The 270,934-nt window shown below is 41.0% G+C and overlaps 5 protein-coding genes and 5 long non-coding RNA genes across 12 annotated transcripts in view; 7 read left to right on the top strand and 3 right to left on the bottom strand.

The window, feature by feature from the left end:
- Positions 1 to 51,395: 51,395 nt before the first annotated feature.
- Positions 51,396 to 251,655, bottom strand: LOC124257273 (protein draper-like). The gene is made up of 12 exons (XM_046691293.1): positions 251,527 to 251,655; positions 212,663 to 212,811; positions 205,797 to 205,884; positions 203,354 to 203,638; positions 202,374 to 202,517; positions 200,977 to 201,121; positions 58,641 to 58,661; positions 56,741 to 56,754; positions 55,815 to 55,844; positions 55,531 to 55,627; positions 52,495 to 54,224; positions 51,396 to 52,011 (listed from the first exon to the last, which is right to left on the bottom strand). Exons 3-10 carry the CDS (start codon positions 205,834 to 205,836, stop codon positions 55,539 to 55,541), a joined length of 768 nt encoding a protein of 255 aa, XP_046547249.1. The 5' UTR covers positions 205,837 to 205,884; positions 212,663 to 212,811; positions 251,527 to 251,655; the 3' UTR covers positions 51,396 to 52,011; positions 52,495 to 54,224; positions 55,531 to 55,538.
- On the bottom strand, positions 57,970 to 115,091 carry LOC124257271 (platelet endothelial aggregation receptor 1-like). Its single transcript, XM_046691291.1, has 5 exons — positions 115,001 to 115,091; positions 66,018 to 66,302; positions 63,054 to 63,197; positions 60,448 to 60,587; positions 57,970 to 58,676 (listed from the first exon to the last, which is right to left on the bottom strand). Exons 1-5 carry the CDS (start codon positions 115,038 to 115,040, stop codon positions 58,413 to 58,415), a joined length of 873 nt encoding a protein of 290 aa, XP_046547247.1. The 5' UTR covers positions 115,041 to 115,091; the 3' UTR covers positions 57,970 to 58,412.
- On the top strand, positions 70,118 to 72,374 carry LOC124257264 (multiple epidermal growth factor-like domains protein 10). Of its 2 annotated transcripts, none has more exons than XM_046691282.1 (3): positions 70,118 to 71,134; positions 71,386 to 71,503; positions 71,746 to 72,374. In XM_046691282.1, exons 1-3 carry the CDS (start codon positions 70,237 to 70,239, stop codon positions 72,212 to 72,214), a joined length of 1,485 nt encoding a protein of 494 aa, XP_046547238.1. In that variant the 5' UTR covers positions 70,118 to 70,236; the 3' UTR covers positions 72,215 to 72,374. The 2 variants fall into 2 exon arrangements, with proteins under 2 accessions (XP_046547238.1, XP_046547237.1); XM_046691281.1 differs by having other exon boundaries at positions 71,737 to 72,374.
- LOC124257285 lies at positions 86,497 to 95,110 on the top strand. The gene is made up of 3 exons (XR_006893230.1): positions 86,497 to 86,507; positions 86,543 to 86,551; positions 95,040 to 95,110. It is a non-coding gene; the product is annotated as an uncharacterized LOC124257285 (long non-coding RNA).
- LOC124257277 lies at positions 98,727 to 102,384 on the top strand. Its single transcript, XR_006893222.1, has 4 exons — positions 98,727 to 98,745; positions 100,966 to 101,018; positions 101,231 to 101,325; positions 102,106 to 102,384. It is a non-coding gene; the product is annotated as an uncharacterized LOC124257277 (long non-coding RNA).
- On the bottom strand, positions 102,523 to 107,459 carry LOC124257262. Its single transcript, XM_046691275.1, has 5 exons — positions 107,391 to 107,459; positions 106,910 to 106,963; positions 105,318 to 106,448; positions 104,934 to 105,002; positions 102,523 to 104,663 (listed from the first exon to the last, which is right to left on the bottom strand). The coding sequence occupies exons 1-5, from the start codon at positions 107,425 to 107,427 to the stop codon at positions 103,477 to 103,479; spliced, it is 2,478 nt and encodes an 825-aa protein (XP_046547231.1). The 5' UTR covers positions 107,428 to 107,459; the 3' UTR covers positions 102,523 to 103,476.
- On the top strand, positions 142,372 to 152,813 carry LOC124257282. Of its 2 annotated transcripts, none has more exons than XR_006893226.1 (4): positions 142,372 to 142,392; positions 150,732 to 150,843; positions 151,027 to 151,091; positions 152,380 to 152,813. It is a non-coding gene; the product is annotated as an uncharacterized LOC124257282 (long non-coding RNA). The 2 variants fall into 2 exon arrangements; XR_006893227.1 differs by lacking the exon at positions 151,027 to 151,091 and adding an exon at positions 150,897 to 150,961.
- Positions 185,570 to 186,936, top strand: LOC124257279. The gene is made up of 2 exons (XR_006893223.1): positions 185,570 to 186,172; positions 186,771 to 186,936. It is a non-coding gene; the product is annotated as an uncharacterized LOC124257279 (long non-coding RNA).
- LOC124257287 (multiple epidermal growth factor-like domains protein 6) lies at positions 212,967 to 218,230 on the top strand. Its single transcript, XM_046691299.1, has 2 exons — positions 212,967 to 213,037; positions 217,281 to 218,230. The coding sequence occupies exons 1-2, from the start codon at positions 212,986 to 212,988 to the stop codon at positions 218,228 to 218,230; spliced, it is 1,002 nt and encodes a 333-aa protein (XP_046547255.1). The 5' UTR covers positions 212,967 to 212,985.
- A 14,367-nt stretch (positions 251,656 to 266,022) lies between the features above and the next one.
- The window catches only part of LOC124257283, a 13,892-nt gene continuing 8,980 nt past the window's right edge, over positions 266,023 to 270,934 (top strand). Inside the window, exons 1-2 of the long non-coding RNA XR_006893228.1 lie at positions 266,023 to 266,104; positions 266,538 to 266,542. This is a non-coding gene — a long non-coding RNA (uncharacterized LOC124257283). The remainder of the gene's footprint in view (positions 266,105 to 266,537; positions 266,543 to 270,934) is intronic.

Here is a 270,934-nt window from a genome sequence, read left to right as displayed (position 1 = left end):
TCCTGTGTTTAAAACAAGTAAAGGATTTTCCGATAATCAAATGTCAAAGACCTATGACTGCTAATGATGTCGACTGCGAAGACATAAACGACTTACCTGGAGAAATATAATAATATGATGTTACTGTATGTAATCCGTGTATGTATTACAGTGCATATGCTTCATCATACACTTTTTTTTATATTTTTCATAAATTAGTCTTAACCAAGGAAATCTGTAAAGGTGCAAGTCGCTGTGCATTGTGATTCTCGTTTATAGCCCCGCATGTCAGCACAGCACAGCGGTAGTCTATTATCAGTCTAACGGTCCGCGCCAACCATAAACTAATTAATCAAAGATGAAGACAGTGAGCTGTGTCGGCTCCGGCCTTTCTTCTCGGGTGCTTCCCTTACCAACTACCTCGTGTAGTATACTTTGTCAGCGTAGGGTAGATGGAATCTACAACTTTAGGGAAACTGGATAATGACAAATACGAGGGTTATAAAATCCTGGGTTCTTCCATCTCAGGCACACTTGCTTGAATAAACCCATGGAAGTCACAGCTCTCTCCTTCCTTGTTTCAAGGTAAGAAACATTTAAACATTATTTTTGTTTATGTCTAACTTGTTAAGTTCTTTGTAATTATTGTCTATAAAATGTTAGAGTTAAGTTTGAAACATCCCTACGATATTGCAGCACTTTTAGAAATACCTACCGTTGTAAATGCTAGTTCTAGATAATCGATTAATAATTAGTCACTATCCAGTGATATCTATGCACATTGTGTCGTGGGTTACACAAGTTTTATGTCTTTTATGTACAAACAAATATCCAGTGATATCTATGCACATTGTGTCGTGGGCTACACAAGTTTTATGTCTTTCATGTACAAACAAATATTTGTTTATGTTTCAACACTCATGTGTATATTCCTAGTCCTGGTCTACTTGTATTCAGTTGTTAGATCTGTATATGCAGGTTAGATTCTCGTTCAGTAGCCTAGATTCCAGTACCCTAGTCACAAAAACAGTTCCGAGAGTTTATACTGACTGAGTTTGGTTTTACGCCGCTTTTAGCAATATTCCAGCAATATCACGGCGGGGGACACCAGAAATGGGCTTCACTCATTGTACCCATGTGGGGAATCGAACCCGGGTCTTCGGCGTGACGAGCCAACGCTTTAACCACTAGACTACCCCACCGCCTCTCGAGAGTTTATACAGTCATTTCTAGCAAAGATGAATTGGTCAGTTATTCCGTATTTTATGATAGTCCGCCGATCAAATGATATTCGTGCAGATTTACCTCAGATACTCGCTCACATAAGAGGTATAAGAGCATTTGTATTTTGATATTTCACCAACATGATAAGCATTTGAATAATGATATAAAACGTTCCGTTCCACGTGCAGTTGTTTACGGTACAGAACAGTTTATGGGCGAATCACATTACCGTAATCATTAGAAAATGGTATTGCCTCCACTTCATATTGCCCAAAACTATACATTGAAACCCGTGCCGTTTGCAATTACAGTCTTCATTTCGTATTTATTTAGCTCCGTAAATTTTAAGAAATCCGCGTAGCCAATGGCAACAGCACCGTCCAAGTACATTATTACAAAGTCATTTAACGTTTTTGTCTCGTTTCTGTAAAAGCACAAAAATGTACATTCCGACATGTTTTGTTTAAGTGTAGCAGTGCCATATCGTCCAGGTTATTGCAGAAACTCTGTATATAGCAACATAACCATCGAAACACATTTACCGTAGTCACTCAAATAAATCAGGATGAAACAAAGTAGACGTACTCTAACTAAAACCATATCATCTGTCTCCGTAGTTACACACTTTTACACAATATTTACCGAAATTATTGTATTGAGAAAATATATGCTACAATTGCAGTTAGAATGCGTACAGTCAGTACCGGAGTTTAATGGCATAGGTCAAATCTGAGCACTTCGCGCCGTTAACCGCACTTGCTCAATGCATGTATTTGATAACTAAAATGTACATACGCTAGTCGTAAATTCTTACCGTAGTTACTGCATTAAGCGCGACATACCGTGATAGTCATAAATCCTTACTGTAGTTACTGCATAAAGCGCGACATACCGTGCTAGTCATAAATCCTTACTGTAGTTACTGCATAAAGCGCGACATACCGTGATAGTCATAAATCCTTACTGTAGTTACTGCATTAAGCGCGACATACCGTGATAGTCATAAATCCTTACTGTAGTTACTGCATAAAGCGCGACATACCGTGCTAGTCATAAATCCTTACTGTAGTTACTGCATAAAGCGCGACATACCGTGATAGTCATAAATCCTTACTGTAGTTACTGCATTAAGCGCGACATACCGTGATAGTCATAAATCCTTACTGTAGTTATTGCATAAAGCGCGACATACCGTGATAGTCATAAATCCTTACTGTAGTTACTGCATAAAGCGCGACATACCGTGATAGTCATAAATCCCTACTGTAGTTACTGCATAAAGCGCGACATACCGTGATAGTCGTAAATCCTTACTGTAGTTATTGCATTAAGCGCGACATACCGTGATAGTCATAAATCCTTACCGTAGTTACTGCGTTAAGCGCAACATACCGTGATAGTCATAAATCCTTACTGTAGTTATTGCATTAAGCGCGACATACCGTGATAGTCATAAATCCTTACCGTAGTTACTGCGTTAAGCGCAACATACCGTGATAGTCATAAATCCTTACTGTAGTTATTGCATTAAGCGCGACATACCGTGATAGTCATAAATCCTTACTGTAGTTATTGCATTAAGCGCGACATACCGTGCTAGTCATAAATCCTTACTGTAGTTATTGCATTAAGCGCGACATACCGTGATAGTCATAAATCCTTACCGTAGTTACTGCGTTAAGCGCAACATACCGTACTAGTCGTAAATCGAGTAGTTATCGAATCAGGCACTACATGCTGTAATTGACTTGTCAGGCACGTCTCTCCGTAATTGTCCTCTGCAATTGTTGTTGATGGTTAATTTATACGTGACATTATGTTATTCATCTGTACCGTCATGTAAGTAAGATTGCGAGAGAAAAGACCGTTTGGGGTTCCATGTACATTATACAAGCATTTTATCATTATATCAAATATCATAAAAATGTTACTTTTTAACGTTAATATTCTATACGCTCTGGAGCATTGTACATTGTTGTTATCTGTCTGATGGACAATAAAGCCTTTTACACTATCATTGTCTTAGTCCTCATTATCATATTGTCGGCGAGGACCCACGACATGCAGGGTTTAGAGCGTTTGCTCTGACTACTGTTTACAGAAAATGCTTCCCACTAAATCACGGCCTGTGTTGTTCGTGAACACCCCGTTATATCAGTGGCAAGAGACGAGGTAATGCCAGCAGTTCAAGCTGATATTGTGCAGCTTCAGTAGAACAAACCAGACTGACAAAAGGTCTCACAGAAGTGGTTAAGAAGGTCAAATCCGGCAGTGTTCCACCACTCAGATGTTGGTAGACGTTTTGGGTACCACAGGGTTCTATTCTGAGTTTAGATTAGTTCAAACGAGTTCTGTTGGTAATTTGACTGGATTGTGAACCTTATGTGAACAGTGCTATTCCCTGGAATATAATTATACAGTCAGCCTGGAGACATTTGTTTCCATTTGACTATTCGCGGTTCTGATTTTGTTGACACATGTCATCGTATCCCAATTGCGTAGATCGATGCTCTTGATGTTCATCACTAGATTGTCTGGTCCAGATTTGATTATTTACAGACCGCCGCCGTATAGCTAAACTATTGCTGAGTGTGGCGTAAAACTAAACTCACTCGCTCACTTGAATATATGAAAGCAGTGATGTGACATGCGACCTGAGAATCACAAGGTAGCATGAATGTCGTGCATTGTCATACCACTGTAATCACTATCTGTCGGTCATGTACACACAATTGCAATAAATCATTACAGATAATTCCAGTTGTTCTAGTTACACCATACCTTCCTTATCGAGACAGTCCTGACTCCAGTTGTTCTAGTTACACCATACCTTCCTTATCGAGACAGGCCTGACTCCAGTTGTTCTAGTTACACCATACCTTCCTTATCGAGACAGGCCTGACTCCAGTTGTTCTAGTTACACCCTACCTTCCTTATCGAGACAGGCCTGACTCCAGTTGTTCTAGTTACACCATACCTTCCTTATCGAGACAGGCCTGACTCCAGTTGTTCTAGTTACACCCTACCTTCCTTATCGAGACAGGCCTGACTCCAGTTGTTCTAGTTACACCCTACCTTCCTTATCGAGACAGGCCTGACTCCAGTTGTTCTAGTTACACCCTACCTTCCTTATCGAGACAGGCCTGACTCCAGTTGTTCTAGTTACACCATACCTTCCTTATCGAGACAGGCCTGACTCCAGTTGTTCTAGTTACACCCTACCTTCCTTATCGAGACAGGCCTGACTCCAGTTGTTCTAGTTACACCATACCTTCCTTATCGAGACAGGCCTGACTCCAGTTGTTCTAGTTACACCCTACCTTCCTTATCGAGACAGGCCTGACTCCAGTTGTTCTAGTTACACCATACCTTCCTTATCGAGACAGGCCTGACTCCAGTTGTTCTAGTTACACCATACCTTCCTTATCGAGACAGGCCTGACTCCAGTTGTTCTAGTTACACCATACCTTCCTTATCGAGACAGGCCTGACTCCAGTTGTTCTAGTTACACCCTACCTTCCTTATCGAGACAGGCCTGACTCCAGTTGTTCTAGTTACACCATACCTTCCTTATCGAGACAGGCCTGACTCCAGTTGTTCTAGTTACACCATACCTTCCTTATCGAGACAGGCCTGACTCCAGTTGTTCTAGTTACACCCTACCTTCCTTATCGAGACAGGCCTGACTCCAGTTGTTCTAGTTACACCATACCTTCCTTATCGAGACAGGCCTGACTCCAGTTGTTCTAGTTACACCATACCTTCCTTATCGAGACAGGCCTGACTCCAGTTGTTCTAGTTACACCATACCTTCCTTATCGAGACAGGCCTGACTCCAGTTGTTCTAGTTACACCCTACCTTCCTTATCGAGACAGGCCTGACTCCAGTTGTTCTAGTTACACCATACCTTCCTTATCGAGACAGGCCTGACTCCAGTTGTTCTAGTTACACCCTACCTTCCTTATCGAGACAGGCCTGACTCCAGTTGTTCTAGTTACACCCTACCTTCCTTATCGAGACAGGCCTGACTCCAGTTGTTCTAGTTACACCATACCTTCCTTATCGAGACAGGCCTGACTCCAGTTGTTCTAGTTACACCCTACCTTCCTTATCGAGACAGGCCTGACTCCAGTTGTTCTAGTTACACCCTACCTTCCTTATCGAGACAGGCCTGACTCCAGTTGTTCTAGTTACACCATACCTTCCTTATCGAGACAGGCCTGACTCCAGTTGTTCTAGTTACACCCTACCTTCCTTATCGAGACAGGCCTGACTCCAGTTGTTCTAGTTACACCATACCTTCCTTATCGAGACAGGCCTGACTCCAGTTGTTCTAGTTACACCATACCTTCCTTATCGAGACAGGCCTGACTCCAGTTGTTCTAGTTACACCCTACCTTCCTTATCGAGACAGGCCTGACTCCAGTTGTTCTAGTTACACCATACCTTCCTTATCGAGACAGGCCTGACTCCAGTTGTTCTAGTTACACCCTACCTTCCTTATCGAGACAGGCCTGACTCCAGTTGTTCTAGTTACACCCTACCTTCCTTATCGAGACAGGCCTGACTCCAGTTGTTCTAGTTACACCATACCTTCCTTATCGAGACAGGCCTGACTCCAGTTGTTCTAGTTACACCATACCTTCCTTATCGAGACAGGCCTGACTCCAGTTGTTCTAGTTACACCATACCTTCCTTATCGAGACAGGCCTGACTCCAGTTGTTCTAGTTACACCATACCTTCCTTACCAGGCCTGACTCCAGTTGTTCTAGTTGTTCTTACCTTCCCTTATCGAGACAGGCCTGACTCCAGTTGTTCTAGTTACACCCTACCTTCCTTATCGAGACAGGCCTGACTCCAGTTGTTCTAGTTACACCATACCTTCCTTATCGAGACAGGCCTGACTCCAGTTGTTCTAGTTACACCCTACCTTCCTTATCGAGACAGGCCTGACTCCAGTTGTTCTAGTTACACCATACCTTCCTTATCGAGACAGGCCTGACTCCAGTTGTTCTAGTTACACCCTACCTTCCTTATCGAGACAGGCCTGACTCCAGTTGTTCTAGTTACACCCTACCTTCCTTATCGAGACAGGCCTGACTCCAGTTGTTCTAGTTACACCCTACCTTCCTTATCGAGACAGGCCTGACTCCAGTTGTTCTAGTTACACCCTACCTTCCTTATCGAGACAGGCCTGACTCCAGTTGTTCTAGTTACACCCTACCTTCCTTATCGAGACAGGCCTGACTCCAGTTGTTCTAGTTACACCATACCTTCCTTATCGAGACAGGCCTGACTCCAGTTGTTCTAGTTACACCCTACCTTCCTTATCGAGACAGGCCTGACTCCAGTTGTTCTAGTTACACCCTACCTTCCTTATCGAGACAGGCCTGACTCCAGTTGTTCTAGTTACACCCTACCTTCCTTATCGAGACAGGCCTGACTCCAGTTGTTCTAGTTACACCCTACCTTCCTTATCGAGACAGGCCTGACTCCAGCTACCTTCCTTATCGAGACACCTGGACACTCTCTCTAACGTTGTGTCACTTTCTGTAGACAACAGACACAGCAACCTGGACACTCTCTCTAACGTTGTGTCACTTTCTGTAGACAACAGACACAGCAACCTGGACACTCTCTCTAACGTTGTGTCACTTTCTGTAGACAACAGACACAGTAACCTGGACACTTTCTGACGTTGTGTCACTTTCTGTAGACAACAGACACAGCAACCTGGACTCTCTCTAACGTTGTGTCACTTTCTGTAGACAACAGACACAGCAACCTGGACACTCTCTCTAACGTTGTGTCACTAACAGACACAGCAACCTGGACACTCTCTAACGTTGTGTCACTTTCTGTAGACAACAGACACAGCAACCTGGACACTCTCTCTAACGTTGTGTCACTTTCTGTAGACAACAGACACAGCAACCTGGACACTCTCTCTAACGTTGTGTCACTTTCTGTAGACAACAGACACAGCAACCTGGACACTCTCTCTAACGTTGTGTCACTTTCTGTAGACAACAGACACAGCAACCTGGACACTCTCTCTAACGTTGTGTCACTTTCTGTAGACAACAGACACAGCAACCTGGACACTCTCTCTAACGTTGTGTCACTTTCTGTAGACAACAGACACAGCAACCTGGACGCTCTCTCTAACGTTGTGTCACTTTCTATAGACAACAGACACAGCAACCTGGACACTCTCTCTAACGTTGTGTCACTTTCTATAGACAACAGACACAGCAACCTGGACACTCTCTCTAACGTGGTGTCACTTTCTGTAGACAACAGACACAGCAACCTGGACACTCTCTCTAACGTTGTGTCACTTTCTGTGGACAACAGACACCGCAACACCTCATTATGGATTTGCGAATAATTCTACTTGTCGTGTTCAGTAAGTTGGATTTAAGCTCAATAGATGGGTAACAGGCCATGTTAGACATGTTGTATAAAGGCTATATTGTCTACTATTGTGGTATAAAGGCTATATTGTCTACTATTGTGGTATAAAGGGTATATTGTCTACTATTGTGGTATAAAGGCTATATTGTCTACTATTGTGGAATAAAGGCTATATTGTCTACTATTGTGGTATAAAGGCTATATCGTCTACTATTGTGGTATAAAGGCTATATCGTCTACTATTGTGGAATAAAGGCTATATTGTCTACTATTGTGGTGTAAAGGCTATATCGTCTACTATTGTGGTATAAAGGCTATATTGTCTACTATTGTGGTATAAAGGCTATATTGTCTACTATTGTGGTATTAAGGCTATACTGTCTACTATTGTGGTATAAAGGCTATATTGTCTACTATTGTGGTATAAAGGCTATATTGTCTACTATTGTGGTATAAACGCTATATCGTCTGCTATTGTGGTATAAAGGCTATATTGTCTACTATTGTGGTATCAAGGCTATATTGCCTACTATTGTGGTATAAAGGCGATATCGTCTACTATTGTGGTATAAAGGCTACATTGTCTACTATTGTGGTATAAAGGCTATATTGTCTACTATTGTGGTATAAAGGCTATATTGTCTACTATTGAGGTATAAAGGCTATATTGTCTACTATTATGGTATAAAGGCGATATTGACTACTAGTATGGTATAAAGGCTATATTGTCTACTATTGTGGTATAAAGGCTATATGTGTACTATTGTGGTATAAAGGCTATATTGTCTACTATTGTGGTATAAAGGCGATATTGTGTACTATTGTGGTATAAAGGCTATATTGTCTACTATTGTGATATAAAGGCGATATTGTGTACTATTCTGGTATAAAGGCTATGTTGTCTACTATTGTGGTATAAAGGCGATACTGTGTACTATTGTGGTATAAAGGCTATATTGTCTACTATTGTGGTATAAAGGCTATATCGTCTACTATTGTGGTATAAAGGCTATATTGTCTACTATTGTGGTATAAAGGCTATATTGTCTACTATTGTGGTATAAAGGCTATATTGTCTATGTGGTATAAAGGACATATTGTCTACTATTGTGGTATAAAGGTTATATTGTCTACTATTGTGGTATAAAGGCTATATTGTCTACTATTGTGGAATAAAGGCTATATTGTCTACTATTGTGGTATAAAGGCTATATCGTCTACTATTGTGGTATAAAGGCTATATTGTCTACTATTGTGGAATAAAGGCTATATTGTCTACTATTGTGGAATAAAGGCTATATTGTCTACTATTGTGGTATAAAGGCTATATCGTCTACTATTGTGGTATAAAGGCTATATTGTCTACTATTGTGGTATAAAGGCTATATCGTCTACTATTGTAGTATAAAGGCTATATTGTCTAATATTGTGGTATAAAGGCTATATTGTCTACTATTGTGGTATAAAGGCTATATTGTCTACTATTGTGGTATAAAGTCTATATTGTCTACTATTGTGATATAAAGGCGATATTGTGTACTATTGTGGCATAAAGGCTATATTGTCTACTATTGTGGTATAAAGGCTATATTGTCTACTATTGTGGTATAAGGTTATATTGTCCACTATTGTGGTATAAAGGCTATATTGTCTACTATTGTGGTTTCTAAGATGCCTAGCGGTTAGAACAATCGAAAAAAAACACCATTATCAGACAATAAAGGTATAGTTTTTTGATGACGTAACAATTGAATGACGTTTTCCCGTCACTGCGCCATTCTAGTGTGCCCCCTCGTAATCGAACCATTTTACATTACGTCACAATGAAAACGACGTCACGATGCATGTCAGTTGTCATCGACTCGTACGGCCTCCTACAGTAAACTACACCGTTGCATCCCGTTTCTTGGTTTGCTGTTGCTTCACCCAGCTAATATCACTGGTGGAAACATTACGTTTGTGTTTTACGACGGTTAAAATGTCTCAGTTCGTCTCTCAAGTTTTCAGCGACACGGTAACGTTCGCAATGTTTACATTCCCACAATTCAATCGTGGAATGTCGCTTGACAACTCAACTTCCTTTGGATGTACTGATCTAAACTTACGTTGGTTGTAGAAATGCAACGTTCATATTGCCCCATATGGTTTATGTTAATAACAGATGTATTTAAAATAATTCAGAGAAGATATTTAATCCGAACGTAACCCGTCATCAAACTGTTATCATTTGTTTTTTTCTGGTAACGTTCGTCTTAACGTAGGGGGCAGACACATCAATAGAACAGCGCGCCAGTTAGCCCTGTGCGAGGATTCTTAATTTAGGTCACAGACACCGTCGTTTGTTTTCTGCCTTAAATTAATCGTAATTATCCTTAGAAAGTATTAAATTTGGCATCTTAGAAAAGAAATACAGTTCGCCCAACCACCATGTATAGTGTAATAAAACACACTTTCGCCCTGAACTATTATAACGTTAAAGCACTCGGACGCTTGGTACAAGTCAAAAGGAAAATTACATGGGACATCATTTTTGCCACTGGCATGTCAATGAAGTCTTCGTAAGGCCTTGACTCTCCTTGAAAAGCTGGTAACAGATTTTTCACGATTGTACCTCAATTGTTGTGAAACCTCAACACCAAAGGCTGGATCTGTGTGTGTATTGCTCCACATGAAGGGAGGTTGACTGCTGGAAAGCTGAAATCATCCCTTTTGTCATGCAGCTTTGCTTTATAGTGTATAAATTGTTTTCGTTTCGATATGGCTGAGATATTGCCGATATGACGTTAAATATTAACTCACTCACTCACTCATGCAGCTTTGCTTTATAGTGTATAAATTGTTTTCGTCACGATATTGCTGAGATATTGTCGATGTGACGTTAAATATTAACTCACTCATTCACTCATGCAGCATTAAAGAGTTTCTTGTCACCCTGATTCTGTATGCTTAGATCTGAATAGGAAACACACGAGGCGGTCCCACAGGTGGTCTATATTTCAAGCTCTGGTGGTTACATCAGTGGAAGGGAGTTGACTGTTGGATGGCTATTGAACAATATTGGATTAACTTTAGTTTCCTGGCCACGTTACCTTGTTTTATCTCTGCCATGTGCCCACAGAAACAGATACGGTAGGAGGGAGCAAGGCTGGGGCTAATGTCTCACTGCTACACTGTACACAGTTGTTATATAGGAGAAAAACAAACATTTTACATTATCTTGTTTTACCTCTTCCATGTGCACACAGAAACAGATACGGTAGGAGGGAGCTAGGCTGGGGCTAATGTCTCACTGCTACACTGTACACAGTTGTTATATAAGAGGAATACAAACATTTTACATTGTCTAGTTTTACCTCTGCCATGTGCACACAGAAACAGATACGGTAGGAGGGAGCAAGGCTGGGGCTAATGTCTCACTGCTACACTATACACAGTTGTTATATAGGAGAAAAACAAACATTTTACATTATCTTGTTTTACCCCTGCCGTGTGCACACAGAAACAGATACGGTAGGAGGGAGCAAGGCTGGGGCTAATGTCTCACTGCTACACTGTACACAGTTGTTATATAGGAGAAAAACGAACATTTTACATTATCTTCTTTTACCTCTGCCATGTGCACACAGAAACAGATACGGTAGGAGGGAGCAAGGCTGGGGCTAATGTCTCACTGCTACACTGTACACAGTTGTTATATAAGAGGAAGACAAACATTTTACATTATCTTGTTTTATCTCTGCCATGTGCACACAGAAACAGATACGGTAGGAGGGAGCAAGGCTGGGGCTAATGTCTCACTGCTACACTATACACAGTTGTTGTATAGGAGAAAAACAAACATTTTACATTATCTTGTTTTACCTCTGTCATGTGCACACAGAAACAGATACGGTAGGAGGGAGCAAGGCTGGGGCTAATGTCTCACTGATACACTGTACACAGTTGTTGTATAGGAGAAAAACAAACATTTTACATTATCTTCTTTTACCTCTGTCATGTGCACACAGAAACAGATACGGAAGGAGGGAGCTAGGCTGGGGCTAATGTCTCACTGCTACACTGTACACAGTTGTTATATAAGAGGAATACAAACATTTTACATTATCTAGTTTTACCTCTGCCATGTGCACACAGAAACAGATACGGTAGGAGGGAGCAAGGCTGGGGCTAATGTCTCACTGCTACACTGTACACAGTTGTTATATAGGAGAAAAACAAACATTTTACATTATCTTGTTTTACCCCTGCCGTGTGCACACAGAAACAGATACGGTAGGAGGGAGCAAGGCTGGGGCTAATGTCTCACTGCTACACTGTACACAGTTGTTATATAGGAGAAAAAAACAAACATTTTACATTATCTTCTTTTACCTCTGCCATGTGCACACAGAAACAGATACGGTAGGAGGGAGCAAGGCTGGGGCTAATGTCTCACTGCTACACTGTACACAGTTGTTATATAAGAGGAAGACAAACATTTTACATTATCTTGTTTTATCTCTGCCATGTGCACACAGAAACAGATACGGTAGGAGGGAGCAAGGCTGGGGCTAATGTCTCACTGCTACACTATACACAGTTGTTGTATAGGAGAAAAACAAACATTTTACATTATCTTGTTTTACCTCTGTCATGTGCACACAGAAACAGATACGGTAGGAGGGAGCAAGGCTGGGGCTAATGTCTCACTGCTACACTGTACACAGTTGTTATATAAGAGAAAAACAAACATTTTACATTATCTTCTTTTACCCCTGCCGTGTACACACAGAAACAGGTACGGTAGGAGGGAGCAAGGCTGGGGTTAATGTCTCACTTCTACACTATACACAGTTGTTGTATAGGAGAAAAACAAACATTTTACATTATCTAGTTTTACCTCTGCCGTGTGCACACAGAAACAGATACGGTAGGAGGGAGCAAGGCTGTTGCTAATGTCTCACTGCTACACTGTACACAGTTGTTATATAGGAGAAAAACAAACATTTTACATTATCTTCTTTTACCTCTGTCATGTGCACACAGAAACAGATACGGAAGGAGGGAGCTAGGCTGGGGCTAATGTCTCACTGCTACACTGTACACAGTTGTTATATAAGAGGAATACAAACATTTTACATTATCTAGTTTTACCTCTGCCATGTGCACACAGAAACAGATACGGTAGGAGGGAGCAAGGCTGGGGCTAATGTCTCACTGCTACACTATACACAGTTGTTATATAGGAGAAAAACAAACATTTTACATTATCTTGTTTTACCCCTGCCGTGTGCACACAGAAACAGATACGGTAGGAGGGAGCAAGGCTGGGGCTAATGTCTCACTGCTACACTGTACACAGTTGTTATATAGGAGAAAAACAAACATTTTACATTATCTTCTTTTACCTCTGCCATGTGCACACAGAAACAGATACGGTAGGAGGGAGCAAGGCTGGGGCTAATGTCTCACTGCTACACTGTACACAGTTGTTATATAAGAGGAAGACATACATTTTACATTATCTTGTTTTATCTCTGCCATGTGCACACAGAAACAGATACGGTAGGAGGGAGCAAGGCTGGGGCTAATGTCTCACTGCTACACTATACACAGTTGTTGTATAGGAGAAAAACAAACATTTTACATTATCTTGTTTTACCTCTGTCATGTGCACACAGAAACAGATACGGTAGGAGGGAGCAAGGCTGGGGCTAATGTCTCACTGCTGCACTAAACACAGTTGTTATATAGGAGAAAAACAAACATTTTACATTATCTTCTTTTACCCCTGCCGTGTACACACAGAAACAGATACGGTAGGAGGAGCAAGGCTGGGGTTAATGTCTCACTTCTACACTATACACAGTTGTTGTATAGGAGAAAAACAAACATTTTACATTATCTAGTTTTACCTCTGCCGTGTGCACACAGAAACAGATACGGTAGGACGGAGCAAGGCTGTTGCTAATGTCTCACTGCTACACTGTACACAGTTGTTATATAGGAGAAAAACAAACATTTTACATTATCTTCTTTTACCTCTGTCATGTGCACACAGAAACAGATACGGAAGGAGGGAGCTAGGCTGGGGCTAATGTCTCACTGCTACACTGTACACAGTTGTTATATAAGAGGAATACAAACATTTTACATTATCTAGTTTTACCTCTGCCATGTGCACACAGAAACAGATACGGTAGGAGGGAGCAAGGCTGGGGCTAATGTCTCACTGCTACACTGTACACAGTTGTTATATAGGAGAAAAACAAACATTTTACATTATCTTGTTTTACCTCTGCCATGTGCACACAGAAACAGATACGGTAGGAGGGAGCAAGGCTGGGGCTAATGTCTCACTGCTACACTGTACACAGTTGTTATATAAGAGGAAGACATACATTTGACATTATCTTGTTTTATCTCTGCCATGTGCACACAGAAACAGATACGGTAGGAGGGAGCAAGGCTGGGGCTAATGTCTCACTGCTACACTATACACAGTTGTTGTATAGGAGAAAAACAAACATTTTACATTATCTTGTTTTACCTCTGTCATGTGCACACAGAAACAGATACGGTAGGAGGGAGCAAGGCTGGGGCTAATGTCTCACTGCTGCACTAAACACAGTTGTTATATAGGAGGAAAAACAAACATTTTACATTATCTTGTTTTACCCCTGCCGTGTACACACAGAAACAGATACGGTAGGAGGGAGCAAGGCTGTTGCTAATGTCTCACTTCTACACTATACACAGTTGTTGTATAGGAGAAAAACAAACATTTTACATTATCTAGTTTTACCTCTGCCATGTGCACACAGAAACAGATACGGTAGGAGGGAGCAAGGCTGGGGCTAATGTCTCACTGCTACACTGTACACAGTTGTTATATAGGAGAAAAACAAACATTTTACATTATCTAATTTTACCCCTGCCATGTGCACACAGAAACAGATACGGTAGGAGGGAGCAAGGCTGGTGCTAATGTCTCACTGCTACACTGTACACAGTTGTTATATAAGAGGAATACAAACATTTTACATGATCTAGTTTTGCCTCTGCCATGTGCACACAGAAACAGATACGGTAGGAGGGAGCTAGGCTGGGGCTAATGTCTCACTGCTACACTGTACACAGTTGTTATATAAGAGAAAACAAACATTGTTACATAAGAGGAATACAAACATTTTACATTATCTAGTTTTACCTCTGCCATGTGCACACAGAAACAGATACGGTAGGAGGGAGCAAGGCTGGCGCTAATGTCTCACTGCTACACTCTACACAGTTGTTATATAAGAGGAATACAAACATTTTACATTGTCTAGTTTTGCCTCTGCCATGTGCACACAGAAACAGATACGGTAGGAGGGAGCTAGGCTGGGGCTAATGTCTCACTGCTACACTATACACAGTTGTTATATAAGAGGAATACAAACATTTTACATTATCTAGTTTTACCTCTGCCATGTGCACACAGAAACAGATACGGTAGGAGGGAGCAAGGCTGGCGCTAATGTCTCACTGCTACACTCTACACAGTTGTTATATAGGAGAAAAACAAACATTTTACATTATCTTCTTTTACCTCTGCCATGTGCACACAGAAACAGATACGGTAGGATGGAGCAAGGCTGGGGCTAATGTCTCACTGCTACACTGTACACAGTTGTTATATAAGAGGAAGACAAACATTTTACATTATCTTGTTTTATCTCTGTCATGTGCACACAGAAACAGATACGGTAGGAGGGAGCAAGGCTGGGGCTAATGTCTCACTGCTACACTATACACAGTTGTTGTATAGGAGAAAAACAAACATTTTACATTATCTTGTTTTACCTCTGTCATGTGCACACAGAAACAGATACGGTAGGAGGGAGCAAGGCTGTTGCTAATGTCTCACTGCTACACTGTACACAGTTGTTATATAAGAGAAAAACAAACATTTTACATTATCTTCTTTTACCCCTGCCGTGTACACACAGAAACAGGTACGGTAGGAGGGAGCAAGGCTGGGGTTAATGTCTCACTTCTACACTATACACAGTTGTTGTATAGGAGAAAAACAAACATTTTACATTATCTAGTTTTACCTCTGCCGTGTGCACACAGAAACAGATACGGTAGGAGGGAGCTAGGCTGTTGCTAATGTCTCACTGCTACACTGTACACAGTTGTTATATAGGAGAAAAACAAACATTTTACATTATCTTCTTTTACCTCTGTCATGTGCACACAGAAACAGATACGGAAGGAGGGAGCTAGGCTGGGGCTAATGTCTCACTGCTACACTGTACACAGTTGTTATATAAGAGGAATACAAACATTTTACATTATCTAGTTTTACCTCTGCCATGTGCACACAGAAACAGATACGGTAGGAGGGAGCAAGGCTGGGGCTAATGTCTCACTGCTACACTGTACACAGTTGTTATATAAGAGAAAAACAAACATTTTACATTATCTTGTTTTACCCCTGCCGTGTACACACAGAAACAGGTACGGTAGGAGGGAGCAAGGCTGGGGTTAATGTCTCACTTCTACACTATACACAGTTGTTGTATAGGAGAAAAACAAACATTTTACATTATCTAGTTTTACCTCTGCCATGTGCACACAGAAACAGATACGGTAGGAGGGAGCAAGGCTGGGGCTAATGTCTCACTGCTACACTATACACAGTTGTTATATAGGAGAAAAACAAACATTTTACATTATCTTGTTTTACCCCTGCCGTGTGCACACAGAAACAGATACGGTAGGAGGGAGCAAGGCTGGGGCTAATGTCTCACTGCTACACTGTACACAGTTGTTATATAGGAGAAAAACAAACATTTTACATTATCTTCTTTTACCTCTGCCATGTGCACACAGAAACAGATACGGTAGGAGGGAGCAAGGCTGGGGCTAATGTCTCACTGCTACACTGTACACAGTTGTTATATAAGAGGAAGACATACATTTTACATTATCTTGTTTTATCTCTGCCATGTGCACACAGAAACAGATACGGTAGGAGGGAGCAAGGCTGGGGCTAATGTCTCACTGCTACACTATACACAGTTGTTGTATAGGAGAAAAACAAACATTTTACATTATCTTGTTTTACCTCTGTCATGTGCACACAGAAACAGATACGGTAGGAGGGAGCAAGGCTGGGGCTAATGTCTCACTGCTGCACTAAACACAGTTGTTATATAGGAGAAAAACAAACATTTTACATTATCTTCTTTTACCCCTGCCGTGTACACACAGAAACAGATACGGTAGGAGGGAGCAAGGCTGGGGTTAATGTCTCACTTCTACACTATACACAGTTGTTGTATAGGAGAAAAACAAACATTTTACATTATCTAGTTTTACCTCTGCCGTGTGCACACAGAAACAGATACGGTAGGACGGAGCAAGGCTGTTGCTAATGTCTCACTGCTACACTGTACACAGTTGTTATATAGGAGAAAAACAAACATTTTACATTATCTTCTTTTACCTCTGTCATGTGCACACAGAAACAGATACGGAAGGAGGGAGCTAGGCTGGGGCTAATGTCTCACTGCTACACTGTACACAGTTGTTATATAAGAGGAATACAAACATTTTACATTATCTAGTTTTACCTCTGCCATGTGCACACAGAAACAGATACGGTAGGAGGGAGCAAGGCTGGGGCTAATGTCTCACTGCTACACTGTACACAGTTGTTATATAGGAGAAAAACAAACATTTTACATTATCTTGTTTTACCTCTGCCATGTGCACACAGAAACAGATACGGTAGGAGGGAGCAAGGCTGGGGCTAATGTCTCACTGCTACACTGTACACAGTTGTTATATAAGAGGAAGACATACATTTGACATTATCTTGTTTTATCTCTGCCATGTGCACACAGAAACAGATACGGTAGGAGGGAGCAAGGCTGGGGCTAATGTCTCACTGCTACACTATACACAGTTGTTGTATAGGAGAAAAACAAACATTTTACATTATCTTGTTTTACCTCTGTCATGTGCACACAGAAACAGATACGGTAGGAGGGAGCAAGGCTGGGGCTAATGTCTCACTGCTGCACTAAACACAGTTGTTATATAGGAGAAAAACAAACATTTTACATTATCTTGTTTTACCCCTGCCGTGTACACACAGAAACAGATACGGTAGGAGGGAGCAAGGCTGGGGCTAATGTCTCACTTCTACACTATACACAGTTGTTGTATAGGAGAAAAACAAACATTTTACATTATCTAGTTTTACCTCTGCCGTGTGCACACAGAAACAGATACGGTAGGAGGGAGCAAGGCTGGGGCTAATGTCTCACTGCTACACTGTACACAGTTGTTATATAGGAGAAAAACAAACATTTTACATTATCTAATTTTACCCCTGCCATGTGCACACAGAAACAGATACGGTAGGAGGGAGCAAGGCTGGTGCTAATGTCTCACTGCTACACTGTACACAGTTGTTATATAAGAGGAATACAAACATTTTACATGATCTAGTTTTGCCTCTGCCATGTGCACACAGAAACAGATACGGTAGGAGGGAGCTAGGCTGGGGCTAATGTCTCACTGCTACACTGTACACAGTTGTTATATAGGAGAAAAACAAACATTTTACATTATCTTCTTTTACCTCTGTCATGTGCACACAGAAACAGATACGGAAGGAGGGAGCTAGGCTGGGGCTAATGTCTCACTGCTACACTGTACACAGTTGTTATATAAGAGGAATACAAACATTTTACATTATCTACTTTTACCTCTGCCATGTGCACACAGAAACAGATACGGTAGGAGGGAGGAAGGCTGGGGCTAATGTCTCACTGCTACACTGTACACAGTTGTTATATAGGAGAAAAACAAACATTTTACATTATCTTCTTTTACCTCTGCCATGTGCACACAGAAACAGATACGGTAGGAGGGAGCAAGGCTGGGGCTAATGTCTCACTGCTACACTGTACACAGTTGTTATATAAGAGGAAGACATACATTTGACATTATCTTGTTTTATCTCTGCCATGTGCACACAGAAACAGATACGGTAGGAGGGAGCAAGGCTGGGGCTAATGTCTCACTGCTACACTATACACAGTTGTTGTATAGGAGAAAAACAAACATTTTACATTATCTTGTTTTACCTCTGTCATGTGCACACAGAAACAGATACGGTAGGAGGGAGCAAGGCTGGGGCTAATGTCTCACTGCTGCACTAAACACAGTTGTTATATAGGAGAAAAACAAACATTTTACATTATCTTGTTTTACCCCTGCCGTGTACACACAGAAACAGATACGGTAGGAGGGAGCAACGCTGGGGTTAATGTCTCACTTCTACACTATACACAGTTGTTGTATAGGAGAAAAACAAACATTTTACATTATCTAGTTTTACCTCTGCCGTGTGCACACAGAAACAGATACGGTAGGAGGGAGCAAGGCTGTTGCTAATGTCTCACTGATACACTGTACACAGTTGTTATATAGGAGAAAAACAAACATTTTACATTATCTAATTTTACCCCTGCCATGTGCACACAGAAACAGATACGGTAGGAGGGAGCAAGGCTGGTGCTAATGTCTCACTGCTACACTGTACACAGTTGTTATATAAGAGGAATACAAACATTTTACATTATCTAGTTTTGCCTCTGCCATGTGCACACAGAAACAGATACGGTAGGAGGGAGCTAGGCTGGGGCTAATGTCTCACTGCTACACTGTACACAGTTGTTATATAAGAGGAATAGAAACATTTTACATTATCTAGTTTTACCTCTGCCATGTGCACACAGAAACAGATACGGTAGGAGGGAGCAAGGCTGGCGCTAATGTCTCACTGCTACACTATACACAGTTGTTATATAGGAGAAAAACAAACATTTTACATTATCTTGTTTTACCCCTGCCGTGTGCACACAGAAACAGATACGGTAGGAGGGAGCAAGGCTGGGGCTAATGTCTCACTGCTACACTGTACACAGTTGTTATATAAGAGAAAAACGAACATTTTACATTATCTTCTTTTACCTCTGCCATGTGCACACAGAAACAGATACGGTAGGAGGGAGCAAGGCTGGGGCTAATGTCTCACTGCTACACTGTACACAGTTGTTGTTATATAGAGGAAGACAAACATTTTACATTATCTTGTTTTATCTCTGCCATGTGCACACAGAAACAGATACGGTAGGAGGGAGCAAGGCTGGGGCTAATGTCTCACTGCTACACTATACACAGTTGTTGTATAGGAGAAAAACAAACATTTTACATTATCTTGTTTTACCTCTGTCATGTGCACACAGAAACAGATACGGTAGGAGGGAGCAAGGCTGGGGCTAATGTCTCACTGCTGCACTAAACACAGTTGTTATATAGGAGAAAACAAACATTTTACATTATCTTGTTTTACCCCCATGCCGTGTACACACAGAAACAGATACGGTAGGAGGGAGCAAGGCTGGGGTTAATGTCTCACTTCTACACTATACACAGTTGTTGTATAGGAGAAAAACAAACATTTTACATTATCTTCTTTTACCCCTGCCATGTGCACACAGAAACAGATACGGTAGGAGGGAGCAAGGCTGTTGCTAATGTCTCACTGATACACTATACACAGTTGTTATATAGGAGAAAAACAAACATTTTACATTATCTAATTTTACCCCTGCCATGTGCACACAGAAACAGATACGGTAGGAGGGAGCAAGGCTGTTGCTAATGTCTCACTGCTACACTGTACACAGTTGTTATATAAGAGGAATACAAACATTTTACATTATCTAGTTTTACCTCTGCCATGTGCACACAGAAACAGATACGGTAGGAGGGAGCTAGGCTGGGGCTAATGTCTCACTGCTACACTGTACACAGTTGTTATATAAGAGGAATACAAACATTTTACATTATCTAGTTTTACCTCTGCCATGTGCACACAGAAACAGATACGGTAGGAGGGAGCAAGGCTGGCGCTAATGTCTCACTGCTACACTCTACACAGTTGTTATATAGGAGAAAAACAAACATTTTACATTATCTTGTTTTACCCCTGCCGTGTGCACACAGAAACAGATACGGTAGGAGGGAGCAAGGCTGGGGCTAATGTCTCACTGCTACACTGTACACAGTTGTTATATAGGAGAAAAACAAACATTTTACATTATCTTCTTTTACCTCTGCCATGTGCACACAGAAACAGATACGGTAGGAGGGAGCAAGGCTGGGGCTAATGTCTCACTGCTACACTGTACACAGTTGTTATATAAGAGGAAGACAAAGATTTTACATTATCTTGTTTTATCTCTGCCATGTGCACACAGAAACAGATACGGTAGGAGGGAGCAAGGCTGGGGCTAATGTCTCACTGCTACACTATACACAGTTGTTGTATAGGAGAAAAACAAACATTTTACATTATCTTGTTTTACCTCTGTCATGTGCACACAGAAACAGATACGGTAGGAGGGAGCAAGGCTGGGGCTAATGTCTCACTGCTGCACTAAACACAGTTGTTATATAGGAGAAAACAAACATTTTACATTATCTTGTTTTACCCCTGCCGTGTACACACAGAAACAGATACGGTAGGAGGGAGCAAGGCTGGGGTTAATGTCTCACTTCTACACTATACACAGTTGTTGTATAGGAGAAAAACAAACATTTTACATTATCTAGTTTTACCTCTGCCGTGTGCACACAGAAACAGATACGGTAGGAGGGAGCAAGGCTGGGGCTAATGTCTCACTGCTACACTGTACACAGTTGTTATATAGGAGAAAAACAAACATTTTACATTATCTTCTTTTACCCCTGCCATGTGCATACAGAAACAGATACGGTAGGAGGGAGCAAGGCTGGGGCTAATGTCTCACTGCTACACTGTACACAGTTGTTATATAGGAGAAAAACAAACATTTTACATTATCTTGTCTTACCTCTGCCATGTGCACACAGAAACAGATACGGTAGGAGGGAGCAAGGCTGGGGCTAATGTCTCACTGCTACACTGTACACAGTTGTTATATAAGAGGAAGACAAACATTTTACATTATCTTGTTTTATCTCTGCCATGTGCACACAGAAACAGATACGGTAGGAGGGAGCAAGGCTGGGGCTAATGTCTCACTGCTACACTATACACAGTTGTTGTATAGGAGAAAACAAACATTTTACATTATCTTGTTTTACCTCTGTCATGTGCACACAGAAACAGATACGGTAGGAGGGAGCAAGGCTGGGGCTAATGTCTCACTGCTGCACTAAACACAGTTGTTATATAGGAGAAAAACAAACATTTTACATTATCTTGTTTTACCCCTGCCGTGTACACACAGAAACAGATACGGTAGGAGGGAGCAAGGCTGGGGTTAATGTCTCACTTCTACACTATACACAGTTGTTGTATAGGAGAAAAACAAACATTTTACATTATCTAGTTTTACCTCTGCCGTGTGCACACAGAAACAGATACGGTAGGAGGGAGCAAGGCTGGGGCTAATGTCTCACTGCTACACTGTACACAGTTGTTATATAGGAGAAAAACAAACATTTTACATTATCTTCTTTTACCCCTGCCATGTGCATACAGAAACAGATACGGTAGGAGGGAGCAAGGCTGGGGCTAATGTCTCACTGCTACACTGTACACAGTTGTTATATAGGAGAAAAACAAACATTTTACATTATCTTGTCTTACCTCTGCCATGTGCACACAGAAACAGATACGGTAGGAGGGAGTTAGGCTGGGGCTAATGTCTCACTGCTACACTGTACACAGTTGTTATATAAGAGGAATACAAACATTTTACATGATCTTGTTTTATCTCTGCCATGTGCACACAGAAACAGATACGGTAGGAGGGAGCAAGGCTGGGGCTAATGTCTCACTGCTACACTATACACAGTTGCTATATAAGAGGAATACAAACATTTTACATTATCTAGTTTTATCTCTGCCATGTGCACACAGAAACAGATACGGTAGGAGGGAGCAAGGCTGGGGCTAATGTCTCACTGCTACACTGTACACAGTTGTTATATAGGAGGTAGGTAGGTAGGTAGGTTTATTTAATTCTTCCAGATTTGGAGATACAAGATTAATTGAATATCAAAAGCTTAAGTTGTTAGCCACAAGTGTTGAAATGTTATGATATATATATTAGAGTCTTTAGAAAGTGACACTGGACCAGTCGATCCCAGATGCAAACTGTCCAACCAGTAGCAGCAGTTGTATGGTGTCGATGTCATACGTGTGACGTCCGAGCAGCACTTCGGTCAGCGTTCTCTGTTCTATATTGTCTAACAGAACATATGTGTTTACACCGAATATGTCTAGAATATCCAGCCACATGGTTTCTCGTCTTGCGCTTACCACATTGTCAGTACAAAGGTGAAGAATGTGGTGTACAAGACCATGAACAATGTAGGAACACATTGGGCACTGTTCAGTTCTCACTGGGTGCGTGATAAGAGAGAGAGTAGCTTTAAGCCTCTCTCGCCTGTGTGGGTGATGTCTACTCATGGTCCATATCAGATGTGGAATATAGACACTGTGATTAGTGAGGAACAGCGACATGCTTGCATCAGTCTCCATCCGGGACACGAGTTCATCAGTTTCAGTTTTGAAAACATGCTTCTTCACTTTGGTTTTCCAGGTATTTGGGCTTGGGAAGGAACATAATTGGATCTGTGATAGAGCATCTGTGAGTCCGTAGCAGTTACACAGTCTTTTGATCTCTGGGATGAATCCATGGGTGACTGGACTATTCGTGACTGTATCGCTGAAGTAGCGATATAGCAGGATAGATCTTGCTGAACAGGATGTTGGGGATGTAAGCAATCGTCCAAACAGACAGAGTTTTCTAATGCTTATGGTTGCAGTGATCGGCAGGATACCTATAAGTGAAAGCACCATATCAGTTCTAGTTCTTGTCGGTAACCCTTGGATTATCTTCAGGCAAAATCTGTGCGCCCTTTCCAGCTGAAGACAGGGACCTGTAGACATGTTATACAGTGTTTCACAGCCGTACAGTGCACGTGGGAGAACAATTGACTGGTAGATCTTTGCTGCCGTGAGTGGATGAAGTCCATTTTCATGAATACCAATGTTTCTGGTGGCAAAGAAGGTTGACTTTATTTTTCTGCAGATGGTGTCAACCTGCTCCGTTGACTTCATGTTCTTGGATATAGCAGTTCCCAGGTGAGTATGCTGGTCAGTCTCCTGTATTGGCCTGTTTCCCAGGAACCAGATTCTTTGGGAACGTTTGTAGGCTGCAGTTGATTCGTTAAAGACTATCACGACACTCTTCTGTGCACTGTACCGGAACCGCCATTTCCTGCTGTACGCAGCACAGATTGCCAACAGAGAGTCTAAGCCATGTTTCGTAAAGGACAGCAGTGTTATGTCATCAGCTTGAGTGGGTGCAGCACATGTGATTGTGTTGATACAGGCTCCAGGCGGTGAAACAGAAAGACTGTTTAGCAGTTCGTCAAGATATAACTGGTACAACCAAGGTGATAGTACACCTCCTTGCCTTGTCCCTTGCTTGATGTCCAATCACTTGCTTGAGTGACCCCTGTGAATAACACAGCTCTGCATAGTGTCATACATTGATAGGATAACACCCAGAAGTACTTTTGGAGTCCCGATGTGTCTCAGCTTTAAGAAGAGGCCATCATGCCAAACACAGTCAAATGCTTTTTCAGCGTCAAGGAAGCAGCTATAGAGTTTAGTGTTATTTTCCACTGAATATGCTATGCACTCTCGGAGAAGAAATGAAGTCATTGTTGAGTCTATTCCACTTCTAAAGCCATGCTGAAGCGGTGATGGATTGTGAAACTTCTGCAGACGTGACAGTAGTACACGTTCAAATAATTTATAGATAGCAGGAAGAAGTGTTATTGCCCTGTAACTATTTGGTAACATTTTGGGTTTGCTGCCACCTTTGTATAGTGTAATGATAACTCCACGTTTCATTGATGGCGGCACATAGCCTACAGTAAGGAAGGCATTGAACAGTTTGGTAAGACAGGCGACTAAACCAGGACCCCCATGAATGATATGCTCATTGGTCACATGATCAATACCAGGTGCTTTGCCCGTGTTCAATTTAGAAATGGCTGAGTACAGTTCGTTGGAAACGACAGGAGGCACTGCTGTATCTGCACACATTGGAGAACGGAGCTCTTCTTCAACAGAGTCCTTATGATCTGAGTCAAAGGAAGGATCTTCTAATGGCGTATACAGTGCTTTGAAATATTCACTCCATCCATCTGCAATGCCTTTAGGATCGCAAGTGATAATTCCTTCTTGAAAACACATGTCACCACCCGTGTCGGCTCGGTGACCTTTTCTTCTAGAACTTATAGCCTTCCAGAATGCAGACTGATCCATTTCCGCATATGCGTCAATCTCGTTCAAGACCTTGCATCTTTGCTCTTCAATGTGCTTTCTTTGAGACCTTCTAAATTCTCTTTTTAGATCTTTATAAGTCCTATATGTGATATGACTGCCACCTCTTGGTTTCCCATCTCGAATCCAAGACATTCTAGCACAACGCATTGCTTTGTGGAGATGTTTCAGCTCTGTAGACCAGTATGGCTTTAGATGAGGACTATATTTCTTCTTAGGAACATGCTTGTCTGATGCATCAATGATACATTTAGTCAGTGTGTCGCAATACTTGTTGACGTCCTCTACTGAGTGCAGAGTGGTATGGCAATGATCACATTCAGTCAGTAATTGCGTCAGGTCAGTTGAGTAGCCAGAACAGAGTTCTTCTCTACTTAACTTCTTCCAGTTGTAGGATATCCTGTTGAAGTCTGGGAGTTGATACGAAAGTTCCTGGCTTACTACAAGAGAAGCAACAACAGGCCTATGGTTGCTGACATTCAGCTGGTGATCATCTAGGATTTGACATGAAGAAATGCAGTCGAGTTTACTGTCCGGGATAACAATGTGATCAATAAGCGAGGAGTTAGTACCATCAAAGGATACATATGAGCAATGGGATCCTTTACACACTGCCGAGGTAGTAACAGCAGTTAAATTATTTCTGGATAGAAACTTAGCTACAGCTGCCTCTCTTCCGCTAGAAGCATCTTTAACTATTTTGCAGTTTAAATCACCCATGAAGATGATAGTTCCTTCATCCTTGTAACGGTCACAGAGATTCCAAAGTGCATCTATGTAATCTATATACATTTGAACATTTGAGTTTGTAGATGGTAAGTATACTTGAAATATGAAGATGCTCACTTCAAGTCCAGAATGTATGTGAGTACCAACTATTCTGTCATCGGGTATATCCAGGACAGTAACATTGTTTTCAAGTCGTTTGTGCCACAATACAGCAACACCAGCCTTGCCAACCTTTCTGTTACTAGGTAGCTTTAAGTCAGAGTCGCTTACACCAAATGTTTTATAATCATTACTGATTGTGTCCAGGAAAGGTAAATCCTTTTCAAATAACCAGTGCTCACTGATACCACAAACATCCACATCATATCTTGTTAGGATGTCCCGTAGATATGCAACACTAGTTGTTATTCCAGTAGCATTCCATGTGAGAAGATTGAGGTTATTCAGTAGCATCATTCAAACTGGGCGAGGTAGGCTTTGGAGCTCATCCAGGGCCGGCATGTTATGTTCTTTGGCCAAAACGCTCGAGATTCCAGATTGGGGACGTCAGAGGCGTGGATGTTGATTCGAGCTGAAACAGTTCCTTTCCTCCTACTGGACATAAGGCGAATTATTGTTGTTTTTACACCACGAGTGGAGAGGTATTTGGCAATATCGTCTGGCTTGACATCTGGAGCTATTCCACTCAGGAAAAACCGTTTGACACGCAGTCTGTCTACACCTCTGAATGTCATATCATCGTCTTTGATTTCAACTGTATCTAGATTCTGTAGCAAGAAGTTGGATTCCTGAGCTGAACGTGTTTGATGCTGTGAAGACCTTCCACTGTTGACTGTCATGTGGATTGTGGTTGGTGCTTCACGTTGGCATGTAGATGTGTTATCAACGCCTTTAGAAGCTTCTTCTTTAGATCCGGGATTGACAATGTCATCTTGTGGCCTTGATGAGACAGCTTGTACCTCCTCGTGTGCGTTTGCAATGGACTCTGGGCATATGTTTTGCTTGAGGTTACCATTGCTCTTCTGTTTCTCATATTGATGTAAAACTGTGTCTTGATGGCGTTGGCTGTTGACCGCATGTTCATTTGCTGTAGCCACAGTCTTATGATAAATAATAGAACTGTGCTTGCATTCCTCAGTGTGGCCTGTTGTGTCGGGTATGTCTAGTGCAGGGGTAGGATTCTTTAGTTCTGCAATTTCTTTATTAGCAATGCTCATTTCCTCCGTGAGGTGAGTGGCAAAAGTTTCAAACATTTGACCATGCGCTTCATCAAGTTTGTTGACATATTCTTTAAGAAACGTTGTGTTGTTTTCGCACAAATCCTTACTTGATTTTTTAAGGTTTTGCACTTTTGACTCAAGGCTTGTAAAGTTGCGTTTCATAACTGTTATATCTTCTGATATGAACCGTTGGTTTTCTTCGAGTGTTCTGGAGTCCTCCTTGAGTGAAGTGACGTCACTCTTGAATCCTGTTATTCCACGGGCTCTATCGTCTCGCACGCTTGTTAGGCCATGTTTATTCATCTCAACATCTCTTGTAACATCCATGACGTCACTTTTTAACTGTTTGATTAGACTAGCTTGCTTTGTGCACTTAGAGTCAAGTTTTGTTACGTCATTCTGTAAGGCTTCATGTAGAGAACGCGCTGTTTCAACTTCATGCTTGACTTGCTTGATTGACTCAGAATTATTTTGACAGTGCACTTTCAGCAGGGCAATGGTGTTACACATCTCTGTAATTGATCGCTTCATTTCAGCAATATCACATAATACCTGGCCCCTGCGAGGCGTGCTCTGTACTGGTGTTGTACATGTCTTTATTGTCTTCAAAAAAGAGGACTGGCTTACGCCATTGTCTAGATACACTGAGCTACCTGTTTGGGTTATGTGTGAATCTTTGTGTACACTTGTAGATCGTTGTTTATTAGATACTAAATCCTTAATTTCTTCGAAGGATTCACCATTCATGAAATGAATCAAGCTTGAGCAATCTCTTGCTAGTTTCACAAGAACACTAGGGAGGGAGCAAGGCTGGCGCTAATGTCTCACTGCTACACTGTACACAGTTGTTATATAGGAGAAAAACAAACATTTTACATTATCTAGTTTTACCCCTGCCATGTGCACACAGAAACAGATACGGTAGGAGGGAGCAAGACTGGGGTTAATGTCTCACTGCTACACTATACACAGTTGTTATATAGGAGAAAAACAAACATTTTACATTATCTTCTTTTACCCCTGCCGTGTGCACACAGAAACAGATACGGTAGGAGGGAGCAAGGCTGGGGTTAATGTCTCACTGCTACACTGTACACAGTTGTTATATAGGAGAAAAACAAACATTTTACATTATCTAGTTTTACCTCTGCCATGTGCACACAAACAGATACGGTAGGAGGGAGCAAGGCTGGGGCTAATGTCTCACTGCTACACTATACACAGTTGCTATATAAGAGGAATACAAACATTTTACATTATCTAGTTTTATCTCTGCCATGTGCACACAGAAACAGATACGGTAGGAGGGAGCAAGACTGGGGTTAATGTCTCACTGCTACACTATACACAGTTGTTATATAGGAGAAAAACAAACATTTTACATTACCTTGTTTTACCTCTGCCATGTGCACACAGAAACAGATACGGTAGGAGGGAGCAAGGCTGGCGCTAATGTCTCACTGCTACACTATACACAGTTGTTATATAGGAGAAAAACAAACATTTTACATTATCTTCTTTTACCCCTACCATGTTCACACAGAAACAGATACGGTAGGAGGGAGCAAGGCTGGGGCTAATGTCTCACTGCTACACTATACACAGTTGTTATATAGGAGAAAACAAACATTTTACATTATCTTCTTTTACCCCTGCCGTGTGTGCACACAGAAACAGATACGGTAGGAGGGAGCAAGGCTGGGGCTAATGTCTCACTGCTACACTATACATAGTTGTTATATAGGAGAAAAACAAACATTTTACATTATCTTCTTTTACCCCTGCCGTGTGCACACAGAAACAGATACGGTAGGAGGGAGCAAGGCTGGGGTTAATGTCTCACTGATACACTGTACACAGTTGTTATATAGGAGAAAAACAAACATTTTACATTATCTAGTTTTACCTCTGCCATGTGCACACAGAAACAGATACGGTAGGAGGGAGCAAGGCTGGGGCTAATGTCTCACTGCTACACTATACACAGTTGCTATATAAGAGGAATACAAACATTTTACATTATCTAGTTTTATCTCTGCCATGTGCACACAGAAACAGATACGGTAGGAGGGAGCAAGACTGGGGTTAATGTCTCACTGCTACACTATACACAGTTGTTATATAGGAGAAAAAACAAACATTTTACATTACCTTGTTTTACCTCTGCCATGTGCACACAGAAACAGATACGGTAGGAGGGAGCAAGGCTGGGGCTAATGTCTCACTGCTACACTGTACACAGTTGTTATATAGGAGAAAACAAACATTTTACATTATCTTCTTTTACCCCTGCCATGTTCACACAGAAACAGATACGGTAGGAGGGAGCAAGGCTGGGGCTAATGTCTCACTGCTACACTATACACAGTTGTTATATAGGAGAAAAACAAACATTTTACATTATCTTCTTTTACCCCTGCCGTGTGCACACAGAAACAGATACGGTAGGAGGGAGCAAGGCTGGGGCTAATGTCTCACTGCTACACTATACATAGTTGTTATATAGGAGAAAAACAAACATTTTACATTATCTTCTTTTACCCCTGCCGTGTGCACACAGAAACAGATACGGTAGGAGGGAGCAAGGCTGGGGTTAATGTCTCACTGATACACTGTACACAGTTGTTATATAGGAGAAAAACAAACATTTTACATTATCTAGTTTTACCTCTGCCATGTGCACACAGAAACAGATACGGTAGGAGGGAGCAAGGCTGGGGCTAATGTCTCACTGCTACACTATACACAGTTGCTATATAAGAGGAATACAAACATTTTACATTATCTAGTTTTATCTCTGCCATGTGCACACAGAAACAGATACGGTAGGAGGGAGCAAGACTGGGGTTAATGTCTCACTGCTACACTATACACAGTTGTTATATAGGAGAAAAACAAACATTTTACATTACCTTGTTTTACCTCTGCCATGTGCACACAGAAACAGATACGGTAGGAGGGAGCAAGGCTGGCGCTAATGTCTCACTGCTACACTATACACAGTTGTTATATAGGAGAAAAACAAACATTTTACATTATCTTCTTTTACCCCTGCCATGTTCACACAGAAACAGATACGGTAGGAGGGAGCAAGGCTGGGGCTAATGTCTCACTGCTACACTATACACAGTTGTTATATAGGAGAAAAACAAACATTTTACATTATCTTCTTTTACCCCTGCCGTGTGCACACAGAAACAGATACGGTAGGAGGGAGCAAGGCTGGGGCTAATGTCTCACTGCTACACTATACATAGTTGTTATATAGGAGAAAAACAAACATTTTACATTATCTTCTTTTACCCCTGCCGTGTGCACACAGAAACAGATACGGTAGGAGGGAGCAAGGCTGGGGCTAATGTCTCACTGCTACACTATACACAGTTGTTATATAGGGGGAAAACAAACATTTTACATTATCTTGTTTTACCCCTACCATGTGCACACAGAAACAAATACGGTAGGAGGGAGCAAGGCTGGTGCTAATGTCTCACTGCTACATTGTACACAGTTGTTATATAAGAGGAATACAAACATTTTACATTATCTAGTTTTACCTCTGCCGTGTGCACACAGAAACAGATACGGTAGGAGGGAGCAAGGCTGGGGCTAATGTCTCACTGCTACATTGTACACAGTTGCTATATAAGAGGAATACAAATATTTCACATTATCTCTGTGTACATCTGTTACTATTAGATACTATCGACATCCAAATGCATGGTGTTATGTTCCATCTAAGGTCTGACAATGGCGTGGGGGGAGCCTGTTGCCATGACACACGTGTCCAAGTGTCCGACAGATGAGGTGTGTCCTCTCCACCCACAGGCCAGGTGCTAGTAAGTATAGCAGTCACTCTCACATCTCTTTAAACACATTGAAAACAAATCCTTACATGTTGTGTGTTGACAAGGCCGACATTATGTTTTGAGTTTCTGTTTTACACCTCATTGTGTCAGGCTAGGGAGACATATATCTGGAGTCGTGTTGGTGTGTGGTCTTCGTGCATAAAGTCCAGGTTACATATCAGTTGAAGTTAAGCAACGTTGGTCCTTGGATGGGTGATCGAGTTTGGCAGCTTGACTCCTAAAAGTTTCTAGGACTTCAGTCATGCCCCACAGTAAGGCATATTTGACACATGTGGTCTCACCCTAGGCAACTGAGTTTGTTCAGAATTGCCGCTGTCCACCAGCAGTGAGTGGGTACCCGGTGGATAAGTCATATGACTGCAACACTGACATTCTGGGCTCACACCCGTAATACAAAGTGCATAGACGCAGGCGTCTTATAAATAGCCAATATCATATACACTTACGGAAAAATGTTACTGGTGCATAACATAAAATTGCATAAGATAAACGTTATTTGAAAAAAGTATAAAGTAAACCATAATTAAACATGTAGCAAAGAACTTTGCATGCAATTTGATGCCGCGTATCACACATGACACGTCTGCTTGTGCACAATGAAGCTGTTGACATCTGAAGTTCACACACTGGATATTGAAAATTGAAGAATAGATTTTCTCTATTATTATTATTATTATTATTATTATGTTTTACAGTTTTAAAGATAGTATGCAGCAGAGTGGGTTCGGGTGATCCCGGCACAGTCAGGTTGGTAAGGCTCATCATCAGCTCAGGGCCCTTGCCCCCTCTACACGCAGCCCAGACAGCGAATGGGACTTCTCCCAGGAAACGCTGCCTTGTCGAACCCACCAGGAACTTTCCGGAGAATATGAAGGCTCCCCAACACTGCAGCCTTCTGCATTACCCAGAGTGTCAGAAGGGCTGTGCTCTGGTTGGAGAACCCGAGCACTCTCCTGATCTGCGCCAGGAGATCAGGAGGTACCAAACCAAGGGCACCGAGAACAATGGGGAGCCTGACGACAGTGTACTTGGGATGCAAGCGAGACATTTCAAAGGCGAGGTCCGCATATTTATCATGCTTTTCCTGAATCTTGCCAATCACATTGGTGTCAAAAGGGACAGAAAATTCAATAAAATAAATAAATTCATTGGCTTTATCAAAAAGGACAAGATCAGGTTTGTTGGCTGGAATTCTTCTGAGGCTGTATATGGGCCTATTCCAGAGAAGTTTGAAAGCATCATTTTCCATGACACCCTTGACATGTTCAGGGTCGTACCATGGATGGACCTCGGTGTCAAAGCCACAGGCATGGCGGAGACGGTAGTAAAAGCAACGAGCCATGCCATCATGTCGTTTAAGATATGCTGTTTGTGCCAAGGAAGGGCATCCACTGACAAGGTGTTGGACAGTCTCCGTGAATTCATTGCAAAGTCGATATTTCATATTGATATTTTTTTTAAGAATCACATTTAGGCGATTGCGAGTGGGAAGTGACTGGTCCTGAGCAGCAAAAATGAAGCGATCAGTTTCACATTTAAGACCAGTCGACTTCATCCAGGCGAAGGAGACGGTGGGATTGCTATTCTGTTCAACACACTGCATGTACACACGATGCAGTGGCTTCTCAGAAAGCTTCTCCACAAAAGACCGACTCTGGGCAGACTTGGTAAAGGACTTCACCTGGTTTACTCCCATCACTGTACCGTCCAGTAGTACATTGCCATCAACAAAATCAACCTCAAATCTCAGATTCTGTCCTACAACCTTGGCACGCTTAAAATAGTTGTGGAATTCCTTGCTTTCATCATGAGTCTTTACATGCATCACCAAAGGATCATCCGATAAATAAATATGTGTAAAAGTACACAATAAAATTCTATCATGAAGAGCCTCCACATTAATCAAACCCCGACATCCAGAATTGATTGGCATGTATAAACGGTTAAGAGAGGAACGAGGGTGGTGGGCTCTGTTATCAGACACGATCCTTCTGGTCAGGCGGTCAAGACTCTGGATGTCTTGTTTTGTCCAATCAACTACTCTAAAGGAATAGGAAAGGACTGGCACAGCACAAGTATTGGTGGCTTTGACCTTGTTTCGAGCATTTAGCTCTGAGCTCCAGATTTTCTTTAAACGAGATTTATACTGGGCCCGAAGTTTGTCTTGAATTTGGGCATTTTTGAGCTTGTCTCGAACTTGCATTCCAAGATAGATGTAGGCCTGATCTTCCACAAGATGCTCAATAACTCCTCCCCCTTGTAACTTGACTGATCCATCATTAACTACCTTGCCACGTTTCAAATGAAGAGTATTACATTTGTCGAGACCAAATGTCATGCCAATATCATTAAAAAAGGACTCGACAATGAGGACTTATTCCTTCAAAGTGGTATTGCCTTTCACAAGGAGCTCGATGTCATCCATGTAAAAGAGATGAGTAAGCGGTGTTGGGGATCTGTGCTGAGGAGGTCCGGGATGGTAACCCTCCTGTTTATTGAGCAGAAAGCTCAAAGGATTCAGAGACAAACAAAAAAGCAAAGGACTAAAGGAGTCCCCCTGAAATATTATTATTATTATTTATTATTACTGGATACTTATACAACGCACATATCCACGCACTAGTGCATGCTCGAGGCGCTGGTATTTTGTTCCCTCCATCATTGGATGTCAATCTCAACGGCACATCTTATTATCAGTCTCAACTCCCTGAGGGGCATACAACTCTTGCTGCCATAAGGCGTACCGAGTTATTGCGGGTTTCCCATCCTTACTAGGTAGCCATTCACAGCTGGGTGGACTGGGACACATAGTCACATTATTTTGTCCAAATTTACGACACGTGAGGCTAGCCTATGAATGTTTTGGAAAACAGGTTAATTTCAACCCAAACTTCGAGTACGTCATGCACGTCTTACAGACAATCAACGTCTCCACGCCGTGGGCATGCTGGAGACTTGAATGACAGAAAATGAAGTGGCCAGACAGTCTTGTGTACATAGAAACAGGATCCCATCTCTATGGAGACGTTTTCAACATAATTGGAACACAAGAGATTTGTCCGTCCACGCGTGACATCATGTCAGCAAGACAACCACATTCGGCTGACGCATCTTAGGCATTGATTCCAGACTGCCAGTTTGACTGCTCAATAATTCCTGGCTTACGCCCAATCAGTTCCACGACTTTACGAAACCGACTGAGAGTGCACAACATCCGGCCCCGACGGCCTGCAATACGTCCAATTTTGCTCCAACGTCACCGATAGGCACAACTTGCCTGGTGTCGACAGCATCTTCGGTACAAGGAGAAAAGATAAGTGCTGTTTTGTTCACTGAAGAGTCGAGACTTGACCTGGACAGCTCAGATGGCAGGGCAAGGGTGTACAGACGACGAGGTGATCGGTATGCTGACGCGTGCGTTGTTCAAAGTCGCCAGTAGCGATAGCGTTATGGTATGGGGAAGGGTCAAATCTTATGATCGAATACAACTTGTCATTGTCAATGGTAATCTGGCAGGTGTGTCATACAGGGGTATTCTCCGTCGCTCGTGTTGTGACCAGGTACTCTTCTGGCCATCTGTTACTAGTCCCCTATCGACGTTTATGTCAAGCCCAGAATCAGCCATTGTCGTCAGGAAAACACTTTAAATCATGTTACCATCTTTTGGCAGTAAAGATGGCATAACATCAAATAATGCACAGTTACCTTATTCCAGTACCAGTATATATAGTTTAATTCAGTGTGATACCTTAATGTGTCTAGCAAATGCAGGCAGTATATCTGCCCATTCTACCCATTCTATTTGGTACCATATGGTGTTAACAGCAATGACTGCTGGACATCACGTGGTCTACAAGAGTGTGGTTTCCATTTCTATGACGACCAGGACAGGAGAGTTATCTGCTGGTTTCAATAGTGTAAGGCAAAGGTGAAGATCGACTGGAGAAACGCTCCTCTGGAAATAAAGCTGTCATGAGAAAACTGTATCGGTCATGATCCCCACAGGATTACGTCGTATCTTATCAAGTTTCCGTGTCAACGGAACAAAATATTACCCGCTGCCACGGTAACCGCCAAACTCTCCGCCGAGAAGCTGTGTCGCTAAGAATCACATGACGTCATAATATGACGCATGCAGTGCTGGAAGTTCGAAGACTGTTCGATTAGCTGTTTTTTCATTCACTATGTACACATTTATCTTACCAGTTTTCACTGCTTTATTTAAACTATTCTATACATCGTTTGCTCACTCAAATTAAACATAGTTAAACATTCAAAAGCAGTTTTAAGCTTGTCAGAATATGTTTCACTGATTTTAAAAATCCAGTCGAGAGACAGACGCCATTTTGTTTAAACGTCACATAGTCGGTAGCGATCTTCAAAATAAAGTAAAATGATATTTTGTACAGTTAACATGGCGGTAAGATAATGCGTTGTATGCTTCTCCCTCCGGTAATACGGTCTGATGTACACCTCTTTGTAGCATGTTATCCTCGCCTACCTGCTCGGGTGACACTCCTACATCAGACCTCGCCTACCTGCTCGGGTGACACTCCTACAAAGAGGCGTACATCAGACCTCGCCTACCTGCTCGGGTGACACTCCTACAAAGAGGCGTACATCAGACCTCGCCAACCTGCTCGGGTGACGCTCCTACAAAGAGGCGTACATCAGACCTCGCCTACCTGCTCGGGTGACACTCCTACAAAGAGGCGTACATCAGACCTCGCCTACCTGCTCGGGTGACACTGCTACATCAGACCTCGCCTACCTGCTCGGGTGACACTGCTACATCAGACCTCGCCTACCTGCTCGGGTGACACTGCTACAAAGAGGCGTACATCAGACCTCGCCTACCTGCTCGGGTGACACTGCTACAAAGGCGTACATCAGACCTCGCCTACCTGCTCGGGTGACACTCCTACAAAGAGGCGTACATCAGACCTCGCCTACCTGCTCGGGTGACACTCCTTCAAAGAGGCGTACATCAGACCTCGCCAACCTGCTCGGGTGACACTGCTACAAAGAGGCGTACATCAGACCTCGCCAACCTGCTCGGGTGACACTGCTACAAAGAGGCGTACATCAGACCTCGCCAACCTGCTCGGGTGACACTGCTACAAAGAGGCGTACATCAGACCTCGCCTACCTGCTCGGGTGACACTCCTGCAAAGAGGCGTACATCAGACCTCGCCTACCTGCTCGGGTGACACTCCTACAAAGAGGCGTACATCAGACCGCATTACCCTCTAGAGAAGCATACAACTTATAGTATCTCAACAGAACCCCAGGATTGTAGGATGGTAAACTGTTGTCCCTTGAACATATATTAAACAGTCCGCTAAGTAAATCACATTACATGCATCCAGCACAACGCAGAGCTAAGTAAGGATGTTACGACCTGGAAGGATATAATGTTATTAGTGTTATTATTGAGAAAATAGGTAGTGGAAAAATGAGAGCCCAGAACCAGTAGGAGATGTTCCACAAAGGGAGACTACTCGTGCTGGTCTAATGACACGTCTGTAGCCATTGTCTCAAGCCCTCTGACGTCAAGCCTGTTACTGAAACTGAAGAGGAAACAGTGGTGGAAATTATGTGAATTGATAGATGTAAAGTCGCTGACGACTTCAGGTATGAGAAACTGCGTAAGCATGTTCTGTCCTACCTGGAACACCAGCCACAGTTTATATAATCATGTTTGTGTTTGTCCGTGAACTAACGCCTCTCAGAGTGGGTTACGCCAGTGCGTGATGTTTCCATTGGTGAAATTAACAACCAAAAAATGAGGAAACAGAATTAGATAAATCCATTCTTTCAGAGCCAGCTGTCATCCAAAGTCTGGCTGCCCTGCACGATAAATTTGCATCATTCGATGATACAGTGGGCATTTGTAAACAAACATGGTGAACACAGGTATGCCAACATATCTAACTTCAGAGGTTCAGGACAGTTTGTCAAAATTGAAAGCAAATGTCATTTGAAGTTTACCTAGAAAGCTATCCGTGAAATGCTTGACTTCGCGTCAGAAGTTGTTAGGTTACAACATTCAAGGCGTCAGTGAAGCTTTCAACAACACCCGGTATCACCACTATTGCATAGTGATTCATAAACACTTGATTTGTCATCGCATCGCATGGTGACAATCACTGGATTGTCTGGTCTTGCCTCGGTTTGTTTACAAACAACATCATAAAGCTGTAATGCTGCTGAAACAAATATCTGCTCCAAATATCTGCTCCTGATATAGTCTACCCGTGTAGGCTCTGGTTAGAATGTGCCTTCAGTAACCCATGCTTGTCGTAAGAGGCCCTTAACGGTCTGCGGATTGATGCTCATGCTGTTGATCAGTGGATTGTCTGGTCCAGACTCGATTATTTACAGACCGCCGTCATATAGCTTGAACATTGCTGAGTGCGGCGTAAAACTAAAACTCACTCACTCACTCCTGATATAGTCACAACTGTACAATCGACATTTTTAGAAACGTGGAAGGGGTTTTGTCGCTTCTGTTTATAGTAGTACTTTTGCCGTACCACTGTATCTTGTAAACAATCCTGTCTCACACAATCCCGTGATGGACAGGCAACCCACTGATGGACCAGCCAATCCAGTGATGGACAACACAATCCAGTGATGGACCACACAATCCCGTGATTGACCACACAATCCAGTGATGGACCACACAATCCCATGATGGACCACACAATCCCGTGATGGACAGGCAACTCACTGATGGACCAGCCAATCCAGTGATGCACCAGCCAGTCCAGAGATGGACCACACAATCCCATGATGGGCCACACAATGCCGTGATGGACCACACAATCCAGTGATGGACCACACAATCCCGTGATGGACCACACAATCCCATGATGGACCACACAATCCCGTGATGGACAGGCAACTCACTGATGGACCAGCCAATCCAGTGATGCACCAGCCAATCCAGTGATGGACAACACAATCCAGTGATGGACCACACAATCCCGTGATGGACCACACAATCCCGTGATGGACCACACAATCCCATGATGGACCACACAATCCCATGATGGACCACACAATCCCGTGATGGACAGGCAACTCACTGATGGACCAGCCAATCCAGTGATGCACCAGCCAATCCAGTGATGGACAACACAATCCAGTGATGGACCACACAATGCCGTGATGGACCACGTAATCCAGTGATGGACCACACAATCCAGTGATGGACCACACAATCCCATGATGGACAATACAACGCTGTTCTTATTTTGTTGAAACTAATCATAATTGTGAAGTTCGCCTGCTGTTTGCCAGTTCCCAGATTATAGCTGACAAGTAACGTGAAGTAACTATAGATGTAGATGAAACAGTATGAAATTTTCATGTGACCCCGTGTCGGGACGCACTGACCTTACGGGATGAGGACATGACGTGTCACTTTTACAATAAAATCTAGGACCAGGCTGGGTCATCATGACATAAAACATGACAACACGGTGACAATGGGACAATAGGCTAGAGGAGGGGATGGTAATGGGGGTGGGGTACTTCTGGTCAAGTGTCTTGTTAATTTCAACAGTCTTCCCAAACTATGCTGCATAGCTTTCAGTGACAAGTCATGTCATTGTCTATTGTACAGTTTCGGTTGCAGTGTAGAGAATCTTTCTGTTTATTGTTGCTGATTCAGTTCCCGGGAAACCTGTGTGACAATCTGAGGGTAAACATCACTTGAACACGTCTCTCGCACATGTGACACATATATTATGCCCTTGCCTTATCAACTTCAACTGTAAACCGAAATATTCTTCTTGTCACATTAAATGGCACATTGAATGCTAGCACCTTATATACTGGAACATCAAATACTAGCACTTTAAATACCGGCACAGTACAGACTGGCACATTAAATACTAGCACAATAAATACCAGCACTTTAAATACTGGCACATTAAATGCTAGCACATTAAATAATGGCTCATTAAATACCGGCACATGAAATACTGGCACATTAAATACTAGCACAATAAATTCCAGCACTTTAAATACTGGCACATTAAATGCTAGCACATTAAATAATGGCTCATTAAATACTAGCAAATTAAATGCTAGCACATTAAATACTGGCACATTAAATACCGGCACATTAAATGCTAGAACATTAAATAATGGCAGATTAAATACTGGCACATTAAATGCTAGCAAATTAAATGCTAGCACTTGAATACTGGCACATTAAATGCTAGCACATTAAATAATGGCACATTAAATACTGGCAAATTAAATGCTAACACTTGAATACTGGCACATTAAGTAATGGCACAGTAAATACTGGCACATAAAATACTAACAGATTAAATACTGGCACATTAAATACTGGCACCTTAAATACTGGCACATTAAAAACTGGCACAGTAATTAGCGGCACATTAAATATTGGCACAGTAGTAACTGGCACATTAAATACTAGCACATTAAATACTGGCACATTTTAAAATGCTAACACTCTGCATACTGGCACATTAAATACTGGTATTTGTAATACCATCACAGTATTTATCATCTGACTATGTTTTCTTTCCGTTGGCTTTACAGCCTTGGGGCACCACGGAAGTAATTCAACCGCCTTCTGGAAAACATCCGCGAAATTGGATGGCCATGGGTGTTTGCACATTTGCCACATGTGTCATAATACTATTATATTGGTGTAGTGGACAGAGTGTCTGCCCCGAGAGCGGAAGGTCGCGAGTTCGATTCCCGGACATACCATACTGAAAGGCATAAACAGTGGAGCTTGTTGTTAATCTGTCTGGCGGAACAACGACCGGCGCGGAATCTGAATACTGTGCGTGAGCAGGTTATCGACTGTGGTATCTCAGCGGACCAATGTCAGATTGCACCAGTGCCAGCAATCTCACACGAGCAGGCAGAAAGAGACATGGGAGATAATATTACTGAAGGTGTCGTTAATCTCCATTTCAGGTCACGGAACAAGACTGATACAGGCAGGTATATACATGTGCACGCATACACGTTCACGCATATACACGTTCAGGCATATACAGACGGACAGGTATATACACACGTGCGGTATATACACACGTGCAGGTATGTACACACGTGCAGGTATATACACAAGTGCAGGTATGTACACACGTGCAGGTATGTACTCACGTGCAGGTAGACACGTGCAGGTATATACGCACGTGCGGTATACACACACGTGCAGGTATATACACACGTGCAGGTATGTACACACGTTGAGGTATATACACACGTACAGGTATATACACACGTGCAGGTATGTACACACGTGCAGGTATATACGCACGTGCAGGTATATACGCACGTACAGGTATATACGCACGTGCAGTATATACACACGTGCAGGTATATACGCACGTGCGGTATATACACACGTGCAGGTACATACACACGTGCAGGTATGTACACACGTGCAGGTATATACACACGTGCGGTATATACACACGTGCAGGTATGTACACACGTGCAGGTATGTACATACGTGCATGTATATACACACGTGCAGGTGTATACATAAGTGCAGGGATATACACATGTGTGGTATATACACACGTGTAGGTATATACACACGTGCAGGTATACACACACGTTCAAGTATCCACGCATGCACGAACCTATGTTAGTGAAACCATTTTGAAAACAACCTCCATCCTCATAAAGTCAACACAAGCTGTGTCGTCAGTTCAGTCATTTTACTACGTGTTGACTGACAAGTTGACTTGGAAACTCAACCTGAAATCAGGCCGTAAAAGTGAGACTCCAACAGGCATCGAGGCAATGTGATTTGACAATATGGAAATGTGTTCTTTTCTGACATGCGATATAAATGCACATGTATGTTAGTATCATGTTTCCGTCACAGAGTATATTCCTTTTAAATAATTTACGTTTCAGATAATTTACTGTCAAATTAAAAAATATATTTTACTGAAATACGTCCTTGAACTAAAACGCCAAATTCATGTATTTTGCCGTACGAGGAAATTATAGGCTGATTTAACAATTTGAGATAAACATATGTTCGAAATAGTTTACTCAATGCAATGTACAAGTATGTATTTAAATTGGAACCATCATCATTTATACATTGTTATGTATACATTATGTATATATTTCATATTGTTATAAGAAACTATAACATTTTGTTCGATGTGTAACATCTTATTTGATGCTTTGTGGGTGCATGTCTTCTCCGCGATGTTGCTTGATTGGAAATAAAATGTACCATATGAAAAAAAACAACTTTTGCCAGTCATCTCACAGTACATCTCAAATAGAAAAGGAGAGATAACGAGATCATAGATACCAGGGCTTCTCAGTGTCGGCCTGTTTCAGAACCTTGGCCATTATCTGTGTGAGGTAGATGTTACCATCTTTGTCCTTATTGCTAAACTCCTGCTCTTGTCCTATACTGCATTTGAAGCTGTACACCCACACTGTTCTGTACTGTCATAGTGGGCGATTTCTGTTGACGTTTGTGTTGATTTGTATTGACATGACAAAAGGGATGATTTCAGCTTCCAACAGTCAACCTCCCTTCACGTGGAGCAATACACAAACAACTCCAGCCTTTGGTGTTCAGGTTTCACAACAACTGAGGTACAATCGTGAAAAATCTGATACCAGCTTTTCAAGGAGAGTCATGCTGCTCTTGCTCAGGGTTACGATATTCAAGGCCTTACTAAGACTTCATTGACATGCCAGTGGCAAAAATGATGTCCCATGTAATTTTCTGTTTGACTTGTACCATACGTTTTTACCTGCTCTCAAGATTACTTGGGAGTGATTCATAAGCACTGTGGTTTTAGTGCAGACACCTCGTAATGAGGATGTTGTCGCTGCTTTACTTCAGTTCGACAATGATATATAGTAAACAATATAGCCTTTATACCACAATAGTAAACAATATAGCCTTTATACCACAATAGTAGACGATATAACCTTTATACCACAATAGTAGACAATATAGCCTTTATACCACAATAGTAGACGATATAGCCTTTATATCACAATAGTAGACAATATACCTTTATACCACAATAGTAGACAACACAAGTATGTAAATATTTGTGTTGTATTGTATTGTCATTGAATGGTCAGTAAAGGTGAGTTAATACATCACTTACGCATTGCACATCACGGAAATGCTGCGAACGTTCTTTAAATGTCTGACATGGCCTGTAACCCTTCTATTGAGCTTAAATCCAACTTACTTAACACGACAAGCAGAATTATTCTCAAATCCATAATGAGGTGTTGCTGTGTCTGTTTTCTACAGAAAGTGACACAACGTTAGAGAGAGTGTCCAGGTTGCTGTGTCTGTTTTCTACAGAAAGTGACACAACGTTAGAGAGAGTGCCCAGGTTGCTGTGTCTGTTGTCTACAGAAAGTGACACAACGTTAGAGAGAGTGCCCAGGTTGCTGTGTCTGTTGTCTACAGAAAGTGACACAACGTTAGAGAGAGTGTCCGGGTTGCTGTGTCTGTTGTCTACAGAAAGTGACACAACGTTAGAGAGAGTGTCCGGGTTGCTGTGTCTGTTTTCTACAGAAAGTGACACAACGTTAGAGAGAGTGTCCAGGTTGCTGTGTCTGTTGTCTACAGAAAGTGACACAACGTTAGAGAGAGTGTCCAGGTTGCTGTGTCTGTTGTCTACAGAAAGTGACACAACGTTAGAGAGAGTGTCCAGGTTGCTGTGTCTGTTGTCTACAGAAAGTGACACAACGTTAGAGAGAGTGTCCAGGTTGCTGTGTCTGTTGTCTACAGAAAGTGACACAACGTTAGAGAGAGTGTCCGGGTTGCTGTGTCTGTTGTCTACAGAAAGTGACACAACGTTAGAAGAGAGAGTGTCCAGGTTGCTGTGTCTGTTTTCTAAATCACAGTGGTATGACCATGCAGAGTATGGGACTAGTACCACCTGACAGAGCAGGATCACAGTGGTATGACCATGTAGAGTATGGGACTAGTACCACCTGACAGAGCAGGATCACAGTGGTATGACCATGTAGAGTATGGGACTAGTACCACCTGACAGAGCAGGATCACAGTGGTATGACCATGCAGAGTATGGGACTAGTACCACCTGACAGAGCAGGATCACAGTGGTATGACCATGCAGAGTATGGGACTACCACCTGACCACCTGATCAGATGACAGGATCACAGTACCACCTGACATGACCATGCAGAGTATGGGACTAGTACCACCTGACAGAGCAGGATCACAGTGGTATGACCATGCAGAGTATGGGACTAGTACCACCTGACAGAGCAGGATCACAGTGGTATGACCATGTAGAGTATGGGACTAGTACCACCTGACAGAGCAGGATCACAGTGGTATGACCATGCAGAGTATGGGACTAGTACCACCTGACAGAGCAGGATCACAGTGGTATGACCATGCAGAGTATGGGACTAGTACCACCTGACAGAGCAGGATCACAGTGGTATGACCATGCAGAGTATGGGACTAGTACCACCTGACAGAGCAGGATCACAGTGGTATGACCATGCAGAGTATGGGACTAGTACCACCTGACAGAGCAGGATCACAGTGGTATGACCATGCAGAGTATGGGACTAGTACCACCTGACAGAGCAGGATCACAGTGGTATGACCATGCAGAGTATGGGACTAGTACCACCTGACAGAGCAGGATCACAGTGGTATGACCATGCAGAGTATGGGACTAGTACCACCTGACAGAGCAGGATCACAGTGGTATGACCATGCAGAGTATGGGACTAGTACCACCTGACAGAGCAGGATCACAGTGGTATGACCATGCAGAGTATGGGACTAGTACCACCTGACAGAGCAGGATCACAGTGGTATGACCATGCAGAGTATGGGACTAGTACCACCTGACAGAGCAGGATCACAGTGGTATGACCATGCAGAGTATGGGACTAGTACCACCTGACAGAGCAGGATCACAGTGGTATGACCATGCAGAGTATGGGACTAGTACCACCTGACAGAGCAGGATCACAGTGGTATGACCATGCAGAGTATGGGACTAGTACCACCTGACAGAGCAGGATCACAGTGGTATGACCATGCAGAGTATGGGACTAGTACCACCTGACAGAGCAGGATCACAGTGGTATGACCATGCAGAGTATGGGACTAGTACCACCTGACAGAGCAGGATCACAGTGGTATGACCATGCAGAGTATGGGACTAGTACCACCTGACAGAGCAGGATCACAGTGGTATGACCATGCAGAGTATGGGACTAGTACCACCTGACAGAGCAGGATCACAGTGGTATGACCATGCAGAGTATGGGACTAGTACCACCTGACAGAGCAGGATCACAGTGGTATGACCATGCAGAGTATGGGACTAGTACCACCTGACAGAGCAGGATCACAGTGGTATGACCATGTAGAGTATGGGACTAGTACCACCTGACAGAGCAGGATCACAGTGGTATGACCATGCAGAGTATGGGACTAGTACCACCTGACAGAGCAGGATCACAGTGGTATGACCATGCAGAGTATGGGACTAGTACCACCTGACAGAGCAGGATCACAGTGGTATGACCATGTAGAGTATGGGACTAGTACCACCCTGACAGAGCAGGATCACAGTGGTATGACCATGCAGAGTATGGGACTAGTACCACCTGACAGAGCAGGATCACAGTGGTATGACCATGCAGAGTATGGGACTAGTACCACCTGACAGAGCAGGATCACAGTGGTATGACCATGCAGAGTATGGGACTAGTACCACCTGACAGAGCAGGATCACAGTGGTATGACCATGCAGAGTATGGGACTAGTACCACCTGACAGAGCAGGATCACAGTGGTATGACCATGCAGAGTATGGGACTAGTACCACCTGACAGAGCAGGATCACAGTGGTATGACCATGCAGAGTATGGGACTAGTACCACCTGACAGAGCAGGATCACAGTGGTATGACCATGCAGAGTATGGGACTAGTACCACCTGACAGAGCAGGATCACAGTGGTATGACCATGCAGAGTATGGGACTAGTACCACCTGACAGAGCAGGATCACAGTGGTATGACCATGCAGAGTATGGGACTAGTACCACCTGACAGAGCAGGATCACAGTGGTATGACCATGCAGAGTATGGGACTAGTACCACCTGACAGAGCAGGATCACAGTGGTATGACCATGCAGAGTATGGGACTAGTACCACCTGACAGAGCAGGATCACAGTGGTATGACCATGCAGAGTATGGGACTAGTACCACCTGACAGAGCAGGATCACAGTGGTATGACCATGCAGAGTATGGGACTAGTACCACCTGACAGAGCAGGATCACAGTGGTATGACCATGCAGAGTATGGGACTAGTACCACCTGACAGAGCAGGATCACAGTGGTATGACCATGCAGAGTATGGGACTAGTACCACCTGACAGAGCAGGATCACAGTGGTATGACCATGCAGAGTATGGGACTAGTACCACCTGACAGAGCAGGATCACAGTGGTATGACCATGCAGAGTATGGGACTAGTACCACCTGACAGAGCAGGATCACAGTGGTATGACCATGCAGAGTATGGGACTAGTACCACCTGACAGAGCAGGATCACAGTGGTATGACCATGCAGAGTATGGGACTAGTACCACCTGACAGAGCAGGATCACAGTGGTATGACCATGCAGAGTATGGGACTAGTACCACCTGACAGAGCAGGATCACAGTGGTATGACCATGCAGAGTATGGGACTAGTACCACCTGACAGAGCAGGATCACAGTGGTATGACCATGTAGAGTATGGGACTAGTACCACCTGACAGAGCAGGATCACAGTGGTATGACCATGCAGAGTATGGGACTAGTACCACCTGACAGAGCAGGATCACAGTGGTATGACCATGCAGAGTATGGGACTAGTACCACCTGACAGAGCAGGATCACAGTGGTATGACCATGCAGAGTATGGGACTAGTACCACCTGACAGAGCAGGATCACAGTGGTATGACCATGCAGAGTATGGGACTAGTACCACCTGACAGAGCAGGATCACAGTGGTATGACCATGCAGAGTATGGGACTAGTACCACCTGACAGAGCAGGATCACAGTGGTATGACCATGCAGAGTATGGGACTAGTACCACCTGACAGAGCAGGATCACACAGTGGTATGACCATGCAGAGTATGGGACTAGTACCACCTGACAGAGCAGGATCACAGTGGTATGACCATGCAGAGTATGGGACTAGTACCACCTGACAGAGCAGGATCACAGTGGTATGACCATGCAGAGTATGGGACTAGTACCACCTGACAGAGCAGGATCACAGTGGTATGACCATGCAGAGTATGGGACTAGTACCACCTGACAGAGCAGGATCACAGTGGTATGACCATGTAGAGTATGGGACTAGTACCACCTGACAGAGCAGGATCACAGTGGTATGACCATGCAGAGTATGGGACTAGTACCACCTGACAGAGCAGGATCACAGTGGTATGACCATGCAGAGTATGGGACTAGTACCACCTGACAGAGCAGGATCACAGTGGTATGACCATGCAGAGTATGGGACTAGTACCACCTGACAGAGCAGGATCACAGTGGTATGACCATGCAGAGTATGGGACTAGTACCACCTGACAGAGCAGGATCACAGTGGTATGACCATGTAGAGTATGGGACTAGTACCACCTGACAGAGCAGGATCACAGTGGTATGACCATGCAGAGTATGGGACTAGTACCACCTGACTGACAGACGCAGGATCACAGTGGTATGACCATGCAGAGTATGGGACTAGTACCACCTGACAGAGCAGGATCACAGTGGTATGACCATGCAGAGTATGGGACTAGTACCACCTGACAGAGCAGGATCACAGTGGTATGACCATGTAGAGTATGGGACTAGTACCACCTGACAGAGCAGGATCACAGTGGTATGACCATGCAGAGTATGGGACTAGTACCACCACCTGACAGAGCAGGATCACAGTGGTATGACCATGCAGAGTATGGGACTAGTACCACCTGACAGAGCAGGATCACAGTGGTATGACCATGCAGAGTATGGGACTAGTACCACCTGACAGAGCAGGATCACAGTGGTATGACCATGCAGAGTATGGGACTAGTACCACCTGACAGAGCAGGATCACAGTGGTATGACCATGCAGAGTATGGGACTAGTACCACCTGACAGAGCAGGATCACAGTGGTATGACCATGCAGAGTATGGGACTAGTACCACCTGACAGAGCAGGATCACAGTGGTATGACCATGCAGAGTATGGGACTAGTACCACCTGACAGAGCAGGATCACAGTGGTATGACCATGCAGAGTATGGGACTAGTACCACCTGACAGAGCAGGATCACAGTGGTATGACCATGCAGAGTATGGGACTAGTACCACCTGACAGAGCAGGATCACAGTGGTATGACCATGCAGAGTATGGGACTAGTACCACCTGACAGAGCAGGATCACAGTGGTATGACCATGCAGAGTATGGGACTAGTACCACCTGACAGAGCAGGATCACAGTGGTATGACCATGCAGAGTATGGGACTAGTACCACCTGACAGAGCAGGATCACAGTGGTATGACCATGCAGAGTATGGGACTAGTACCACCTGACAGAGCAGGATCACAGTGGTATGACCATGCAGAGTATGGGACTAGTACCACCTGACAGAGCAGGATCACAGTGGTATGACCATGTAGAGTATGGGACTAGTACCACCTGACAGAGCAGGATCACAGTGGTATGACCATGTAGAGTATGGGACTAGTACCACCTGACAGAGCAGGATCACAGTGGTATGACCATGCAGAGTATGGGACTAGTACCACCTGACAGAGCAGGATCACAGTGGTATGACCATGCAGAGTATGGGACTAGTACCACCTGACAGAGCAGGATCACAGTGGTATGACCATGCAGAGTATGGGACTAGTACCACCTGACAGAGCAGGATCACAGTGGTATGACCATGCAGAGTATGGGACTAGTACCACCTGACAGAGCAGGATCACAGTGGTATGACCATGCAGAGTATGGGACTAGTACCACCTGACAGAGCAGGATCACAGTGGTATGACCATGCAGAGTATGGGACTAGTACCACCTGACAGAGCAGGATCACAGTGGTATGACCATGCAGAGTATGGGACTAGTACCACCTGACAGAGCAGGATCACAGTGGTATGACCATGCAGAGTATGGGACTAGTACCACCTGACAGAGCAGGATCACAGTGGTATGACCATGCAGAGTATGGGACTAGTACCACCTGACAGAGCAGGATCACAGTGGTATGACCATGCAGAGTATGGGACTAGTACCACCCTGACAGAGCAGGATCACAGTGGTATGACCATGTAGAGTATGGGACTAGTACCACCTGACAGAGCAGGATCACAGTGGTATGACCATGTAGAGTATGGGACTAGTACCACCTGACAGAGCAGGATCACAGTGGTATGACCATGCAGAGTATGGGACTAGTACCACCTGACAGAGCAGGATCACAGTGGTATGACCATGCAGAGTATGGGACTAGTACCACCTGACAGAGCAGGATCACAGTGGTATGACCATGCAGAGTATGGGACTAGTACCACCTGACAGAGCAGGATCACAGTGGTATGACCATGCAGAGTATGGGACTAGTACCACCTGACAGAGCAGGATCACAGTGGTATGACCATGCAGAGTATGGGACTAGTACCACCTGACAGAGCAGGATCACAGTGGTATGACCATGCAGAGTATGGGACTAGTACCACCTGACAGAGCAGGATCACAGTGGTATGACCATGCAGAGTATGGGACTAGTACCACCTGACAGAGCAGGATCACAGTGGTATGACCATGCAGAGTATGGGACTAGTACCACCTGACAGAGCAGGATCACAGTGGTATGACCATGCAGAGTATGGGACTAGTACCACCTGACAGAGCAGGATCACAGTGGTATGACCATGCAGAGTATGGGACTAGTACCACCTGACAGAGCAGGATCACAGTGGTATGACCATGCAGAGTATGGGACTAGTACCACCTGACAGAGCAGGATCACAGTGGTATGACCATGCAGAGTATGGGACTAGTACCACCTGACAGAGCAGGATCACAGTGGTATGACCATGCAGAGTATGGGACTAGTACCACCTGACAGAGCAGGATCACAGTGGTATGACCATGCAGAGTATGGGACTAGTACCACCTGACAGAGCAGGATCACAGTGGTATGACCATGCAGAGTATGGGACTAGTACCACCTGACAGAGCAGGATCACAGTGGTATGACCATGCAGAGTATGGGACTAGTACCACCTGACAGAGCAGGATCACAGTGGTATGACCATGTAGAGTATGGGACTAGTACCACCTGACAGAGCAGGATCACAGTGGTATGACCATGCAGAGTATGGGACTAGTACCACCTGACAGAGCAGGATCACAGTGGTATGACCATGCAGAGTATGGGACTAGTACCACCTGACAGAGCAGGATCACAGTGGTATGACCATGCAGAGTATGGGACTAGTACCACCTGACAGAGCAGGATCACAGTGGTATGACCATGCAGAGTCTGACCCACCCTGTATGGGACTAGTACCACCTGACACCAGGATCTTCACGGGTTTCATATATCTAAAACAGAACCATGAATAGTCAACACAAATGGAAAACACGTCTTCAGGCTGATTTTATAGCATTGTTCACATAAGGTTCACAATCCAGTCAAAATACCAACAGAACTCGTTTGAACTAATCTAAACTAAGCTGAGCTGCTGCCATTACCTCGTCTCTTGTCAGAGATATGACGGGGTTCTCAAGAACAACACAGGCTGCAAAAGATCACCCTGAGCTGCTGCCGTTACCTCGTCTCTTGTCGGAGATATGACGGGGTTCTCAAGAACAACACAAACTGCACAATATCATCCTGAGCTGCTGCCATTACCTCGTCTCTTGTCGGAGATATGATGGGGTTCTCAAGAACAACACAGGTTCCACAATATCATCCTGAGCTGCTTCCATTACCTCGTCTCTTGTCAGAGATATAACGGGGTTCTCAAGAACAACACAGGCTGCACAAGATCACCCTTAGCTGCTGCCATTACCTCGTCTCTTGTCGGAGATATGACGGGGTTCTCAAGAACAACACAGGTTCCACAATATCATCCTGAGCTGCTGCCATTACCTCGTCTCTTGTCAGAGATATGACGGGGTTCTCAAGAACAACACAGGTCGTGCTTTAGAGTGAAGGACCTTTTGTAAACAGTATTCTGAACAAACGTCCTACAACATATACCTTTCGACGGTAATGAGGACTGAGACGGTGATGTTAGCGTAAAAAGGCTTTATTGTACATGTCAATAGATGACAAAAATGTGTTGATTTTCATACGAGGAGCGAACATCGCGTTCCGTGGTTGAGTAAGAACACTCTAAAGCACATGACATCTCCCAACAATAAGATATAACATTTGTATCACATTTGATATATACATAATATATATGAATAATGCACATGTGACGTGAACATTCCTTCACTGACGATGGTGCTTGAAACAATCACCAATGTGGTGCATAGCGATGTCTTGTGGTAGGGTAGAGTATTCATGACAGATTACTCTTACTGTTTGGATTCAACACTCGCGTCAGCTATTCCAATAATAACGGAGCAACATACAGAAAGCAGATAGAGAAGGGTATATGGATATAACATACATATAACATTAATGTCAACACATGTACAGACGAAGAACGATATTACTGGCAAGACTACGTGGAGAAGAGGGAGAGAAGAAGCGCACGTAAAAGGATTGAGACTATCATGATAAGGCGGGATACGACGTTAGACGCCATGTTATATTCACTAATATTGTCAGACGATTAATAATAACGGTAATTTCTTTCAATTTGAACGTTTCTAAAACAATTTGACATAAAAACAATTTTTCTGATTTAAAAACAATAACACGCAAACCAAACCCTGTTCTACCCCGATATATGCAATATCTCTGTAAGAGTGTAAAAGGGACGCAATACTTGTACAAAACTCTCATTTCAGGTCTAGGTTTAAAAAACCAACATGCATTGAAATGGGAACTAAACATTTTATACGACGACATTATATCTAAGGATTTGTCACTTTACAATACTATTCCCTTTAGATGTACGAAAGATACTAGATTACAATGGTTCCAATACAGACTCTACACCATATCTTCCAAAAAACAAACATTTGTTTTAGAAAAGATAGGATATAAAGACACTAGTAATTGCAGTTTTTGCTCCGAAGATATAGAAACAACTATCCACTTATTCTGGTCTTGCAGCAAGGTAAACCATATATGGAAAAACCTTGAGAACTGGCTACATGATAAGCACAAATAAAACTCAAAATTGAAAAGAAACATGTAATGCTTGGTTACCCAAATAAAAACAATGATCCAATAAATATCATCTTAAGTCTCTTCAAGGAACTAATTTTTCGAAATACGTTTAACAACATTATGCCGTCTTTTCAAGTTTTTCAACATAAACTGTTTGAATATTATATGTTAACAAAGTGTTCGTCAATAATTAGTTGTAATATCAATGCTTTCTACATGTTTTGGTCGTCATGCCATGATTTATTCTGCTAAAACTATTTGATTGTTCATCATGAATACTGGAATATCACTGTTATTTGTTTGTATAAAATGTTGAAAAATGCAACAAAATAAACAACCATAAAAAAAATATTGTCAGACTAATAACTCATATGTATTTTCAAATATATATTTAACAATATGTATACATTAACTAACACCATTAATTTCGTTCAGTTACACAGGTTGAGTTGAATAAAATCATATTCCTATCTGTACACACTATACAGTAACGACAAACAGGTTCAGCAGCTAGCATAGTGTTATACTCTCCAAACTGTTGATTTTAGTTCAATCTGTATATTGTAACACATGATATATTTGTGATTACACTTTCTCGTTAAAGTACAGATTCTAGTACTTTACTTGGCTGTGTTGAACCCACACCAACAGAAGTACTAGAATCTTCACTTTACTGAGAAAGTGTAATCCCATACATAACATATGGTACATTGGACCACTAAATGACATTGTGTAGTCTATATGTGGTAGCTTATATCTACACATGTATCAGACGTACACGGAAAGTCGTTAAGTATCCTCTATTTTGACCACTAAATGACATTGTGTAGTGTATATGTTGTAGCTTTTATCTACACATGTATCAGACGTACACGGAAAGTCGTTAAGTATCCTCTATTTTGACCACTAAATGACATTGTGTAGTCTATATGTTGTAGCTTACATCTACACATGTATCAGACGTACACGGAAAGTCGTTAAGTATCCTCTATTTTGACCACTAAATGATATTGTGTAGTCTATATGTGGTAGCTTATATCTACACATGTATCAGACGTACACGGAAAGTCGTTAAGTATCCTCTATTTTGACCACTAAATGACATTGTGTAGTGTATATGTTGTAGCTTACATCTACACATGTATCAGACGTACACGGAAGGTCGTTTAGTATCCTCTATTCTGACCACTAAATGACACTGTGTAGTGTATATGTTGTAGCTTACATCTACACATGTATCAGACGTACACCTTTTTTCACTCTCAAGCATGTACATGAACACTGACACAATGTCGCGCTTCCAACACAAACTGTAACATTTTGTTAAACCGCATTTAGGGATACGGTGACACTAATTGGTGCACTAATACCCAACCCCTTTGTCTTTGTCTTTTTTGGTGAGTGAGTGAGTTAATATTTAACGTCATTCGGCAATATTTCAGCCATATCTTGACTGAAACAATTGATGCAATAACAAATGAAAACATTTTGAAGAATAAAACCTGTCGACGTTGGACAGTAAAATACTAGAGGATCACATGTAGGAATATAAAAACTAGTATGTTAAACTAAAACATTTTGATTAAAGAAGACAATACAATATATAACATGTGATATAGTTCGCCAAAGAGACACAATCTTGGTTAAGTAAAGGAATCAAATCTGTGAAGATACATTTAAAGAACGTGACTTCAGATACGTAGTATTGCATCATGCATGCATGGATTATTACACACCGATTGCAAGAACATAACAGCAAACATACACAATGATGCTCGTACAAAATACATAATAGTGAAGGAAAACCGTATAACACACGAACATCATCCATTATATTTCTTGGGAGGCATTTAGAAGTTTGAGCAGTAAGGAAGGATGACAGTATATGGACGACCAACTTTATTACAGTGAGAGCTACGGTTAGGTTCAAGAACGACGAAACAGTAAGATCCTTAAAAAGCCGAATCCATGAGCATCAGACCTCAGGATTTAAACTTGACTCCAAATCAGCCCTATCAGAATATATCAGACCACATCCAAGACAATACCGACCACAGCATCCAGTGGGTCACAACCCTAACGACAAATCTCAAAGACGGTAAAATCAGGAAACTACGAGACGCTATCTACATCAAAAGACTCCAACCTTCTACCAACCAAAGCGCTAGAGAAAACGGCCATAGCGCTAGAGAAAACGTCCACCGAACCGTGAGAAAACGGCCTCTGTGCCAAGGGAAAACGGCCAACATAGTTGCACCAAGATCAAAGGAGATTATATGATTATATATGTTTTAAATAAAAGAGATTTACTTCATTGAGGGTAAACTTTTAAAAATTGATTGATTAATTTTGTTTCGATATCCATAGCGGTTTAACTTTTGAAGATTGATTAGTTGATTCGACAGTTACGATGAACAAACCATTCGATTGATTGTAGATTTTACAGGTAAGATTAGTTGATGATAGAAAGTGTAAAAGATAATAAGGCAGTGTATATATTGACGAACGGATTAGTAGAATATTTAATTACATTAAATGGGAACAAAGAAGTATGTTTTAACTAATTCCAACTAGTGTTCTTGTAGTTCTGGCATAGTCCTAGTATGGTGATCTACCTTCAGTTGTAGGCAATCTATATCCTAAATGTTTTAAATTTAATTAATTTAGATTTGTATCACGAGTCACCTTGAGTCAGGTAAAGATATCCAATCACCCCGCTACTCCCTGTGTATTGACTGACGTGAGAGTGAGAAAATAGGTTGACAAAATAATTAATAAATCAACTTATCTAATACGTTAACCGCCAATCATTGAGTAATGATAAAATCTTCTCGAGTTGATTCAATAATCAATTGTCGCCGAGTGAAGGCGCAAGCCCGAAATAATCCTTTCCGGTCGGCTGACGATACTGCTGAGAAGGTGATGGCAGACACCCTTGGTCCTGATCAGCCAGCCGGCGCCAACTTTAACAAAAACATGAAATACCATTATTTGATAGATACAGTTTTTATTTATTCTGTTTATCTCTTTAGTACACATGAAGAGAGGTTTGACGAGCGTTCTGCAGCAAACAGTATAATACATAAATACAACTTGTAGATGTTCAACCTAAAACTTTGCCATGACTATGTTATCATTGTTGTTGCCTTCTTATTATGATTGATATGAGACATGGAAGAAGCAAATGGTCGATGTTGTTCTACAAAGCGTACAGGTTGGTGAAGTAGTGAGGATTAATATTTCACCCAAGGCCAATAAGGCGTAAATACTTTATACAAGTACAACAAGTACACAAGACCATACACAACACAAAACTAGCCTGTAAGGACCTCTGGTTAAACCATGTTGGATCTACAGTGGTTTGTGTGCTGTGCTGGTGAACTGATGAGGGTGAGTTATTTACACAAGGCTAATCGGTCGTAAGGAGTGACCCAAGATATACAAACATATACATTTTATAGAAGAAGAAGAAGAAATATATATTTTGGTGTCACGTGCTCATACAAATACACAGCATAAATGGCATGATAAAACATATCACCCCAGCGTACTGTTAGACAATAAATATACAGCCTGGTCAGCAGGACTGAGATGTAAAATGGAAGGATGAGCAGATGATACATATTTCCAAAACTCATACCTCAAATCAGTGTAGAAATTACTGACAGTGACAAAATAGGCCTCAGTATATAACGTATGTTTAAACAAGCAGTATGTCCGCAGCTTATCACCATTACACTGACCAACACAGGCTTCAGTATATAACGTATGTTTAAACAAGCGGTATGTCCGCAGCTTATCACCATTACACTGACCTAAACAAGCGGTATGTCAGCAACTTATCACCATTACACTGACCTAAACAAGCGGATTGTCGGCAGCTTTTCACCATTACACTGACCTAAACAAGCGGTATGTCCGCAGCTTATCACCATTACACTGACCTAAACAAGCGGTATGTCCGCAGCTTATTACCATTACACTGACCAACATCATTCCAAAGTTGATGAAACCGATCTTCGCTACCCTTTTCCTTATAGTAAACGCTATAGGAAATATCACAAATATGTATTATAGGCAATTGCCAAGACTGTATCATAGAATGAACAGTATTATACAAGGATTTTCTGAACCGAAGAGACCATCTACTAACGACACTGGGAATTCTTGAAACGTTGGCTGAATGTAGCCAGGCCAAAAACGTATAATTTCAATATTTTGTTTATGGGAAGATAGAAAATAGAGTAAATGTAAAGAGATTCCTCTTACTGTACTCTTCATATGACGGTGGTGTTCTTCAACCCCCCGTGGTTGTTGTTCGTCAATGGGTAATTTTCTGTTTTCTGCAACACTTCCTTCAGTAAATCTGCAGATAAATTATAGTAAAACTGAAATTGTGTCTTCATATATTCTGAGATATTGGGATGTGAATAAACAGGTCTCCACATCTAATTTCGCCCGTAGACGTTGGTATTCAAACTGAATGTCCATGTTAACAATGAACTAAAGTTGTTTACTCATTTGCATGAATCGATTGAACAGCCGGCACTTACCTCCAAGCAAACCTTCCCCGTCAGCTGTTGCTGTGGACAAAACATATCAGAATTATGGACAGAGACTAAAGATTTGGTTGGTTGGTTTGTTGTATAACGCCGCACTCAGCAATATTACAGTCTGTTAACAATCGAGTATGGACTAGACAATCCAGTGATCAACATCACGTGCATCGAAAATGCGCACTTTGGATACGATGGCACGTAACAACCAAGTCAACGAGTCTGACCACCCGATCCCGTTAGTCGCCTCATACGACAAACGTGGGTTGCTGGAGATCAACTCTAACCCTGATCGTCGAGGGACAAGGGAGGGACATCTATATGTCGTAGTATTTTACACGTGTAGCTTGCCGCTTTACACAACTCTAACCCTGATCGTCGATGGACAAGGGAGGGACAACTATATGCCGTAGTATTTTACACGTGTAGCATGCCGCTTTACACAGCCCTATGTTCAGACATATCTTTCAACCTAAACGTAGTCAGCAATGTCTGTGTTGACCCCAGACCCAACAGCTTCACCTGCACCCCAGCAAGTGGCAGCCCACCAGACATCGACATGTAAACAGGTACTCGTTGCCTGTTGTTGTAGGGAGTTCCTGACAGTGTCAGACCAATGTTGTTGTTGTTTTTCCGAAATCAGTTATTAACAGTTCTTGAGAAACAGAAATATTTCAGACTTGAATGTTAGTCCCTTACATCATAGATTTGTCCAGAGGACAAAATGTTGCCTGTTTCTTGAGAACTCGATGAATGAATACTTAATGAGAAGCAATGAACATTCTTATTTCTTTGTAGTTCGACTCGATCTTTGGACTTGAGATATTTCGTAGTATTTTGTGATGGGTTCTGTTGCTTATAACATGGCATACTGATAGTCACTGAAAACATTGTAGAACGTAGAGTAGAAATATGTTACTTACCTGGTCTTTGTGAACTGAAAGTAAGCCAAGGTAACAAATGATTGTATAAATTCCGTTTCCTATTAATTGCTAAATGTTGTTTCAAGGTTTACAACTGATACATAATATCAGCCTTGTCCATAAACAAAACAAATGTTAATATAACACACTGCATATTTTAGTGCCCGTCAAAGCCCATAACACTGTTTTCAGTGTAGATGCAAAGTGAATCAATGTTTCCCTGTACGTCTGTCTCCGTGTTGTGTAAATAAAATACACAAAGTCTCATTTTTCCTGGGCCGATCATTTCATTTTGAATTAATTTGAAAAAAAAAAACAAGCTGATCTGCCACAGTCCATTTATCGTGATAACTTCACAAATTCGTTTCATAAACATGTTCACAATATTCCATTATCTTTGGAGAGAGTGAGTGAGTTAAGGTTTCAAGTCACATCGGCAAAATTTCAGCCATATCGTGACTACAAACAAGTTATAATTTTACTATAAATAAAGGTAAATTATAAAAACATGTCAGCGAAGGACAGTAAAACAACTAGTTTATCACAGATTTCAATTTAAAACTAGTAATTAACACTAAACCTACAATACAATATAATAAACAGGCTATATATTGCCAACAACTGAAGGTAGATCACCATGCTAGGGACCATGGGGACTTAGAGTACTCTTGCTTCCTACATGGACCCCAGCTGATAGGTTAAATAGACTTTGAATTTTTGGGACTTACTTATCCTCTCAGGAGGACAATAATGTTACAGGACTTTCACCCCCTTGGAGGATACAGCCACTAACACCCTCAGCTACTGATTAAACTTACAATTATAAGAAATACAGCTATCTACGAAACACATGACACACAATTTATCAGTCAGTTCAATTTCTTTTTAAAACCCGATAATATAATTATAATAAACATTCTTAAAAAGACCCTTAACATGCTTGACCGTGATTCCTTCATCACAAAAGATACAAAATGGAGCATCCTCCTCTATTTTCACAGGCATTCATGTGTGTACGTGGTATGGCCAATGAGACAATGCTACGATTAAGAATAGTAGTAGGTTTAAATTTACTATGAATGTAATGGAACGTACGTACCCTCTCAGGAGGACAATAATTTTACAATACTTCAACCCCCGTTGAGGGTACAACCACTAACAATCTAAGTTATTAATCTAAACTACCAATAATAAAATATGTATCTATTTACAAACCATTCATCAAAATATATCTAATAATTCTAATTATTTTAAAATTTGTAACAGTTTTTACATTTAAATACTTATCCCTATGGAAAAAACAGTACAGTCAAGCAGGACATGCGTGACCGTGATTCTTTCATCACAAGGGATACAAAACGTTTACACATATATTCATGGGTATATCGTGTGTGGCCAATACGACATCGTCGCATAATGACCTCTTCAAATCTGGACTGGCAGCCCAAGTATGGGGTAACTGATAGTTGGCTATATTTCATGTAATGTATTGATACCTACCATTATCGTTGGAACCGCAAGAGTATAGCATGTTGCCTCAACAGTAAGAATGACATTAGTTTACGTGAACGTCAACGTCGGTACATGCATATGCATCGCATAATCCATCATACACGAGCACACTCATGACCACGTCATTACATACACACGCCGCATAAACAGAGCCGTTTATTCAGATGAGCTGAACAGAGAAAAAAGACATTTTACATCGTTCCACTACAGATTTATTTCCCTTGTTTGACATTAAATCTTGTAAATTAATTAAATGATCCCTCCTCACAACTGCTTCAGGGAAAGTTGTTGAACATAATTGCGGAAGATGCCCCAGAACTATAAAATGTCTGACTACATCAAAACCTATACTACATGCTGCCATTAAGGATAATGAGTTGCATATTACCTCTTCACGTGTCTCCGCCATCTGCAAAGAGAAGATATGTGTATTAGACGTGGATAAGACAAGACGGGACAGGACACAATCATACCGACAACCTAGACTGTCACAGATCCACAAAACCATGTGTACAGGAGTCATTCCAGGCTCAATGTAGGCAACAGATCAACCCTCCACTTGTGATGTGGCCGTCACCATTTGTACGATGGAGTCGAAATCCTACTGTGGATTCACTCTTCATTAATGACTTATATTTACGCGATATCGTGAAAGTAATACAAGCAGACATATAACATGAGTCAATGTGAATCTATTTGTTTAACAAATGGTTGTCTGACTTAACACCCATAACAAAGAACACAACAGGGACGTAAGGTGCAAGTCAAAGTAGGGAATCGCATGGAGATTCATGTTTGGCACCGGTGCCCCAGTTTGGAAACGTCCTGGGATTGCTATTTTTTGTAAACTGTAAATTCCATGATAAAGAAACGTAGTATAAGTTTAGTTTACTTAATTAAATGTGCATGTCCAGCAAAAAGGTTAGGATCAGGTGGAATAAGTGTATTTCTCAACAGAACTCTGCTCTGTCAGCAGTTATCTCGGGTCACAGCTGAATCTATACACAGACAGTTCTGAAGTTATTCATAAACTGCTTGCCATAAATGACACTGCTTAAACCAGTTTTCTGTAAAACAAACCCTGACATGTAAACATACACTAAATGCAACCGACAACTGAAGTCATACTCAATATATCTGTCACACCATACACCCATTACCAGTAAATGTAATCTATCAATGTTCAATAGTCAGGATAAAAGCCCTTCAAATACTACTCTCAGTAGATTAAAACAGTACTATATTTTTTCTGCTCAACTTCACAATAAACTAACTAACACAGTGCTAGAAAACTGTGAACACTGAAACTCACACAACTGAGATGACACAATATTGTAATTCTATGTCGTTACCTCAATGCAACTAACTTATGATATGTGTCACTATGAAACATCATCTATTCATGTAAAATATCCATGTTATATACTTGAGGAGTCATTGTCTACCTTATCTTTGTTGATAATGTATCATGAAAACACCGAGTTGCCCAGGCGGGCCCATTGGCTGAACAACTCGTGAGCTCAAAGCGGGAGAAGTCATTATCCAAAACGCTCCACGATGCACACTACGGAGCAGTTATTGTCACACTAATGCAGATACAGGTGCAACCTTTATGTGTTCAATACAAATATAACTGTGATGACTGAAGTACAGGGCCTAGATTGTCGAAGATTTCTTAGCGCTAAGATAGCCGTAAGTTAATGTTGATGTATGGTACTTACGACTATCTTAGCGCTAAGAGAGCTTCGAAAATCTAGGCCCAGATATATATAATTTGTTACAGACATGAAATTCCTAACAAGGTGGCTGGCATCATGAAAATCACTCGTATGTGTTTTGTTGTCACTTCACAGTGTATGCTTCGACGGTGACCTACACTGCAGAAACAACTGCAGATGATACCCAACCCCATCTACATAGGCTTGTGGTCATTAAATAAAACAAAGTGTCAGTTTTTCGAAATATTCCCGGAAATATATTAATTTTTTAAAATAAATTTGCAGTCAAGTTTTCAATCTGCAATATGTTGCTCAAATGTAGGTGATAGTGGTGAATTACGGATTGCCATTTGAATACACATAATTTATGCACATCCGATTCTTCAGGGAGAATATTTTAAAAACCGGTGGGCACATATATTCATATATTGAACATCTAATTGCCATCTAATCAAACATATATATTTACCTTAAGAAGAGCATGATATGGGGAACAGATGCGGCTACAAGTGCAAGTGAGACTGCTACAGCTGCTACCAGGAACACAGGAGCCGGTATGGTAATCACGAACACCCCTCCTTCCTTGTTGTTCACAGCAGCGGGAGTTGTAGACGTTTCTGGACAAATCCAACAGTGCTCATACAAACAAACATCTGATAAATATTTAATGCAGAACCCCGCGAGGTCAGTTACGACAGAAAGTTCAAGAGGTTCCCATCAAAATCAGAATGTCATTCACTACCAACTTTTTGATGGAATGTGTCCGTTGCTGTTACACAAAACATGAGTGTCGGCCTGTCGAGAATCTCAGAATGTCAGAATGCACACAGACTGAGGCACCTATGCAGACTGATCTGTAAGTATTTCCTGTCATTTGAGTGAGAAGAACTGTTAATGAAGCTCATATCAAGGAATAATAAACTAAGAGGCAAAAGAAAGTATAGGTTGCCATAAGTCATTGTTCTTTAAAAATGTGATCCACGGTGACGAGAGAGTATTCTGGCAGTCACTTCCCGGCTACAGGGGGGAACAAATAACACGTCCGAAACGGAACACGACTGACGGTGCCACGTTGCACGAGAAATTGGTAAAACAGGACTGGGGTCCGCAGAACGAGATGGAGGTACCGAAGTGAGGCATAAATATGATCATTACATAGCATGGCATCACAGTTTATATATAACACACCAAAGACCACGTGATGAAAGAGAGAGAGCATGGGTATGGCCGAAACTGGGGCTACACAAGTCGAAATTTCCCGAAGGTTTGGGTGTGCACACCACTGGCGGTATCCAGGCTTCTACAACGATACCGGTAGACAGGAAAGACTGACAGGCGCAGAACGGGAAGACCGCCAGACCAGTAAATGAGATTCATCCACCTACGAAACAGATTCGTAACGGTGACGGCGACGGCGATGGCAACAGCTGCAACATCATTGGGACATCGCATTAACCCACGTAGCCCACGTACAGTACTACGTAATAAGAGCCTAGCGTCACTTCCGTGGAATGTTTTTGACACTGCAGCATCGACGCCAGAGATTGCGATAGGCTAGACGAGTTCGAGTCTGGCAGGTGAGGCAGTGTCGCCGACCGAGTGCTGTTTGAGTTGTTTCAGAATGATGGCAGAGAACGGGTTTATCGCCGCAGAAGTGAACGACTAGCTCCCTGTGTGCATTCAACAAGCTCATCCTTTCGCCGGAGGAGGCATCACGGTGTGGGGCAGTATTTGTGGGGAACAGAAGACTGATCTGGTAGTAACTGTTGTGCAGAGGAACTTTAACGCAGTGCCGTACAAAGGCCAGGTGATACAACAAGTTGTGCTCCCATTCATACAAAACCAGTCACAGGGAGCAGTGTGTCAACATGACAATACAACGCCCCATACAGCAAGACTAACACAAGGCTTCCTCTGTCCACTCAGCAGATATGAACTCGATAGAGCATCTGTGGGACCTTCTTAAGAGACAGAAGTCGCCAACAGCTCACTGACAAAAGACAACAGCTGGAGCGTGTCCTGAGTGTGGAGTGGTAAAGGATTCCAGCATACGTCATGAGACGTCTGTGGTCATCGATGAGACGACGCATCACAGCATGAATCGAGGTACGTGGGGGGCATAATTGTGTCTTAAATGAACTTGTATAGAGCCTGACAATCGCGTATTAGTGTTCAAATATCACTGAAACCCATTACGTTCTGACCCACCCAGAATGTGCTTGAATGATCATCTGTAGCCAGTCTTCATTTCATATTATACTTGTAATCAACATTTGTGTTGTGTCGTTTTCTTATGGATCGTCAAACTCGACCTATATTTCTTTTGGCTCTCAGTTTAATATGTTTTCAAGGATGAAGACTGCAAATTAATCTGAAAGCTGTTGACAATGTTCTACACTGTTAATGCCAGGGAAGTATCTGATGTATGAGGTGTTGTGGCAGGACCTATGTTTTCAAGTGTAATCTGGAAACGGGTAGAATGAAATGAAGCTATAAGCACTATAGAAGTATGACTTTATAAATGGTGTTTGAGCATGACTATATCAAAGGCAATAATCTCGGCTTTTTTTGTGACCGAGATAAGGATTGTCCAGTTAAAACCAACAAACCTTGGCCAATCTTCTAAACACACAGTTGATCTCGTCAGTCTTTACTTTATACTGTTTATTGTGTATCGGTTGTTATTTGAAACTTTATGGACAGCATGTGCAAAAGAGAGTAGTTTGGGGTTACCTCCCTTTAGTGTCTTTGTTTGTGGTCCACTGTCCCAGCGTTGACTTTTTTGTCGTCATCCCGGTAAACAGTTTCGAGAAAGGTACTTATAGAAGAGCGAGAGAAAATCATTTAGTAGCCTCCTACTGCAATTTCACTTGGAGCATACCCCCTTGTCCAGTGTCGGCGGAATGGTTATCCGAAACCACAGACATTTGGCTTGCTTCCAAAATAAAGACATTCTGCTCCGACACATTCTGGACATTGACTTGTGTAAGAGGTCCAACGGTGAACTGATGAACTGATTAACCTTTACAAATTAACATTCAAATCATTTTACATACACACGATAGCCATATATAACTTCGTACCATTCGCAGTGTTACAGAACTCTCCAGTATAAGTCCCATTACAGCCAAGTATACAGACTCCAGTTGTTTGGTTGCATCTTTCCTCCACACAGTTGCTGCTGCAGGGATGTTCACACGTATCTCCATACAAGCCACGACCACACTCTGGACAACAATCAAAGAACGGATAAAATATCAGATATACGAGAAAGTAACTTCTTTCTGATGTCACATATAATACCATTCATTTAAGGTGTGGAAACATTCATGGTACCATGAAAATCTCCCACGTAACCTTCAGCCGTATCGATTTTCACCTTTCGAAACAGGGGCACACAAACGGCTCTCCCATAGTGAACACTAGGTAGTTCCTGACGGTTTATAATAATCTTGTGTTAGCTGTTCATGGGTACACTGTTTCGTACAGTATCATATTAAAGCAACAGAAACCTTTTCACATTCCAATGAGCAAGTGAGCAAGTGAGCACGCGTATTTGAATCACGAAAGTAATATTGATACCGGGTGTTAGGTGAAACGCTTCCCGCTCTCATCAGAGAGGTAAGTGTTGTCTCACTTCAGCACTGGCCCGTTCAGAGTAATACTAAGCAGCAAAAACGCAACCTGATCTCGGAGATATCCATGTTTCTCATGCAACTCATGCTGCAGGTGTTGTTCACAAGTTTACCTCACAAGGACCAGCCCTATACAATGCATCTCAAAACCTGGTTGAAACATTCATATTATGTCAGCAGGATGCCGCGACTCACGACAGCTCCGAGAAACCAAGCGCTCGGAAAACTTGAAGCTGGCCACACTCCACAAGCCGTTCCCAATCACTTTCAGGTCAACGTTCGGACAATCTACATACTGCAGCAAAGTTTCCGGGACACCAACACCACAAATGATCGCTCCCGTACTGGCAGACCAAGGGTGACCACAAGACGACAAGACTGACATGTCGTGCGACAGAATGTACCAAATCCCTTCATGCAGTCATCCGGAACAGGACGCCAGACAGTGGGAACACACGGAAGACCAATCAGTACTGATACAGTACGCCGACGTCTTAACAGCGGGAACCTCCATTGCCGTAGGCTTTACCGTGGACCTATCCTCACCTCTCGTCATCGACGTGAACGTCTACAGTTTGCCCTACAACACCAACAACTGGCAATACAGTCAATGAAGAACTGTTGTGTTCACAGATGAGTGTCGGTACTGCGTATCAGCAGCAGATGGCAGAACAAGGATATGGCGACGACGTGGCCAGCGTGTGTTCTGGAAAGAGACTCATGGGAGGTGCAAGCATCATGGTGTGGAGTGGAATAGGCCTGAACCAGATCGTGGGTCCTGTGGTGTTCCAGAACCTTGGTCCAGGGAGAGAAGGCGGCATCACAGTGGTGCGCTACATCGACCAAGCTCTCAGACCCCACGTCGTACCACATTTCGCACATCACCGGAACAACATTTTCCCACATAATAACGCCCGGGTCCATACTGCCAGAGCTACACTGAACTTCCTACAGCAGAACGGTGTCAACATTATGCATTGGCCAGCCCCTAGTCCTGATTTAAACCCAACTGAACATCTTTGGGATGAAATTCAGAGGAGACTGAATAATGTCATACTAAGGCCGAACACAGCTGATTTATTGCGCCAGGCCTTTCTCAGAGTGTGGTTCAAGGAGCTAATGGCCTTCATCAATCGACTGGTGCACTCCATGCATAGACGCTGTGCTGCAGTTATTGCCGCTGGTGGTGGTTACACTAGATACTGAAGTCAAGGGTCTGAACACAAAAAATGTTTTTGAGCCGCTTATTATCCCAATTTATGTAGTGATTTAATTACAGAGCCTATCTAGTTTTGAATTCGTACTGACGTTTGTTTTTGCTACTGAGTATATATAAGCACAGCATTTATGAATATTATTACATTCTCTTTCGCTGAAGACCATTCACTACAATGTCAAACATTAAACTGAGGTAAATGGTCCTTGTAGAATATGGACACTGTAGCAAGAGTTTCTACAGAAAGTAGATGTATTTTCCCAAATAAGTAATTTGCGCATTTAAATGGATGTTTCCCATCAAGTCTAACATAAAGAGAACTAAATGCCACGAATGATCCAATACCTATACCGTGATGGATGCTTTTAGCTGATCACGTTATAGTGGGGCATGTAACCGAACACAGTTGACGCCATTGTTATCACTGGAACCTGACTTCCCAGAGTCTAAACTTATCCTTCATAAAAAGACAAAGTTAATAACCTACTGGTATATGTGAATACAATGTTTTTTAGAAAGTGTTCAAATGTGTCATAAGATATATTTGTGATTGCATATTTTTGGTAAAGTGCACGTTCCAGTTCTTTCTGTGTTTGATTTCCCGGGTGGGATTCGAACCCACAGTCTCAGAGCGACGTACCTAATTACCAGCACGCATTATGTCTGTTTTAGTATGCGAATATCTGGTGTCATCCTAATGTGATTTTCAGAGTTATTTTACCCATTACATCAAAAGGAATCGGTTTCCGAGATCAGTCAAGATCGTATATTCTACTGTACAGAGTTTCTGTAGTTCAACTTGAGAATGGAACGTAACAATTATAATGATTGTTGAGATGACTCTATCTCTTATACTTATCATTATGAAAATGGAATTTTCACTGCTATTTATATATTGACCATACACATGGTAGAATATATAAGAAATTCTGTGGAGTTTGTGAGTGGAATTAAATAATTCACATCTAGATACTGGATTCCAATAAATGTAGTCATACATATCATAGTGTGTTTCACTCATGCTTTGATCCCATTTTTTTCTTACAGACAATTAAATGTTTATTTACGCTGGTGTTTTTTACGTTAATATGGGGAGTGTTGATGAGATTGTTCTGGAGCTCCAGTTTTAAAAGGATAGATGTGTTTAGATTTATTGTCCAGTGACACGCAGCCTAAACTCGTTATTGTCGACTTACTTCGTGTGCTATTACAAAACACGCCCATGTTGGTTCCATTGCAGCCAAGTGTGCAGTGCCCAGTTTGCAGGTTACAGGTCTTGTTGAGACAGGTGGGGCTGCAGGATTGGTAACACAGATCACCATGCCAACCACGCCGGCATCCCCCGGAACACTTCCCCGTGTCTCTGTGACAGTGCTGAAGATTACTTGGTGGAACTAGTGCACAGTTCACAGGACAGGTCAAGTTGCAGTTCTCGCCGTATTTCCCCCACTCACATTGTCTGTCGCCTGGGACGACCAAGACTGAAGTAAAGCATCACATGATGTTACAATAAACCATACAGGAGTATTGTCATCTTATCTTTGTGAATCTGTGGAATTGCCAAAGTGTAGGCATATCTCATCAGCGGGTTGCCCAAATTATCATTTCCATCATCAGTTATCTTCATGCATGTATATATTGGTAGAAACAAATCGCAAGGATAAAAATCATGTTGGATAAATCATTAATTGGTTACAGAGATTCGCTTATGTTCTGTTACTGTTTTTCTTCCCTATCAGCAAACTAAGTTTGATACCAACTTTACCATAATTATAAGTGATTCTAAGTTTACAACAATCATCATTCAATTTATCGCTCAACCAATATTTGTGAGACTTTGTCACTCCCTCTTAGTTGCTGACATCAGGTACTCACTGATCGACACAACTTATAAAGGAATGTAAAGACTCCACATTCTTCAAAGTCGAACCAACGTCGATGTTACTGTCACTGCCGGGAACGCCTATAGTCACTGAAATATGTCAAGTCAACCAACATGATATAGTATGTGATTACTCAGTGCCAATTAGAAATTGGTCAAATGTAACATATGTTATATTTTGGATTACTCTTTCTTAGTACAGTACAGATTCTTGTACTTTTGTTGGGTTGAGTCCCAACCGGGATTCGAACCCACACCCGCTCAGGGACCGCGACTTCCACCTACAAAAGTACAAGAATCTGTCCATTACTGAGAAAGTGAGTCAAGTGACTTTGTGTGCTGGCGACTAGATGCCTGACTCTGAGGGAGTAGGTTCGAATCTCGCATGGGACTTAATCCAAACTCACCCAGTGAGTGAGTTAAGATTTTAAGTCACATGGGCAATATTTCAGCCATATCGTGACTAGAACAAGCTTGATTTGATAATAAATAAAGGTATATGGCCTGTCAACGAAGGAGAGTAAAACAATTAGAATATCACAGTTATGAATATAAAACTAGTATGTAAATCGAATATGTGTTAGTTACAGAATATAGAATAGAAACAGGCTATAGATCACCAACAACTGAAGGTAGATCACCAAACTAGGGACCACGGGGAGATACAGTACATTTGCTTCCTGCATTAACCCTAGATTGATTTACACCACCCCTTCAGCTGTCAGCAAGTTTAGACAATTTAGCCATAAAATATAATAATATGTATTCTACGGTTAAACAGATTTGTACGTAGTAGCATCCAATTTTCTTAAACAAGAGGAAGTATCAAATAGTATCAAAATGACACACACACAAAACAGTCGTCTGGTGGTAGTGTAAATAGTGGTCTCGGTCAAGGACGTTGGATTTCAGTCTCAGTTTAAAATTATATTCCTCCTTCTGAGGAAAGCGAATACAAAACAGAAAATGTCACTTCACAACAGGGTGAAGGGCCATTTAATTCGATTTAACTGGAAAAACAAAAGGTGTATAAGACCTTACCATGATATTTTCGCAACAAACAAGTATGTTTTTCATTCTGCGCGGTAGTCAACGTGACATTCAGATATATCATACAGAACTGGAGGCGACAACGTGACATTCAGATATATCATACAGAATTAAAAGCGACAAAACCCTTTCCCATTTCATAAAAAAATTCTGCTAAAAGTAAAGTCGATTGTACAAGTGTGACTATATCATGAGTATATATTTGTTTGTGCAGTATTACAGTGTTATAATGTGTTTGTGAATCACTATGAAATAGTGATGATACCAGGTGTTCGCGAACAGGTGAGCGTATCCTGCCCCACCGGTGGCACCGGACACGAGCATAGTCAGTTGTTGACCTGTAATATTTCGGGAACGTATGGTATATGCGTAAATATGGGGAATTCCATCGAAATTAAATTTTGTCACTGGTGCATCAAATTTGGACATTTCCCTCTCATGTCTACCATAAAACGTCTTCAAAGCTTACTAAGGCCTTGAATGATGTTACCTTTATCATACAGAGTGGTTTGACGCTCTTTGAACTCTTGTTAAAGAGAGCACACTCGATTGTACCCCATGCATTTTTGCAATGATAGGTTTTCAACACGTACATAAAATTTATCGTGGTGACCACGATGGAAAAACATTCCTTTTTCTGACCCGTATGATCCACTGACTTATATAAATCAACAAAATGATTGGAATCCATGTTGATTTTATGATTATAATTGCTCATTTTAAAAAGACACCGATGTTCATACCAAACCATGTCTCTACAATTATGGCCCTGGAATTTTTAAAGTTGAGTTTAATGCTGAATGTGAACTTTCAAAATGTCATTTTGCCTGTCTTGTTCGATTCAGTTTCAATACCAAGGATCACCTCCATGTGACTGTATGAGAGCCAGCTCTCTCCTCCTCATACCCCCTGTCCGCCTCCAGATCCCCTGCAGGGGCAGTCTACGCCATTCCTCGCTCGCGTAAAGCAGCTTCCCATTGGGCCAGGTTCTGTACAGGAGGATCCTATTGTTGCACACGACGACCAATCATGTCCCAGATTTGCCCCAAAGTGTTGAAATCGGGGCTCATTCAGTCGTGAGATATGTCAGGGGTGCTATTTAAGTTCTTTGTGTATTTTTCTAGTTATACGTCAACCCTGTTATAAGGTTGTGCTGGTAAGTTAGCGTTCTGTGTTTCAAACGTTCAAAGTTCCAAAATCATAGACAGGAATCAAAACTTGATTATTATGAATTATTAGAATATAATTGGAAGGACAGATTCCGTTTCAGGGTGTTACGTTAGATTATATTTTGTTACACACAATGTGAAACGATAAGCAGATGTCGTGCGATTGTATACCAGTTTGCGAAAGCATTTCTCGGTTTGACCGTTCATGGGGGCATGCATTTACTCGACAACATGACTTCCGGGTTAGAAGGAAAAAAACCCGTTTTCTTGAAAGTAATTAGACCAATTTACGAGACAGTGAGTGGCTTGTTGCATATAAGGACAAATTAGCATCGCACATTCCGTGAGATATCAGAACACAGCATGACACTATTAAAGTTTTTGTGTTGGGTGTATCTCGTAACCTTCTCAAAAGGTAAGAGTTATTCACTTTTAAATCTGATCATTGAGTGCAGCCCTAATTGCCATAAAAAGTATTTGATTGTTTGATAAATGGCACAAATCACGTTGACAATACAAAACAATGACCAGATGTTATCAGATGTTGTTCCGATTGGTATCTCAGGTTGAAAATTCACTTCTCGGTTTGGCTGACTATGTGTGTTCAGCGATACCCTGCAACGTGATTTCCGGTTCAGAAGGAAAATATTTGCTTGAAACCAATGTCCATGAGAGTGAGTCACATGTTGTTTAAACTGATTTATTTACACCGCACACTCAGAAAGCCTTACAGTAGCGACCAACTAAAACGTTGTATTCAAACTACGTGAGATATCATGACACTATTGAAGGTTTGGTGTTGGGTGTATCTGATAACATTTTCTAAAGGTAAGAGTTTAAACTTGTCATTCGCTCACACACCCGATCATTAACTACAACCCTAATTAATATGAAACGTATTTGGTTATTCTGCATAAATGGTAAAAATCATGTAAACCCGTGCATGCGTATAGCTTAACAAATAATGTTGCGTGCAACACAGTGTGATGAAGACACATCGCTGCATTCATAAATGGGCGAGGTTTGTCACGTGTTAATCACCAAGTTGAAACTAATGCAGTCGTTAACCGGATATCACAAGAACATATGCCAACAAAGGTTCAATGTATTACACATTACAGGAATACCACGGCCACATATCACTCTCACTACAATCATTATTAGTGTTCTCTGTTAGGAAAGTAGCGTGTTGTACTTGTAGGTTAAAGCCACATTTCCATTTCAGGCGACCGGTGCAAGGACAACCAGCATTGTTCATACTGTGACCAAAGTGGAATTTGCCTCACAGAGTGTGACATCGGGTATTTTGATCAGATGTGCACGTCAGTATGCAGCAAGACCTGCAGAAACCACTCATGCCTGTTGTCAGCTTCTGGCATAGGTGATTGTACTGATGGTTGTGTACCAGGATACCAAGGCCCTAGGTGCAGCACACCATGTGACAGTCCAGGAGGTAACTGTACAGCATGTCCAGGTGGCTGTGATGGAGGATATTGTCAGCTGGGGTCATCCTGTGTGTCTGGATGTGTAGACTCCTACTACGGGACTGACTGTAAGTCGTGTTCCAGTCGATGTAAGTCCTGCAACAGGATGACAGGATCGTGCAGACAGTGTCACCCTGAATACTTTGGTCCACACTGTGGGTATTCCTGTGATCACTGCCTGGGATTCTGTGAACATGGATGCACAGGGGGCTGTCTTCCTGGATTTTATGACACGTTCTGTGACAAGACGTGCAGTGACAAGTGTGGACCAGACCCCAACATCTCTACTGACAAACCTCTACTGGCGCCAAACACAGGAGTACGTGACTGTCACAGAGACAGTGGTGACTGTATCCACGGATGTGACGAGGGATGGTATGGCCGACAGTGTTTTTCTCCGTGTAGTCCGAACTGTGTCAATCAACGATGTGACTCTACAGGTGTCTGTGTGGATGGATGTGTATCTGGACATTTCGGCAGAGACTGTAAACCTTGCTCTGTCAACTGCCTTCACAGCAAATGTCAGTCACACAGCGGGTCGTGTACAGATGGGTGTGCACGTGGCTTCTATGGCGGCCTCTGCCAACACACGTGTGAAGTTTGTCTTGATGGTGTCTGTGATCAGAAGACTGCCACGTGCACTGAAGGCTGTCACCCGATTCGACGAGGGTGTGACTCGACCTGCACTTTCAACTGTTCCATAGCGGATTGTCTATATTGCAACCGTGGTAACTATAATTGATTTACCAGTTTACCAAACTTTGGTTATAAATCAGTACCGTATCCATTTTGTACAGTAAGAAACATAAGAAGCTCAAGTGTCTGTTTTCCCGACAATTGCTTACATTGCATTTAGGCTGAAACAATGCCTTGTCAGGATAAATCTGAGCTCACCATGTTCTATATAAACTGCTCTTATTGTTTAAGGTTAAAACAATCATCAATATATTTTTTTATATTATATTGTCCCACATTGCAGGAGTCAATGACAGCAACATTGTTGACCTGAAGATTGGGCTATCAACGGTGACTTCAATGTTTGTAGTGATCGTCTTGCTGGCTCTATCACGCTTCTTCTACAAGCATTTGAGAAATAAGTAAGTACGATAAACATACATAGCCATTTAATTCTCTTATTACAAGAGAAATATGTATGGTTTGAACTACACTGCCACGCTTTTCTCATGACACGTTCCCTTCAAAAGTAAAAAGTATGAGATAAACAAATATAAGTGTACAGACCGGATTATTAACATTGTAATATAGATGGACTACACATAGAGTTGTGAGCATGTCTTTCTGTACAAAACTAACATATTTCCTTTAACAGAGAGCGCAGAATTCAGAGTATTAATGTAGCTGCAGCGCCAAGCCATGACGACCAGGTGTTGCCGGACTACTGTGAAATCAGAGATGAAGATGTTGCCATCATGTGTGAGCTGCCAGCCATGAACCGAAATGATTCAGTAACAGCGGCTGCTGCCTTGCCTGTTCTGGCAGAGTGCTTTGCTCCAGACTGTGACGATGTAGTCAACGATGTTGCTATAGCAGAGTGGTTTGCTCCAGACTGTGTCGATGCAGTCAACGATGTTGCTACAGCAGAGTGCTTTGCTCCAGACTGTGACGATGCCGTCAACGATGTTGCTATAGCAGAGTGTTTTGCACCAGACTGCGACGATGCAGTCAACGATGTTGCTACATCAGAGCCGTCTGCTGTTGATGACAACACATACACTAAACTGATGCGGAAGGACGATGGAGAACGCCTTGAGAAAGCAGGGAACTATTTGTCTCCAATCGACGACTGATGCAATGTAACCCCTTATTGCAGATACGGAGTTTTGTAAAGGAAGTTAGAACTGCAGTTTAGTAACTGTTGTTACAATATAGAACAGACCTTTACAAAACCCAAATGTAAAAACCAACATTAAGGAAGAACCAGTTAAAGTATAATTATTTTTAACAATTTATGATAGACTAGACCACCATTGCAATCACAACATCTTACCGGTGATTACATATTACTTCATCTTGTATTTAGTGTTTGTGAATTCTAACACTGCGGTCACTGATACGACGAACTGGGAAACTGTCACTGAACTTGCAACTGTGCTTGTAAATCAGCTGCGCTGTGAACGTCCGTGCTAGGTTCATAACTGTCATCGTCCGATTCAGTTAGGGGGGTGTTATAATTCATGAAGTTTATGGCCGGGTTGGTTTTATAACACTATTGTAAGCTGTGAGTTGTGTTAATGACGGTCATCCACTGCAATAATTTGAGTTTAGAGCAATATAGTGTTGGGTTTTATGTTTGATTCTGGGAATCAGACCCACTGTGTCCCTGTATATGTATTACCTCTGACATGAAGACCAGACCACCCCTAGAATCAGACCCACTGTGTCCCTGCATATGTATTACCTCTGACCTGAAGACAAGACCACCCCTAGAATCAGACCCACTGTGTCCCTGTACATGTATTAGCTCTGACATGAAGACCAGACCACCCCAAGAATCAGACCCACTGTGTCCCTGTACATGTATTACCTCTGACATGAAGACCAGACCACCCCTAGAATCAGACCCACTGTGTCCCTGTATATGTATTACCTCTGACATGAAGACCAGACCACCCCTAGAATCAGACCCACTGTGTCCCTGTACATGTATTACCTCTGACATGAAGACCAGACCGACCCTAGAATCAGACCCACTGTGTCCCTGTATATGTATTAGCTCTGACATGAAGACCAGACCACCCCTAGAATCAGACCCACTGTGTCCCTGTATATGTATTACCTCTGACATGAAGACCAGACCACCCCAAGAATCAGACCCACTGTGTCCCTGTATATGTATTACCTCTGACATGAAGACCAGACCACCCCTAGAATCAGACCCACTGTGTCCCTGAATATGTATTACCTCTGACATGAAGACCGGACCACCCTTAGAATCAGACCCACTGTGTCCCTGTATATGTATTACCTCTGACATGAAGATCAGACCACCCCTAGAATCAGACCCACTGTGTCCCTGTACATGTATTACCTCTGACATGAAGACTAGACCAACCCTAGAATCAGAGCCACTGTGTCCCTGTATGTGTATTACCTCTGACATGAAGACCAGACCACCCCAAGAATCAGAGCCACTGTGTCTATATATATATATACATATATGTATTACCTCTGACATGAAGACTAGACCACCCCTAGAATCAGACCCACTGTGTCCCTGTATGTGTAGTACCTCTGACATGAAGACTAGGCCACACCTAGAATCAGACCCACTGTGTCTATATATATATACATATATGTATTACCTCTGACATGAAGACTAGGCCACACCTAGAATCAGACCCACTGTGTGTGTATTGAGACTGTGAATGCTGCTCAAGGAATGAAATGATAGTTGTCAATTGGGTTCTCTGTGGTATTTGTAATTATGAGTGTTATCACGCAGTAGACAGACATATTGTTTCCTAATCCTATCACTCAGCCACGTCTCTGTGGTCCTATGTACGTAGTACCTCTGAAGAGAATCAGGCCCACTGTGTTGTGAGCGTGTTTATCGATCACTTACAGTCTCCGCCACGTGTACAACAGGTTTGAGGGCCGTCTACGTCCCTGCCTCGTCAGTGTAAATGTTAAAATCAATGAAGTTTATGTCCGGGTTACTCCCAAGGTATTTTCACAATGTTTTTTTTTAGTAAGCAGTTACTGTGAGGATTTACCTTTAGTTTTATGTTTTTAGTATTTTTGTGTGCGCGAAAATGTGTTTTTGAGTATTTTTGATTAGATTCTTTTCAGTATTTTGTTCCAATGATGGGATAAAGTTGTAAGTTTGACACGTGTTCTAATGTACAGGATTTATGGCTTTATGGTATAAAACAAACACGATTCAGTTCTGACAGCACTAGCAAGGATTGCTGATTACATATATTATGCTCACTGTTCAGACATTTGTAAATCTTTCCTAAACATCTTGGTTTTTTTGTATCTCATTATGTATTTCTATGTTTTAAGGTCTTTTCAATGGAGTCGATGTACTTTTAAGCTAATAAAATGACTGATGCCAAACTACAAAAGTTCTCCTTAATATTTCTCCGTCTTAATCTGTAACGAACGAAGTGACCGATGGGAACACTGTCCATTTTGCACTAAATATCTTTCTCTCTTTTATATGCATTTCTCACCTTCAGCCGGTTATGTTTTATGTCTAGAATAACGTTCAAAGCATGTATAGTTTGCAAGAAAACAGCCGTGTGAATGTGTTCATTATGCATGCATATATTGCTTAATTCAGTAGATATGCTAATTGGCTTATCAGAGATGTATCTAGAAAAGTGTGGCCAAATGGAATTCATATATATAATATAATATAATAATGTCAGTTTCTATAGCGCAATATCCACTTTGAATGACATGCTAAAGGCGCTTTGAAGTACGTAAGAAAGAGTTTTAGAGGTATCCCACAAGAAAGAGATGGGTATTGAGTAGAGTTTAAAACTTGAGAAATTGTCACATCATAGCAGATTTTCTGGCAGTTGGTTCCATTGGACTGATGTGGGAGAAAGGCCGTTCGCCATAGGTCTTTGTTGTTGTTCTTGGCACTTGCAGCAAGTTTTTGTCTGGCATCACAGAGATGTAGGTGGAAAGTATGGCTTGAGAAGCTCTTGCAGATAGACTGACGCTGTACCCTGGATGCATTGGAATGTTATACACAAGGTTTTGTATGTAATCCTCTCTTGTATAGGTGGCCAGTGCAGGCATCGGAGTATTGGTGTAATGTGTTCTCGTTTGGGGCACATGGTTACAATTCTTGTTGCTGTGTTTTGTACACGCTGTAGTTTGTTAACTAATCCCTTTGGGAGACCCGTTAGTAGAACGTTGCAGTAGTCCAGCCAAGATAATATCAATGGCCTCACCAGCTTGATTGTCGTATCTTTTGAGATCAGCTTGCGGATTTCGATGGTGTTACGGATGTGCATGTACAATGTCTTGGATAGTTGATGTACATGCTTCTCCATTGACAGCTCGTTGTCAAGAGTGGCACCGAGGTCTTTGACTGCAGCACTGAGTGTGATCTCATTGCTTCCTACTCTGATGTTGGTAAGATTGGTCTTATCGCGTCTGTTCATCGGGCCAATAAGAATTGATTCTGTTTTTTCCTCGTTGAGCTTGAGCATATTTAGGTTTTCACGCTTTGCAGCAATCGGCGGTTGTATCCACGGCTACTTTGGCGTCAGCATGAGTTGGCTTGAAACGTGTTTACAGTTGGGAATCATCTGCATAAAAGGTTGTGATTTTCTATCATAGATCCCAATGGTTTCATGAAGAGAGTGAAAAACTGGGGCCCATAAACAGATCCTAGGGGCATGCCATATTTCAGCAACGTGGGTTCTGTCAAGCTGCCATTAATGGACATATTTTGAGATCGATTCTGAAGGTAGGACTGAAACCAGTGGAGTGCTGTGTCACATATACCCATTTCATGCTGGAGTCGATTAAACACTTTGTGGTGGTCGATGGTGCCGAAGGCGCGACTCAAGTCGAGCAAGACCAGAAGCCTGTCTCTGTCAATCTGGCATGTCCCCGCCACTTGCTTTGTAGTTTAGTGGGAGTTATCTTGTTCTCCCTGGGAGTTGATACCATGTATTTGTTCAAGTTTGTGACATTACCACAGTTAGTGCACATAAACTGCACCCATTATATAAGCTAACCCAATGCACGCTTCCTTCTGAGTAACGTCTGTATTCAACAGTTCCCGTAGTCATGATCTCCTTGGGAAAGGTCTGAGCAGCTGAAGCTTGTGTGCTGCACATTTAAAAAAGAGGGGACGACAATATTGCCTTATCTAGCATGGGCTTTCTTTGGGTCAAAATCTACAACTTTTCAAATAGACTCGTACCCATTGAAAAAAACTAGAAGTCTATACTTTTACTTTATCAGCTTTGAAATTATTAACATTTTAGTCGAGTTATCTGTTTGATGAGCTTTACGCGTTACATCTACAGTCACACAAGCGTTAGATCTGTAGACACACGAACGTAAGGTCTGTAGCCACACAATAAGGTCTGTAGACACACGAGCGTTAGATCTTAAGACAAGAGCGTTTCGTCTGTAGACACACGAGCGTTAGATCTGTGGACACACGAGCTTTAGATCTGTAGACAGACGAGCGTTAGATCTGTAGACATACCAGCGATAGATATGTAGATATACGAGCTTTAGATCTGTATACACACACAAGCGTTATATATAGTAACGAGCAGAAAAAATGCGACTTTTGACAAACGTAGTTTCAAAATATATTTACTGATAAATTCAGTTATATTTTTCATACATCCACTCTGGATACTGAAGTTTACATTTATGCAAATCAATAGTCTGTTAGTCCACCGTTTCTCTCGATGCACTGCTGAATACGGCGTCTCATGGTGTCAATCAAATTGTCTATGTAGTCCTGGGGTAGGTCCACCCATATTTGACTGAGCTCTTCACTTACAGGAAAATCTTAACTGGTATCTCACATATGAGATTTAATAAAGTCTTGCACTGTCTTATCAAAGTCTGACTCAAAATGAAAGAGAAAAGTGAGACTGCATCATCAGTTTCATATTCAGATCGGTGCAGAAAGATTCAGAATAACAAAAGAAAGCCTGACTGATGATTTCATACTATCCAGTGGAGAGGCATACACAGATGCAGGCATGAAACGGAGTATGTACAGTAGCGAGCAGAAAAATGCGCCTTTGCATGGACGTAGTTTCAAAATTTATTTACTGATAAATTCAGTTATATTTTTCATACATCCACTCTGGATACTGAAGTTTACATTTATGCAAGTCAATAGTCTGTTAGTTCACCGTTTCTCTCCATGCACTGCTGAATACGGCGTCCCATGCTGTCAATCAAATTGTCTATGTAGTCCTGGGGTTGGTCCACCCATATTTGACTGATGAGATTAGTCCTTCATAATGTGCCACACATTTTCAATTGGGTTCAGGTCTTGTGATGCCGCTGGAAATTTCTCTAAGGTTACATGACTCGTTTCAAACCAGTTACAGGTGTGTCTTGACTTGTGTACAGGTGCATTGTCCTGTAAAGGTTTGAAAGGTATTCCACTCTGTCCTATATGGGATTCCACTATGCCTTCTTGTATAAGTTGATGGTACTTGCGTGAATCCATCCTTCCTGTAATAGTTAGCAGCGGCGTTACCCCGAGTTTGCCTAAACCACCCCAAACCATGACACTGGATGATAACTTCGGAACGATTTTGCAGCTACGTCAACCTCTTGACCTACTCTTTCTTGTGATCCTATAAAACTGAAACTTTGATTCGTCCGTAAAAATCACATTTGAAAAGTCTGTACCCAGCATCTCCCTGCACCACTCGAGCCTTTAATATCCATATGTGCTGTCGTCATCAATGGAACTTTCTTCGGCACTCGCTTGACATATCCAGATTGCTCTAAAGATCTTCCGATTGTCCATTCTGATACTTTAGGGGTTCCTTGACTTGACGCCTTCACAGCAAGCTGTTTTGCAGACCAGTTTGGACACGCCGCCGCGAGACGCGCGATACGTCGTCTGTCATTTGCTTCAAGAGTAGTACGACGTCCCGATCCAGCCTGTCGCTCTGTCCCTAACCCTGCGTCAAATTTCTTCAAATTTCGGTAAACAGAGGCCCGATGCAGACCCGCCAGTTTCACAAGTCTAGTTACGGATGTAATACCTGCTTCATAATATGCCAAGAGTCGATTTCTGTTGTTTTGTAACGTCATGGCAAAGCTTCGGTATCGTCTGCTAGCAACGAGGCCACGTGATCAAGTCATCCCTGAACCCAAGGGAGATAATTCCATACCAACGAGGCAAGCTACTTGCGGCTAGAAACAATGTATTTCGGCTTTTTTGATTGTAGGATCGAGTCTATAGAATAAAGTTTTTTGTCGCATGTTTTCTGCTCGTTACTATATGTAGAATACGAGCGTTAGATCTGTAGACACACGAGAGTTAAGTCTGTAGACACACGAGCGTTAGATCTGTAGACACACGAGCGTTAGGTCTGTAGACACACGAGCGTTAGGTCTGTAGACACACGAGCTTTAGGTCTGTAGACACACAAGCGTTAGGTCTGTAGACACACGAGCTTTAGTTCTGTAGACACACGAGCCGTAGGTCTGTAGACACACTAGCGTTAGGTCTGTAGTCAGACGAGCTTTAGTTCTGTAGACACAAGAGCTTTAGTTCTGTAGACACACGAGCTTTAGATATGTAGACAGGGTAATTAAACTAGGGAAGTAGCATGTCATAACAACTTACAAATAATATCCAGTCCTGTCGATCTTCTGGTGGTCATGCCACCTATATATTTTGAGACATTTAATAAGATGGCTGAATTAAGCTTTTCTATCGGTATCATACTTTTCTACATATCTCAACGTAACATTTATGAAAGAAAGACGCGTAAGATGTTAATCAATAGATGAGACATATTCAACACTTATAACCTATCTTTGAGATGACCCCTTGTGCCTGTAGGCAGCACGTGCATTTCATGCCAGGTGAGCCGACAGTCCGTCGCCATACCTGGCTGAGCGAACTGATTGCCATCTATAGTCAGATCTACTGTTTTCAGCAGCTATTCGTATTTTTTCTAAGTTTTGACCGATTTTACGAGTAAACATGCTTTTCTGGATATCCTATTACGTATCCCACTGAACGCCCAGTTAGTCCGATGTGGGTTATTTCGATATATGCTATTTGCATTTGTGTAAACTTTAGGGATGCGGAGTAACAGCCCAAAAGCAGTTTTTTTTTCTATTTCCGACAGTCCTTTAATACCTCTATATCTCTATTATTAGGCATGTCTACATTATAATTGTCTTTAAAAGACAATGCCAGCATGTTTAAATTATGCTTCTCCATAATTTCAAGTTTGGTGAATAGAACACTTTCCATCTCTGTAACTTCCCAGTGATATAGAAAGTTGTTCTTTCTCTAGAACGTTATTTGAACCTGATTATAATGCGGAGTAACATCCAAAAAGCAGGGTTTTCTTCTATTTCCGACAGTACTTTTTTTTTCTTCTTTTCCTTTTTTAGTTAGTGCAATTTCGTTTTAACTACTTACAACACAAATCTGTCGGAATAATTAAAAAAATGGGTAGATTCTACTATTTCAAGATTATCTTTAGTAGATCTATCATAGTGGCCTCGTCATCATTTAACATAAAATTATATTCTACTTCTTATATCAGTGTAATTAACGCATGAAAAAAACCCAGTGAATTGGATCTTCATTACAATAACCACAAGAAAAAGAGGGATTTGAAGACATAAATGGTTCATATTTATGTGCGTTTTGCTCGCTGTAACGGTTCCTGGGGCGTTAATGGATAATCTGACAAAATCCTGATCCAGAATATATATTTCAGTAGTTGTTACTATTGTTATTATTTGACATATTAATTTGTTTCTTAAAACTACCCAAGGTAGTCGATTCTCTATGATCGGTAAACAGAGAATTTCACAGTCTTACTGTTTCTGGGAGAAATGACTTGGCATAATTTGCACTTTTACAATCGATAGTTTGATGTTTCGAACGTTCTGGGATACCTTAGGAGGGACGAGATTACTGAAATATTTTGAGTTAAATTGTTATTCATTTAATAAACAAAATGTTACTTGTTGGATGTATCTTGCGTGCATAGTGGTTGAAATTTGTCTCATCATAAATTGTATTATGATTCGTACCGCGAATAGCACCGCAATTAGTTCTAAGTACATCAAGATTACGTTTTTCAAGTGTTAGTGCTTGCTGTTTGGTACAGTTCTCCCAAATGTGAAACAATAGTAGAAAATAGGCAAAATAAATTGCTTGTACATAGTTTGTAGGGTTTTACGTGAGAGACGACATGTTAAACTCTAAGACAGTTTACCATGGGTGCAACCTTTTTAGCGATGCAGTTAACATAGTCTGTCCAGGAACAATCGTGCTGCAGAGTAAGTCCCAAATGTTTATTGCTATTAACGTTATTGACATTACTATCTTTCGTTATCAAATTTCTCTTTGGGCTGGGCTGTATACGTGCATCTCATGGTACACAGTGAATGCGTCTAAAGCACTGGATATGTCAGTGGTTAATGTACTGGGCCCATAGCTTGTTTACGTGTTATATGGAAACGAATGAATGAATGATACTTTTCCTTATGCGTTGCTTTCAATATGAGTGGGTATAATGTAAAGCCATGTCACCAAACGCTTTTCGTTACCTTATGGATTTGGCTCCAGGGAAAAATTTAATCTCATTCAACACGACAATGTCAGACCTCGTTTGAATTACTGCATACATGTTACTGCATAAGTTTACATGGGTATATAATATAATAATAATAATAATAAAAAAAATAATAATAATACTGCCTGTGGCTTTGACTCCGAGGTCTGTCATGGTACGACCCTGAACATGTCCAGGGCGTCATGGAAAATGATGCTTTCAAACTTCTTTTGAATAGGCCAATATACAGCCTCAGAAGAATTCCTGCCAACAAACCTGATCTTGTCCTTTTTGATAAAGCCAATGAATTTATTTATGTCATTGAATTTTCTGTCCCTTTTGACAGGAATGTGATTGACAAGATTAAGGAAAAGCATGATAAATATGCAGACCTCGCCTTTGAAATGTCTCGCTTGCATCCCAAGCACACTGTCGTCAGGCTCCCCATTGTTCTCGGTGCCCTTGGTTTGGTACCTCCTGATCTCTTGGCGCAGATCAGGAGAGTGCCCGGGTTCTCCACCGGAAGTACAGCTCTTCTGACACTCTGGGTAATGCAGAAGGCTGCAGTGTTGGGGAGCCTTCATATTCTCCGGAAAGTTCTTGGTGGGTTCGACTAGGCAGCGTTTCCTGGGAGAAGTCTCATTCGCTGTCTGGGCTGCGTGTAGAAGGGGCAAGGGCCCTGAGCTGATGATGAGCCTTACCAGCCTGACTGTGCCAGGATCACCCGAACCCTCTCTGCTGCATACAATCTTTAATCTGTAAAACATAATAAACACAATGGCGGCCATACGGAATTACACTCCAATGTAATGGTGGAATCACATATTCTTTACTTCAAATTATTTCAGATAAAAGGTATACTCATAAAGCTTTGTTTCAACACACGCACATGCACGCATACGCATGCGCACACACACACCACAGGAACACGACCAACATTAGTGCACTAAACTGCTGTCTATAAGTTTTTGAATGTCCTGACCAACCGTAATGTCAGTGTCTCACCACTAGGTGTCTATCAAATGTCAGTGTCCTGACCATCGGGTGTCTATCAAAAATAGTGCTTTGACCACCAGCAGTCTCTCAAGTATACATATCCTAACCACCAGGTGTCTATCGAATTGCATTTGTTTCTCACCACCAGGTGTCTATCAAATTCAGTGTCCTGACCTCAAGCTGTCTGCCATGTTTCAATGACCTGACCAACAGGTGCCTGTCATATGTCGGTGTACTGACCACCAGGTGCCTGTCATATGTCAGTGTCCTGACCACCAGGTGCCTGTCATATGTCAGTGTCCTGACCACCAGGTGCCTGTCATATATCAGTGTCCTGACTACCAGGTGTCTGTCATATGTCAGTGTCCTGACCACCAGGTGTCTATCATATGTCAGTGTCCTGACCACCAGGTGTCTATCATATGTCAGTGTCCTGACCACCAGGTGTCTATCATATGTCAGTGTCCTGATCACCAGGTGTCTATCATATGTCAGTGTCCTGACCACCAGATGTCTATCATATTTCAGTGTCCTGACCACCAGGTGTCTATCATGTTTCAGTGTCCTGACCACCAGGTGTCCGTCATATTTCAGTGTTCTGACCACCAGGTGTCTATCATATTACAGTGTTCTGACCACCAGGTGTCTATCATAATTCAGTGTCCTGACCACCAGGTGTCTATCATATTTCAGTGTTTTGACCAGCAGGTGTCTATCATATTCAGTGTTCTGACCACCAGGTGTCTATCATATTTCAGTGTCCTGACCACCAGGTGTCTATCATATTTAAGTGTACTGACAACCAGTTGTCTATCATATTTCAGTGTACTGACCACCAGGTGTCTATCATATTTCAGTGTCCTGACCACCAGGTGCCTGTCATATTTCAGTGTCCTGACCACCAGGTGCCTGTCATATTTCAGTGTCCTGACCACCAGGTGTCTATCATATTTCAGTGTACTGACCACCAGGTGTCTATCATATTTCAGTGTCCTGACCACCAGGTGTCTATCATATTTCAGTGTACTGACCACCAGGTGTCTATCATATTTCAGTGTCCTGACCACCAGGTGCCTGTCATATTTCAGTGTCCTGACCACCAGGTGCCTGTCATATTTCAGTGTTCTGACCACCAGGTGTCTATCATATTGCAGTGTTCTGACCACCAGGTGTCTATCGTATTTCAGTGTCCTGACCACCAGGTGTCTATGATATTTCAGTGTTCTGACCACCAGGTGTCTATCATATTTCAGTGTATTGACCACCAGGTGTCTATCATATTTCAGTGTCCTGACCACCAGGTGTCTATCATATTTCAGTGTCTTGACCACCAGGTGTCTATCGTATTTCAGTGTCCTGACCACCAGGTGTCTATCATATTTCAGTGTCCTGACCACCAGGTGTCTATCATATTTCAGTGTACTGACCACCAGGTGTCTATCATATTTCAGTGTACTGACCACCAGATGTCTATCATATTTCAGTGTCCTGACCACCAGGTGTCTATCATATTTCAGTGTACTGACCACCAGGTGCCTGTCATATTTCAGTGTCCTAGCATTTTTATAAGTTGGGATAATGTTTCATGTATAATGTTTTCGCTGTCCTCAGTGATCAACTAGGAACCAATTCCATATATGCTATTCTATAATCTGCACCCTTCTTGTTCTATGTGTCCAAAGGTGATATTGACTGTATGAGAAGAACGATGTTATATTTACCGTTAGTAAACGATTAATGAGTCATCATTAAATGTCCTGTCGACAATGTTATGAAAGCAGATTTCCTCGAGAGAGTAATTTGTATTAGTCATGTCTGTCCTGGTGGGGCGGGTGGCGCCATCATATGCACAGCGCAGTACAGTAGGCCCTACTACCAAGGGCAATAGACACTGACGAGTGTACACCGTATTATGTTACAAGCTTTTAGGACATCACACGATGACAGACTGTTATAATGTATCTGAGTACAAAGTTCGCACCTTGTCGTGAATAGGGTTATAATTCATAAACAACGTTCTACACATTGATAAAACACCCAAGTCTCAGACGTGACATTTACACTTGAACCCAGTTCAGATAATTCAATGGAAATTAAATGCAATATTATGAAAGATGAAACTTCTTTCAATTTTCTATTCTGGAATGTCAAACCTGAGTCTCTATTTCAGGAAAATGAAATTGAACCCGAAATGAATTGTAAGTGAATACATTTTATGGTTGGTTTGTTGTTTAACGCCGCACTCAGCAATATCCCAGCTATATGCCGGCAGTCTGTAACTATTGGAGCCTGGACCCGACAACCCACGGATCAACAGCATGAGCATCTATACAATTGGGATACCATGACATGAGTCAACCAAGTTTGCGAACCTGACCATCCGAAACCGTTAGTCGCCTCTTACGACAAGCATGGGTTACTGAAGGCCAATATTCTAACCCGACCTTCATGAGTCATACATCATTAAGTGTTTTGTGTGAACAAATACCTTATGCAGTCATTTCAAATGTTGAGTATGTATGCGTGTGTTATGTCCAGCAAAGTATACCATATATACACTTTAATATTTGTAAAAAAGCACTATAGTTACACATTTGTGTGAAAGGTGTCGATTGTGTTCACACGGGATGCTTTGTGTGTCTGTTGATACTATTTACAAATATATATTTCAAATGCAATATAGACATGATATCACTGCATTCACCAGACATTACTGATTCCATATTGCATACATACCCACACTTAGCACCTATCATCGCAACTTCACAACGACTGGTAAACAACTTTGTCTTTTATGAATAACATGTTATCGGCATTTTGACAGCTTAACTACTGAACACGTGACAAGCAAATGTAAAGTGTGAACACTAAGAAGAGGAGAGCAAGGTTTTAGTGTAGTGTGAGTGAAATGAACCCTTTACAAAAACAATAAATCATCAAAATCGCTTCAACAACGAGCGAACGAAGACAGTAGTTTGTAAAAGCCGTACTCTGTACTGATCTTCTGCATAACATTACAAATATACCGTGTCTGCGACGTTTAGCGTTGTGTAACTTATTCGTCATATGGAGGCACCTTTAGGACAATTGTGCATGTAGCTATGAGAAGACGTGCCGCCACCCTGAATAGTACTATACTCTTTGTCCAGAAAATGTATACATGTACCAGTTCAGGTATAAAAAACAGGGGTGTATTCTCACTACAACACGTAGCTCTCTTGATTCCATCTGCGAGATTCTGACTTGGTTTCTGTAGAACCCGAAAACGCCATGACATACCATTACATTGACTACGTTCTACAGTTTACAGTGGTGTCATCGTTCAGCACAATTATCATTGAGGTACACAGACCAAGATCATGTTCAACACGACATACATGGACATTATGACCCCCTGTGAAACTACGTCAATATCAAGTATCATGTGCACACACCGCACGTTGACAAATTCTTTCTCAAACTGATACATAAAAAAGTGTAATGAAAATCTCCTTTCAGACATTGGACGTTCACTTGCAAATAAATGTAAATATCTCTGAAAACATAAAACACTTTTCAATATTTCCGGAAAGAGAAACAGAAACATAAAATCATTGATGGTTTGTTTTCCTTCAGCTGGTCCAAAGACGATTTTCAAAGTCAGCTCAGTAGCTTGAATATATGCTGGGTCAACTACATGAAATATGTTTGGTCCGAGACATTTCATGTTCTCTCTACCAGTATGACAAAATTTCCGATACCAATTCCCATAATTAAGGAGTAAGTGAACTTGGTTTTACGTAGCTTTCAGCAATATTCCAGCAATATCACGGCGGGGGACACCAGGAATGGGCTTCACATCTTGCACCCATGTGGGGAAACGAATCCGGGTCTTCGGCGTGATGAGCGAACGCTTTAACCACTAGGCTACCCCACTGCCCCTAATTCAATGAGGTTGGACCCGGTATTGTTGCCTTTCACTACGCCTTGTTTGATTAGAGCGACACACAGAAATTCGATTTGGTTTTCCCGGGGAGTGCCTGAAACTCGGGCCATGAAAAGTCGGCCCCGACAGGACCATCGGGTAATACTAAAAGTGGATTGCAAAACATTAAATGGAATCTTGGTAGATACACTTCAAGCATTCATAAGTGTATAGTTTGAATCAAAATGTATATTCAAAATGACATAAAAGGCAAAAAATGATTATATACAGAATTTCCGTAGAAAAGATTATAGGAAAAATCCTTGGTAAAAAGTCATTTAAGAGTAAAAACTGATTTAGTTATTTATTTGACAAGATTGACATCATAAAATGAAAAAAACAACATGAAGAAATCAAATCCCTTCAAACCTAGTTTTAAGCCTTCAAGAGTTATGTCCCCTTCCAATATATCGATCGATGATGTTATCTGTATACCCCGACAGAAACGGGTTGAGTTTAGTTTTACGCTGCTTTTAGCAATATTCCAGCAACAACACGGTGGGGAGATCAAAACTGGTCTTCACACATTGTACCATGCGGGAAATCGAACTCAGTTCTCCGGCATGACGGGAGAACGATTTTAACCACTGTGCTGAGTCAGGGCATGTTCCCATTTCGCCTACAGTCTCAAAACAACAATTCATGGTCTGGTGACTGTTATTTCATGCATGAGTAATATATGTACCCCCTTCATATATAAATGGAATCTCCCTTAGTTTTCCTTTAATTTGATTAGTAGCACATTAACAACTTGGCATTAAGATATAAAAAAATGTTTTTTCTTTCGTATTTTTTTATTCACAGCAAATCATATTATAATATAATACAATAATGGCACTGGCTGTTAACTAGTACACTGTACTGGAGTTCATGGATTTCTGAGTTTATTGAAGCTTCAGTAAGTGACCTGCTGCGTCCAGGAACTGAATAGGTGATCTTCTTCCACTTTCAAGTTGTTGTCTCAGTCGGTTGAGACGCTGGTCAAGATCTCTGTAAGCTCGTGAGCATGGCCGAGTTGTTGCACCATGGTCAGTCTGAAGGCTAGTGATCTTGTTGGTGGAAATAATGTGAACAGACGTATCATTGCACGTGAAGCTTGAACTGCTAGCGTTTGACATGCTTTTGCCCAATTTAAAGTTGGTAAAAACAAGAATCCTAAATACTTATAATATAATTTTGATATATACGTTGTTTAGAACCCAGCTCTTACGTTTAGCAACAATGCCTCCTTTTCTGAATATAATAACATTGGTTTAGTTAGATTGACTTTAAATCCCCCTCTTTCACAGAAAGACTGGAGCACATTGAATTGGTTTTTGTAACGCTGAAACAGTACATTGTAACAACATCGGCAAACAAAGATAGCATTATATCACAAATAGTCTGTGCAACAAATATACATTTCCTGTGATCACATTTACAGTGACAACCTCATTTATGGAAAAGGGTGAAAAGTATTGGACTAAGAATACATCCTTGTCGGACACCTGCTGATGCGATAAAGTAACTCGTTCTGTTCTTTCGAGTTTGATCTCACACATGATTTAACTGATGAATACATACTCTTAAGTACATTAAACATTTTCCGATGACAACCCTTTAGTGCTCATTTGAATAATAACTTGTTTCCGTTCACATAGCCAAAGGCCTTCTTAAAGTCAATAAAGACACAGTGAAACCACGTGGTTTGCACAAATATACTGAGTCAAAAAAGAAACTTCAGAAAATGTAATTGGAAAAATAAAGAATATTTTTCTCTGATGATACATCTGTGTATCCGAAATGGGATCCCTATCTTTCGACTCTAGAAAAACGTTCGACGTCCATATCGTGGGCCAATATAGACGCCGTTTCATCAACGTCAGCGTCTGCTGTGGGCCCAACGTCACCTCCGATGGACCCAGAGAGATTGGAATCTAGTCGTCTTTAGCGATGAATCCAGGTTTACCCTCAGATTCGCGGACGGTAGGCATAGAGTCTGGAGACGACATCGTGAACGGTATGCCCAATGTTGTGTACAGGAAGTCGACAGATTCGGGGCGGAAGTTGCATGGTGTGGGGTGCTTTCTGTGGGAACAACCGTTCCCGACATCTGGTCATCCGTGGAAACCTCACAGCTGCTGCTTACTGCGACCAGGTGCTCACCCCTGAACTCGTTCCTTTCATGGCGGCTCATGGCCCAGGTCTACAGTTCCAGCATGATAATGCGCGGCCGCATACCGCGATGTTGACACGAAATTTCCTTCAAAACGCTGGAATCACCGTCATGGACTGGCCATCGAGGTCCCCTGACCTTAGTCCAATAGAGCACGTTTGGGATACACTTGGGAGAAGGCTTCGTGGTCTCAGGAACCAACCTCAGAATTTGCAGGAACTTGGCGCTGCCTTGCAAGAGCAATGGCGCAGAATCGCGCGGGGCGGCCATACACGATATTGAACTGAGAAATTTCGCATTTTTATTCTTGTGACTTGACATTCTGTATACCCCTGTTTTGGAACGGCGGCGTAGCCTAATGGAACTGATTATGGCACTGTCAGTGTATCGAGTACATCACACAGATCTCAGCAATGAAGTAATAACAATTTAACCATCTTACCATCTCTTGTTCTTTTATAGTGCCCTGAAGAAAGGATGTGAAGTTTCTTTTTTGACTCAGTATGATATATTTAGCGATCAATGCTTGTAATGGGAATATATTGACGGTGGAACAGTAACTAGACCTAAAGCAAGCTTGGATTCGCATATTAAGTCGTTCAGTTCTATCTAAGACTTCGAACGTTTTTCTAAGACAGTTGTAAATGATTTTCCCGAAACGTTCAAAATCGAAATCCCCCGGTAATTGTTAGGGCCTGCCTTATCTCCTGATTTGTGGAGAATGACAATCATACCTATATTCCAAACTGTAGGAAAGTTTCCAGATTCAAATATTTTATTCAGCGCAACACGTACATAATATATGAGCACGTCACTGGAACACTTCAGCACCTGAGGTAATATTCCTTCTTCTCCTGAAGCTTTTCCGCTCTCTAGGTAGTTTATAGCATAATTTATTCCTGCAGTCGTAAGTTCCCTTGAAAGAAGCTCTTCACTTACAGGAAAATCTGAACTGGTATCTCACATATGAGATTTAATAAAGTCTTGCACTGTCTTATCAAAGTCTGACTCAAAATTAAGAAGAAAAGTGAGACCGCATCATCAGTTTCATATTCAGATCGGTGCAGAAAGATTCAGAATAACAAAAGAAAGCCTGACTGATGATTTCATACTATCCAGTGGAGAGGCATACACAGATCCAGGCATGAAACGGAGTATGTACAGTAGCGAGCAGAAAAATGCACCTTTGCACGGACGTAGTTTCAAAATTTATTTACTGAAAAATTCAGTTATATTTTTCATACATCCACTCTGGATACTGAAGTTTACATTTATTCCAGTCAATGGTCTGTTAGTTCACCGTTTCTCTCGATGCACTGCTGAATACGGCGTCCCATGCTGTCAATCAAATTGTCTATGTAGTCCTGGGGTAGGTCCACCCATATTTGACTGATGAGATTAGTCCTTCATAATCTGCCACACATTTTCAATTGGGTTCAGGTCTGGTGATGCCGCTGGAAATTTCTCTAAGGTCACGTGACTCGTTTCAAACCAGTTACAGGTGTGTCTTGTCTTGTGTACAGGTGCATTGTCCTGTAAAAGTCTGAAAGGTATTCCACTCTATCCTATATGGGATTCCACTATGCCTTCTTGTATAAGTTGATGGTACTTGCGTGAATCCATCCTTACTATAATAGTTAGCTGCGTCGTTACCCGAGTTTGCCTATACCACCCCAAACCATGATACTGGGTGAGAACTTCGGAATGATTTTCCAGCTACGTCCACCTCTTGACCACCCCTTTCTTGTGATCCTATAAAACTGAAACTTTGATTCGTCCGTAAAAATCACATTTGAAAAGTCTGTACCCTGCATTTCCCTGCACCACTCAAGCCTTTTCTCGATATGTGTTGTTGTCATCAATGGAACTTTCTTCGGCACTCGCTTGACATATCTAGATTGCTTTAAAGATCTTCTGATTGTCCATTCTGATACCTTAGGGGTTCCTTGACTTGACGCCTTCACAGCAAGCTGTTTTGCAGACCAGTTTGGGTACGCCGCCGCGATACGTCGTCTGTCATTTGCCCCAAGAGTAGCACGACGTCCCGATCCAGCCTGTTGCTCTGTCCCTAACCCTTCGTCAAATTTCTTCAAATTTCGGTAAACAGAGGCCCGATGCAGTCCCGTCAGTTTCACAAGTCTAGTTACGGATGTAATACCTGCTTCATAATATGCCAAGAGTCGATTTCTGTTGTTTTGTGACGTCATGGCAAAGCTTCGGTATCGTCTGCTAGCAACGAGGCCACGTGATCAAGCCATCCCTGAACCCAAGGGAGGTAATTCCATACCAACGAGGCAAGCTACTGGCGGCTAGAAACAATGTATTTCGGCTTTTTTGATTGTAGGATCGAGTCTACAGAATCAAGTTTTTTGTCGCAATTTTTCTGCTCGTTACTATAGTTCCACATGGCTCCAATATTTTAGTTCAGGTGGATAACTTAGCGCAAAGTACTTGGCAGCTGATTTATTGACATTCTAGAAATGTGTGAGTTAACTTGTAGAACACAACTTCTTCAGCGACAGTATTTAGGGACGTTTCGATGTAGATGATGGCTGGAGTGACTACATCCACGATAAGCAACCAATTTACAACAAGCTATGAAAATTAGGTGGAAGCAGATGTATAGCAAAATGAGAAATGGCGCATACGCCATACAGCCAACCTTGCAGCTGAAACTACATTGAACTACACTTCTACGTGATGGGTGTGCATCGTATTGCACGTCAGAAACAATCTGCAGTACCCATCAGAATCAACTGCCCCACACATCGTATTGCATGTCAGAAACCATCTGCAGTACCTATCAGAATCAACTGCCCCACACATCGCAGAGCTGATTGGTAGGTTGGGATGAGATTAAGTAGCATGTGGAAAATGGCCAATCACATCACAGTTTGTTCACGTGCAGAGATCATTACGAAAATGGTAGACTGAAGTATAATGCGTATTTCATCATTCTCTAACTGAAAATACCTGTGATTTTGTCAAACAAGTAAAAGTTACCATCCCTGTGTCTTCAATTGGTGAATATGTAAACCTGTATCGTTTACGTATAAAAGTAAAGTGAAAGTTAGTGTGTGTTTCAATCACACGGGTTCATAGTATCTTCCGTTTCTCAATCCCAGACCTGACAGTTCTCCTTTAGATCAATGTTCCCGTGTTGGGCGTTTTTCCGACCTGTGTTGCTTGTCCATAAAGTTCGTGTACTTACACATGTATATCTTTATTCCCAGCCATAATAAGATTGTCCTTAAAAATTGAATCTTGATCAGTAACGTATAACATCAAGACATCAAGATTGTTACGGGAAACAGACTCCAGAGGATCAAAAGGCACTGGAGGCGGAACAGTTTATATTTCAACCATATTTTAGCACAGCTTTCAGCATTTATAAATTGGCATGGCCTGATCATTTTACCTGCCTTCTTCTCTCGTACAGAATATCAACATGACAGCACCCTGCATGCGTCTTAAACGTCTTATACCTCCTTGTAGGTCAAAGTAAGCCAGTAAATTGAAAAAGAGGCACATTTCTTTAAGGTGATTGGCATTTCATCAGTCTTTGTTTGTAGGTTAACCAATGGGTTAACTTTCATTTTCTGCTTGTTTATAAAAATCAAGGTACCATCATTATATACATCTTTGCAAAGCTGTTATACCATAACATGGTTTAGTTTCTTTCGTGGATTATTGAATTGAAGTTTTACCAAGAGCGTCAAAGTGTATTTGACTTTTACTTTTCAATACCTCATATTGCATCTTCCTACAGGTGCATCTAAAAGAACTGTCGGAAATAGGAAAAACTGTTTTTTTCACATTCATATCTACAATTTATGTTACTAATATGTGTAAGTGTGAAATATCTGTTAAACTAAGTTCGGCCTAACTACAGTCTCAGTAGTAGGGAGATAGGAAACGTAAAATAAGGATGTTACTAAGGAGAGATTAGTGCAGAAATGAGCAATGTGATTTGTTTCTAAGTCCAAAGCGACTTATTTGGAACAGACCATGGCTTTATGCAAACTAGTGAGCGATGGTATTGTATGGCAAAGGACATTTTTTAATTGTCCATTTTGAAATTAGACTTAGCTTCATTATAAATTATAGCTGTCGTAAAAAATAATTGCTTTAATACTGAAACTATTAAGGATGTAGCTACCATGGAGTGTCACAATCACTATAAAAACAAACAGGTAGGAGGGGTCGTCACAAAAGCAATACCAGGACGGATGTCGCAGTCGGTGGTTGGGGTCGGGCTGGGGGAAAGAGATATCAACTAAAATAAGATAATCCTTTAGGGTAATTAAACTGGGGAAGTAGCATGTCATAACAACTTACAAATAATATCCAGTCCTGTCGATCTTCGGGTGGTCATGCCACCTATATATTTTGAGACATTTAATAAGATGGCTGAATTAAGCTTTTCTATGGGTATCATACTCTTCTACATATCTCAACGTAACATTTATGAAAGAAAAACACGTAAGATGTTAATCAATAGATGAGACATAGTCAACACACATGAAAAAACATAACCTATCTTTGAGATGACATCTTGTGCCTGTAGGCAGCACGTGCATTTCATGCCAGGTGAGCCGACGGTCCGTCGTCATACCTGGCTGAGCGAACTGATTGCCATCTATAGTCTGATCTACTGTTTTCAGCAGCTATTCGTATTTTTTCTAAGTTTTGTCCGATTTTACAAGTAAACATGCTTTTTTGGATATCCTATTACGCATCCCACTGAACGCCCAGTTCGGCCGATGTGGGTTATTTCGACATATGCTATTTGCATTTGTGTACTTTAATACCTCTATATCTCTATTATTAGGCATGTCTACCTTATAATTGTCTTTAAGAGACAATGTCAGCATGTTTATATAATGCTTCTCCATAATTTCAAGTTTGTTGAATAGAACACTTTCCATCTCTGCAACTTCCCAGTGATGACGTTAACAAGGTCACACAGCATATAGAAAGTTGCTCTTTCTCTAGAAAGTAATTTGAACCTGATTATGATACATTACCTCATATCTGGCTGTCATACGACAAGATTACCCTATGCTACTGTGAATAGTAATAACGTTTATTTCCAGAATGGTACACCTCTAAGGCAACAGAGAAATACGGCTGAAGAATTTCATCTGTGTGACGTTGTGTCGTAGACATTGCTCTTGTCGTGTGCCAAATCCGTTCTTCCGGCATGGGAGATTTCAGCCTATAGTATTACACTCTCGCCACCAAGCCTGTCCACTTAATGTACAATTGTATCGTTTAGGAAAAGTATCTGTGCATCGTAGCATCCCTAGTTAATACCTAATGTTGTCTTTTTCTATCTGGGCACATACCAGTGTTATCAAGGGTACAGCTTAATTAGGCATTACGCAACCAACCATAAAATGTGTTGTTTTAGGTGGTCTGTCTTTTGGGAGGTCTGTCTTATGGGAAGATACCACCAAAACAGAAGTAACCGAGATGTATTCAACAGACTGTTATTTTAGTCAGCTAAGACCGGATTACAAAACATTTTTTTTATAGCAAATTGATTGTTGGGACTGTCATTTTAATCCGTATTCCGTAATTGAGAGAGTCCGGATTATAAAGCAAGCGTTAATGAGAAATTGAAAACAAGACTCCGTATTGAGAAAGCCGTATTGCACAGTGTCCGGCTTTGACAGATTTCACTGTGTATACAGTTCTGAATATAACCTTTCCCACGACTCTTCTGTCTGTACCCCCAAGCGAAATAAACATGACTCTTCACTAAACCGCACACGTCTCCATCGCTGTTGAGGCAATGCTCTGTGTCCCAAACACCACTGACGTCGCAGCCGATGATGTTAATCAGTTTTGAACTGGTCGTCTGTATTGCTATAGATGTCACTGGGGATAGGTGCCTGAATCTTTGGCGCTGTCTCTCGCGAATCATTTATGTTCAGCGAAATTCCATACCACGAGCGGCAGTTTGCTTTACGATTGTTTGTCAGTATTGGGAGTACAGGAACCTGCCAATTGTCACCTAACTGAAGTCTATACCATGTGCAGCTTCGTACTATACCAAGTACAATGTCTGATCGTTCATTTAAGCTATCACACGTCACCATGAAAACAAACATTAGCACAGACTGAACAGTCAATTTAAACAAGACACTATGTTCTCCCACTTTCCTTTAAGGGAGTTGTCTGTGGTCTTCTATGATTTGATCCCAAGTCGTAGTCTGTTTCGTCTTGAAACTACAGGCGACGATTGTTGACAGTGGATACAGCAGTGGGTGCAGCAAAGCTGAGATGGTGGATCCAAGACGATGTTTTGCCGGTTAAGTGACAAGTAGCAGGATGGTCAGCATGCAACAGGAGAACAGCCCATGTGGACTGAAAGATCATTGTAGACAGCAAGGAAGATGTTTATTAGGCCTTGTGTTACTGAATACACAGAGTAACCGGTATGTATAACCGAGACAGAAAATATAGGCCATTTCCCTGTCAGTTTGTAGATATAAAGCAATTATTTCATACATATCACCAACCAACCGTTATGCATCAAAAAGAAAACAGAAATGTGAGCTCACTTATATTTATCTCTGCAGAGATGTTAGAGAGAGAAGGAGACAGTAACCTCCTCTTAGCCATGTAGAGAGCTGATGCTTTCACTTTAGGTAACTGCCGTATCATGGGACGTCCATTTACAGGAGAGAAATGTCATATGTCTGGGTTTTCAAACATTCATGGAAGTTCGGGACATGTGATGAGAGAGTTTTTGTGCATACTTTTTTCCAGGGGACTCCCACCTCCCTTATTGATGCATAAGTCTCGTCAGACGTGCTCAAACTTTCTTCATGAAATGTGAGATGTGACAACAGTTTAAAGGTTCTGTTCTGAAACTAAATGCTGAAATATTGCTTTCAAACGCGCTGAAATAGAAGCTTCCAGGCCAATCCTGACTCCAAAGAAATCATTTCTACTTAAGAAATACAGTTCGCTCTTCCACCATGTATAAAGCACACTTTCGCCCTGAACTATTATAGTTAAAGCACGAGGACGCTTGTGTCCGTCATCATAGTTCAGGGCGAAAGTGTGCTTTATTACACTATACATGGTGGAAGAGCGAACTGTATTTCTTTTCTAAGATGCCAAATTTAAAACTTTCTAAGGATAATTATGATTAATCTCTGCAGACTGACAATGGAGAGACAAGTCAATGCCATCTCCAAGTCATGCTACTTCCAGATCAGAAGCATTTCAGCCATACGCAGATACATCACAGAAGACTGTTGTAAGACTCTAGTACATGCTTTAGTAACATCTAGACTGGATTAAGGAAATGGTCTTCTCTGTGGACTACCTGAAACCCTCACCAGTCGTCTACAGAAGGTGCAGAACTGTGCGGCTAGACTCATTACCAAAACTGGCCGACGTGAGGAGATTACGCCTGTGAGAGAGAAGCTACACTGGCTCCCAGTCAGACAGAGATGCCAGTATAAGATCTTGATGTATGCTTATAAATGTATCCACGGTTTGGCCCCATACTATCTTCAGGAACTTGTTGAGCCATATCATCCAACCAGGTCACTCAGATCAGAATCTGAATCCCGTCTCTGTCAACCAAAGACACGTACAGTAACGTATGGCCACAGATGTTTTGACAGCATTTCAGCTAATCTTTGGAACAGTCTACCAATGAGCCTACGAAGTTCATCCTCACTGGGCATTTTTAAAAAAGCTCTTAAAACTCATCTTTTTACAGCTGCTTATTCCACATAATTTATCACTGGTTTTATCACTGCGTACAACGTTACTGCTTGTATGTGTTTTATCACTGTGTACAACGTTACTCCTTGTATGTGTTTTATCACTGCGTACAACGTTACTGCTTGTATGTGTTTTATCACTGTGTACAACGTTACTCCTTGTATGTGTTTTATCACTGTGTACAACGTTACTCCTTGTATGTGTTTTATCACTGCGTACAATGTTACTCCTTGTATGTGTTTTATCCATGTGTTAGATATTTCATCTTTTAACATCACTTGTATATCACCTGTATATCACCATACAGTATATTATATGTTAAGCGTCTTAGAGTGTTTTATAAATAAGCAAATAAGGCGCTATACAAATCTTGTGTATTATTATTATTATTATTATTATTATTATTAATCTAAGGCAGAAAACAATCGACGGTGTCAGTGACCTAAATTAAGAATCCTCGCACAGGGCTAACTGGCGTGCTGTTCTATAGATGTATCTGCCCCCTACGTTACTTAGACGAACGTTACCAGAAAAACAATAATAAACAGTTTCATGACGGTTTACGTTCGGATTAGATATCTTCTCTAAATTATATTAATTTCATCTATGATTAACGTAAACCATAAGAACGTCGCATTTCTACTACCAACGTAAGTTTAGATCAGTACATGAAGACGAAGCTGAGTTGTCAAGCGACATTCCAAGATTGCATTGTGGGAATGTAAACATTACGAACATTACCGTGTCGGTGAAGACTTGTGAGTCGAATTGAGACATTTTAAACGCCGGAAAACATGAACGTAATGTTTCCACCAGTGACGCTAGCTGCGTGAAGCAGCTGCAAACCAACGGGATGCAACGGAGTAGTTTACTATAGGAGGCTTTACGAGGCGGTGACAACTGACATGCATCGTGACATCGGTTACATTGTGACGTAATGCTAATGTGTTCGATTACGAGGGGTCACACTAGGATGGTATTACATTGTGACGTAATGCAAAAAATGCACATTATCGTCTGATAAAAGTACTGTCGGCACCGTTGATCGTTTACCGAAGCATCTTAGAGTAAATCTTAGCAAAAAACAACGTGACACAACTGCAACAGTGTTCTACAAGGTGTTGTAATAAATGTTGTATTTGGGGTTACGAATTCTTAGATAGGTAAAGCTTATAGAATGTTTTTGGTTTCCTTTACCTACAATGCTATATGATGATTATTAGTCGCAGACGAGCTCATCATGGTAATGATATCTGATGGTCTGTATTCAGAGTAATAAAGTCTTGAAGAAGTACTTTCCGCAGGGTGCTCTTTGTCTTTATTAAGTGCACACTTTATCATAGCACCTTACATAGAAGATCAAGCGTTTAACTTTTGAATATAACTGAGCCACCAATGGATAAACTGTGTGTGTCAGTGTGCAATATTAAGCTGGGAAATGGGTACAACCCGCGAATGTCCATCAGTTTGTGTCGTGCAGCGCGAGTGACATGTCGCCACACAAGTTAAAGACGGTGATTCCATAACATAAAGATGGTTGCGTCATTATCTCTGTGTTGTTGTATTATTTGAGACGTATCTAAAAATATGTTAGTTTATATGTAAACTCAAGGAACTTAACCCAGTGGCTGATTGTGCCATCACATCGCCTGATGAAGTTAAGAAACAAAATGTGTATCAAACTTAACAAGTGTTTGCCACAAACATCGCAATGTTCCCCGCCGCTAAAGAAAATGTGTTTCGTTGTACCATAAACACATTCCTTCAGTAAGCGAGGGTGATCTTTTCCTCCAGGAGTAGTCGTGACAAACGTTTTCTCACAACAGCCTAAATGAATAAAACAAATCCATTAATAAATAATCTTTTTGCTATATTTTGCAAAATAGTAGATAAGTAAATTTTTAGATATACTTATTTTACTTCACCAACCGAGCGAAACTGTATATACAGTCATGGAATTTTAGTATTCGTTAGTCGGCAAAATTCTCATAGACTTGCATGTGTAGCTGTGTAATTTTCATTAATTCAGTTTTCCTTAGTTTTGTTGTCAAATTTGGCAGGTTGTTAGGTAATCATCTTGGTCACAGATACATAATTTCGATGTAATGTACCTTCAAGTATTTTCCGCGTTGTAGTTACATGAGCAACATATAGACAACAACACCCCATAGACCGCCATGTTAAAAATTGTCATAACCATGACACGCATCAATCAAAGTGTGGTCATTCTTGAAATACTGAATGGAAAATAAAACGGAAATTATGTCATTGCAGCTGAGATGATTCATGACACATGTGCAAAATATTAACAATATCAAACGGAAAATTAATTCAAGATAATTTTTCTAGCTGCACCAAATTAACATGTAAGTCTATGGAAATTATGCACAGTGACGAATACTTATCATGCTTATGACCAATGACTGTAATTTGCGAGATTAGCTTGTTTAGCAATCCGGATTTCTGTACGTAAAGTAAATCATTCTTTAAACGTTATTTGAGAACAAAAAACTTTGGTCTTACCTGACACGGTCATGGTAATGCGAGATTTTCGTTGCCATTGCCATCTTTCTTTTCGTGAATTCTCTCTTCCAGTGCTTTGAGGGAAACTGAGGCGGCTATGAAAATGGCGTCTCGCAAAGACTCACGGGAAATACACTTTGTTGGGTTTTATTAATCTAACTCTAAAATTACAGTTTGACAATAGCTTTCCGCGTTATACAACAAAACAAACATACAATATAGACATAAAATGTCAGTTGTGTGTTTTTAGAATGATTTAGGTAGTCTCGCGTGGACGTCATCCGGCCGCCAATTTTTATTTGTTAGCATTGCCGACATCAAAGGGGACCGTGAAAGGTGGAAATGAGCAGATTGAATGTGAGTACCCAAAGTGAACACAGTGGGCTGTTATGGGCTTATGGGTCTTTTCATCGCATTAGGGACACTCACTGCTTCTTCTCAGTGTCAATTGCAAGCATCAACATGTAGGCCTAGAGATAATTAACACTAAATAACAGTGAATAACTGTGAAAACATATTCTCGTTTCTTTAAAAGGCCTGAGCTTCATGGGTCCTACTGATTTATTTCTCACGAGAACTTGTGTTAGTGGCAAATAAGTGATTGTTCAAAATCCTGTCAGAAGTAGGCAATATGCGGAACTATTTCTTCTAGACGTAAAACTTCATCTTGTAAATAATTTACATATTGAGCTAAAAACATACAAGTGTATTAGAAATGATTACATCATGTTCATTCTTTTCAGTTCTACACCTAGATCTACGTATACTATTCCCATGTATTATAATAAGATTACTTATCTTATTTTTCACTATATATTTAGGAGATAAACCTACTGTGTGGGAAAATCAGAGGTATATAACGGAATTATAATAGCTCTAAATTTAATTTAAAACCGAACGCGTAGCGTGAGGTTTTAAATGAACAATTTAGAGCTATTATAACTTCGTTATATACCTCTGATTTTCCAACACAGTAGGGTTATCTCCATTCTACCAGGACAATTTTATGAACAATTTCAGGTGGAGCTCTTTCTTTGGTTACGAGTCAATACGTGAAGCGGCCTCGCATTCCAATCTCAAGTGGTATCGCCCGAAACGGGGTGTTTGGTGGCAAACCGTCAATGACTAACAAACTCCAGATTCAGTAATAACAAATCACGTTTTGTTTTTTTAATGCACCAATCACCAATCATTAACTGATAAGTTGGAAAACATATATCAAATAAGTTTAAAAAGCTTGGTTCACATTTGAAAATTCCACCGTAGACCCTTTCCCCACCAGAAAAGTGGTAGCAACCTCGTGGCCTTGACCTTTTCTCGAAGTCATTGTTTACATTTACGTGCACATTTGGAAAGATGCGACAGGAGAGCCTCTGACAGTTTGCGCAAGGTTAACCTGATTGTATGACTGAGATAGTCTTTGATATCTAATTACTGGTACTGGTACAAAATTTAAGAGTAGGGGCGCTTTTGCTGTAACGAGAAGTCCGTGTTGTACCGAATTTAGATACTGTTGAATTTTGCGCCCTGTCAACTTGACGATTTCACGCACCTCTACGTCTGCGTGCGACAGCTGTGGTGACTCTTACACACTCATGTGTGTACTTTGTGCTCAAATTCGATTCTACGGATATTATTTTCTACATTTTGGAAAGTGTTTTGTGACCTAGTGGCTTCAAAGTGTAGTGAATTCAAATTGAATCGGAATCGCTGGCATGTTCGCGAGTCTGTTGACAAAGAGCCAGATTTGTGGTGATATTTCCGAAAGGATGGATCAGGACACGAGGGTGTGTCTCTGGCATAAACACGGTAAGGTAATTAATTATACTTTAATAGACTACTTTAGATCAAGCAGTGTAATGGATAAGAGGGATCATGACTAAGCTGAATAACTTTTTCAACGATATTAAACATTTAGAAAAAAAATATGTTGGGCTAAACAGAACGGTTTGCAGATTCTTTAGATTTAATTGTGTTTTAATACCGCTAAATTTGAAACAGTACAAATTTCAAAATATCATTTTGTTTGAATTGATAACCCAACTGTTTATTTATGTGGACGGAAGGCATTAAAATTTCTTCGGCGTTCGATGTTAATGCATCCTCCGTTACCGGATCAAGATCAGTAGCGATATCGTTGACGAAAGCTGATAATAAATTTAACATGGAAATTTTGTAGCAGTCTATTGCTGGATCTATTCTGACATAACATAGAATCAACGTAAACAAATTTGTTTTTGCTGAATTTTTATTCGGAAAGCAGACGATGTTTTGATCTTGTTCGACTGAATATTTGTTTCCATGCTTTCGAAGTACTTTTGTATGTATAAACACCTATTGCTGTGATTTACGCAAGTAGTGAGTCGAGCCCGTCATCGCTAAATCCATCTTTAAAGACATATGTGTAATTTCCGACAGTAAAATCGCCGTAATTTATCGATGCATCGGTAGGGTGTTTGGTGTCCGCCATGTTAGAGGGCAGACAAAAATAGTGCATTACCGTAAACCATGTATGATTGCGCACGGAAAACAGAGACCTGTATAACGTGATTATATACCTCTGAATGACTTTAATTAACCAATCACAATCCAGTGTTTACTGAAGTCATGGTAGAATTCCAGTTTATCTAATGTCGGTTCTACTTATCTGAGTGAGTGTGTTTAGTTTTACGCCTCACTCAGCAATATTCCAGCTATATGGCGGTATTTATCTAATTATACCAGTTCATCTACTTTATCATTTTATAACAATTCAAAGCATCACTACATATACTTTACACTTATAGCTTTGTGTAATCAATTATTGAACCTCTTAGCCCTACAATGCATTGACACAACTCACGTATAACATTTCTAAAATAAACATTGTTTCAATTATTTCATTTACAGATACGTATTGTGGATCCACTGACTTGTTGGAGATTGACAAGAGGCTTGGCTTGGTAATCATTTATAGTTACTCCATACAATGCTCCTAATTTAATTAAAGTAAATCTTATAACAATATTATTTATTCATTTAGACTTTAGTCAAAAACAAATAAACACTAAATAGATATATAGAATAAATTTCTTTATCTTTGTGAAAAATATAATCACTTAAAATGTAACAGTGCGTGGATTCCAGTGAAATTATAAGTTGATTGCTTTTTCAGTTCCAAGAAAAAGACCCATTTTCTGTCCGCACTGCCAGTCGTTTGTTTCAAGGAAACAAGGAATCCGTCTCGAATGGACGGCAGTTTTTCATCAGGTTAGTTACCAAAGATACTTCACTTCACAGGTTTCACTTAACGACTTCAGTTTGCACTGTCCCTTTGATATATATCATATATCAATAATGAATATATTTAATTATTGTATATCAGATATGTAACTGTTACTGAAAGTGAACAAGTTGTATTACACATTTTACAGTTTTTAAAGTAAAGTCAAGTAAACGTCATTGCCTATTCCATGTTATTATACTGCTGAGAATTGTTTCCTTAGGGGGTTGACAAGACTAAGAAATACCTACTGGCGATTTTTTCATTCATGGGAAATGTTAGATTTTGCATGCTTTTCTCAGATGAGTTGGTAATTTCAAGTGAAATGAATAACATCACTGATATAATCAGGTGTTACATTCCCATCCCATTCCCATCTAATAAAATATGTATGTACTGTTGTACTTATACTTTCATTTCAATTGGTGATTTGGTAGTAGATGTTACCTTGAATATGAGTACAGTAACAGTAATTATTACTACCACAATTTGCTTCAGAACACTGGGTTGGCTACTATTTTCTTGCATATTTTATCAATCAAATAAGTGACAATGTCCAATGGAAGATACAATATACATGTATGCTACGGACCTTTCCCTTGTGATTGTGAAATAAATCTTTTCGTTACATCTATAAATTAGTCGTTCTAATTTTATAATTTCATTGTGATCAGATGTACCTCCTTGCATGCATTTGAATATGTATACATGTGTTATTTTGGCTGTTTCTGTAGTTTTACTAAGCATTGTATGTATTGTATTTGTAGGATGATGCACAGTCTGTGTGGGACGATGAGGATGGCAACGATGTTGTCCCAGACATCAACCAGGACTCCTCACATTCACCAACAGATATCTTAAGTAGAGCATACACCATCTGTTTGCTGTTGTGGACTGGTTCAAGCCTTGTTGTCATCAACTTGGTTATATTTCCCCTTTCTCTGTGTGGCAAAACAAATGTCTCAACTCAGGTTCTGCTTCATGTGTACCAGATCAGTGGACTGCTGCCTACTCAGTATGAGTGCAACAGAAGCTTCATGATTGTCAGCGAGTTGCCAAGTCTTTAGTATGTGAGATTGTTAGTGTGTATATGATAAGATACATTGAGGCAGCTTCAAATGTACAATTCATGTATATGGGCCTATGGCCTTTCATACAAACACATTAGAATTTGAAATCGGTTATAAAATAAATAAATACCACAGCAAGTATGTTATGCCTGCACAAGTTGACCTCATTTCATGACATGCATACAATTTTGTAAGGTTTTGACATATTGATTATTTGCATATTCATACAGAAGTTGTGTTCACCAATGCTGAAGATTCCCTCTTGATATGACTTCTCATACACACACACGCACATACATACATAATGCTTTGATGTTGTGTTGAGTTCTATTGAAATGTGAGCTATTCAAAACGATGAAAAAGCTGAATAATAACAGTGACTGTGTTATTGAGTTTGTTGTTTTTTCATGTAAAATGTAATAAATGGTACATTCACAATTGTAAGTTTCTGTATGTAGAATGGTGAGTGACTGAATTACAAAGTCACATCGGCAGCCATATCGTGACTATGAAAGTGTTAAATTTCCAAATGTGTACATGAAATAAAAACAATCTTATATACTTACCTGTCTGCAAAGGACAGTAAAATAACTAGTCTATCACCAATGTACACCGGGAACAGAAGCCCAGCAGAAACCTACATTACCCAGTATCCAATAGTCATTTTTGCTATGAATGTTTCAGCGAACTGAAACTAAATGGAAACATATAATGAAAATTTCAGTTGTAGAAACTTGACGGAAACCTAATTTTGTTAGTTTCAGTTTTGTAAACTGTTCGGAAACTCTCATTGTCTGTTTCCGACAACAGAAACCTAGCGGAAACCTACATTACCCAGTGTCCAATAGGTTTCCACAAGAACGGAAACTAAGTTATTTTTGCTGTGCTACTTCTTTGTCATGAAAAGGTTTTATTATCAGTCGTGCAGATCCATTCACTATTAGTATCGACATGTCTAGACTTCATATTTGAGCTTGCAGCTTTAGAAAGGCCACATAAACAGATAACTGTATCGGACTGATGACGACAGGTTCACACGTCATTCCTTGGTTCACAGATATTGCCAGATTATTTTGCAATCAAAGTCTGGAGGGTTTTATAGTTGGGGTGTCGTCTGTCTAGTTTAGACAATCTGCTTCTCAGTACATCGATGTAGCCTCTAGGTACATAGATCTTAGTCTGAGGAAGGGTATCTTCTGTTTCTTCTGTGTACACATACTCACAAAGGAACCTGATACTGGCATATCTCAGCACGAACGCTCTGTGGTCCTGGTATAAGGCAATGGCACACGCATCATAGAAGGTAGGATGGGCAAATGCCGTTATATCTCCTTTTGTGAAGAAGCTACCACGAAACTGCCTCACTGCCATGGCTACAGGTGTCCTCGTTGTATATCGCACTACGCGTTTCATCGTCGTGAACAGTGCCTCGAAATCCTTGTTGTCAGACGGGAGTTCAACTTGGTGCAAGTTCAGTGAACCATCACACAAAAACATCAGGATAAGAGCGGCTGACCGATCATCTCCACGTCCAACAATTGATTTCAATTCTTCTTTCAGATAGTGAAAAGGTCTTTGAAAGAAATCTTCAGGATGTTTTTGAAAACTTTCGAACAAAACAAAGAGTCTGCATGTCTGGTGAAAGTCAAGGATGAATTGGTCGAATCCACAAATCTTTTTCACTTTGACAGTTGTTTGAAAACCTTTGCAAAGTTTGTTAAAGATGAGTCTCTTCTCTTTAGGTTTGTACTGATATGAAATCTTGTTTAAATCAAGGAACGATGGACCACTGAAAAAATATGACCCTTCGTCCCCAAGCTGCGACATCCCACCATGGTCGCTGTATGTATCAACTGTAAATATGGTGTACAGTTTGTGTTCTTGTGTCTTTGTCTTACAGTCTATCAAATGACGCTCTTTGAGTTGATGCAAAACACTTTTGAGAACAGATATGTCTTTTGAACGCTCTCTGATCTTAAATATGTCATGAAATATGAAACACACGCTCCTGTGACCAAGTTCACGCGTGTAGACATCCAGCTTGAACTTGGAAACATCAGCAACATGGACCTGCAGAAAGCCTCGCTCCTCCTCATAATGTTTCCCTAACATCAGAGCAATGGCGGTCTTCCCTCCACCTGCTGCACCACTCACTGTCACATGTCCGTGAGTCTCCAACGTCTCCTTCACTCTCTCGTAGATGCCAGTTTTCACAAACTCTTCTTCTATCTTCGTCGCCTGTTTGTCTAGCCATTCTAACGAATAAGCAAAACATATAAATTAATATCTGTTTCCACAACGTTTAAGGCTTACATTTACATATGCTTTCTCGTGTAATTTGTTTCATGTTATAAACAGAATTTTACAGATGATTCTGGTTATCAGTATGAAAGGATGGTCTTATTAAATAAATATAGTTTATCCTTGGCAATCAAGTGGTGATCAAAAAGACACCAAGGGTTACGATGTTAGTGGAAAATAAAGAATTTACATTGCCAACCACAAGACTGATGTTATAGATCTACCTCTGGTCCTTACACCATCATTCCAAATTATTTTGTTTGGCAGCTCCTTTTCTGAATGACTGTCCGAAGCTAGTGGATGAAAAAAAGAAACAACAAACATTCTAAGAATACTTGAACAGCAATATAACCATTTACAAAATGAAACTGGCTAGCTGTGTAAGAGATGTAGGGTGTTATTTAAGGTTGGGGTTGTTCTATTTTCTCGTGTTTTGTTTTATGTAAATGGGGACATAGGGTTGAGATAAAGAACTGCATCAGGCATACTTTTTGTCACTAACACACCAACAATGGGAATCAGCAAATCTACCAAAAAAGTGTAGCAAGCGAGACTGAGATTTGATTCTGTTATACTTTCTTAAACTGAACAAAAAATAATAGTACTACCGCGTCTTTTATCAATTATGGGAGTGTAGACTTCTGATACGTGGATAGTAGGTTGATTCTCGTCCACAGTAGAAGTCTCCAGATGTTGGTCAAGACGCACATGATCACGAAGGAACTTCATATGACAATATTCCAAGACGAGGGATGGGTTGAGAGTGAATAAGGCACACGCACAGGCATCGTAGATGGAAGGATGAGCAAAGCCTGCTATGTCTCCCTTTGTGAAAAACGTACCACGGAAGTGTCTCATGGAATTAGCTAATTTTGTTCGTGTCGAAATGCGTACAACATCTGTAATCAATATAAACATATCTTCCAGGTCCTGGTTGTCAGACTGCATCTCCACTTCTCCTAAGTTAAGTTTGTCTGTACCTAGAAACACCAGGACGAGAGCACCTGACTCATCATTCATTTGGCGGAGAATTGCTGCTAGTTCTTCTGTAAGATAGCGGAAAGGCTCACGGAAGAACCTTTCACGATGCTTTCGAAAATTTGGAAATTCAAAAAATAGTTTGCATGTTTGAGGAAAGCCTAAGACAGACTGTTCAAAACTACAAATCCTTTCCACATCGAGGCCCAGATCATCTGAATGTGATGATTTACAATGATTGTAAAATATTTCCTTCTTCTCCTCGTAAGAGTACTGACAGGACAACTGAGTGAAGTCAATAAAAGAAGAACCACTAAAAAAATATTTCCCAAACTCCGATATTTCACCGTGAACGTTGTTTGTGTTGGCAGTTACTATTGCATAAACCTCCCTTTTGTCTCCAGTTACGGTTTTACACGCTTCAAGTTCCTCTTCCAGTTCATGTAAATAGCGGTCAACCTGTGGTTTGTCCCTTGGTAATTCGACCGTTTTGAAGATGTCATGAAATATAATACAAACATTTTCTTCTCCAGCTAAGCAATCACTCAGATTGATTTTGCAAACATCAACAACAAAAAGCACTTTAAAGCCCCTATCGTTATACTGCTTCCCTAACACCAGAGCAATAGACTTCTTCCCTCCCCCCACAGTTCCGCTCATCGTCACATGTCTGTGTGTCTCCAGTTCCTTCTTCACCTTGTAGTAGATGTCAGTTTTCATGAAAACGCTTTCCGTCTGCATCATCTCTTGTTGCAGCAAATCTGAAACAGATGACACGGCAAAGCAGTTTACAATTTTACGGAAATACAGTAAAACCACTGAGAACCTTGCCATAGAGGGAAATAACACTTTCAGTTCTTGTAAACTCGGAATAACATTTTGCAGATGTAGCTAGCATATGTTTGTTCCAGCATCCAGCATTTGTTTGCATTGCTTGATAAAATGAGTCAGAAAATGGATCATTAAGAAAAAACCCCATTCATTGTGCATCTGGTCAGGGATTCCTGTTATATATGTGTAGACAAGGATTTCTGTTATATCTCTGTAGAGAAACCTCTTCCTTTAATGAATGTAAATGTAAATTGTTTAGTTCCGTTGGTCATTAAAACAAATGCTGTCATGCAATGTGATCTTTCAGATCATTTTTATTGTTGCATCGATTTATGTAAATGTTAAATTGTTACATTAGACCAATAGTTCGTGTGATCTGTATTCCATCTACCTTCGTTCATTATTCCAGTTTGTAGTGGAATCGTCTCCTTGGTTTCAGCTCCTTCTGATGACAGAAACAAAATGTTCATTTCATACAGGTAAGTTTATATTATCCCAGTATAATTCCAGCAAATTTCATTGATTGATTATTATTATATAATGCAAACAGGGAGTATTAAATGATTATGAAGAAAAAAAAACATTCATAGTGAATTTGATTGGAGTAATATTCATAATTCCTGTGACGAATGCAAATGAATGCAATGCACAGGATCATGTTTAATGTTATAAAGTTTGTTATAAACAAATCAGCTTAGATCGCATCTTTATTGTTGAACAGATTTATGTAGTATTTTGGATTCAATTACTTTTGAAAGAAATAACGGAACAAACAATAATTTGACATGAAGTAAATGCCGAGGCATTTCGTGAGAAATCTTTGGTTTATTTCATTTATTAAAGCTTCATCCAGAAGGCGATTCTGAGGTTACCTTCATCCATGTGTCCAGGGGATAACAAAGGCTTCATGTTGTAGGTAGCACCTATTGATTAAAGAAGTAGACTTTTTGAGATTGGGTTTGTTTTCACTTTTTGAACATTTATATCACAGCATGTCAACGAGATGTGGGAGATTAAACACATTTATGCAGATCCACGATTGTAAAGCAACGCTGGCATGATGCTGACATACGTAGAAAAGACCCCCCGAACCTCTACACTGAAAATGCTCGGAATTTGACAATGTTTGGGAATTAATAAAATCACCCACTTTCTTTCATTATTGTTTGCAAGATTACATCATGAGGTGGGGTTTAGGTACAGAATGATACATTTACTGCTTTAACAAACGGACTACAGCTACCAGGCCGGTAAACGGGCCATAGTGTTAGTGTAAACAATCCTGAATCAATATCACGAGAAATGATTTCCGCTGTCCGGGTACCAGGACGATGTATCCACCTAAATACCATGTTGACCACCCCAACTGCATCGTATCAGAATTTCTTAGATCGATGCTCATGATGTCAATCACTAGCGTGTTGATGTAGAAACCTTTCAAGAGAGAGAGAGAGAGAGAGAGCAAGAGAGAGAGAGAGAGAGAGAGAGAGAGCAAGAGAGAGAAGAGAGAGAGAGAGAGAGAGAGAGAGAGAGAGAGCAAGAGAGAAGAGAGAGAGAGAAGAGAGAGAGAGAGAGAGAGAGACAGAGAGAGAGAGAGAGAGAGAGCAGAGAGAGCAAGAGAGAGAGAGAGAGAGAGAGAGAGAGAGCAAGAGAGAGAGAGAGAGAGAGAGAGAGCAAGAGAGAGACAGAGAGAGAGAGAGAGAGAGAGAGAGAGAGAGAGACAGAGAGAGAGAGAGAGAGAGAGAGAGACAAGAGAGAGAAGAGAGAGAGAGAGAGAGAGAGAGAGAGAGAGAGAGAGAGAGAGAGAGAGAGAGAGAGCAAGAGAGAGAGAGAGAGAGAGAGAGAGAGAGAGAGAGAGAGAGAGAGAGAGAGAGAGAGCAAGAGAGAGAGAGAGAGAGAGAGAGAGACAAGAGAGAGAGAGAGAGAGAGAGAGAGAGAGAGAGAGAGAGAGAGAGAGAGAGAGAGAGAGAGAGAGAGAGAGACAAGAGAGAGAGAGAGAGAGACAGAGAGAGAGAGACAAGAGAGAGAGAGAGAGAGACAAGAGAGAGACAAGAGAGAGAGAGAGAGAGAGAGAGAGAGAGAGAGAAGAGAGAGAGAGAGAGAGAGAGAGAGAGAGAGAGAGAGAGAGAGAGAGAGAGAGAGAGAGCAAGAGAGAGAGAGAGAGAGAGAGAGAGAGAGAGAGGAGAGAGAGAGAGAGAGAGAGAGAGAGAGAGAGACAGTGAGAGAGAGAGAAGAGAGAGAGAGAGAGAGAGAGAGAGAGAGAGAGAGAGAGAGAGAGAGAGAAGAGGAGACAGAGAGAGAGAGAGAGAGAGAGAGAGAGAGAGAGAGAGAGAGAGAGAGAGAGAGAGAGAGAGAGAGAGAGAGAGAGAGAGAGAGAGACAGAGGAGAGAGAAGAGAGAAAGAGAGAGGAGAGAGAGAGAGAGAGAGAGAGAGAGAGAGAGAGAGAGAGAGAGAGAGAGAGAGAGAGAGAGAGAGAGAGAGAGAGAGAGAGAGAGAGCAAGAGAGAGAGAGAGAGAGAGAGAGAAGAGAGAGAGAGAGAGAGAGAGAGGCAAGAGAGAGACAAAGAGAGAATAAGAGAGAGAGAGAGAGAGACAAGAGAGCAAGAGAGGTGAGCAGAGAGAGAGAGAGAGAGAAGAGAGAGCAGAGAGAGAGAGAGAGAGAGAGAGAGAGCTGAGAGAGAGACTCAGAGAGAGAGGAGACAGAGCAAGAGAGGAACAAGGAGAGAGAGAGACACCTAGAGAGAGCAAGAGAGAGAGAGAGAGAGAGAGAGAGCCAAGAGAGAGCCAGAGAGAGAGAGAGAGAGACAGAGGAGAGCAAAGAGAGAGCCGAGAGAGAGAGAGAGAGACAGAGAGAGAGAGAGAGAGGAGGACCGAGGAGCAGGAGACAAGAGAGACAAAGAGAGAGCAAGAGGCCAGAGAGAGAGAGAGAGAGAGACAAGAGAGACAAGTTCAGAGAGAGAGAGCAAGAGAGAGAGAGAGAGATTAGAGAGAGAGAGAGAGAGAGGAGACCTGAGAGAGAGAGAGAGAGAGAGACCTGAGAGGAGAGAGAGAGGGCAGAGAGAGAGAACAGAGGAGAGGCAGAGAGAGAGAGGAGAGAGAGAGAGATGAGAGAGAGAGAGAGAGAGAGAGAGAGAGAGAGAGAGCAAAGAGAGAGAGAGTCAAGAGAGACCTGAAGAGAGAGAGAGAGAGAAAACAGAGGGATGTGCGTATCTGCGTTCAAAGGGTGTGGGCGAAAACGGACGGTGACAGCACTGTTGTGGCAACTGTGGTGCAAACTTTCTCTACAGCTGACGGGAAGGACGATCACGACGTATAGCCGGATATCGCTTCACAGCGTAAGCAAAAGGTGTGCCAATATATACTGAGCACATAAAGAAATATGCATACAAAAATTTAAATTTAATATCAAACCTGTGTAGACACATGGGATTTAAACTCAGAGATTGGTGATATGTATCCAGCATGCATGCGTGCCACGTTCCGTGATGTCGGTGGTTTCGTCGCCCGAGAAGCGCAAGACGTTGTTGCACGATGCAGTCCGGGGAAAAGCAGAGCAAATGAATGCCACATGCTGTCACTTTGGAAGCTCAGCCTGCCCTGATCTTTCAAAAATTAAACGGCTATTGAAACGCATGGCATGCCGACTCCGCGTCACAACGTCAAAGAGCCATTGGGATGGTCCGTGGTGATCCAGCGACAAGTGGCTGCACATTTCCACTGCCGCAGGAACGCCGATTTACTGGTGGGGCGCTGGGAGACACAAAACCGGCGTCATCGATCGGCCACGTTCTGGACGTCCACGATAACAACGCCAAGACAGGACAGATGGATAAGGGTGACCCATCTTCGCCACGGAGTTTCGGAACTGCAGTGATGTTGCCGGTTGCTCCGGGACTTCCCGCCGTATCCCGCAACACGGTTCGACAACGTTTACGTCATCACGGGATCCGGACAACGGCGATCCGCCGTACGACCTATCCTGACACAATGTCATCGACAAACTCGCCGGAATGTGGTGCCAGAAATCATGTCCCGCTGAACCTTTGGTGGAGAATGTTGTTTATACAGATAGGTCAGGTTTTGGCAATTCTCATGGTGATGGACGTCAGCGATGCCTATAGACGCGTGAGCACAGGCCTGTGTGGCGGAGAGGAATCCCGCTTTGGTGGTGGTTCCATGATGATTTGGGGTGCGGAATAACAACAAAGAACTCGCTGAGTGATTGTTCAGGAACAACAACTGGTGTGGGCTGCGGGGATCAGATTTTCGACCTGGCGATTACGGCGTCATGGCCCTGGGTTGGCAGGACAATGCCGCCCTCATGCGGCAAGCGTTGCTGGTTTTCTTAACCACAACGTTGACCAAAATTCCGCGGATCTCTCCCGATGGGACGTTTGGGGACGAGGATGGGATCGACGTCACGCCGCGTCACGCCGTTGCATAGATAAACGGGCGAGATTTGGCGGCGTGACATCCTAAACAGCTGTGGACGTTTGATGGAAGTCGATGCACTGTTCTCAATGCCGATGGTGGACATACCGGTTATTGAGCTTGGCATGGTCGTTTGACCGTCGCTTGTGGACTCGACGTCGTGTGATTGATTTCAGTTAAATTCCGACTTATGGTCATGATCCCTCCATTACGGTTTATATGTACGCGGCGGTATCGTACTTTTTCAACTGGATAATATTTTGACAACGGTTTCTTTATGTGCTGGTATAGAATGTGACTGTGACCCGTGAAGATCCGGGCTAGAACTGACGGTTATCTCAGCGTCATTTATCCGAATTACGTCGATGCTCATCGCACGATCACTGGTCCAGATTCGATTGCTTACAGAGCGCCGCCATATAAACTGATTTATGTTGCGAAGTGTGAATATTCAACAGGGTTGGCTATTACAAATTAATTTTAATCAGCAAATGAACCGATGCTCGGGTCTTGATCCGTTATCAGTCAGACTTTGTATTTACGAACTGCCGCCATATGAAGCTCGAATGCAGCGTTAACAAAACCGCAAGGCAAAGCCACTGAGAACGATGGTGCGATAATTTATCATTGATGGTGTTGATAATAACGTAATGGCGCTTATGAATTTACCGGTAAGACCGACGACTGGCGACTACGAAACAACCAGGATGTGGAACCGATGGCGGCCAGATTATTTCGCTGATGTTGCTCACGGGGTCAAAGAGACAACATTTTATGACTATGTTCGCCGGTGTTCGTTAAACGGGCGTTTCGGGGACAATGACGGAGGATATGAGACATACAAATAAACGCCAAAACGTTTACCCTCGACTTCCTTAATGACGGATTTTATCGGATGGTTACGTGGACGTCCTCGGTCCTGTTAGCGCTGGAAAAAGTGATTTTAACCATCGGATACGGTGGCGTCGATTGGTGGTAACATCCGACGTGAAATGGATGCAAATACTGCTTGAATATTGCTGCGTTTTGGCGATTGATATTGCTATGTGTAAGCAGAAAATTGAAAAAATGTTACTATGCAAGCACAAATATTAACAAAGATCATTCAGATGTTCCTAAACACTTTTCATAATATCAAAGACACGTTTTACGTGTCTTCAGTAATGCAAATCAGCAGAAAATATTTAAAAGACTGATATCATGGAATAATCCTTTTTTACACATTACACACTCTAACACAGTTGCTTTTCGTAGTAATAGTTGAAAAATGGCTTATCTTTGTCTCAAAGAAGAATTTATTTTATTTCAATAATTCTTTTGGTCATCTAAATCACCGTTATTAGTTTATTTCGGCATGGACATTTACAACTTAAATATAAATTTTTTAACCTAAATATAAATGCATATGGAATTGTTTTTGTGTGATTTTCATACAGCCGTTCTTGTAAACTAATACCTTCTAACTTATATCTTTGATAGGTTTAAGTAATTCTTAAAGGTAGGAGGGTAACGTTTCTTTGGGCGTTTAGTCTATGTATATTTGCGAAATATTTAGGAATAATAATAATGAGATATCAGAATCAGACATCAGTTTACAATCCTTACCACAGTGTACAATGTAACTACAACTAGCTACAGTGTGGCTTTGCAACACAACATTCTCACTGCCAAAGTTTCATTTATACAAAATGTACTAAATATTACTGCAAATGTTCATTGTATATCTTCTTACTTTCTGTGAAAAGTGCTTAACTGTTACAAACACATTAAATAAAAGATCCGTTTTATTCTGGTATCCATTCATTTTCTACAGATTACACATTAACCACATATATCTCTGTACCTGTCGTAATGTTACAGAACTCTCCAGTATAAGTCCCACTGCAGCCAAGTATACAGACTCCAGTTGTTTGGTTGCATCTTTCCTCCACACAGTTGCTGCTGCAGGGATGTCCACACGTATTTCCATACCAGCCACGACCACTGTGTGAACACAGAAGATCAAACAGTGGATTCAAAATCAGATATACGATAAAATAGCGCCTGTCTGATATCACAAATAGTCGCTGTGAATAGTAATACATGGAAACGTTCATGTTAGGAAGAATTTTTTCACCTAAAATTTATTCACCTTTTCAAAAGATAGAGCACAAACGATATTATTATGGTCGATACTAAATAGTTTTATCAAAAACTCTTAAAATCTTGTGTGAACCTCTGAGGTGTTTATTGTTTGTATATTATTGACACACGTGGGAATATTTGGAAACAACAATTTGGTTCTGTGGCTTTACTGGGTACACCATAAATTGTTCAGTAGAATTACTGTAGTGTCTCATACAATGTGCATTTGACAGAAGCTCTGGCAATACAAGACTGTGTTGAAAGGATCAAATTAAAGGAACAGAAACCTTTTCCATCTTCATATGAGCAAGCAAGTGATTAGAGCCTATATAATCAAAATATAAAATCTCAAAGTAATGTTGATACCGGGTTTTGGGAAAAGCTTCCTGCTCTCTTTCAGTTAATAGTTCTTATCAGAGGTAGGTAAGAGTTTTCTCCCTTCAACACGTACAGGTCCGTATAGTATTTATATTCGCTCAGCATTAATTAAATCATTATATTCTCTTTCGCTGAAGTGGCAGCATTTGACTGTGGGTCTAAAATATAAAATATGGACACTGTGGAAACCCAGGAGTTCTACAGACAGTAAATTATATCTTCCGAAATCAACAATTTGAACATACTATTAGGTTATTAATAATGTTTTTTCAAAGTTACTTTGAAGAATCCGGGGCATCAATTTTGGTGTACACATTACTGGAGGGAGTTATTTCTGTGTATAAGTCCCTGGGTGGGATTCGAACCCATCTCAGAACGACGTGCCTTATTGCCTAAAGTGTGCTTTTTATGCGAATATCTGGTGTCATCGAATCTGATGTTCCAGAGTTATTTTACCCTTTACTGCAAAGGAATTGGTTTCGTGAACAAAGCCGGGTATTCTACTACATGGAGTTTCAACGAGAATCGAACGTAACAAAGGAGATTTATAATGATTGTTAAGAGGAGTCTATCACTTATATTTATTCCTATGAAAGTGGAATTTTTCACTGCTATTTATATATTGACAATACATGATAGAATATATAAGAAATTCTCTGGAGTCTGTGAGGTGGAATGGAATAAGTCACATATCGGTACCTTATTCCAATGAACGTGGTCATATATGTCACAGTGTTTTTTCACTCGACATGCTTTGATCCATTTCTTACAGCCAATTACATGTTTATTTATGCAGGTAGGTTTTGCGTTAATTGGGAAGTGTTGATGAGATTGTACTGGATAAAAGGATAGGTGTGTTAAGATCCATTGTCCAATGACACACAGCCTAAACTGGTTATTGTTGACTTACTTCCTGTGCTATTACAAAACACGCCCATGTTGGTTCCATTGCAGCCAACTGTGCAGTGCAGTTTGCAGGTTACAGGTCTTGTTGAGACAGTTGGTGCTGCAGGTTTGGTCCCACAGATCACCCATGCCAACCACGCCGGCATCCCTCGGAACACTTCCCAGTGTCTCTGTGACGAGTGCTAGCAAAGATTTCTTGGTGGAACTAGGGCACAGTTCACAGGACAAGAATCAGAGTTACAGTGCTCGCCATATTTCCCCACTCACATTGTCTGTATCCTGGGACGGTCAAGACTGAATTAAATAATGTTACAATAAAACCATACAGAAGTATTGTCATGTTATCTTTTTGCGAATCTGTTGAATTGCCAAAGTGTTTTCCCAAATTATCCTTTCCATCATCAGTTATCTTCATGCATGTTTATATTGGTAGACACAAATAGCAAGATGAAAATCATGTTGAATAAATCATTAATTGGTTACAGATCTAGAGATTCGCTTATGTTCTGTTACTGTTTTTCTCACTGAGGTTCCTATCAGCAAACCCCAGTTTAAGTTTATCCCGATCATCTTTCAATGTACCTCTCAAAACACACGTGTGAGATGATGTCATTTACAGTTACTTGTTGACATAAGGTACTCACTGGTCGACACTACAAATACAGGAATGTAAAGACTCCACATTCGTCAAAGTTGAACTTCAACGTCGATGTTGCTGTCAATGCTGGGAACTCCTGTAAGTCACAGATATATCTCAAGTCAACATGATATAATATATGAATACACAATGCCATTTAGAAATTGGTCAAATGTAACATATGTTATCTTTTGGATTACACTTTCTTCGTAAAAGTACAGATTCTTGTACTTTTGTTTGGTTGAGTCCCGACCGGGATTCGAACCCACACCGCTCAGAGACCGCGACTTCCGTCTACTAAAAAGTACAAGAATCTGTCAGTACTGAGAAAGTATAATCCCAAATATAACATGTTACATCTGATCAATTTCTAAATGGCATTATATTTCAACCATATCGTGATTAAAACAAAGTTTGATTTTATAATAAATATAGGTATATGTATAGTCATCTGTCTTGAAGGAGAGTAAAAACAACTAGAATATGAAAGTTATGAATATAAAACTAGTATGTAAATCGAAAATACGTTTAGTTACAGAAGACAACACAATATAGAAACAGGCTATAGATCACTAACAACTAAAGGTAGATCCACACCATACTAGGGACCATAGGGGAGATACAGTACATTTGCTTCCTGCATTGACCCTAGCTTGGTTACACCACCCTTTCAGCTGTCAGCAAGGTTTTGACAATTAGCCATAAAATAAAATAAAACATATATTCTACGGTTAAAAAGATTTGTACACAGCAGAGTTAATTTAGAGATGCAATTGTTAATTACTTCACCACCTCATTATAAATGTCGGGTCTGTTTATCGTTTCGGGCGAGAATTCAAAACATAATATGTGTTTCTTTTAAATAGTATCAACAGATTCAAATAAAATAGCATCAATTTTTTCTTAAACGAAAGAAGATATCAGATAGAGAGATCCCAAAGTGGCTTTAAAGTTCCGGTTAAAACATGGTTTCCCGCTTCCACAACATTATTCTATGACACACACACACATAACAGTCGTCTGGTGGTAGTGTACATAGTGGTCTCGGTCAAGGGCGTTGGGTTTCAGTCTCAGTTTAAAATTACATTCCTCCTTCTGAGGAAAGCAGAATACAAAACAGGAAATGTCATTTCACAGCAGGGTGAAGGGCCATTTAATTCGATTCAACTGGAAAAACATAACCAGATGAACTCTAACCTATAAACAACGCACACGTTGGAAACTGTAAGCTACATCAAATCATCAAAAGGCGTGCTCAAGACCTTACCATGATATTCTCGCCACAAACAAATATGTCATTTGTCTCGTCCTACATATTGATCAAACGTGACATTCTAGATATATCCATACAAGGCGCTGGAGGCGAGCAACGCGGCATTCAGATATATCATACCTGAGCTGGAAGTGACAACGCGACATTCAGATACCTCCTATACAGTAGGGCAGGCGACAACATGACGTTCAGATATATCCGTACAGAACCGGAGGTGACAACATGACATTCAGTCTTCTCATACCAAGAACTGGAGGCGACAACCTTGTATTCAGATATATCATGCTAGAACTTGGAGGCGACTCTTGTGACGTTCATATATCGCCTTCGCGAGGCTGGAGGCGACTAACATGACATTTCGATATATCCACTTCTAGAGGAACTGGAGGCGTAGCGACGTGACATCTCAGATATAACATACAGAACTGGAGGTGACAACGCGCGGCGTTCAGATAATCGCTTTTAAGAACTGGAAGTGACCTTTGTGACATTCAGATATAATCCATACAAGACTAGGCGGCGACAACGTGACGACATTCAGATATATCATGTGCAGAACTGGAGGCGGCAACATGACATTCCAGGTCATCCATGTATACAGAACTGGAAGAAATGACAACTGGCTGTTCAGATATAATATATACCAGACACTGGAGGCGACAACGCGACGCATTCAGATATATCCATATACAGAACTGGAGGCGACAACTTGACATTCCAGATAAATTTCTACAGAACTGGAGGTGACAACATGGCATTCAGATCTATCCTTGTACAGAACTGGAGGGCGTGAACGTGACGTTCAGATATATCGCATACAGAACTGGAAGTGACAACATGACATTCAGATATATCATACAGAAGTGGAGGTGACAACATGAGCATTCAGATCATAGCCCTTGTACAAGTGGAGGCGACAAGCGTGACATTCAGATATATCATACAGGGCTGAGGGTGACATCGTGACGGTCAGATATATCATACTTCGAACTGTTGGTGACGAGCACATGACGCTCCAGATATGTCCATGTACAAGACTGGAGGCGACAACGCGACATTAGATATATCATACAGAACTGGAAGTGACCGGCTGCGACATTCAGATACTCATCCGTACAGAACTGGAGGCGACAACATGACATTTCAGATATATCATACAAGAACTGGAGGCGGCAACTTAACATTCAGATGAATGTCATCCATAACAGGAGGTGACAACATGACATTCAGATGTAACATACAGGAACTGGAGGGACAACATGACATTCAAGTCTGTATCCATGTAGAACTGGAGGTGACGGCATGACGTTCAGATATAACATGTAGAACTGGCGGCGAGCAGCCTTGACGTTCCAGATATATCATGTATACAAGAACTGGAGGCGGCAGCATGACGTTCAGATATGTCATATATACAGAACTGGAGTGGTGACAACTTGACGTTCAGATATATCATGCACAGGGCGGAGCGACAACATGCGACTCAGATATATTCGTGCAGAACTGGAGGCGACAACGTGACGGTAAGATATATCATACGGAACTGGGTGACAACATGACGTTCCAGATGTATCGTAGCCACCGGGAACTGAGCGACAACGCGACGTTCAGATATGCCCGCTACAAGGGCACAAGGCGAAAACCGCGACCGTTCGAATCCTGTCATATACAGAACTGTTGAGGCGACAACATGAGCATTCAGGTGCAACATCTACCAGGGCCGGAGAGGCGGGAGCGTGACATTCAGATGTATCGCGCAGAACTGGAGGTGACATCGTGACGTTCCAGATATATCATGTGGGGCTGTTGTCGACAACATGATATTCAGGCCTATCATACAGAACTGGGAAGCGACAACGAGACGTTCAGATATGTCGGCACAGAACTGGAGAACGTGACATGACATTGCGATATCGCCTACAGAACTGGAGGGACAACTGACGGTCGATGTATCACATGCATGTACGAACTGGAGGCGACAAGCGACGGTTCGATGTCTCAGCAGAACTGGAGGCGACAACATGCGGTTCAGATATATCATACAAGAACTGGAAGGGCGACAGCATGACGACCCCGTGCTCGCTTACCGCACAAGGCTGGAGGGACAACATTCAGATATATCCACAAGAACTGGGGAGGTGACTCTTGTTCGAATGCTCCATCCGCCTGCCACGAGATACTGGAGGTGACAACATGACATTCCAGATATAACATACAGAGAGGGACAACATGACATTCAGATATATCATAAGAACTGGAGGTGACATCATGACATTCAAGATATATCATACAAGAACTGGAGCAACATGACATTCAGATATATCATACAGAACTGGAGAGGCGACAACATGACATCCAGATATATCATACAGAACTGGAGGCGACAACATGACATCCGTGATTATTACTCATACAGAACTGGAGGCTTATCTCATGACATTCAGATATATCATTACAGAACTGAGGACAACATGACATTCAGATTATTATCATACAGAACTGAGGCATTACGACACTCCGGTGATACATCATACTGGAAGAACCGAGGCGACAACATGACATCTCAGATATATCATACAGAACCGATATGACAAACATGACATTCAGATGCTCCATACAGAACTTAGTGACAACATGACGCCCTATTATATCATACAGAACTGGAGGTGACCGCATGACATTCAAATATATCATACAGAACTGGAGCGACAACATGACACTCGGTATATATCATAGCCACGAAAATGAGGCGACAACCGCGACATTCAGATATAACATATACAGAACTGGCGGCGACAACATGACATTCAGATATATCATACAGAACTGGAGGTGACAACACATGACATTCAGATATATCATGCAGAACTGGAGGTGACAGCGACATTCAGATGCCGCATACAGAACTGGGGTGACAACATGACATTCAGATATAACATACAGAACCGGAGGCGACAGCATGACATTCAGATATATCATACAGAACTGGAGGTGACAACACTGACATTTCAGATATCACTCATACAAGAACTAGGGGGCGACAACACTGACATTCAGATATATCATACAGAACTGGAGTGACATCATGACATTCAGATATATCATACAGAACTGGAGGTGACAGCATGACGATCCCGGTATATCATACAGAACTGGAGGCGACAACATGACATTCAGATATATCATACAAGAACTGGAGAGGTGACAGCATGACACTCCAGATATATCATACAGAACTGGAGGCGACAACATGACATCCACATTCCAGATATATACAGAACTGGGGGCGACAACATGACATTCAGATATAACATACAGAACTGGAGGCGACAACGTGACATTCAGATATCATACAGAACTGGAGGTGACAACACGGCGACATTCAGATATATCATACAGAACTGGAGGCGACAACGTGACATTCAGATATATCATACAGAACTGGAGAGGCGACAACATGACATTCAGATATAATATGCACTGAAGTGGAGAGCGACAACATGACATTCCAAGTATATCCTTACAGAACTGGAGGCGACAACATGACATTCAGATATAACATACAGAACTGGAGGTGACAGATGACGTTCAGATAATTCATACAGAACTGGAGTGACAACATGACATTCAGATATATCAGACAGAACTGGAGGCAGACAACATGACATTCAGATTATATCATACAGAACTGGAGGTGACAACGTGACATTCAGATATACCGCCACAGTGCAGTGCAGCCCCACTCAAGGCAAAAGCATTTGATTGTTTCCATAGACGGCAATAAATCACGCTGACAATACAAAACAATGACAATATGTTAATATATGTTGTTCCGATTGGTATCTCGCCTGAAAATTCACTTCCTCGGCTTGGCTGACGATGTGTTCTATGATACCCTGCATCGTGATTTCAACTAGAAGGAAAAATATTTCCTTGAAACCAATTTCCATGAGAGTGAATCTCATGCTGTTTATACGGACTTATTTACACCGCACACTCAGAAAGCCTTACAGTAGCGACCAACTAAAACGTTGTGTCTAAACTGCGTGAGATATCATGACACTATTGAAGGTTTGTGTTGGGTGTATCTGATAACATTTTCTTAAAGCAAGAGTTTAAACTTGTTATTCGCTCACACATCCGGACACATGTCAACAAAGGTTCAATGTATTACACATTACAGGAATACCACGGCCACATATCACTCTCACTACAATCATTATTAGTGTTCTCTGTTAGATAGAAACGTAGTTAAAGCCTCATTTTACTTCAGGCGACCAGTGCAAGGACAACCAGCATTGTTCGCGCTGTATTGAAAGTGGAATTATCATCACAGAGTGTGACACTCAGGTATATCATACGGAACTGGGCATTTTGATCAGATGCGCGTTCAGGCTGTCATGCAGCAAGATTGACCTGCAGAAACCATTCATGTCGGTTGTCAGAAGGCGACTCTGGGTGATTGTACTGACGGTTCAGTGCCAGGATACCAAGGCCTCGGTGCAGAACTGGGTGACAACACACCATGACATTCGAATATACAGGAGGCAGGTAGCTGTACAGCATGTCATTCAAGGTATATCATACAGGAGGATATTGTCAGCTGGGCTCATCCTGTGTGTCTGGATGTAGATTCCTACTACGGGACCGAATTGTAACGTAAGTCGTGTTCCAGTCGATATGTCCCATACAGAACAGGTGACATCATGACATTCAGACAGGATCGCAGAAACTGGAGTGTTTTAACGCCACTCCGGACATGTATCCAAACCGTGGAACTGGGCATCCCCGTGACATTCACTGCCTGGGATCCTGCAGAACAGTGAACAACATGGTTTTATTCAAACAGGTGGAGGTCATCCCGGATTTGCGATATATCGCCCCAGTGACAAGACGCAGACGCAACAGACACCACAACATCTCAGATATCATACAGAACTGGAGTGACAAGCCTCTACTGGTGCCAAGCACTGAGTACGATCACACAGGGAGTGCGTATCCAGCGTGACGTATTCAGGTGGTATCATACAGAACTTGAGGCGGCCGACAACATGACATTCCTGTGTAGTTCCAGATTGTAGAAACTATAAAGCGTCAGTCACAGAACAGCGGGTCGTACATTCAGGTATGGTGCACGTGGCTTCTATGCTGAGGACGCTGCCATGACATTCAGATGTATCATACAGAACGTCTTGGAGGCGTCTTGGTGGTGTTCGTGATCAGAACTGGCACGTGTTTCATAGTCGCTGTCACCTGACTGGAGGAAGATGTGACTCAACCTGTACATCATACAGAACTGTTCTCTTGGAGGAATGTCTGACAACTGGAACACTGTAACCGAGGTAACTTTAGCATATCGCATCACTCTTTAACCAGTGGTCTAAACTGACATTGTAGGCGACAATTGACATTCAGGCTGTATCATATTAATGCGGAACTGGAGTATAATAACATGACATTTCTATTTTCTTATTCTTATCATACAGAACTGGGTGTTCTTAGTTCAAGTAGCCACCTGGTTCACGACAATACTGGATGACATTCAGGCTTGTGGTTGGCAGTCTGGAACTGGAGGCGGTGGGATGTATGACATTCAGACGTATGGGATGCCATACAGACGAGGGTGTGGCGTACATTAGTTGTATCGCTGGAACTGGCGACAACATGGAGACATTCAAGAATAAGGTTCAGTATTCAATCGTAAACACAGCAGAGGTGACAACGTCTCGAACCTAGTTTAGCATACGGAACTGGAGGCGACAACCTTAAACAATTGTAGCTATAACCAGCGTGTATGCCTGTTAACATTCAATGCCGAGCAGTACGGACTGTAGAAATCGTAACTGGTGTTTGCGTTCCATGACATTTCTTTCAGATATCGCCACAAGTCCACAGGAGACAGAGGTGGGATGTCAACCATTCAAGCCCATCATAAGAGCAACAGGAGAGCTGATGGATGCCTCATGGGAGTGGTCAGGTATATCATACAGAGAACAGGCATTCCAGGAAATAGATGTGACATTCGGATGACACGGGACCAGTTATAGTGTTTCTGGGAGATCAGATAAACATGTATCATACAAGGAACTGGAAGAGATTGTAAAATTCTGTAAAATCTGGAACAATATGAATTACAGAACCAGATGCGGCGACAGGTCTACCGATAGCAGGATAAAGATACAAGAACTTTGAGTCCAGTACGTGATTAATAAATAAGCACTGCATGACGTTCGAAGTTATCTTCCAATCATAAAGAACTGGAGGTGTAACAACATCCCTGTTTTATTCAGATATATCATATTGGAACTGGGTTTGCGTTTACTCCACAGAATGACTTAAGTAACAATTCTGCTAATATCATACATGAACTGGAAGTCAACACGAGTTGGTTTTTCTGGCGATATAGTGTCGGTACCTCGTATGGTACTTCAGAACCAAGAAGTGACAACATGACAATTCAGATATATCCCTTAGAAATGTAATACCAGGCGACAACATACGCTCATATTCCGGTCATACAGAACTGGGCGTTAAACATGTGTTTTTAGTATCTCGTCACAGGCGGAGAGGGATGTTAACATGAATACCGTCCAGGTGTATCGCTGGGAGTTGCAGAGCACTCGTTCAGATTGTTCTCAGCCGGAACGGCGTGGAGAAAACATGACATCTCAGGTAATCAATGAATATCGCGCAGAACTGGAAAGACCTATCATGACGGTTTATTCAATATATTGTTGCACCATGAAACTGGAAATGACAACATGACGGATCCTCTTAAAATGCTTATTCTAAATAGTACGTAATAAAGCAGTGTTTCTTTATCATGAGTGGTTTTGTTCTGTTTGGTATCTACAAACGGAATGTGACAACGCAGTAGGGAACCTTAAGAGACAAAGCAACTACCAGCTGGAGTTTGTTTCTGAAGCCCGACATTCTATTTCTGGTCAACAGGTAAACATATGAACCTCTTGCAATATTGCATAGGCAAATGTGACATAAAATCATAAGATTACAAAGCTAGCATGACACATTTTAGAAGCGACCTTGAGGAGTGTGAAATTTCATTAAGGCTGTAACCACGTAAAAAGCACAGTTTGTAGAAAAAGTACAAAGGGCAAAACTATTTATTCAGATGTATCTCACATGTTTACAAAAACTCAGACTTGATATTCACGTTTTAAGTAGTCAGGGTATGCTAATTTGAACACATGAGAACGTTTGTATGAAAATGCTCTGACGATATGCTTTTGAATATCACAGGAAGCATCCTTCCTTAATGTGTTGGAGGGTCAAAGAACAAATTGAATGACACCACACTACTTCTCATATTCCATTGATGGTGGCATCTTTTCTTGCATCGTCTCTTGACTGACCACCACTATGTTTTGGGTTGTGTCCGAGTTGTCACTACTAAAACAAACAATCCGTTTAAATATAATAAGGCCAGCGCAATATGTACTTGCATGACATTCTTAGTTGGAGAAATCTATCCGGCAGTTAATGACATACAGCTTGGCAAAAATCGTAATATGTATCCTTGTAGTGAACTTTTGCTGCTCAGTGGCGCTTAAAATGTACTTATTATTTTCAGTTTGCATTAAATATGATCACTGGATCATCATAGACAAAACGTATTTATAATTTTAATAAGATATATACCTTCAGCACACATTGTGTCGGGAACCAGACCGGGTGTTGATGAACGTCCTGAGAGCAGGAAGATACTAGTATCTGTCTCCAACTGACCACTGATGCGACGCAATCAGTTGGCAGATACAGAACAGGAGTGTTGTAAAGTAAATTAGTTACTGTTTGCTACAATAAAGAATAGACCTCATTCAACAAACCCAACGTTTAATTAAAAACAACATTGAGGAAGAACCGGATAACGTTCTTCCTTGTAATTATTTAAAACAATTTATGAAAGCAAATGGGTTCCATTCATTTCTCATTTAATAATAATAATTTAATGTTATAGTAGTATCAATCTTTTAGATGAAACACAGCGCGCGATGGCCATCATAGAGATCGAACAGCAACAATTTTTATGTATAGATTTTTATGGATACCAGCTTATAGACGTCATAGAATCATAGTTCTTACTGGTGATTGATTAGTTCACACTCAAATAGAATAGAATAGAAAAGCCTACAGAAATAGCCCTTTTCATAAATCTTTTTCAACAATCGAAAATATCATGAATAATTTGGTATATAATTTTAGCATCACATGGTCACCTCCCAACAATCTTCGCTGTCATCCGACGTATCTTATGCTAGCCACGACAACGTTTCCTCAGTCAACATATTCTCAATCTTTCTTTGTTGTAATCTTTCCATTTTTAATCTTTGGACATTGCGATGTGGGACTGGACAGGTGGGCATATAACATGTGAGATGGGCTATGTATATAGATATACATTTTATTGAAAAACTTACACTTGCTTTATGCATGTATTATGCGGCTGTGGTGGTGGGGCATATCTGTTCTTCAAAACAGTAAACGTGGATATACACGAGGGGAGATATACAGCTCATCACTGACACCCAAACCATGGCAATCAGGATTGTACATAAAAGGCAAAGACAATGGACAGAAGGATTGACAGCAAATTCACTGGGAGAACGTTCTGATCCTGGTACATGAAGAGAGGAAGACACATGAAGTCGCCTGGTACCTATTTTTACAGCTATTTTACAGCTAGGTGAACTGAGACAATGTCGATCCAAGTCTCTAGTCCAATGATATTGAACATTGTCTCAGTTCACCCAGCTGTAACATGGGTACCATGGGCGTGAGGATGTGGTGACAATGCGAGTAATTAGTTCATTGCGCCTAACAGGCAGCATGGCCGTGCTGGTCCTCAGGGGAGATAAAGTAGTATCGGACTGGATGATGGTGTTTGTCCTATGACCGTGGATAGTAATGTGCGTTGCGCCGTGAGCAGGTAATGTACCTGGATATGAGAGTCATATAAGCGTTCCCGACTATTTCATTATTATTACTATATGTGTAACATGTTCAGACATGAATGAGGCTAACCCTTAATGGATGATAAAGGACGAACGATCGACAACATCAACAGCAGGGTCGTCACTCCAGTCGGGACACCACCCTGAAATCGTGATCAGAGAGATGCTTCCAAGGAAAGCAGGATGATCAGTCTCTTTCAAAGCTCACAGATATCGCTTCACGATCACCATAGCTGTTCCTTGGAGAGTGATAAGGGATTGTTAACAGCGGATCAGGTTGACCAGGGAGTTGATTTTGATGTAATGCCTACGTATCTGTTGAAGACCAGTAAATTAATTTTGATTATTGATACCACAGATCGCCAAGAAGACGAAGTTAGACTACGATGTATGACAAGATACCATGTCAGATGTCAGACGCACGATGGCTATTTCACCTTGTTCAGTCCTCACAAGAAATGCACTGAACGTGTTCAGTGGCTGAATAACATCTACAGCTCTTCCCAATATGCTGCCATCAACCATCACTTTGTTATTCACTTTTATCGGAGATAGGGATGCAACGTTTGTTTACATCGACAACAACAACAGCAGACGTATTGCAACATTGTATTTTTGTTTTCTAGTGGTGTATTTTGTAACATAAACAAAATTGAATGTTTATTGAGTAATTATTTTCTTATTCTCGTGTACAAGAGAGTTTGAGTGTTTAACAGTGAATGAACTGAAAAGATGAATGAGATAGTTCCGGCATATTGTTTTAACCAATAAAATCGTTCATTACCTGAAACAGCCAATCAACGTTCACCAAAAAGATGTAACCTCCCAATTGACAAACACCCATTTGACAGACAGTCAATTGACAGCCACTTGAACTAGAACCAGAAGGTTAATAAAATTAACACCTACGGGTATAATGGAACAGTCCACTGTCTAGAATAGTGAGTAGAGCAGGGTGAGCCTGACACAGGTTCGTTACTGAGTAGTGTCCATTGTGTGTAAATAGAACTGAAATGATTGAAGCATATTATATCCGTTCAAAAAAACACAGTGATTTAAGTCATCCAGCTTTGAAAAAGCCCTCTCCCAATAATAGGATATGTACAACATAATTTAATTGAGAAAACGTTTTGTTTTGAGAGATATATTGCATTGCGGAAACCGAGTTATTTTTGCTGTGTATAGATATGTACATACTTAAAAAAAATGATTTTCAGTAATTGAGAGACCTGCATGGCCATTTAAGATAAGATTAATACCAATCAGTGATCTACATTTTAACAATACTTTCTAAATATTGTAACAGTTTGTGTCTTTTGAATAGTATACAATGGACATTCAAGGAAGTAATGGAAAATTCTCACATCCATGGCCACATTGACATGACGCGTCATTTTATTTATATTTATTCTAAATACATCGTAATTAGAATTAGCAACACCAATGCCGTTGTCATATCTTAATCTTGTGTGGAAAACATTTAACTTCCTTATTGCATATGAATAGTATTTAGGTGCACATTTTTCTTCACATGGATATAAGATTTAAATGATGCAACAGAGTCGCAATTTCTAATAGCTAAGGGAATATCATTCCACACTTTAACTGTTGTTGGAATAAAAGATGATGTTGATGTACCTCAGTGTTGCATATGATTGGTTATTCGAGTTTCTTCTATTTAGTAGGAACTTTAATTTCTGAAATGATCCATTCATTTTAGATGTATTTTGACAATGTTTCAATATGATGCCGCAACAACCGCTAGACGAGAAGGTTAAACCCAAATGTTTATTTGAAAATTCAGCTGTTTTATATTGCAGCAATCAAAATCAAAATAAATGTCTTTTTATTGTCATCCTTCAAAAAGTAAATATTATGGCTTCAGTTATTTCAGTTTTTCTTTGTGTCTTTATTTGGACTATTCCATTATAATGTAGGTAACAGGCAGTAGCTAACCTGTGCATTGAACCGTATATGTGTTAGCATATAAGTTTTTAAGGCGTCTGCGAACTGCCTGTCTGCATGAAATGGAGGACACCCCTAAACATACTACTACCTCGTATCCCCCTTCCCATATATGAGTAATAACGTTGAATAACCATCAAATAGCCAATCCACCCCACTGATAGACCCACCTGAACCTGAAATTAAAGAGACAAATAAAGACGACCTCAATGGCTTCTTATTTCGATCTAAGCATAAAAAATTCAGAGTGAGAGAAAAGACCAAAAACCTGTCCACAAGGCTGTTTGACAAAAGGGATGATTTCAACTTTCCAATAGTCAACTTCCTTTCACGTCGAGCAATATTCCAATAGCTCAAATGCCTTTGGTGTTTATATTTCACAACTTTTGAGATACTATCGAGGATGCTGCTTTTACCAAGATTTCAAAGAGCGTCTTACCACTCTAGCTCAGAAGTTGTTTCATCAAGGATACAATATTCAAGGCCTCCGTAAAGCGTTCAAGAAGTTTAATGGTAGACATGTGGGGACATTTCGAAATTTGATGCATCAGTGACAAAATGATGTCCGATGCAATTGCCTATTTTGACTTATACCATACATTCCCGAATTATTTCCGGTGAACAAATGACAAGACCTAGCATATGTTTATGACGGGTGCCACCCGTGGGGCAAAATACTCACCTTTCCGCGAACACCTGCTATCATCGCTATTTGATAGTGATTCATAAACTCTGTCATCGTATCGCGTGGTGACAACCACTGGATTGTCTGGTTCAGACCTGATTTGTTTACAAACAACATCGCACACCCTACAATATTGTTGAAATTAATATACACTCATGATATAGTCACAATTGTGCAATCGACGCTGCTTTTAGTAGAGACGTTTCTTATGAATGTGAAAAGGGTTTTGTCGCTTCTATTCATGTAGAATAGAAAGAGAACTATACCTCTTTTGGTAAATCTTTTTCAACAATTGAAAATAACATGATATAATTTTCATTAAACACACACGTGCATGCTTTTCTCCATGTATTAAGTTGATTCCAAACCCTGGTAATTTCGGATTAGTAACTTAAATAACGAGGCGAACTGTTTAAAATCATCCCCGGAATTTCAATTTTTAAATAACTAGCGAGAAAAATATATATAATTACGAACAAGTGGAACACACGAAACATTTCGAGATTATAATTGAAATAATCACAGCAATTAAATAGTCGACATTTTGTGTTTGTGGAATAACTTAATATAACCAGAAAAACATCGGAATTTCAACAGGTAAGAATAAGTGCCATCATTTTGGTTATGCAGTTTAGCAGGCTTGAACACTGATGCTACGAGTTGAATGTTATCATGACTGTAAGGTCGTTAAATGTTTTTTAGATTAAATTGTACTACCATTGAATTTATACGGTCGCTGTTTTGTACTGCAATAAAGATTATTTTGAAGGAACATACATCAAAGTAAGTTATACGATACAATATCTCAGACGCATAGATAATATGCTGCCAACATTACAATCAAAGACAAATAAAAGAGATTCCAGGTTGAGAGAGAGAGCGACATGGTATTACTGTAAATTGAAAACGGGCCTGCCTACCCTGGTCAGACAACTGCAGCTGTGCCTTTGAGAATCGGTTATTATAATCAAAACCTATTTCTAAATATGTAAACGTATCGACAACCTCTAGGCACAACCATTATAACCAATGTTCTGATGGTTTAATTTTCCCACCTTTTCTGTTGTATCATGTACCATTAATATGACTGTATAATATACATATACATTCGTAATCTTCAAACTATGGAGGAAATAATGACTATCTATCTATCTACCTACCTACCTACCTACCTACCTACCTACCTACCTACCTACCTACCTACCTACCTACCTACCTACCTACCTACCTACCTACCTACCTACCTACCTACCTACCTACCTACCTACCTACCTACCTACCTACCTACCTACCTACCTACCTACCTACCTACCTACCTATCTATCTATCTCTCTGTCTGTCTGTCTGTCTGTCTGTCTCTATCTATCCCTATCTATATATCTATATCTATCTATCTATCTGTCTATCTATATATCTATCTATGTATGTATCTATCTATCTATCTATCTATCTATCATAAGCAGAAACATATTTAAAGATTTAAACTTGTAAGGTATATACATTTATCTTTTAGGAAGGACTCTCCAAAATGAACTATCTAGTGTCAATTATAGAAAATGTATAATGAAGAATAGACGTGAAAATGTGTAAATAACTTTATTATATTTTTATATGTGCCCAAATTAAAGAGCGTGTACGTTAATCCTGTTTTTATTGTAATTTGTCAGAGCCTCCGAGTGAGGCGAGCTGTGTTCATTCAGCCATAACATTGCATTGCAAGTACCGCGAAGACTACGCTAATTGAACCGAGAAGCATCACGATTTAAGCCTTCCCGGCTATGAACCCACTGGTCACGAACCCACAGGTAAAGCCATTAAACGGCTCTCTGACCAATCTTCTCGTGCAATGTTTGCTATATTTAGAAAAGTTCGCTTGTTAGATATACCGGTCGACTGCCAACTTAAACTTTTTGATCAACTTGTTAAGCCTATTTTATTGTATGGTGCTGAGGTGTGGGCTACGAAAACACTATTCAATTAGAACGTATTCATTTGAATTTTGTAAATACATATTGAAGGTAAAAACAACAACCCTAGACTAAGATATCCACTTAGTATATCTATCAAAGTGAGAATGTTATCATATTGGTGTAAATTATTATTATCTCATGGTAAACTATCAAAAGTAATGTATTAATTAATGTTCAATTTGCACAATTCTCAGGGCAATGCTAAATATCCGCTAATAGCGGAAGTAAAATCTGTCTTAGAGAATACAGGCTTTAGCTACATTTGGCAATTACAAGAATTTCAGAGTACCCATTGGCTGGTAAATAATGTTAAAACTGTACTCGTTGATCAGTTTCTACAAACTTGGAGAGAAAGTAAATCACAATCATCGAAAGGCCTATATTACAATATGTTTAAGGATAATCTTTATATTGAAACTTATTTGTTGCAACTTCCTCTATATTTACGTATTTATACTACAAAACTTAGAACTTATAACCACAGACTCCCTATTGAAACTGGTAGATGGCATAAAATTGATAAAGAAAATAGATTGTGTACATCATGCAAGAGTAAAATTGGGGATGAATTTCACTTTATATTAGAATGCAATGAGTTAAACGAATTACGAAACAAATATCTCCTCTCCATATTATTGTAAACATCCCACTGTGGACAACATATATCACTTATGTCTATCACATACAAACCAATACTTGGTAAACTTGCTCTTTTGTGAAATGGGGCTTGTGTACGCTCCGTTAATGTAATATGTATTTGTTTCATTGTTTTGCACATGTATTTGTTTTACTCTATGTCATGTAGACTCATGAGAATAAACTTTGAATTGGGTTGATGTACCCTCGATGTTTGTTTTATGTTCGGTGTCTGCCTGGGAAAGCTACATTTGCAAAATACCTATTGCCGCTAACGCTACCTTTCAAGTACAAACCTCGTTGCCGCGAAAGCCACAATTAGAAAGAGAATCATTACCGGTTTTTCAAGTATGAGTCACCCATTGATCACAATAGATTAAAATTGTTTTAGTGACTTGTCCTTTGTTTGTTTAGTTGACTTATGATGGGCGACTTCTTTATTCTCGTTGAAGCTTTTAGTTAAGATTAATCTTTTTTATGTTTATTTTGTTCTTTAATCTTGCATTCTCTGCTTTTATTGTAGATTGTATCTGTAACTACCTCGGCAAATGTTGGCTGGCCTTGACATCTTGTAGTTCACAATTTCTGCCGATTGAAACGATGCAAACTTCCTCAACACATGGCTGGTCAGTCAATGTTCATTCACAAAGACCGAGTCGGTTTAACTCCCACAACACCACAATTCTGCCACAATACCTATCATGGCCAACTGTAAACCTCTGTGGTACAAGAGCATGTTAACAACAATTCATGTACAATTCATATGCATGCGTCTTTGACAACTTAGTACAATAAATAATCCCTTATACATATATACAGTTCCCTGTTCATACACAAGTGCATATATTAACAGGTAGATAAATACAAACGGTTATAAAGGATATGCTAGCATTTTTGTAGCTGTAGGATGAAATTTGACAAACAATTCTTACATCTAATAGTAGCTGGCGAAAGAACAAAGACTAATTTTGATATGTTGATAAGACTTTTATGGTGGGTGTTCACGATATGAATTTAGTGCTGGACATTTAAGAATATAGTGTAATTCATCACCGATTACTTTTAAGTTGCAAAATGTACAATATCGTTCATCCTCGGTATGCTTTGCCATTTTCCAGTTTCAATTGGCAGGCTTAGATAAGCTTGTTTCGTCTGTACTCGTCTGTGTAACGTTGTTGGCGTACAGTCCGCCCCAGTCCTATCTTTGCCGCCCATAGGAAACCGTTATGGATTGCATAAAGCCGGGGATTTAACGGTAATGGTGGCACTCGCCCTCCTGTTTTGTTCTATTGATAAAAGCAGATTCGAATGCACTGTGTAGCGCAAATATATCTGAGGCCGTCTTGTCTAGGTGTCGTTGTTTTAGGCCTACCTCATTACAAACCCTACTCTTCGTAAATGACCGTAGTCGAAAACTACATTTTTGTAATTTGACAAACTCGATACGTGCAACAACCTTCTTCAATGTTTCCTCGGCCAGATAATCGGTAATCATCCATACGGTGTTGATCGTTAATCGTGATAAAGTTTGTATCACTTACCTCCACGCCAGCATGTGTCGTCTAAAAACTGTACAGGACACACACACTGGGGTGCGTCAAGTCACAGGTATGTGATTGAACAGTGCACCTTCCTCTATTATGACCTGATTTATAGTCGTCCTTGACTTTTGTATTACCTGCAGCTTAGTACAACTCGCAGGGTTGGAGTAGCGGTACCTAGAACTGTGTAACACGAACTATAACACAATAATAAACCCATACTGTTTTCTTTGGTATTCGGGAAATACGAAACATCATCTGTCGTCAAACTTGTAGATTGTGAATCCATAACACAGACTGCACTGCAAGCTGAACAGCAGAGAACAACAACATAGATTGAATCAGATGTTACTGTCACAAAGTTAGACACCACGGTCATTAAAAAGTTATTTATTATTATTGTTGTATTAATGTAAGACCGAAGAATGTTAACAGCTAGTGCAGTGTAATGAGCAGTCGTTTATCCTGAGTTGGAGCCGGCATAAGTGTTTTTAGTATCGCATCGGCGACCTAATTACAGTCGGTCGGGCTATGAGAATTATACAATGTTTCCCTGACATCAAGCGTCTCCCAGTACACTGATTACGTTCGCTGTGTCAGGGTTTGCCTACAGCGCTAGAGTGAGTAAGTGAGTCAGTGAGTTAATATTTAACGTCACATCGGCAATATCTCAGCCATATCGTGACGAAATCAATTTATGCAATAAAAAGTGAAAACATTTTGAAGATTAAAACCTGTCGACGATGGACAGTAAAAAAACTAGAGAATCACAGACATGAATATAAAACTAGCGAGCAAAGCTAAAACATTCCAATTAAAGAAGACATTACAGTATAAAACACGGGCTATAGGTCGCCAACAACTGAAGGTAGATCACCATACTAGGAACCATGTGGACTTACATTACGTTTGCTACCTGCATGGAATCTAGCTGGATTTATATCATCCCTTCAGCCGCTGGCGATTGTAGTCGAATTTAGCCATAAGTTAAAAGCACGAAAATATTCTGGTTAGTTGAGACTGACCTTAAATGTTTCGGGACTTACGTACCCTCTCAGGAGGACAGTAATTTTACCGTACTTTAACCCCTTTGAGGGTACAGCCACTAACAATCTAAGTTACTAATCTAAACTACCAATCATTAAAATACATCTAACTACAGAACATATTATTCATCTATTAAATCAATTTTTAAAAAACCAATAACTAAATGAAAATTAACAGTGTTTGTTTTCACAATGAAGTATTTATCCCTTATGATGGAGAATTCAACACAGATAAGCTGGACATGCTTGACGTGACTCTCTCATCACAAGGGATACAAAACGGACGATCCTCACCTTTTAACAAGTATTTGTGAGTGTATCCAGTGTGGCCAATGCCACATCGTCGTATAATGACCTCTTCAAATCTGGACTGACAACCCAAGTAGGTGTAACCAATATAGGGTTTTATTTCATGTAATTTATTAATACCTACTTGGGTGTCCCACGTCTTCTGCATCAGATCGAGGATATAACATCTAATAGCAGCTTTGTAATCAGAGTATGGAATAAGAAGTGTTGTCACGGATTTGTTGAGTGCTGCCTTGGCAGCAAGATCGGCCATTGTGTTCCCAGAAATGCCAACGTGGCTGGGTAACCAACAAAAGACGATGTCGCATTGGCCAGTAGCAAGATCATTATACAATTCAATAATTTCTAACAAAAGTGGATGTTTACAAGAAAGATGTTTAATAGCCTGAAGACACGAAAGAGAATCGGAAAAGATTATGTATTATTAATATTTACGGTGTTTATTAATATATTCAAGAGCTGTTAATATGGCGTTAGCTTCTGCTGTGAAAGTCCACAGTCTAGACTACCAGTTGCCCGACTTCCATTTTTGTGGAAGCCGCGGTGGCTGAGCGGTCTAGGCGTCTGACTTTGTGTGCTGGCGATTAGGTGCCTGACTCTGAGGGTGTGGGTTCGAATCCTGCATGGGACCCGACCCCCCCAAAAAGTGCTTGAATCTGTACTTTGCTAAGAAAGTGTAATCCCAAATATAATATATGTTACATTTGACCACTTTCTAAAAAATGGCATTGTGTATTTCATCAGGTTAGTTGCCTGTTGCAATTGGTGCTCTCAATGAGCAATGACCCTGAACGCAAAAGTTTAATGTTTTTTCACATCACCGGCTATGCCTTGTATGCCTTTTTGTACCGCACAAGGATTCAACTTCAATCTTGTATTATCTTGAGTCTCCATCACTAAGAAACGTTGTCAGTAATCAATTGATTTGGGTCGTCTATGGTCATCATCATCAGGATCAGTATCAAGAGGAAGTTTTTGGGGTTTTTTTAAGAGGGGTTTCGTAAGCCATGGATAGTGTTTAAAGATTCATCATCCGAGCTCCCCACCCACCATGGAGTATCATAAAGACAATGCTAAAAGCAAGCGTGTCTCCAACTTGCAGCACCAAGGATACTCGGATGATATACTCCAGCAGAAGAAATTAAAAGATTTATTCTTCCACCAGATTGGCCAATGAGCCACCGCCTTCTGGGCATAAGACTCTAGGCAAAGTTCATGTAAACACACTTCAAAGTCAAATGATGTTCCATGAAAAAGGCGCCAAGACCAAAATTTAAACAATTCCAAATAGAATTTTGTGCAAGTACACAAAATCCATGCACAGGGCCTGGCATGACATCAGTCTGAGAACCAGACGTAGACTAAGTGACAGTGGCAGTAGTTTTAGTGGCTGAAGCTGAAGAGATAGGTTTTGCTGACTTGACCCAAGTCAAGTCAGTCTGACACGCAGTAGAGGACACTGCCGCAGAGCGAGTGACTGCAGCAGCGTAGATAATGTTTAAAGGAGTTGAGATCGGATTGAACATTTTTTTGGCATCCAGGTATAATTTGAATTCTAACTGCCATACAGGGCATGATGTAGAAGAAGCAGCGTGTGCACCATCACAGTTAGCGCACCTGTAATCCTTGTTGCATTCTGAACCGTCATGGCGTTCGCCACAACGATGACACGCTACATAGTTTCGGCAAGATTGTGAGCCGTGTCCTAAATGTTGACATTTATAACATCGGAGTGAACTGGGTACATATACATCCATAGACATATTAAAGTAGCCCGCTTTAATCAATTTTGGAAGCGACGAACGAGAAAATGAGTGAGTGAGTGAGTTAAAATTTAACGTCACATCGGCAATATTGCAGCCATATCGTGACGAAAACAAGCCATACAATAAAAAGTAGAAACATTTTGAAGATTAAAACCTGTCGACGATGGACAGTAAAAAGACTAGAAAATGACAGTTATAAATATAAAACTAGTGCAAAGTTAAAATATTCCAATTAAAGAAGACAATACAATATAAAATACGGGCTATAGATCGCCAACAACCGAAGGTAGATCACCATACTAAGGCCCATGGGGACTTACATTACTTTTGCTACCTGTATGGACCCTATCTGGACTTACACTATCCTTTCAGCCATTGGCGTTGATGCTGAGATTTAGCCACACATTTAAAACACAGAAATACTACGATTAAAAACCTGGTACACTTAAATTGACTTGAAATGTTTTGGGACTTACGTACCCTCCTCAGGAGGACAATAATTACGAACGAGAAAAGTCAAACGATAAGTATTTGTCTTGGTAAGGATGCCCTCTTTCTTAAAGGTGAACCGTTTCACTGCTGAAACGCCCTGATCCTGTAATTCTAAAGCAATGTCTTCCTCTGACAGATGAGCGGATGATTCCACGGCAAGAGTTCTGTCAACCACTATATTTGCAAACGTCTTGATAGACAACAGATTGAGAGATTGCTGTCTCCATGCACACTCCACAAGAAGCGAGCCACTACGGAGACGCGTAACATTTTGAACTTCTCCAAAGATGCCAGATATAGCCTTTGAAATGGCGAACGGGTTTAGTTTCATTCGGAGAAAGTTTTCAGCTTCAGTTTCCAGAAATCTTGCCCAGGAGTCAGTATTTGATGAATTAGTTTCATTAGGCCGATCTAGTCCGTCCAATCGTCGCTTTTTTTCTTCATTTCCTAGTTGAACCAGCTTGTTAGAGTAGCATGGTGAAAGGAAAATTATTCAGCACCCCTGCTCTCCACCCACCACGGAGTGTCAACAAGGACAGTGTCAATATGCACCGGATATCCGAGATGCTGACACTAGGGATACAGGGGTGTTTTACTCCAGAGAAAACGACACAAATAGGTGCATTTGTCTACCAATTTCATTCCCGACTGGTTCGGCCCAAGACAAGAAATTAGAGACATACATCATTTGGAGGTCATTATCATCAGATTGGCCCATGAGCGACCGCCTTCTGGCATAGGACTCTAGGCAAATAGATATAATAACAAAATTATGAAATACAACATTCAATATCACCATTATATAATTGTACATTCATATAAATTCGAATGTTTCCATGCGCAGGGCACGGCGTGACCAGCCGATTGATAGAATCGAGCCAATTCTACCACCCGTCTAGGTGAAGTAAGGAACACTGTCCTAGTGCCCTCAACCACCAGACTCCCGTCCTCCCCCGACACACGGCAAACAGGTTGGTGGACCAAATATACCCCCGGGTCCACACGGGGGGTTGAAGAGCGCTTAGCGTTACCCAGCACCCACCACGAGGAGGTGGCTCTTCACGGTTTCCCTACAGCGCTAGACGTTATACAAACAGGTAATAAATTCTGTTATACGTCGATTGATATATTGTACACGCAGGAAGAGCATGTACTGTATTTCAAAACATTAGAGGCACCTTAGTGAGCTAGATATGTCCCGTGTGACGGGTAAATCTGTACTGCCTGGAAAAGCGGGTCTGTAAGACAGGCAGTGGATGTCAACGATGGGAGAGTGGCGTAGATACAGAGCACTGACTATGTTATCGTTGATGTGTGAATGCAGGGTATGTCTGTACCATAGCACTAACTGGTAGGCAAGGTTATAATTCATTTCATTTAAGTAACAGGTAACTGGTCATCGTATGCGTGAGAACCGGGAAGATCCGGTTTACTACGCTTGTCGTAAGAGGTTAGTATGCTTGTCGTAAGAAGCGACTCACGATCGGGTGGTCAGGCTCGCTGACTTGGTTGACACGTGTCATCGAATTCCAATTGCGGAGATCAATGCTCATGATGTTGACCACTGGATTGTCGGTCCAGACTCGATTATTTACAGAGCGCTGCCATTTAGGTGTCCCCCCACTTTGCCAGTTTCATTGTCAAGCAATTAAGTAAAGTTGATGGTGCAACAAAGGGGATTAAATTAGTAATGGGTTAGTACGGGATTAAAACTCACGTCAGTTCAACACTTTGCCAATGTATTTTATTCTACAAAATGTACAACAAATCTATATAATTCATGTTATAAATAAAGCTACAGATATACAAAAATAAACAAATTATACAGATATAACTTATAGTCACGTAATGTATCTTCAACATATTTATCATTTTAAGCAGATGATTAGTGTTATAAGTTCAGTTACATATAAATACATGAAACATATATAACTTATAGTCATGTAATGTCATTTTAATCAAATGCAAACACAATACAAATATTTACAATCTCACTATGTGGGAGACAGCATAAGAAATTGATAACTGAAGCCTCTAATTGTGAACACTTATTGATTAAAATTGTTTTGCATGTGGTGAACACTGTTCATGGCTCACCACGCTCAGCAATAACCAGCCAGGCCTGACCTTGCTAATTAGGGTGTTAATTATTTAGAGGATAACCAACTCGGTACGAGTGATTACGGGAAATATGCCCGAGTTGAAATAATGTGTGTTGCCATGTTTGTTTACAAACAAACGATTGTTTTTTGTTGATTTTTTAAGGTTATGTATTTTAAAAAGACTATTATTTATAACGCAATTTTATTGCAAAACAATGACGTCTAATAAAAAGATTATTCATACTCTTTAACCCTTATGTTTTCTTTTTTAAATCTCGGAAGGTGAGTACAGCACGTTCTAATTAGCAATGGAACGATGAAAGTTGTCAATGAACTTGGATCATGAAAAGTAGTTCCGTCAACCAATCATATTTCTTCTCTGCCTAGCTGACCAATCAACGTTGAGAATCACTGAAAAGCACATGTGCGATTATCACAAAAATGCTCACCTGTGTATCCTAGCCCGTATGGGTAATAAAATCCGATATTCGTTAATTGTGGCAGGATAACTACTGGCAAAGTGGGAGTAAATCGCCATATAGCTGGATTATTTCTAGGCGCGGCGTGAAAAACAAACAAAGTAACATTATGCTTGAGTACAGGCTTCTATAGTACTGTCGGAAATGCTGGAAAATGCTTTTTAGCCTTAGTATCTTTATAAAGGTGAGAAATGTACTATGTTGTCACTATATCAACTCGCCTATTGTCTACCTAATTTTTATTTCAATCGATTTAACATTCCCATGCATTTAAAGGGCAGTTTACAGGAGAGAATTTGGTATCAAAACAGCAACTTAAGATTTGTTCAGAGTTCAACAACAGAAATCTGAAATAGTCTTTACATTTATGCTAATAATATAGGTGGTGTAAAAATATGAATTAACGTTTTTCTTAAACAAATAAATATTCAATGTTTGTGTTACTTTACTTAATTATCGTTTCTTGATTGAAGAAATATTATTATAAATGTTAAGTCTTGATAAATAAGTTTCCCGTCATGGCCACTATGGCCAACGATTTGCAGTCAATTGTTGCAAAGGTTTATAAGTTTTTCTGCTTAAAAAAGACAGAGGTAAACCTTTCATTAGTTTACAAATGGTTTATTACAGAACTTGTAGAGCTGTTGGTATGTCTTACCAACAAGTTTACAATATTGTAAACAAATCAGACAAGACAGGGACCGTCTCAAAAGCAAGACCGGGACGTAAAACCATCCTTGACAACTTTGACAAGGGAGTGCTTAGACGGGCGGTCTACAAAATTTATGAGAAGAAAAATATACATATTCTAAAGAGGCTACACCAGTGACTTCGTTAAATCTTTGGTCAATGTTCACAACTAGATTAAACTTACCGAATTACATCCATATGTTTTCAATGAAATATACTGTTGACATGCAAAACATTTATTGAAACGTTGCACATTTCTACAATCAATCGATAAGATAACACAAGTGATTGGACTCTTTCCAATGTACAGTAATTCGTATGTTTATTTCAAAACCAACACACATACACAAATGATCCCTTACATAACCGATACGTATACTATACGTACACATATTCAACATTTTGCAGAAAATATCTATTGAGATGACCCCTCGCCCGAGCGCGTGCTCAGCTGTCAATTTCACCTGTCGATACCGTGGATGCTGATGACGTAACACAGGCAATTAATGTTTGTATCAAATAACGTTCCACTACCCCTTATTTTTCTAAGTTTTTGGTATTTTCATCAGTAAAAACACATTTTAGGGCATGTCTCACAATTTATTCTCTCGGTCTACATTAGGTAGATGTTTCTTGAAGTGATATTTGTTATTTAAGTACCTGTAATACCTCTGAATTTTAAATATAAGTCAAAAAGCATTTTTCTAGCATTTCCGACAGTACTTAAGTACTGTAGTATTGTAGTACTGTAATATTGTAGTATTTATAGTGCTGCAGTATTGTAGTAATGCAGTGTTGTAGTATTGTAGTACTGTAGTATTGTAGTACTGTAATATTGTAGTATCGTAGTATTGTAGTGCTGTAGTATTGCAGTACTGTAATATTGTAGTACTGTAGTATTGTAGTATTGTAGTACTGTAGTACTGTAATATTGTAGTATTGTAGTACTGTAGTATTGTAGTACTGTAATATTGTAGTATTGTAGTACTGTAGATATTGGCGTAAATCAAGCAGAGCTTGATGAGCTTGCAGGGGACCGAGACTCCCGACCATGTGATGTTTGCAGTGCTGGAGCATTTTCTTCAGCAAGGGCCCGGAGGCGCTATGTGAAAAAGTATCACACAGCATTTGTTCATTTATTCTCATGCATAACATGTGGAAGGAGATTTCGGGCGAGGACAGACCACCATCGGCACTTGAATGTAATGGTAGGGTTATTTTCTTAGAAGAAATTAGGCTTGTTTTTTAGGGTTCGGACAGGGTTAGGCATAGGCTGGGCTAAAATAATACACCAAGCTTAGGCTTCAGTGGGCTGGACCATTTAGCTCTTGAGGGGTAAGGACCCACTGAACATGTGACTAGTATGCTTCTTCCCCATTGTTATGCAATGGGATGGGCCAGTGCATGAGCATCTCATGAGCAGAGGGATCAGTCCACTGAACCTTTCTTTGTAGGCATTTATTGGGTAATTTTCAGAGCATATTTTTATTGGGTAAGAGTTATGGGTTAGGGGTATAAAGGGCAGATTATTTTTCCTCTGCACTATGGGGTCTTACAGAGGCAAGAAAGGGAGGAATTCACTATTGTTTCTGTAGACTAGGCAAACAGAGTTTTAAGTTCTTTTAATTTTAGTTTAAAGAAGAAATAAAGTTTTGGTTAGATAATGTTAGGTAGCTATTTTTTTTTTATTTTGCAGGGAACATTATTTTGGAGAATTAAGTTAGTTAGCAATAGTATAGGTATATTTAATAGGGTTTTCACTTTTCTAAGGATCCTTAGAGATATTATTATTTTTGTTGTTTATTTTACTTTGTTTATTGTTGATTTTACGATATGTATTAGTGGAGTTTGAAATAAATTTATTTGGTTTGCAAAATCTTGTGTTTGGCTGTCATTGTGAATTTAAACCCCTGAATCCTGCGGACATGGGGACCCGAAATAGGATCCTCCTGTTACAGAAGTATTGTAGTACTGTGGTATTGTAATGTAGTATTGTAATGTAGTATTGTAGTACTGTAGTATTATAGTATGGTAGTACTGTAGTATTGTAGTATTAAAGGACTGTAGTATTACAATGTAGTATTGTAGTACTGTAGTACTCTAGCATTGTAGTACTGTAGTACTCTAGCATTGTAGTACTGTAGTATTGTAGCATTGCAGTACTGTAGTATTGTAGGACTGTAGTATTATAGTATTGTAGTACTGTAGTATTGCAGTACTATAATATTCTAGTATTGTAGTACTTTAGTACTGTAGTATTGTAGTATTATAGTACTATATTATTCTAGTATTGTAGTACTCTAGTACTGTAGTATTGTAGTACTGTAGTATTGTACTACTGTAGTATTGTAGTACTGTAGTATTTTAGTATTGTAGTACTGTAGTACTGGAGTATTGTAGTATTATAGTATTACATTATTCTAGTATTGTAGTACTCTGGTACTGTAATACTGTAGTATTGTAGTACTGTAGTACTGGAGTATTGTGGTGTGTTTTAGTGTGACCCCTGTACATAATGTAGTATTGTAGTAAATAATGGAGTGAGAACGGTCGGCGAATTGACTGCTGCCTTGCATTAGGAATGGACCAGGATTCCTCCGAATCAAATCTGTACTGATCAAGATTGACCAAGGAGGCGTCTTGATTCAGTTGTTCACCTGCAAGGGGCCAACACAAGATACTGCTGGAAAGTCAGTATTTGGACTTGCAAGACAATAATAGTCTTTATTTCCGTGAATACGAGGTATAGTGGTACTGACAGTTAAGTCTGTGCAAGAAAAATGAAATTCGTAGTGTTTTTTTATGCGCATGTTAACAACAAGTAAGTAAATTTGCTCTGTCTAAGAAAATACAGGTTTTGCTTAATTAATTTCCACGCGTATATATTTAAAGCAATTGAATTCCGTTTTCCAATAAAGCTAAAGCTGTTTCAGTAATATATATTTTATTCTGACGGACCGGAACTAGAAATGTGCAATTAACACAGAACACTGGGATTGATTATGTATATATAATGTATGCCAGACACATGTCGACTGAAATGCACCCCATTTCATTTACAATGTTTTGTGTAAGACTTCAAGCTGTTTCTACATGACCATAACGATCGACACACGTGACAACCAGTACAGTGAGAAGATAAAACAGGTCAAGCTGACATGGACTGTATGACAGCAGATAACACGTACTACCTTCATGTTCCTGGTTGAGCAACTACATGTATGTACACCATCCACTATTTCTCTAAGTTTTACTATGTGTGTATACAATACTAAAATAATCTCTCACTTTCTTCCCCCCCTTTCTCTTTCTCTCTCTCGCTCTCTCTCTCTCTCTCTCTCTCTCTCAAATGTGTGTATAGTATCAGTGTGTATAGTTTTAAATGTGTATCCATGCAAGCATTAAAAGTAAAATGACAAATACAATAAGTATGTGTGTATTTATTTTTTCAATCGGCGCAGACGGACAAGAAGGTAACAGATTAACATTTCACTTTCACATTTGCTGTTAACCTGTCATAGTACATGATCTCAAAACATACATTGTTTAGTATGATGGATAATAAGTATGATCATAAAAGGTCGATTCTCATAAATATTATAGTCTTTCCACGCTAAGGTATGTATTAACATAGCAGTCATGCTTTAACAATACTAGGGCTTGGCGCGCACTCATTCATAATATATACAGTGGTAACAACAATACCAGTACAACCTTATGTATTACTAATCAAATAATAATAAGTAATTTATAAGAAACTAGTGATGTTTAATTGTGCGTGTTGCATAAATAGATTTTGTAGATTATACTTTGTTATATCTTATTACAGGTTGATTAACTGATCAATTCAGTGACTGATACTATAAATGTCACCTCAAAACACACCCGCAGCTTGTCATTTGATATGACTCGCCCCTGCGACATTATCTATCCAAACGTGTCCTATGCAATAATACAAACACTGGTAAATATGCTGCACAGTACAATGTTATGTAAGCAAACCGATATATCTGACTATGAATAGAAATGCAGTGTACTTAAACATACCGTTCAAAGACTTTATGCGATTACAGCATTGAATGTACAGCATTCAAGTGTAAAGAAAATAAACCATGTAAGTAATGCGGGAGCGTGAACTCAACTGTCAGACTTACGGATTTTCTTGGACCTGAAATATCATACTCACAGACTAGATGTAATACAATAATGCACATTATTCACAAAGATTCGCATGTATTATGTCTAAATGTGTATGTCAGGTAAGGTAAGGTAATTGTAACAAAATGGTTCTTAAAATAGTGAATGCTTATCCATTATATAGAGAGCGCCACCATAACTGCTTAAACTGATCAATGAGAACGAATTCTACGTTCTCTTTAAGCCATACAATGCTAGGTACAGATTGGGTGAGCGAAATATAATACAATCCTATATCCTGTTGGATACGCTTGACATATGATAACATTTTAGCCCAGTTTGATATAAGATCTGGAGTGTATTGCTTAAAATTCTTCGAACTGGGTACAGATCCTTTTTGCACTCCTCTGGAGGTAACTTAATGAAACTTTAAAAGATAATGGTTCTTTTTACACATTTCTTTATTACACTCAGTGAGTTACATGATTAAGTACACTCAAAATAAGATACAGTATCAAACAGAACAGAGAAACCTCCAGCTGATAAGTCGGCACTTGTATCAAGATAAACGTTGACATTGGTAGTAACAGCTGACATACATTCAAATATACAAACGGCTATAGAGGAGACCACTAATATATGGACAAAAGAGTTAAGGCATCTTTTGTAGTACATTCCATTTTCTGTTGAATAGACTGATTCTATCATGTTTCATAGCAATGTATTTTTCTACTGTGAAGACGTCTTTTAGGGTAACTTTCAAAGAATTAATACATGGTTTAAACCCTTTGCTGTTCATAACAAATGTATGTCGTTTGGCTAGAATGATCATATGAGTAAGTAAACTGTCAACACGGGAAGAAAACAGAATGTCATTGTTTGTTATTTCAATATGTTTTCCGAATATTATATTAACATAGTTGTTAAAATCGTCCCAGAAGGATTTGACATATGGACATTTTGTATACACATGGTCGATATTTTCGCCTTCTGTCCCACAGAAAGGGCACACATCGGAATCAACCAGTTTCATCTTTAGCAGTTCTTTTTTGGTATAAATTATTCTATGCAAAAAATTGTATTGAAATTCTAATAGTTTTGTATCACTTATGGCTTTTCTATATCGTGAAAAGATGCATTTCCTGTCAATAGATGTATCAACTTCTCTTTCCTATTTATTTCAAACGTTCGGGAAGCTGGTAGCTGAAATTAGTTTATCATAAAGAAGTCTTGATCCTTTACAATGATTATTAATATCGATCCAAGGGCAGACAGTTTTAAGGTGCAAAAAGTCTATTTTAACATTTTGCAGTCTTGTTCTCCATACCTTTGGGATGTTAAGTACTAAGCGATTGTAATCAAGTATGGTACCCTTTATATTGAAGGGCGGTGGGGTAGCCTAGTGGTTAAAGCGTTGGCTCGTCACGCCGAAGGCCCGGGTTCGAATCCCCACATGGGCACAATGTGTAAAGCCCATTTCTGGTGTCCCCCGCCGTGATATTGCTGGAATATTGCTAAAAGCGGCGTAAAACTAAACTCAGTCAGTCAGTTTATATTGGATGATGCTTTTAGGTTTATGAATGGACTTAATCCGTTTTCATCACAGATATCTTTTACATAAACTATACCTTTGTTAAACCAGTTTTTTATAATGAAGTTTGAGTCACGAAAGTGGTGGTTTAACCACAGCGGTTGCATTAAAATGTCGTTGATATCATCAGTATTAACTGAATGGATCTTTACATATTTACTCCACGCCTTTGGAACATCATTCCAGAAGGTTTTTTTATTTTCAAGTAAACCGGGATATTTGCACCGAAATGGAAGATATAGTCTAACCGAAAACCAGAGAGTGCATATTGTTTCTGTTTAGTAATGTATCTTTTTAGACATGAAAGTTTTAGCGATTCATTGAATGTTTTAATATCAATCATTCTTAGTCCTTCATCTTCATAATTCCGCATAAGATTGATTCGTTTTAAATTGTCTTTTTTGTTGTTCCATATAAACTTGAAAAAGTAAGTGTTCAATTCTACGTTAAAATCGGGAGATGGGTTTGGAAGGGAGGTAAAGATATGAACTATGGTTGATACGGCCAACGTTTTAATTACGGGAATTTTACCGATCAAAGTCAAATTACGTTTACGCCATTTTGAAATAGTTCTTTTGATGCTGTCTAGTCTTTTTCTAGTGTTGATAACCCACAGGTTTTGTAAAGAAGCGTTCAGTGTGATTCCCAATACGTCAAAGTTTCCTACATGCCAATCTAGATTAAGGTCGAGGGTTAGTTTTATCTTACTTCCAGCGAGTGATCCAAGCCATACTGCCTTAGTTTTATCTTACTTCCAGCGAGTGATCCAAGTCATACTGCCTTAGTTTTATCTTACTTCCAGCAAGTGATCCAAGCGATACTGCCTTAGTTTTATCTTACTTCCAGCGAGTGATCCAAGCCATACTGCCTTAGTTTTATCTTACTTCCAGCGAGTGATCCAAGTCATACTGCCTTAGTTTTATCTTACTTCCAGCAAGTGATCCAAGCCATACTGCCTTAGTTTTATCTTACTTCCAGCGAGTGATTCAAGTCATACTGCCTTAGTTTTATCTTTCTTCCAGCGAGTGATCCAAGCCATACTGTCTTAGTTTTATCAACGTTTATTTTCAGTCCAGACATTTTATAAAACCCTGATAGAGTGTCTATTGCTTCCTTAAGAGAGGTCTCTGATCCATCTAAAAATAATTCAGTATCATCAGCATTTTGACCTAAAACGTATTCGATATCATTTAAGGTGACACCTTTTATTTCGACATTGTTACGAATCATAGTCCCTAGTATTTCTGCGACGAACAAAAACAAGTACGGTGAAATTGGGTATCCTTGTCTGCAACCTCTTTCGTTTTGGAAGAAAGTAGATAAATGTCCATTTTGTACAATACAAGCAGTTGCGTTCGACATTAGGATACTAACCCATTTCTGTAATTTGTTCCCAAAGCCGAATTTATTCAGGACCATCATAATAAACTCTTTAGAAACCGTGTCAAATGCGTTTTCAAAATCTATCAGTATTAATAAAGTTTTTTTGTTTAATCTCTTAGTTTCAAACATAATATCGTAGATAAGTCTTATGTTATCGGATATGCATCGTCCTGGAATAAAACCCATTTGATTTGCATTGATGAAACGATTTAATGTCTTTTTCAGCCGGTTTGTGATGCAAGTGCTTACGATTTTGTACAGGACGTTTAAGAGAGAAATAGGTCGCCAGTTCTTAAGGAATCTTCGGTCTTTGTTTAATTTAGGGATACAAGTGATCACTCCTCTATTCATTGTTGTACTAAGAAAATTGTTATTGAATATTTCCTTAATATAACGGTGAGCCCATGTTTTGATATCTTTCAAAAAAAATAATTCTATAGGAAAACCGTCTAGGCCGGGACTCTTATTATTTTTCATTGACTTTATGGCAACAGCAATTTCGTTTATGGTTAAGTCTGCATCTAATTCGTGGGAGAAATCTATATCTAACATGGTGTAACAAGATCGTTAAATAACCTTGTGCTTTCTAGGCTTACTTTACCTGCCGCTTTATATAGATTTTCGCAAAAAAAATTCTGTTCTTTAATTATTTCTTGTCCATCAGTTATTTCTTTGCCATGATCGGTTACGACTGTGTTAATGAGTTTATTAGTATAGTTTCTATTTTCTAAATGACAGAAGTAATTTGGTTTCTCGCCTTCTTCGTGCCATTGGATTCTATTTCATACTTGGATTCCTCTTATTTCTTCTTCTTTTAATTTTTCAAGTTCTATTTTGGCCTCGGATAGTTTAGCAAAGGTCAATTCGCTGGCATTTTGAAAATCGTTTCTCATTTCGTCTTCTAAAAGGATAATATTCTCTTCTAAACGCTTAAGATTTTTTTGTCTGCCTTTCTTCAAGAACGATGCAAACGATATAGATTTTCCTCTGACTTTCTAAAAACAGTTGATCACTGATTGTGAGATTAAGATTTCCATCCTTTATATCTTTTATCTCTGTGTATTTAGTGTCTGCGTATTCAAGTTTTGTTTCCTCCAATAAGTCTGACACTACTTTAATGTAATCTTCGTTTCGTTATAAAGAGGTGTTCAATTTCCGATATCCACGGCCCTTTTCTTTGATTTTAGATGTAGACAACGAAATCGTAATAGCGGAATGCTCTGATTTATAGCCCGGTTGGATCGTGGCTTTTAAAGTAATGTTAAATAGGTTTTCTGTAATTAAGAAAATGTCCAGTCTAGCCTGTTGTTGTGGATTTCTTTTCCACCACGTTTTTTTCTTCAAATCTGGGTTTAGTTCTCTCCAAACATCCATAAGATTCAGTTCTTCAATTTTGTCTAATACTGTGTTACGGGCCTGAGGATTGTTAGTGTGCTTATTATTTTCAAGATCTATTGATGGATCAAGTATAAGATTCTAGTCGCCGCATATTGCGATAGAATCATTGCCCATGTCTACTATTTTCTTAAATAAAGATGTAGAAAACAGAGGGATATCGGAATTGGGCCCGTATACATTTGTTTAAGTCATCCTTATGCCGTCAGTAGTGGTGTCTAATATAACAAAATTTCCATTTTCGTCTTTACAAACCTTGTGTATTGTATGTTCAAAACTATTACTAAATAGGATAGCGACCCCTCTGGAGGTTGATTTAAATGGAGCAATAACGCATTCTAGTCCCCATTCGTTTCTCATCTTATTCTCGTCATCTTAAGAAATATGAATATCTTGCAGGCAAACCATAGAAAATTGTTTTTCTCTATATAATCTCAAGACTTCTTTACGTTTTCGCTTCTCTGCTAACACTCTGCAATTGGCCGATACCACCTTAATTTTGTTATCTATAGCCATAAGTTATATGATCTGAAACAATCGAGTAGAAAATATAGAAAGACATTGTACCCACTGAGAGAATTGAGAGAATTTTCAATTTTCAAATAACAAGGAAGATAAAAGAGTAAAAACAAAGACATATCCAAGGTTGCCATGTACTTTAACCACTGAAGAAAGGCCCTGGTTACCCGTGGATAATTAGAACTAACATAAAAGAGAGTTATCATAAAAGTCCAGATGCCATCATTACTGAAACCAGTGATGCCGTCAACGATTAGTTTTATATACAGACTGGGTATTAAGGCCCCTGTGTAGGGATATTCTTTGAAATATACTGTTACAACACAAAAAAGAAAATAATATGCATATTGCTATTTGTAACTTCTGCACTAGCTGACCTGGACCAAGGACTAACGCACTCAAGCACCAACGTGTTAACTTTATACTTGCACGGAAAGCATGTGTCTCGCCCTGTGGCGGGCATATATGTTAGACACTGGAGAGTAGATCTCGTACATGTATACCGGCTCGCGAAATATAAAAACATAGATTTGTGTGGTAGTGATAAGTTTACATTGATGTTACATACCTCTTTCAATCATATCAGTGATATTCATAATTCGCTATATATTATTTGATATCAATATATGTATCTGCATTCTTGAGTGCTGGTATGATTGTTGCTCGCTATGCACAAACTATGAGACATACATGGTACAAGAAGTTGTAAAACCACTTACATTTCTTTTAATAGTTGGTCCGTATATTACTAATCCAATTATACTGGCTGCTCCGCTAAAAAAACCACACATAGCACAAACACTGACACCGACACCGACGCTGGTGTAACAAGAAATTGAAGCGTGCACGTGCTCTCACGTCAACAATTGATATTACTCCGTACAACCAGGGTTTTAAGAATTGGTTAACGTTAACTCATTTGGGGTAATCTACAAAAATGAAATGATGTGAAATAGTTCATAAACATTTTGCACTTTCAAAGATCGATAAACGAACATTTTGATAGGATTGAAACCGCAGAAGCTTAGAAAGTTTAATAACCATCGGGACGGCATATTAGATTTTTCGACCAGGAGATAGCATCAATCAAAATGTAAACAAGAGTTCATTGCATGGAAATACACAGTACAAAAAGTTGTGAAACTACTTACACTTCTTTTCATAGTTGAGGGGGACAGAAGTACAGAAACAGTGGTTGCTGCTGACTGGTACAACTTAACAACGTTACAAAGTCAATGGCAGATAGTGAGGCGGACAGTAACAATAGACAGGCACCTAGTCACAGGCACGTGATGAATGAGTCAGGATTTCCCCGAGAGTAGCTTCTACAGTATTTGTAATGAACTTGTTGCCACTGTTCCACGTGTATAGAACAGTGTGTTTGCTGGGGTGACTATGTATGCGGTCATTTCTTCCCACATGACATTCACTTTATAATCACTGTGAGAGCGTCCATCGCTTATTTGGACTATGGACGTATGTTGTGAACAAGTGCGGTAATTTTCAAAATTATGGCATACAATCCTCAAGAAATCACTGACGTATAGACAAACCGAACACAATGTCAATATTTGGCTCCCACCAACTGCAATAACAACCTCGGCTCTCCTCCCCACTGACTGTATCAGACGTTGAACAAGACGTTGGGGTATCACTTTAAATTTCTATTCTTGATGCCCGATCTGTGGTCAAGCCAGGGCTGCTGACTATTCCTAAGTTGTCCTGCCTTCATCCCTGTCAAACCATCACCTATCAGCTTCAGCGACCACTTCATGAGCCTTAAAACTGCAGTCTTACCAACCCGATTGCCAGAACTCTTATCAACAGATAAGGCACTATAAACTGCATGAGCTTCATTGCTAAATACAAGAAACCATTGTCCAACTGACAGAACTGGATATTGCCTCACAGACTGTGACACCGGGTATTTGGATCAGATGTGCAGTTCAGTGTGCAGAAAGACCTGCAGAAACCACTCTTGTCGGTTGTCAGTCTCTTGCACAGGTGATTGTACTGATGGTTGTGTGCCAGGATATCAAGGCCCTCGGTGCAACACACCATGTGTCAGTCCAGGAGGTAGCTGTACAGCATGTCCAGGTGGTTGTGATTGTCAGCTGGACTCCTACTACGGGACTGACTGTAAGGCGTGATCGAGTCGATGTAAGTCCTGCGACAGGATCACTGGAGTGTGTGACAGTGTCACCCTGGCTACTTTGGTCCAAACTATGGGTATACCTGTGATCACGGCCTGGGATCCTGTGAACATGGATGCACAGGGGGTGTTCTGTGACAAGACGTGCAGTGAAAAGTGTGGACCAGACACCAACCTTTCTACTGACAAACCTCTACTGGCGCCACACACTGGAGTACGTGACTGTCACAGAGACAGTGGGGAGTGTATCCACGGGTGTGACAAGGGATGGTATGGCCGACAGTGATCTTCTCCGTGTAGTTCTAACTGTAGAAACTCCAAGTGTCAGTTATACGGCGGGTCGTGTACAGATGGATGTGCACGTGGCTTCTATGGAGGACGCTGTCATCTCACGTGTAACGTCTGTCTTGGTTTTTGTCTGTGATCAGAAGACTGGCGCCTGCTCCAAAGGTTGCCACCTGACTGGACGAATATGTGACTCAACCTGCACATCCAACTGTTCCTTGGAGGAATGTCTGAGACTGGAACACTGTAACCAAGGTAACTTTAGCATTGCATCACTGTTAACCAGTGGTCTAACTGTAATCACTTCAGTTGCATGATCATATAATACTCTATTTTCTTTGTATTTACAGGGGTCGTCTTTGGTGTTCAAGTAGCCACTCTGTCTACGACGATACTGTTTGTGGTGGTTGGCAGTCTGGTGGCGGTGGCGGTGTGTTGCCGTAAACGTGTGGGGATGCCAAGGTGAGGTGTGTGGCGGTGGGGATGTGTTGCCGTAAACGTGTGGGGATGCCAAGGTGAGGGTGTGTGGCAGTCTTGTGGCGGTGGGGATGTGTTGCCGTAGACGTATGGGGATGCCAAGGTGAGGGTTTGTGGCAGTCTGGTGGCGATGGGGATGTGTTGCCGTAAACGTGTGGGGATGTCAAGGTGAGGGTGTGTGGCAGTCTGGTGGCGGTGGGGATGTGTTGCCGTAGACGTGTGGGGATGCCAAGGTGAGGGTGTGTGGCAGTCTGGTGGCGGTGGGGATCTGTTGCCGTAGACGTGTGGGGATGCCAAGGTGAGGGTGTGTGACAGGCTGGTTGCGATGGGGATGTGTTGCCGTAGACGTGTGGGGATACCAAGGTGAGGGTGTGTGGCAGGTGATATCAGTTGGGAGATATCTAAGAATAAGGTTCTGTATTAAATGTCATGTTACACAGTGTTTGTGACTCGTCTTTAAATGAACCTATTTTAGCATGTGTAGTATCAATCTTTTTAGATTACACAAAGCGCGCAGATGGCCATCATAGAATCGAACAGGAACGAATTTTTATGGATAGATTTTTATGGATACCAGCTTCGTAATGCCACTCAAAGAAGAGGTCATATAACCATAACTTCTTACAAGTGATTAGTTCAAATAGAATAGAAGTAGAAATAGCCAATTTTTCATTGATCTTTTTCAACAATCGAAAATAACATGCTTTATTACCCATACGGGCAAGGGTAAACAGGTGATTATTTTTGTGATAACCGCACATGATTCTCAAAGTTGATTGGTCGGCTAAGCAGAGAAGAAATATGATTGGTTGATGGAACAACTTTTCATGACTTCTTTGGTGGGCATTTTAGAAGTTGAGCTGATGAAGAATGATGACAATTTTTATGGATATACAACTTATTTTATTCTGTGAAGGCGATGTTTCGACATAGATTCTAATGTCGTTATCACTTGCTTGTCGAAACGTCTCCTTCACAGAATACAAGAAATTGTATATCAATAAAAACTTGGATTATCATTCAAAAATCTTCATTCTACTTTTCATGGTCCAAGTTCATTGACAACTTTTACCGTTTCATTGATAAATAGAACGTGCTGTACTCATACATTTCCGAGATTTAAAAAAGAAAACATAAAGACGAAGGAATACTCTTTTTATTAGGCATTATTTTGCATTTAACTTGCGTTGTAAATAGTAGTCTTTTTAAAATAAATAACATTACAAAAGAAAAAAAATAATCGCTTGCATTGTTTGTAAACAAACATGGCCGCCATTGGGCTAACCCCAGACCCTCTCCAACGTCCTGTGCAGTCACCTGGTGTACCATCACATCAAATTTTGTAAATTTCCGGACACAAAAATGTTCAATCAATAATCTGTTACTAATTGTTCATTAATAAATTGTTGTCAAACCCTTGTAACTCCACCACTCTAACCACTCATCTTCTGACTCAGACTGCCACCATGACGTCACAGTCTTTGTCGCATGCCGTAAATCTTCATTCTGTACTATTTCCAGGTCCATTTTGTTGTGGCGTATTCCACTTCAACATCTCCAATGACTCTTCTGTCAGTCGACCATCTGCTCCAAAGAGACATATTCTTCCCATTGACTCGGATTCCTATTAGATTTACCCTTCTTTGAACTGCTGTACACCACTGGGACCAATGACGTGACTGTAACACGCCTTCCACAAAATAAAAATATTGTTTTATCTTCAAAACTTGTTGAGTTTCTTGACAGAAACATTTCTACATCTATTCGTGGGATAGCTGACATTTTGATTTCCCAACTTTTAACAGTTGACCTTCCCCCAAATTGACAGTTTTTTTGTCAAAGTATGTTCAATACTACACCGTCACCCGTCACTAGACACACGTCAGCAGTGAATAAACGATGTTCCGGCGCACTGACTTGGTCAAATAACGTTTTAACTGTTATTAAGTTCAATGATATTGTATTTAAAAGATCATATTTATCATATTAACAAATGTTAATAAATTATTCCATAAAAAATATGTTTGTTGTACTTTAAAGCGCTTTTACGAGGTACTATTTGTCGGTGTTGTGATTATTGGCCTTCCCGATCCTGGGCGGTCTTGGGTCTGGCCTGTTTGCTGGTATTAGTTTGCTGTTGGTGACCTGGCTGCAGTAAAAGGTTCTTGCCAGCTGACATTGTGAAGCCCCAACATTGGCCATACCGGTCGCCCTTGCTCGTCGCGCTTGCGTATGTCTTGGCATATTCAAGATGATTTTTTACTGTATGCGTGCACTGTCCAACATGTATGCCACATTCATGCACATGCATTTGGACCACAATAACGCTTTTTACGTTTTGAAAAGTGCAAGTTTCGTACAGCTGTGTTTTTATCGGGACTATATTGAGTTTTCTCCTTGGGTTCAACCCTGTACCAGCTTTTTTTTATATTTATGCTGTAAATGTGATAACTTTCTTCTGTCGTTTAAAAGGAGGTGTATCCAAGAGAGTTAGTATAAACAGAAATATTTCTTCAGTACATGATGAGTTGATGATGCGCCGGATTCTATAAGAGATTGTCGACCCTTAGGAGAGTATCTGTTTTTAGAAGGTCGCAGATCCTTGGATGTTTTCTCAACCATTGGAGTCTCAGTCATTCTCTAGAGGGTCGCCAAATCCTACACATTCATGGAACCTCGGGGTTTGTAGGTCCAATAAATCCACCCGAGGTCATACAGCTCCAGTAAGCGGTAGAGTATTGTAAAAATCAAATGGCTACAATTTACTTACTTGCAGCTTGCATTCGTTAAGATCAGGTGATTATAACACAAAACTATTTGTAATGCCATATCCTTTTAGCACATATTGTGTCGGCAACAAGACCGGAAGTAGAAAGTAGACCGTCGCTTACATCATTTCAAAGGAACAGTAATTGCTCCTTACAAAAAAAACCGGTTACACTGAGTCACATTTTCTATATCACAACCGCTCGGGTCTCACGGACAGTAGGCGTCACGTGATCTCATATCACTTCTCTCCCGTCATGTACCATACACACAACCATGGTTTACGAATATGTTATTGCAGAGGACTCAGGAGTTGTTTTGTCCTCCATGTCATTTAGTATATCCGAAAAACACTGTATATGATCTTCACTATGTAACTGTATCGTGCTGAAGTTTTCTCACTTACCTCCACGACAGTAGGTACCTTCTAAATATTACAGGCCCACAGATTAGTGAAGACCTGCATACTTCAAGTCAGGGGGATGTTCTCTGTGTTATCGTGTTGATATTTATCTTCAACCTTTTGCACCTGTAGCTTGGTACAGCTTGCAGCAGTCGGAGCAGCTGTTTATTACCTGACAACAATGGCCATGTTATCTTTGCTGTGTGAGTGCAGGGTATGCCTGTACCGTAACAGTAACTGGTAGGCGATGTTAGATCTTGAGTTCATCTAAGTAACTTGTCTTTATATACAGACTGATGTCAGTGTTATCGTAGTGTGTAGTATTATTGTCTATAATTAATATGGTGGTGAAGTATTATTGTCTATAATAATACAGTAGTGTAGTGTGATGTCAGTAAATAATATAATATTATAGTATGACGTCAGTTAATATTTGAGAAGAAAAGTCTGCGCATACGGGCAATGTACCTGTGGTAATGATGATGGACCATCAAGCATGTCGCCCATCTTGTCCACCCAATCAACGAGCACATCGCCACTGGACCCAGTGGATAGAGCGGCTGTAAGGAGAGAACATGGTCGGTGGTTCGATCCCCTGTCTAGAGAGAGACATTGTACAATTTACAGGGACGTTGATGGTGGCCAATGAACGCTGACCGAGGAAATAGAAACTTATTCATTTTATGACACAAACTCCAATAATGTATGCCCAAGACATGTCGACTGAAACGTAGCCTCGTGTATTTAACAATGACTTGTTTGTACGACAGATAACAGTCACACGTCACTATCAGTACAGTGAGCAGATACGACAGGTCAACCTGACATGGACTGTATCACAACAGACGCACGAAGTTTATTGTGAAATATAGCAACCATACACATGGAAAAAAGTATCGAAATACCCCATACTTTTCATAGTGTCACTGTGTTGGCATAAACCATAGAATAGGAACTTATCCAACCTCACTATCTGGATAAACTGACCCTCTAGGGGGATGGCCTAAAAGTCGGGCCAAGAAAAGTCGGGCCGGGCCGGGCCACCGGCTAATACTAAAAATGGATTGCAGAATATTAAAACGAAACCTGCACATTTGGGTCGATACTTTTCCTGCCTTCACAAATGCATAGTTTGATTGAAAATATATAGTTAATGGTGAAAAAAAACAAACAACAACAATGACTACATACCGAGATTCCTGTAGAAAAGACACCGTCTTGTTGTTATGTGTTTTCCTTGATATGTCAATGAGGGAAGGTTGCTTACTTCTCTTAGCGTGTGACATCCTGGGGTCCTGGGCAGGAAGTGACAGTGTTTTGACTGCTTTTCTTTCCTTAATTAAGATATTGGGGTTCCCTAATTAACCTTTATTGTCTCATGCTGAATGAGCACAGGATGTTTATGTTAAAGAGACGTGGATGTCGGCGAGTGTCAATGGGCAAATATGTCATGATTATGTAAATTAAAAGAAATATTTGAAATCACAACATTTTGTTATATGTTATTAAGGATCAAACAAAGTATGCATTCACAAACACAAAAATTCTTATGTGTTTTCATTGTAAACAATACCAGTCCAAATCAGATAGCCAGCGCGTATGCATATGCTTATATTTACTAATACACATGAAACACAAAATGGTATTATATCTACCTAAATACCACTTCATCAAGTAAAGTAAAAGTGAAGCCCCTTTCTCTTTCCATTCCCAACAATTTAGGGGGAAAAAGTCCTCGGAAAACAAAATCCGCAATCAAAAGTGTTTAGTCTCTGTTCAGCCCGACTTGGCCCGTGCTGTCAAAACAACCTAAACCTCACACGTGTATCTTGAAATGTGTTTATATCCATAGATTAGTAATATATGTACCTACATACCACTTGACAGAGTCTCAAAGCGTAGTATTTGAAGCAAAAACGTTGCTGAAAGTGAAGCTCTCTTTTCTACATATTCTCAACAAAGACACTGTATCACAAGCGTTCGGTCAGCCTTGTCTCGGGCTCTCAAAAACATCTTTCACCAAACAAATGTATCCTGATTTGTGTTTAATTCCATAGATTAGTATTATATCTACTTAAATATCAATGTGTGATGTTACAAAATGCCACATGTAAAGATAACTGGTTCGGTAAAGTTAAGCCCTTTTCTCTCCCCAAACACAACATAGCCTCAATCAAAAGTGTTAAGTCGCTGTTCAGCCCGACTTGGTCCGGGCTGTCAGAAACAGCTTCAACCTCACACATGTATACTGATTTCTGTCTATATCTCTAGAATAGAGTTATATCTACCTAAGTACGTCTTTACAGAGTCTCAAAGCGTAGTATTTGAAACAAACACGTTGCTTAAAGTGAAGCCCTATTTTCTATACATTCTCAACAACCACACAGTATCACAGTCACGCTTTCGGTCCGGCTTCGCTCGGGCTCTCAAAAACATTCTTAACCCCACACATATATCCTGATTTGTGTTTAATTCCATAGATTAGTATTATATCTACCTAAATATCACTGTGTGATGTTACAAAATGCCACATGTAAAGATAACTGGTTCGGTAAAGTGAAGCCCTTTTCTCTCCCCAAACACAACATAGCCTCAATCAAAAGTGTTTAGTCGCCGTTCGGCCCGACTTGGTCCGGGCTGTCAGAAACAGCTTAAACCTCACACATGTATTTTGAAATGTGTTTATATCCATAGATTAGTGTTAGATCTACCTAAATATCACTTCACAGAGTCTCAAAGCGTAGTATGTGAAGCAAAAACGTTGCTGAAAGTGAAACTCTCTTTTCTACATATTCTCACCAAATACACTGTATCACAGCGCTCGGTCCGGTTGGCCCGGACTCTCAAAAACACCTTAAACCTCACACATGTGTCCTGATTTGTGTTTCATTCCATAGATTAGTATTATATATACCTAAATATCACTGTGTGATGTTACAAAATGCCACATGTAAAGAAACCTGCTCCGTTAAAGTGAAGCCCTTTTCTCTCTCCATTCACAACATAGCCTCAATCAAAAGTGTTTAGTCGCTGTTCAGCCCGACTTGGCCCGTGCTGTCAAAAACACCTTTAACCTCACACATGTATCCTGATGTCTGTCTATATCTCTAGAACAGAGTTATATCTACCTAAGTACGTCTTTATAGAGTCTCAAAGCGTAGTATTTGAAACAAACACGTTGCTTAAAGTGAAGCCCTATTTTCTATACATTCTCAACAACCACATAGTATAACATGCTTTCGGTCCGGCTTGCCCCGGGCTCTCAAACATACCTTAAACCTCACACATATATCCTGATTTGTGTTTAATTCCATAGATTAGTATTATATCTACCTAAATATCACTGTGTGATGTTACAAAATGCCACATGTAAAGATAACTGGTTCGGTAAAGTGAAGCCCTTTTCTCTCCCCAAACACAACATAGCCTCAATCAAAAGTGTTTAGTCGCCGTTCGGCCCGACTTGGTCCGGGCTGTCAGAAACAGCTTAAACCTCACACATGTATTTTGAAATGTGTTTATATCCATAGATTGGTGCTAGATCTACCTAAATATCACTTCACAGAGTCTCAAAGCGTAGTATGTGAAGCAAAAACGTTGCTGAAAGTGAAGCTCTCTTTTCTACATAATCTCACCAAAGACACTGTATCACATCGTTCAGTCCGGTTGGCCCGGACTCTCAAAAACACCTTAAACCTCACACATGTGTCCAGATTTGTGTTTAATTCCATAGATTAGTATTATATCTACCTAAATATCACTGTGTGATGTTACAAAATGCCACATGTAAAGAAACCTGCTCCGTTAAAGTGAAGCCCTTTTCTCTCTCCCTTTCACAACATAGCCTCAATCAAAAGTGTTTAGTCTCTGTTCAGCCCGACTTGGCCCGTGCTGTCAAAAACACCTTTAACCTCACACATGTATCCTGATGTCTGTCTATATCTCTAGAATAGAGTTATATCGACCTAAGTACGTCTTTATAGAGTCTCAAAGCGTAGTATTTGAAACAAACACGTTGCTTAAAGTGAAGCCCTATTTTCTATACATTCTCAACAACCACACAGTATCACAGTCATGCTTTCGGTCCGGCTTCGCTCGGGCTCTCAAAAACATTCTTAACCCCACACATATATCCTGATTTGTGTTTAATTCCATAGATTAGTATTATATCTACCTAAATATCACTGTGTGATGTTACAAAATGCCACATGTAAAGATAACTGGTTCGGTAAAGTGAAGCCCTTTTCTCTCCCAAACACAACATAGCCTCAATCAAAAGTGTTTAGTCGCCGTTCGGCCCGACTTGGTCCGGGCTGTCAGAAACAGCTTAAACCTCACACATGTATTTTGAAATGTGTTTATATCCATAGATTGGTGCTAGATCTACCTAAATATCACTTCACAGAGTCTCAAAGCGTAGTATGTGAAGCAAAAACGTTGCTGAAAGTGAAGCTCTCTTTTCTACATAATCTCACCAAAGACACTGTATCACATCGTTCAGTCCGGTTGGCCCGGACTCTCAAAAACACCTTAAACCTCACACATGTGTCCAGATTTGTGTTTAATTCCATAGATTAGTATTATATCTACCTAAATATCACTGTGTGATGTTACAAAATGCCACATGTAAAGAAACCTGCTCCGTTAAAGTGAAGCCCTTTTCTCTCTCCATTCACAACATAGCCTCAATCAAAAGTGTTTAGTCTCTGTTCAGCCCGACTTGGCCCGTGCTGTCAAAAACACCTTTAACCTCACACATGTATCCTGATGTCTGTCTATATCTCTAGAATAGAGTTATATCGACCTAAGTACGTCTTTATAGAGTCTCAAAGCGTAGTATTTGAAACAAACACGTTGCTTAAAGTGAAGCCCTATTTTCTATACATTCTCAACAACCACACAGTATCACAGTCATGCTTTCGGTCCGGCTTCGCTCGGGCTCTCAAAACATTCTTAACCCCACACATATATCCTGATTTGTGTTTAATTCCATAGATTAGTATTATATCTACCTAAATATCACTGTGTGATGTTACAAAATGCCACATGTAAAGATAACTGGTTCGGTAAAGTGAAGCCCTTTTCTCTCCCCAAACACAACATAGCCTCAATCAAAAGTGTTTAGTCGCCGTTCGGCCCGACTTGGTCCGGGCTGTCAGAAACAGCTTAAACCTCACACATGTATTTTGAAATGTGTTTATATCCATAGATTAGTGTTAGATCTACCTAAATATCACTTCACAGAGTCTCAAAGCGTAGTATGTGAAGCAAAAACGTTGCTGAAAGTGAAACTCTCTTTTCTACATATTCTCACCAAAGACACTGTATCACAGCGCTCGGTCCGGTTGGCCCGGACTCTCAAAAACACCTTAAACCTCACACATATATCCTGATTTGTGTTTAATTCCATAGATTAGTATTATATCTACCTAATTATCACTGTGTGATGTTACAAAATGCCACATGTAAAGAAACCTGCTCCGTTAAAGTGAAGCCCTTTTCTCTCTCCATTCACAACATAGCCTCAATCAAAAGTGTTTAGTCGCTGTTCAGCCCGACTTGGCCCGTGATGTCAAAAACAAACTAAACCTCACACATGTATTTTGAAATGTGTTTATATGCATAGATTAGTGTTAGATCTACCTAAGTACGTCTTTATAGAGTCTCAAAGTGTAGTATTTGAAGCAAACACGTTGCTTAAAGTGAAGCCCCAATTTCTATACATTCCAACAACCACATAGTATAACATGCTTTCGGTCCGGCTTGGCCCGGGCTCTCAAAAACAACCTTAACCCCACACATATATCCTGATTTGTGTTTCATTCCATAGATTAGTATTATATCTACCTCAATATCACTGTGTGATGTTACAAAATGCCACATGTAAAGATAACTGGTTCGGTAAAGTGAAGCCCTTTTCTCTCCCCAAACACAACATAGCCTCAATCAAAGTGTTTAGTCGCTGTTCGGCCCGACTTGGCCCGTGATGTCAAAACAAACTAAACCTCACACATGTATCTTGAAATGTGTTTATATCCATAGATTAGTGTTAGATCTACCTAAGTACGTCTTTATAGAGTCTCAAAGCGTAGTATTTGAAACAAACACGTTGCTTAAAGTGAAGCCCTAATTTCTATACATTCTCAACAACCACATAGTATAACATGCTTTCGGTCCGGCTTGGCCCGGGCTCTCAAAAACAACCTTAACCCCACACATATGTCCTGATTTGTGTTTCATTCCATAGATTAGTATTATATCTACCTCAATATCACTGTGTGATGTTACAAAATGCCACATGTAAAGATAACTGGTTCGGTAAAGTGAAGCCCTTTTCTCTCCCCAAACACAACATAGCCTCAATCAAAAGTGTTTAGTCGCTGTTCGGCCCGACTTGGCCCGTGATGTCAAAAACAAACTAAACCTCACACATGTATCTTGAAATGTGTTTATATCCATAGATTAGTGTTAGATCTACCTAAGTACGTCTTTATAGAGTCTCAAAGCGTAGTATTTGAAACAAACACGTTGCTTAAAGTGAAGCCCTAATTTCTATACATTCTCAACAACCACATAGTATAACATGCTTTCGGTCCGGCTTGGCCCGGGCTCTCAAAAACAACCTTAACCCCACACATATGTCCTGATTTGTGTTTCATTCCATAGATTAGTATTATATCTACCTAAATACGTCTTCATTGAGGCTCAAAGCTTTGTTCATGTATTTGAATCTAACACGTTGCTTAAAGTGAAGCCCAGTGTTCAATCTGGCTCTGTGCGGGCTAATGAAATTAATACACCTGTTAATTACACCTGTATCCAGCTTGCTTAATTGCCCCTTGACTAATTGCAATCAGCTAGGTGTTGTGATTCAATTAACATACTCCATTGTTGTCCTTAATTACCGTTCAGGGGCCTTCAGTGTTATTTATTATTACTCCACCGTTTCTTCATAACGTTTATCACAGAGGGGCATGTAATCACTGACTAAATTAGTAATGCTAAAAATGAGGCATTTGTTCTGTTGTATATACAGGCTGTGGAAGCATAAATAATTATATATAATTATTTATGCTTCCACTCGTGTTATGTTCCAGAGTATAAACATTAATGAATACTAGGTCCGATACCTTTTGAAGGCTGAAGCTATTCGTGATATGATTTACACATATACTTAACTTAATAAATATCAGAAGATATTATACCCAATTATATGACATGAAATGCTTGAAAGAGGTGGTTTTTTTTAGTGGTTTCAGAATACAGGATGTTCTCCGTACAGTTTCCACAGTATAAACATCAATTCATACTAGTACAGATATAGATAGCCGGCTGAAGCTATTCATGACACGATTTGAACATATCAGTAATTTAATAAATATCAGAAGGTATCAGCTAAAATGACTTGCCGTATGAGATGTTATGGTTATATAATTTGAACATACGAAAGTATGAAAACACACCCACGGCAATGACACTGTCTTGCCCAGCTCAGGCTCGGGAGAACATTGTTTTCACTGTGAGAGCTTTGCCAAAGGTTACTCTGAGATGCCGTTTCCTGATGTTGTAAACTTTAAAGCGTTTCAGATAATCCTATTTTCCTGAACACGCAGAGTAGAGCAGTGGGAGAAGTATGTTTTCATTAAATCCACAGTGTCTCGCCTAGATTTCTCCAAATGCATCCATATAAAACTGGCCAAGCTGGGCAGTAGCAGCCTATATTCAAATCATCTGATCTGAAAATGTCTGCATTACTTGTTGGCGACTCGTTACTGAAGTATGTTGGACGTTACACGCAGAAAGAAGGGATCGTGACAAGGTCACTGTCCGGAGCCAAGGTGGCTGACATTCCCGATCTCTTGTGGGACATGGAGAACTTTAAGGTAATAAACAGTTCAAGAATGTCGGATTGTGCACAGAATGTGAAGTGATATGTAGGTAGATATAATACTAATCTATGGATATAAACACATTTCAAGATACATGTGTGAGGTTTTAATTTGTTTTTTCACAGCACGGACCAAGCCGGTCTGAACAGAGACTAAGCACTTTTGATTGAGACTATATTGTGAATGGAGAGAGAAAAGGGCTAACTTTAACGAACCACTTATCTTTACATGTGGCATTTTATAACATTACAAAGTGATATTTAGGTAGATATAATACCAATCTATGGATTTAAACCCATTTCAAGATACATCTGTGAGGTATAAGGTGCGTTTGAGCGCCCGAGCCAAGCCGGACCGAAAGCTTGTGATACTGTGTCTTTGTTGAGAATGTATAGTAAATAGGGCTTCACTTTCAGCGACGTTTTTGCTTCAAATACAACGCTTTGAGCCTCTGTGAAGTGATATTTAGGTAGATATAACACAAATCTATGGATTTAAACACAAATCAAGATATATGTGTGAGGTTTAAGTAGTTTTTGACAGCGCAGGCCAAGCCGGGCTGAACAGAGGCTAAACACATTTGATTGAGGCTATCTTGTGAATGGAGAGAGAAAAGGGCTAACTTTAACGAACCACTTATCTTTACATGTTGCATTTGATAACATTACAAAGTGATATTTAGGTAGATATAATACCAATCTATGGATTTAAACCCATTTGAAGATACATGTGTGAGGTATAAGGTGCGTTTGAGCGCCCGAGCCAAGCCGGACCGAAAGCTTGTGATACTGTGTCTTTGTTGAGAATGTATAGAAAATAGGGCTTCACTTTCAGCGACGTTTTTGCTTCAAATACAACGCTTTGAGCCTCTGTGAAGTGATATTTAGGTAGATAAAACACAAATCTATGGATTTAAACACAAATCAAGATATATGTGTGAGGTTTAAGTAGTTTTTGACAGCGCAGGCCAAGCCGGGCTGAACAGAGGCTAAACACTTTTGATTGAGGCTATCTTGTGAATGGAGAGAGAAAAGGGCTAACTTTAACGAACCACTTATCTTTACATGTTGCATTTGATAACATTACAAAGTGATATTTAGGTAGATATAATACCAATCTATGGCTTTCAAGATACATCTGTGAGGTATAAGGTGCGTTTGAGTGCCCGGGCCAAGCCGGACCGAAAGCTTGTGATACTGTGTCTTTGTTGAAAATGTATAGAAAAGACAGCATCACTTTGAGCAAGGTGTTTGCTTCAAATACTACGCTTTGAGATTCAGTGAAGTGATATTTAGGTAGATATAATACCAATCTATGGATGTAAACACATTTCAAGATACATCTGTGAGGTATAAGGTGCGTTTGAGAGCCCTGGCCAAGCCGGACCGAAACCTTGTGATACTGTGTCTTTGTTGAGAATGTATAGAAAATAGGGCTTCACTTTCAGCGACGTTTTGCTTCAAATACTACGCTTTGAGACTCTGAAGTGATATGTAGGTAGATATAACACCCATCTATGGCTTTAAACACATTTCAAGATACATCTGTGAGGTTTAAGGTGTTTTTGACAGCACGGACCAAGCCGAGCTGAACAGCGACTAAACACTTTTGATTGAGGCTATGTTGTGTTTGGGGAGAGACAAGGGCTTCACTTTAACGGAGCAGTTTTCTTTACATGTTGCATTTTATAACATTACAAAGCGATATTCAGGTAGATATAATACCAGCCTATGGATTTAAACACACATTTCAAGATACATGTGTGAGGTTTAAGGTGTTTTGACAGCGCGGGCCAAGCCGGGCTGAACAGAGACTGAACACTTTGATTGAGACTATATTGTGAATGGAGAGAGAAAAGGGCTAACTTTAACGAACCAGTTATCTTTACATGTGACATTTTGTAACATCACACAGTGATATTTAGGTAGATATAATACCAATCTATGGATTTAAACACAAATCAGAATACATGTGTGGGGTTTAAGTTGTTTTTGAGAGACCGGGCCAAGGCGTACAGAACGCTTGTGATACTGTTTGTTGAGAATATGTAGAAAAGATAGCTTCACTTTGAGCAAGGTGTTTGCCTCAAATACAACGCTTTGAGACTGTGTGAAGTGATATATAGGTAGATATAATACAAATCTATGGATATAAACCCATTTTAAAGATACATGTGTGAGGTTTTAATGTGTTTTTGACAGCACGGGCCAAGCCGGGATGAACAGAGACTAAACACTTTTGATTGAGACTAAATTGTAAATGGAGAGAGAAAAGGGCTTCACTTTAACGAACCAGTTATCTTTACATGTTGCATTTGATAACATTACAAAGTGATATTTAGGTAGATATAATACCAATCTATGGATTTAAACACAATTCAAGATACATCTGTGAGGTATAAGGTGCGTTTGAGCGCCCGGGCCAAGCCGGACCGAAAGCTTGCGATACTGTGTCTTTGTTGAGAATGTATAGAAAATAGGGCTTCACTTTGAGCAAGGTGTTTGCTTCAAATACTACGCTTTGAGCCTCTGTGAAGTGATATTTAGGTAGATATAACACTAATCTATGGATTTAAACACAAATCAGGATATATGTGTGAGGTGTTAAGGTGTTTTTGACAGCACGGGCCAAGCCGGGCTGAACAGCGACTAAACACTTTTGATTGAGGCTATGTTGTGTTTGGGGAGAGACAAGGGCTTCACTTTAACGGAGCAGTTTTCTTTACATGTTGCATTTTATAACATCACACAGTGATATTTAGGTAGATATAATACTAATCTATGGATATAAACACAAATCAGAATACATGTGTGGGGTTTTAAGTTGTTTTTGAGAGACCGGGCCAAGGCGTACAGAACGCTTGTGATACTGTTTGTTGAGAATATGTAGAAAAGAAAGCTTCACTTTGAGCAAGGTGTTTGCTTCAAATACTACGCTTTGAGACTCAGTGAAGAGATATTTAGGTAGGTATAATACCAATCTATGGATTTAAACACATTTCAAGATACATGTGTGAGGTATAAGGTGCGTTTGAGCGTCCTGGCCAAGCCGGACCGAAAGCTTGTGATACTGTGTCTTTGTTGAGAATGTATAGAAAAGACAGCTTCACTTTGAGCAAGGTGCTTGCTTCAAATACTACGCTTTGAGACTCTGTCAAGTGATATGTAGGTAGATATAACACTAATCTATGGCTTTAAACACATTTTGAAGATACATGTGTGAGGTTAAATGTGTTTTTGACAGCACGGGCCAAGTCGGGCTGAACAGCGACTAAACACTTTTGATTGAGGCTATCTTGTGAATGGAGAGAGAAAAAGGCTAACTTTAACGAACCACTTATCTTTACATGTTGCATTTGATAACATTACAAAGTGATATTTAGGTAGATATCATACCAATCTATGGATTTAAACCCATTTGAAGATACATCTGTGAGGTATAAGGTGCGTTTGAGCGCCCGGGCCAAGCCGGACCGAAAGCTTGTGATACTGTGTCTTTGTTGAGAATGTATAGAAAATAGGGCTTCACTTTGAGCAAGGTGTTTGCTTCAAATACTACGCTTTGAGACTCTATGAAGTGATATTTAGGTAGATATAACACTAATCTATGGATTTAAACACAAATCAGGATATATGAGTGAGGTTTAAGGTGTTTTTGACAGCACGGGCCAAGCCGAGCTGTAGAGAGACTAAACACTTTTGATTGAGGCTATGTTATGAATGGAGAGAGAAAAGGGCTTCACTTTAACGAACCAGTTATCTTTACATGTTGCATTTGATAACATTACAAAGCGATATTCAGGTAGATATAATACCAGCCTATGGATTTAAACACACATTTCAAGATACATGTGTGAGGTTTAAGGTGTTTTGACAGCGCGGGCCAAGCCGGGCTGAACAGAGACTGAACACTTTGATTGAGACTATATTGTGAATGGAGAGAGAAAAGGGCTAACTTTAACGAACCAGTTATCTTTACATGTGACATTTTGTAACATCACACAGTGATATTTAGGTAGATATAATACCAATCTATGGATTTAAACACAAATCAGAATACATGTGTGGGGTTTAAGTTGTTTTTGAGAGACCGGGCCAAGGCGTACAGAACGCTTGTGATACTGTTTGTTGAGAATATGTAGAAAAGATAGCTTCACTTTGAGCAAGGTGTTTGCCTCAAATACAACGCTTTGAGACTGTGTGAAGTGATATATAGGTAGATATAATACAAATCTATGGATATAAACCCATTTAAAGATACATGTGTGAGGTTTTAATGTGTTTTTGACAGCACGGGCCAAGCCGGGATGAACAGAGACTAAACACTTTTGATTGAGACTAAATTGTAAATGGAGAGAGAAAAGGGCTTCACTTTAACGAACCAGTTATCTTTACATGTTGCATTTGATAACATTACAAAGTGATATTTAGGTAGATATAATACCAATCTATGGATTTAAACACAATTCAAGATACATCTGTGAGGTATAAGGTGCGTTTGAGCGCCCGGGCCAAGCCGGACCGAAAGCTTGCGATACTGTGTCTTTGTTGAGAATGTATAGAAAATAGGGCTTCACTTTGAGCAAGGTGTTTGCTTCAAATACTACGCTTTGAGCCTCTGTGAAGTGATATTTAGGTAGGTAGATATAACACTAATCTATGGATTTCAACACAAATCAGGATATATGTGTGAGGTGTTAAGGTGTTTTTGACAGCACGGGCCAAGCCGGGCTGAACAGCGACTAAACACTTTTGATTGAGGCTATGTTGTGTTTGGGGAGAGACAAGGGCTTCACTTTAACGGAGCAGTTTTCTTTACATGTTGCATTTTATAACATCACACAGTGATATTTAGGTAGATATAATACTAATCTATGGATATAAACACAAATCAGAATACATGTGTGGGGTTTTAAGTTGTTTTTGAGAGACCGGGCCAAGGCGTACAGAACGCTTGTGATACTGTTTGTTGAGAATATGTAGAAAAGCTTCACTTTGAGCAAGGTGTTTGCTTCAAATACTACGCTTTGAGACTCAGTGAAGAGATATTTAGGTAGGTATAATACCAATCTATGGATTTAAACACATTTCAAGATACATGTGTGAGGTATAAGGTGCGTTTGAGCGTCCTGGCCAAGCCGGACCGAAAGCTTGTGATACTGTGTCTTTGTTGAGAATGTATAGAAAAGACAGCTTCACTTTGAGCAAGGTGCTTGCTTCAAATACTACGCTTTGAGACTCTGTCAAGTGATATGTAGGTAGATATAACACTAATCTATGGCTTTAAACACATTTTGAAGATACATGTGTGAGGTTAAATGTGTTTTTGACAGCACGGGCCAAGTCGGGCTGAACAGCGACTAAACACTTTTGATTGAGGCTATCTTGTGAATGGAGAGAGAAAAAGGCTAACTTTAACGAACCACTTATCTTTACATGTTGCATTTGATAACATTACAAAGTGATATTTAGGTAGATATCATACCAATCTATGGATTTAAACCCATTTGAAGATACATCTGTGAGGTATAAGGTGCGTTTGAGCGCCCGGGCCAAGCCGGACCGAAAGCTTGTGATACTGTGTCTTTGTTGAGAATGTATAGAAAATAGGGCTTCACTTTGAGCAAGGTGTTTGCTTCAAATACTACGCTTTGAGACTCTATGAAGTGATATTTAGGTAGATATAACACTAATCTATGGATTTAAACACAAATCAGGATATATGAGTGAGGTTTAAGGTGTTTTTGACAGCACGGGCCAAGCCGAGCTGTAGAGAGACTAAACACTTTTGATTGAGGCTATGTTATGAATGGAGAGAGAAAAGGGCTTCACTTTAACGAACCAGTTATCTTTACATGTTGCATTTGATAACATTACAAAGTGATATTTAGGTAGATATCATACCAATCTATGGATTTAAACCCATTTGAAGATACATCTGTGAGGTATAAGGTGCGTTTGAGCGCCCGGGCCAAGCCGGACCGAAAGCTTGTGATGCTGTGTCTTTGTTGAGAATGTATAGAAAATAGGGCTTCACTTTGAGCAAGGTGTTTGCTTCAAATACTACGCTTTGAGACTCTATGAAGTGATATTTAGGTAGATATAACACTAATCTATGGATTTAAACACAAATCAGGATATATGTGTGAGGTTTAAGGTGTTTTTGACAGCACGGGCCAAGCCGAGCTGTAGAGAGACTAAACACTTTTGATTGAGGCTATGTTATGAATGGAGAGAGAAAAGGGCTTCACTTTAACGAACCAGTTATCTTTACATGTGGCATTTTATAACATTACAAAGTGATATTTAGGTAGATATAATACCAATCTATGGATTTAAACACAATTCAAGATACATCTGTGAGGTATAAGGTGCGTTTGAGCGCCCGGGCCAAACCGGACCGAAAGTTTGTGATACTGTGTCTTTGTTGAGAATGTATAGAAAATAGGGCTTCACTTTGAGCAAGGTGTTTGCTTCAAATACTACGTTTTGGGCCTCTATGAAGTGATATTTAGGTAGATATAACACCCATCTATGGCTTTAAACCCAAATCAGGATATATGTGTGTGGTTTTAAGGTGTTTTTGACAGCACGGGCCAAGCCGAGCTGAACAGCGCCTAAACACTTTTGATTGAGGCTATGTTGTGTTTTGGGAGAGACAAGGGCTTCACTTTAACGGAGCAGTTTTCTTTACATGTTGCATTTTATAACATCACACAGTGATATTTAGGTAGATATAATACTAATCTATGGATATAAACACAAATCAGAATACATGTGTGGGGTTTTAAGTTGTTTTTGAGAGACCGGGCCAAGGCGTACAGAACGCTTGTGATACTGTTTGTTGAGAATATGTAGAAAAGAAAGCTTCACTTTGAGCAAGGTGTTTGCTTCAAATACTACGCTTTGAGACTCTGTGAAGAGATATTTAGGTAGGTATAATACCAATCTATGGATTTAAACACATTTCAAGATACATGTGTGAGGTATAAGGTGCGTTTGAGCGCCCTGGTCAAGCCGGACCGAAAGCTTGTGATACTGTGTCTTTGTTGAGAATGTATAGAAAATAGGGCTTCACTTTGAGCAAGGTGCTTGCTTCAAATACTACGCTTTGAGACTCTGTCAAGTGATATGTAGGTAGATATAACACTAATCTATGGCTTTAAACACATTTCAAGATACATGTGTGAGGTTTAAGGTGTTTTTGACAGCACGGGCCAAGTCGGGCTGAACAGCGACTAAACACTTTTGATTGAGGCTATCTTGTGAATGGAGAGAGAAAAAGGCTAACTTTAACGAACCACTTATCTTTACATGTTGCATTTGATAACATTACAAAGTGATATTTAGGTAGATATCATACCAATCTATGGATTTAAACCCATTTCAAGATACATCTGTGAGGTATAAGGTGCGTTTGAGCGCCCGGGCCAAGCCGGACCGAAGGCTTGTGATACTGTGTCTTTGTTGAGAATGTATAGAAAATAGGGCTTCACTTTGAGCAAGGTGTTTGCTTCAAATACTACGCTTTGAGACTCTATGAAGTGATATTTAGGTAGATATAACACTAATCTATGGATTTAAACACAAATCAGGATATATGTGTGAGGTGTTAAGGTGTTTTTGACAGCACGGGCCAAGCCGAGCTGTAGAGAGACTAAACACTTTTGATTGAGGCTATGTTATGAATGGAGAGAGAAAAGGGCTTCTCTTTAACGAACCAGTTATCTTTACATGTTGCATTTTATAACATTACAAAGTGATATTTAGGTAGATATAATACCATGGATTTAAACACAATTCAAGATACATCTGTGAGGTATAAGGTGCGTTTGAGCGCCCGGGCCAAACCGGACCGAAAGTTTGTGATACTGTGTCTTTGATGAGAATGTATAGAAAATAGGGCTTCACTTTGAGCAAGGTGTTTGCTTCAAATACTACGTTTTGGGCCTCTATGAAGTGATATTTAGGTAGATATAACACCCATCTATGGCTTTAAACCCAAATCAGGATATATGTGTGTGGTTTTAAGGTGTTTTTGACAGCACGGGCCAAGCCGAGCTGAACAGCGCCTAAACACTTTTGATTGAGGCTATGTTGTGTTTTGGGAGAGACAAGGGCTTCACTTTAACGGAGCAGTTTTCTTTACATGTTGCATTTTATAACATCACACAGTGATATTTAGGTAGATATAATACTAATCTATGGATATAAACACAAATCAGAATACATGTGTGGGGTTTTAAGTTGTTTTTGAGAGACCGGGCCAAGGCGTACAGAACGCTTGTGATACTGTTTGTTGAGAATATGTAGAAAAGAAAGCTTCACTTTGAGCAAGGTGTTTGCTTCAAATACTACGCTTTGAGACTCAGTGAAGAGATATTTAGGTAGGTATAATACCAATCTATGGATTTAAACACATTTCAAGATACATGTGTGAGGTATAAGGTGCGTTTGAGCGTCCTGGCCAAGCCGGACCGAAAGCTTGTGATACTGTGTCTTTGTTGAGAATGTATAGAAAATAGGGCTTCACTTTGAGCAAGGTGCTTGCTTCAAATACTACGCTTTGAGACTCTGTCAAGTGATATGTAGGTAGATATAACACTAATCTATGGCTTTAAACACATTTCAAGATACATGTGTGAGGTTTAAGGTGTTTTTGACAGCACGGGCCAAGTCGGGCTGAACAGCGACTAAACACTTTTGATTGAGGCTATCTTGTGAATGGAGAGAGAAAAAGGCTAACTTTAACGAACCACTTATCTTTACATGTTGCATTTGATAACATTACAAAGTGATATTTAGGTAGATATCATACCAATCTATGGATTTAAACCCATTTCAAGATACATCTGTGAGGTATAAGGTGCGTTTGAGCGCCCGGGCCAAGCCGGACCGAAGGCTTGTGATACTGTGTCTTTGTTGAGAATGTATAGAAAATAGGGCTTCACTTTGAGCAAGGTGTTTGCTTCAAATACTACGCTTTGAGACTCTATGAAGTGATATTTAGGTAGATATAACACTAATCTATGGATTTAAACACAAATCAGGATATATGTGTGAGGTTTAAGGTGTTTTTGACAGCACGGGCCAAGCCGAGCTGTAGAGAGACTAAACACTTTTGATTGAGGCTATGTTATGAATGGCGAAAGAAAAGGGCTTCACTTTAACGAACCAGTTATCTTTACATGTTGCATTTGATAACATTACAAAGTGATATTTAGGTAGATATCATACCAATCTATGGATTTAAACACATTTCAAGATACATCTGTGAGGTATAAGGTGCGTTTGAGCGCCCGGGCCAAGCCGGACCGAAAGCTTGTGATACTGTGTCTTTGTTGAGAATGTATAGAAAATAGGGCTTCACTTTGAGCAAGGTGTTTGCTTCAAATACTACGCTTTGAGACTCTATGAAGTGATATTTAGGTAGATACAACACTAATCTATGGATTTAAACACAAATCAGGATATATGTGTGAGATTTAAGGTGTTTTTGACAGCACGGGCCAAGCCGAGCTGTAGAGAGACTAAACACTTATGATTGAGGCTATGTTATGAATGGAGAGAGAAAAGGGCTTCACTTTAACGAACCAGTTATCTTTACATGTTGCATTTTATAACATTACAAAGTGATATTTAGGTAGATATAATACCAATATCTGGATTTAAACACATTTCAAGATACATCTGTGAGGTTTAAGGTGTTTTTGACAGCACGGGCCTAGCCGGACCGAAAGCTTGTGATACTGTGTCTTTGTTGAGAATGTATAGAAAAAACAGCTTCACTTTGAGCAAGGTGCTTACTTCAAATACTAGGCTTTGGGCCTCTGTGAAGTAATATGTAGGTAGATATAATACTAATCTATGGATATAAACACATTTCAAGATACATGTGTGATGTTTAGTTTGTTTTTGACAGCACGGGCCAAGCCGGGCTGAACAGCGACTAAACACTTTTGATTGAGGCTATGTTGAGAATGGAGAGAGAAAGCTTCACTTTAACCAGCCAGTTATCTTTACATGTGGCATTTTGTAACATCACACATTGATAGTTAGGTAGATATAACACAAATATATGGATTTAAACACATTTCAAGATACATGTGTGGGGTTTTTGAGAGTCCGGGCCAAAGCGGACCGAATGCTTGTGATACTGTGTCTTTCTTGAGAATATATAGAAAAGATAGCTTCACTTTCAGCAACGTTTTTGCTTCAAATACTACGCTTTGTGCCTTTGTGAAGTGATATGTAGGTAGATATAATACAAATCTATGGATATAAATACATTTCAAGATACATGTGTGAGATTGAAGTTGTTTCTGACAGCACGGGCAAAGTCGGGCTGAACAGAGACTGAACACTTTTGATTGAGGCTATGTTGAGAATGGAGAGAGAAAATGGCTTCACTTTAACAAGCCTGTTTTCTTTACATGTGGCATTTGATAACATTACACATTGATAGTTAGGTAGATATAATACTGATCTATGGATTTAAACACATTTCAAGATACATATGTGGGGTTTAAGTTGTTTTTAAGAGCCCGGGCCACGGCAGACCGAATGATTGTGATACAGTGTCTTTGTTGAGGATAAGTAGAAAAGATAGCTTCACTTTGACCAACGCTTTTGCTTCAAATACTACGCTTTGAGACTCTGTGAAGTGATATGTAGGTAGATATAATACTAATCTAAGGAAATAAATAAATTTCAAGATACTTGTGTGAGGTTTAAGGTGTTTTTGACAGCACGGGCCACGTCGGGCTGAACAGAGACTAAACACTTTTGATTGAGGCTATGTTGAAAAATGAGAGACAAGGGCTTCACTTTAACGGAGCCGTTTTCTTTACATGTGGCATTTTATAACATTACAAAGCGATATTTAGTAGATATAATACCATTCTATGGATTTAAACACAATTCAAGATACGTGTGTTACGTTTGAGTTGCCTTTGACGGCTCAAGTCAAGCCGGACCGAACAATTGTGGCCGAGATAATGTTGAGAGTGTGGGGGAGAGATCGTATCATATAAAGGTGGGCATGCTTTAAATACGATGAATAATGAAATTATGGGGTAGTATGTGATTGGATATAGATGTAATAAACCGATGGAAATGTGTATCGGAATTGACTGAAGTATTTATACGTTTTAAATCCTGTTTCGTTTAACGATTCGACTTTTAGACGTAACCTCGGTCAGCCAGTTCACAGGCTTCTCGTCTTCCTGAGTTTTAGCCGATTTACTCGTAATAAAGTTATTATGGTACGCGTTTATGGCTTCTGATTGATCATTATTACCATGCGTGTATGTTGCATTAATTAATTGTAGGCATGGTGATCGTTAATGGGTTTATTAGCCAATTATATATTTGGCCCGCCTTGGCCCGGCCCGGCCCGACTTTTAGGCCATCCCCTCAATTCTTGATGCTTGAACCCTTCTGTTGGTCAAGTCACGACTGCTGGCCATTCACATCTTGTCCCATTCTGCCTTCATCCCTTTCATCCCTTGGTACACCTAAACCATTGTCTATTAGATACAGGAACCACTTCATGAGCCTGAAAACTGCAGGCTTCACAACATGATTGTCAGGACTCCTATCAACAGGTGAGGCAGAATAAACTAACTTCCTGAGCTTTACCCCTCAATGCACTTTGCAACAACAGGGTCCAGTACGTCTGAGGAAATTGTATAGAGTTAGACACATATCCGGAAAACTTGTCAATGTCGCATTCAGAAATGGTTGGAGAGAGGGCTACGTGCCTGGAAATGACCAGATGATCTATTACCAGTTAGGGAACTGATGGATAGATCATCGATGAATCCTCTCACTCTTAACAACAGAATAGTCCGTGCCATGCTAAACGATGTTAAGTATAATTGTGTACAAGAATGTGGTTGATTTTGAACAGTTGAGTACAAGGTTTTGTTAATATTTCTGTGCAAGTATGCTTTGACACGTCGTGTACAATAGATCGATAGATCACACCTTCATTCATCCACCAGGCAGTCTTTTAATATCTGAACTGACACCAGGCAGATCTGTTGGGGAAATAGTATCAATTTGTGTCAAGGATTAACCCGTGATGAGCCCGGTCAGAATTTATCTTCAGTAACCCATGCTTGTCGTAACGGTCGGTCAGGCTCGCTGACTTGGTTGACACATGCCATTGTATCCCAATTGCGTAGAACGATGCTCGTACTGTTGATCACTGGATTATCTGGCCCAGACTCGATTATTTACAGACCGCCGCCATATAGTTGGTATTGTGCTGAGTGCGGCGTAAAACTTAACTCACTCACTACCAAGGATTAGTCACTGAAGGTTACTGAGGAACTCCTAACCAGTAGTTTATAATTTAATATGTTTGGCTCTGCACGTAGTTATCCTGGCACAGTGGCAATATTACTTTAATGTGAACCTCTCTGTTGGCAAAAGGCCAGTACTAGTGGCTACGTTCAAGTCAATGACAGACAAGTCAATGGTGAGGCGAACTGTAAAAATAGACGGGCACCTAGTCACAGTCACGTGATAAATGAGTAATGATTTCCCCGAGAATAGCTGCTACAAAACTTGTAATGCACTGGCTGACATTGATCCATACATATAGAACACCTAACACATAGCTGTCAAATTGTACTAAATGTCATAACAAACAATATCGATATTGGAAAGGACATAACTCTTGTAGGTTTAAAACTAGTTTTTAAAGGACTTTTGATTTCAAATAACCATTTATGATATACCTTTAGGTCCAATGTATTTCCACCTCTTACATGATACTTATACATTATTATATTCTCAAAAATATGAAGAAAACCTTTTCGTGATAATTATAGTCGGATTTTCAAAGTGACTTTGATTTCAATTTTCAAAGGTGTCAAACCGTCATGGTCGTCAATATTGCCCGTCGTAACTGGGTAAGTTAGAGACATACTACCCATGAAACTGTGGAGTGCGGTTTCATATGCACTGACATTTATCCAATCGAAAGTCTTCTAATTTATCATCATCATCATCATCATCATCATCATCATCAACTAAGAACTTATATAGCGCAAGAATCCAGTCAGTATAACTGCTCAAAAGCGCTTTGAGAGGATGCATGTCACATGTATAAGCAAGGTCCACTCTGTCTAGGCGTATGTCTTTGAGAATAGGTGAGTCTTGAGATTGGTTTTAAAGGTTGCCAAGTTATTTATAAGTCTCAGTTTTATTGGCAGATCATTCCAGAGTCGTGGAGCTGCTCTGGCGAATGATCGATCTCCATAGGTGGTGGTTCTTGCGTGTGGAACACACAGCATGCTTTGTCCAATGGATCTAAGAGACCTTGGTGGCTTGTATTCCTGGAGGAGTTCCTGGAGATACACAGGGGCTAGGCCTGTCCTTGCTTTGAAGGTTAACAGGAGCACTTTATAAGTGATTCTGTCTGCCACCTTCAACCAATGAAGTTTCTTTAGCACTGGAGAAATGTGGCTGTCTTTCTGTGTCTTTGTCACGAGTCTAGCTGCACAATTCTGAACGCGCTGCAGCTTTGCAATCAATTGCTTTGGTAGTCCAATTAGAAGAGCATTGCAGTAATCTAAATGGGACACAACACAGCACTGAACAAGAGATGTTACGGTCTTAAGATTTACAAATCGACGTATTTGGGCAATGTTTCGAATATTAAAATATGCATGTCTGCATACTTTGTTTACATGGGACTCTGCATTCATAGATGAGTCAAATACAAATCCCAGATAATGTAAAATGTTTGTTTTTCTCCTGTATAACAACTGTGTACAGTGTAGCAGTGAGACATTAGCCCCAGCCTTGCTCCCTCCTACCGTATCTGTTTCTGTGTGCACATGGCAGAGGTAAAACAACATAATGTAAAATGTTTGTTTTTTTTCCTATATGACAACTGTGTACAGTGTAGCAGTGACACATTAGCCCCAACCTTGCTCCCTCTTACCGTATCTGTTTCTGTGTGCACATGGCAGAGGTAAAACAAGACAATGTGAAATTTTTGTTTTTCTCCTATATGACAACTGTGTACAGTGTAGCAGTGAGACAGTAGCCCAAGCCTTGCCCCTTCCTACCTTATCTGTTTCTGTGTGCACATGGCAGAGGTAAAACAAGATAATGTAAAATGTTTGTTTTTCTCCTATATGACAACTGTGTACAGTGTAGCAGTGAGACATTATCCCAAGCCTTGCCCCTTCCTACCTTATCTGTTTCTGTGTGCACATGGCAGAGGTAAAACAAGATAATGTAAAATGTTTGTTTATCTCCTATATGACAACTGTGTACAGTGTAGCAGTGAGATATTAGCCCCAGCCTTGCTTCCTCTTACCGTATCTGTTTCTGTGTGCACATGGCAGAGGTAAAACAAGACAATGTAAACTGTTTGTTTTTTCCCTATATAACAACTGTGTACAGTGTAGCAGTGAGACATTAGCCCCAGCCTTGCTCCCTCTTACCGTATCTGTTTCTGTGTGCACATGACAGAGGTAAAACAAGATAATGTAAACTCTTTGTTTTACCCCTAGATAGCAACTGTGTACAGTGTAGCAGTGAGACATTATCCCCAGCCTTGCTCCCTCCTACCGTATCTGTTTCTGTGTGCACATGGCAGAGGTGAAACTAGATAATGTAAACTCTTTGTTTTCCCCCTAGATAGCAACTGTGTACAGTGTAGCAGTGAGACATTAGCCCCAGCCTTCCTCCCTCCTACCGTATCTGTTTCTGTGTGCACATGGCAGAGGTAAAACAAGATAATGTAAAATGTTTGTTTTTCTCCTATATACCAACTGTGTACAGTGTAGCAGTGAGACATTATCCCCGGCCTTGCTGCCTCCTACCGTATATGTTTCTGTGTGCACATGGTAGAGGTAAAACTAGATAGTGTAAACTCTTTGTTTTCCTTCTAGATAACAACTGTGTACAGTGTAGCAGTGAGACATTAGCCCCAGCCTTGCTCCCTCTTACCGTATCTGTTTCTGTGTGCACATGGCAGAGGTAAAACAAGATAATGTAAACTGTTTGTTTTTTCCCTATATAACAACTGTGTACAGTGTAGCAGTGAGACATTAGCCCCAGCCCTGCTCCCTCCTACCTTATCTGTTTCTGTGTGCACATGACAGAGGTAAAACAGGATAATGTAAAATGTTTGTTTTTTCCCTATATAACAACTGTGTACAGTGTAGCAGTGAGACATTAGCCCCAGCCTTGCTCCCTCCTACCGTATCTGTTTCTGTGTGCACATGGCAGAGGTAAAACAAGATAATGTAAACTGTTTGTTTTTCTCCTATATGACAACTGTGTACAGTGTAGCAGTGAGACAGTAGCCCAAGCCTTGCCCCTTCCTACCTTATCTGTTTCTGTGTGCACATGGCAGAGGTAAAACAAGATAATGTAAAATGTTTGTTTTTCTCCTATATGACAACTGTGTACAGTGTAGCAGTGAGACATTATCCCAAGCCTTGCCCCTTCCTACCTTATCTGTTTCTGTGTGCACATGGCAGAGGTAAAACAAGATAATGTAAAATGTTTGTTTATCTCCTATATGACAACTGTGTACAGTGTAGCAGTGAGATATTAGCCCCAGCCTTGCTTCCTCTTACCGTATCTGTTTCTGTGTGCACATGGCAGAGGTAAAACAAGACAATGTAAACTGTTTGTTTTTTCCCTATATAACAACTGTGTACAGTGTAGCAGTGAGACATTAGCCCCAGCCTTGCTCCCTCTTACCGTATCTGTTTCTGTGTGCACATGACAGAGGTAAAACAAGATAATGTAAACTCTTTGTTTTACCCCTAGATAGCAACTGTGTACAGTGTAGCAGTGAGACATTATCCCCGGCCTTGCTGCCTCCTACCGTATCTGTTTCTGTGTGCACATGGCAGAGGTGAAACTAGATAATGTAAACTCTTTGTTTTCCCCCTAGATAGCAACTGTGTACAGTGTAGCAGTGAGACATTAGCCCCAGCCTTCCTCCCTCCTACCGTATCTGTTTCTGTGTGCACATGGCAGAGGTAAAACAAGATAATGTAAAATGTTTGTTTTTCTCCTATATACCAACTGTGTACAGTGTAGCAGTGAGACATTATCCCCGGCCTTGCTGCCTCCTACCGTATCTGTTTCTGTGTGCACATGGTAGAGGTAAAACTAGATAGTGTAAACTCTTTGTTTTCCTTCTAGATAACAACTGTGTACAGTGTAGCAGTGAGACATTAGCCCCAGCCTTGCTCCCTCTTACCGTATCTGTTTCTGTGTGCACATGGCAGAGGTAAAACAAGATAATGTAAACTGTTTGTTTTTTCCCTATATAACAACTGTGTACAGTGTAGCAGTGAGACATTAGCCCCAGCCCTGCTCCCTCCTACCTTATCTGTTTCTGTGTGCACATGACAGAGGTAAAACAAGATAATGTAAAATGTTTGTTTTTTCCCTATATAACAACTGTGTACAGTGTAGCAGTGAGACATTAGCCCCAGCCTTGCTCCCTCCTACCGTATCTGTTTCTGTGTGCACATGGCAGAGGTAAAACAAGATAATGTAAACTGTTTGTTTTTCCCTATATAACAACTGTGTACAGTGTAGCAGTGAGACATTAGCCCCAGCCTTGCTCCCTCTTACCGTATCTGTTTCTGTGTGCACATGGCAGAGGTAAAACAAGATAATGTAAAATGTTTGTTTTTCTCCTGTATAACAACTGTGTACGGTGTAGCAGTGAGACAGTAGCCCCAGCCTTGCTCCCTCCTACCGTATCTGTTTCTGTGTGCACATTGCAGAGGCAAAACAAGGTAATGTAAAATGTTTGTTTTTCTCCTATATAACAACTGTGTACAGTGTAGCAGTGAGACTGTAGCCCAAGTCTTGTTCCCTCTTACCGTATCTGTTTCTGTGTGCACATGGCAGAGGCAAAACATGATAATGTGAAATGTTTGTTTTTCTCCTATATGACAACTGTGTACAGTGTAGCAGTGAGACATTAACCCCAGCCTTGCTCCCTCTTACCGTATCTGTTTCTGTGTGCACATGGCAGAGGTAAAACAAGATAATGTAAACTGTTTGTTTTTCTCCTGTATAACAACTGTGTACAGTGTAGCAGTGAGGCAGTAGCCCAAGCCTTGCTCCCTCTTACCGTATCTGTTTCTGTGTGTACATGGTAGAGGCAAAACATGATAATGTAAAATGTTTGTTTTTCCCCTATATGACAACTGTGTACAGTGTAGCAGTGAGACATTAGCCCCAGCCTTGCTCCCTCCTACCGTATCTGTTTCTGTGTGCACATGGCAGAGGTAAAACAAGATAATGTAAACTGTTTGTTTTTTCCCTATATAACAACTGTGTACAGTGTAGCAGGGAGACATTAGCCCCAGCCTTGCTCTCTCCTACCGTATCTGTTTCTGTGTGCACATGGCAGAGGCAAAACAAGGTAACGTGACCAGGAAACTAAGGTTAATCCATTATTGTTCAATAGCAATCAAACAGTCAACTCCCTTCCACTGATGTAACCACCAGAGCTTGAAATATAGACCACCTGTGGAACCGCCTCATGTGTTTCCTATTCAGATCTAAGCATGCAGATCCATGGTGACAAGAAACTCTTTAATGCTGCATGAGTGAGTGAGTATCTCAGCCATATCGTGACGAAAACAATGTATACACCATAAAGCAAAGCTGCATGAGTGAGTGAGTTAATATTTAACGTCACATCGGCAATATCTCCTCAGCCATATCGTGACGAAAACAATGTATGCACCATGAAGCAAAACTGCATGAGTGAGTGAGTTAATATTTAACGTCACATCGGCAATATCTCAGCCATATCGTGACGAAAACAATTTATACACCATAAAGCAAAGCTGCATGACAAAAGGGATGATTTCAGCTTCCAACAGTCAACCTCCCTTCATGTGGAGCATCACACAAACAGCTCCAGCCTTTGGTGTTGAGGTTTCACAACAATTGAGGTACAATCGTGAAAAATCTGTTACCAGGAGAGTCATGCTGCTCCTGCTCAGGGTTACGATATTCAAGGCCTTACTAAGACTTCATTGACATGCCAGTGCCAAAAATGATGTCCCATGTAATTTTCTTTTTTGACTTGTACCATACTTTTTTACCTGCTCTCATCATTACTTAGGGGTGATGCATAAACACTGTGCTTTTAGTGCAGACACCTCGTGGTAAGGACTTTGTCCCTACTCTACTTCAGTTCGACAATGATATATATTAGACAATATAGCCTTTATACCACAATAGTAGACAACATAGCCTTTATACCACAATAGTACACAATATAGCTTTTATACCATAATAGTACACAATATAACCTTATACCACAATAGTAGACAATATAGCCTTTATACCACAATAGTAGACAATATACCCTTTATACCACAATAGTAGACAATATAGCCTTTATACCACAATAATAGACAATATATCCTTTATACCAAAATAGTAGACAACATAGCCTTTATACCACAATAGTAGACAATATAGCCTTTGTGCCACAATATTAGACAATATAGCCTTAATACCACAATAGTAGACAATACAGCCTTTATACCACAGTAGTAGACAATATAGCCTTTATACCACAATAGTAGACAATATAGCTTTATACCACAATAGTAGACAATATAGCCTTTATACCACAATAGTAGACAATATAGCCTTTATACCACAATAGTAGACAATATACCCTTTATACCACAATAGTAGACAATATAGCCTTTATACCACAATAGTTGACAATATAGCTTTTATATCACAATAGTAGACAATATAGCCTTATACCACAATAGTAGACGATATAGCCTTTATACCACAATAGTAGACAATATAGCCTTTATACCACAGTAGTAGACAATATAGCCTTTATACCACAATAGTAGACAATATAACCTTTTTACCACAATAGTAGACAATATACCCTTTATACCACAATAATAGACAATATAGCCTTTATACCACAATAGTGGACAATGTAACATTTATACCACAATAGTAGACAATATAGCCTTAATACCACAATAGTAGACAATATAGCCTCTATACCACAGTAATAGACAATATCGCCCTTATACCACAATAGTAGACAATATAGTCTTTATGCCACAATAGCAGACAATATAGCCTTTATACCCCAATAGTAGACAATATAGCCTTTATACATGTCGAGCATGGCCTGTAACCCATCTATTCACCTTAAATCCAACTTACTGAACACGACAAGCAGAATTATTCTCAAATCCATTATGATGTGTTGCTGTGTCTGTTGTCAACAGAAAGTGACACAACGTCAGAGAAAGTGTCCAGGTGTCACCCAACAAGTCAGGCCTGTCTCGATGAGGAAGGTATGGTGTAACTAGACAACTGGAGTTATCTGTAATCATTTTCTGTGTACATGATCGACAGATAGTGATCACAGTGGTATGACCATGTAGACTATGGGACTAGTTCCACCTGACAGAGCAGGATCACAGTGGTATGACCTTGCAGAGTATGGGACTAGTACCATCTGACAGAGCAGGATGACAGTGGTATGACCTTGCAGGGTATGGGACTAGTTGCACCTGACAGATAGTGATCACAGTGGTATGACCATGTAGAGTATGAGACTAGTACCACCTGACAGAGCAGGATCACAGTGGTATGACCATGCAGAGTATGGGACTAGTACCACCTGACAGAGCAGGGTCACAGTGGTATGACCATTCAGAGTATGGGACTAGTACCACCTCACAGATAGTGATCACAGTGGTATGACCATCCAGAGTATGGGACTAGTACCACCTGACAGAGCAGGATGACAGTGGTATTACAATGCAGAGTATTGGACTAGTACCACCTGACAGACCTGGATGACAGTGGTATGACCATGCAGAGTATGGGACTAGTACCACCTGACAGATAGTGATCACAGTGGTATGACAATGCAGAGTATGGGACTAGTTCCACCTGACAGATAGTGATGACAGTGGTATGACCATGAAGAGTATGGGACTAGTACCACCTGACAGAGCAGGATCACAGTGGTATGACCTTGCAGAGTATGGGACTAGTACCACCTGACAGATAGTGATCACAGTGGTATGACCTTGCAGAGTATGGGACTAGTACCACCTGACAGAGCAGGATCACAGTGGTATGACCATGCAGAGTATGGGACTAGTACCACCTGACAGAGCAGGATCACAGTGGTATGACCATGCAGAGTATGGGACTAGTACCACCTGACAGAGCAGGATCACAGTGGTATGACCATGCAGAGTATGGGACTAGTACCACCTGACAGATAGTGATCACAGTGGTATGACCATGCAGAGTATGGGACTAGTACCACCTGACAGAGCAGGATCACAGTGGTATGACCTTGTAGAGTATGGGACTAGTACCACCTGACAGAGCAGGATCACAGTGGTATGACCATGTAGAGTATGGGACTAGTACCACCTGACAGAGCAGGATCACAGTGGTATGACCTTGTAGAGTATGGGACTAGTACCACCTGACAGAGCAGGATCACAGTGGTATGACCATGCAGAGTATGGGACTAGTACCACCTGACAGAGCAGGATCACAGTGGTATGACCATGTAGAGTATGGGACTAGTACCACCTGACAGAGCAGGATCACAGTGGTATGACCATGTAGAGTATGGGACTAGTACCACCTGACAGAGCAGGATCACAGTGGTATGACCATGTAGAGTATGGGACTAGTACCACCTGACAGAGCAGGATCACAGTGGTATGACCATGCAGAGTATGGGACTAGTACCACCTGACAGAGCAGGATCACAGTGGTATGACCATGGTACGACAGCAGTATGGGACTAGTACCACCTGACAGATAGTGATCACAGTGGTATGACCATGCAGAGTATGGGACTAGTACCACCTGACAGAGCAGGATCACAGTGGTATGACCATGCAGAGTATGGGACTAGTACCACCTGACAGATAGTGATCACAGTGGTATGACCTTGCAGAGTATGGGACTAGTACCACCTGACAGATAGTGATCACAGTGGTATGACCTTGCAAAGTATGGGACTAGTACCACCTGACAGATAGTGATCACAGTGGTATGACCTTGCAAAGTATGGGACTAGTACCACCTGACAGATAGTGATCACAGTGGTATGACCTTGCAAAGTATGGGACTAGTTCCACCTGACAGATAGTGATCACAGTGGTATGACCATGTAGATTATGAGACTAGTACCATCTGACAGAGCAGGATGACAGTTGTATGACCTAGCAGAGTATGGGACTAGTTCCACCTGACAGATAGTGATCACAGTGGTATGACCATGTAGAGTATGAGACTAATACCACCTGACAGAGCAGGATCACAGTGGTATGACCATGCAGAGTATGGGACTAGTACCACCTGACAGATAGTGATCACAGTGGTATGACCATCCAGAGTATGGGACTAGTACCACCTGACAGAGCAGGATGACATTGGTATTACCATGCAGAGTATTGTACTAGTACCACCTGACAGAGCAGGAACAGCAATGACATCTCAACATTCATGCTACCTTGTGATTCTCAGGTCGCATGTCACATCACTGCTTTCATATATCCAAGTGAGCGAGTGAGTTTAGTTTTACGCCACACTCAGCAATATTCCAGCTATACGGCGGCGGTCTGTAAACAATCAAGTCTGGACCAGACAATCCAGTGATGAACAGCATGAGCATCGATCTACGCAATTGAGATACGATGACATGTATCAACCAAGTCAGCGAGTCTGACCACCCGATCCCGTTAGTCGCCTCTGACGACAAGCATGGGTTACTGAAGGCCACTTCTACCCCGGATCTTCACGGGTTTCATATATCTAAAACAGACTGACTGACTGACTGAGTTTAGTTTTACGCCGCTTTTAGCAATATTCCAGCAATATCACGGCTGGGGACACCAGAAATGGGCTTAACACATTGTGCCCATTTGGGGAATCGAACCCGGGCCTTCGGCGTGACGAGCCAACGCTTTGACCACTAGGCTACCCCACCGCCCTCTAAAACAGAACCATGAATAGTCAACACAAATGGAAAACACGTCTTCAGGCTGATTTTATAGCATTGTTCAGATAAGGTTCACAATCCAGTCAAATTACAAACAGAACTCGTTTGAACTAATCTAAACTTAGAATAGATCCCTATAGATCACAAAACGTCTACCAACATCTGAGTGATGGAACACTGACGGATTTGACCCAGAGGTCATTGGGGTCACGGCCCCTCTGACACACTTCTGTGAGACTTTTTTTCTGCTGAGGCTGCACAATACCATCCTGAGCTGCTGCCATTACCCCGTCTCTTGTCAGAGATATGACGGGGTTCTCAAGAACAACACAGGTTGCACAATATCACCCTGAACTGCTGCCATTACCTCGTCTCTTGTCAGAGATATGACGGGGTTCTCAAGAACAACACAGGCCGTGTTTTAGAGTGAAGGACCTTCTGTAAATAGATGTCTGAACAAACGTCCTACGACATATACGTTTCCACGGTAATGAGGACTGAGTCGGTGATGTTAGCGTAAAAAGGTTTTATTGTTCATGTAAATATATAACAACAATGTGTTGACTTCTATACCAGGAGCGAACATCCGTCGTTGAGTAAGAACACACTAAAGCACATGGAATCTCCTAACATCAAGATATAACATTGGTATCACATTTGATATAATACAATATATGAATTATGCACATGGGACGTGAACATTCTTTCACTCACTATCCTACTTACATGATGTTGCTTGAAACAATCAGTAATGTGGCGCATAGCATTGTCTTGTGATAGAGTAGAGTATTCATGACAGATTACTCTTACTGTTTTGATTCAACAATCGCGTCAGCTATTCCAATAATAACGGAGCAACATACAGAAAGCAGGTAGACAAGGGTATATGGAGATAACATACACATAACATTAATGTCAACACATGTACAGACGAAGAACGATATTACTGGCAAGACTACGTGGAGGAAGAGGGAGAGAAGAGGAGCACGTAAAAGGATTGAGACTATCATGATAAGGCGGGATACGTCGTTAGACGCCATGTTATATTCACTAATATTGTCAGACTGATGCCAGAGTATAACATAGTTAACTCATATGCATTTTCAAATATATATTTAACAATATTTATTCATTAACTAACACCATTAATTTCGTTCAGTTACATTAGTTGAGTTGAATAAAATCATATTCCTATCTGTACACACTATACAGAAACGACAAACAGGTTCAGCAGCTAGCATAGTGTTATACTCTCCAAACTGTTGATCATAATTCAATATGTATATTGTAACACATGATATATTTGTGATTACTCTTTCTCGTTAAAGTACAGATTCTAGTACTTTACTTTGCTGGGTTGAACCCACACCAACAGAAGTACTAGAATCTTCACTTTACTGAGAAATTGTAATCCCATACATGACATATGGTACATTAGACCCCTAAATGACATTGTGTAGTCTATATGTTGCCATTGGTGTATCAGACGTACACGGAAGGTCGTTTAGTATCCTCTATTCTGACCACTAAATGACATTGTGTAGTGTATATGTTGTAGCTTGTATCTACACATGTATCAGACGTACACGGAAGGTCGTTTAGTGTCCTCTATTCTGACCACTAAATGACATTGTGTAGTGTATATGTTGTAGCTTGTATCTACACATGTATCAGACGTACACGGAAGGTCGTTTAGTATCCTCTATTCTGACCACTAAATGACATTGTGTAGTGTATATGTTGTAGCTTGTATCTACACATGTATCAGACGTACACCTTTTTCACTTTACAGCATACACATGAACACTGACTATGTTTCCACAATGTCGCGCTTCCAACACAAACTGTAACATTATGTTAAACCGTATTTAGGGATACGGTGACAATAATTGGTGCACTAATACCCAACCCCTTTGTCTTTGTCTTTTTGCGTGAGTGAGTGAGTTAACATTTTAACGTCATATCGGCAATATTTCACACATATCTTGACGGTAACATTTTATGCAATAACATATGAAAACATTTTAAAGAATGAAACCTGTCGGCGATGGACAGTAAAATACTAGAGGATCACATATATGAATATAAAAACTAGCATGTTAAACTAAAACATTTTAATTAAAGAAGACAATACAATGTATAACATGTTATATAGTTCGCCAACAACTATGAGGATTTACAATGCCTGCATGGACTCTAGCTGCATTTATCCCGTGTCGTTTTGAACAATTAAACAGGTTGAATACAAATGATAAATTACAAAGAGACACAATCATGGTTTAGTAAAGGAATCAAATCGGTGAAGATACATTTAAAGAACGTGACTTCTTTTGATTAGTCAGATACGTAGTATTGCATCAGACCACATCCAAGACAGCATCCAGTGGGTCACAACCTTAACGACAAATCCCAAAGACTTTAAATCAGGAAACTCCGAAACATCAAAAGACTCCAAGCCTCTACCAACCGTGACCAAGGCTATTACATACCTCCTGCACACTACCCAGTCTTCAAAGATCACCATCAGTCATTCTACTAGAGGCATAACTACACCTGTGTTTATACTGACGACTGCAGACTTCAGGTGTTAACACTCCCATCTACCTAGGCTATGTGTTGGTGTTGTTGCTGGGATACGGAGAAAACGGACCCCAGCGAAAACAGACCCCCCAAAATATCGAGAAAACGGCCATAGCGCCAGAGAAAACGGCCACCGAACCGTGAGAAAACGGTCTCTGTGCCTAGGGAAAACGGCCAACATAGTTGCACCAAGATCAAAGGAGATTATATGATTATATATGTTCTAAGTAATAGAGATTTACTTCATTGCGGGTAAACTTTTAAAAATTGATTGTTTAATTTTGTTTCGATATCCATAGCGGTTTAACCTTTTCAAGATTGATTGGTTGTTTCCATAGTTACGAGGAACAAGCCATTCGATTGATTGTAGATTTTACAGGTAAGGTTAGTTGATGATAGAGAGATTAAAAGATGATAAGACAGTGTATACATTGACGAACGGATTAGTAGAATATTTAATTACATCAAATGGGAATAAAGAAGTGTGTTTTAACTAATTCCAACTATTGTTCTTGTAGTTCTGCCATAGTCCTAGTATGGTGATCTACCTTCAGTCGTAGGCAATCTATATCCTAAATATTTTAAATTTAATTAATTTAGATTGTATCACGAGTCACCATGAATCAGATCACGATATCCAATCACCCCGCTACTCCCTGTGTACTGACTGACGTGAGAGTGAGAAAACAGGTTGACAAAATAATTAATAGATCAACTTATCTAATACGTTCACCGCCACCCATTGAGTAATGATAAAATCTTCTAGTGTATATTCAATAATAAACTGTCGCCGAGTGAAGCCGCAAGCCCGAAATAATCCTTTCCGGTCGGCTGCCGTTACTTTTGAGAAGGTGGCGGCAGACACCCTTGGTCCTGATCAGCCAGCCGGCGTCCACTTTAACAAAAACATGAAATACCATTATTTGATAGATAGAATATTTATTTATTCTGTTTATCTGTTTAGTACACATGAAGAGAGGTTTGACGAGCGTTCTGCAGAAAACAGTATAATACATAAATACAACTTGTAGATGTACAGCCTAAAACTTTGCCATTACTATGTTATCATTGTTGTGGTCTTCTTATTATGATTGATATGATACATGGAAGAAGCAAATGGTCGATGTTGTTCTACATTGCGTACAGGTTGGTGAAGTAGTGAGGGTTAATATTTTACCCAAGGCCAATAAGGCGTAAATACTTTATACAAGTACAACAAGTACACAAGACCATACACAACACAAAACTAGCCTGTAAGGACCTCTGGTTAAACCATGTTGGATCTACAGTGGTTTGTGTGCTGTGCTGGTGAACTGATGAGGGGGAGTAATTTACACAAGGCTAATCGGTCGTAACGAGTGACCCAAGATATACAAACATATACATTTTATAGAAGAAGAGGAAAAAATATATATTTCGGAGTCACGTGCTCATACAAATACACAGAATAAATGACATGATAAAACATATCACCCCAGCGCACTGTTAGACAATAACAGCCGGACTGAGATGTAAACAGAAAGGATGAGCAGATGATACATATTTCCAAAACTCATACCTCAAATCAGTGTAGAAATTACGAACTGTGAGAAAATAGGCCACATCCTCAGTGTTATTACTGTTACAAAATTTACAAATTCTTTGTTGAAGAGGCACTTTAGGACGGGAAACCTACCTAGCTCTATTTCTAGTGGAAGGGTGCCACTGTGTAGTTTACTGAATATATTGGGTTGTGAACGCTCAAGGGAAGCAGGAACGTAGGCTTCAGTATATAACGTATGTTGAAACAAGCGGTATGTCCGCAGCTTATCACCATTACACCGACCAACATAGGCTTCAGTATATAACGTATGTTGAAACAAGCGGTATGTCCGCAGCTTATCACCATTACACTGACCAACATAGGCTTCAGTATATAACGTATGTTTAAACGAGCGGTATGTCCGCAGCTTATCACCATTACACTGACCAACATAGGCTTCAGTATATAACGTATGTTAAAACAAGCGGTATGTCCGCAGCAAATAGAGTAAATGTAAGGAGATTCCTCTTACTGTACTGTTCATATGACGATGGCGTCCTTCACCTTACACTGGTTGTTCGTCAATGGGGAGTTTTCTGTTTTCTGCAACTCTTCCTTCAGTAAATCTGCAGATGAATCATAGTAAAACTGAAATTGTGTCTTCATATTATATTCTGAGATATTGGAATTTGAATAAACAGGTCTCCACACACATCTAATTTCGCCCGTAGACGTTGGTATTCAAACTGAATGTCCATGTCAACAATGAACTATAGTCGTTTACTCATTTGCATGAATCTACTGAACAGCCGGCACTTACCTCCAATTAATCCTTCCCCGTCAGCTGTTGCTGTGGACAAAACATATCAGAATTATGGGCAGAGGCTAAAGATTTGGTTGGTTGGTTTGTTGTATAACGCCACACTCAGCAATATTACAGTGTGTTAACAATCGAGTATGGACTAGACAATCCAGTGATCAATATCACGTGCATCGAAATGCGCACTTTGGATACGATGACAAGTCAGCGAGTCTGACCACCCGATCCCGTTAGTCGCCTCTTACGACAAACGTGGGTTGCTGGAGATCAACTCTAACCCTGATCGTCGAGGGTCAAGGGAGGGACATCTATATGTCGTAGTATTTTACACGTGTAGCATGCCGCTTTACACAGCCCTATGTTCAGACATATTTTTTAACCTAAACGTAGTCAGCAATGTCTGTGTTGACCCAGACCCAACAGCTTCACCTGCACCCCAGCAAGTGGCAGCCCACCAGACATCGACATGTAAACAGGTACTCGTTGCCTTTTGATGTAGGGAGTTCCTGACAGTGTCAGACCAATGTTGTTTTGTTTTTTTTCCAAATCAGTTATTAACAGTTCTTGAGAGACGGAAATATTTTAGACTTGAATGTTAGTACCTTACATCATAGATTTTTCCAGAGGGAAAATGTTGCCTGTTTCTGAAGAACTAAATGAACGAATACTTAATGAGATGCAATGAACATTCTTATTTCTTTGTAGTTCGACTGGATTTTTGGACTTGACATATTTCGTAGTATTTTGGAATGTGATCTGTTGCTTATATCACTGCATACTTATAGTCAACGAAAACATTGTCGACAGTAGAATAGAAATATGATACTTACCTAGTCTTTGTGAACTGAAAGTAAGCCAGGGTAACCAATGATTGTATAAATTCCGTTTCCTATTAATTGCTAAATGTTATTTCAAGGTTTACAACTGATAATATCATTTCAGCCTTGTCCATAAACAACACAAATGTTAATATAACACAATGCATATTTTAGTGCCCGTCAAATTCCATAACACTGTTTACAATGTAGATGCAAAGTGAATCACTGTTTACCTGTACGTCTGTCTCCGCGTTGTGTAAATAAAATACACAAAGTCTCATTTTTCCTGGGCCGATCATTTCATTTTGAATTAATTTGAAAAAAACAAGCTGTTCTGCCAAAGTCACAAGTTCGTTTCATAAACATGTTCACAATATTCCATTATCTTTGGATAAAGAGAGAGTGAGTGAGTTACGATTTTAAGTCAACAACAAAAGATGACCCTTCGGGAGTAGTCTACCAGATTCGTTGTCAATGCGGAGACTTCTATATTCGTGAAACATCCCACCCGCTCCCACACACCCAAGCCAACCCTGACTATGCCAGCCTATGGAACAACATCGATATTCTGGAAATCAACCGACAAGACTATAAAATAAGGAAACTCCTTGAAGCCATAAACATCCAACGCCACAACCCCACCATGAATCGTGATCAAGGTTATTTCATCGCCTCAGCCTATCACCACCTAATCAAAGACCACCACAAGTAACCCTTCCCTTCCTCCGTTGTCCGTCTGGCTTCCACACTCCCCTTTGTGCTTGCAATCACAACTAGTGTACTTCAACCTACTTACTTATCATCATCCCATCGTACGTCAAACTCATCAATTGTATAAACTCCACTCTAATCACAAACAATCACTCTGTACATCAACCTCCTCTGCTGGAATCACTTATCAGATATCCAATGTACAACAACCTTGTTAATTGTATATACTCACTATGCAGCAATGTATATATTCTCCTTGTTTCAAAATTGTTGTATCACTTGCTTGATAACGGTGTTAGTACCTACACCAAAACGTCGCACTCATTGCAATAAAGAAGTTGACTATCCATAGAACTTAGTTTTCTTTCATCTTCACAACTTCTAAAATGCCTCTCAAAGAAACTGAAGGTAGATCACCATGCTAGGGACCACGGGGACTTACAGTACTCTTGCTTCCTACGAGGACCCCAGCTGATAGATTAAATAGACTTTGAATGTTTTGGGACTTACGTATCCTCTGAGGAGGACAAAAAAGTTACAGGACTTTCACCCCCTTTGAGCATACAGCCCCTAACACTCCCAGTTACTGATTAAACTTCCAAATATAAGAAATACAGCTATCTACGAAACACATGACTCACAATTTACCAGTCAGTTCAATTTCTTTTAAAAATCCGATAATATAATTGTAATAAACATTCTTAAAAAGACCCTTAACAGTTTAAACATTGAATATTTATCCCTTGTAATGGAAAAATGAATACAATCAAGCAGGAGATGCTTGGCCGTGATTCTTTCATCTCAAAAGATACAAAATGGAGCATCCTCAAATTTTCACAGGCATTCATGTGTGTACGTGGACGTGGTACGGCCAATGAGACAATGCTACGATTAAAAATTGCAGTAGGTTTAAATTTACTATGAATGTAATGGAACTTACGTGCCTTCTCAGGAAGACAATAATTTTACAATATTTCAACCCCCTTTGAGGGTACAACCACTAACAATCTTAGTTATTAATCTAAACTACCACTAATAAAATACTTATCTATTTACAAATCATTCATCAACATATATCTAATAATTCTACTTCTTTTAAAAATTCAATTATTAAATGAAAACTAACAGTACTAAAGTACTGTCGGAAATAGAAAAAAAAACCTGTTTTGAGGCTTTTACTCTGAATCTCTAAAATTTACACAACTGCAAATAGCAAATGTCGAAATAACCCACATCGGCCTAACTGGGCGTTCGGTGGGATGCGTATTAGAAAATTCAGAAAAGCATGTTTACTCGTAATATCGGGCAAAACCTGGAAAAAATACGAATAGCTGCTGAAAACAATAGATAAGACTATTGATGGCAATTAGGTCGCTCAGCCAGGTATGACGACGGACCGTCTACTCAACCGGCATGAACTGCACGTGCTGCCTATACGCACAATGGGTCTTCTCAAAGATATTTTGTGCTTTTTCATGTGTGTTGACTATGCATCATCTATTGATTAACATCTTACGTGTCTTTCTTTCATGAAGTTTATGTTGAGATATGTAAAAGGGTATGATACCTGATAACCATAGAAACGCATCGTATTGAATGTATAAGGTGGCATGACAACCCGATCACGAAGATCGACAGGACTGGATATTATTTGTAAATTGTTATTACATGCCGTGTACTTCCCCAGTATAATTGCCCGAAAGGATTATCGTATCTTAACTGACATCTCTATCCCCACGCCCGACCCCAACGATCGTCTGCGACACCCGTCCAGGTTTTGCTTTTGAGACGAACCCTCCTATCTGTTTCTTTTTATAGTGACAGTGAGACACCATGGTAGCTACATCCTTAATAGTTTCAGAATGAAAGTTATTATTTTTTACGACAGCTATCGTTTATAATGAAACTACGTCTAATTTCAAATTGGACTTTTAAAAAGTGTTCTTTGTAATACAATATCGTCACACACTAATTTGCATAAAGCCATGGTCTGTTCCAAATAAATTGCTTTGAACGCATTGCTCATTTCTGTACTAATCTCTCCTCAGTAAAAATCAATACAGTCAAGCAGGACATGCGTGACCGTGATTCTTTCATCACAAGGGATACAAAACCGTTACACAGATATTCATCGTGTGTGACCTCTTCAAATCTGGACAGGCAGCCCAAGTATGGGGTAACTGATAGATGGCTATATTTCATGTAAAGTATTGATACCTACCATTATCGTTGGAACCGCAAGAGTATAGCATCTTGCCTCAAAAGTAAGAATGACATTAGTTTACGTGAACGTCAACGTCAGTATATGCATATGCATCGTATAATCCGTCATACACGAGCGCACTCATGACCACGTCATTACATACACACGCCGCATAAACCGAGCCGTTTATTCAGATGAGCTGAACAGAGAAAAAATACATTTACATCGTTCCACTACAGATTTATTTCCCTTGTTTGACATGAAAGCTTGTGAATGATTTAAATGATCCCTTCTCACAACTGCTTCAGGGAAACTTGTTGAACATAATTGCGGAAGATGCCCCAGAACTATCAAATGTGTGACTACATCAAAACCTATACTACATGCTGCCATTAAGGATAATGAGTTGTATATTACCTCTCCATTTGTCTCTGCAATCTGCAAAAAGAAGATATGTGTATTAGACGTGAACAAGACAAGACAGGACACAATCATACCGACAACCTAGACTGTCCCAGATCCACAAAACCATGTACAGAAGACATTCCAGGCTCAATGAAGGCAACAGATTAACCCTCCGCTTGTGGTGTGAACGTCACCATTTACGATGCAGTCGAAATCCTACTGTGAATACACTCTTTATTACACATATTTACACAATATGGTGAAAGTAATACAAGCAAACATATAAAATGAGTCATTATAAATTATTGTTTTTAAACAAATGGTTGTCTGACACAACAGGGGCGTATGGTGCAAGTCAAAGTAAGGACTCGCATGGAGAATCATGTTTGGCACCGGTGCCCCAGCCTAGGTTTAACCTTGCTCTGAAGCTGAGTTTTCATTCCAGGACGGTATTAAGAAAGCAGGTTTTGCACTAAACCAGGTCTAAACCCCGTAAAAACTGATAAAAACGCAGACCTGGGTAGCGGCAGGTTTACATGCAGGTTTTTATCATGTAACTCCGATCTACCTCTAAAATCAAACGCTGTTTCGTTCAGTTCGAGAGTGTTCCTTAGTCATAAGGTACTAAAGTAACCAAGAAAAAGAATGTAGGCCTACATGTATATATCTTGTTATTTTCAATATCCTTTTTCGAAAAACAACCAGATTTTGGTAATCATACTTTCTAAGTTTAGTGAGATATTTATATTTTTCTGCTTTCAGAAAGTTACACTCACCGTCAAACCAGGGTGGTTGGTTTTTACATTTTCTGTATAGTTGTTTGCATTATAGCCCACATTAGAGTAGAATAGTTGGAAAATATCCGTTAACTTAGAAACAGCGACATTGACATCAACCTCTAGGAATGAGACAACTCCTCCATACATGAATCTATATCATTATCAGAAACCATTGCCTCAAAGTGTTCATAACTAGTATCATTCATGTTAAAGCGATGGATTGGTACCATCGGTATGTCATTATGGGCATTTTCACATTGCTGAGTAGGTACGATATTAGTGAAAGTACATACAAGTGGTAGGTGATCTGACTCGGCTCTCATGAGGACTGACATATCCACCACATTAGGAAATAAACAAGAACTGATAACAAAGTAGTCTACTATACTTGTACCACTCTTGGAAGTAAATGTCCAGTTAGCAGGGGTGTCACTAGTAGTACATCCATTGACAATATGCATGTTCATGGTTTTGCAAAGGGTGAGCATCTTAAGACCAGGCTTATTCACAACTGTATCACAGGAAAGTCTCGGTTTGACGTGGGAGTCTTCAGTATACAAGTCATTATCTACAGGTATGTAATTGGCATTATCATCAAAAATATAATCATCGTCAGTTGCTGTTCTTGCATTAAAATCTCCACATATAATGAAAGTTGAATTCACACCACATTCTGTTTTCAGTAAGTGAAGTTTGTTCTCCAGCAAGTCGATGCCACTATCGTCCAGACCGTCGTACTCCGGCGTCCCCGTTGTGTGTACGTACGTACATAAATAGAAAATAGGATAAGGGAAATCAACATTAACTAAATGAAGGACAACACTGTTGTCCCATGTATCTTTAATCCTAGAAAAATATATCTTGAACCGATCTCTAACACATACAACGTTACCACCGGAATATCTGCCACGGTTGTGGCGACGGTTTGCTTCGGTTGCAAAGCAGAAATAGGTAGGCAGTGTAGTGCTAAGCAGAACTTGTGTATCATTACACATAGTTTCTGTAAAGCTTATGACGTTAAACATGTTAGAAAAGGATACAAAATCTGGAAAGGTTAGAGCTGATCTTAATCCTTTTATAAACCTGAACTGCTATGATGAAAGATGGTTTGAACTTAATCCAAGTCTAAAACAAAGAAGTTAGACCGAGACGTAAATATTTCATATTATGGAACGTGGTTTAAGTTAGTCCGGAGTTTTCCGTCGCTCCCCGGGAAATCCCGAACAAATTTACGAAGTTTGAGGTTTAACCCAGTTTTTCTCACTCAAGGACGGTATTAAGAAAGCAGGTTTTGCACTAAACCAGGTTGAAACCTCATAAAAACTTGTAAGAAGACCTGGGTAGCGGCAGGTTTACATGCAGGTTTTTATCATGTAATTCCGATCTACCTCTAAAATCAAACGCTGTTTCGTTCAGTTCGAGAGTGTTCCATAGCCATAAGATACTAAAATAACCAAGAAAAATTTGTTAGGCCTACATGTATATATCTTGTTATTTTGAATATCCTTTTTCGAAAAAAAACAGAACTAAGGCAGATAATTAGGAAGATGACTTTGTTTCAAGTACAACACTATGTTTGTTGAATGAACTACAACATAACAAGCTCTTTAAAATACGGAACAGGTAAAAAACGGACATTAAAGAATTATGTCATCTTACGGAGCAAGCAAAGTCGATCAAAATTATGCTGTTCTATGGCAAAAGGACATGGCGTAAAAAAGACATAACCTACATGACGTTATTGCCTTTGTGGGGCAGTGTGAACAGGATGCCATCAATATAAACAAGCAGTATTTAATGCACTAGCGTGCATACGGTTTCTGTGAACATGGGGCAAGTCCATATCTGTGATTTATTGAGAGAAATGTTGTGCAATCATCTATCTCGTTCCCTTAAACCGCGACGTCGCAGAACAGCTTAGGTCATATTGTCATTATCAGTTTCTGGCTCGCTGTCGTCATAGTCGTCATCATCGGCGTTGTAACTGTCGTCAAAGTCAGGATCATGTCTAAGCGACGCAATTTTGTGCAGAACTGCACATGCTATGATAACACTGAATATTGTGTTCAACTTCAACCGAATGCCAAAATATAAGCAGGGGACGCGACGTTTCCAGATGCCGAACAGACGCTCAACAATCCCTCTAGTCTTTCTCTGAGATGTGTTGAAACCTCTTTCTGCTTCCCTGCGAGGATTGTAAGGGGAGATCCCTCTAATATGATTTTTTTCTGATGATGTCTTTCAAATCTTCATTTTGTATTATTAATACTAGATTTGTTACTGAAAAATGAAATTTAAGACAATAATTATTTTTTGGTTAAACATCAGTTGAAGAAAGCGTGATTTTCTTTTCACTAAAATATTTTGTACTTGATATTATTGAGGATGAAGAAATCTACATAATTTTATGTGACCGCGTCTGACAGAATAGGGTGAAATGACCAAATCTAATATTTGCGATTTTTGGTGATGTGAAATCAGCATCATACTAACGACACATGCACAAAAGTTTATCGACGTACCTCACTTCCTGTTGAAGTTACAGCATGTTTTTCTGAGGTTTTGTTAAAGGCGAATGACGTTATAAATAACTCAAAATTGCTTGTGTTACATATGGCCCTATTTTATCAGACGCGGTCACATATTCATCTTCATATGCTTCAAATTGTCGCTGAGATATCTCCTTGTTCGTCTTGATCGTCGTAGTGGTTGGTCAGTTGTTCATACTCCCTGGGGATCATACTGATTGTTCTATGCGATACATTAGACACGTCCTTGGGTAGTGGCCCCCCTGCAGTTTTTTTTTTTAAGTTCCTTTTCGTAGTTCTCTTTTGGCTGTTAACTTTAGTCGTTTCCATAATGCTTCAATTTATCTGTGTCAATGTTGATGCCAAAACGATCTTGAAAAGACAACTCGATTCTTCCCCATGCTGTCGATTTGTTCTTTAACGCATGGGCGTCACACCTCTCGTCTTCAGTGATTGAAATATGTTCTTCAATACATTGGAGAATGTACAGGTTCTGTTCCTCAGTAAAGTTTTGTATTCTACATGCCATATTGTCCTAGCTTGACGTTAGAAACGCTACCGTGATGTACCGTCCTGTACCGCCATTCAGTAAAAAACGGAAACAGGACACTGATTATCCGCAAAACAGGTTTAATATAAAGTTTGAAACATTTTCAAAGCGGAAAAACATTAAACCCCCCGTCTAGGTTTAAACAAAGGGTTTTGGGCAGACCTGCTTTCTATAATACCGTTTCTTTAAGACCAGGATTCTTGGTTTACCAAAACCCAGACTCGCCTTAAATCCCTTTCGATAATTCGGCTCATCGGGGTTAATATTTTTCATACGATGCCCTAGGGCAAAATATCACTTTGTCATGGTGACGTGACGTCATGAACAAGGCTATGACATCCTGTTTCTCCTGTGATGTTGCGTTCTATATGCGGCGACGGCGGGTAGCCATCGTGTGAAAGTAGATTTGGGTTTATTTTCCTCAATTTGACGACTTCGGTAATAAACAGAATATTATATGAGTGTCCAAGTCATACTATGTTTACGACACTCGTGCCTAAATATCGGCATATCCCTCGCTCTCGCTCGGGAAATAACAACATTTAGGCACTCTTGTCTTAAATATAGTATGACATGGGCACTTATATAATATCCTCTATTTATGACACAGTGCTAGAAAACTGTGAACACTTTAATGCACAATATGACACAATATTGCAATTCTGTATCGTTACCTCAATGCAACTAACTTATAATATGTGTCACAGTGAAATATCATGTATTCATGTAAAATATCCATGTTATATACTTGAGGAGTGATAGTCTACCCTATGTTTGTTCATCATGTTACCTGGCAATACTGGGCTGCCCAGGCGCTCTCATTGACTGCACAGTTCGGAAGCTCAAGGAGGGAGAAGTCATTACCCACGGCGCGCCACCATGCACTCTAGGGAGCAGTTATTGTGACACTAATACTGATACAGGCGCAGCCTTTTAGGGGATAACTGTACTGTGTTTGATGAATTGAGGAAATATATTACCGGCTATATAACCACCGGTATACGTCCCCAATTCGTCAAACACAGTACAGTTATCCCCATTCTAATTCAACTCGTTTTACGCTGTTTTTTCGTAGAAGAAATTCATTATTTAAACCAGGTCAAAGATTAATCATATCGCTACTTGAACTTACACCATCGCCAGAAAAAGTAGTTCCCTTTTCAAACTTGAACACGTTTATTATGTGCACACTGTCTAAATCTGATAATGATGAATAAATCATAGTGTTATAGATAAAATGGACGGAAGTATAATGAAACCACTCACTAGTTATCAGAAATGAGGGGCCCGCTGATTCCTCAACTACGTGCCATTATCAGTTCTGTTGTGAAATGACGTCAAGCAGGTGACCTCAAGCTCTATAATGACGTCATACATCTTGTTTCATGATCTAACAGTGTTGGGTCAACAGCCCGTTGCAAGTAAGTTGTTTGAACTTAAAATTAAATTCATGATACTGTTTTGTCTTTTGTTAACCCCCTGGATGCCACAGGGAGATATACGTCCTTCCCCTTCAACCCTCAATTTCAAGTCCAATGAAAATCAAAATACCACACGCGCACAAATACACTTCACAGTTTCGAATTCTGCGGGAAATTTCCTGTTTCTTGATACTATCCACTATTGTTTTAGACAAAGTTCAAGTGCTAAAATGACCTTTCAAAATAGGCTTCATTGAAAATGTGTAGCGTGTAGCTCAGATATTTTGTCATGAAACTGACTTCAGTATCTACATTTAGCCTTGTTCGATATCATATCATACGTGCATATAGGGTTTACGGTATTTTATTCTTTGCAAGTTTTTGATTCTTTGAATAATATGTACATAGGAAATTGACACCTTCAGTACAGTACACCATATTCTAAAGCATTACACAAGTGTTAGAAGATCAAACGTAGCAATAACTGCACATACTTTAGTACCTGTGATGTACAATATTCAATGTATTTGGACTAATATTGCAGTTTCATATGAACAGGTTAATGAACGGCGATTTAATTCAACCTTATAAGTAAAACTGATAATATTAATGAAAATGATTTATATATTATATATATGTTCATTGCATATTTTTGTGTCGTTTTATAGTCAAAACAATGATATTTATTGATTTGCCAGGTGCGCGTTTGTCGGAAACGTTTTATGATTCACTATCATTGTTTTCGATAATATAATCAATTCATATTCGATAAAAAAATATTGTGATGACGGGATATCAAACTCTAAATGTATTTAAACGAACATTGTTTAAATCATATAAACCATGTCATGTCTTAATTTGGACAAATCTTACATCCATAATCTAACATATAGTTCCATATATAAAAAGCTATCTTTTTGCATATTTCATTGCATACGTATTAAGAGAAATAGCTACATAATCATAAAGAAAGAAAATTGTTATCCTAAACAAAATATTTGGGTGTTGTGAAATATTATTTTCCATTTACGTTAAATTGATGCCAAACAGGTGCGCGTGTTGTTCACAGTAAGATACATAGTCAAACCGTCTAATTGCTGATATATTCAGGACACTATTTAAATGGAAAAAATCAGTCATTTTGTTTTGTCTACAGCGTGTTAAATTCTAACATAGAAGCCGAAACCTTTTATACAATTAATGGAAACTAGGTGAGATATATACTAATCAGCATACCAATGTCGTCTTTTTCCGACGTCGCAAAATGCATAAAACAAGCAATGACGTCAACTAAAATGTTGAATTATTTTCAGCAATTTCATTACATTTGAAGATACGGCTATCATTCTAGTAATAACGATACACAATTAGTCAAACTACATGTACACAAACAGGAGAATATGGGAATCTAAGAACTAACTTATTTATCGGATAGGGCCATCCTAATCGCTATTCCATGATTTCATGTAGTACGTTGTCATCTATAAATTGTGAAACTACAAAAGCGTATCCGCTCGTATTGGAGAACTTTGAATTAGATTAGTTTGGTTCACCATAAACAAGAAAATAACGAATATACAGAGTCCGTATCCACAACAAATTCCCTCTATGTGATCTGAGTTACATTGACCTAGTGTTAAACATACGGAGTTATGCCCCCTTATCATTATACGTGTATGACCTCTCTGTCGTCGTTTGACGTCATAGGAGAAAATCAATTTTTGGCATCTATTGCGAGTCATTTTTAATGTTGAGCCTATAAACGTTATGCATTAACACATAAACCCAATTCATATACACTTATGTCGTTCCGATATCAGGCTGTATTTTCTTCGCTCACGATTTCCGTAAAGATGCAAAATTTAAAAAAATCGTAGCACAGTGCTTTTATCGGTGCGTGATAAAAAGCGGAGAAATTTACTGTTTTTTAACGCATGACAAACTTTTCGACAATATTCAGAAAGGCCTATTTCTCAAACCGCCCAGGTTTGCACTTATATTTATACCCACGGATAGGAAATTTAATATTCTACATTTCTGTGTAATTTTATAGCCGTACGTAGATCCAGGACCACGCGAGCGCAATTCTCGCACAACGTTCACTTTTCAAACCGTATACAAATGTGCGCCTGAAGAAAAACCTCGGCATCTAGGGGGTTTTAGCTGGATAGGGGCGTTATTTGGCCAAGGGCTTCAGCAAATGACAATGCCCTGAAAAACAGCGTTACCCCAGATGTGTAGGAATTCATTCAAAGGTTTTTGGGAATCGGTATTCAAATAGCCACCGTATATGCTGATTATACGGTCGGAAATTTATAGGATTGACTTATCAGAACTCATGTTACATACTAAGTTGAATTAGAATATGTGTTAAATACAAATACAGCCGTGACAAATTATTTGTCACGGACTTAACAAGGAATTACATACAACACAGTTTTAGGTTTTCGAAATATTCCCGGAAAAACTTTAATTTTCGAAATAACTTTTGCATTCAAATTTTGAATCTGCAGTATGTTGAACGCATGTCCAAATGAAGGTGATAGTGATGCATTAACATTATTTTGAAATACAGGGATCTTTATGTACATCCGATACTTCTGAGAGAATATTATGAAAACCCAGGAACACATGTTTTTTATAAATCGGACATCTACTTGCCACGAGTGAAAAACAGATATGTACCTTAAGAACAGCATGACTTGTACAACAGTTGCGAGTATGACTACAAGTACGACTGCTATAACTCCAAACAGGAACACACGAGCCGGTGTGGTAATCAGGCTGATTATTTCTTCCTTCTTGTTCACAGCCGGAGTCAGAGAAGTTTCTGGACAAATGCAAAGGTTCTCATATAAGCAAACAGCTAATTAATAACTAATTAGTAGTTAATGCCATACTGTTCTAAAAACCTCGTGATATCAGTTACGACAGAATGTTCAATGGATTCATATCAAAATTATTATGACATTCATAGCAACCAATGAAAACGTGTTTCTTTACCGTTGATACGCAAAACATGGCCATCAGCCTCTCGGGAATGTCAAAATGTACACAGGCTGAGATATCTATGCGGATTGATTTGTAAGTATTTCCTGCCATTTATGGACGAATAACTCTGAATGCAGCTCAAATCCAGGAATGGTACTATTTTCAAGTTTTAAGACTGTAAATTAATCTGAATGTTGTTGATATTGTTATAAAAATGTTACTGAAGTGTGTCTGATGTATAGTGCAGTACCTATGTTTTGAAGTGCATTCTGGAAACGGGTGGATCATTATGAAGATGGAGCATTATAGAAGTGTTACGTACTTTATGAAAGCTGTTTGAGCATGACTGTATCAAAGAAGATGGTCTCTGAATTGTGTCCTATGTCACGATTGTCCAGTCAACACACATATGATCTTGCCACCTGTCTACATTATACCCAAATATCCCCCTGATTGTGGCTTCAGTTGTTACTGTTACCGGTATAAAGTGAAATTACTTTTCTATGATAGAAAGCAAGTGTATGGTGTCAACTGAGGCGAGTAGTTCGGAGTTACCTCCCTTTAATGTGTTTGCCTGTGGTCCAAACACTGTCCTTACGTTGACACTTTTGTCGTCATCCCGGTAAATTTTCTGGTAAACAATTTCTTAAAGACTCGATGTACTTACACAAGAGCGAGGGCGTTTAGTGGCCTCCTACTGCCATTTCAATTCGGGTATACCTTCTTGCTCAGTGTCGACGGCACGGTTATCCAAAATCACAGACCTTTTGTTTGCTTCCAAAATCAAGACATTCTACTGCGACACATTCTGGATTGTGACAGTGACATGCTTAATAGGTCCTTTTGTACATTGGTATTGTTGAGGATTTAAACCCTTACGTCACCCTTGTGAAAAAGAAAATTCTTCATTCCTTCTTGACTGGGAACGAAAACCTGCTGCAGCGTGTTGCTTGTCTACTACTAATGTGTGGTTATTCACTGATTTCACAACGGCGTACCGATTTATTGATTTGCCTTCTTTTCAACTTAAAATTTAACTTACAACACCATACTATTTTATACATATGCGATAACAACATGTTTATTCGTACCTGTTATGATGTTACAAAACTCCCCAGTATAAGTCCCACTGCAGCCCAGTGTACAGACTCCAGTTGAATGGTGGCATCTTTCCTCCACACAGTTGCTGCTGCAGGGATGTTCACACGTATCTCCATACCAGCCACGGTCACACTCTGGAAAACAACCAAAGAACGGATAAAATATCAGTTATACGAGAAAGTAATTTCGCTCCGATATCATACAAATAATCACTGTGACCATACATTTAAAGTTTTTATATGAATTTTGCACCTAAATTCCCTCGAAAACATCTTCTTATGCAACTGTATAGGTCTGTACCTTTCAAAACAGTAGAGGACAAACTACATTAGTCACTGACATTTTATACAAAATCTAATAATTGTGTGTTCATGTGTTTATACTACTTTATTATTATTTATTACTTTGGACATTGTAAACTGTTTAGACAAACGCTTAGTCCACGAATATATGTAATTTTTACAGTAACAAATCAGCCCATTTTAATTGAAAAGGAGCCCCAGTAAGATGAGAAATTCGGCAACTTGAGGAATTTTAAACTTGCTTCATATAAAGCTTTAGCATTGCAGGCACTAGGGCAAATAATGTGGTTCAGGGACTGTGGGACAGACTATAAACTGTTCAGTACACTACTGGAGTGCTTTATTTCATCTGGCATTTCACAGAAGCTCTAGGAATAAAAGATGACGTTGAAAGGATCGAATTAAAGCGATAAGAACGGTTCATATATATAACCACGTGTCATGTATATAAACCACGAAAATAATGCTGCAACGAGGTGTTAGGGGAAAGGCTTTCCGCTCTCTTCCAGTTACGAACTTTCATCAGAGAGGTAAGAGTTGTCTCCCTTCAACAATGGCCCGTTCAAAGTAAGTATTTATGTTCGAACAGCATTAATAAATACTATTACATTCTACTATTACATAAACGTGTTAATGTTCATTGCCTAAACTCGTTATGATCACTTTACCTCCTGTGCCATTACAGAAAAAACCCATATTGTTTCCATAGCAGCCAAGTGTACAGTGCCCAGTTTGCTTGTTACAGGTCTTGTCGAGACAGCTTGTGCTGCAGGATTGGTCACATAGATCACCATGCCAACTATTCTGGCATCCCCCAAGACACTTCCCCGTGTTTCTGTCACAGTACTGAACATTTCTTGGTGGAACTAGGGCACAGTTCACAGGACAAGTCAAGTTACAGTGCTCGCCATATTTCCCCCACTCACATTGTCTGTCTCCTGTGACGGCCAAAGCTGAAATAAAGCACCACATGATGTTACAGTACAGAATCCCATCAGCGGTTTTCTTAAGATACCATCCACATTCAAATATCTTCACGCATGGCAACATCTGTAAAAACATGGTAAGTATCAAAATCATGTTAGACAAACCATTGATTCGTGACAGAGATTCGCCTATTTTCAAAAGTCTATTACTGTTTTTCTCAGTGAGGCTCCTACTAGCAAACTTGATTGTGTAATACCATTAGTGATTGTACGTTTACATCAATAATCATTCCATTTATCGCTCAAACCATACATGTAGGATGTTGTCATTTCCAGTTAACTTGTTTAAGTGGCATTTAGAAGGTGGTATGATGAGCAACAAGGAGAGTTCTATACATACACCTTCTTTAATATGATATGAGCGACGTTTCGGTGTAGCTACTAACACCGTTATCAAGCATATGATGTACAATACTAGATGCAAGGTATATTTATATACATGGTAAAGTTGAACAGTAAGTGATGAAGTTTACACACTTAATGAGGTAGATGTACAGGGTGGTGGATGTTTACACAAGGGGCCAAAGTTACACAAACATAGTAAGCCCGCCTACTAGTTTGCTCAAGAAATACAGTCCATTACAATACTGCCCAGCACCTTGCCCGCCTCTTAGCCCCCCTTGGAAAATCTGTTAATTCATTCATCACAGATTCCACTGATTTTTGTAAGAAGATCAGCACCATCAACAAACCAGGCCACCTTGTCAGCTACGATGTAGTTGACCTCTTCACTAATGTTCCCAGAGAACAAGACCTAGCCATCATTAGAAGTAGGATAGAGGAAATCCATGAAACCTTAGAAACCCATCTCACCCCTGACAGCATCATCCGACTCATCAACTCCTGCATCAGTTCAACCTATTTCACCTGGCAAGACAAGATCCTGCAACAAACCCACGGACTCCCATGGGATCACCCCTCTCACCCATCATCACAGAGATATATATGACAGACCTAGAAGAGAGAGCCCTACAGACATCGCCAATCTCCCCTATCTGCTGGTTTAGAAAAGTAGATGACACATTTGTCATCCTCAACCCTGATGATGATCCTAATACCCTCCTCAGCCATCTCAATGCCCAGCACCCTCGCATGAAGTTTACCATGGAGCAAGAAACAGATAACCAGCTAGCTTTCCTCGATGTCAGAATAGAGAAAGACAACAACAAGCTCCAGACCAGTGTATACCGTAAACCCACCCATACTGATCAGTACCTTCACCACTCATCTAACCATCCCCCACAAGTCAAGAGAGGAATAACGCCACCCTCAACCCGACAAACAAGCCCCCACGCCATCAAACAGCTCCGTTCATCATAAGCTTGCCCTATATAGGTTCAGCCAGCCACCAGATCAGCCGACTCTTAAAACACCAAGTCAACATTGATGTTGTGTTCCAGAGAGGTACTACTATACAGAACCTCCTAAAAGCCAATGGCAGACCAACCCCCACAACTAAAGAAGACCCCTCAGGCACAGTTTACCACATAAAGTGCGACTGTGGAGACTCGTACATCTGCGAAACCTCAAGACCCCATCCCGTAAGAATCAAAGAACATCGAACCTCTGTGAAGAAGAAAGACTCTAAATCCGCCATCTCTGACCACACCCAAGCTCACCCAGACCACAACATCCTATGGAACAGCATCAATGTACTCACCAGCAATCACACCCACTTCAAGATCAGAAGGCTACTAGAAGCCATTCACATCAAGAGACTCCAACCGGCCATGAACAGAGACCAAGGATATTACATCCCCACTCCCTACAACCAACTCATCACCAAGCAATCTTAATCCTATTATTCTCCTGTCTGTCATATCACTGGCTCCCCCCCCCCCTCCTAATCCCCCCACAGCTTACTATGTTTGTGTAACTTTGGCCCCTTGTGTGAACATCCACCACCCTGTACATCTACCTCATTAATTGTGTAAACTTCATCACTTACTGTTCAACTTTACCATGTATATAAATATACCTTGCATCTAGTATTGTACATTATTTGCTTGATAACGGTGTTAGTAGCCACACCGAAACGTCGCTCATATCATATTAAAGAAGGTGTATATCCATAGAACTCTCCTTGTTGCTCATTTCCAGTTAGTTGTTGATATGAGGTACTCACAGGTCGAAACTAGAAATACAGGAATGTAAAGACTCCACATTCTTCAAAGTTGAACCAACGTCGATGTTGCTGTCATTGCTGGGAACACCTATAGTCACAGAAATATGTCAAGTCAAGATGATAAAATACAGACATGTATCTGGCTGTGTACTGTCACCCAATTTTGTACTCCTGTGTATTGATTTGTACACATATAATGCAATTATTTACTACCTGTTACTCCACACCTCGAAATTCAAAGACAGAAATGGAAACTTATTCATTATGGATTATTAGAGTACAATTACAAGTACAGAATATAAAACAATGAACAACAGCAAATGTCTGAAAGTTGTTTTGGTTAGACCTAAAAAATATTTGATAAATGCTTTAAATTATGCATATAAAATAGGATACTTATCTACTACCTTAAAAACAATGCCTAATTACTTGTTTCCCTAAAGATAACAAATCAAAACTCTTTCGAAAAACATGGCGCCCTATCACTCTTTAAAATCTTACTAATTAGTTAGCTGCATTGACAATTGCAAATAGGCTAAAGCCAATTTTACCACTAATTATCCATGAGGATCAAACGGGTTTTGTATCGAGTAGATATATAGGTGAAGTCACTAGACTTATACATTAGATAACATTGAAAAAGAAATGAAACATTGGGCAAAGAGAACTTTAACCCTAATGGGCAGATATATCGTGTTAAAATCATTATTACTACCTCAGCTAAACCATTCACCCAGCAGTGTATCCAGCCCACCTAGAATCATTTTCGAAAGAAATGTTTTCAATTGGTTTGGAAATTTAAACCAGTAAGTCAAGAGAGATACAATGTCATTACAGCCTAAGTATGGTGGCATAAGTGTACCCATAGCAGAAAGAGTTATTGCAGCTCAGAAACTTAGTTTGATCAAAAGACTATCTGTAATTAGGTCCAAATGGGAATGTTTCTTTTATGATCTTTTAGTTGAGGAAAAATAATAAATTTGGCTGATACTTTCTACATAGAAACAATATTGTTTAAAATATCCACAACCTGTTTTGGAAAGAAACACTGTCATTACATGCATCATATTGAAACTGTTGTGATAATACTGGATGTAATGAATTAGTCAATTTGGTACAATAATAGCATAACAATTGGTGATAGGCCAGTATAATTTCCCCATTGGTATGAAAAGTGTATTACATATATAAACGATTTCTTCAACGAATTCAACATTTCAGTGGTTGAAACAATCTCTCGTCCAACACACACACAAATTAAAGAATCGGCTGAAACTTATCACAATAAACTTGAAAGTCAATCAGCGAAAGAGGAAGACGAAGCCTGGTTCCAGTCACAGTTAGGTGCCTTAGTACAGTTTGAGACAAATGTTGCTTCGTTTATTAAACCCTGTGATACAGAAAATGAAATAAGGCCTGAAGATAGCGTTTTGCAAGTCGGAACACGTAAGGGTTCAGTCATATCATCTGCTTCCTCTGCTAAAATGGAAATCTTGGCAAAAAGGGCCGAACTTGTTGCTAGACAGAAAGGATTAGAGCAAAAGCATCAACTGGAAGAAGAAGAGAATAGGCTAAAACAAAAGAGAGAAAGATTAGAACTCGAGACAGAAATGGAAATCGCAAATGCCCAGTATGCAATTTTTGACCAGTATGACCAAGAATCTAACAGTTCGCAAAAGAAAGATCATTCTCAAAAGTCCCTCAACCCATCAAATAACCGAAATGATGTGCTGAATCCACTTGCTAGAGAATTCACCCCGAATCAGAACAGAAGTTCACCAGCTGGAGTCAGCAATACACACTTCGATGAAGTGTGTAAACAACAGAATGAAATAATGCAGCTTGTGGTAGAACACCAGAAGCTAGCCAGTCTACCCATTAGAAAAATACCTACGTTTAGTGGCAACCCATTACAATTTAAGCCTTTCATAAGAGCTTTTGAACGTGGCATAGAAGACAAGACCATTAATCCCAAGGATAGACTCTATTACTTGGACCAGTACACCAGCGGTGAACCCAATGACTTGGTAAGAAGCTGTATTCACATGAATCCGGAAAGTGGTTATGAACAAGCCAGGTCATTGTTGGATAAGAAATTTGGGAACAAATACAAGCTTGCAGCAGCTTACATGGACAAAGCCTTGTCATGGCCAGCTATAAAGTCAGAAGACAGTGATGCACTGACCAGCGTTTCTATATTCCTGACAACTTGTGGAAATACCATGGCAGATATAGAGTACATGAGAGAATTAGAACATCCCAAAAACCTCAGGGAACTGATTCAAAAGTTGCCATACAAATTAAGAGAAAGATGGAGGGCAGTTTCATTTGATATCTTGGAAAGAAGAAATGTCACCTTTGCAGACCTTGTTCGTTTCGTGGATAGACAAGCACAGATACTGTCGAGTCCACTGTTTGGCACAATTGCCGATGACAGACAAGCTCAACCAAAGCCTTACCTGAAAGAAGCACCTAAGAGATTTAAGAGCTTTGCCACTGATACATCGAAATCTGAATCGCGAATTCACGAGGTGGCAACCAAAGAAACCTACCCTGGTCAGCCAAAATCAGAGACACAAAGTAAGCCATTCACAGCACGAGAGAGAGCTTTGAGGGCATTCGCCCAGCCATGCTGGTTCTGTGACGAGGATCACTGTATGGAAATGTGCATAAGACTTCAGTGTAAGACAGTGGATGAAAGAAATGACTTTCTAAGACCAAAGGGATTGTGTTTTGGCTGTCTACAGTTCGGACACACAAGTCGCCAGTGCCCCAGCAGATTGACCTGTCATATCTGCAAAATGAGACATGCAACGTGTTTCCATGACAACAATAAAGATAAACTAAAGAAGGAAAAGGATCAGACGAAGCCAAAGGTTGTAACAAACAACAGTTTGGCTACACGTCACAGTGAAGATCTCAAAGACTTGAGCTATATGCCTGTAGTTCCTGTTAGAATCAAAGTCGGCACTGGGGACAGATATGTAAAGACATATGCCTTCCTTGACAACGGCAGTTCAGCAACCTTCTGCACAAGCAGGTTGGCTGATGAGCTTCATGTCACAGGGAAGATGACAAATATAGTTGTCAGCACCATGACTTAAAAGAAATCTGTGAATACCTCCATTCTAACAAACCTAGAAGTAGGTGACATCCATGGAAGGAACTGGATCAAATTACCTACAGTATTCACACAGGAAGAAATGCCTATTTCCACAAGCACTATTCCCAAAGAAGAGTTCATTCATCAATTGCCGCATCTATGGGACGTCACACTACCACCTATAGATGCAGAGATAGGGCTGCTAATTGGCAACAATGTACCTATGGCATTGGAACCCCTGGAAATAGTCAATAGTCATGGTAACGGACCCTATGCTGTAAGAACGATTCTTGGCTGAATGGTAAATGGGCTTGTCCAGGAATCTGAATCTCCCAGTAAGATCTCAGTCAACCGAACTGATGTTCTAGCAGACGAGTCCCTTGATCATCAGTTGAGAGGATACTTCGACAGAGAATTTAACGAGCGCCTCAGCAATGATAAAGAAGAACTGTCAAGAAATGATCAGCATTTCTTGAATATAATGAACTCATCCAAGAGATTAACAGGAGGACACTACCAGATGTCTCTGCCATTCAAAGATTCCAAAATCAACTTACCAAACAATAAAGTACAGGCCAAAGAAAGAGCTATTTCGCTTAAGAAGAAGTTTCTGAAGAATGATGCTTTCTACAGAGATTACAAAGGCTTTATGAAGGATCTCCTAGATAAAGATTATGCCCAAAGGGTTCCCGAGAGTAAGAAAGATCGTCAGGATGGGAAGGTGTGGTACATACCACATCATGGTGTATACCATCCAAAGAACCAGATAAGATAAGAGTGGTATTCGACTGTGTAGCAGAATACAGAGGAAAATCACTAAATGACCACCTGCTACAGGGGCCGGATCTCACCAATGCCTTAATTGGAGTGCTCCTGAGATTTCGCCAAGAACCAATAGCTCTAATGGCGGACATTGAAGCCATGTTTTACCAGGTCAGAGTTGAACCAGATGATTATGATGTTCTAAGATTCCTTTGGTGGCCCAGTGGTAATCTCGATGAAGAATTACAGGAATATCAGATGAAAGTGCACTTGTTTGGCGCTGTCTCTTCACCAAGTTGTGCCAACTTTCCACTGAAAGAAACAGCAAAAGACAACAAGGACATGTTTAGCAACAATGTGATCCATTGAAAAGAGTTTCTATGTGGATGCCGAAATAGCGATTGAGATGTCACAGAAACTGAGAGAAATCTGCAGTAAAGGTGGATTCCGTTTGACGAAATGGATAAGTAACAGCAGAGCTGCAATAAACTCAATCACAGAAGAGGATCGAGCCAAAGAAGTTAAAGACTTAGACATAGATGATGCCTTGCCAGTGGAGAGGGCATTAGGTGTACAATGGTGTGTCGAATCAGACACATTTAAGTTCAGGATAGCAGTCAAAGACAAACCAGCAACGAGAAGAGGCATTCTGTCAATTGTCAGCTCCATATATGATCCACTGGGATTTGCAGGTCCTTTTGTTCTCAAAGCAAAGGGAATTCTACAAGACCTTTGCAGACTTAAGATAGGATGGGACGACGTCATTCCTATTCCGTACCAGAAAGACTGGACCAAATGGTTGTCAGAACTACAAAGGCTTGAGGAAATGAAGATAAGAAGGTGCATTCAACCCAAGGATAGTGATCAGAATGCAATATCCCAAATACACCACTTCTCAGATGCCAGTCAAAAGGGTTATGGAACTGTTTCCTATTTAAGACAAGTCAGTACTATTGGACAAGTTAATTGCTCATTTCTTATTAGCAAGTCTAGAGTTGCTCCACTTAAGACCATTACAATCCCAAGAATGGAGCTATCAGCTGCGACTCTAGCAATACGAGTGGACAGCATGCTCAAACGTGAGCTGGAGATTTCAGTGGATTAAACCTACTTCTGGACAGACAGCATGTCAGTTTTAAGATACATCGCCAATGATTCAAAGCGATTCCACACCTTAATATATAACATATAACAAGTTTTATGGATAACAACTTCTTTATTTTCGTGAGTGCGACGTTTCGATACAGATTCTTGTACCGTTGTCAAGCAAGAGTGATACATGAAGTGTAGGAGCTGCATATATATACTGTATATAACAATGAAACAACATAATAGACAAAGGAAACAACATAATTGCCATGATTGGCTAAGCAGTAAGCTGATGAAGCAAGTAAGTACATAAAGGATAGTGAATGGAAGCCAGAGATGTAGTTACAATGAGATGTTTATACAATGGATGCGATGTTTATACAATAGACTGGGCTTGGTGGAGGAGTGGATCATAAGCAGATGGAATGAAGTATCCTTGGTCACGGTTGATGGTAGGCTTGTGGCGTTTGATGTGAATGGCTTCTGTGAGCTTGCGTTTAGTGAAGTCCGTTTGGTTGTTGGCGAGAATGGTGATGTCGGACCACTCTATTTGATGATTGGGGTTGGCTTTGATGTGGTCAGAGATAGCTGATTTGGTGTCGGAATTAGCAACAGAGGTGCGATGTTCTTTGACTCGGGTGTTGATGGGTCGGGATGTTTCACCTATGTAGCATTGTCATCGCCCGAGCCGACAAGGGCAGAGCCACTGGTGAAGTAGGTGGAGTTGATGCAGGCGGAGGTGAGGCTGATGATAGAGTCGGTAGAGAGGCTGGTGTTGAGGGGTTGTTGGAGGTTGTCAATTCTGTGGCGTAGTGCTTGAAGGGCTTCATCCCGAGGTACATTGGTGATTGGACCTGGGTTGTTAAGCCAATTAATGTAGCTTAGGATGACATTGTTTAAAGTAAAAAATTCACTCCATACAATTTTATGGTAATTGTTACATTCAGATATAAGTAACAATTAGGGGCCGGAATGTTAGAGCCGAATTTTAGGCATTTGCTGTACATGCAAAATATTATATTTGTAACTTTGTAAGGGGTTTGTGCGTGAGAGGCTGCATGTGCTAGTATATAGAAATTAGTCGAGACATAAGAATCTGTCAGACCCTGCTGCCAGCAGATGTCCGAGCTACATTCACAGGACTGGTGGCAGCTGTGATTTACCACTGGAACTAAGACTCATAGAATAATTGTCTTTGAGGGGTCCTATGGGTTCTGACCTGATCAACCACGATAAGTGGCCGACCAAGAATTTAAGTGACACATGTGGAATGAAAAAGTGTGAGAAAGGAACAGAGAGCTTTAAGATACCGAAGAAGTAAGACATGTTTGTAAGTTTCTGAGAGAGAATTGTAGGATTGTGTGTTGTGGGCTAAGAGGATATACGGTTTTTGAACCTGTCCAACCACTGTCCAGCCACTGCCCAGCCACTGTGCATTCATTGTTTAGACATGGTCTAGTTACTGTCAAAATTAATGTTTATGTACTGTTATTCTGTCATTGTGTGGATTGTATTTAGAAGAAGTGAAATAAGAAAGCTTGGAACTTGAGATTAAAGGACGTTTTGAAATCACTGGACTGAGTTAAAACTTTTACATCCTCTACCCCAAACAGCGAGATAATTTAAGAACTCACATATACGTTGTTCACTGGTCCCTCGCTCTTCGGGCTCAGGGAACATATACAAACACCGAGAGTACATCAACCCCTGCCCGCCTCGTGACCAGTGAACAACTTACAATGTACACACTATGTATTTACATCAACACTACTCATTGTAAATTTACCTACTTTCAATTAGAAAACATGAAACTGCTGTAATGGAAATTGTAACATAAAAATGAGAAAAAAGGGAATCAAAAGTTAATCATTATGGATTATTAGAGTATAACTGCAATGACAGATTGAGTTACCTGAGATTGTTGTGTTTTTGTACACAATATGAAACAAGGAGCAGATGTTGTTCCGATGGTATCATAGTTTGAGAATTCACCTTCCGGGTTTGGCTGGAGATGTAAAACTACGGAAGCGTGTTTTCATCGATACCCCGCACGACGATTTCCTGTTTAGAAGGAACAAAACATTTGCTTGAAATTAGTAAACCAATTTGCAAGTGATTGAGTCACTCGATGTATATAAGGACGAATTAACATCGCACACAGAAACTGTGGGAATCCTTACAGTAACAACAAACTCTAACATTGTATTCATGTTGCGTGGTATACCAGGACACAGCATGACAATGTTGAAGGTTGTGTGTTTGGTATATCTCATAACGTTCTCAAAAGGTAAGAGTATAAACTTGTTATTCGCTTATACGTCCGATCATTCACTACAGCCCTAATCATTGTCAAGTTATTTGGTTATTCTGCATAATAGACACAAACCATGTTGATCAATGTTCCATGCACGGAAGAATTACTGTTTACTCGACATACACAGTTACCAGCAATGTCTCAATGAAATAGGATATTCATGAGGCTTAATGTGACCTTTCTCGATAGTCTCAACGTGCCTGAACCATGTTATTTCTCCTTCCGCTCAGCCCAGAGACCATATAATCTATTATATGGTCACTGTTCAGCCTTTGCTGCAATAACGCCATACATGAACTTTAATGTTGTCCACATTTGTTTCACTATCACAAAAGTATACGACAACAAACAATGCCATATCAAATTATATATTTTGTGAAACATGAACTGAAAAATTGTATTTATCATGTAGAGATTATGATCAGATAGCACGGGCGGATGCGTTCTCTGAGCATATAGACACGTTGGACTCCTTGCCTTTTGTGAAATTCGTCTTGATTGTCCTGTTAGAATTGACAATCCATAAACTCAGATTGCGAAAGCAAATGTCACACAAGTAATTGTGATGTTGCGTTGCTTTCATTTTCCCCATCGGAGAAGTCCTTCTCACAAGATATATATTCCGTTGTTTGGAGCAGGCTTATGACTATTACGCCCCAGTGTTGCTAAACATATTGTAGACCTTCAGCCTGACATAAACGCAGACCTTGCATGTTCAAGTTCAGATCTGACAGGTGCCAAAATTATTGATATCTCAGTGGGTTATTATTTGCCTAAGTAAGTGGAGTCCTTTCTACAACATCCGAGATAATTGTATCGTTGTCCTTCTGACATTCCCCCGAACGGAAGCCCTACCCATTTAGGGTACAATGTGCATGTTATAGAATTGTAGGGAATAGTCTTAAGACTTTTCTACTTTGACCAGGATTCTTCGAACTAGCAACAGTCATTTGAAAAAAATCAAAAGAGAAAGGGGTAGTGCGCGATATATCTGGCGGACGTATATGGACAAAGTTCGAAGAATGTTAATGTATAAATACAATAATAGAAATACCGGTTATGTTTAAAAAGTACCCTCAATTTGATAGAGATTATTGTGAAAGATCGCAATATGTAACATCATACGGGCCCAGATAAAAGTACATGTCATATGTCCCTTTTATAGACACGGGACGTCGTTGTTACAGGTAGGGCAAACACTTTCTTCCATATCTATCTGTGGGTTTGACGCTACATACATGCATTCAGATCATTGAGGAAGGTAGCAAGGCAAGTTCCCTCCATCACACACATAATTGTATAGATACCCAGTGTGATAGCGCTGCAGCAACTTATCAAAATGTACAACATACACAATCATCTGCAGTAATACTGCCATACCTAGCATCGTATTTATTGCTCTCTTACATGAGGTGAAATATCACAGGGTTGTCATAGTAACGATAATTTTGCATACTATTTGGTCCAATTTGGACAAATGGTCCAAAACACAGCGGCTAGGATCATTACCCAAACCAGGAAGTATGCGCATATATCTCCCATCCTTAGAGAGCTTCACTGGCTGCCCATCAGAGCCAGAATACAGTTGAAGGTGCTCTGCATTACATACAGATGCCTCAACAACACCAGCCCTGACTACCTTAGTGACTTACTGACTCCATATGTACCAGCTCGACAACTTCGCTCCAGTGACAGCAACTCACTCACAGTTCCTTCCTACAGACTAAAGTCCTTTGGATACAGAACGTTCTCTCACATCGCCCCAGTGCTGTGGAATACTCTTCCATCTGACGTCAAACTTTGTCCCACGTTCGAACTGTTCAAATCAAGACTGAAAACACACCTGTTCTCTCAATGCATCTGACATTTCCACTCCTTTCCTATCAAATTCAAATCTCTACTCCAGACTCTTAATGCTATTTTGTAGCGCCTTGAGCAGGCTTTATGCCTGGATTGTGGGGCATTACAAATGCACTTTATTATTTTATTATTATTTATTGTCTTAGTCTTTACAAAGAGTCTTTTGTGATTAAGTTATTCATATTATTACATGTTATCTTATTATGTTAGTTATCTGGCTATGACTTTCCTTTCCTTAAAGGGGTGAGTGTTGTGAGAGTGTGTTTTATAATTTGTATTATCATTGATTAAGTGATAGTTGTTATTGGGTCACAATGTTTCAAGTTTTAAGTGTGGGTTGTGGGTCACATTTCGCATCATATATGTTCAATAATAATACTATTTTTAGCGGTACGCCTTTTTGATAGCGCTTCAGAGCTGCCTCCTTGACTGTCGTATTTACGGCTTTCATCATGTCGTGTTTACGAGGCCGTTCGCAAATCTACTCATTGAATAATGATACAGCCACGCTTTGTTGCCTGTCTTCGTAAACATCGTCTGACCTACGTTCCAGACTGACACTGCTTGTCCTTATTCAACTCTCATTGTAAACAACCTTCAATTAGTATTTCTGCTCTCATTGTAACTGTCAAGATTCCGGTAAGGTAATATTTTATATTTGTGGCCCATTACTTAAGATTTGTGACTCTATTGCATTGTACTAAATATCTTTCTAAGATGCTTCGGTAAAAGATCAAAGGCGCCGACAGTACTTTATCAGACGATAATGTGCACTTTTTGAATTACGTCACAATATATTGGCGTCACTGCGCCATTCTTGTCTGTCCCCTCGTAATCGAACAATTTTGCATTACGTCACAATGTAAGCGACGTCACGATGCATGTCAGTTGTCATCGCCTCGTACGGACTCCTACAGTAAACTACTCCGCTGCATCCCGTTTCTTGCTTTGCAGTTGCTTGACGCTGCTAACATCACTGGTGGAAACATTACGTTTATGTTTTCCGACGGTTAAAATGTCTCAATTCGACTCACAAGTTTTCAGCGACACGGTAACGTTCACAATGGTTACATTCCCACAATGCAATCGTGGAATATCGCTTGACTACTCAGCTTCATCTGGATGTACTGATCTAAACTTACGTTGGTAGTAGAAATGCGACGTTCATATTGCCCCATATGGTTTACGTTAATCACAGATGTGCGTCCTCGTACTTTAACTATAATAGTTCAGGGCGAAAGTGTACTTTATTACACTATACATGGTGGTAGAGCGAACTGTATTTCTTAAGTATTGTCATTCAAAATAGCTTGCTCGTTGTTTGCTCAATATATTATTGAATATTTTGGACTTGTCTGTGTTATATTTTGCTGGTTCAAAGGTGATTCTTAAACCTTTTGTCAAGGCAATTTATTAACCGTAACAACACTCCCTAACATACATATATCGCTCTAGCCCATAGACCCTATATTTTAACCTTTTAAACATACATCAAGTGAATGTCAAGAAAGGCACGCACTTTAATAGTGGTGCTCAGTCATGGGTATCACATCGCCATGTGTTTCTAATGATTTCAGTGCATTATGGCGTGGTCGGACGCGCTAACAAAGTCGATGTGACAGTTATGTTACAGAGCCATTGAAATGCATGTTAAAGTAGTGTCAATCTTGCAACACTCTATTTACCCATTACCAACCGTTTACGCGTGTACTAATTATATGATAACCTTAGTCATACGAGATTCCAGAGGTATTGACATGCATGTCCTACAATCACAACATTTATATATGTTACACATGCTAGAATACACATGAAAACCATATCCAGATTTACACACTTGTGAAATACATGTAAATGCAGAGTTGAGTGTCCGTAAATTTTAACACCCCTTTACACGTGTGTAAATCTGACAGCCAGATTCAAATCTCTACAAAGGTATTACAATGGGAGTACAAAAAGTAATAAAGTATAATAACATCATCAACAAAGACGCCTCACTGCAAATACGATAAACTTTCAAAAATAGGCCGAGTAAGAATGATGTCCACACAATTGCTGGTATTCTTGTAACTTCAGATCTACTGTGAGATGAAGGGCAAAAGTTCGCTCGCCTTATAAACCAAAGGAAAATTTCCATAGCTCAGCATGATGAGTTTAAGGTCCGTAGTATCGTTGTACATTCTACGTTTAAACACAGAGCACACCACAGCTCCGCGCCAAATGTCAACAGGTACAAAGCATTACATTTGGAACATTTCATACTCAGTCACTCTCCCATTAATGTCTTCATTGTTCTCTGTTTTCAGGATAGTAAGTCATTTTCTTGGTGGTTTATTAAACCTCATTTTCTTTTCAGGTGACCAGTGCAGTGTCAACCACCATTGTTCAGACTGTGACAGAACCGGATATTGTCGCACCGACTGTGACACTGGGTATTTCGATCAGACATGTAGCTCAGTATGCAGCAAGACCTGCAGAAACTATTCCTGTCGGTTGTCAACCTCTGGCGTTGGTGATTGCACTGATGGTTGTGTCCCAGGATATCAAGGTCCAGAGTGCGACATACCATGTGACAGTCCAGGAGGTAGCTGTACACCATGTCGAGGTGATTGTGATGGAGGATATTGTCAGCTGGGCTCATCCTGTGTGTCTGGATGTGTACACTCCTACTATGGGACTGATTGTAAGTCGTGCTCCAGTGGATGTAAATCCTGCAACAGGATGACAGGATCGTGCAGAGAGTGCCACCCTGGATACTTTGGCCCAAACTGTGGGTATTCCTGTGACCACTGCCTGGGATCCTGTGAACATGGATGCACAGAAGGCTGTCTTTCTGGATTTTATGGCGTGTTCTGTGACAAGACATGCAGTGACAAGTGTGGACCGGACCCCAACATCTCTACTAACAAACCTCTACTGGCGCCAAACACTGGAGTACGTGACTGTCACAGAGACAGTGGGGACTGTATCCATGGATGTGACGAGGGATGGCATGGCCGACAGTGCTCTTCTGTGTGTGGTTCTAACTGTAGAAACTCCAAGTGTCATATAGACACCGGGTCGTGTACAGATGGATGTGCAAATGGCTTCTATGGAGGGCGCTGTCAACTCACGTGTAACGTCTGTCTTGGTGGTGTCTGTGATCAGAAGACTGGCACCTGTTCCAATGGCTGTCACCTGACTGGAGGAAGATGTGACTCAACCTGCACATCCAACTGTTCCGTGGAGGAATGTCTGAGACTGGAACACTGCAACCGAGGTAACTGCAACAATTCTTCTTGGTTAACCAGTGGCCTAACTATGTGATCAATTCAGTTTAATGCGTGATTCTGTTATATAAAACTCTATTATCTTTGTTTTACAGAAGTCGCCAGTGGTATGCAAGTAGCCACCCTGTCTACAACGATACTGTTTGTGGTGGTTGGCAGTTTGGTGGCGGTGGGGATGTGTTGCCGTAGACGTGGTGGGATGCCAAGGTGAGAGTGTGTGGCAGACAATATCGTTAGAAGGACTTGAATTTGAGCATTCACCATCATGTGAACACAGTATTGCAGTTGCATACAAAGCCAGAGAATACCCAGTCTCCCGATGCAGGCCTGATACGAATTTGGGAATATTCAGTAATATGAACATAGTTGTCCTGATGATATATGACGGTGGGGTAGAACGGGTTGTTGCACTTGCTGTTGGTGATTTCCTATGTTGAAAGACGTAGCAACCCTTCTTTGGCCTACCAGAAGTCCAGATCTCAATCCTACAGAGTCGCAGATTTCGCCAAAGAGATACCGCAATACAAAATCCATCAAGAATAGAACGCAATATATCAGCATCATATTCAACGTCTGATACACTCAGTGAGGAGTCAATGATGTTTTTGCAGTTGGTGGAGGTCACAGTTTTAATTAAAGTCACGTTTAGATTTGCCATTTAATTATTCCTTGAGGGTGAATGTATCCAGATAGTAAGTTAATCTGATATTGGGATATGTTACGTTATGGTTAATGATACCCTGAGCGGTCCATGAATGCTGAGCTGACTAGAAGCAATCAGAGACTCTAGAATTAGGCAGTAACTCCTTGCATTTCTTGTTTCTTCAGACAAAGTCCACGGGAGAGAGAGATGGAGTGTCAACAGCAAGCCCAACAGGAGCCTGAGATGGATGCCCCCGAGAGTGGCCGACAGAGAGAGCAGGCATACGAAGAAATAGATGTGAATGACACGGGACCAGTTATAGTGTTTCTGTGAGACCTGGTAAACAGTGGAACAGCCTTTGTGTAGGATCATGAATACAATGGACCAGGCGCCCGTTCCTCAAAGCGATCGTAGCACTATGACAGTCGAAAGTCTATGTTAAAGTATGGTAGTTATGATCATCTTAGATGTGCGATTGCTTTGTGATACATAAACTACTGATAGTTCAGACTTTTCTCTCCTTTCCTCGCTGGGACGACAGTTTTCCCAAACACTTAATTTCAAATATCATCTACCATCTGTTGATGAGGTTCGAGTTCAGGAGTCAATAGTAGCGTTTGATCAATTGGCACGTTATGGCACAGAATGGTTGAAGATGGATGCAACTTAACCCAAGTTAGCTTCCTATGTAGGGTGGAATTCCAGGATTTCGCAGAACAACATCAGAAAGTTAGCGTGAGTAAGTCTTTCAATGTATAGCGAGGTGTGAATGTCAGAAGTGTTTATAATTTGTCAGTGTTTATAATATTAGAATGGATTATTGATTGGTCTAAACACTAATTTGTCACTGTTCATTTTTGTTTTCAGTAATCTTCTATGTGCGAAAATGTGGATTTTATTAATTTTTATTTGATTTGCTTTCATTTGATTTGTTGTAGTCGACATTTTCTTTACGTAAATAAACTGACTGATGTCAAAATCCAAAGTTTCTCCATAATCATTCCCTTTTTCTGTTTTGATCTGTGACGGATGAAGTGACTGAAGGGTAAACATATTAATAATAAGGAACAACTGATTGAAATATCAAATCATTTATACCATCATAAGTAGGCAATGGTACGTTTCAAAGTCGGAATGGGAACACGCAGTCATTTACACATTAACAACAGCAAAACACACACACACACACACACACACACACACACACATACACGCACACATGTCCATGTTCAAGATTCACCGCTTTGTTGGTTGTTCACTGCTTGGCAACAGTAAACGAAAAGTCAGCATCGGGAATACATTACAATCAAAAAGTGGACGGTAATGGTATGACATGGCGTCCACATGGGGGGAGATTGGGGCGACACCGATACAACGGCTTTTAGCAATATTCCAGCAATATCAGAGTTGGGAAAACTAGAAATGGCTTCCACACTTTGTACCCATGTGGGGAATCGTACCCGGGTCTTCGACGTGATGGTGGGGCAATGTCTACAGTAGTAGTAGATACAATAGGGGTCCAAGACCAAGTCCAACAACAGCCTCGCCCGCAATTGCATACTACTTTTGAAGCCCCAGTTAACTTCCCGACCCCACATGATACAATAGTGTCACATGTGGCACTACTGTGTCACTATGACCGTGAACTAGCACTTTCCTGATCACGTGGCACTATTGTGATTAACTTATGTCATGTTGACAGGAAACAGTTGGTTACAGGATACTATTGGGATCACTTGGTAAGTGTTAAATATTTTGCTTGGGGGGCAACATTGTGCCGTACGGCATGATCAATAACTCCTCTCTAACGAAACCTCTCCCTGGCCCAACTCTCAAGTGGTACAAGTTCGGCTCGTCGGCTTTGATGTCCACTTTATCTACATTGTAAATTTTGACTGACCATATCGGATCGGTGGCTCGCTTACGACTATCACCCTCGTGTTCCCCAGGCTCGTGTTCTTTCTCCCTCCCATGCAATGGTGCAGCCAACTCAGCCCCTATTGATTTTAGTTTGATAGCGTCGGCTGGTTTCTTGCCAGTGAGACGGGTGGTTTCGTGGTTGATGGCCGACACCACCTGAGGTAGCCGTGCTACCCATTCAGTCGATCGTTTCCCTGGGTTGGCCATCTCTCTCGCATACTGATACCCAAATAAGCACTCGGCCAAAGTCCGATTGAATCTCTCAACTATCTCTTGGCTGCGATGGGCTCCGGCCATGCCACGCCTGACCTTGGTATCGTGTTTGTCTAGCAGGTGTGACAAAGCACCCATGAACTCCCGCCCGGGGTCGACTTGCAGCTCTGTGGGCCACGTCAGCGGACTGTGTTTGTACATGCGTTCGAATCCGCGGGCTACCTGGACCGAGTCTTTCGCGTGTTAAGAGTTCGGCTTCTTTGTAGCGGCGGTTAAGGCATACTTGTACCTCCTGTTGTGGGGTAGGAACAGGAGATCGGCCTGGTGAACACTATTGAGACGGTAATACCGAACCTTCTTCGAGGCACGTTGCGTGGTGCTGGTAAATAGATCTGCCACAGGGCTTGTTTTTCAAGCCACCCTTTTGCCTAATCCGGGGTTACTCGCGTCATTTTGGCCAGCTTATGTATGGCTCTAGCTCCTTTCCAGTACCCCCGCGGGCTGTAGTAAATATCCTCATACTTTCTTTGGTTCCGTGACATTCCGACATATATACACCTATGTTCTCGGTTCAATTTTCTCATGCCCGTACGCGTACGTTTTGATCCCATCAATAGCTATCCAATGCTTCGTGTCCATCGGCGGCAGGGACGTCTTGTTTATAGTCAGTCCATATATCCTATGCCCATCACTTCTAAGCATGTTCATTTTATGCCTGAAGGTATTTGTCTTGAACAGGGCTTCCTTGAATCTGGCGTGTTTGATGTGTTGTTTAACCACGTACTTCTTAACACCCTTCACATTTCGGATCTCACCATTGTCGGCCTTCAGGATAGAGTACATCTTGGGTCTCAAGCCTATGGCTATGGGAGTGCCAGCACACTCTTTCGTCATCTTACCGAGGACCTTTTTATTTACCCTTCTGTGTAAAGCATGGTCCTTGGGGTAGTCACTGGTGTCGTACAAATCGAGGCGTTTCTTCACGTCCATCAGCTGGTCTGGTCGAACACAAGCACCCTGTGTATTTTGGTCAGCCTCATACCCAACGACAGGTACAGCTGTAGGTTGCGATAGTGCACGATGTACTTGGTCTTATTCATTAAGTTGGGCACGAGTTTTTCCACGTCTGACACCAGCCCACCCAGCAAGTTATGTTGGTACTCGGACATCCAGTCTGGGTTAACCTTCATACGTTCGGGGGCCAGGGGGTAGCTGTTGAGCGATGTGTGTAATGCCTTGGGGTATTCCAAGTCCACCTCGAGGATTTAACCTTTGTTCGAATCCGGTGCGATGCTCATAACATCAAACTCGGGCGAGGTCCATTCGAATCCCCCTGTGGGGAGATGCTGGCTCATGGCCCAACCATACAGGTTGTTGGCGTCGAGGTAGAGAATATGATTGGTTGGCTTGCTCGGGTCGTAGCCTTTCACGTATTGATTATTTGCTTTTGTGTATCGTTTGGTAGCCATGGAAAACCCACCTCGCAAGCCTTTCTCAATGAATAGGTGCATGTCGTAATCTGTGAGCAATTCCAACTTAACTCCGGTCTTTTTCAGCAATGCATAGATAGCAAGATAGACCTGGGCTGGTGTAGTACCATGCGGGGTCGAGTTGATACTGTTTAAAACACGTTCTCCTTAACCTCTCGAACACGTCGTCTAGCAGGAGTACATCTGTCCTCAAGTACAGGACGTGGTAGTCACCCAGATTCTTACAGCCCAGTTTATTCCATACATTAATCACGTGCGAGTAATCGTCTTGGGTGATTGTCGGGTCGGTCAGGTTGCTGTAAAATCGGTTGATAGTAGGCAGTCAGGTCTCGGCAAACTTGGCCCAACCATCCATGTACTCGTACGGGTACACACCCTTACTCATCAGCAGGGGTCAAGTCTCGGCGTCCGTATATGTCGTTCAGTGATGGGGAAGGTATCGTTGGCCTTGACCAGACTGTCAAATGATGACACGAGGAACTGAACTGAGTCGATGAACCTCAGACCATTCAAGCTGAAGGAGATGTATCTCTCCATGTTGTTGAGGATGCACGTAAGGGTTGCCATCGATTTCGCGATGGCCTGCATGATCAAGTGAGAGTCGTACCCTCTCAAGTTGTGGAAGACCACGGGGATGTTTATTGTCTTGGGGGTGATTCTAAGCTTGAGGTTACACGCATTGTGAGCTGCGCCTCCATACTTACCGCTGACATGGCAGTGATCTCTCACTCAATCACCGTTCAGTTGGCTATCACACACATGGCAGTGAGTGCTGCAGCCGTTAGCTAGCCGGTCCGCTTGAGTCATATGCATGGGAACGACTGTGTAAAGTGCATTCCTAATACTCTTCCTCCTGCAAACACTTTAGAACTTTTCAGCCCCGTCGGGACCCCTGTACGCTCGGAGTTTTAGCCTCAACGGGTTTGACCAAGGCTTCGAAGTCGGCGTAGATGACATAAGACACGGACATCTGGTTCTTGTGGTTGGCAAATGTTAGGATATTGTCGCCTTCCTTGGGCTTTGTCAACACTCACCAGTCGCCCTGGTGGGAGTCAACTGATCCGTGATGAACTAGGATTCATAGATTACGGTGGCGCACGGCCTAAGCTTCCCCCAAAGGTCGTCCAAGATCTGCAAGCAGCCAGAGCCGAACTCAGCGGTGAAGGTGATATGCCCCTTTGGACATCGTTCACAAAAGTGATTTTTCCCGTCGTATTTCGATTGGTCGTGCAACAGCCTTCTGAGGTGTTTTATCCACGTGTAATGATACTTATCACCTCGCTGGATCATGAATATATTGATAACGTGGTGGGGTCCCCCCAACATTGGACTGACCCTGTGCACGATCGTTGTGTTGCTTTCGTGCCCTAAGACGTTTATGGCTACATCATTCTGTTTTTCTATTTTAGTGATCTGAGATATGGGGGCGGGTTCATCTATACCATCCCAGTTGAGCCCATCGTCTTAGGGATAGCTAGAAAGCCTGACCAAGGCTGACCTCATAGCTAACCTCATGCAATTGTCTCCTCTATTCTTGACATTGACCATGGCCTGTTTTGTCTTGTAGTAGGGGGCAAGTCTAGGTACGACCGGCCTCTGAACGGCACGTAGTTAGCTATGTCTAGATAGACATTATCGATTTTATCCACGACCCATCCGGAACCCATGTGCTTGAAGCGTTCTAGATATTCTCGTAACTGCTGAAAACTGATATCGATTGACTCGTCTATAGTCTCGGTATGAGTCACGACTTCTTGTTTACCTCGGAAGTAAGGCTGAACGTACTCAATGACCCCCCCATTGGGGGTTCCCCCCACATTCTGCTGTTTATTGAGCGACATTTTCACTGTGATTTGAAACTTTATACTTCCCAAATCGTTTAGTTCCTCATTCACTTTATCAGCGATTAGAGGCTTGATATCGGCGATGTCAATTTTCCTATCAACATGCATGCACCAGCCTCTCAAATAGTTACCTACAGCGCGCTCAGTGCGCATGAACTCTAGGTCAATATCTTTGTTCTGACGTAATAGTTCGAGTAACTGTGGCTTCCTCATACGGGAATAACCTACTAACCCCAACTCGCGGGCCTCCTGTTTGAGTTGTTTCACAGTGTGGGGCTTTGCTACGGGGTCGTGTAAAAATACGACTAACCCGGCTCTACCCAGGCGGGAATAACCCGTCAACCCAAGCTGTTTTGCTCGGAGTTTTAGTTGTTTTACCGTGGGAGGGGGTTGTATGTTAAGTGATCTCAACAGCTGAAGTTTCCTCATTCGAGAGTAACCAATTACACCTCGCTGTCTTGCAATCTGTTTGAGCTCTCCAGTAGTAGACATTGTGTACACACATAACTAGGTCAATCTCTATTGGGCCGCCGGGAAAGTAACTCAAAAAATTTGTGCACCAATAATAATCGTATCGATTATTGGCTCAGTGTCGTATTCCCGTTTTATTATTTCCAGAATGTCGCTGATATATGAATGTAAATCAACTGATTAAGTCACAATACACTGTCTGAAGACATCCTGATTTACAACAATCATCATTTGACAGTTGATGTGCCCCAATTCTTCGAGTTTGTCAATAATAAGAGGCTTGGCATCAGTAATAGATACATGTTCAATTCGCCAGCTGTTCATTATTTTTATACTTGTAAATAATCTCTAATTACACCTCTATCTTGAGGAGGTGCCTACGTTCTTTTCTGTAGTGTTTTTGTTCTCGTAGATAAGATGATGTCTGACAACGTTTGCTCCGTGAGCTTTGCATTGGCAGTAGTGACATTTCACCCCGATACCACACACAGAACATGTGTAGTTGATACTCTTTATATGAAAACAACAGTACCCCTCAATCCTGCATCTCCTACCGCATGCCTCGGTCTTCCCCATAAGTATGTACTGACATTGGTACGGGGCAGGTCTCATCTTTGGTGTACTCATATGAGTACTTAGTCTAATTGTTTTACAACCAACCCAGTCGCTGCTAGACCCAGCGCGATAAAGACCAGTTCCCGGTCCTTTTGCCCCGGGGATGGTGTGTAGTACTGAGCGAGTGTGGGCTTATGGAGTGGTTCGAGCTGTTTACCGGTTAGCAGGTGTAATTCTCTCACTCCGGCTTCAACATCATGGAATGTTTTAACGGCATGGGACCACGATGGAGTTGATCGTTAATGTAATCGATCCCCTGTACACGTTTCTTCGTGTACTTGGCTTGCGCTGCTTGAAATTTCTCAAAGGCCAATCGTGACGCTTCCGTACAGCTTGTATCACGGCCGCATTCGACCCCCGTAGTTTCGAGAAGAGGTAATTAATCCCGGAAAATGCCAAGGCGTTTACTAACGCCCCGCCGACCATCATGGCGATCGTAGCCACCTATATATAGTTACATTTACTTCAAAATATTTTCCGGTAGGATCCTTTGTTTTACAAGGATGTCCTTGGTGGCCATCGCCATACCCAGGTTCATTATGAGCAAACCCATATCCTGCAGGTTGAAATCTAGCTTGATAGTCGGTTGTTTAAACACCATTTTGGTCAACCGAGCGTACCCTATGGCTAGACTGGCGACCACGGTGGCGTGGTATGCATCATTGACGAACGTTTTACCCTCAGACATTATGTATATGATATAAAAATATATATTTATAACATGATATGTGGGTTGACCTCTAATTGTGGGGGAGGGATACCCTCCTGGGGTGGTTGTTTATTATATAATAATAATGAGAGAGCCACGGCAGCAGTTGCGCCTGCAATCCACAGGAGTGGAGCCTGGCTTCACGTGTAGTTACTCTTATGTTGGTTAGACTACCTTTTTTGACCGGCAGCTACTCTCTTAGGGTTCTTCTGCCTGGTGACTGTAGGATTCACCTCCTAATGAGGGTTTCCCTCCTGGGGAGGGTTCACCTCCTGTGTCATTTCTTGGGCAGCATCCATCTTGTATACTATTATTATTATTTTTCCCCTCCTTAAATTGGCAATGCTTTGCGGTTTATAATCGCCGCCGTCACTGGGGCTAAAAACATACCGAACATAGCCGATCCTATAGTCTTTGTCATCTCGGCCCCGAGTCTAGTCTCGTATCTCGCGTGCAGCTTATCCATTTCTTCGGTTGACATTTTGTGAATTTTATCGGGAGTGTAGTCCCCAAAGTATTTAACAGCCAACGCTACCAGTCTCTCAGTCTTGTCATCGTCCCCTCGCTTATCCCCCTCCACCAACAGTTGTTCTAGCAATTCATCACGCTCCACCTTATAATGTAATAAGCAAGTTTTATTTTAATAACATAATACCCGATGCAGGTGGAACACAGCGAAATGAAGGTTAAGTTGCACACCAGTCGCACTGGTGGGAGTCAACTGATCCGTGATGAACTAGGATTCATAGATTACGGTGGCGCACGGCCTAAGCTTCCCCCAAAGGTCGTCCAAGATCTGCAAGCAGCCAGGGCCGAACTCAGTGGTGAAGGTGATATGCCCCAACGTGCTAAAGAAACATCAGACAGTATCGAAAAAATATTGGCCACGTACCATGCCAAACCCTTGCCGGGTCTCGAATTTACCCTGAGGGAACTGCGAGGCCTAGACGAAGCCTTGAAACGTGTACGCGGAGAACTCGTGAACAACATGGGAAACTGAACGAAATTGATGAGCACATCGCTCGCGAGAAAATAAAACTCACAGAAACGGAGGACGATGGTATGAAACGCCGTATCGAGGAGAGAATAAAAAACTTGGCAGACGAGAGACGGACTCTGTTGGAATCTGCTTCCTCGAACTGGGAAGCCGTCCAATCCCAGATCGCCGCGTGCGGGAAATCATCGATCGAGTCCTAAATGAAGATACCACGTTGACCAACAGGATCCGAATCCTCTTCCGAGAACAAGGCATCACAATCACCAGCATTCTGACTGCATTGGGCTTCATCATATCGACCCTGGTCGTGTCGCTGATGCCTGCCGGCGGCCTCGGGGGCGGTGGTACACCAGGTGGTACACCCACTGGTGGCGTCAGGGACTGGATGAAAAAACACCTGAAATCCCTCGGGGAGGCCCTAGCTAAACTCAGTGGTAAGGGCACCGAAGCCCTGCCCGGCATCCTGGGTAGCATCGTCTCGTGGCTGCTCAGCACGCTGGCTAAAACTATCACGTGGCTTGGGCAAAACCTATGGGCAGCCGTCGTCTCCTTTTTAACCAAATGAGACCCAAACCGACCGCGACCCCGCCAACCACCAGCGCTGTTTTACGGTCGATGTGCTGCTGATTGGCCGCCTGCACGTGTGGCAATTTGGGCTGTGGTCGTGTGTTGAACCCTGGACTCCGGGGGTGGTACGACTATACCCGTTTCACCCGTGGGGGGTGGCACGTGGGGGATATTGACATCGGGGTTGATACCCGGCTTCTGGTCGGCTGTGGCTATGGTTATTTCGTTGTTGTAGCCCACCACTTTGTTGATTCTCAGTCGCATGTCACTCGGAGCCATGTACAGTCCCACGTCGCAATACGTAGTCGATTTTCGACCGGGCGTATTCCAACACGTCTTGGTATCGTCGGATGGCACCCAGTAGATCGATCAGGGAGGCTATGGCATCCTCGACGTTAGCAACGAACTGTTTCTGTTGGTCTAAGGCAGTACCCGTACCGATGATACTGGAACGCGTTTGATTCTTAGTGCCCAGCACGGCCCACACATACGTTTGCCTCGAGTCGTTGAAGCATTCGATGCCGACACGATTGAACCCCCTCGATGTGTCCAACATGAACTTTTTCCAGTCATCTGTTGGCACCTGCTCGACTTGGTAATCCTTCCTGGCATCAAAAGCCATGAAACGGTCATCCCACTCGTTTGTTGTGAGGTGATGATACGACTTGTACCCCCATTCTTTCATTTTCTCGCCACACTTAATGATCAAGAGACTCGGAGGGATTCGATCTGCCCAGCGAGGAAGACGCCTTGTACGTCCTACACTTGAAAGACAAAGTGTATAGGCGGGCGGCAATGGCCGATCATGTACCCAAAATCACAATCGGGGGTCTAGGAGGCATAAGAAACGGCGTGTACGTGCCGCAGCCTCTGGCAGACGTCCTTAGGGAGCCCAAATGGTTGATCAACATGACCGTCACCGCACCTTATATCTCGTTAAACAAAGATGGCTATGTCTCCGAAATTAGGAATAACGGTACCTCTCTTGGGGTTTTCATTACGGGGCCTGATGTAGGTGTCCCGTTAACCCCGGATTGAACGAGCAACATGTTAGTTGCACTCAAAAATAATGAATTAAGTTTTTTCGCCCCCAATTCCCAACTGAAGTTTATATATGTGACCGTACCCTCCACACTCATCATAGAAGTCCATTTCGGGGGAACCCTTTATAGGTCAGCATTACCACTTTTACCCGGGTTGACAATGCACTGGGACGCCTTACATGGGGGCTAACGTTGCCGTATCGTCGTACAACCAGGCTTCGACCCCTTAATAAGCCTCCATGGGGTTCGTGTGAGAGCAGAGGAGCCTATTATCCTCTCACCTATTTCCCTGCCTGAGAGTCTGCACCTTGTAAGTCTCAAATACGTTCAGGAACGATTAAATAGCACACAATTAGAAAATATCTCATAAGATATATTATATGTACACAGGATGGGTCTGTACCCAGTCGTAGAGGAAGTCGCGAAGACCCTGGAAACCGTCGATGGATTATTAGACAGTTATGTGATGTAAAACGCGAACTAGAACAAGACAGCGACACGCGGAAAGCACTTTATAAGAAGTACCATAGAGCTTTCAATATCGTGGACGGGACTGATACTGCCCTTATGGCAACCAGCATGGGACTAGGGGCGGCAGGTGTTGGGTTGTTAGCCACCATCGTGGCCGCACCTATAGTGCTAGGCATTGAAATAACAGCTGGGGTGGTAGGGGTGGCAGGGTTGGTGTTTAAGATTACATCCTGCAAATTGCATCGTAGAGCGTTGAAACACAACGAAATCAGGGTACTAGCTGAAGCAAAGCTGAACACAGTAAGCGAGCGTATTTCCACGGCACTCAGTGACAGTAAGATCTCAGAGGAGGAATTTTGTTCAATCCTCTCTGAACTCGACAAGTACCATAAGATGAAACAAGAAATCCGGTCCAAGTCTCGTAAGTCTGCTATCAGCGAAGACGAGAAAAAAAAGTACATAGAACAAGGTGTACGAAAAACCCAGCAAGCCTTCATTACGAACACCAAAGAGATCATAGGCGATTCACATTAAACTGTTTCATCGAGGTCAACATGACATAGAGCTATCACGTGATCAGGATCGTGGTCATAGTGGCACAGTAGTGCCACGTGTGACACTATTGTATCATGTGGGGTCGGGAAGTTAACTGGGGGTTCAAAAGTAGTATACAATGGTGGGTGAGATCTAAGGGCCTGACAAAAGCTTTATTTGTGAAATAAAGCTTTGCAGAGGCTTTTGTTGGACTTGGTCTTGGACCGCTATTGTTTCTACTACTACAGTATATTTGTTGATAACGACCTGACTTATTTTGACAAACTGTAGTCTTGGTCCCGCCACTTGCTGTGTAAAATACGAAATGGGTTTACGACCTGGAAGTACATTTCACAAACACTTTTAATCTGAGTTATTATGTTCTCCAGTGTAATTGAAACATAGCAGCCAATGAACATAAACTGAAACCATTATATAAACTAAAGGTGTGAACAGCTCATGCTTGTGAGCTGCACGTTTCAACAAGAGGAGACGACAGTGACAACATTGCCTTAATCGGACATCCGCTTTCCTTGGGTCAAAATCTACAACTTTTCAAATAGATACGTACCCTCAGAAATAATCACATGTCTGTACTTTTATGTTCTCAACTTTGAAATTAGTAGCATTCTTGCCCAGTTATCTATTAGATGAACCAAATGACATCTACACTTCCCGTTTTTTTTATCATACTTGTGAGTGTCTACAGCAAGTCCAAAGTTTCAGTCATGTGTGACGTAACATGTACCTCAGTCAAGGAAACATCATATGATTCAAACTTAAACATCTGACAAGTCTTTCATATTTTCCAGCAGTTAAGTGGAAGCAACCACTTTGAACACTTCAGGTTATTACATCAGTGTGGTGGGAAGTACACGTTTCCCGATCTAATTCCAGTAGATCTGCAGGTTCGACATGCAACATATCACATTGTCCAGACCACGTGCTTTGATAGAAGATGAAATCAGTACTATAGACAATGATGGTACAGGACCAGGCCCCTCCCAAGGGCTCAATTTTAAAAAGTGAGCCCTTGGGAAGGCCCTAATCCCGTACCATCATTGTCTATGCTACTACTGAGTTGCATGAACAATCTGACGAAAATCGGGCGAATAGTTTCTGAAATATGTGAAGCTGAAGTAGAATTTGTGAAAAACTGTTTCTAGAAGTCTGGTGCGCTCAGCTTATTAAACGGGTTCAAGACATCCTTTGTGTTTTTGTAGACGAAGCCCAGTTTAGGAGGAGGATGCAATCTCAGGATAGACCCGTTTAACTGACATGCATCAAACAAGTCCCCGATGGTGTAATCGGTTGAGATGCTAACTTATGATGTGTAGTTTGCGTGGCTATGCATTGTGTGTTCGTATACCACCGTTGCCTCAGTGGGTTCCTTGCAACTTACCTGTGTTTTCTTGGCGGTAGCAACGAATCAGGATCACATCATTTGTGCTCAGCTTAATTGGGGGCACTCTCATGGTGAGAGAACATAAGCCGACTCATAAGTCCCCTAGGGTGAAGTTGCCCAACCTCCATCTTTCTACTTCACCCTAGGGAATTTGTGGCTCCCGGAGACGTTTTGCTTCTTTTTTAAAAAACCTTTCTTTCTTTACCTATTGTTACAACCACCACGACTAATCCTCGGCTGTCTACACGGCTGTGATGTGAAGCAATTTATCATGAATCTTCTCCGATAATTATTTTTTTTGGTTTTCGTAAAGAAGGCTTGTCGGGCTTCTTGCTTCCCTTGTTCCCACAGGTAAAGCCGGCGTTCCGGGGGAATGGGGAGGTCATACAACACCAAACCGGTGTAGATCTGCATCATGGTCGACCCTATAGTTTTTGTCATCTAGACCCCGAGCCAGGACTCGTATCTCACGTACAGGTTATCGACCTCATCGGCGGGTAGTTTCATAATCTTATTGGGAGCATAGTCCCCAAAGTATTGTTTGGCCTTGCCGCCGACCGCGAGCACCATTGGTTTCTCTCGCTTGTCGTTGTTTTTATCATCAGACAGTTTCACTAGCTTATCCCACTCGACCAACAGTTGTTTGAGCAGTTCGTTGCACTCCATATAATGTAACAAGCGATTTTTAACTCTAATGATATAATAACCAGTGCACGCGAACACTGCAAGATGAAGGTTAAATTGCACACGATGAGCACTTCACAAGCCTATAGAACTGTAACTTTTAATTGCTAAGCCATTGCTCAGCATTGCTTAGCATTGCTAAGCATTACTTGGCATTGCTTAGCACTTTGTCGCCTGAAAACCAGAGTGTTCTAAGTCCACTTTTGACAAAATTAGAGTTAGTATGCTCAGGGTAGGTTTTAGAGCATAATCTATTACTCTAGCAACTTTTTACAGTGCTATCTAGCTGTAAAAGTGGTTTTTCAAACACAAACTTTGTTCTATCTCCATGAAAATCACATGCTGTTAATTTTCGAGTGATCTAAGTTGTCAGTTGACCAATGGGCAAGCACAATTTGATCACGTGACATCGAGATTTACCAATTTTGAAGTGATTGTCATCATGGAGATGGAACATTTTAACTCTGTTCTTATTTCTGCTTTATCTAATTAAATATAGTTCTTATGAAAGAAAAACAGGTTTAAACGACAAAAACACAACCTGGTAAGAAGGAAATAACAATCAAATATCGATATAATATAATAAAGCTGAGTTTTAGCTGTGTTTTTTGACACTAAGAACAGTTTGGTTTGAGAAAAATCACGATTTTCTTTGGTCAAGTGTTCTATCTCCAATCATCTTTCGTGAATTTCTTATATATTTCAATAGATTGAGCATATAATTTGATATTTTCTGATCCCGTTTAACATGTCACATGCATGTGCAAAATGTGAAAGAATTCGATTGAAAAGTGAAGAAGATATTGTTGTCCTAAACTTCAAGGTCGAATTCCCGAAAATAGGTTTTTGTGACTTAGAACACTCTGGTTTTCAGGCGACGACTTGGTAAGCCACGGGTTGGTCAGTCTTGAGCATGAGCTTAGCATGTTTTGTTTCGGTTAGCTGCCTTTTCACCCGTTCCCGTTCTAGTTTGCTCATCGCATCGTTCTCCCTCAAACATTCCTAGAACGAATCCCTGTCCTTGCAGTGGAATAAGGTTACCCATCGCGTCTGTTCCCTGAGGTCTTTCAGGTCCGAGTTGAAGTACCCAGACGCTGTGCTGAGCGTGCCGGTCGGAAAAGGCTAAATACGATAGCATGTCTCTCTTTTTTGTTATCTCCTTGTTAGCGCTGCTGCCGTCGAGGATAAAGTCCTGCAGGCGTGTTCCCGGGTCGAGTCTGTGCACGTCCGTGTCCGTCATCACCCAAGGTCTTTCCATGTATGTCTTGTTCATATGCAGAGTAGGGCACATGATAACGACATTGTCGAAGGCATCCCTATAGTACCCCTCCAACATATCCAGCACGAAAACGGTCTTCCCACAACCAGTCTGCCCGCACACTATGGCGCAGTGTGCATCGCGGGGTAGATCAATAGATGGCTTGCACGAATCTCCCATCATCTATATTAAGCTGCGCGTCCATAATCACATACAGATATAATTTCAACTTGCCCGCGGGTTGAGCCTTCTTGGTAATCTGGACGGTTATCCCCTAGCTGCTGTTATCGATGCGGCGTCCGCTGAATTGTAATTGATCGTCATCTGTGGATCGCATGTCCAACCATAGCACGTACTTGGTGGTCAGGTATTCATCGATCTGCACGGAGGATAGATCCAGGTCCTTGATGGCGTGGTGATGTCGGGTCGGTAGCTTCGTTATCTAGTCCCACTGCTGGTGTGCCCTCATACCATGGCTGAACAGCTGGTTGGGCACGCCCTCGATGGTCACTTCGACCTTCTTGATCTTGGGGTTGACAGACTTCTCACTGTCCTTTCGGAATGGCTCGTAATCCTCCAAGGGCACGATCAGGATGACTTTCATCGATCGTGCTGGCACGTTCAGGTTGATATTCCACACTGTGTTGCTCTTATCCCGTACTAACATTCTATGCCACAGTAAACGGTCGCAGAGGATGGCTACCTTCCCCGAGTACTGGGTTCGAACCTGACGGGCCAGCTCCGGGCTAGTGACCATGTCGAACTCCAGAGAGATGTTGTCAATGGCATAACTGGCCTCATCACCGTTCGGCGTACGCACGGCTTTGCCATAGTCATTGAGTGTGAGCTCGTATTCAAGTCTATCACCCAGCGCGGCCTGGTAAAACGGCGTGTGCCCAGTGAGAAACTCAAAGTCGAGCGGCACGCATAACCTGTTCCTGTACGCTGCGGCGATTGCCTTTTCAACGGGTTAGACCTTCTCAAGCTGGTCTGCCATCAAGCCGTACCCGACGCACAACCTAGTCGACTTACTGATGCCTTGGTACACGTCGTTGACGAGTTTCCCTAACTTTTCCAGAGATCAGCGTATTAGTAAAATACGTCGCTTTCGACGATGCTCAGCACCTCGTTGCCGCTGATCTTGATGGTTGTTTTGTTGATGATGGCCCGACCTACATTCTGCATGAGCTTGCGTTTGTCATTGCCGGATGTCAACGTGAGGTTGAACGCCAGTCGAACCGTGCCGGGCACGATGAGCTCGTTCTCGCCCAGCTTGATGAATCAAACCAGCAGCGTTTGGTTCTGGTCTATCTTGCTAGGATTGTTGGTGATTACATATGGCTGACGGATATGATGAAATCCAGATGCATGACTTGTGGGATAATAGTGCCCACTCGTTCGGAGAGGAGGAAACCTCGTTCACCTTGGGCAACAAACTCGTGAAGCAGGCGGCCGCTGAATACTACGACAAGTTGAGGCGTAAACACAACATCGAGCCTTTATGACTATTCGAAGTTCACCCTTGACGAGAATGGCACACTGCGATTGTACAGGTTGTTTACTGCGTCCCATGCTTTGTCCTGTGGGAGCGGAGCGCTGATCTCTTTGAGGATATGTCTGACCTGGTAGTACACGTGGAACGTTAACACAGACTGATTCAGCGGTCCCTCCCGAGTGTGGGTCAACGTCAAGCCACACCCAATCGTCGCGCACCACACGGCGAAGTTGAGTTGATTCTGCCAGAACTGCATTGGGTTGTTGAACCAGGCATGGACTGCCTTGCGGTTCGTCACCGAAAGTCTATATTGGCCGAACACATCATCGAACTGGGCTCCGCAGTGCAACCCAGTCACGTCAACCACGATCTTCATGTGCTTGAAGTCTATGTCCATCTTAAAGTAAAACACTCTCGGGTTGTAGATGTTAAAAGTATTATATAATGGTATAAAATACTCTAATATGTACATGACATTTCCAGGGATAATGAGCAGTGAGGCCATTCAGCTGTTGCGCGCAATCGATAAAACGTCGGGTCACCTCGAAGTCGCACTCTGTTCGTCGCACACTGTTCGTCAGTGGCGTGGGCAATCACATAACTGACAGCAACTACAGTGTGTGCTCGCTAAGCGATGAAGTCTTCGAGCCCGTGGGAGCTGAACTCAAGATTAACGACTCAAACGGCACCGTCGTGTTAACCAACAACGGAGTAAAGGCCTTGAAAATCAGACGGCCATTGACGAGGACACTCGGGCTGCCGCTGGATGAGATAAAACCCACAAGCATGGTCTTGGGTACGAAGTTACCCGACCTAGTCCCTAGCTGTGCATTCATCTCGATCAGCTGAGTACGACGGACAACATTCAGGCGAAACGCCCTTCCACGCTGCTGAGAGCCATACCGGTGAAGACGGAGAAGTACAACGATGGCAGAACCGAGTTGTTTTCATCGCGGCAGTACAAGAGGTTAACTCGGGGCACTATCCCGGAGTTGGTAATATCAGTGTTAGATATAAAGCATAATCCTGTAAATATAGGATACCTCAGTATAACGCTGCACATAAGATGACTAGCGTACAAGGACCCGGAAGGGTGAAGAGATGCGTCAATGTAGGGATCTCCAGCCTCGGGGACACACGCGGGTTTGACTGTAGACTGTAGACTGTACGGCTTACAGCTTAAAAACAGCATTTACAAACGCGTTGAAGTCCCCTCTGGAAGAACCCTAGGTGATAGAGTCCATACATCAGGAGTGGCCATCAACACTCGGCTCGACCTAGTCCGCATTGCTGATGATAGATGGTCAGTATACCCATCGTTTGGCGGTAAACTGTTCGACTTAGAAGACGTCGAGAGCACGACCGTTGCTCGAAACAAACCATATACATGTACCCTCTTCTTCACTGACGACAAGTGGGTGTTGTTACCCTCTCGAGTCAACTGGTTTCTCAACATTAGGCTCGGCTCCTCCTATGTGTTCGCGGAAAACAAAGACAACTACCTAAACAAAGTCGTGAACAACGGAACCCTGCTCGTGGCTTACGTCCCTACGCAAAGGCGTAGCGTAGTCACCAGCCCACTCTCCAGTATGGCAGCTCACATGCAAGCACCGGACGCAAAACGTTGGGTTGCAGGTGGTGTCTGAATTCAAAGGCGTGGTCAACATCCTGGAGAGTCTACCGGCGAACTCCACACTGGTCATCCAAGTCTACCTAGGTGAACCACAGTGCGAAGTCGAAGTTGTGAAGGGGATCAAACTCTGGTGGGGGAAACAACACCAATGTCATGTTTGCACTGTTTACGTGCGGGTCGGTGTCGCCTCCCACACCAGTCTGCAGGGGGTCACCGTCACCGTGGAAGACATGATATCACTAACAAAGATATTCCTACCCAACAACATACACCTCATGGGGGTGAAGTGCACCCCTGAGTAGTTATCAGAAAAACAGTTGGATACTATCTTGCGACAGTAATATAGCAATGACCAGTCACTGCCCCAATGTCACACTTAACGACCTAGGAGACACGGAGGGGTTCGATCTGCCCAGCGAGGAAGGCACCTTGTACGTCCTACACTTGAAAGACAAAGTGTATAGGCGGGTGTCCCTGGCAGACTTAAAGAACCTGAATGTTTGATCAACATGACCATCACCGCACCTTATATCTCTTTAACCAAGGATAGTTATATCACCGAAATTAAGAACAACGGTATCCTGCTTGGGAGTTTCACCGCGGATCAGGATATAATAGTTTCCCAAACACAACATCACCCGGGTTACATGTTATATGCAACAACCAAGGATGCACTTTTATCATTCAACTTATACACTGGCCTATCATATTCTACGATTATGTCCCCAGGCTCCACACTCATCATAGAAGTCTTTTTCATGCCGATTTATGGGTTGGAGGGGGAGGGACCACCCTGGCGTCTTTTACGTGGGGTGGAAATAAATTGGCCAGATACATATCCATTTTGGAACTACCATTGTCGTATCGTCATACAACTGAGCTCGGACCCCTCACTGGGGTTGCTGCCCCCCTTAACAAGCTACGATGAAGTTAGAATAGAACAAAAGTTACCTTTTGACCTTTCCCCTTATTCGCCTACACCAGATACTAGGCCTTACAAGCCTCAAGTACACTGATCGACTATTAAATGAAGACCAATCAAAAAGTATCTTGTAGTATATATTATACTCACAGGATGGGGCTGTACCTAGTCATAGAAGAAGTAGTAAAGACACTGGAAACCGTAGACGGGTTCCGCTTGAGGCAGTTATGCGACATAAAACGCCAACTAGAACAAGACCACGACAGATGGGCAGCGTTATGCAAGAAGTACCATAGAGCTTTCAATGTCATGGACGCGGCCGATACTGCCCTTATGACAACCAGCATGGTACTAGGGGCGGTAGATGTCGGTTTGTTGACCACCATCGTAGCCGCACCCATAGTACTGGGCATTGAAATAACAGCTGGGGTGTCAGGGTTGATGGGGTTGGTGTTTAAGTTAGCATCCCGCAGACTACATCGTAAAGTGTTCGAGATCAGGGTTCTAGCTGAAGCAAAGCTGAACACGGTAAGTGACCATATCTCCACGGCACTCACAGACAACAAGATCTCCTCGGAGGAGTTTCGTTTGGTCCTCTCTGAACTTACCAAGTACCATGAGATGAAACAAGAGATTCGGACCAAGTCTCGTAAGACTGCCGTCAGCAAAGCCGAGTAAAAAAAGTACATAGAACAAGGGGTACAACAAGCCCGGCAAGCCTTCATCATGAAGACCAAAGAACTCATAGGCGATTCACATTAAACTGTTTTGTCGAGGTCAACATGATATAGGGTGATCACAATAGTGTCACATAACCAGGAAGTGTTGGTTCGCGGTCATAGTGACCAGGAAGTTAACTGGGGGTTCAAACAGTGGTATACACACTAGCAGAGAGAGATAAGGGCCTGACAAAAGCCATATTTCATAAATAAAGCTTTACAGAGTCTTTTCTTGGACTTGTTCTCGTACCGTTATTGTATATACTTCTCACGACCTTATACCTGTCTGGGCTATTTATGCCGTAATTGTTTCCTGGCGATGTGGTATTTTATATGCATGCATGACCTCATCACTGCCTGCTGATATAGCCTCTGTATATACTGATGACCTTATCAGTACCTGAAAATATAGTTTGGGCATATATTGCTGACCGTGTGTGCGCCTGGTGATATAGTCTGTGAGTAAATTCATGAACAAATGTTCCTGGAGATATTACTGGGTAGACATGGTTGTTGGACTTGACACTGGTGATTTCCTGTGTCAAAAGGCGCTAGCAACCCTATCCATGAGTCCAGATCTCAATTCTATAGAACATGTTTGGGACATCAAGAATGGAACACATTATCTCAACGTCATATTCAATGTATGATAAACTCAGTGAGGAGTTAGGGAGTTGCAGCTGGCTGAGGTGATAGTTTTTAGTTCATATCACTTTTAGATTTGCCATTTAATATTTCCTTGAAGTTGAATGTATCCATATAGTAAGTTGATTGGAGGTTTGGATAAGTTCCATTGCTATGTAATGAGTACGTTAAACATACACTACCAGGCAAAAAAAAGTAAACACGTGACCAATAGTGAGTGTGACCACCCTGGCCATCATTACACGTTACCAATAGCGAGTGTGACCACCCTGGTCATCCACAGATGTCACCAATAGCGAGTGTGACCAACCTCGCTATCCATACACGTCACCAATAGCGAGTGTGACCACCCTGGTCATCCATACTCATCACCAATAGCGATTGTGACCACCCTGGCCATCCATACACATCACCAATAGTGAGTGTGACCACCCTGGTCATCCATATACGTGACCAATAGCGATTGTGACCACCCTTGCCATCCATACATGTCACATATAGCGAATGTGACCACCCTGGCCATCCATACACGTGATCAACAGCGAGTGTGACAACCCAGGTCATCCATACACATCACCAATGGCGAGTGTGACCACCCTGGCCATCTATACACGTCACCAATAGCGAGTGTGACCACCCTGGTCATCCATACACATCACCAATAGCGAGTGTGACAACCCTGGCCATCTATACACATCACCAATGGCGAGTATGACCACCCTGGCCATCCATACACGTCACATATAGGGAGTGTGACCACCCTGGCCATATATACACATCACCAATAGCGAGTGTGACCACCCTGGCCATCCATACACGTCACATATAGGGAGTGTGACCACCCTGGCCATCCATACACATCACCAACAGCGAGTGTGACAACGCTGGTCATCCATACACATCACCAATAGCGAGTGTGAAAACGCTGGTCATCCATACACATCACCAATAGCGAGTGTGACAACGCCAGCCATCCATACACATCACCAAAAGCGAGTGTGACCACCCTGGACATCTATACCCATCACCAATAGCGAGTGTGACCACCCTGGCCATCCATACACGTGACCAACAGCGAGTATGACCACACTGGCCATCCATATACGTCACCAATAGCGATAGTGACCACCCTTGTCATCCATACACATCACCAATAGCGAGTGTGACAACGCTGGTCATCCATACACATCACCAATAGCGAGTGTGACCACCCTGGCCATCCATATACGTGACCAACAGAGAGTGTGACCACCCTGGTCATCCATACACGTGACCAACAGCGAGTGTGACCACCCTGGTCATCCATACACGTGACCAACAGCGAGTGTGAACTCCCTGGCCATCCATACACGTGACCAATAGCGATAGTGACCACCCTGGCTATCCATACACGTGACCAATAGCGAGTGTGACCACCCTGGCCATCCATACACGTCACTAATAGCGATAGTGACCACCCTGGCCATCCATACACATCACCAATAGCGAGTGTGGCCAACCTGGTCATCCATACACATCACAAATAGCGAGTGTGGCAACCCTGGCCATCCATACACATCACCAATGGCGAGTGTGACCACCCTGGCCATCCATACACGTGACCAACAGCGAGTGTGACCACACTGGCCATCCATATACGTCACCAATAGCGATAGTGACCACCCTTGTCATCCATACACATCACCAATAGCGAGTGTGACAACGCTGGTCATCCATACACATCACCAATAGCGAGTGTGACCACCCTGGCCATCCATATACGTGACCAACAGAGAGTGTGACCACCCTGGTCATCCATACACGTGACCAACAGCGAGTGTGACCACCCTGGTCATCCATACACGTGACCAACAGCGAGTGTGAACTCCCTGGCCATCCATACACGTGACCAATAGCGATAGTGACCACCCTGGCTATCCATACACGTGACCAATAGCGAGTGTGACCACCCTGGCCATCCATACACGTCACTAATAGCGATAGTGACCACCCTGGCCATCCATACACATCACCAATAGCGAGTGTGGCCAACCTGGTCATCCATACACATCACAAATAGCGAGTGTGGCAACCCTGGCTATCCATACACATCACCAATGGCGAGTGTGACCACCCTGGCCATCCATACACGTCACCAGTAGCGAGTGTGACCACCCTGGCCATCCATACACATCACCAATAGCGAGTGTGACCTCCCTGGCCATCCATACACGTGACCAATAGCGATAGTGACCACCCTGGCCATCCATACACGTGACCAATAGCGAGTGTGACCACCCTGGCCATCCATACACGTCACTAATAGCGATAGTGACCACCCTGGCCATCCATACACGTGGCCAATAGCGAGTGTGACCACCCTGGCCATCCATACACGTCACTAATAGCGATAGTGACCACCCTGGCCATCCATACACATCACCAATAGCGATAGTGACCACCCTGGCCATCCATACACGTGACCAATAGCGAGTGTGACCACCCTGGCCATCCATACACGTCACTAATAGCGATAGTGACCACCCTGGCCATCCATACACATCACCAATAGCGAGTGTGGCCACCCTGGTCATCCATACACATCACAAATAGCGAGTGTGGCAGCCCTGGCCATCCATACACGTCACCAGTAGCGAGTGTGACCACCCTGGCCATCCATACACGTCACCAATAGCGAGTGTGACCACACTCACCATCCATGTACGTGACCAATAGCGAGTGTGACCACTCTGGCCATCCATACACATCACCAATAGCGAGTGTGACCACACTCACCATCCATACACGTCACCAATAGCGAGTGTGATCACCCTTGTCATCCATATACATCACCAATAGCGAGTGTGACAACTCTATCCATCTATACACCTCACATTTAGAGAGTGTGACCACCCTAGCCATTCATACACGTGACCAACAACGAGTGTGACCACTCTGGCAATCCATACACGTGACCAACAACGAGTGACTACCCTGGCCATCCATATTAACAACGAGTGTGACTACCCTGGCCATCCATATACGTGACCAATAGCGAGTGTGTCAACCCTGGCCATCCATACATGTCACCAATAGCGAGTGTGGCCAACCTGACAATCCATATTCGTGACCAATAGCGAATGTGACCACCCTGGTCATCCATACACGTCACAAACAGCGAGTATGACTACCCTGGCCATCCATACACATCACCAATAGCGATAGTGACCACCCTGGCCATCCATACACGTCACATGTAGGGAGTGTGACCACCCTGACCATCAATACACATGACCAACAGCGAGTGTGACCACCCTGATCATCCATCCATACACGTCACCAATAGCGAGTGTGACCACCCTGGCCATCCATATATGTGACCAATAGAGAGTGTGACCACCCTGATCATCCATACACATGACCAACAGCGAGTGCGACCACCCTGGTCATCCATACACATTACGAATAGCGAGTGTGACCACCCTTGCCATCCATACACGCGACCAATAGCGAGTGTGACCACCCCTGTCACCAACACACATCACCAATAGCGAGTGTGACCACCCTTACCATCCATACACGCGACCAACAGCGAGTGTGACAACCTGGCCATCCATACCTGGTCATCCACCCTGGTATCGTCACCCAACAGCGAGTGTGACCACCCTGATCCAACCCAATAGCGCCATCCATACACATCACAATTGACCACCGTTGCCATCCATACATCGGACCAATAGCGAGTGTGACCACCCTGGTCATCCATACACGTGACCAACAGCGAGTGTGACCACCTGGTCATCCATACACGTGACCAATAGCGAGTGTGACCACCCATACACATGGTCATCCATACACATCACAACCAATAGCGAGTGTGACCACCGTTGCCATCCATACGTCACACGACCAATCCAGCGAGTGTGACCACCCTGGCCATCCATACACGTCACCAACAGCCAACAGAGTGTGAACACCCTGGTCATCCATACACGTCACCAATAGCGAGTGTGACCACCCTGGCCATCCATACACGTCACCAATAGCGAGTGTGACCACCCTGGCCATCCATACACGCGACCAATAGCGAGTGTGACCACCCTGGTCATCCATACACGTCACGAATAGCGAGTGTGACCACCCTGGCCATCCATACACGTGACCAACAGCGAGTGTGACCACCCTTGTCATCCATACACGTGACCAATAGCGAGTGTGACCACCCTGGTCATCCATACACATCACAAATAGCGAGTGTGACCACCGTTGCCATCCATACACGCGACCAATAGCGAGTGTGACCACCCTGGTCATCCATACACGTGACCAATAGCGAGTGTGACCACCCTGGCCATCCATACACGTCACCAATAGCGAGTGTGACCACCCTGGTCATCCATACACGTCACCAATAGCGAGTGTGACCACCCTGGCCATCCATACACGTCACCAATAGCGAGTGTGACCACCCTGGCCATCCATACACGTCAACACTCGTCTCCCCACTGACGTCGTCGGTCGGCGGATGACGTCAGCAAGAAGTCCTGTTCCATAAGTCCAAGGGAGTCTGTTCAAGTTCCTGTCGGTTAGCTGGAGGTGGTCCACGTTGTCTCAGCTGACGATCCAGATGATCCCAGAAATATTCAATTGTATTCATGTGTGGAGAACGTGCTGGCCAAGGCAATACGTGGACGTTAATGTTAACGTTGTGTGGGTATTGTCGAACAATTCTGGCGGTGTGAAGCCTTGCGTTGTCATGCTGGAAAATGACTTCTCTTGGTTGTTGTTGAATACAGGGCTCCACAAAACGTCTCTACTTCATCCTTTTATCGCTGCGCATTCAGATTTCTTCTGATGGCATCCAGTCTTGTTGTTCTTTGTCACAATGCCAACCCCTATCATGAGGCCATGAACGGATAAATTTCCTGAACCCAGTTGGGTGCCAGCCGCTCTCCTCTACGCCGAAAAACTAGAACACTGCCACCAACAGACTGAACCGAGTTTCATCTGTAAGAAGCACTGTTTCGCAGTCACGTGTCTGTTACCGACGCACAGTCATTGTAACAGCCCATTGCATGACGTTGACGAGTCATTCAGGAGAAGGGGTTGTAGACTCGTATACCAACCGTACCAAGTCGTGGAAGGAATATTCTTCTTCTGATGTTTGTTTTTGTGCCGTCCTAGTGCTATCTGCTGGACTTTTGGTCTTCCCGATATTGTGCAGGCTTGGGTCATGTTATGCCACCCCATACCACGACGCCACCTCCATCGAAATTATGAACCTCTGGAACGTAGTTTGGCGCCAGTCGCCCTCTTCTTCATCGACGAACTCGAACCATCGTTTTTGAACCGACTTTCATCTGAAAAGAGCGCTCTCTCCCAGTCACGTCGCTGCCACTGACGTGCAGTTCATACACAGTCTGCATTGACGGTGTAGACGGGTCAGGGCTTTTGGTGTCGTGACTGTTGTTCTTCCTGATCATGGGCGGTCTTGAGTCTGCCCTGTTTTCTGGTACCTGTTTATCAATTTGCTGATCGTGGCCTGGCTGCAGTTTAGGGTTATCGGAGCATGTTGCGTTTTTGTGAATGTTGTCTGCTTTGGTTCAAACCTGTACCAGCGTTCTTGTTTTGTACAATCATTTTAAAAGTGATGACTTCTTTTGCCCGGTAGTTAATATAGCCATTTGATATTTTAATTCAAAGAGAAATATGTAAATATGCTGTCAAGCTTTTGTAATGTATTTTGCTTGTTTGCTTTTTGACCCAGCCGTACTGCCCTTATCACTTGCCCTTGTTTTTTTGCGATCATTTGTGAAAGGTGCCCAGACAAACGTTTCACTCATAAGGGGAAAACCGAGATTCTTAGTGTTGAAAGACGCGTCACCACTGTGAGACGATCTGAAATGGAGTGAGTTTCTGAGGAAACCAGGGGTCAACCTGTATAAGGAGCCATGGGTATATTTGGGTAAATTAATTTTAGAAGCTGGAAACCTTTGTCAAGGCATGTTTCCATCGAAAGAAGAAAGAGAAGTGTATAGCGTGAGATAAAAAATTAAATTGGACCGACTGGATTAATTACAGGACACCATCTGACAGCAGAGCATGTCAATATATACCAAACAAACATATTGTCTTTCACAGAGGGAACGGGATCCTGAGCATTAATCAAGATGCAGCGCCAAGCCATGGCGACCAGGTGTTGCCGGACTACTGTGAAATCAGAGATGAAGATGTTGCCATCATCTGTGAGCTGCCTACCATGAACCGAAATGACTCAGTAACAGGGGCTGATGCCCCGGACTTGCCTGTACTGGCAGAGTGCTTTGTACCAGACTGTGACGATGCAGTCAACGATGTTGCTATAGCAGAGTGCTTTGTACCAGACTGTGACGATGCAGTCAACGATGTTGCTATAGCAGAGTGCTTTACTCCAGACTGTGACGATGCAGTCAATGATGTTGCTACATCAGAGCCGTCTGTTGTTGATGACGACACATACACTAAACTGATGCGGAAGGATGTTGCTGAACGTCCGGAGAGAGCAAAGAACTATTTGTCTCCAATCGACGACTGATGCAATGTAATCCCTTATTGCAGATACAGAGTTTTGTAAAGGAAGTTAGAACTGCAGTTTAGTAACTGTTGTTACAATATAGAACAGACCTCAACAAAACCCAACTGTTTGTTACAATATACACCAGTCAACAAAATCTAACATTGAGAAAGAACCAGTTAAAGTATAGTTATTTTTAACACCTTATGATAGCAAGTGGCGCCATTATATTCCATTTAACATAATAATGTAATTTTAGCATAGTATCAATATGTTTAGATGAAACGCAGCGAGTAGACGACCATTAGAATCACAACATCTTACCGGCGATAAGTTCAAGTAGAATAGAAAAAGAAGTATCCCTTTTTCAACAATCGAAAATAACATGCTTTAATTGTCATAACACACAACAGACACAGACACATACATATTATTTCATCTTGTTTTTATTGTTTGTGGTCGCTGTGAAAGTTCGTGCTTGGTTTGATTGACTGTCATCTTCCGGCCTCGCTAGGCCGGGTGTTTCAATTAATGAATCTGATGTCTGGTTTGGTTTCATAACACTGTAAATTGTCAGTTGTGTTACTGATGAGGTTTCACTGCTATAACATGTTGGGTTTTATATTTTGCATTATAACAGCAATAGTTGCCATCGCTATTTGACAAACGTATCAGTTGGATGTTGGATTTATTGATCATTTCAATTGTCTGTTTAGCTTTTGCTTCATGATTTTCTCATATTTGCTTTGTTTATGTATTTGTTGTATATTTTTAAACTCGCGTTTGACAAATGCTGAAGAAAAACTTCCCGTTATTAAACATAGATGTTTGAGATGTATACCAGACACGACCTAATCGTTACGATTGTCGTGCTCACTTTAAAATCCTGTGATCGCTTTTAGTAGAACGAACTACCCTTTTCACAATTCTTGTGCTACTTACGATATGCACATTATGCATGTATATATACTATCCAAATGTTTGCAGATCAATGAGTGTTTATGGTGGTTGTGGTGTGTGTATTGTAGAAGGAATTAAATCAGCAACGTTCTCAATTTCAATACAGACATTATATGTTTTATGAGGGTTATCACACAGTAGACAGTTTACTACTGTTTACTAATCATATCACTTCTATACCCTAGCCTTCGTGGCCCTAAATATGTATTACATCTGACATGAAGAGTCCACTGCGCCACTGTACTGTGACTGTGGTTATCCATCAGTTTCCCCCATGTGTGCAACAGGTTCCAGGGCCTGACACGTCCCGGCCTCGTCAGTGTAAATGTTTTATTCAATGGAGTTTATGTCCGTGCTACTCGCACGGTATTTCAATGTTTTCAGTAATTAGTTACTGTGGGGATTTGCCTTTGTGCCCCTGTCAGACAGACAGACAGACAGATGTGTATTCAATATTTCAGGCGATATGACCCACAGTACAGTTGTGTTGTTATAATATTTTTACATTGCTCAGTCACGTGGAAATATAAATATGCATACATACATTACCGTCTAATTTCAAAACTCTTTTTAAGGAATATTGAAACAGATAATATTATATTGCTATTTCTTAAGTTTACAGGTTTTTCATGTGTTGTTCATCTTTGTACACAGCTGAGATCATAGGAAAGGTATTTGCTTCTAAGAGACTGGTAATGCTCACAAATGAAAAGAACATGAAATTCATCCTCGACATAGCCTTCATTACAAAAGTGACATAAACTATTTTGGTTATCATGTACTTCTTTCTAAAATATGTAACATTAAAATTGTGGAGTGATACTCGTAATTTACAGAATGCGCGTGTTCAAGTTCTATCCTGCAGTTCGGATACATATTTTTTACAGGAATAACTAATGATTTTATGTTTGCATAATGACACAGAAATCTTGGGGATGATAGTTTTGTGAAAATATGTCATTTAATCTCTGTTTTAAGGATAAAGGTAAATAACTTGTCATTTCCAACATTTTGAGATATCCAATCAAGGGAAAACCAGACATAAATAGAATATTTCTTATATCAGACACCCAAGAATCTTTCCCATTATCATCCAATCTTTTTAACATGTTATAACATTGAACGGTAAATCTTTTTGAAATCATACGAAGTAGCTTTATCCAATATTTGACAGCCCTTAACTGAGATGAAACAAAGAGACCAGTGCGACCAATTTCTCCTAAAATAGCTTTGTTAGAGGCATATTATCAACACCTAATAAATGTTTAAAATATATAGCGTGGACTTTTTCAATGGAATCATTATATTTAACTCCCCATATTTCGCAGCATTGTGACAGCAGTGGTCAATGTTTGTCATATTAGAATGGATTATTATAGTTGCTTGATTGGCCTAAACACTAATTTGTCACTATTTTGTTTTCTGCTTGAACTTTCTATTTTTACTTTTCAGTATTTTGTTTGTGCGCGAAAATGTGTGTTTTATGATTTTTGAGTTGATTTGTTGCAGTTTTATAGTCCCAAGGATGGGATAACATTGTTAGGTTGACAGGTGTTCTAATGTACATGATTTATGGCTTTGTGTTATAAAACAAACACGATTGAGTTCTGACAGTACTAACAAGGAGTACTGATTACATGTGTTGTGCTCACTGTCCACACATTTGTAAATCTTTCCACCGTTTTAGTAGCAATAAACATTTTTATATGCTCATTATGTATATCTCTCCATCCATGGATTATGGTTAAAAATCTTTGCAATGAAGTCCACGTATTTAAGTCAAATATATGACTGATGCCAGACTACAAAGTTTCTCCTTAATATTTCCCTGTGCTAATCTGTAATGGATAAAGTGACTGACGGGAACACTGTCCATTTGGCAGAAATATTGATATTTACATACGTAAAGTAATCTCTCCAACCTTTAAGTTGCACAAAATATCTTCTGTTTTTATGTATATCTCGGCATCTGCCGGTCATGTTTTATGTCAAGAATAGTGTTAATAGCATATATACTTTGCAAGAAACAGCAGTGTCACTGGCTCATTAAAGGGGGTGTACTTAGAAAGGTATGTTCAATTGGAACAAGTCAACTCAGCCCTAGTTATTTTCGAGCGATAGCAAGACGTTCAGGCTGTCTATGTCATACAATTGACGCGTCACATTACCATAACTGAAAAAGACATTATGTGATACCACACATCTGACTTATTAACCAACAGTTAAATGCATGCGACAAGTTTAAACAGACCAGACCAATGTTATTACATTACTGTGCTGGGAAGGCACTACACCTATATAAATGTCTTCCAGCAACATGACAGCTGAATAACTGCCCTAATGCACAACACTGATTCCGTCAATTCGCGTGCTGGGACAACAGTAGATAAAATAACTTCCTGAATTTAAAACCTTCACATGAAGCAACAACACATACACAAGATAATGACATTAGCGTCCGACTCCTGCCGTGCATACAAGGGATGTCACACTCCATCCTACACCACACATACAGTGAGCATGTGTGTGTCTACGTGTGTGTGTTGTTCTGTGTCTGTGTACGTATCTGTGTGATTGTTTGTCTGAGTGCGTGTGTGTATCTGTTTGTCTGTTTCTGCTGTTCGCTGTCCGTGGGTCTGTGTCTCAGTGTGTGTCTTTGTGCGTTGTTCTGTGTCTGTATGTGTGTGTCTGTGTGTCTGTATGTGTTGTTTTGTGTAAGTGTGTGTCTTTGTGCATATACGTGGGAGTCGTATATATGTGTGTATGTGTGTGAGTCTCTGTGTGTGCGAGTGCCTGGAAGTCACAGAATAGCAACAATTGTACGGGTTTCTAAAAACCTCTCTTAACTTGCTCCTATTACGCGTATATGAGCATTTCGATTTTATTTAAAAATATTGTTTATCTTCAGAAAGCCAAAACTTTGTTTAATAATAGCTCTTTCCGCTTTGCCAGACACATGCTCACCGCAGTTCATTTTTAAAGGACGTCGTTCATATACTTCGATTCTACACCATTCTCAGTCAGGTCACCATGTTAGTCTGTTGCCAGCCTTCCCACACCAGACACGCGAGCGTTAGGTGTGTAGACACACGAGCGTTAGATCTGTAGACACACGAGTGTTAGGTCTCTAGACACACGAGTGTTAGATCTGTAGACACACGAGCGTTAGATCTGTAGACACACGAGTGTTAGATCTGTAGACACACGAGTGTTAGATCTGTAGACACACGAGCGTTAGGTCTGTAGACACACGAGCGTTAGATCTGTAGACACACGAGCGTTAGGTCTGTAGACACACGAGTGTTAGGTCTGTAGACACACCAGCGTTAGGTCTGTAGACACACGAGCGTTAGGTCCGTAGACACTGTTTAGGTCTCGTAGACACACGAGTGTTAGATCTGTAGACACACGAGCGTTAGGTCTGTAGACACACGAGCGTTAGGTCTGTAGACACACGAGTGTTAGATCTGTAGACACACGAGCGTTAGATCTGTAGACACACGAGCGTTAGGTCTGTAGACACACGAGCGTTAGATCTGTAGACACACGTGCGTGAGGTCAGTTGACACACGAGTGTTAGGTCTCTAGACACACGAGTGTTAGGTCTGTAGACACACGAGTGTTAGGTCTGTAGACACACGAGTGTTAGGTCTGTAGACACACGAGCGTTAGGTCTGTAGACACACGAGTGTTAGGTCTGTAGACACACGAGTGTTAGGTCTGTAGACACACGAGTGTTAGGTCTGTAGACACACGAGCGTTAGGTCTGTAGACACACGAGGCGTTAGGTCTGTAGACACACGAGTGTTAGGTCTGTAGACACATGAGCGTTAGGTCTGTAGACACACGAGTGTTAGGTCTGTAGACACACGAGCGTTAGGTCTGTAGACACATGAGTGTTAGGTCTGTAGACACACGAGCGTTAGGTCTGTAGACACACGAGCGTTAGGTCTGTAGACACACGAGTGTTAGGTCTGTAGACACACGAGCGTTAGGTCTGTAGACACACGAGCGTTAGGTCTGTAGACACACGAGTGTTAGATCTATAGACACACGAGTTAGTTAGGAGTCTCTAGACACACGAGTGTTAGGTCTGTAGACACACGAGTGTTAGGTCTGTAGACACACGAGCTTTAGGTCTTAGAGACACAGCGTTAGGTCTGTAGTTTAGGTCTGTAGACACACGAGTGTTAGATCTGTAGACACACGACTGTTAGATCTGTAGACACATGAGCGTTAGTTCTGTAGACACATGAGCGTGAGGTCTGTAGACACACGAGTGTTAGGTCTCTAGACACACGAGTGTTAGATCTGTAGAAACACGGGCGTGAGGTCTGTAGACGCACGAGTCTTAGGTCTATAGAACACGAGTGTTAGTTCTGTAGACATGCCAGCGCTTGGTCTGTAGACACATACGTGTTAGGTCTGTAGACACACGAGTGTTAGTTCTGTAGAAAGTCGAGTGTTAGGTCTGCAGACACACGAGTGCTAGGCCTGATGGCACACCATGGCTTGGTATGTAGACACACGAGTGTTAGGTCTGTAGACACACAAGTGTTAGGTCTCAAGACCCATGAGTGTTAGGTCTCGAGATACACGAGCGCTAGGTCTGTAAACACGTGGGTGCTAGGTCTGTAGACACACCAGCGTTAGATCTGTAGACACACGAGCTTTAGATCTGTAGACACACGGGCCTTAGGTCTCTTGACACACGAGCGTTAGAACTGTACACACACGAGTGTTAGGTCTCTAGACACACGATCGTTAGATCTGTAGACACACGTGCGTGAGGTCTGTAGACACACGAGTTTTAGGTCTCTAGACACACGAGTGTTACGTCAGTATACACTTGGGTGTTAGGTCTGGAGACACACTAGCGCTGGGTCTGTAGACACACGAGTGTTAGGTCTGTAGACACACGGGTGTTATATGTGTAGCCCACGAGTATTAGGTCTGTAGACACACGAGTGTTAGGTCTGTAGACACACGAGCGTTAGGTGTGTAGACACACGAGTATTAGGTCTGTAGACACACCAGCGCTTGGTATGTAGACGATCATTAGGTCTGTAGACACACGAGCGTTAGGTCTGCAGATATTTTGTAATGCGAATATCTGATCATGTTTAAGGCATGTCGGAAAGCGTCAATTGCAAGACAGTCCGATATACCTGGTGTCACCCATGAATCAAAGTGGTGCCTTCTATCTCAACAAACTAAACCAAGTTGTCACTCGTTGTCCCTGACAAACATGGTTTCACGTAAACATTGTAGTCATGTGCACGTCCATTGAGTCAGTATACGCCTTACACATCCATCATCTTGGAATGATATTACATGACATGGAAATTATGGCCATCGTGTATTCCCATAGTATCAAATTGTAGGGTACTATAATCTGTATTTTTAATGTATGACAATTACGAAAGAGAAACACAATCGGATGATAATCTCCATTTTACACAATTCTAACAACTCGATTCATCAGTTATAGGGATAAATATGTAATGTGTTACACATGTTTGGGACATACGACATTTAGATTTGTTAGATCAATAAGAATTACCTGGCTTTGTGTCAAATCTTCAGTCGGTTGCAAGTGGACTTTAAATCAAAACGCAAAAGTTCTACAACCTTCCTCGTGACGATATTGACAGACTGACTGACTTGCCATAAGATCTATTCATGCGTTGTACAATTCAGCCATGAATATCATTACGTGACTACAAATAAGGATTTTCTGTTATTGTTCAACACCTGCTGGGTTATGACGACCCACGAATTCGTACCTGGCCGTGTCTTCATTTCGCCAAACTCGATTCACCTACATGTAATTTTGTCTACAATACACGTAATACAAAACAACAATACCCCCAGGAACTGAACTGTCCAAATAAAACTTAGTTTCCTACTTCAGCCTACGCCAGGGACCGGCCCCATTTCTCCAGTTATGTCTGTACCAAACTCGTTAACAGTTAACACAAAGGGAGATTATAAACAAATACTGAAAAGACATAAGCTCGTATCTCAAGGGAGATTATACTCCATAAACATATTTTTTATTACTTATACATATGGGAGATTAAAACCATGCTTCTACTTGTCTTTTCATCTGCTGTGCAGCAATAGCTGTCATTTGTGTACATAGGTGATGTCGAATATTTTATTTGCTTGTACAGCTTGTGTTACTGGGACTCATATTTATATTCCTGTACATATTGACATCATGCATTTGCTCTGAGTAGCATCAGGATATTGTAAATCTTCGGATGTAAAATCTGGAGGATATACAGAAATTCATTGATTCATTGTGACGGTGTTATCAGTCTACACCACGTGTGCAACAAGTTTCATGGCCTTCCACGTCCCGGCCTCGCCAGTGTAAATGTTTTATTCAATTAAGTTCATGTCCGAGTTAATCACACGGTATTGTCACAATGTTTTCAGTAAGCAGTAACTGTGTGGATTTGCCTCTAGCACTGTAACGGCAGTGGTCAGTGTTTATAATATTAGATTATTGATTGGTCTAAACACTAATTTGTCACTATTTTGTTTTCTGCTTCACCTTTCTGTTCATTTTGTTTTCAGTAATCTTGTATGTGCGAAAATGTGGGTTTTATTAATTTTTATTTGATTTGCTTTCATTTGATTTGTTGTAGTTTTTAGTCCCAAGGATGGGATAAAGTTGTAAGCTTCACACAAGTTCTAATGTACAGAATTCATGTTTTTTTGTTATAAACCAAACACGATTCAGTTCTGACAGCACTAACAAGGATCATTGATTACATGTATTGTGCTCACTGTCCACACATTTGTAAATCGTTCCACCGTTTTAGTAGCACTACACATCTATTTGCTGCATCTCAGGATGTATTTCTGTGCCCCTTCATTCACCTGACGAAGGTTGTGTCTACAATAAAGAAGATGTTTACATCCATGCTATTTTCTCTTATTCCTCAGTTATTGTGTTCTCTCTGGGAGTTGAAGCGGACTATTTGTGGCGTAACCACAGCCAGTTTCATCATTCATTGATTCATTACATTATATGATCTAACTCCAAGTATAACAGACTTAGCGTATGTGCTGCTCGTGAGACATGTCAGCTCAAAAGGAGTGTGTGTTGGGGGTGGGGTGGTGGGGGCGACAACGACAACACTGTTTTCTCCGAACGACTGTGTTTATCACTATTAACCTTCCTTGCTTTAAAATCTACAACCTGTCATATACACTCGTACCCTCAAAGACAGTGTGAGTGAGTAAGTATGTTTTTTACGCTGTCTTTAGTAATATTCCAGCAATATCTGAGCAGGGGACACCAGAAATGGGCTTCACACATTGTACCCATGTGCTTGGAAGTACACATTTCCCGATCTACCCCCTCCAACTGTACAACCGCATGTTCAATATGTAATACATCTCATTGTCCATACAACGTGCTTCGATAGAAGATGAAAGCCCTGAAGTGAATCCCTCACACAGTTTGGATGTATCTGTACATGATCCTTTCATGTTTACACGATTACACGTCATACACGTCATACACGTCATACACGTCATACACATACTTCCCTGTGCCCTGCATGAACATCGTCGTTGTTTGATTAGATTTAGCTATGCGCACTAGTCTGGACTAGACATCCCAGTGTTCAACATCATGGTCCATCAAATTAGTTTGATAACCAAGTCAGCGAGCCTGACCGCCCGATCCTGTTAATCGCCTCTACGAAAAGTATGGGTTACTGAAGATCAATTCCTGGTCTTTCCTGAAATCACTGGCATCAGCCGATTGACAAGCTCAAAACACCGGGTAAACGATGTCTGGTGACTATACCCAGCTGTAATATCTGTCAACAGGGGAACTTGCTGAGAATTATACGTTGGTGAGGACGAAGGTATACAATGCACGTTGAGTCCTAACTTCGTTCGCTGGCTATACAGAATACATAACAGATATACAAGACGGCAATGAGCTGGGTTGCTGGCTCAGACATAAATGAGGTGCGCGGAGTTTCAGCTCATCCTCAAGGAGTTTCCTATGAAGGTATCATCCTGCTCGCAGACAGACAGTCCGAATACCGACCAAAACAAAACATGCACTAGATGGTATTAGCGCCCGATTCCTGCCATGCTACTAGAGATGGCACACCCCTTCCTACACCACATTTATATAGTGACTGCGTGTGTGTTTCTGTGTTGTTCTGTCTTCATCTTACCTTCATGTAAAATACTATAATTCCATTGGTCAATGACGCTTAACAAGTTTCCGTGTAACCCCTCCCAGAGGGTGACAGCTGGAAAATATATTACCCGCTGCCTCGGTAACCGACAAACACTCTTCCCAGAAGCCATATTGCTAACAATCGTATGAAGTATGGAGACAAACATTGTTCATTTAAACATTGTAGTCATGTGCAGTATTACGAGGCATTGAGTCGTGTACGTCTTAAACATCCATCATCTGATATTATGTGACATGGAGATTATTGCCCTCTATAATAAATATCAAAGACTATAATCTGTATTTTCAATATATGATAAGAGAAACCGAATCGGCTGATAATCCCCATTTAAAGGACATTGGATATTTACACAGATGTTAGATCAATAAGAATTACCTGTATTAGTCCATTGCAAGTAGCAGACTTCCTTTCCAAATCCGAGAACGCTCTTCGTGACAGGAACTGACAGACTGACTGCCTGCCACTGACTGCCTGACTGATTTGCCACAAGACCCATTCAAGTAGTTAAGGGCGTGACAACAAATAACGATATCTGTCATGATTCAATAAACTGTGCTGGGTCACGACGACCCCATCAATTCTATTGTCATTTCACCATCCCCGTTTCGCTACACATTATTATGTTAATGGACTATTATTATTTGACACATTAATCTGTTTCTTAAAATTACCCAAGGTAGTCGATTCTCTGTGATCGGGAGCCAAAGAATTCCACAATTTCACTGTACCTGAGAGAAATGATGTCATAATTAACACTTTTACAATCGATAGTTTGAAGTTTCGAACGGTTTCAGTTTGTTGTGTCAGATACCCTCAGGAGTGACAAGATTATTGAAATATGTTATGTATGAAATATGAAATTGTTATTCATTTTATTAAAAACTGGATGTTCTGGGACGTATCATCGCATGCATAGTGGTTGGAAAATTATCTCGTACCGCGAACCACACCACAAATAGGTCTACGTTTTTCAAGTGTTAGTGTTTGCTGTTTGGTACAATTGTCCCATGTGTGACAACAATAATCGCAAATAAGCCAAACAAGCTGTTTGTAGATTGTTTATAGGGATTTACATGAGAGACGATGTTTAAAACCTCTAAGACAGTTTACCATGGGAGCAACCGTTTTAGCGATACGGTTAACATGATCAGTCCAGGAACAGTCGTGCTGTGAAGTAAGTGTCGAATGTTTAGGACTATTGACGTCAGTAATATTACTGTCCTTCATTATTAAATTTATCTTTGGGCTGGACTGTACATTTCCTAGTACACAGTGAAAGCGTCTAAAGCATGGGAAATGTTTAATGCCCTGGGCCGATAGCTCGTTTACGTGTTATGTTGAAATGAATGAATGGATGAAGGTTCCTTATGCATTGCTTTCAATATGAGAGGGTATAATGTGAAGCCATATCCAAAAACGCTTTTCATTGCCTTGTGGATTTGGCTCTACGCCAGGGAAACATTTAATCACGTACAACATGACAGTGTCAGTGTCACAAAATTCCCTACACTTAATAATGTACTGTACCTGTATAGCTGGTTACTCCCAGTTTGTCTACTCCCACCCCTACACTTAATAATGTACTGTACCTGTATAGCTGGTTACTCCCAGTTTGTCTACTCCCACCCCTACACATCTTAATAATGTACTGTACCTGTATAGCTGGTTACTCCCAGTTTGTCTACTCCCACCCCTACACTTAATAATGTACTGTACCTGTATAGCTGGTTACTCCCAGTTTGTCTACTCCCTACACCCCTACACTTAATAATGTACTGTACCTGTACAGCTGGTTACTCCCAGTTTGTCTACTCCCCACCCTACACTTAATAATGTACTGTACCTGTATAGCTGGTTACTCCCAGTTTGTCTACTCCCACCCCTACACTTAATAATGTACTGTACCTGTATAGCTGGTTACTCCCAGTTTGTCTACTCCCACCCCTACACTTAATAATGTACTGTACCTGTACAGCTGGTTACTCCCAGTTTGTCTACTCCCCTGACTACACACTTAATAATGTACTGTACCTGTATAGCTGGTTACTCCCAGTTTGTCTACTCCCACCCCTACACTTAATAATGTACTGTACCTGTATAGCTGGTTACTCCCAGTTTGTCTACTCCCACCCCACACACTTAATAATGTACTGTACCTGTATAGCTGGTTACTCCCAGTTTGTCTACTCCCACTTTAATAATGTGTACTACACTTAATAATGTACTGTACCTGTATAGCTGGTTACTCCCAGTTTGTCTACTCCCACCCCTACACTTAATAATGTACTGTACCTGTATAGCTGGTTACTCCCAGTTTGTCTACTGGTTACTCCCAGTTTGTCTACTCCCACTCCCACCCTACACTTAATAATGTACTGTACCTGTATAGCTGGTTACTCCCCCAGTTTGTCTACTCCCACCCCTACACTTAATAATGTACTGTACCTGTATAGCTGGTTACTCCCAGTTTGTCTACTCCCACCCCTACACTTAATAATGTACTGTACCTGTATAGCTGGTTACTCCCAGTTTGTCTACTCCCCACCCCTACACTTAATAATGTACTGTACCTGTATAGCTGGTTACTCCCAGTTTGTCTACTCCCACCCTACACTTAATAATGTACTGTACCTGTACAGCTGGTTACTCCCAGTTTGTCTACTCCCACCCCCTTCACACTTAATAATGTACTGTACCTGTATAGCTGGTTACTCCCAGTTTGTCTACTCCCACCCCTACACTTAATAATGTACTGTACCTGTACAGCTGGTTACTCCCAGTTTGTCTACTCCCACCACTACACTTAATAATGTACTGTACCTGTATAGCTGGTTACTCCCAGTTTGTCTACTCCCACCCCTACACTTAATAATGTACTGTACCTGTACAGCTGGTTACTCCCAGTTTGTCTACTCCCACCCCTACACTTAATAATGTACTGTACCTGTATAGCTGGTTACTCCCAGTTTGTCTACTCCCACCCCTACACTTAATAATGTACTGTACCTGTATAGCTGGTTACTCCCAGTTTGTCTACTCCCACCCCTACACTTAATAATGTACTGTACCTGTATAGCTGGTTACTCCCAGTTTGTCTACTCCCACCCCTACACTTAATAATGTACTGTACCTGTATAGCTGGTTACTCCCAGTTTGTCTACTCCCACCCCTACACTTAATAATGTACTGTACCTGTATAGCTGGTTACTCCCAGTTTGTCTACTCCCACCCCAACACTTAATAATGTACTGTACCTGTACAGCTGGTTACTCCCAGTTTGTCTACTCCCACCCCTACACTTAATAATGTACTGTACCTGTATAGCTGGTTACTCCCAGTTTGTCTACTCCCACCCCTACACTTAATAATGTACTGTACCTGTATAGCTGGTTACTCCCAGTTTGTCTACTCCCACCCCTACACTTAATAATGTACTGTACCTGTACAGCTGGTTACTCCCAGTTTGTCTACTCCCACCCCTACACTTAATAATGTACTGTACCTGTATAGCTGGTTACTCCCAGTTTGTCTACTCCCACCCCTACACTTAATAATGTACTGTACCTGTACAGCTGGTTACTCCCAGTTTGTCTACTCCCACCCCTACACTTAATAATGTACTGTACCTGTATAGCTGGCTGGTTACTCCCAGTTTGTCTACTCCTCCCCCTACACTTAATAATGTACTGTACCTGTACAGCTGGTTACTCCCAGTTTGTCTACTCCCACCCCTACACTTAATAATGTACTGTACCTGTATAGCTGGTTACTCCCAGTTTGTCTACTCCCACCCCTACACTTAATAATGTACTGTACCTGTACAGCTGGTTACTCCCAGTTTGTCTACTCCCACCCCTACACTTAATAATGTACTGTACCTGTATAGCTGGTTACTCCCCAGTTTGTCTACTCCCACCCCTACACTTAATAATGTACTGTACCTGTACAGCTGGTTACTCCCAGTTTGTCTACTCCCACCCCTACACTTAATAATGTACTGTACCTGTATAGCTGGTTACCCCAGTTTGTCTACTCCCACCCCTACACTGTCAATGTAACTGTACCCAGTTTGTCTACTCCCCACCCCTACACTTAATAATGTACTGTACCTGTATAGCTGGTTACTGTTTGTCTACTCCCACCCCTACACTTAATAATGTACTGTACCTGTATAGCTGGTTACTCCCAGTTTGTCTACTCCCACCCCTACACTTAATAATGTACTGTACCTGTACAGCTGGTTACTCCCAGTTTGTCTACTCCCACCCCTACACTTAATAATGTACTGTACCTGTATAGCTGGTTACTCCCAGTTTGTCTACTCCCACCCCTACACTTAATAATGTACTGTACCTGTATAGCTGGTTACTCCCAGTTTGTCTACTCCCACCCCTACACTTAATAATGTACTGTACCTGTATAGCTGGTTACTCCCAGTTTGTCTACTCCCACCCCTACACTTAATAATGTACTGTACCTGTATAGCTGGTTACTCCCAGTTTGTCTACTCCCACCCCTGCACTTAATAATGTACTGTACCTGTATAGCTGGTTACTGCCAGTTTGTCTACCCTTTGAAATAAACCTATAACGGGGACTCCCAGGGCTTAACTATAATGATTAAAAGACAAGTGAATCGGGGATCTTGTGATCATTCCTTGTTTGTTTTGATATTTGGAAATAATTCCTCTACTCGGATTAAAACTTTAAAAACCTATAGTACAGGTTGTTTGTTTTGAAATTGGACATACTCCCTCCAACTTCTATTGAAACTATTAAGTGTAGAACGCAAAAATAGTCTCACAGATTTTAACCGAGCGCGATTATGTCGTGGAATGTATTTTTATATTAGTTGTTAACGCTATTTCCCTGAATCCATTTAAAACCACGATAAACCAAATATAAACTCACAATTACTTTGATTTTAATTTTGGGACTAGGTTTTGTCAAATCATCCATTGTCGCCTCTAGCTCGACTGTAGTGATCTAAACGCAGACAGATATAATATCGGAAACATCCAGGTGTTCTTGTGGTCATTATAATGAAAACGTTATTCCTTACCTATTTACACGTCGGAACCATCAAAATTTAAGAACAATTGTGTATTTTTATATTAAAAGATACGATGATAAAACTACTTCATATACCGTAAGGCGCATTGAATAACTCAACAAATAATGGCATTCTCAACTCATTACACCAGTTCATTTCTAAAAGTAACAGCTTCCAGTGATTATCACCTCCACATATATATTCAATGTAAGACAAGTTTCATATGATTTGATTTTCTGCGGCAGCTCATTTCGTTGCTAGTCATAGCCAACACCATAACGAACATATTTATTATTCAATCATGTATCTGTTATGTTGCCTCATTATTATTATTTTGTTGTCAAATTATTCCAATTATGTATCCATCTATTGGAACAACGTACTGGAGCGGCGTTTATATAAGCCACCATATTAAAGTACCCGAGTTTCATTGAGCTGTCAATGGCGGACCCATCACAGTGTTTACAAAGTCCGTGTCGCTTGTGCTGCCCATAGTTCAAAATATCATACAGCACAATAATTTCTATATCCACTTACTGTGTAGTGTATATGATGTATCGTGTCAGTATATGTGTATACTTGAACTCTTCCACAACAATGACCAATGTAATTAGCTGAATAAATTTTGTATGAACCTGGCACAGCTAGAATTGTTAGTAACTAAAAACCACTCGACTGGAACATGTTGTGTATTTATTGGACGGGTAGTCAAACTGGGAGTAGTCATAATGGCCTCCGGCCCAAAATATACTTAGTCCCAAAAGAAACGCGACATGCATGGTCCATTTCGCTCGCATCCCAATCATAGTGTAATTAATTTAATTTGATCATATACAAGAAGTAAGTGATATAATACTTTGGTACACATCCATTTTAGATCAAGTTAAATTTCCCTAGAAAAATCAGCGATCACGTTCACTCCTAAGATATTCCAGAGATATATTTGAAAGATTCTAGTTTAGGAAAAGCATTGATAATAACTAATCAGCCACCTAATGTCATCTCTAATGTCCAGGATGTATGACGATAAATATGTATAGTATGTATGACAATACATGTATAGTATTTATGACAATATATGTATAGAATGTATGACAATATATGTATAGTATGTATGACAATACATGTATAGTATTTATGACAATATATGTATAGTATGTATGACATTATATGTATAGTATGTATGACAATATATGTATAGCATGTATGACAAGGAGCAGATTAACAGTAACAGCAACAGGTAATTGAGGGCAAGTTACACACTGTTTGATGAGGCCAGACGAAGGGTAAGATCAACATAGCACATATCTTGAAATCATTATACAGAAAGTGTTAGATTGTATAAAATGTGATTGGATGCTAATTGAACAGCTGATTGATAGATTTTATCTCAAAATCAACTTCAGTGACTCGAAACCCGACCCATCGTCCAAGTGATGGACTCAATCAACTATTCGATCATCATCCAATCAGCTTGTTCATCCTTAATGATGTACATCGAGATGCTCTGTACAATAAACAAGAAATCATTATCACTAAAATGGTATGCTTCGTTTGGATCACCATACTGTTTATTGTAGTACAAGTGAGATCTGCCTGAGATTGTTCAGTTTGTGAATGACCAATCTTGTGAAGTTGGGTTACAGAGGACTTAATAGATGCCCTAAGCAACACAGCTGTCACATGACTCCGACATTACACAGCTGTCACATTACTCTGACATTACACAGCTGTCACATTACTCCGACATTACACAGCTGTCACATTACTCTGACATTACACAGCTGTCACATTACTCTGACATTACACAGCTGTCACATTACTCCGACATTACACAGCTGTCACATTACTCTGACATTACACAGCTGTCACATTACTCTGACATTACACAGCTGTCACATTACTCTGACATTACACAGCTGTCACATTACTCTGACATTACACAGCTGTCACATGACTCTGACATTACACAGCTGCCACATGACTCTGACATTACACAGCTGTCACATGACTCTGACATTACACAGCTGTCACATTACTCCGACATTACACAGCTGTCACATGACTCTGACATTACACAGCTGTCACATTACTCTGACATTACACAGCTGTCACATGACTCTGACATTACACAGCTGTCACATTACTCTGACATTACACAGCTGTCACATTACTCCGACATTACACAGCTGTCACATTACTCTGACATTACACAGCTGTCACATTACTCTGACATTACACAGCTGTCACATGACTCTGACATTACACAGCTGTCACATTACTCCGACATTACACAGCTGTCACATTACTCTGACATTACACAGCTGTCACATTACTCTGACATTACACAGCTGCCACATGACTCTGACATTACACAGCTGTCACATTACTCCGACATTACACAGCTGTCACATTACTCTGACATTACACAGCTGTCACATTACTCTGACATTACACAGCTGTCACATTACTCTGACATTACACAGCTGTCACATTACTCTGACATTACACAGCTGTCACATGACTCCGACATTACACAGCTGTCACATTACTCTGACATTACACAGCTGTCACATTACTCTGACATTACACAGCTGTCACATGACTCTGACATTACACAGCTGTCACATTACTCTGACATTACACAGCTGTCACATTACTTCTGACATTACACAGCTGTCACATGACTCTTGACATTACACAGCTGTCACATTACTCTGACATTACACAGCTGTCACATTACTCTGACATTACACAGCTGTCACATGACTCCGACATTACACAGCTGTCACATTACTCTGACATTACACAGCTGTCACATTACTCTGACATTACACAGCTGTCACATTACTCTGACATTACACAGCTGTCACATGACTCTGACATTACACAGCTGTCACATTACTCTGACACTACACAGCTGTCACATTACTCTGATAAATAAAACTAAAGAAAATACACAGGTAAAATATAGCCCGTTTAATTTTAACCATCACGTATCTGTCACTCGAAATAAAATGACCAGATGAGGAATAGAATGTAAAAATAAACGATTTGAGAATTAAAGATGAAGAGCAGGTAAGTAATATAATTAAATGGAGAGTGGTAGTAAGGATTGTGCACGATTGGGGGGTGGGAGTTGGGTATGTGAATGTGAATGTGTGTGCGTGTGCGTGTGCATGTGCGTGTGTATGTGCGTGTGCGTGTTTGTATTGGGGGTAGGGGTGGGGGTGGGTTGGATAGAGGCTTGTGTCTCTTGCAAACTTGAAGACAGGCGCTACCCACCAATTTTATAGGTTCAGGTGGTAATACCCTCATGGCCAAACGCAGATCTCTAGGCGAAATATGTGAACTTGACAGCTGGCGATGGGTCAGCCTAGATTGATCCTACAATACGGAGGTGGAGAGGGACGTCATACTGCTTCAGCTAGTCAAGACACGTACAGATGTCTCTTACAGGAATCGAACCCTGGCCTTTGCGAGTCGAGCGAACGCTTTAACCCCTGGACCATCCCGTCGCCCCTCAAACATAAACCTTTTTGGAAATGATTGTACATGAGTAATGACTAACACTTATGGCACAATGGACATTGACTCAAACTGTTTGTTGCATTTACCCATTGATTACAAAGCAAATTGAATAGAGATAATTGATAGTGATTGAATATAATAATTAGATAATTTTTGGTGATAGCAAATATCACCGTAGTTCTAGTCTTGCACATGTTTTTTTTGTGTCCTAAATGTACATAATTAATCATGTGTGAAAATATTGAATTATTTTCTTTATGAACTTATATGTGAACTCATAACAGCTCCACCATACTGAAATCTTTGAACACGAGTGTTTGTTGCCATGTGGGCGCGGTGGGCGAACTGGCCTAAGCGCCAGGCTAGTGATCCAGCGAGCTTGAGGTGACGGGATCGAGCCCACCTGTGACCGAGCGTAAAAACCTTGAAGTCAACTTTGTGTGCGGACTCTTTTAGTGTTGTCACAACCCCTAATGTACAGTACACAACCCTGTGCACTTAAAAGAACCTACGAATCCGTTGGTATATGACCAGATGGTTGCCACCTAGTTGCCTTTGAGCAGCCGAGCTGAGCTGGATATAGGCGTTATACAAATGTTAGTGTGTGATGTAATGTAATGTATGGTGTGTTGTCAGTGTATTCTCAACATATCATGACACGACATAAACAGATGCATAGAATGCTATATCTATACAAGAGTATTTTCCGTTTGTTGTAACGCGGTTCAAAGTTACCCACTCGTCCTTAATCTTTATAGAAACTGGTTCAATACAGAGGACGAAACAAGAATGAACGTTCCCGAATACTCCAACACTACGCCGTCATCATTGAAAGACTGTGGTGAAAGACTGATTCGTAAACGATGAATAAATCATCAATACATTTCCTGTCGATAATATTAATGTTATGCAGGCAGACTTCCCCGAGAGAGCAGTTTGTATTAGTCATGTCTGTCGTGGTGGGGCGGGTAGCTACATAACGTGCACAGCACAGTACAGTAGGCCATACTACCAAGGGCAATAGACACTGACGAGTGTACACTGCATAATGTTATAAGCTGAAGACCAATTCTAACCCGTGTCTTCATGATTTTGTTTTATTCCTTAATAAAACCATGATCATTTGATATTAGAAAACTACTCCTTCAGTGATAGTAAGTTTGACATAGTAATCCGAAATTAGGAGTTATCCGGTTTATAACTGGTGTGTTAAAAGTTGGAACTATCGATATTGTGTCGGATAGTAACTACCACAAGGATCAGTGGATAGCTGTCTGAAAAATCACCGGGCAGCCATGACCATTCATTGCGTGGATTTCGATTGATCCCTACCAAACACATTCTCTAGGAAGTCGGGTTTAGATGATACATGAGGGTTAAAGTGCAGGCGTTGACTGACTATGAGTGTTGAAAGTAAATAATGTCAGCAGGGGTTGGTGATGAACTGACTATGAGTGTTGAAAGTAAATAATGTCAACAGGGGTTGGCGATGAACTGACTATGAGTGTTGAAAGTAAATAATGTCAGCAGGGGTTGGCGATGAACTGACTATGAGTGTTGAAAGTAAATAATGTCAGCAGGGGTTGGCGATGAACTGACTATGAGTGTTGAAAGTAAATAATGTCAACAGGGTTGGCGATGAACTGACTATGAGTGTTGAAAGTAAATAATGTCAGCAAGGGTTGGCGATGAACTAACTGACTATGAGTGTTGAAAGAAAATAATGTCAACAGGGGTTAGCGATGAACTGACTATGAGTGTTGAAAGTAAATAATGTCAGCAAGGGTTAGCGATGAACTGACTATGAGTGTTGAAAGAAAATATTGTCAGCAAAGGTTGGCGATGAACTGACTATGAGTGTTGAAAGTAAATAATGTCAGCAAAGGTTGGCGATGAACTGACTATGAGTGTTGAAAGTAAATAATGTCAACAGGGGTTGGCGATGAACTGACTATGAGTGTTGAAAGTAAATAATGTCAACAGGGGTTGGCGATGAACTGACTATGAGTGTTGAAAGTAAATAATGTCAGCAGGGGTTGGCGATGAACTGACTATGAGTGTTGAAAGTAAATAATGTCAGCAGGGGTTGGCGATGAACTGACTATGAGTGTTGAAAGTAAATAATGTCAGCAGGGTTGGCGATGAACTGACTATGAGTGTTGAAAGTAAATAATGTCAGCAGGGTTGGCGATGAACTGACTATGAGTGTTGAAAGTAAATAATAATGTCAGCAGGGTTGGCGATGAACTGACTATGAGTGTTGAAAGTAAATAATGTCAGCAGGGGTTGGCGATGAACTGACTATGAGTGTTGAAAGTAAATAATGTCAGCAGGGGTTGGCGATGAACTGACTATGAGTGTTGAAAGTAAATAATGTCAGCACAGGTCAGGGAAGACTAATTCCATTGCCTTAAATCGTGGTGCAAACAATTTCAACAATGTTTGTAAATTATCAAAATACCGAGATAAATGTAAATAGGAAAATATCAATCTTGATAGGATGACAAACACACGCCTTTTCACCCAATGAATATTTTGAACATTGGTGAACACAAAAATGTCAAAAGTCCCAATGCACTTTTCTGCGGGACACTGATATTCTATATATTAGATTTAAATTGTATATACTACAACAGAACATTGGCAAAGTCTTAACAACAACACATAAACGGAAACATAAACGACTCACTCTACTGAAATACACTGTGTATGTATATATATTAGGAGTTGTCTGGACAAAAGCCCCTCGCTAATTTGAGCATCCCTGTCAAAAGCCCCTCGATTCACGTATTTCATAAAAGAATAAACATTTCTCATGGCTCTTATATATTTTATACTGCACTATGTTTTATAAAGTGTTCTTATATATTTTATAGTATTTTAAGTATTTTATCATACCAGTGTAAAGGAAATGGAGCTAATTTGCTCAAGTATGAGCGACGTTTATATATATTTCTGTGAAAAACATTTGACTAAAAATTGATCATGGAGCTGTGCTTTGAAAACAGAACGCTGTCCGTTCTACTGAGGATTTTCTTTCCGCCATAGGCAACAACATATGTTTAATTATTAATTATTATGTAAAACAATTATTCGAGTCATTAATAATTTATTGTTGATTTGTTTTCATTTGTATGATGATATTTTTTTCTTATTTACTGAAATTATTTGCTAATGACAGAATTATTTATATAGTAATTAGGGTCATTTTTTTATGAAGCAATACGTTGTTTCATGTTATTACTCATTTCTTGTCTTTAATCTTATTTTCCCATTATTACATAAAGTGGGGGGCTTTTGGTCATTTTTCGAGGGGCTTTTGTCCTGGGGGGCTTTTGGTCGAGGGGCATTTGTACCAAGGAGCTTTTGTCCCGAGGGGATTTTGACCTAGACCCGTATTTTAGTAGAGTGAGTCGTTTATGCTTCCGTGGTTCCATCAGTAGACATTATGGAGGGTAGGTATCACATTTGTGATATAATCATACATTATTAAATGTTTCATCAAACATTCTAATATATTTAACCGCAAATACATGCAACACTGCTGACGCACCTTTAAGCAGTATTTACTTATTCACGCACTAAGCCTTGTGTGTAGCAAATACCCTAAGCAAGTCACTTCAAATGTTTTCTATGCATGTGTTGGTATACCTATAAAAATCAATTCAGTAAATATTTGGTGTGAAAGGTATCAGTTGAGTTAACACAGGATCCTTTGTGTGCCCTGTAGATACTATTTACAAATGCAGTGTAGTGTCAGTTGAGTTAACACAGGATCCTTTGTGTGCCCTGTAGATACTATTTACAAATGCAGTATAGAAATAATGTCTCTGCAGTCACCAGACATGACTGATTCCAATATTGCATAAATACCCACACTGAGTACCTATCATCGCAACTTGACAAGGGCTGGTAAACAACTTTTGTCTTTTATGAATAACATGTATCGGCATTATGACTACTGAACATGTGACAAGCAAATGTAATGTGTAAACACTGAGAAGAGGGGAACAAGGCCATTGTGTAGAAGGCAGTGTGTGAGTGAAATGTCTGTCATTAAAATAGTTACAACAAAGAGCGAATGGAGACTGCAGTTTGTAACACCCGTATACTCTGCATGTCATGGCAGTAGCTTAACTGTCATATGTGCATGTGTCTATGAGAAGACGTGCCGCCACCCTGAACAGTACTTAGCTCTTTGTGCAGAAAATGTATACCAGTTCAGGTATAGAAAACAGGGATATGTTCTTACTACAGCACGTAGGTCTCTTGATTCCAACTGCGTGATTCCGACTTGGTTTCTGTTTGACTTGTCAACGCCATGACATACCACTACACTGACTAAAGTTCTACTGACTGACTGACTGAGTTTAGTTTTACGCCGCTTTTAGCAATATTCCAGCAAGATCACGGCGGGGGGACACCAGAAATGGGCTTAACACATTGTGCCCATGTGGGGAATCGAACCCGGGTCTTCGGCGTGACGAGCCAACGCTTTAACCACTAGGCTACCCCACCGCCCCGATTAAAGTTCTACAGTTCATAGTAGTGTGATAGTTCAGTACAATCACCATTGGTACAAACACCAAAACAATGTTGAACACGACAAACACAGACAGTTCACATTCACTTGCAAATATATGTAAATATCTCTGAAAACAGAAAACACTTATCAATATTTCCGGAAAGAGATAGAGAAACATACACTAATTGATGGTTTCGTTTTCCTTCAGCTGGTCTAAAGATGTTATGCATAGTCAGATCAATAGCTTGAATATATGCGGAGTCAACTACATTAAATAACTTTGGTCCGAGACATTTCATGTACTCCCAACCCGTATAACAAAATATCCGATGCCAGTTCCAATAATTTAATGAGGTTAGACCCGGTATTGTTGTCTGCCTCTACGCCTAGGTTGATTTGGGCGGCACAGAGAAATTATATTAGCTTTTCAGCAGGAGTGTCTAAAACTCGGGCCGGGCGGCGCCTTTAGGTACTACTAAAATGGATTGCAGAAGATTAAAACGAAACCTGCGCATATATACACTTCCAGCGTTCACAAGTATATTATTTGAATGAACATGTATATTTAAAATCACATCAAAGGAAAAGTATGAATTTCCCGTAGAAAAGAAGATTATAAGAAAAAAGAACTTGGTAAAAAGTCATTTTGTAGTAAAAGCTGGTCAGAGACTAAGATTATAGAAGAAAGTCCTTGTTACAATATAACACGTGTAAAGTTAACTGGTTCGTGAAGCCCTTTTCCGTCTCCATTCCCAAAATAGCCTCAAAGTGGACTGGTAACTAGTTTTGAGTGAGATGCAATCAACTAAAATGGTTGATCAACAAACGGAGACTCTTAACTGTTTTTACTACTGATCAAAAGTCATATTAAATCGGTGAGCACATCATGTCTTTTTAGATGTCGTTTAAAACATCGAATATTAAATTAAATAATTAATCTGTCATTATATGTGATTTCTTCTGATCTATTCGCGGTATTTCAAAGAACATCATACCGCTCTTGCTGAGGAGTTGTCCGATCAAAGTTACAACATACAAAGCCTCTGTATGTTTTATAGTAGACACATGCATTACATTTCCAAAGTCATATTGACACTGTGCCATGATAACTACGTGCAGAGCCAAACATACTAAATTATATAATACTAGTTAGGACCTCCTCAGTAACCTTCAGTATCTAAGCCTTGGTAGTGAGTGAGTTTGGTTTACGCCACACACAGCAATATTCCAGCTATATGGCGGCAGTCTGTAAATAATCAAGAATAGACAAGACAATCCAGTGATCAACAGCATGAACATCGATCTACGCAATTGGGTTACGATGACATGTATCAACCTGATCCCGTTGGTCATTTCGAGATCGGATACATCAGTGACAAAATGATATCCTGTGTACCCTCTTATTCTCATCACTGTTTGACGTTGAAATATTAACACATACTCCCGATACAGTCGGAACTGTACAATCTGCTTCTAGTGGTGACGTACCATGGACAAGGTTATGCTGCTATTATCTACGTCAGGTCGACAATGTTATAGGCTTTGTTTTAGCTCTATAGCGAGCTATATATCGGAGACAATACAGACTAATATAGTGGGCAATACAGTGAGTAAGTGGCTGAGTAAGTGGCTGAGTATAATTTTACGCCCCGTTTGGCAATATTCCAGCAATATCATGGCGGTCGACGCCAGAAATAGGCTTCACACATTGTACCCATGTGGGGATTCGAACCCGGGCCTTCGGTGTGACGAGCGAACGCTTTAACCACAAGGCTACCACCCCGCCCCGAGCAATACAGACTTATATTTAAGTGAACGACATTGTTTCACATAAGAATGTCTTCAGTCCAGTCGAATCACCAACAGGTTTCGATTCAAGTATTTTACACTCAGAACCGAGTTGTTTAGAACGTGTATCAACATCGGAGTGGTGGTACACTGGCGAATTCTTCAGTTTTAGATACATTTTAAAGTCATTGTTTGCATAATATTATCTGTTTTTGGACTTATCACAGATGAATAATATGTCATTTGAATTCCCTGTTCATGAAATAATATCCCACTTGATATATTTAAACCATACTTAGAAACATATCTCTGGAAACATATGGTGAACAGTTTGTAGCATTACGTCAGAATGTGTTTCCAACAAAACATCATCAGTTTCATTGTCGAAAACACTTTTATAAAGTCTTTGAAAGCAGCAATTTTCGGTTGTTTTCCGCAATGTTTATGACTGATGGAATAGCAGTTCTTGTGTGAAGTAGTTCTGATGTTCATGCCCCAATATGAAATCCTTCCACAGACGCACGAGTCGCAATTCGGCTTGTCCCGGGTAAACACGAGTTGGTCACGAATGCCACAAGCAGCATCGGCGTCGACACGGTGGCTGTTTGTGACGTCTGAAAAACCTGAGAAAATACGTGAACTGGCGTTTACAACACACTGAACTGAGCAGCACTAGGCTACTCCTAAACCAAGAATTACTGCAGTGTTTTTGCTATCTTGGTTGCATTCCGCCATGAACAGTTGAATGTAAAGGTTCATACATCCACAGTTGGTTGGGCGGAGAGTTATGTTTCAAGGGAAGCAACTCTGTATGACCCACCTCCTCTCATATGTCAACCAGCAATGGAACAGTTGAATGTACAGGTTCATATATTCACAGTCGGTAGGGGGGTGTGTGTTATGTTTCAAGGGAAACAACTCTGTATGGCCCATCTCCACTCATATGTCAACCCGCAATGGAACAGTTGTATGTACAGGTTCATATATTCACAGTCGGTAGGGGGGTGTGTGTTATGTTTCAAGGGAAACAACTCTGTATGGCCCATCTCCACTCACAAGTTATAGATCATACTCAGGAAGTGCTATACACCATGTTCTTCATCTTCGACCAAGTGTACCACATTCCATTACATGTTGGCGTCGGTCTTCAACACAACACACAGAGGAAAAGTATATAATCAATTGAATCTGTCAACATCATTTGTTAGAATAAATAAAACAGCACCATTAAGGTGTTCATTTGCAGTACGACTTCTGTCTCTGCCGCAGGTATATGAGTCATTCTCAAAAGTTGCAGCTATTTCGTGTACAAAAGACAACATAATTGAAGTACAAAATCGTAAATCTTTATTTTCACAAATGGCACGATACGTTGTTAAGGTTCACATATCAATAGTATCTAAGGCTTAATTATGTGCCATATTTTTATGAAGACTAATTAAGCTAATTAGGACGAAGACACAATGTCTTTCATGTATCAACAGTAATATCCACATTTGTCTTAAAAAATACATTGACATGTAAAGATATTGCATTGTACAATCTACCTTATGTGTTATTTTGTTACTCACACTTAAAAAATAAGTTCTAAAAATGTATTTTTATGAAATAAACCTGTTCTACACTGTGTCAGATGAAAAAGTGAAATATGTGGGTACTTTGCAATACTCTTGATATCCTTTGAACTGTCTCCCCTAAAAAAACCTTTGCACTGAAGGTTATTTGAAGAGAACATGTTTTTTATATTTCTGAGTGATTTCTGGCAATGTCTACCTCTTTAGATCATAAAACATTTACTTTTTAGTCCTTTTATATGAAAGACAGTATCGTTATGCCAA

The sequence above is a fragment of the Haliotis rubra genome, unplaced genomic scaffold (genome assembly GCF_003918875.1).
Source record: "Haliotis rubra isolate DU_JTF1 unplaced genomic scaffold, ASM391887v1 Scf655, whole genome shotgun sequence".
NCBI classification, from domain to species: Eukaryota; Metazoa; Mollusca; class Gastropoda; order Lepetellida; family Haliotidae; genus Haliotis; species Haliotis rubra.
The sequence above is the reverse complement of the archived record's forward strand: the minus strand, read 5'-3'. Positions and strand labels throughout refer to the sequence as shown.

Bases quoted from the DNA above. Each gene is read 5' to 3' on its own strand.
- LOC124257264 (XM_046691281.1), top strand. From the start codon at position 70,237: ATGTGCACGTCAGTATGCAGCAAGACCTGCAGAAACCACTCATGCCTG. The intron at 71,135-71,385 runs GTAACTATAATT...CCCACATTGCAG, and splicing joins TTGTCTATATTGCAACCGTG to GAGTCAATGACAGCAACATT. The intron at 71,504-71,736 runs GTAAGTACGATA...TTCCTTTAACAG, and splicing joins TACAAGCATTTGAGAAATAA to AGAGCGCAGAATTCAGAGTA.
- LOC124257262 (XM_046691275.1), bottom strand. From the start codon at position 107,427: ATGAAGCCTTTGTTATCCCCTGGACACATGGATGAAG. The intron at 106,449-106,909 runs GTAGATGGAATA...CATCTGTTTCAG, and splicing joins AACTGGAATAATGAACGAAG to ATTTGCTGCAACAAGAGATG. The intron at 104,664-104,933 runs GTAGATCTATAA...CTTATTCGTTAG, and splicing joins TGATGGTGTAAGGACCAGAG to AATGGCTAGACAAACAGGCG.
- LOC124257287 (XM_046691299.1), top strand. From the start codon at position 212,986: ATGACAATGTTGAAGGTTGTGTGTTTGGTATATCTCATAACGTTCTCA. The intron at 213,038-217,280 runs GTAAGAGTATAA...TTTTCTTTTCAG, and splicing joins TCTCATAACGTTCTCAAAAG to GTGACCAGTGCAGTGTCAAC.
- LOC124257271 (XM_046691291.1), bottom strand. From the start codon at position 115,040: ATGTGGAGTCTTTACATTCCTGTATTTGTAGTGTCGACCA. The intron at 66,303-115,000 runs GTGAGTACCTTA...GCTTTACTTCAG, and splicing joins TGTATTTGTAGTGTCGACCA to TCTTGGTCGTCCCAGGCGAC. The intron at 63,198-66,017 runs GTAAGTCGACAA...ATTGTTGTCCAG, and splicing joins GTTTTGTAATAGCACACGAA to AGTGTGGTCGTGGCTTGTAT.
- LOC124257273 (XM_046691293.1), bottom strand. From the start codon at position 205,836: ATGTGGAGTCTTTACATTCCTGTATTTCTAGTTTCGACCT. The intron at 201,122-202,373 runs GTACGAATAAAC...GCATTTGTCCAG, and splicing joins GTTTTGTAACATCATAACAG to AAACTTCTCTGACTCCGGCT. The intron at 58,662-200,976 runs GTACATATCTGT...TTCTCTTTGCAG, and splicing joins CAAGTCATGCTGTTCTTAAG to ATGGCGGAGACACGTGAAGA.